Here is a 288,358-nt window from a genome sequence, read left to right as displayed (position 1 = left end):
TTGCATTTGGTTGTTTTCCTTTCCTGGTCCCTCCTTCCCTGCCCCTTTCATGACTTTATTACCTAGTGGCTGTCTCAGAAAGTTTTCTTTAAATTTGTTTCTGGCTTGAACTCTTCTCTCTCTCTCTCTCTCTCTCTCTCTCTCTCTCTCTCTCTCTCTCTCTCTCTCTCTCTCTCCCTCCTCTCCTCTCTCTCTCTCTCTCTCTCTCTCTCTCTCTCTCTCTCTCTCTCTCTCTCTCTCTTTCTCTCTCTCTCTCTCTGTTTTTAGGTAAATACAGTTTATTGTTTTCCATCATTTTTCTTGATAGCAATTCTTAAATTTTATTTTTTAGAAAAATATTTCAAATGTTTTCTAATTACCACCACTTTCCTAGAGCTATCTTGCAACAAAATGAGGCAAACTTAAAGTAGATGTACCTCATCTGAATGTACATGCAACACCCCACATGTGTAGCACCTCTCCATACCTCATTTTTAAAATTAACATAAATTTATTTCTTTGCCACCGTATTGGGAGGAAAAGATAAGAGAAAAGTAAATTTCTTATTATAAGTCCGTGTAGTCAAGCAAAACACATTTTCTCATTGGCTGTATATATAAATGTGTCACAAACATGTACCCTGCCTCTATGACCTCTCTGTCAGGAGGTAGATAGAATACCTCATCATCTGGAATCATGAATGATTATTGAACTAGTTATCATTATTATTGTTTATCTTCATGTATTGTTATTATTTTTCATTTCGTTCTTCATTAGTTAATTCAAAGTCTTCAAAATTGTTCATTTTTATAATATTGATATTGTAGTATAAATTTTTCTGGTCTGCTGACTTTACTGCACCATAGTTCATATGTCTTTTCTTGTCTCTCCAAAGTCATCTATTTGCTAATTTCTTATAGCACAATCACATTCCAACACATTAATATATCACAACTTGCTCGGTTTTCTTCGATTCATGAGCATTGTTTGAGTTTCTAATTTCTTGGCTACCATATATATCTCAAGAATAAATAAATACTTCCTTTTAAAAAGATGTTATAAGTATTTGTGTGTGCATGAGTGTGTGTGTGTGTGTGTGTGTGTGTGTGTATTTGTGTGTGTGCATATAGGATATTTTTCTCTTATTGGTTCTCTTTGGTATAGGCTTAGCCATGATATCCTGGGTTAGTAATATTTTTTAGTGCTTAATAATTAGTAGTTTAGGGGTTTTTTTCCTGTTTAGTAAGCTTGTTGTGTAAAATTCCAAATTGTTTTTCAGAATGGTTGTACCCATTCACAGAGCTACCAACAGTGTATCAATGTGACTATTTTCTCACAGCCTCTCCATTAGTTGTCATTTTCTTTTCCTTTTTTCTTGGTCATCTTTGCCAATGTAATGAGTCTGAGGAAGAATCTCAGAATTTCTCTATGTTGCATTTCACTAATTAAGAATGATTTTAAGCATTTTTCCATATGGTTATAGATAGTCTAGGTTTCTTCTTTTGAGGAATGCATGTTCATTTTCTTAAATCATTTATCAATTGAGGAATGGATCTTATTCTTACACATTTATCTTGGAAATGAGCCTTTTATCAGAGAAATTTGCTACAAAGATTTTTTTTTCCCAGTTAATGTTTTCCTTTTAATTTTTGCTCTATTGGACTTTTTGTGGGAAAAAAAAACCTTTTCAATGTTATGCAGTTGCAATTATCCATTTTATCTTTTGTGATATTCTCTATCCCTTATTTAGTCATGAACTTATCTTCTACCTGTAGATCTGATGAGTAATTTTGTCCATATTTCTCCTATTTATGATATCAAATTTTATATCTAGGTCCTATTTGTAGCATATAATCATTTAGTCACCCCATAACCATTTATTAGCATCTACTATGTGCCATGTGGTAAATATTGGAGATACAAAGAAGGGGAAAAGACCGTATTTGCTCTCAAAAAGCTTACAGTCTAATGAGGAAGAGATCATGTCTATAACTCTATACAAACAAGTTATCTATAGGATAAATTGGAAATAATCAACAGAGGGATGGAGAGCACTCAAGTTAAGGGATGCAGAAAGACACCTTGTAAAACATCAGGGCCAGACATCATTTAAAATGTGTCATGTCTATGACCTCAAAATTTGAAATTTCAATATCTGACCCTAACTTTCTATCATTCTGCCTTTCCCTATCTATTACTCCTCTTAAACATATTCATCATCCTCTCCAAGAATTCCAGTCTTTCCATCTTCTGTTAGTTTCCCAGATCATAATCCCTGAGCTGACTTCCCTTTCTCCCATCCCCAATCTCAACTGCCCTCGACTCTCAAATCTCTTGCATCTTTGCTCTATGCCAATTCCTGCCTTGGCCCAAGTCTGGACTATTCATAACTTTTGCATTCTCCATTCTTTTTTATGTGCCACTGTATGGTGCTGTAATTCAGTCATTCAGCCATGCTGCCTAGGACCATAAGAAATTTACATTATTTAACATCAGCTGGGCCTTCGCTGCAGTAAGGTAATCTTTTATTCTTCTTAAATTTCTTCTTTATCACATTCCCAATGGGAAACATTCCAAACCTTCTCAAGCCTCCTCCAGAGGGCCTTCAGTGAAGCTCGCAGTGGAGGGCCCTGATTCATGCCGTACTGAGATAACCGAGGTTATTCTTTGTGAGTCCCCATTTCTCCCCTGCACACCTCACTAGAATCATTGGCCATTCTCGTTCTTTCCTGGAGTCTCTTGGTCTCTCTGCCTCTCTTCTTGATTTCATCCCTTCCCATGCTCTTTAGCAGAGGGACCTCACAAATATATCCTTCCCATACTCAGTGTCTCCCTGTCTCCTGGCAAGTGCTTCTCTTCTCTCTCATCCTTTAAAAACTCTGACTTGATCCCGCTATTCTTGAAGACACCCCCTTATACTCCTCTTTTTCACAGCTAAACTCCTAAAAATAAGTCTGTCTACAATGATGATTTTCACTTGCTTCTCTAGCCGACTTCTCAGCTTCTTGCCATCTGGCTTCCAGCCTCATTACTCAACTGCAGCTGTTTCCCTAGAGGTACCTAAGCCTTTAATGAGCAAATCTGATGAATTCATCTCAATATTCTGACCTCTCTGCCTCTCCTTGGCAGATTTGATGGCCAAACCCTTTCTGGGTTTTTGCACTGCTGCTGTCTCTTTGTTCTCTCCCAACCATTGGGATGCTCCTTAATCTCTTTTGATGTTTCATCATTCATCTCCCATCTCCTTACTGTGCGTGTCCTCCAAGACTTTAAGCTCTTCTACGCTTTCTCTTGGCTACCTCATCAGTTCCCATGGGCTTCTTTATTCCTATGCAGAAGACTCGCAGATCAATATATGGAGACCTAATCTCTTTCTCTAGTTTCATTCCAACATGAGCAGCTTCCTTTCAGAAATTTCAAACTGGGTTTCCTACAGGCAGCTCAAACTTAGTATGTCCAAACCATAATTTGCTACTTTTTCTCTAATGGCCAAGGTCCCTTTTCTATCTACTCAGGTTCACAAACTCAAAGTCAATCAATAGTCCAAAAGTAAACATTTATAAAGCCCCTACTACGTGCCAGGTAATGTAGTAGGTGCTAGGGATACAGAGAAAGGCAAAAGGAGCTCATAAGATGATTGACAACACAACATGAAAACAACAATATGTAAAGAAAACAATAAATAAATTGGAGACAATCCCAGAGGAAGGCACTAGAATTAAGGAGGATTAGGAAAGGCTCCTTGCAGGAAGAAGGATTGAGCTGGGACTTAGCCAAGAATGCTAAGAGATGGGGCTGATTATGAAGGAAATTCCAGGCATGAGGGATGGTCAATGAAAATGCATGGAATCTAGAGATGAATACTTTTGTTTTTTTTCCTCAAGAAACAACAAGGAGACTAGTGTCAGTGAAACACTAGAAAGGTAGGAAAGGACCAGTTTGTAAGCGGCTTTATAAATAAAAATGAATTTTTTATCTGATCCTGGAGATAATAGGGATTCATTGGACTTTGATGAACAGGGGTGGGGAAGGCCATGAACAGACTGGGCTTTGGGACAATAGATTTGGTAATTGAATAAAGAACAGATTACAGTGGGGTGAAACTTGAGGTAGGGAGACCAATCAGAGGATTGCAATAGTGCAAGGATGAGAAGATGAGGGCCTGTACCAGTCTGGTGACAGTGTCAGAGGAGAAAAGAAGGCAAATGGGGGGATGTTATGAAGGTAAAACTGACAAATTAGCAATAGAGTGGATATGGGGGTTGAGAGATTGAAGAATTGAGGAAGACACTAGCTGGATATCTAGAAGGATGGTGGTCCCCTTGACGGTAATGGGATAACTAGGATGCGGGATTGTGGGAAAAGTTAATGGGTTCACTTTTGATGATTATAGGACATCTAGTTCAAGATATTCAGTAAATATTTGTAAATATAAAAGTAGAGGTCAGGAAATGGATTAGGGCTGAATAAATAGATCTAAGAATTATTAGCATAGAAAGAATAGTTCCTTCTACGGAAGATGATGAGATCACCAAACAAAATTATATATCTATATCATCTATCTATCTATCTATCTATCTATCTATCTATCTATCCTATCTATCTATCTAAAGAGAAGAGTGCTGAGCACAGAGCCTCAGGGGACACCCAAAGAGTCATGCTTAGAGAGCTCCTCCCCATGTTCCTTGAAAGACGGAGCCCAGGGCAACCACAACATCATTTCCTGTCCAGTTGCAGTATTTCATCACACCCTATGGGATACCCTTCCCCACTTCCCACTTTCTGGTTCTTTTTATGTGTTTCCTCTCCCCACCCCAACTCAAACCCTCCAACCTTTTAGACTGTGAGCTCTCTGCCTTTACTTTTATTCTCAATGCTTAGCACAGAGCCTGTCACATAGTAGGCACTTCATGAATGTTTATTGATGACCCACTGGCACGTGATCCTCACCTTCTCTGCCTCAGGAATCAATATCCTAATAGTCACTTCTTGTCAAAACCTCAGTGTCATCCCCAGCCCCTCACACTCAGCCACACATGCCCAACCACTCATCAAACCTTGCCATTACTTTACTTACTGAAGTCTCTGGCCCACGTTTCTCCTCTACTGTTGTAGCTACCACCCTAGTTCAGCCCTAATCATCTCTCACCTAGACTATTGCAATAGTAATAGTAGCTAACATTTAGATAGTACTTTATGATTTGCAAAAACACTTTATCAATATTATCTTTTTTTACCCTCACAGTGACCCAGGAGGGAGGTGCTGTTTTATTATTTTGGTACAGATGAAGGAACTGAGGCAGAGACAGGTTAGGTGACTTGCCCAGGGTCACAAAGCCAGAACATGCAGCCAGGTGATAAAGTGGATAGAGTAGCCCCAGAGGAAAGGAGACCTGAGTTCTAATCCTGTCTTAGAATCTTAAGAGCCATGGGACCCTGGGCAAGATAACCACTTTCAACCTCGATTTTCCATTTGTAAACTTTGATTAATTACAGTGTCTACCTCTTGCCGCTGTCGTGAGGATCGAATGAAATAATATAGAAACTCAGATGAATGTCGGCTCTTAATAACGATCAACACCTGCTGATTGAGCGATCTATAAAATGAGCATTGCCCTAGCGCCTCCCTCTTAGGAGCGTCGTGAGATTCTGCAGAGATCATGGCAGCAAAGTCAAGCACAAGGTGAATGTAGGGTCTCCTGTGACCTGCAGGTGGGCCCTGGAATTCCTGACTCCGGTGGCACAGGGGCTATTCTGGGTTTCTTGGTTTGTTTTCATTTTGTTTCTCCCCACCCCAGCCCCTTGTGATTTTTGGTGGGGCCTTTAATTAGGGCTCACGTGTGTTTGTGGGGCGCTCAGTCGTCAAGATGGGAGCAGCTGCAGCCCCCCAGGGCTGACAGTGACTGTGCAGAGGGAACCACACCCGCCCTTTGGTGGCCAGTTCCCGTACCCTACTCTCTGTTGAGGTTCTTGGAAGGGGCAGCCCCAGGGCAGAAGGGGAGGCCCAGCCCCTTTGGTGGGATGATTCAGGCGGAGCTGAGAGCTGCGAACATAAATGTGGGTGGCTTTGGGGTATAATTCTCCTTCCTGCCTTTATTAAATGTTGTGCTGTGGAGACACAGGCCCTCCAGGGAGATGCCAGCTGGGCCTGGGAAAGGGCAGCTTCTGAAGGGAGGAAGGGCCCCTTGGGGCACACGGACCTGGAGGCTGACTTGGCAGGTCTAAGGCCTACTCCCTTCGGTTCAATTCAGCGAGCACTGAACAAACACCTGTAACGTGGGTGGCTCTGAGTGAGGAACTGGGGAGGGGGGCAGGGAAAGAAAAGGAGAAATGAAAAACAACCTTGCCCTCACACAGCTGATGATACAATGACGTCTACCTGGGGCCGTTCCCTTTTAGAATCCTAGCCTGGGTTGATTCCTTAGAGCAAAATTGAGGAGGCGCTAGGAGGCTGAGGAAGAGGAGGAGGGGTCTGAGCTCCCCAGCTAGAAAGGAAAACAATGTTAGGCAAAGCTTCAGGCTTCATGGGGCTTCCTTCTGCTTTATCCCCATCAAACCTCATCAACTCACAACTGCAGCAGAGAGATGATGTGATTTTCATTTTATGGAGGATAGAACTGAGGTCTGATGGTCAGGAAGCATTGCGGCCAGCACAGAGACCAAGAGCTGGGGTGCTGGGTGATGGGCTTTAACAGGGATGTGCTGGTCAAGGTTTGACAACAGGCTCTCCAGAAAGAAAAAAAAATGTCTGTGTGATGGTCCTTCAAACTGAACCTGAACTATGCACATTTCCTCCATCACTTTCTAGAGTCTAGACAATGAACAAAACATTCAATTAAGCCCTGGTTTGTGGTCTTTTACTGATTTCTGAACATCCTACATTTGAGCTAGTTCGGGCTTCAGCACACTCTTGGTTTTACGCATACCTGAGCACACAGGTACAATGACATATCATGTATAAACATGCACACCTCCACACACAGATACACAGACATATCTTCTATACACATGTACACAGATACACAGACATTGTGCACATGCACACACACGCACACACACATACACACACACACATACATACCCTATCTTATGAATGTAGTGGGGATTGAGGGATGTTTGGCATTGAAACTCAGAGGGACAAGCACTCCCCCATGTCCTGAGCACAATTTGGTCCATCAAGGACATGTGTGTACATGGTCACACATGCACACACTCACACCCAGGCTGCTTAGAGAACAGAGGAAGGAGGAAAAAATGGGGAGTCAGTTTCCCCAGGCCCACCTGGGAATGACCACATGGCAGCAACTGACAAAGGAAGTCAAAGGGAGAAAAGGAAGGGGCCGACAGGGTGGGGATGGTGGAGAAACAAGAATATGGATGCTCTAGAATGTGTTCTGGATCTACTCATAGACATCTGTCTACATAATTGTACACATGCATGCGTGTATTAATGAATCAGAAAACACTGATGAAGCACTTGCTGTATATCAAGCGCTGATGATTAAAAACAAAACCCAAAGCTAGGGCTGAGGACCTCAGACCCTAATGGAGGACAACAGCACCCCATGGAGAACTGGACAGGGGTGGGGGGCAGAGCCATATGTGCACAGGACTGGGCTGGAAGGCCCAGTGAAGAAGGCCTGTAAAGCCCGAGAACCTGGAAAGATGTGTCCCAAGGTGGATGATCAAAGCCCAGGGACATTCTAGGGCTGGGGTCAGGAAGGCAGTGAAGGCAATGGCCCGGGTGCGGAGGACGCGGCCAATGACATCCAAGGGAGCAGACCTCACCGCTTCTGCTTTGTGGATGTGCATGTATGCACACGTCCATGTGTACACACCAATATTTACATATAACCCACACACTAACCATGTGTATCTAAAATAGATTTATATATACATGTTGTATGGGTACACATACATGCATGCATACTTACATTTATAATATATTCATAATACAACATGCTTTATGTATACATGCATGATGATGATAACTAACATTTATTTGGCACTGTGCTAAATAGTTTATAAACATCTCATTTAATCCTTGAAACAACCTTGGTATACAGGTGCTTTTCTTATCACCATTTTACAGATAAGAAACCTGAGGCAGACAAATAATGTAATTCTTCCAGGGTCACCTAGCAGGATTTGAACTCAGGTCTTCCTGGCTCCAGGCCCAGTGCTCTATCTACTATCCCACCAGTTGCCTAAAAAATTGTAAGTAGAAGAGACAAATTTGCTCCTATACCCTGAGGTGATGAAGCCACCGCACTTTCTAACTATTCCTTATCTTCCACTGGAACCCAGAGCTCCTGACCCATATTTTTCCCACTGTGCTCAGTGTTTGAGAGTGTATGTATGCATGTGTGTATATGTACACATGGGTAAGTGAATTCATACAGCCCTGTGTATGTGTGTGTATGTCTGCACATACATATGTGCAGGATGATGTGGGTCCTGGAACAGGCTATGCATGACATGACCCATAGTCCTCCATGAGGATTGTACAGCTAGTAAAATTCAGGGTCCCAGCCTACTAGCATCTCAGAGGGGACTTGGGTGGAGAGCGTCATTTTCTCCAGTGTCAGCAGAGTGAGAAACAAAAATCCCAGCACATGTAAAGCCGTGGATGCAACACCCTAGATGGGAGTGATAAACCGCTTTACGTTTATTTGAACAAGTTTCAGATGAGCCAGTGGGTGGGGTAGAAAAGCCTAATCAGAATCACAAAATTGCAGAGCTGGCAGAGACCATGGCCTGCCACTTCCAGTCCTGCATGTAAGGAATGACCAGTTTGCCAAGTGGTCAGCCAGCCAGCCTCTGCCTGCACACCTCTGGGAGGGCAAGGCAGCCTTCCACCTCTCAAGGAAGCCCATTACACTTAGAGACAAGTCCTGGTGTTAGGAAGAATTCTCCCTCATTAAGGCTTTTGGCAACACAATCTGTTGCTCTTGGTTCTGTTCTCTGGGGCCAAATCAGACAAGTCTGACCACTCTTCCTTATGACCACCGACTCTCCTGTACCCCTGCGTCTTCTCTTCTCCAGACTAACTGTGCCCACCATCTTCAGCCAATCTGTCACACAGCTAGACACCAAGGCAGGGAATACTAAAGATTTCAAATGTCATCATATCTTTCTTAAGACATGAAAGGGAGAGAGGGCACCTGTACCTAGAACCAATAATGCTCACAGGGAACTTAGAAGTAATAGGGTTGCCACTGTAGAGTAGGAAAGGGTCCTAGGATTAACCCAGACCATCTCCCTCCTTCCACAGAGTGAAGAAACAGAATGGGAGATATTCAGTGACTTTCTGAGGGTTGTGCACATAACAAGTGATAGATCTTCAGACTGAGAACCCAGGATTACTCCCACTCTACCACACTTTCTAGGTTTTAGCTTTGTAGGTTAGGACAAACACTCAATCATGAATCCAACCTGGCTTCATCACTGAACATTTGGGTAGGCAAAGATTTTTTTTTAACCTCTTCTGTTTGCTTTCAAAAAGGCTTCATTTTTGTAGGTACACCGTTTCTGGGCTACCTCCTCAATTCAGCACCTAGGTCCTCATGAGAGTGACTGTCTCAGATATAAGGTGTTCTGTGGGTATACATTCCTAAAACTACTGTAGCTCACAAGCCCCCACCAGTGTACTTACCTTTAATAATCAGCCAGCAAACACAATTAGCTCAAAGCAAAAGCATTTATTGAGATGGAATAGGAGGAATAACAGCTACAAAATACTTCCACCACCCAAATCTGTAGTCAGCTACCCTACATATACATACTGTGCCAATGGGAAGAATGGGAACATTCATTGAGCACATTAGTAATGAGGCTCATACAAAGGGGATGTGCTGGGTCAAAGTAAATCATGCCTCTTGTTCTGCAAGGCCCCCATTTCCTTTGTTTTCTCATGTCAGCCTCAAGCTGTATTTCCTGGGTGTAATGCCTCTATTGGGACAATTTGCTTGGCTGGGCCCCCTGGGCCTTCTCCCATCTTAGGCTTGATTCCTGACTACCAGAACTAACATTCTTTGGCATTCATAGCTCACTCTTTTCCCCTGTTACCAGGGGCCACAGTCCTCAAACTTCACCTATTTGATCTTTCTTTTGGCTCTTGTGCTAGATGCCAAATCTCCTATTCAGTGACTAGCTCTGTGTCAAGTTTCCATGCCGATGAGGAGAGGGAGAAAACTCTGCCACCACCACCTCCAGGTGAATAGTGGTTTTCTCTAAAGAGCAACTTTTACTATTTCTACAGATGGCTTTCTTCTCCACTTCCAGGGGTCAAGATCTCCTCTTGACTGATTGCCTAGTATGTTTCAGTTTCTAAAGGATCACAAAGAATGTGGCTAAGTCTTGAGTCTTCAGCCATCAAAGGATTAGCCTTCTCTAAATCAATCATTCCTCCACTTCCATCTTCTCCCTTCCCTCTTCACCATCCCTACTCATCATTCAAAATGTCACACTAAAGTCATCAAAATTGTAGGAATGCAGTCAATATACTGAATATTGTAAATAGGTACTCCATAACCTCTCAATCTTTAAACATCTTTCCCGAACCTCTTCCCCTCTTTGGAGCTGTTATGCATCTGGCTGCTTGGTTTCTCTGAAAAAGCTGGAAGTCCTCTTGGTCTAGCTCCCAACCTCACTCTAGTTGAACCCCCAAACATAGATCATAAGTCAGTCTCAACAGAGCTGTAAGTAGTGATTTTTATTTCAGATAATAAAAAAAAACCCTGCAAATTTCAAATGAGGAGTAGTCTAAGGAAGAGCTCCTGTGGGGCAATATGGGACATCACGATTTGGAAACATAAATTTAGTTAGCTTCTCATTTGAGCTCACCAATTTGTTAAAAAACAGCTAAGAACAATTGTTCCTACCTTCCAAAAAAAGCAAAGTACTAGAGGAGCCTTCTGAATTTCACCCCTCTGATTAAAAGTCCCAATCATTGTTCCCAATTACTAACCCTAGTTGCAATTCAAAGTAGAACCTTCTTCATGAGATTGTTTCCCCAACTGTGAACCACAGACAATATCTTTGCCCACTGCCCCATGAAGAACAAAGAGACCCAGCTTTTAAAGTGAACTACATTGCTTTCATTTGCAAAAGAAGATGTCTGTATCCTAGATATGAAGATGGTGAGGAGACTTTTTTTTTTTAGTTGAACATCTTTAAATAAATAGTTTGGGGTTGTAGAGAGAATTGGAATTCAAACAAGGATGCAGTCTCCAAGAATTCCCTCTTGAGTGCAGTTCATTAGAAGAGCCTACATTGAGAAAGGAAGATGGAGGATTGTTGGCATCACCAGCTCTGTTTGGTGCATGTGACCACACCTCTTGAAGCAGCCCAGGGCCAAAAACTACCAACTCATGAGTCTCCCTTCACCCTTTTGGAAAAGTTCAAGACATTGGAAAGTCCCTACTTCCCACAAATCATTGCTGGTACATTTCCTCATTCAAATCCTCATAGACAAAACAGGCTTTCTCCCACAATCAACCCAATGGGCTCATACAAGACTGCCAAAGACACCATCTTGCCTGATTTTCTCAACATAGCCTCTGCAGGTTCTGCCCTGTATAGACTAAGTTGAGGCAATTGGCAGCAGTATTGAGGAGTCTCCAGAAGACAGCTGTCATCCTGTATCTAGCCCAAGGGAACACATTAGAATTTCAGTTCTGGGAAAGCTTAGTCATAGATCATGGTCATAGGCTTCACCAAAACCAGAGTTCCATTTCCTGGAGGGTAGAGTGAGTCACCTTGCTAGGGTGATGATAGCACCAGAACCCAGACAGAATGGTTACATTCCCCCCTTGAAGGATAAAGGGAGCTTATCTCATTTAATTTATTCCTGAATATGCCTTTGGGTTCAATTAGATCAGAAAAGTCACTACCTTATTATTCACACTCTAGTCAAGATAAAAGATGTGGCTTCTTAAACCACACATTTAGACTTTGAGCAGTTAATGGATCAGTAGTGATAGTAATCATAGCCCAAACACCAAACCTCTCTGTAAAGGAAAAATAGTCTGCATGTGTGTGACCTGCTAAGCACATAGAACAAAAACAAACAAAAATTAAAACAAAACAAAAGAAAACAAAAGGAACAAAGAAACAAAAATGTGATGAAGACATGGTTTTGTCATGGTGACAATGGAACCCTCAGGTCTAAGAAATATGGACAATCCCCAAATGAGTTCAGTCCCCAACAGAGTTCAAGAGGCATCAACGCTACCTCCCTAACCCACTATGGTCTCTACATGAGCCCCAGCAATTTGGGGCCAGCCTTCCACCTACAACATGTTCAGAGACTTCACACACACACACACACACACACACACACACACACACACACACACACACACATGCAGATAGAATCAGCCCAATAGAAAAGGAGTTACAAAAGCTAACTGAAGGAAATAATTCCTTAAAAGTTAGAATTGGGTAAGTGGAAGCTAATGACTCTATGAGACATCAAGAATCATTCCAACAAAATCAAAAGAATGAAAAAAAAGACAACATAAAATACATCACTAGAAAGATAAGTGACCTGGAAAATAAATCCAAGAGAGATCATTTAAGAATTAGTGAACTACTTAAAAGCCATGATTAAAAGAGAGAGAGAGAGAGAGAGAGAGAGAGAGAGAGAGAGAGAGAGAGAGAGAGAGCGCACCTGGACAACATTACCAAGAAATATTGCTCTGATGTCTTAGAATTAGAGGGTAAAATACTCATTGAAGGAAGCCACCAATCACCTCTTGAAAGATATTCCAAAATGAACACTCCCAAGAATGTTGGAGCCAAATTCCAAAATTATCAGGCCAAGGAGAAAATATTGCAAGCAGCCAGAAGGGAAAATTGAAAATACCAAGGTGACACAGTAAGAATTACACAGAACTCAGCAGCTTTTACATTAATGGATTGGAGGGCTTCGAATGTGATATTCTGGAAGGGAAAGGAGCTTGGATTGAAACCAAGAATCAAGTATCCAGCAATATTGAGCACAATCTTTTAAGGGAAAAGATGGATATTCAATGAAATAAGAGTCTTTCAAACTTTCCTGATGAAGAGCTGAACAGAAAATTTGATATTCAAATACAAGCTGCAAGAAAATAGGAAAAAAACCATATTATTCAATAACGATAAACTGTTTACATCCATACACAGAAGATGATACTTGTAATTCTTGAGAACTGTATCTCTATCAGGGAAGTAAGAAGGAATATCCATAGATGAAGGGTATAGGTTTAAGTTGACTTTGGTGCAATGGTATAAAAAAAATAAGGGGTGCAAAAACAGGATTGTACTGGGAAAAGAGGAAAGGAGGAAGCAGAATAGGGTAAATCACATTGCATGAAGAGGTGCAAAAGAGCTGTTGGAGTAGAGGGAAAAAGGGGAGGGGGTGAGAATTTTTTGAACCTTATTTTCATTGAATTTGTCTCAGAGAGGGAATAACATGCACACTCAGTTGGGTATAGAAATTTATTTCACTTTATGGGGAAGTAGGAGTGGGAAGGGGGGAGGCTGATTCTAGGAAGGGCAGAATGGAGAGCAGGAGTAATAAGGGCAAGAGGAAAGAGAAGGGTGGCTAATAGAAGGGAGAACAAATTGAGGGAGGTCGTGATCAGAAGCAAAACACTGGTGAGAATGGAGAGGGTGAAAGGACAGTAAAAAGCATAAACATAGGGAAAATAGGATGGGTAGAAATATACAGTTAGTAATCATAACTGTGAATATGAATGGAATGAATTATCCTATAAAGTAGAAGCAGATAGCAGAGTGTATTTAAAAAATTGAATACTACATTATGTTGTTTACAAGAAACATATCTGAAGCAAAGAGGTGCACACAGAGTATTATATAGTATTGGAATTAATTGTTCTTTAAATGTTTGGTAGAATTCATTTATAGATCCACCTGGCCCTGGAAATTTTTTGGAAACTACATAATTTAATCCTAAAGAATGAGTGAGTTAAACAACAAATCACAGAAACAATAAAGAATTTCATCAAAGAGAATGGCAATAATGAGACAATGTAACAAAACTTATCGGATGAAACCAAAGCAATTCTTAGGTGAAATTTTATATCTCTAAATGCTTCCATGAACAAAATAATTAAAGAGAAGATCAATGAATTGGGCATGCAACTAAAAAAATCTAGAAAAAGAACAAATTAAAAATCCCCAATTAAATAATAAATTAGACATTCTGAAAATTGAAGTACATATTAATAAAATTGAACATTATTGAACTAATAAATAAAACTAAGACCTGTTTTGTGAAAAAAAACAATAAAATAGACAAACAGATTAATTTGATTAAAAAAAGAAAGAAGGAAATCAAATTATCAATATCAATAATGAAAAAGCGTATTCATCATCAATGAAGAGAAAATTAAAGTTATAATTAGGAGCTATATTACCCACTGTATGCTAATAAATGTAACAATCTATATGAAATGGATGAATATTTATAAAAAAAAATATAAGCTTCCCAGAGTAACAGAAGAGGAAATGAAATACTTAAATAACCCCATATTAGAAAAAAAAAATTGAACAAGTCATCAACAAACTCCCTAAGAAAAACTTCAAGGGATGGATGGATTTACAAGTGAATTCTACCAAACATTTAAAGAACAATTAATTCCAATACTATCTAAAGTATTTGGAAAAATAGGCAAAGAAAGATCCTACCAAATTCCTTTTATGGCACAAATATGATGCTGATCCCTAAACCAGGAAGGGCCAAAGCAAAATTATAGAACAATTCCCCTAATGAATATTGATTAAAAATTTAAATAAAGCATTAGCAAAGAGAATACAGCAATTTGTCACCAGGATAATACACTATGATCAGGTGGGATTTATACCAGGAGTGCAGGGCTGGTTAAATATTAGGTAAACTATCAGCATAATAAATCATATCAATAACAAAACTAACAGAAATCATTTGATTTTTTCTATAGGTGTAGAAAAAAAATCTTCTGACAAAATACAGCACCCATTACTATTAAAAATGCTAGAAAGTATAGGAATAAATGGGGCTTTCCTTAGGTACAATCTAAAATTACCAGTAAGCATTTTATGTGATAGGGATAAGCTAGAAGCTTTCCAAATAAAATCAGTGGTGAAACAAGGATATGCATTAACACCAGTAGTATTTAATATTGTACTAGAAATGCTAGCTTTAGCAGTAAGAGAAGAAAACAGAAATTGAAGGAATTACAATAAGCAATAAGGAAACAAAACCATCACTCTTTGCAGATAATAAGATGGTATACTTAGAGAATCCTAGAGAATTGACTAGAAAACTGCTTGGAACAATTAACAATTTTAGGAAAGTTGAGGGATGTAAAATAAACCCACATAAATCATCAGCATTTGTATGTATTACCAACAAAACCCAACAACCAGAGATAGAAAGAAAAATGTCATGTGAAATAACTGTAGACAATACAAAATATATGGGAGTTTACCTGCCAAGGCAAACCCAGGAACTACATGAACATGATTACAAAACACTTTCAACACAAACAAAGTCATATCTAAACAATTGTAAAAAAAAATGAGTTAATCATATGTAGGCTGAGCTAATATAATAAAAATGACAATTCCATCTAAATTAATTTATTTATTCACTGCCATAACAATCAAACTACCAAAAAATTTTTTGGAGCTGGAAAAAATAATTTAATAATTCATCTAGAAGATCCAAAGTTCCAGAATATCAAGGGAATAAATTATTTTAAAAAATGCAAAGGAAGGTGCCCTAGCCAGACCAGATATAAAACTATATTATAAAGTGTCAATCATCAAACCTACTTGGTACTGGCTAAGTAACAGAGTGGTAGATGAGTGAAATAGTTAGATACTCAATACACAGTAGTAAATGTCTTTAGTAATCTACTGTTCAATAAACCCAAAGATTCCAGTTTCTGGGGTAAGAACTCACTATTCGACAAAAACTGCTGGGAAAACTGGAAAACAGTATGGCAGAAATGAGGTATAGATCAATATCTCACATCCTATGCCAAGATAATGTTGAAATGGGAACATGATTTGGACATAAAGAGTGATACAATAAGTAAATTAGGAAAGCAAGCAATAGTTCATATGACAGATCTATGGAGAATGGAAGAATTTATGACTAAACAGAGAACATTATGAAATGCAAAATGGGTAATTTTGATTACAATTTTGAAAATATTTTTACAGCCCAATGTTTCTGATAAAGGCCTAATTTCTAAAGTATGTAGAGAACTAACTCAAATTTATAAGAATACAAGTCATTCTGCAATTGATAAATGGTCAGAGGATATGGACAGGCAGTTTTCAGATGAAGAAATTAAAGCTATCTATAGTTATATGAAAAAAAATAACACTCTAATTCATTATTGGTTAGAGAAATGCAAATCAAAGTAACTATGAGGTACCATGTCACACCTATCAGATTGGTTAACATGACAGAGAGGAAAAAATGATAAATATTTGAGAAGATGTGGTAAAATTGGAACACTGATGCGTTATTGGTGGGGTTATGAACTAATCCAACCATTCTAGAGAACAATTTGGAACTATGACCAAAGGGCTATAAAACTGTGTATACTCTTTGACCAAGTAACCACTACTAGGTCTATATCCCAAAGAGATCATCAAAAAGGGAAAATGACCCACAAATGACCCACATGTACAAACATATTTATGGCAGTTCTTTCCATGGAGGCAAAGAATTGGAAATTAAGAGGATGCCCATGAATTGGGGAATGGCTGAACAAACTGTGGTGTATGATTGTGATGGAATACTATTGTTCAATAAGAAATGATGATCAGGCTGTTTTCAGAAAAACCTGGAAAGACTTACATGAACTGATGCTGAGTGAAGTGAGCAGAACCAGGAGAACATTATACACAGTAACAGCAACATTGTGCAATGATCAACTATGATAGACTTAGCTCTTGTCGGCAATACAATGATTCAAGACAATTCCAAAGGACTGATGATGGAAAATGATATATCCACCTCCAGAGAAAAGAACTATGGAGTCTGAATGTAGTTCAAAGCACACTATTTTCAGTTTTTCATTTTTTTTGGTTTGCTTTGTTTTATTTTTTCTTTTTTGTGTTTTTTCCCCTTTTGTTCTGTTTCTTCTTTCACAGCATAACTAATGTGGAAATATGTTTAACACAATTGTACATGTATAGCCTATATCAGATTGCTTCATATCTTGGGAAGAGGAGAGGGAAGGGAGGGAGAGAGAAAAATTTGAACTTAGAATCTTATGCAAATGAATGTCAAAAACCATCTTTACATGTAATTGGAAAAAATATATAAAATACTGTTAAGTGAAAACAAAACAAAACAAAAAAGAACAAAAAAACATCAGCTCATTATCTCCTTCCTTGATAGTTTACATTTTCTACTTTAAAAATGTCCCTTCTCAAGGAACAGGACCTTTGAATTAGGAATAGGAATAGTTCAATTATCTAAACTTCCAGTTACCTGTATCGTGCTTCATCCGAAGAACTCTGAATGTAGAGGCAGAGACCCCTGGTTCAAACAGAGACTCTCCTATTTACTACCTCTGTGACCTTGGACTCATCAATTCCCTTCCCTGGACCTCAGTTTTCATATCCGTAAAACAAGGTGATTGTGCCAAATGCTATCTGAAGTCCCTCACAACCCTATGGTCATATCTAATGATTTGATTGGGTGATGGGATCCACTGCTAATTTGGATAGCATATATGCCCTCACACTGACTCAAGTCTACCCACAGTGTATTCACCTGCATATGCTTTTTCCTTTACTCAAAAATGTACATTTGTGGTCAATGAAAGTATAAACTGGACAGACTTCTTATTTTTATTTTTTTTTAAGCTGTCTACTTTAAAAGGTGACTGAGGAGACCTATGGCCCCCAATTGCTGTGGACAGGTAGGTAGCACAGTAGGTAGAATGTTGGGCTTGGAGTCAGGAAGAACTGAATTCAAATCTAGCCCCAGGCACTTATTAGTTTCTGAGCATGTCACTTAACTCCTCTCTGTCTCAGTTTCCTGAACTATAAAAAGGGAATAATGACAGCACCTACCTTCCAGAGCAGTTGTGAGTTATCTGGTGGATCTGCTTGCCTTGATCCACTCCAATCCATCCTCCATTCAGCCACTAAAGTGATTTTTCTAAAGCTCAGATTTGATCATATCACACACACACACACACACACACACACACACAGTCACACCAAACCTCCAGTGGTCTCTTATTGCTTCCAGGAGTAAATACAAAATGTTGTTTGGCATTGGAAGCCCTTCATCCCCTTCATCTCCTACCTCTCCAGTCTTCTTACAACTTAGATGTACTCTTCAGCCTAGTGACCCTAGGTTACTGGCTGTTCCATGAACAAGACACTCCATCTCTCAGCTCCGGTCTAGTGACCTCCTTACCTTCCTTTAAATCCCAGCTAAAATCCCACCTCATACAGAAAGCCTTCCCTAACTCCTCTTACTGCCCGGGTCCTCCCTCTAATAATCATTTCCGTTTTATCTGGTATATAGCTTGTTTTGCATATATTTATTTGCATGTTGTCTCCCCATTAGCTTGTTAATTCCTTTAGGGCAGGGGTGGTCTTTTGCCTCTATGTGCTTAACACAGGCTTATTCTCTTCACCCCAGTGTTCCAGGGAGCCTTCCTGTGCATAGTATGACTGAAATAGGTAAGCTTGAGTACTGAGATATTGAACTCTTCTCTCCAGGGACATCTTTGCTCATACTGCTCTCCCTGCCTCTAATGGACCCCCTGCCCCAAGTCCAAAATGAGCGTTCCAGGGGCAGATCCCATTTTGCCCGCTCCAGGAAGCCCTTTTCCCTCATCCCCCCCATCCCCCACCCCTCAGATACTCTTGGAATGCTCATCATCTTGCTTGTCTGCCATACTAACCATTGTGATCGGACAGCTTTCTAGTCTACATCCTAGCCTCACAACTGCATTGTAAGCTTCTGGAGGCTAGAGCCTGGGATCCCAGTGCCTTTTCTACTTGTTTACTTATTGATTTGATTTGAAATGTTGGTGCTAGTGGAGACGTGTGCCCTTGTCACTGCAGGTATCAGACATGCTGTTGGGGCGGGTTGCCCAGAGGAAGCAGGAAGTCCATGACGCTTGGAAAACATCAATTTAAAGCTGGAGGGCGCACACTCATGTTACTGACGAGGAAACTGAGGCCCAGTCACATGAACTGACTCACTCGGTGTCACACAGCTAACAAATATTTGAGGCAGCATTCGAACCCAGATCTTCCTGACTCCAAGTTCAGTGTTCCAGCTACTACCCTACCCTGATAGATGCTACTAGGGCTGGAGTTTTAGCATGGTGACTGGCAAACAGCAGGGAAAGAAGAAGGTGGAAGGGGATAGGCGCATAGCACACATAGTAGGTACTCAATAAATATTTGCAGATTGGTTGATTGAAAGGGAAGGCAAATAAAACACAGTCCTTATTCTGCCTTGTGAGGCTCTTCTTAATCTTGATCCAACCCACTCTTATGAACTTGTTCCATATCATTTCCCTTCATGGCTCCGTGGCCAGGGAAACTGGACCACAAGAAGGTTGCCAGAGTCGACACCCATTTCCCACCTCCAGGCATTTGTACAAGCCATGCCCATGCCTAAAATGGACTCCCTCGCTACTTTTCCCAACCTCCTCTGCCTTCAAGGCTCAGCTGTGGGGCCCCTCCCTCCCCAGAGCCGTTCACGCTCAGTCCCACAGCTGTGGCCCTTAGAGTCCTGACCCCTCATCCTATATATGTAGCCAACTGCTTTGCTTCCACCTTTGGGTTCTCAGGATCCAATACAGTTCCTTGTACACAGCAGGTGCTTCATAAATAAACGCTTGTTGAGCATTTGAGTTTATTGAGCCTGTTAATCTATCAGGAGTGCGATGGAGGAGGGCTGTGCAGTCTGGGTGCCATTGCCAGTCATACAAGCAGAGCCTGGAGCCTTCTGTCTCCTGCTAGCCCTAGGGAATGAGGTAGGGGGAGAGGACAGGTAGGAAAAGAAGCCTTCAGTTCGGGTCGGGCTTAGTATTCACTGCTTCTTCATCACACACTTCTGCTTGCGCCGGATTAGGTTCACACTTCAATTTGTCCTTTAACCACCTGAATACCTTTCTGATGATGCAATATTCTTTCATTGAAACCAGAAGCAGTGGTTGAGGCCTCTGAGGACCCATCTTTGCATCTAGTGCCTCCATCTGTCCAAGTCCCCAGTTCTCTGGAAGAACTGGAGGCAGGTGTGATGACTTAGGTCCTTGTCTCTAGGCTGTACTGGCAGAAAAACATGCACAGATGGGACAGAGACCTGGAGGCCCCCAGCATCCCCAAGGCAGAGCTCCATGGGTGCCTTAGCTGGTCATTAGTCTCTCCTTTTCTTTGTGCCTTTGGCATTCTTCCCTTTCCTGATCTACTTATTTATTCTTTCAACAAACAGCAGCTCTGTGCCAGGCATCGGGAAGGCACTGGAGGCAACAGAAAGGCTAATATAAAACCATCTCTGTCCTCAGGGACAGATTACCCCCAGGGGGTAATCAGCATGTCTACAGATGGCAAGCTGTGACAAAAGCTCTATCAGGATGCAAAGCCATTTCCCAGGGAAGAAGACTGCAAATCAGTGGGATCAACCCTAACCTCCTGCAGGAGGTGACCCACCCTCCGATGGAGCTTTGAGGGGAAACTACAGAGAATGAAGTGAGGAGATGAAATATCATGGACTGGGAGCCGCGAGCACTCTGGTCTGGCCAGAATAGAGATAGACCGGGGAAGAAAAGATAGATGCATCAGTCTGGAAGAGCCTGGGGCCAGACTGAAGGGCTTTACCAGAGACGCTTCTCTACCCCGGAAGGTTTACAAAACACTTTCCTCCTAACAACTTAATGAGGTGGGTTGTGCCAGCCTCATTGTACACACTTGGAGGACTCCCTCCTGAGGGGAGGACTGATTTGTTTTTGTCTGTGTGTCTGCAGCCCTTAGCAGAGCTTGGTATAGAGCTGGTGTTCAGCTGATGCTTCTTGAGGGGAAAAGAAGGGAGATTGATTTTATTTTAAAGGCAAGAGGGAGTCACTAAAAATTCTGGAGTAAGGGATTGACCCAGCCAGACCTTCAGAAATCCCCTTTTGGCTACAGCTTGGATAATAGATGGAACTGAGCAGAGGTATCCTGCAATATGCTTCCTGCTCCACCTCTGCCTTTTGGAATCCCTGATTTCCTGCAAGATTCAGCTTATGGGCCATCCTACTACAGGAAGCCTTTCTAGATTGCTCTGACTGCTAGTGCCCTCCCTCACAAAACTCAACTACTGTACACATATCCACACATGTATACATGCATGTGTATACGCACATGTATATATGTAGATACACTGGTATGTATACAATCCAGGAACACAATATGTATGTGTATATGTGTATGTATGTATCTGTATATGTACACATGCATACACGCATATGTGTATATACATGTGCATGATTTATACACACAGATAATGCATGTATACATATTGTATGTGTATATATACTGTTTGATATATGTGCAGTGCCATTATATATGCATGTAATAAATACATAATGCATATACTTCTATATTACATTTTATATATAATTTAATAATTACATAAAAATTAAATATAAATGTACTTGGCCTACATATATATTAACTCTATCTCTCCTGGATCTAATTATGTGACTTAATACTGTTCCTCTATTAGAATGTCAGCTTCTTTTATGATGGTGGTGTGTGTGTGTGGGGGGGGTGGAGAATCTTCTATTTTTGTCTTTGCCACTCTGGGGACCTGGCCCCATTCCTGACACTTCAGGATGCACTTCACAAACGCTTGGACCACAAGAAGCCAATGGGATCCGGGTCTGCCCATCACTGACTCACCTTCTGGTCCCTTTGGACGCTTGAATTCTGAAGCGCCCCGAAGCAGGAGCTGCTACATTTCGAGTTTGAGGACAGCCCGGGGACATCCGTCTAGTCCGATCCCGTTAATGTTCAGACAAGCCACTGGGGCCCAGAAGTGGTGCAGGGAGGTCGGTGTGATCACAAGAGAGTAAGTGAAAGAGGCAGCATGGCAAGGCTCATCCTCTGACTCCACTGTCCTGCCCTATCCCCGATGGGGGTTTCAGGGCTCAGGCAGTCACTCGTCCTTTGGAGTTCAGACACGTTTACCGTCATCCTTTAAGCACTCATCCATGTACACGACTTTACAAAAGGAATCCAACAGATATGCTCCCTGCCTCAAAAAAAGAAAATAAACCAAAATTAAAACATAAAATGAAATAAAATTCAATTCTCTCTAAAACAGAACGTCGGGGGTCTCAGTGGACAAAACACTGGGATTATAGTCGGGAAGTCCTCAGTTCAAATCCTACCTGAGGCACTTATAAGTTATTTGACTCCAGGTAAATCACATAATCTCTCTCTGCCTCAGTTTCATCATGAATAAAACAGAGATAATTATAACACTTAAATCAATAGCATATGGAAAGTGCCTTGCAAAACTTAAAGTGACAACAATATTGTAATGATTAACCATGAAAGACTTTGCTACTCTGATAGATACAATGATCTAAGACAATTCCAAAAGACTAATGATGAAAAATGTTATCCCCTTCCAGCAAAGGAACTAATGCATTCTGAGAGCAAATTGAAGTATAATTTTCTCAGTTTGTTTTTTTTTTGTTGCTTTTAAAAAAATGGCTAATACGGAAATATTTTGCATGAGTCCATGTATATCTGATATAAAAATGCTTGAATTTTCAGGGGGTGGGGAAGAGGGTAAAAAGGAGAAAGAGAATTTGGAACTCAAATTTTAAAAAGAAAAGAATGGTAAGAAAAGAATGATTAAAAAAATTAAAGCAGCATATATAAATTTCAGCTGTTATGATTGTGGGGCAGCTAGGTGGCACAGTAGCTAGAATGTCTGTCCCGGAGCCAGGAAGACCTAAATTCAAATGCGGTTTTAGATGGTAGGTGTGACCCTGGGCAAATCACTTAACCCTGTTTACCTCAGTTTTCTCATCTATAAAATGAACTGGATAAAGAAATGGCAGACCCGCCAGTATCTTTGCCAAGAAAATCCTGAATGGTGTCACGAAGAGTTGGACATGAATGAAATGACTGAATGAAAACAAAAATCATCACTGAGGCAGAAAGCACCATGGCAGAAGGACATTTTGATGGCAACCATAAAAAGTACCAAGCAGAACAATACCCCCAAATCATCTATTTGTTCAGTTTGTGAATCCCCAGCCCTTTTAGTCAGTCCAAATCTGACCTCAGGTACTTCCTAGCTATCACTCCAAGCAAGTCACGTAACCTATTTTTGCCTCAGTTTCCTGAGCTCTAAAGTGGGAATAATAATAACACCCACCTGCTAGAGTTATTGGGAGGATCAAGTGGCATAAAATGTGTAAAGTGCTTAGCACACTGCTTGGCACAGAGTAGGTACTTAATCAGTGTTTGTTCCCTGCCCTTCCCCTAAAAAAGCAGTCCCTCAATCAGTCCCTCAAGCATCAATTGAGCACCTGCTGTATACCAAGCACTGTGCTAAGGGCTGGTGAGAAAATAGAAAGGAATGTAAGCAGAGAAAAACCAAACAGTTCCTGCCCTCAGGGAGCTTCCATTCTAAGTGAGTACAACCATATCTGGAAAGCCCCCCTCATCTAGTTGTTAAGAAGAAAGTGCTTTATAAACCTTCCAGTGGTAGAGAACCATGACTTATTATTGTTAAATCTCTTGACCTTAGTTAACCTCCCCCCCCTTTTTTTTTCCTTTTCTTGCACTGAAATGGACAAAAGGAAAGACCCGAAACCTCCAAGGACGATGGGGGCAGGGATAAGAGGGGTGGGATTAGAGGGGAGAAAGAAGCCTGAATACTGAGCACAGTTATGTAGTCATGCAGTAGAGTATGTGTGTGTGGGGGGTGACAAGGGGACCTTAGACTCTGTTTGAGTAGAGAAGTAAAGACAGAGAGTGGGGAAGTGGGCAGTAAGGGAGAAACTTCTGGATAGAGAATGGCTGTGTAGACAAGTAGTGAGAGAAAGGTCATTTCTCCTAACCTGCCAAAAAAAGGGCCTGATCTACCTCGGGAGCATGACTGCCTGCCAAGGGAGGGGAACCCAAACACTTGCCCAGTCTCTATACTCCCAAGGGCAGAGGAGTTTGGGAAATGACCATGAAAATAAACAGTCCAAAAAAAGAGAAGAAGAAGAAGAAGAAGAAGAAGAAGAAGAAGAAGAAGAAGAAGAAGAAGAAGAAGAAGAAGAAGAAGAAGAAGAAGAAGAAGAAGTAGTGAAAAGTTCCCTTCACCATCCAGCTGAGCAAGATTACAAAGCCCCCCAGCAGTAAGTGGAGAGGGACCATCACCTCTGCTCCCCCAGCTCCTTAGCCGGCCCAGCAATAAGAAGGAAGCTTGGGCTTGACCAAGAAGTCTGTAGGGTCTGGCCTGAACATGTTTGATGAGCTCTGAGTCTTCTGCTTTGGCCACTGAAGCCACTGGGACTTCAGAGGAAGCCTTGAAGGAGATGCTTATAGAGTATGGAGAGACAACTCTCTCAGAGTCTGATGCCTGGATTGAACTGCTCCAGAGAGCAGCCAGGAATCTGAGAAGCAGTGTGGTGATGCATGTATGTGTATGTATCTATGCACATGGCAAAGACCTGAGTACAAACCCCAGCTCTGCTCTTCATGACCTGTGTGACACTGGAAAAGTCTCCTCTCCATTGGTAAAATTATGGGGCTGGTCCCTTGCAAGTTGAAATCCTGACCCTGTTCAGGCATCTGAAGGTCAGTGCTTGGGTCACCTCTGGACTATGAAGAGGCATTTGAGGACCAAACTCAATAGTGGCCTGCCAACCTATGACATTCTACCAGTCAGTCTGGAGCTGTTTTCAATCTGTCATGCTTCCTACTTCTGCTCAGACATGGGGCAAGCTCTTGGGCGGTCTTGGATGGACCTTCCTGCTGAGTCACACTGCCTGTGGGTGTGGGTACCTTGGTTCCACACTGCATGAACAGCCTTCTGTTCCATGTGTTTTAATTAGCATTCTTTCAGAATGTGCCTGAGGGCCAATCCAACAGGATTGCTCCCAAGATGGGGAAGCCAAGGAAGAGTGATGGTGCCTAAGGCTATCTAACAAGGAGCCAGGATTCCAGAGACTAGATCTTGTGACTTCCAGATGACCTCATGCTCCATCGATGCTGCAGTTTTCCCCACCAACACTCTCCCTGCACCCCATATCTCTGGGTCTTGATCACCTGAGGGAGGCTCTGAGCTTCCTGGGAAGAAAGAGGACTGTTGAGTCAGCTGAGTACTCATCCCTTCAGGAGACCTAGACAGAAACCATCGGTGAGGTGATCAATTCTGAGAGTTTGCCCCTTGATGCTCTTCAGATCCAGGCTCTAGCAAGGTTAGACAGAGGTCATGGTGCTATGGAAAGCTCGGAAGATGGTGGATTTCTACATCAGCACTGGGCACATCTCACAGCTTCTTCCTACTCGGGATTTCTCCTGGATACTGATGATGATAAACCTGAGTCATCCTAGGGGCAGCAACAAGACTGACCAGGGAAAAATTTGTTCTTTCATTTTTTCTTTTTATTTCATTCTTTTATTTTTTCATTCTTTCATCTTTCATTTCTTTCATTTGTTTATTCAGATCATTCTACATCCCACTTCCTTGAGTTTGTCCAAGTGGCTGGCCATGGCTGGGATCCATTCTTTTCTCCTTTCTGTTGTGTAGCCTCATGTTCCTTCAGAACTCAGTTGAGGGTCCCCCTCTTCCAGGAGGCCTTCCCTGATTCTTCCAGTATCTCCCTCTAGAAATTCCTCTGAATTCTTTTACAGAGATATTGGTACTCATGTGTCCAGCCTGTAGAATGTAGGCTTTTCAAGGGCAAGTCTGATTTCTTTTTTTGCATTTATTAAGCATCTACTGCGTTATCCATTCAACAGACTTGAAAGAGTCTGAATGACACCCCAGTAAATGTTTTGGCTTCCAACAGAGATACAAGATGAGGAGCCTTTATGTGGCAGTCCTTTATGGGTGCAAAACAAGTCTGGCAAACATTTTAACCTAAAAAGGCACAACTCTGGAAACTGAAGAAATCAGTCACTAATGGAATGTGTGGTAGGAGCAGCATTTGCTCCACACAACATTTACCTTCTCAGGAAGTCAGCCTTTCCCAGTCCTGCTTAGTTCTGGCGCCTTCCCTCTACTTACCCTGCCTTCAGCTCGTCTGTGCATTCTTGTTTGCGTTGTCTCCGCCATTAGACCGAGCTTCTCAAGGGTATGCACAGGTAGTATCTTTTATGTTGCCTGCTCTTAGCCCTGTTTCAGGTACACAGTGGCAATTAATAAATGTGTATTCATGGTACACTAATTTTTCCCTAAAATGAACTTATGCTCAAGACTTAATTGGTTGAGGGAGCTAAGGCTCAGACCACTGTTATGATTTCCTGGCAAAGGAAGTCCTAAAAGTCCAGAAAATGAGGAGTCATGAGCTTTATGTCAGCTCACAGATTCAAGAGCAAATGAAACAGTGGGGAAAAAAATTGAAAATAGATGTACAGAAATGAAATCAATGAACAACTCCTGCCCTTGTAGAGCTTATAATCTCCTGGAGAGCGCATCAGGCAGCCCACAAGCTTTCGCTATGGCCTGAGTAACATTTGCCTGGCACCGGGCTCCTTCCTAGGGACACAGGCATATGTAACAAGCTGAAAATATTCCCAGTGTGCACAACATGGCACAAAGTCATGGGTGAGAGAAGGTTACAGCCGGGGTGAAGGTGGGGTTAGTAGATGGCACCTGTTGGAGTACACACCTGAGCTGGTGCTTAGAGGGAAGGTGAGGATGCTGCAGGGTTGAGGTGAGGAGTGGGCACCTGCCATATATGGGCAATGAGCTGGGTGAAAGCTGACATAGCTGCACTGTTTGGACCCCTTTTCTAACCCTGGCCAGGGTATTCAAATTCTCTTCTCTCCTTCAAAAGGGAAAGCCCAAAGGAGAGATGTGGGGAGAGAGGGCAATTGGCCTTGCTGGCCTTCAGGTGGTTGGTCAAGAGTGAATCAGAGCACAGTGGCCCCAGACTTCTCAAAATACAACCTGTTAGTTCACATGGCTCAGCTAAATCTTGAGTTTTACTAGGTATTCATCCATTCTTTCATTAATTCAATAAGCATTTATTAAGTATCGACTGTCTGCAAAATGAGAGGGGTTGGACTGAAGGGTTCTCCAGTGTGTCTTCATAGGTATGTCTATAGAAAATCCCCTCTCTATGATCCTATGCATCAGGCACTGCAAAGTAACAAAAACGAAACAACCCCTGCCCCCAGAGAACTTACATTCTACAGGGTAATTAGTTGGCCCCAACTGGGAAACAGAAGGGCTCTGTTGCCATTCTCAGCGCTTATCAGACCTTCCCATTGGCCAAAGAGAGGACTTCTGGCCAGGCTCAGCCAGGGCAGCTCTGGCTTTGTGACACCCACTTGAATGTTTAGACCAGAGCCTGGAAGCCCTCCACTCAATTTCACACTTAGATCAGGAGGGCTGTTGGGGGGTGGGGAAGGAATGGATTAGTTCCCCTTGAACTTTCTTAAGGTTACAAATTTGTCCCTAATCTACCCTGGGAGGAAGCCAGGAATCAGGCTAGTTTCTTCATGGCGTGGAGGCATGGGATAGAGAGCAGAATGCCAGCTACAGGCCAAGAGTTATTTCCCGGGTGGCTGGTTTGGGCAGGCTAGGGTTCACTTGCTTTCTTCTAGGAAAGAATGTGCCTTTATTGAAAAAGAGATTAAAGTGAGACAACAGTGGCAGCACCATCCTGCCCTGGGATTCAGAGCAGACAGAGTTTTCCATCCCACTCTGCTCCCCGGGCTCCTGGACCTAACCCCACTGCTGTCTTTGAAGCCAGCTCCAAACCTTCTCTCGCATCCTGAGAGTTTAGTGGCAAGGGTCCCTCTAACAGGCGCACACACAGAGAAGAGCCTGTGGGATGGCTTCCCAGGAGCCAAGGAATGATATCAACCCAATTAGCCTTCATCGCACCCACCTGGAGCAGGGCTTAGGCAAAGCTCACCTGCAGCTTCACCCAAGTCTGGAAAACACCCGCAGGGCCTTGGCAGGGAGGGGATTCAGGCGGGTCGATAGAAGGCTCTAGAAGTGACCTACACCCAGAACCCTCTCTGCACACAGATAAGGCCAGGAACTAGAAACAAAGCAACCATTCAACACCCAGGGCCTCCAAGGCGCCTGGAAATGGTAATGGTTTTTCCTTGGCCCACCACTCCTGAGTATCCAGTAGAGGCTTATTAAAGCTCAGAGCCCTGAGTGTTATCAGATGTCTTCCAGTGCTAATGAGACTTGCACTTGCCCAGGGGATTTCAGGGGTGGGAGACACCAGGTGGTACCCAGGGACGGATAGAAGATCCTGAGGACGGAAGGCTGCTCCACCCACACTTTACCCGGCAGGGGAGAACCAAGGCCAGAGTCCTGCCTGAGAGCTGCCCCTGGCTCTGACCTTGAGAAGACAGGGAGGGGAAGCCAAGGCCTCCGCAGCCGCCTGTGTTCAGCGCCTTTGGTTTCCCATTCCCCAAACAGGAGCTTTTCACTAATAAGTAGGAGGCTGCAGGATTCGTGAGCTGCCTCTAAACCTGCCAGGCTGACGGATGATGCCAGCCTTGCTCTCGGGCACTGCCTGCTTTAGGTGCTGAGTGTCCCTGGCAGGAGGCCATTCTTGTACCTGTGCCCAGGGCCCGGGCTGCATTTCTTCAGCAGGCAGACCTTGCTGGGAGGGGAGCCTCCTGGAAAGGTAGGTGTAGGACAGGATTCTTCACCTGGGGTCCATGAACTTGTCTTTAAATATTTTCATGACTTATTTCAACTGAATGAGTTTCCTGTGTATTTTATTTTGTGCATTTAAAAGCGCTATTCTCACGGGGGCAGTTAGGTGGCACAGTGGATAGAGCACGGGCCCTGAAGTCAGGAGGACCTTAGTTTGAACCCAGCCTCAGATCAAACACTTGACGCTTACTAGCTGTGTTACCCTGGGCAAGTCACTTAACTTCAATTTCCTAAAAATAAAATATATATATATATATATATATATATATATAATATATATATATATATATATATATTATATATATATATATATATATACACACACACACGCAGAGAGAGAGAGAGAGAGCGAGCACTATTCTGAGCATAGTACCAAGGGCTTCACCAGACTGCCCAAGGGGTCCAGGACATACAAAAAAGATCAAAGCCTATTCTGCCCCACTAATTGGCTGATAGAGTCCAGGGAAGAAAATGGCCTCAGAAGAAGGTGCAGCTCTGAGATTTCATGGATCACAGAGTCATCCATTTAGAGCCAGGGAGATTTTAGAGGTCACTAAATCTACCAACCACCTCCCCACCTCCCCCATATTACAGATGAGGAAGGGAAGCTTAGGGACTTGTCCAGTTTCACCTTGGTGTCTGAGATGACCCCGAAGCCAGGGCTCTGTTCACCCTAGCCCACTGCATCAGGGGCCTTAATGTTAGGCAGAAGGAGGGAAGATGGTGTCTTCCAGAAAAAGCTGAGTAAACACTAACTAGATCATGGACCTACAGCTGAAAGGGAGCTTACTCCTGATCGTGTGACTTTCTCATGGTATAGATGGGGAAACTGAGGCCCAGGAAAGCATGAGACTTTCCCAAGGTCCTACAGGTAGCCTGTGCCCACATCTGAGGTGCCGGAAGAGACCCAGGCCCCTGGAGCTAGCTGGGGTCACCTGGGGAAAATGTTATAGTCCTGCTCCTCCCAGGGGTATTTGGACATCCCCAGCCACACTTACAACACTTGCAACCAGGGCGTGTCAGGAATAAAGTAATAAAAGAAAATCCCATGTGCCCACAACCACAGGGGCCAGGGAGATCCTGCTGATAATCTCCTGCAACACCCAAGGTTGGGTTACCTACCTACTCACTGCAAGGGTGACTGGCTGACCTTCCTGGGCTGGGCTTGGGATGCAACCAACCAGAAGTGGGCCAGGGCCCTCCATCCCCTCCCACTGAGGCTGGGAAGCCAAGCCCTGGGCCCTGAGAGCTCTGCATCTTCCTTGGTCCTCGCTCCTGTTTCCTGCCTAGTACCCTGGATATTTCCTCCTTAAAGCCTTTCCAAGGAGCCCAGAATACTAATATGATTTGCTCAAAGTGGGAATGTGGGCAGTTATCTCAAGGACAGTCCCAAGTCTTTTCTCCTCTTCCTCTATCTCTCTGGCTCAGTTTCCCAGTGGTGACTAACTCTGGGATCCACCTACCTTGATTCACTTTAGCCAAGCATTAAGAAAGATTCCTTATCCTAAACAGTATCTGCATTGGGCATTGCAATCAGTTACTGCTCTAACCATGGACTAGATGTCACTCCCTGCTAATCACTTTGGAGCAATCTGAAGTCCCATTATTCTTAGTCCCAGGTTTTTGGGTTTTGTTTTGCTTTGGTGCAACTTTGGACAAGTCATGCACCTTGTCTTCAGAGCCACCATTTTCTTTGCACTCAGAGTTCTCCATGCTTAGTTCTCCGTGTTCATTAGTGGTGAATGAACTGCTTGATATACCCTCAGCTTTGCTCACTTATTCTGTGCTCCAGGGACTTAAGTAAGAAAATGCTAATTTTCAGTTTTTCTTGGCACTGATTTTCTATAACATTTTAGGACATAGAAATGGAAAGGACCTTAGAAAAACTCTAGTTCAACCAACTCACTTTACAGATCAGGAAACCGAGGCCCAGATTTGGAAAGTGACTTACCCATGGTCATATGCACCAAGCAGCAGACCTGGGATTTGGCCCCAGAGACTCCAACTCAAAATCAAGCTCCTTTTCCCTCTCTTGCAGCATGGCACCATTACCTTGATAGGTGTCTGCTCCAGGTTTCAGTGGGAGGGGAAGAGTACAAAGTAGAGAACCCAGAGAAGTGAAGAGCTGCACGGACAACAGGAAGGATGCAGGATTTAGAACTGGAAATCCCAGGCTCAAATCTCAGCTCTGCCCTTTGATGTGACCTTGGGCATATCACTTTTCTGGGCCTCAGTTTTTTCATCTGTAAAATGAAGAGGTAGGACTGGATGCCCTTCTAGCTATAGAGCTAGGACCCCCAGATCTCCTCCTGGATATCTCGCTGTCTGCTCCAAATGGACACGCTTGACCTTCCTCCATTTCATCAAAGCCTCACAGGCCTTCATAGAGTGCCTACACACCTTGGAAGGACAACACCATTTACCAGATCATTCATCATTGCTTCAGTGATCTTCTTCTCTTTTACCCTTTATATCTTAGTGGTGATGTTTTATACTGTGTAAGTCACCCAGTCCTATGAATTCGTCCTCTGGAATGAGTCCTTTCCCCATTATTATTTATTTATTTTTCATTTTCGCTTCTCATTCTCCTCAAGGTCATTATCTCCTTAGGCTGGGATAATCACCACAGTGTCATCAGTGGTCTTTCTAGTGTCAACCACTCTTGGTTCCAATCCATCTGATACAATGGCACCAGATGAACTTTCTTAGAAACAACAATTCCATCATGGCTCAAATAGTTGCTCAAAACTACTAATTCTGAGTTAGCCCAGTGTCTAGGGTGAAACTTGCCATCAGTTAAAAGCCTCCATCATTTGGCTTCTCTCTATGTGTATTCTACATTGTTACTCATGACTCTTTCATATAAAGCCTCCATTCCATCCTGGAAGGCCTTCTAGCTCTGCCCAGGGCAGCTCATGGAAATTTCTGATTCTATGGTATGGCTACTATGGTCTCTCTCGGAATGGCCTTCCCTATTTACACCCTACTCATTCTTCAAGTCCTACTTCAAGCCTCGTCTTCTCTGGGAAATGGGTCCTACCCACTTTGGTCCCCCTTCATCATTGCTGTCTCAGGGTGCTGCTGTCCTTCTGCCTGGAGGGACTCCTTCTGAATTATGGTGTTCACTTCTGGACATCACATTTTAGGAAGCTATCTTCAAGGGAAGGATGGATGAGCAGTTGTCATTATGAGGTAGAGGGGATGTGTGGGATGTGTATGTGTGTGCAGATACAGGTGGGACATGACAAACTTTGAAGTCCCGCCCAATGGTGACTTTCTATTACTCAATGATTTTGACCATCTACAACATGCCTTGTCCTCAACAATAACTCTGTTCTCTTTCATTGCATTTTATTCCATTTCAAGAAGCAACAAGAAAGACAAAAATGAAACAATCCCTACCCTCGGGCAGCTTATACTCTACTGGGGGTAGGGTTGCAACCTATAAATAGCTCATACAATGCAGATGAAATAACAGAGTAATTACAATAGGCATCGTAGAGTCTGGAATCTCAGAGCTGAAGAAGCTGCTGAAAAGGCTAATTAGTTCGGCTCATCTGAAAACAATAGAAGCTGACTCCCTTCCTCCCGAATTAATCTCTCAGTGCCCCCCATTCTTCTCTCAATCTTTCCCTTATGGGTTCCTACACCTTTTGAAGGATTAAAGTAACATTTGGGCAAAACAAAAAGCTAATAATTGTTCAAATAGGGGAGGGAAATTGCGGGGGGATAAGAAAGAGAGAGGGACAGAGACAGACAGGGAGAGAAGAAAGAAGATCAATCACATATATGCAGCAGTGGCCTTGGTACAGAGAGAGTGTTGAAACTGGAATCCTGGCCTCATGAATCAGGAGACCCGAATGTGCACCCCAGTTTTGCCACCAGTATGACCTTGGAGTGGCTGCTTAAACTCTCTGGGCCTTATTTTGCTCATCTTAAAAATAAGGGACTGAATCCAGCAGTGTCAGAGGTTCCTTGCAGCTTGCTCATACAATAATTTTGTGCATGGATAGGTGATGCCCCTAATCACATACACTTCCTAGTGTGTGTGCCTCCATAACAGACGCTGCTCTACAAAGGTTTACGTGGATACTCAAGTGATTCATAGTTGGACATCTTACCATCCCTGCTCAATATTAAGTCTTGGGAAGCCAGGGGGTTTATTGGTCATCCCTGTATCCCACTCAGTGCCCAGCCCAGCTCAGAAAAGATGTTTAGTGAAGAGCTCATTGTCAGCTCCCGGCAGACCTCATTGGAAGGAGCATAAGGTCACACTGCCCTCTACTGCTTAGCCAGGATTCTACACCCTCTTCTCATGCAGATGAATGGAGTTGATTCTAACAGGAATCAATAACATGAGTTGTTTTCTAGAATGCTTAGAGTACACCCACCCACTCACCTACCCACACACACACACAAACACACACATTTCCCTATGTGTGTCCAAGGAGGGAAAAGGGAGGTATTTTAGTAGCAGGAGAGTGGCAGAGGAGAAGAACTTTGGCTGTAAGAAAAATTGGAAGAAAGAAAGAATCTTGGAAAAATATGGTGCCTCCTTTCGGTGCAAGTGATTTCCCAGGTATCTGGGACTTGTAGCAAACAATCCCTAAAAAGCTGCACTCATTAGATTTATTATAACTGTCAAAGACTTCCAACTAATTGTGGAGTTTATTTATTTGATATTAGAATTATGTGACTTCTTGAGATAAACCAAAGACATTCTGGGAAGTCACCAAATCAGGGTTAGAAATCCTCCCTCACCAGTGAATTCTTGGCTTTGTAGCCTCTGGGATTCAGTTAGAGATAGGAAGGTTCAGCAAGAGGACCATCAGGACCCTTACAAGAGCTTGACAGACACTGACCTTTTTTCCAATGACTGTGTCCCCAACATGGCCTTCCCTTCCAGTGATTCAGACCACTGCCTATCCAAGCCTTCCCATCCTCTGGCAACTCTCATGCATGTCCCCCATAAGTTCACAACAGAGGATCCACCCACCATCCTGAAAGCTTTCCTCTACTTCTCTTGCCATATTGAGAATTCCAATGGAATACACAGCTTCTCCTCTTCTGTCATCCTTTACCCTTGACCCATGACCATCTTTTTTGATCAAACATTGCTTTGATGACATCTCATTATAACTGCATTTCCCCAGAACCTTGCAGAGTTATCCCCTCACAGAAAGGATTAAATAAATATCTGTTGAATGAACAAACGAAAAAGTGATATAAACTCAAGAAGGACATGTAAGTGATTGAACATGAGAGCCAAGGAAAAGTGAAGAAGCAAACACAAAACCACGTTTTCCCATTTGACAGAGTGAGGAAAATGGCGCCACCGAAGGCCAATGTTGAAGCCGTCAGAAGGAGCACGGGAAGGAGCTGAGCTCTGTGGATGAAAACCTGGGAGACTGCTTCATAGACTTTGTTGTTGTACTGATGGAAAATGAAGGAGATTCCAAAGGCACAAAAATTAAGAGAAAAATCACATTTTTCTGTGGTTCCCATTCGCAGTACCTTATTATGGGGTGTTGAGGTGTTGCTACTTGCTTCCAACCCAGCATTTGCTTTTTTACAGCCTTCTGAAGATTTAAAGATTAGAGGGTTTAAGGATGAAACTGAAAAGGGACAAATGTAAAGTCTTCCCCTTGGGTTGAAGAAATTGACTTCCCCCTCGTAAACAACAGAAGAAGACATAGACAGATAGCTGTTTATCTGAAGAAGATCTGGAGTTTGTAGTGGGCTGAAAAGGAGCCCAGCAGTGTGGCCTTGGGCTGCATTGAGAAAGGTGTGGCTTCCCGGATTGGTGAGGGGAAGAACCCACTGTCGTCTGCTCTTGTGACACCTTAACTCTAGTAGTGGCTTCAGTTCTGACAACACAGTTTAAGAAGGACGAGGACAAGTTGAGTCAACATCGTAGGAAGAGAATTAAGTCAGTGGGGGCATTAAACATGGAGAAGCAGAACCACTGTCCTGTGGAAGAAGAATGGGGTTTGAGTTTGCTCTGTTAGCTCGCAGAGGAAGAACCAGGAGTAATGAGCAGAATCCGTAAGGGGAGGAATTGAGGCTAGATGTCAGGAAGAAATTCCTAACAACACACAGTGTCCCAGAGTGCAGTGGGAGGCGCTGGGCTGTGCCCCTGTGGAGGGAGCGATCACTTAGTGCAGATGGATTCCCTGCACCGGGGGTTTGAATAGACGCCTGCTGAGGTCTCCTCCAACCTGAAATTCTTTGATCTTATTATTTGGTGAGGGGAGGATTTGGAGTCAGAAAACCTCGATGTGAGGCCTCTCTTAACAGCATTGATGACTGCTGCTGTCTAGCCTGTAGTGCAAAGTTTGCATTTGTTGTTATTGTTCAGTCCTTTCGCTTGTGTCTGACTCTTGGTGACCCCATTTGGGTTTTTCTCGGCAGAGATATTGGAGTGGTTTGCCATTTCCTTCTCCAGCTCATTTTACAGGTGAGCAAACTGAGGCAAATAGGGTGAAGTGACTTACCCAAGGTCACACAGCTAGTAAGTGCCTGAGGCCAGATTTGAACTCATGAAGAGGAGTCTTCCTGACTCCATGCCTGGAGCTCTATGCTCCCCACCTAGCTACTCTTTAAAAGTTTGCATAGCCCTTGATATAAATTACTTACTAGGCAAGTGACTTTGCGCAGGTGACTTCTCTCTCTGAGCATGGTGTTCACGGGTGTGAAATGAGAAAGCTGGACTACATGAGGGTGAGGTCACCTTTCAGTCCAGTGGTGACCCAACTTCCAGTGCTGCCCAAAGTTTGTCATTTCAATGTCTCTGATGTAATTTATCAGGTCCTTTGCATTGGCTGAGATGTTTCTCTCCAGAGTCTAAGGCTTCCTGCTCAATTCTCACCAGCACTTCTTCTAATTCTTCTTCTTCTCTTCTTCTTCTTCTTCTTCTTCTTCTTCTTCTCTTCTTCTTCTTCTTCTTCTTCTTCTTCTTCTTCTTCTTCTTCTTCTTTCTTCTTCTTCTTCTGGCTATTGGGGTTAACTGACTTGCCCAGGGTCACACAGCTAGTACGTGTCAAGTGTTTGGTCTGAGGCTGGATTTGAACTCAGGTCCTCCTGACTTCAGGACTGGTGCTCTATCTTCTGCGCCACCTAGCTGCCCCATCACCAGCACTTATTATGAGGATGCTGGGAGTGTTTCAGATTCCTGATGCCATCTTCTCAGCATTAGACCCATTTTCCAGTAAGGTACTTAAGAGGCAAATGACTCCATAGAGGCCACGAATGCTCAGATGCTCAGGATGGACATTCTTAGAGGTATGCAGAGTCTGAAGTGACTGCCCAGCCCAGCTCAGTCCAGCCAAGGGGGGCTGGCTCCTCTGATCCACTTCCCCGGGGCTTCAAAGGGAAGTCACGGTACATGGAACATCACCTGATGTACTTTTTATTGCCCCGAGAGACAAAATTCATTATACAGGAGCCAAGAGTCTGAGAGAGAAATGTGTGGCCTGTGAGCTCAGCCCTGCGGCCTGGAATTTCAGAGGCTCTGAAGGGCTGGTGAGGAAAACCCAGGGCACGTTGGAACACAGAGCTTGAATCATTCCTGGCAAACTGGCAGAAGCTGGAACTGAAGGGGCCAAGAGCTGGCTCCCTGGGAGCCCTCCTCTCCTCCCGGAGGAAGTGCAGAAGGTCATGGCCGGGTCCCCTGTTTCAGTCACCTCTCATCCAAGGCCCTGCTGACCTTCGACAGTGTACAAAGGGACCTCAGAGAGAATATTGTCCATCAAGTCCTTTCTCTTACAGATGTGGAAACTGAGGAAATGATTGGCCCAAGGACATGGGAAAATGGCTGGCCAATGTTCAGACCTCCATTTCCTGATTCCCGTGTTGCTTGGTAACAGGCCAGCCTTTGACAATGTATCCCAAATGTAGCCAAGTTGGTGTCTTTTCAGTAAGACTTAGTAACTGCACAAAGTCCAGGGGAGATCCCCTTTTCGGGTGACTGAAGGTTTTCCAAAGTCACTGCTGAGCAGACAGGGATAGGGACTCAGTCCATGGATGAAGTGGCATAGGGAACTCCCAGAAGAAGAAACTCCCTTTCACAGGTCCAATTAGTACCTTCTCCATGACAGATCCCCAGAACATTGAGAGGTTCAGTGACTTGCCAGGGTCACGCTTAACACTGAATTCTAGTCTTCCTGGCTTCTAGGCTCTCTCTCCATCCACTACATCCCGCTACCCCTTGGGCTGCCAGAAGATTCTATTTCTGTACCAAGAGCAAGTCAGGTGTTATGAAAGCCTGGCCCGGGATGCAGGTAGCCACTGCTCTGCTACCCATTAGCCCTACAACCTTGGCTGCTCAGAGCCCCAGGTTGCTGTCTACAAATCAGTCCTAAGGGTTTTCGTAATATATGTTTGATGGCATTGGTGTAAGCCTTCAAGCTTCATAGAAATGGGAATCTGAGAAGATTAACTGTAGGAAAGTTTCAAAGGAATTCACCTATTTCATTTGACCTAAAGAGGAAACAGAAAACAAACTTAAGAAATTCCACCCATCTGTGGTATCTGGCTGTTGGCTGTGGGAGTGGAATCCGCCAGCTGTGTGGTTGTTTTCATGGAGGAGAGACCAGGCGCTGCTCATCTCAAGCTCCCCTTGGGGGTCAAGCTCTTTACTCCATTCCAGGAGGACTTCTATCTCCCTCTCTGTCCTTTATTTCCTCCCAACCTTGTGGGTGGCAGCTCTTCCCTGGTTATTCTGGGAGCTAGAGTCAGTGTGGATTTATCCAGCTAGAATCTCACCAGCGTGGGGAGAAGTCCACCTTCTCCCTGCTCTGCCTGTTTGGGGAGCTTTTTGTATTAGCTTCACTGAATGGCGCTAATCTCACCCAAGAGTTTAAGTAAATGGTCTCTGTTCTTGACCAAAGAAACAAAAGGAAGACAAGCAAAACTAGTAACAAATAAATCAAACCAAACCCAGACACCCTGAGGCTGCCTGCCCACAGCTGACTCTCCTAGGCTCAGGTTGCCACAATGACTCTATAGGTGGGCTCCAGACCAGGGTTTGGGGACCAGACTCAGATGCACACACGCAGGGACTTCCCTGGGATTCAGGGAATGTTGCCAAAGCTCCCCATTTTGGTTTCCCTCTGAGATTGCCTTCCACGTGATCCACATGTGTCTTGTGTAAACAGAGTTGTCAGTTTCCTCCCCCCTCCCTAGAACTGCAGCTCCTTGAGGGCAGGGGCTGTTTTTGCCTTCCTTTGCTTCCCTGGCACTTAGTGATCCCCTGCTTGCTGGTTACTCTACTGTCTTGTCTTTAGACTATACTGTCTTGCCTCTGCTGGCCTCTGAACCAGCTCCTCTTCAGAGGCATAAACTTGGCTCTTTGGTCTTGGGAATTAGGCTATAGATCCAGAGTAGACTGTCTCTATGATCGCAGATGCCTTGCCTTCTCCTTTTTCACTTCTTCTCCCCAAAGTCCCCTCTGTCACTGCCACACACACTGGGCCAATCTCTCCTCCCTTTCTTGGTTCCATTTGAATGTTCTTCATTCTATGGCCAGGGAAGACCTCAAATATGGACCTCATGTCTTGTCAAACGGGATACAGGTGCAGCCCACACTATACAACACTGAAAAACAACATGAGCTATGTTTTCAGACTCAGAGAGTTCACATCAATTAAGAGCACAGTCAGCAGAAAGTTCTCTAGATGATAAGTTAGGACACTGAGGTGAGAATCCTGACTCTGCAAGTCCCTTTATCTATATTGGGCCTCATTTTCCTCATCTGTAAAGTGATGCACATGAGATAGGCTTCTCAAGGCCCTCCATAGGTCCAGTTTCTATAATCTGAGGTGCCCCTTTGAAATGGGTTGTGTTCGCAGATTTGGCAGAGTTAGACTGGGTTCCTTGTGTGTGTGTGTGTGTGTGTGTGTGTGTGTATTTTATATGATTCTTTGTAAAATATTTAGAATGTGTGAGGGTTATTTTATTTTTTTTGGCTCAACATTTGCCTACTTGTTTCTTGCCCCCACCATATGGCATATCTACAAAGGGAGAGAATCATCCTAAGTGTTCCCATTTCTCAGATTAGGAATGTCAAGAAGCACCAAGTTCCCTGAGCCCCTTTGGACTCAGAAAAAGCCATGGTTAGCCTCAGAACTTCATGGAGTCCAGTGTTCTGTGGATTGGAGCCAGCGGACAGACATTTATCCAACCTTGTGGACTTAGTCTTGGCTTTGTCATTGGCTTTCTGCTCCTGCTTAAGCAATGAACTTGACCGCCTAAGGGCTTTACCCAACCCACTTAAATTATACTTCCCTCCTAAAGGAACTTAAATGTCCTTCTTCATCTAAGGTTTATTGGGATTTTCATCATGTTCATTAAAATGTTATCCCAGGGCAATCTTGGCTAAAGCTCCCATCCCTTCCCATCTTCCCCCACTCTCCCACCCCTTCTCACCACAAAAGAAAGGGACCTAATTCAGAATGGATTCCTTGTGTCAGTTTCATAATTCATTCCTGACCCAGTCTGCTTTCTAATTTGCAAAAGAAAAATGGTGCTAATATGTCTTTCATGGTTATTTTTTTTTCTTTTGAACTTTTTTTTCAATTAACAAGCATTTATTTCTCCTTGCCATCCCCAAGCCCACATTGAAAGAAGAAGAAAAACACAACTTTTGTAACAAATAGAGTTAATTGAAACCAATTTCTGCATTGGCTATGTCTAAAAACATACCCTGAGCCCATCATATCTCCATCAGGGGGAGTCTCTATGGCATCCTTCACTGCTGATCCTTTGAAATTCCAGTTGATCACTGCAAAGTCTTTCAAAGTCGTTTGTCTTTACAATATTGTTGTTGTATAGGCTTTACTCCTGGCTTGTTACAGTTATGGACCATTGGGTTTTGCTTTGAAATGCCAAAGTACTTCATAAATAACAATGTTTACTGTATTTTGAAATGAGGTATATTCATTATTTAGAAGCGGAAAGAGATGGGGCATCAATAAGCAGTTGGACCCTTGGCCCCAGAGGTCTATTCTCTCTGCTATTTCCTTCATTGCAGTGTTCAGGTTTTTGGTCCTATTTCTTCTGGGAGACCTATGATTTTTATGTTGTCTTTGCATTCTGAGCTAGAGATCAGTACCTTTAGCTGGCATAGGGAATATTTTTTCTTGTATTGTTCTTGTTTTTTGCTCCTCTTCTTCTAGGTTGTCCTTCCCTTCTCTATATTGGCATTTCCAATCTATTATTGTCTTTTATTTCTTTGGCGAGATTTGTCATCAAGGTTTCCAGTTTTTTTCTTCTGCTTGTTTTAGCTGTGAAGGCAGTAAATTCTACTCTTATAATTCTCACTGTTCTTTTTAAACCACTCAAGGACAGTATGTTGTATTTCAATGTTCTTCTCATTCCATAGGGTTCTCTGTCTCATCCACTATAGGATCATATATTTTTTTTAAGTTTTGTCTTTATTCATATATCCCAGAACTCATTGACTAGATCTGTTCTAATATTTTACCTGTTGATTTATCTCTTTATGTTCAAGGTCTTCTGAGATCTTTGGAAATTTCTCTGTTCAACATTGCCATCATATTGATTGGTTTTGTTTGTTTTTCTTTGTCATAAGAGAGGACTCTTTAAGCATATGTGGGGAAGGGAGGGAGAATATTTGAAAATACTTAATATCACAATGAAAGAAAGAAATAAAAGAGTTTTCAAAATCCTTTTTTTATTACAATGAATATAAACATCAAGAAACAAGAATATTTCTTAATTAAAGAATGGAAAAAAAAAAGGAGATTGGATGTGATGCTGTGAAGCTCTACCACGCAGGTCTTTTTGCTTTGTTTTGTTGTAGGTCTAGATTATATTTTATATAAACTCAGAGGTGCTTCTTTTTTGTCCTCTTCTGAGTTGCCTCCTGTTCTCTTTTCAAGACTTTAAAAAAAATGTGCAGTGCCAGCCATCCTTATGGATGGTCAGTTTAGTGGCCTCATTTCCATCTCACTTTTAGACCACTGCAGTGAGTCTTTCCTTATCATGGAATTTCTTGGCAATTCAGCCATGATGGCCTCATTACTGCTCTTCACATGCAACTCTCCATCTCCCATCTCTGTCTCCTCCACCTGGGATTTATTGGGAGTTTCATAAGGTTCATTAGAATGTTGTCCTGGGGCAATTTTGGCTAAGGTTCCCACCCTTTCCCATCTTCCAAAGAAAGGAACCAGATTCTGAATTTTCACCCTCATGCCTGGAGAGCCCTCTCCTTACCTCCACCTCCTGGCTTTGTTGGCTTCCTTCAAGGCTGAGCTCAGATATCATCTATGAGAAAGACCTTTCTCAGTCTCTCCCTCAGCTAGTGCCTCCTATTATACTACATGTATTTTCTCATATGTATTTCCATGACTATTTCAATGTTGTTTCCTCCCACTAGAATGTGAGCTCCTTGAAGGCAGGGACTAATTATTTGTTTTTCCTTTCTATCCTTAGTGCATAGTATAGTGTCTGGCTCATAGTAAGAGCTTAATAATTTTTTGTTGACAGACTGACTGATGGACTGGAATCATCATAAATCATTACATTGGTTTGAGTTATTGTCTTTTTCCAGAATATTTTCCTTATCATATTAATAGTTGTATAAATTCCTCCCAGTTCTGCTCACTTCACTCACCACATGTTTTTACAATTCCTCCCAGGTTCTTTCTAAATTCACCCCTTCCATCATTTTTTTTAATGGAGAAGACATCAATTTTTTCTAAACAATGAATTGAGGAATTCACCCCTCATACATCAAATTGAAAGGAGTCTTGGTGCAAGGTGTGCCCTCAGGGGGATTGGCAAGGACTGATGTCATGTCATTAATGAGTCCCCTTACCTACATGGCATCTTAGTGAGAATTCCCAAATCCTAGAGAACTCTCCATGACCCCTTTTGTTACTAATTAATTTCCAGTAAAAAAAAAAAAATCAAAGGCTCTAGATTCTTTCCTAAGATGGAGATTGTGATGGTGATGGTAGTGGTGGAGTCCCCAGATGCTATCAGCAGCCACAACTAAGTAGCAAAGGACCCATAAGGAGAAAGGGACATGACCCAAGGATATGGCCAAATTTTTATTTTATATAGCAAAATGCCAGGACAGTATAGGCCAAGACAACTGCATTCTCTTAAAGGCTGTCTTTGAAAATTCAAAGTTAGATGTGCCTCACCTGCTGAGCTGTCCATGTTGGTAAGTTTCAGCCCATCCTTGAGCCTCTGGGGCAGAGGAGTCTAGAGATCAGATAGCTTTTGCCTTATTTCACTTGTCTTCAGAGGTCAACGACAGTGTGCCTCCCATGCCCAGCCAGCACAGAGAGTGCACAGTGATCCAAAGGGAGGGCTGTAATTTAGCAGATGATGACAGCTCCCAGGGACCCCATGAGTTTGCAGCAGCACATGTAGCCCTTACCTGGAGCTCATCTGAAGAGTTGCCGGGTGCTATTGAACACAGCGTTCTTGTAGCCGATAATCACACCAAAGATGTAACATGTTCCCAAGCATTGTATTGGAAACACTGACTCTTAGGTGTTCTGGAGCTGAACTGCTGTGGGTGGGCTAGGGGCCTGGGAGGGCCCCTCATCCCTCACATTGGAAAGAAATGAGACTGATTCTCCACCACATCCCACTTGTACTTTGGAAGGTTTCCCAAGTGGCTCTCCTTCTTTGGTTCTGCTGATGGGAACACTGTGACTTTTTCCCATCTCCAGATTTCGCTCTGCCAGTCCTTTCAGACTTGTTAAGGCTGTGGTATGAAGGTGGGGAGCAGAGGCCTCCATTACCTTCTCCTTTGACGTCAGGGAGGGAAGCCATCCCTTGGGGCTCTCCTACATGAAATAGCTCAGCATTTGTATTGCAATTAAAATTCACAAGTATATATTATTAAGCTCTTCTGACTCATCCCATGGCTTCTCCTCAGCTGGAAAACTGCCAGGAAATGTTCTCTCTATGTTTATGAGGAAGACAGCCTGAAGACTAAATCCTCCCCTTTCTAACTTTATGTGTAAGTCTCTGAGCCTTCTTTCCTCACCTGTAAAAATGGAAGCACTAACACCTGTCCTGCTTAGAAGTTGTTTGGAGAACCAAATGAAATAATTTATGTCTTTGAGCCTGGCAGTAGTACTGCTCGAATGTAGTCTACACACATGTAATGTGCGTATAATATGTAGCTAGATCAATTTGAAGTGAGGCACATATGTACGACATTGCTTTTGCTAGGGATGTTCTGGGGGAGGTGCCTGGAGATCACTGACAGAGATGTGAACCCTGGGTGCTTGAAATCTAATGCGGTCTATGCTTGATCCCATCAGAATCCCAGAATCCTAGCATCTCTCATGACCTCATCATTCAATGGAAACCGTTCTCTGCAAGGTTATCATTGATCTCTTAATTGCCAAATCTGACAGGCATTTCTCCCCCTTCTTTTTGACCTCCTAGAAGTCCTCCTGGAGGAGAATTCTCCTCTCTAGGTTTTCATGTCAGTGCTTTGTCCTGGTTCAGGTATGGTTTGGACCACACAGATTCTACAATCCCTTTGGACTCTGAGAGTCCACAAATTAATCCTTAAGTGTCAGGCTAATGATAAATTCCCCTTTGATGAGCCATTTCTCTCTGGATAGAGTGTGGCATGTCTGTTTATACACTAACAGGGTGTTGTGCCTGTTCCCCCCTCAAACAACCATGTCCTCTCAGAGGGTATCACCACTCCCTTAAGTACCTGCTTGTACCCTGGGACTCATCTTGGGCTCTTTCCTTGTCAAGTCTTATCAGTCCTCATCTTTCTCAAACTCTCTGCAGCTTTTGCCCCTGGTAATCTCTCTTCTCAAACTTTTCACATTGTTCTCTCCTGGTTCTCCTCCTACCTGTCCAACAACTCCCTTTCAGCCTCCTTTACTGGTTCCATCCATGTTGTGATGATGAGTCATGGGTGTCGCCCAACCTCAGTCCTGGGCCCTCTTTTCTCTCTGCATTACCTCCATTGGTGAACTCATCAGCTCCCATGGATTCCATCATCTCTATTAGATGAGTCGCAGTTCTATATTTCTAACCCTGGTCTTTCATCTGAGTCCTAATCCTCTGACTGCCTACTAGACATTTTGGGTATTCCATAGGCATCTCAACATCCATTTGTCCAGAGCAGAACTCAGCTTCTTGACCCCTTTTCTGAACTTCTCTGATACTGTAGAGGGTGTCACCATACTGTTTCTTTGTATTCGCAGTGATTAGCACACACCTGGCTCATAATAGGCACTTAATGAAGGTTTGTTATTGTTGTTGGTGCTATTGGAGATATCTCAAGGTGAAAATGGCTGTCTCAGGAGGTAGGGGGCCTCACTGGAGGTCTTTGCTCGAAATGCCACCTGGCCATTTGATGCTATGGAGGGGATATTTGTCTCTGAGGTGGTTAGCTGATAAGCTGTTTTCCAGCTCTGCAATCCTATGATTTTTACATATCTCATGGGAAAGAATTTAGACCCTGGAAAGACAGTAGATTTTTAATAAAGGAGTGGGGTGGGTGGTTCTGGTCTCCAAAGAGTATCTAAGTGTAAACCTTTGGCTAGAAAGCAGGAATCTCTGCTCTGCTGTGTAAGTAACTGGTCCCCCACAAGCCATCTGTCTAACCATCTAGTTCCCCAAGCCTCACTTGGTGAGGCTGCACAGTCAAGCTCATGCTCAGAGTCCCAGCTGCTCTCCAGGGCCACCCTTCCTAAGAAGACACATGGGGAGTCACAGAGAGCAAGCACAGCTAACCTCTTAATAGATTCCTTCCTGACCGACCTGAAAGCCAACCTTTGATACCTCCCCAGAGGCCAATGAAATGTGGAAGGAATCAGTGCCTTGGTGTTCAGGGCAGATCAAAAGAGCCAACTTTAATTGAGTGAGTTTTGTAATAGGACACTGTCCAGGACATTCGCCTGCAATTGGGGTGAAAGGTGCATGACACCTTTTCAGATGGTATATTTGGGACAGCACAAACTTGGCCATCGCAGCATCTGGGTTAGGAAACAGGGTTTGGTTAGAGTTGTTAATATTTTAATGTGAGAAAGACCTTTCCTTCAGTAACAAAAAAATATGTCATGGGGTGAGAGGAGGAAAAATGTAAAGTGAGACAGAAGCAGATGGGATGTGCATTGGGCCAATTCTACTCTGTAAGTCTAAGGGGCAAAATCAATACAAGTAATCAAAGTCAAATCAAAGGGAAATTAGTATTTTGGAAATCTTTTCTTTCCTATTTTTTTTTCCGAAATAAAAAGAGAAAACAAACTTATTCTTCTATTGTTCACTTTTAGGGTCCAGACTGAGATGACTTTCAATCAGGCAGATCCCACCAGACCATAGTAAGGGTTAGAATGGCAGATCTAGGCTCAGACACTTACTCCCTATGTGACCCTGGCCAAGTTCATTTCCCTCTCTAGAACTCAGTTTTTTCACCTGTAAAGTAAAAGGGTTGTCTAGATAAGGTTCCTTCCATCTCTAGAATGTTACTATGATTAATAGGATGTCATGCTAGTGTCCAAAATGTCAGGGGTAGGCTCCATGATCTGCTTAGTCTAGAAAAGCCCAGGAGGTGAGCCTTCCCCAAGGCACCTGAGCAGATGCCCAGTCACCTGCTCGCTGCCCACACCTGGGATTGGCTTCATGTGATGCTAAGTTTAACAGGGTCCTTTGCCAACAGCTTCAGGAGAGGTAAGTGGGACTTTCCCAAGGAAAACCTATTTGGGTACCAAAGGTTCCTGAGCCTATATGTTCTCTTTCTGTGTCTCTCTGTCTCTGTCTGTCTCTCTACACTCTCCTGGCATTTCCACTTTGGGCAAAAAGAGTGGTGGTAACAAGCAGCTCCTAGGGCTTCAGCTTTAACACTGTGGTGTCCAAATGAACCCTGTTCCCAAATAGCCATTGGTCTAACAGGTTGTGCCACCAGCCGGCTCTGGCCACTCCTTCAGAATCTTCTTCCCAAGCAGCTGCAACACCTCTTCCCTTCCCCAGCCTCACGGATGGCTACGGTCATCACCATATTCTTCCAGTTGTTTTTCCAATCTCCAGCCATTGTCTCTTCTGAGCTCGTCTACATATTGGTCTTCCTGGGGCACAGGTGTGAATCATATTACACGCAGGCTCAAACCTGCCCCCCCAAACTCAGCTCCCAGTTGCTCTTCTACCTAAGCACTGGGCCTGGAGTCAGGAAGACCTGAGCTGAAATCCAGCCCAAGACACTTATCTTCTGTGTGACCCTGTACTAGCCACTAGACCTCTGCCTCAGTTTCCTCAACCATAAAATACAATGACTACACCTATGTCCCAGAGTTATTATGAGGATAAAATAAGCCAATATTCATAAGGTACTTTGTAAATCTTAAAATATTATATAAATTCTAGCTATTATTAAATAAGGAAGAAGCTCCTTTGTCTGAAATTCAATGTCCTTCAAATATGATTCCAAATTTCTTGGGACAAGAGGAATGTCCCCTTTTCCATTAACCTTCTCAAACAGCTTTGATAGAAGATTTCTTCCCCATCTAGCCCACTAGGACATTCCTTTTGTATGCCTGATTTAATTCTAATTTTATTTCAATTTTATTTTTATTCTTCACTGTGTCACATAGATGTTTGATCACACTGTGTTAGCCTGGAAGCTCTTTGAAGGCCTGGGCCGGGCATTACTTAGCCACGATGTAGGGCGAGCTTTTTCACCCAACACTCTTCTCACCTTAGCCCTTCTCTCAGCTCCTGAGGCTTTCTCATCCTGGAACGTCTGTTTGCCAAGCCTGTGCCCTTTTCTCATTGGTGGCTTCCTTCCAGGGCTGCCATTATGGGAACAGGCCTGTGACAGCCCTGCTTCATCCCCTCCTGGTTGTGCTTTTGACTCTAGTTTGCTGATGTGCCCCCGCACCAGGACCTTCTCTCTCCCCCTCCCCCTTCTCTGCCTGTTTCCCCTCGTTTGAACATCAGCTCCTTGATGGCAGGCACCCTCTTTCTTTTGGCTTATTTTTTGTGTGTCCTCATCACCTATCACAGTGCCTGGCACACAGTGAACACTTTGTAAATGCTTGAAGCATAATGCCTGCCCTCTTGCCAGCCAGCCTGGAGGGCAGGGACTGACTTTTGCCTTTTTCTATATCCCCAGCACTCACCACAATGCCTGGTACACAGAAGGTGCCTAAAGAATGCTTTGTTATTGACCAAGAAGCCATGTAGCACTGTCCACGTTTGCAGGAGCCTGTGGGCAAATGTCTATGGAGTGAATGACTGAGACGCTGAGAATACTGGAGTTAAAATAAAGTTTCCCTTTATTAGAAGATTCAGATGAAAGCACGAATGTGTTGTACAGTAACAAAACTGAGGGACCCCCCCCAAAAGCTGGAGAAAATGATCAGGGAAATTGCTGACAAGTAATCTGGCCTCCACAGGGGATACACAGGAGAAGAAACCAGGCCTCGCCATGAGTGTTCCTGGAGCAGGTTCTTGGTTCTGTGGGGTAAATACCAGAAATGACTCCCTAGGTCTGGGCTCTTGGCCTTGGCCTGGAATGGCTTGGTGGCTTTTTTCATGAATGGCATCGAAGAGACGAAGTGGATAGTGTGGGACTGAGACCCACGTTCAAATCTTGACTCAAAGACTCCCTGTGCAAGTCCCTTAACATCTCCCTGCCTCTTTCCTCATCTGTAAAATAGTGGCAGGAAGCACACTACGGCCCAGAGTTGTGGAGCTCATATGAGCTAACACGCCTAACAGCACCTCAAGCTCTGGGCTCCAAAGCTTGGAATTCTGCCGAGGAGAGAAAGGAGGGACCCTTGCTGTCTGGGCCTTGACACCCTCAGCACACTGAACAGGAGGGGTTTGGGTGTTTCTTTTGCACACCTGGAGAGCAGGGACTTTTTCTGTTTCTCTTTGTCCTCCTGGCACTGGAGCCCCATGCTGGGGGCACTGAGTAGGTACTTAATACAAATACATGCTTGTGGGATTGGAGGTCAGCTCCCCAGGCCGGGGGCTCCTTGTGAGTTCCCCAGCACATGGAAGGCACTCAGCAGGTGCTTATTGATCGACTGCTCGATTGATTCTCTTGAAAGATGTGCCAACCAGAAGATTGAAGGGTTGTAGACAAAGGGAGGCTTCAGAGACTCATGTTCACGCGTTAATTTATAGCAAGACTCTGTACAAAAATAAAAGGTTCTAATAAGATTAACGTTCTTAAATAAATATTTGATAGGGCACTCTTGGCCATGTTCATAGCTCGTCTTTGGGGTTGATGCCCTGTTCGTGGTTCCACTGTCTGATCATTTCATCTGCCTGCAGACGTTCCTGGAAGAGAGAAAATAGGAACCTCTGTTAGCACCCATCTCAGCATTACCAGCGGCAGTCAATCCCCGAGTCAGGAGGCGTCTGGCACCCCATCAGCTGCTGAGCCACAGAACTGACTGGCTGCTTCTGTCCTCAGCAGGTCCTACCATTTCTGAGGCTGCTATGAGACCACCTTCCTTGCACTGCAAAAGTACGGGGCTATGGCTGCCCAATACTGCATATACAGCAAGGTGCTACACCTGTGATCTCAGGTGATTCGGCTTAAGTGTCTTTGGGGGAGGCTTTTGGGTGGTGGAGAGTGGTGACATGCAAACAAGCGGCATCCTCAAAACAAATGAAGGACGATGCTTGTGTGAATAGGTCAGGCAGGCTACTCCCCAAACACCAATTAAAATGTAAGATGAAATGTCTTCATGAGATGCATTCAGCTGGGTGGGCAGCAGATGGAGTGGGGCCTGGAGTCAGGAGGACCTTACTTCAAATCCAGCTTCCCTTAGCTGGCTGTGTGACCCTGGGCAAGTCACTTCACCTCTGCTTGCCTGGGTGGGGATCATAGCCCCTGCCTCCAAGAGTCACTGTGAGGATTAAATGAGGGGATAATTGTAAAGCTCTCAGCCCAGTGCATGGCACATAGTAGGTGCACAGAAATGTTAGCTGTCATTATGATAATTACTTGATACAGCGGAGGTGCCTGGGAACAATGTGATCCAGGGTTCATTCTAACCCCTCATCCAATTAGCTTCTGTAGCAGTGAGGTGTGTGTATTTATACTATCTGTGTGTAAATATCACATATTTCAATAGGATTTAATAATATCATAATAAATACCATTTAATATGTGTATAGATATGTTACCTAGGTAATTTACATGTGTGTAATATATATGTTTATACCCAGGTATGCACACACATATATCTCTATCTGTCTTGCTATGCCTATGAGTTATCTCGAAACTTTCCTTTTCCATGTTCATCCCAACAGAAAATCTTTCCTCCAAACCAGTGCCCTGAAGTGAGAGGAGACAGAATCAGTGTGGATTGGTAGGAGGGAGATATTCAGGGAAGCCCAACCTGAGCTGGGGAGCATGGAGAGTAAGGTGAGCAGGCTGGGAAGGGGTCTCCAGGGCACCCTGGTAGGCTGGGGATGGGTCTCCAAAGTACACCAGCAGGCCATGGGGAGACTGGTGGTTTCATCCAGAGAAGAGAGAGGGCTTAGTTATATCCAAGTATTCAGGGCTTTGAAGAGAAAAGACAGGTATTCTGGGTGGCCTTGGATGGGGTAACCATCAGCCAGGATGCCAAGTCTCAGTATCCAGGAAAAACAAAGAAAACCTGAACAAACAATGAGCCCCAGTGCAAAGTGAAACAGGTACTCCCAGAGGTAACAAGCCCTCCATCAAGCAGCAGCCAGACAAGCTCACATTAGGTATCTCATGGTGCAGCGTCCCTCTGCTGCAGATAGGACAGGATGCCTCAGAGGTCCCTCCTGACCCCTGGGATCACCTGGGATCACGTGGGATTACCTGGGGCCCTCTCTCTACTAGATCTGGACATTGCAGATAAGCTTGAGGCAGGAGCTGTGGAAATGAGGGTAAAAAGCCTGCCCTAAAGCCTTTCTGACCTTGGACAGCTCACTCTGACCCTCAGTTTCCTCATTTGTAAAATGAGGATGAAAATAGCTCCTTCTGATTTCTGAGGGGTTCGGACCTCATCATCACTGTCATCAAAATCACCACCATATGTAATAGAATAGCCATTGTTTATATGTCACTTTAAGACTTGCAAAGCCCTTAACACATATTTCATTTGATTCCTACAACAGGCCTGGCAAGCAGGCCCCGCTGAGACCACCTCCGATTTCTCCTCTTTTGTTCGTGCCTTGCTGTTTGCAGATGTCTCCTCTGGCAGACGGTGGCCCTCTGGAGAGCAGGGTTTGGGCTTTTGCCCTCTTTGTGTGTCCCCAGTAAATAGTAGGTGCTTAATCAGTGTTTGGTGACTTGACTGGTGTGTTCTCGAGGCTAGACAAATTTGTGACTGGCCTGCTCGAGGAGGCAAAATGTGCCAAAGCCAGTGAGTAACTGATGCACAACTGCTCCATAGGACCAGTTCAAAAAGAAGGGACAGTGCTGTGCATACCTATCCCCAGGGGCTCTACAGTGACGACTCTAAGGAGCATTGCCCACTTCTACCACTAGATGTCACTGCTCCCTGATAAAAGATGGAGGATAGCATTGGGGTCCACTAGCATTTTCTCTCAATGGAGGAAATTCAGATTGCATTGGAACTTGAATTTTATGACTGGAAGAGGAATTTTATTTTTCTGACTTATGATATCATAGGGCAAACGTGCCCGTGAGGATTCTAAAAAGGGAAATTTCAACAGTTCTGTGTTCTCATTCATGTGGACTGTGTCCCCTTCATGGATACAGATTTCCACTCGTCCTGGGATTCAATTTGATCTACCATGCATTTATTAAGCACCTGCTGGATACCAGGCACCATGCTATGCCATGAGGTTCTAATGACAAAAATAAAGCTGTCCTTGCCCTCAAGAAGCTTCCATTTTTCCTTGGGCAGTGAAGAGGGGGAGGGGTATGGGAAACATACATAGTATAAGGCTGGTATGAAGAATGCCAAGAAAAGATCCAGATATGGTGCTATGGGAAAATACTGGTGGAAAACATCTTTATATGGGGCAGGAAGTTCCTGGGGAAAACTTCAGCATATAAATGGTAAGGCCTAGAGGCAGACAGGTGTCTGGAAGGAAAGATGAGGAAGTAGTGCTTTCCAGGTGTGTGTGTGTGTGTGTGTGTGTGTGTGTGTGTGTGAATGCATGAGAGTGTACATGCATTTGTGCGTGTGTGCATGTGTGTGTGTGAATGTGTGTGTGGGGAAGTGAGGGCAACCCATATAAACACATTAGAGGGGACAGGAGATCAGCAAACAGTGAGGGGACTGGTCTGGCTCCAGGGAATGTTTGTGAAGGGGAATAATGATGAATAAGGGGGCAAACATAAATTGGAGCCAGATTATGTTTCTTAAATGGCAGAATTGGGAGCTTATCTCCTTAAGGTAACAAGAAGCCATGGCCGTTTCATGAGCAGAGGACTCATTCTTTAGGAATATTATTTTGGTCACCATGTAGAGGGCAGATTGAACAGAAGACAGCCTGACAGAAAGCGTCGAGTGGCCAGATTTAGCGAGCAGGACAGCAGCCATGTCCTGTTCCAGTGGGGAATCGGCCTCTTTGGCTCATCTTTCTATTCTCAGCGCCTAGCACACACATCCTGGCACATAGTACTTGCTTACGAAATGTTTGTGAGGCTGAATTAGAATCAAGTGAATCCCAGAGCAGAAGCACTTTGGCCATCCTGGTAACACGATCCTCGTGAGGCAAGAAAGTAAGAGAGGCATTTCTACGAAATGTTCCCGTTTCTACTGCATATAAAAGGGGACACTTGTCTCAAGAATTCTCCCAGTTTAGGGATTCTGTAAGATGGGCATGTGAGGAGCAAGTCAGGCCTGCTGCAGACCATTGGGATGTATCGCAAGCGGAACTTACCAACTCCCTGTACAATGGGTCCAAGGTAAACCACAGAGCAACAGCACACCGCTGCCCCTTGGTCACAGCCTTCACCCCATGGGGGTTCTCTCTGCCTGAGGAAAAGCTGACCATACGTCCACACTTTGGTTTGATGGAGGCCTGGAGGAGAAAAAAAAAAGGAAGCAAGCTGTTTTAAGTGGCGGCACATCCCAACCATGAACGATCCCTCCTGGTGCTCCGTTAAACCCCACAACAGTAGGATGTTTGGGTTATGGATGTGAGCACTTTTCTTGGCATCAATCCGTGTGGATGACCAGGTTTATCTGGTCCTTGGAAACTTGAGGAGCTGCTGGGGTCGGGGCATCTCCGCTACTGCCTGGGGGGAAAGAAGAGGCAGATCTTGACTTGCGGCACGCATTGTGATGATTACACGTGAGTTGGCACTAGAGTGAGGTGACTGCACTAAGTTCTCCTAATGAACTGCGTATTGGGAAGGGATGGAATTTTTGCCTGTCTAGTTGCAGTCAAAGGGAATTGCGAGTCACTGGTAGAGGCGAAGTCTATGTTTTAAAGCTTTTTAACACTAGCAGAGTGGCATGCCTCTCTCCCCAGCTGATCCAGTCTTTATCCGTTCCATACAGACTTGTTCCCATGCCTTGCCCGCCCCGCCCCGTGCCCCATTTAGACTGCAGCTACTTAACGGCAAAGACTGTCTTTGTCCCCCCAGGGCTTAGTAAAGTGCTTGGCGCACAGTAGGTGCTTACTAAAGTCTTGTTCACTTACTAGTGTAATGGCAAGAACACTGGGATTAGAGTCATAGGATCTGAGTTTGAATCCTACCCTTGCCACTTACCATCTTGGCTTGCCTTGGGGAAGTCATATCATGGCTCTAAGCCTCAGTTTCTAAATCCATAAAATGAGGCTCTCCAACTAAATGGTCTCAAATGTCTCTCCCAGTTCTAAAAGGCTACACACCTATTGTAACCCTGAGCACACAGTAGGTGCTTAATAAATGTTCATCATTCAGTTGAGTCAACCCAGGACTCAGGTTCTGGACACCAGGCTCACTTCCAACAAAAGTCAGTTGGCCAAGACCACATAGGTGGTAAATGTTTGGGCCAGGATTTGAACCCAGGTATGAGCCATCTCTTCTTCTTCTTCTTCTTCTTTTTTTTGAGAGGCAATTGGGGTTAAGTGACTTGCCCAGAAACACACAGCTAGAGCAATCCTTTCTTCAATTAAATTACGTGATTATCAGTTTTATTTATTTAATACTTTTCAAATAAAACTTCCTGCTATTAAAATGAATGGACATAATGGGAAGTGGCCTCTGGAGAACAGATCAGGGTGAGGAGAATGATTTACACAATGACCACAATAACATGAAAGGAGATGAAATGGAAAGATTTCAGATCACAGCAGGCAGAGTACTGACAGCAGAAGCCTGCTCCCTGCCCCGTTTACAAATGAAGACACTGAGGCAGGAAGGACAGCTGCTAATAACTTGCCCAGCATCACTAGGTAGTGATAATGAGAGGAGGCTTTGGAGACCAGGAATTCTGATCCCGGGTTATTGCTCTTTACAGTGTACCCCAATGCTTGGCCCATGGTAAGCACTGATAAGCACTTGTGGATTGATGAACTCATTAACTGACCATGCCCCTGGGGTGGTGGGCCATAGAGGTCCTGCACTGGTGGCAAAGTGGATAGAGCTCTGTGCCTGGAGTCAGGAAGCCCTGAGCTCAAACGCAGCTTCAGCCATTTACTAGTTGTGTGACCCTAAGCAGGTCAATTCACCTCTGTTTGCCTCAGTTTCCTCAACTGGAAAACAGGGATAGTAATAGCACCTACCTCATAGGGTTGTTACAAGAATCAAATGAAAGTGCAAAATAGATAACTTTGATTACATTAAATTGAAAAGTTTTGGCACAAACAAAGCCAATGCAACCAAGATTAGAAGGAAAGTAGGAAATTGGGACAGAATTTTGACAACCAGTCTCTCTGATAAAGGCCTCATGTCTAAAATATATAGAGAATTAAGTCAAATTTATAAGAATATTCATTCCCCAATTGATAAATGGTCAAATGATATGAACAGGCAGTTCTCAGATGAAGAGATTAAAGCTATCTATAGTCATATGAAAAAATGTTCTAAATCACTATTGATTAGAGAAATGCAAATCAAAACAACTCTGAGGTACCACAACACACCTATCAGATGCCAACATGACAAAACAGGAAAATGATAAATGTTGGAGAAGATGTGGGAAAATTGGAACACTAATGCATTGCTGGTGGAGTTGTGAAACATTTTGAAGAGCAATTTGGAACTATGCTCAAAGGGCTATTAAAATATGCATACTCTTTGACCCAACAATAGCACTTCTAGGGCTGTATCCCACAGAGATCATACAAATGGGAAAAGGACCCATACATACAAAAATATTCACAGCAGCTTTTTTTGTGATGTCCAAGAATTGGAAATTGAGAGGATGCACATCAATTGGGGAATGGCTGAGCAAGTTGTGGCATATCAATGTAATGGAATACTATTGTGCTATAAGAAATGATGAACAGGCTGACTTCAGAAAAACCTGGAAAGACTTATATGGTCTGATGCTGAGTGAAATGAGCAGAACCAAGAGAACATTGTACACAATAACAGCCACCTTGTGCGATGACTAACACTGATAGACTTAGCCCTTCTCAACAATGCAAGGATCTATGACATCTCCAAAGGCTTCATGATGGAAAATGCTATCCACCAAAGAAAAAAACTATGGAGTTTGAATACACATCAAAGCATAGTGTTTGCTCTTTTTTTTTTCTTCTATTGTGTTTTGTTTCCTCTTTCTTGTGGTGCTTCCTATTGGTTCTAATTCTTCCTTATGACATGACTAATGTGAAAATACGTTTAATAGGAATGTATATGTATAGCCTATATGTATAGAAGGCTTCTGCTGTCAGTACTCTGCCTGCTGTGATCTGAAATCTTTCCATTTCATCTCCTTTCATGTTATTGTGGTCATTGTGTAAATCATTCTCCTCACCCTGATCTGTTCTCCAGAGGCCACTTCCCATTATGTCCATTCATTTTAATAGCAGGAAGTTTTATTTGAAAAGTATTAAATAAATAAAACTGATAATCACGTAATTTAATTGAAGAAAGGATTGCTCTAGCTGTGTGTTTCTGGGCAAGTCACTTAACCCCAATTGCCTCTCAAAAAAAAGAAGAAGAAGAAGAAGAAGAGATGGCTCATACCTGGGTTCAAATCCTGGCCCAAACATTTACCACCTATGTGGACTTGGCCAACTGACTTTCCTGCTTTGACACTTGTTGGAAGTGAGCCTGGTGTCCAGAACCTGAGTCCTGGGTTAACACCAATCAACTGAATGATGAACATTTAAACATCTAAAAATCAAAACTTATGGAAGTGATTGTTGCTAAATCAAAATAAATTAATAAAAAAAGAATCAAATGGGATAATATTTGTAAAAAAGCACATAGCACAGTGCCTGGCACATAGTAGGTGCTATATAAATGCTTATTTCCTTATCCCCTCCACCTGAGATATAGAGTGAGGCACAGATACACAGTGGGATGATAATTGTTATTGTTGCGTAAATGTGTCATTTTTTTGCCCCACAAAGGAAGATAATATTGCCTGGAGAAAGTCATTCATAAGTGACAGAAATGAGCTGCCAAATGAATCCTGTCAACACAACTTGGAAAGTAGCAGGGATTGATGCTGAACATGACCACCAATGCTTTGTTGTCTGTAGTAACCTCTGTGCTTTACCAAATTTAGCCTCTAGAGGGAGGAAAAGTGAAGATAATGTTTTGTCATGCCACTGGATTTTCAACTCTAGTCAATTTCAGGAAGACTTTCTTTCTTTCTTTCTTTCTTTCTTTCTTTCTTTCTTTCTTTCTTTCTTTCTTTCTTTCTTTCTTTCTTTTCCTTCCTTCCTTCCTTCCTTCCTTCCTTCCTTCCTTCCTTCCTTCCTTCCTTCCTTCCTTTCTTCCTTTCTTTGTTTCTTCCTTTCTTTCCTCCTTCTTTCCTTTATTTCTTCCCTTCTGTCTTTCTTCCTTTTTGCCTTTCTTCCTTCCTTTCTCTATTCCTTCCATCTGTCCTTCCTTCCATTCTTCCTTCCTTCTTTCTTTTCTTCCTTTCTTCTTTTTCTCCCTCCCTTCCTCTCTCTTTCTTTCTATTTTATATATTATATTATTATATATCGTATTACTATATTATATTATTTATATCATATATGTTATATAAATATATATTTATTTATTTTAGATTTCAAGGCTCCATGATTTATTCTATGAGTCATTGTACTCTCTCCACTAATACTAAATACTAAAGCCTATTAGTCCTTAGGCTTTAGGAGATTGGTTTTTGCGAATTGCTATTGCCCCAAAACAATCATCCTCCGGAGACCAGTTTTCTGGAGTTGGTCTCTTCAAAATTAGCTAGGATGGTTTGTAAACTAACATCTTACCATCCATTACAAGACTTGGAATCAGTCCTTAGCAGGATGATCACAGCTTGTGCTTCATCAGCACCTTTGAGAGCTCAGAGCCCCTTCTACACAAATAGATAGAATGCTAGCCTGAGACTCTCTTGTGTGTACCTCAGAGTGTGTTATCTAACCATTGCTTGAGTTGGGCTATTGAAGAGTGGAGAGGAGGATTTCCTGGCCTTTATCTGCAGAGAGATTCTAGGAGTATCATTATGCTGCCCATAAGGGTGAGAGGCAAATGTTTCCAGAAGTGCTAGCCAGTCCATGGAAGTACTGTTTGGTTAATTTTAACTGATCTCTAGCTATGAAGACAGCAGATATGCTCAGGGATAGATGACTCCCAAAAGCCAACAGTACTCTCCCAACGAAAGGGAAGTATTGCTTCCATCAGGGCCACAAATATAGTGTAAAAGTTATGCCCCAGAAGTCCACATGGCACACTTCGATGGTGCTCTGAGATTGGCTGAATTGGGGTGTGTTCGGAAAATGATGTAGCAGGATGAGTATCAGGCCAAGCATTAGAAGCCCTGAATAATCCCCCAAGCTCTGTTATTAAATAGCTGTGTGACTTTGAGCAAGTCACTTTAATCTCTCTGGGCCTCTATTTCCTATTTGTAAAATGAGGGAGTTGGAAAAAGCGTCAACTAATAGTCAATATGCACTACCCTATTAATCCTTTTTGTTCCAGGCACTGTCCTAGGTGTTGGGGATACCCAAAAAATATGTCCTCAAGCAGCTTACATTCTGTAGGAGACATCTCCAAGGTTCCTTTCCAGCTCCAACCTCAGAGTTCTGAATTCACAGGACTTCTTTCACCCCATAATCAATGCAAGAGATGTAATAGGGCCCCCAAAGAGATGGAAAGAAGCCAAGCTGTGAAGTTCTAGGAAATGGTAGCAGCCGGGCAGAGAATGGGGCATCCAAGAGGAAGGTTACTTACAGTCACAGTTTGGGAATCCATGCTGGTGAAGATGAACTCTCCGCCTTCAAAGTCTTCATTCATATAGAGGATGGCACTGTGAGAAGAAAGACAAAGGCCCTGATGAGGCTGGCTGCCATGATCACCCTTATGCCATTCCTGTGGCCTGGAAAGCCCGTGCAGGTGAGTCATGATCTGCCTAGTGCTACTGAGGGGATCACCACGCCCTGGGATGGAGCTTAGGGCTGTTCCTCAGACCCTCATTGTCCTCATCAGCATTTCAATGCCTTCTTGTTGCCACCTTCTTCATCTGTCACCTCCATTCCACCTTTCAGATCCCAATTGCCTCTCAGCTAGATTCCTACAATAGTATCCTGACTGATCTCCCTGTGTGCCAACAGATCCCCCTTTCATCTTCCAAAGTGATAGATAGACATTAGCCCACACTTCTGGCCATGGTAACCCAACCTCTTCTCAATGAACACCAGTGGCTCCCTGTTACATGCACGGTCAAATATCGAATCCTCTATTTCAGTTTAAAGCCTTCACATCCTGTCCCTTTTCTGCCTTTCTGTCCTTCTTACATTTTATTTCCCTTTGTGTACTCTAAGATTCTGTCACAGGGACCCCCTGGCTGTTCCTCCAAGGTGAGGCTCCATTTCCAATCTCCACGTCTTTGTACTGGCTGCCTCCCATGCCTAGAATGTCCTGCCCCTTCACGTCTATCTCCTGTTTTCCTTGGCTTCCTTCAAGAAGCTGTTTAAGTTCCGTCTTCTGCAGGAGGCCTTTCTGGGGCTCCCCATCACAGGCCCTTACCTCTGAGATTACCCTCCATCCAGTCTGTATTGATCTTGGATATACCTAGTTGTTTGCTGTCTCTCCCATTAGAATGTGAGAGCTTTGAGGGCAGACCCTGTCTTTGACTTTTTTGTATCCTTAGATCCTGGCACAGTGCCTGGTATATAGCAGGTGCTTAATAAATGCTTCTCGACTTAATTTGATCTGATCAGTTTCTTGTGGAAGAAAGAATTGGGGCAAAAATCCCAATAGCTGGAAACAGAGATGATGGAGGAGCCCAGGACCACTCCTGTTTCTGCTCCTGCGCCCTTCCCCCTTCTGATCTCTTATTCTCCATTGTCCAGTGGACTTGGTTTTACCCATGGGTGGGTGGATGAAGGTTAGCCAGCATTCCTTGGTGTCATCCAAACCTCCATGAGAGGAGGATTGAGTGGCAGGTGGAACCTCCCCAGCCTCTGATTCCTAGGGCTCTTTGACAACAGAACATCTGTGCATTTGCCCTTTAATCCCAGGTGGTACCTGTAATCCCTTGCGGCCAAAGGAAACTCCTTCCAACATTCGTTGGTGTCTGAGTCCAAGAAGCAGTTGTCAGCATGGATGGGGTGACTGAGGTCATCCCTATTTTGTGGCTGATCTGCCAGGAGAGGAGACCAAGGAAGAGTGAGACATGGTGCAGTGGGACGGGGCAGCTTTCCCGACAAGCAGAGGGGCTGAGGTGCGGCACGAGATCCTCTCCTTACCTGCTCTCCATCATGTCTCTTGGAATGGGGCAGACAAGAGACCCATTAGAAATGATGAGGGGATGAACCTGGGAGTAGATCTCATGCTGGAAGTCACCACATGGGAAGGATTCCATAGCTGATGACATTTCACACCCACCAAGAAAGAGGCCATATCATTTGCTTTGCAAAGACAATGACTGTTTAAGTTCTGTGGGTGGCGAGGACAATCGAGGTGTCTCTGCCTTTACAGGAGTCATTCTCTCCTCCTTCCCAGCATCCAACAAGGGAGCTGTTCGTAGGTCCTTTCATGTTAGAGGGAACCACTGCCTAGTTAGCCAACAACATCTATTAAGTGCCTGCTGTATGACAGGTACTAGCAATGCAAAAAAAGGCAAAGTCATGATGTGTGCATTTGTTAAATTTGCTGGCTTTCTGAAAGAGGGAATACAGGGCCGGTGGTGAGGGGAGGTTTGGTGATGTAAGAAAAGAAAGGGCATCAGTAAAAACTTGTGGACAAAGAAAAAGTAAGCCTTCAAGGAGCTCACATTCTAATAAGCAAGACAACATGTGAGGAATTATGTACATATGAGATACAATCAGTGCGATAGGATGTAACCCCAGAGAGAAGCCACAGGGGCCATAGGAGTGACGGTGGAGGCTAAGTCTTTTTTTTTTTTTTTTTGCTTTTTGCGTTTTACTAGGCAATCGGGATTAAGTGACCGACTTGCCTATGGTCACACAGCTAATAAGTGAAGCTGAGTCTTAAAAGAGTCCAGGGAAGCCAGAAGACAGAGGGGAGGAAGAAGAATATTCCAGGTACAGGGGTGGGGGGTGGACAACCACTTCAAATGGCTGGAAGATGCTGTGTCCTGGGTGAGGGAGAGCAAGGAGGTCAGTGTCACCCAATCAGAGTTCACGTAGGGGAATAAGGTGGAAGAGGACCAGAAAGGCTTGGAATGCCAAACTAAGGATCTGATCATGAAGGCAATAGCTTAGACAGTGTCTAGCTCAGAGTAAGGCCTGAATAAATGCTTGTTGACCTACCCACTAATCAGGAGCTAAGGGAGTGTACTGAGTAGTGAGGGGGACACAGTCAGAGCTGGGCTTTAGGAAAACCACTTTGGCAGCCACATGGAGAACAGATTGGAGTGAGCAGAGAATGGTGGCGTGGAGAGGAAACAGAAGGTTGTTGTACTAGCCCAGGTGAGAGGTGAGGAGGACCAGGAGCAGGATGGGGGCAGTGTGAAGGGGCCTTAGGTGAGAGGGGTGGTGAAGGTGATGAGGGGTAACATTTCTATGTACCAGGCATTGTGCTAAGCCTTTACACTGACAACCCTGAGAGGTAGGTGCTATTACTATGCTACCTATTTTACAGGTGAGGAAACTGAGGCAAATAGCAGTGGATTAACTTGCTCAGGGCCACACAACTCATGTCTGAGGCCAGATTTGAACTCATGTCTTCCTAACTTGAGGAGTGGCACTCCATCCACTGTGTCACCTACCTGACGATTGATTAACTACATGGAGTGAATGTGAGTGAGGCCTGAAGGAGGAGACCAAGGTTTTGAGCCAGGGTGACTGGCAAGATGCTGCCTTTGTAAGAAATAAGGAAGTGCAGAAGGGAAGGAGAGCTTGAGCTGGGCAGAGGGAAGGTCAGTAATGAGTTCTGTTTGGCCTTTGAATTGGAAATGCCTAAAGGACATCCACTTTCAGATATTGAAGAGGCAACTGGAAATATGGGACTGGAGGACAGAAGAGAGACTAGGCCTGGCTCAATAGGCCTAACACCTGATTAGAGATGATCATGGAGGTCATGGGAGATGATGAGATCACCAAGTGAGAGAAGCCAGAGATAAGAGAAGAAGACTGGAGGATACTCACTGTCAGTGGGCATGACTTGGGCAAAGATTCAGCAAAGAAATCTGAGAAGCAGGGGTCTGACAAGAAGGAAGAGAATCACAGAGAGCGGTAGGATCCCAGAAATGGAGAGGAGAGAGTGTCTAGGAAGAAATGATGACTTGCATTGACAAAGGCTTCAGAGATGTCCAGAAGGATTAAGAGGGAGAAAAGGCCATGGGGTTTGGCAGTTAGGAGATCATCCATGCCTTTGGAGAAGATAATCTCTGTCTGGCCAGAAGTCAGATTGCAAGGGTTCAGGAGGCAGGAGAGGAGAGGAAGTGGAGGCAATAAGTAAAGATGATTTTCTCAAGGAGTTTAGCCAAGAAAAAAGGGAAAGTTTGAGAATGATAGCCAAAGGGCAATTGTTGAATCAAATGGAGTATTTTTAAGGCAAATGGGAGACACGGGTGTGTTTGTAGGCAGCAGGGAACAAGCCAGGGCCATATAAAGAGAAAGACTGTGAGAAACAGTGGGGACCAGAAAGGGGAGAGAGAATCAGCTGGAGAAGACAGGAACAGAGGTCCATACAAGTGGGTGCCTTGGCCAGAAGAACAGCTACTTCACAAGAGAAAGAGGTGAAAGAGGAGATAGCGGCACAAAGCACCTGAGTGGTGTGAATTAAGGGGAGGAAAGGAGAGGGGCCCCTCAGCAAATGGCCTCAAATATTTCATTGAAGTATGAGGTGAGGTCTTCAACTGAGAAGGCGAGGGGGGGGAAGGGTACTGGGAGTGCAGGGTGGGGAGTCTAGGGCAGGGGTGAAAAGGTTGGGAAAAGCCACTGTGGTGACAGGGAGAGTATATCCATCAGAGAATAGCCTGGGTGCAGTGAGAACCCAGAGGGACCATGGACCATAAATTTGTAGCAGGTACACACAGAAGCCCCAAGATTTGCTCTACCTTCATTCAGTGGTCAGTGGGTAGAAATGAAGCGAGTGGAAGTTGGGAATGATTCAAAATCATGGCTTAGATAAGGGAAACAGGAATGCAAGTGGAGAGCACAGCAGAGAGTTGAATATACTGGCCAAGGGGGTTGAGATAGAGAAGGGAAGAGGGTATAGCCAGAGCAGGGGTGAAGGCCTGGGAAATAACTGAGGACAGAGGGACTGGAGGTCTCAGCAAGGACAAAGAACAGGGTTAGAGGTTATAAAGCAGAGAGAAAGATGGTCCATTAAGAGATTATGATTAAATAAAGAGATTTAGGAGTTCACTCACAAAATCCATTTGGGAAACACACAGGAAGGAAGAAATGTCCCAGCTGGTGCTTTGAACCTTGTTTAACAAAAATGAAAAGTGGGAAAAAGGGGAAAATCGTGCTCAGGACAAATCATTCACTTTAATGACTTCTGAGCTCTAGAAAACCTTCCTCTAGTTTGTTTTTCACAGTTTATTCTCCAAGACATTTTCATTGAATTTAGTAGGGAAACCACTGGGGTTTGGCCCCAATGACTCACCTGACAGAGGCGTTCGACAAACCAGGTGAGTGAAGGAGAAGTAGAGGGTAGAGTTCAGCATGAAGTAAGACTGGACGATTTTGCGGGCCTTTTCACTGACATCGTAGAACAGCCTCGCGCTCTTCAAGGGTACTCGGCCTTCATAGCCAAACTGAAGAGAAAGAAGAAACCACTGAGCTGCCCGGAAAGAAGAGAATCTAAGTGAAGATCTGGCACCAAGCAGGGATTTTGAGCTGCGAGGGCCTCTGGAAGTCATCTAGCACACCCCCTTCCTTTGACAGATGAGAAACGCCCAGGCCAGGGATATCGTATGACTCACTCACAATTAACACAGGGAGCTGGAATTCGAACCCTGGCTTCTGACTGTAAATCCTCCTCTTGCCTCTCATAATCTTGTTAGATAAATGTTAGGTAAGGGAATGTTTCCTGTGTTCTAGGCTCGATGTATCCATTTATAAACTGAGGGGAACATTACTGGCTCATGGAGTTTGGGGGTTCTCAGGGAACCATTTGAAGAGACAACCAAGAAGGCCTCATAGGTGGTGAAATCTTGAAGAGAAACTACTTTGGTGTCTGAAATCCCAGGCCTGGGGCAAGAATATTGTAGTGATGCTGATTGAGGGGGACCCTGGATCCCCAGGAAGGTCCTGGACCCCAGAAGTTACTGAACACTGAACATCTACCACGTTGACGTGCCCTGGCCTGAGAGCATGTCTATGGCTACGTGTGTGAACATTACCAGAATATTATTATGAAAAATAACAATAATTAACATTTACAAAGTGCTTTAAGGTTTGTAAAACAGTTTACGTATATTGCCAGATCCTCATGTCAAGCTTATGAAGTACAATCTATTATCTCCAATTTACGGATGAAGAAATTGAGGCCCAGGGAGGTTAAGCAGCTTGCCGAGAGCCAAACTTGTAGTAAGTATGTGAGGCAGGATTTTAACTCAGCTGACCCAGCATTTGGTCAATGATACTACTTGGACACCTCCTGAAAAATGACCAGAGAATGTTGTCTTCACCAAGGCCATGTTTCTCAGATGTCCCATCCACTGGATGATCCTTAGGAATCTCAGCTGAATACTGAATACTTTACCTTGAGGGCTCTTAGGATGGTGGCACCTTCAAATTTCTCATTGGGAGTGAGGGGTGAAACTTCCCCTTGGTACCCACTGCCAGCAAGCATTATTCTCTGAAAGCAAAACACAGAGACAGAGCCACATTAGGGCGAGTGACGATGCTATCTCACATGGGCACGGCTTTCTCTTTCCCATATGTTGCCCTTTAAATCTTCACTGAACTGCCGGGGAGGTAGGTGAGTGGGACTGGGGCTCCTTCACCAGAAGTCATGGCCCAATCTCCCCACTCAAAGACCACTCAGCCCCAAAGACTCCAAGAGAATCACAGAATGTCAGCATTGGAAGGCATCTCCATTGGCACCCAACCTCTACCATATCAGACAAGGGGTCCCCTCTACCAAATATTATGTTCTGTCTCTGCTTGAAGACCACCAGTAAGGGAGGGTCCATTATACATTGGGATGGCACTTATATTTGAGAGGATTTTCCTTATGTGAAGGTTCAATCCAATTTTGGGAAAGTTTCACCCACTATACCTAGTCCTCCCCTCTAAGGTCAAGTGGAATTCTTCTGCCTTTTGAATCCCCAAAGATGTCAGTCACCCTTTTGCTTTCTAGCCTCTGCCCCTTCTTCTTCAGGCTTCAAGGGTCCTCACATGACAAAGACCTTCACCATCCTGGTCACTTTCCTTCTGGCTTATGATGGCCTCTAGAACTGAACACAAAGCACTCCCCTGACCTTTCATCCCCAAGTGGTGCCAGCTAACCTGCCCTAGCCCTGAAGGAGCCACAAGCTGAGGGAGGAAAGCAAGAAAAAAGAGGAGCTCCCTCCACTCAGCCCAGACACCAAGCAGACACCCTGCTGCCCTCCTCGGCACTTACACTGGTCATGCTTTGGAGCTCTCTGCATTCCTCCTCCGACAAGACATTATCGAGCAGCATCCTCTGGGTTCCGTTCAGCTGTTCTGAGTTATAAACAAACTTCACGTGGCTGTAGAGCAGCGGCCCCCCTGCAGGGACAGACAGTTGTTGAGCAAGCCCAGAGCAGAGGGCCAGGGGCCTGGAAGCACAGTTAGAGTCTGTGTGGGGCTGGGGTGTGTGGGAAAAGAAGCAGGGGAAGGGATCAGCTTCTCCTTCCAAATCAGAGAAGGCCTAGATTAATAACCACATGGAATTGGAAAGGAGCTCAGAGTGCATCTGCTCAACCTCATAACTTAGCATGCATCTGATCTATAATCCCTCTAGACCAGGGGTTTTTAACCCTTCTGGTGTCATGGACTCCTCTGGAGTCTGGTGAAGCCTGCAGACCCACTCAGAATACTTTGTTTACATATGTCAAATAAAATACACAAGATTGCAGAGAAGACCAATTATTCTGGAATAGTTATCAAAGTACTGAAAAACAAACAAAAAACCCAATCACAAGCAAAGTCATGGACCCCCAGGTCAAGAATCTGCATGGTGTAGAGGACAGAATCCTGGTCTTGAAATCAGGAAGACCTCAGTTTGAATCTCCCCTTAGACTGTTATGAGCTGTGAGATCCTGGCCACATGACCTCACCTTTCTGCCTCAGTTTCTTCATCTGTAAGATGGCGACAATGATACCACCTACCTCACAGCAGTGTTGTGAGGATCAAATGAAAATAACATGCAGAAGGCGCTTTGGAAACATTAAAATGCCACAGGAATGCTAACTATTACTTTGGTTGTTTCTATAGGAGGGAGCTTACTAGTGGAAGCAAATTCTATTCTTGGATAACTTACCTGGTGGGAAGTTTTCTCTTAAGCTGAAACAAAATGGCTTTGTTTTTCCGCTTCCATCCATCCATCCCACAAACATTTGTTAAGCACGCATTTCATCCAAGGCACAGAGGACAGAAAGGCAAAACCAAAGCATTTTTATCCTCAGTGACCTTAGCTTCTCCCCATGGCTTCTTGTCTACATTTCTAGGGCCCCACCTCATCGGGCTCAGATTGACCTTGGCCAGCTGATGAAATTGCTCCCAGGCTGACAAAACCATTAGGAAGAAACTAGTCTCATTAGTTCTCCTTGCGTTTCCTGATCAAGGCTTCGTTGGCTCATCACGGTGATCGGCCTCTGCCCCCATCCCTGCCTCAGTATGCCCAGTCTTGTCTCAACTTCCCATTAATGGCTGCTTTCATGCTTGGTGATACTTTCTAGGTCTTCTGGCTTTCCCAGCTCAAACCCTTGGCTCCCTGTGTGATAACGGCTTCCTTTAAGCTGATTTAACTTTGTTTTCCAGCTTTTCTCCTTTTTTGGGGCCACATATGACCCTGCCTTCCAGACCATCCACTTTTAACATTGGCAGCCCTGCCCTTTCCTCCAACCCAAGGATCTGGCTCAACCCATCTGCTCTCTCTACCTAATGCCAGCCCTTCGGGAGACTAAAAGCATCTGTGATTGTCTCCATGACCATCTCTATGGAGACAAGCATCTCTCAAAGGCTCTACCCATTTGTTAGTATAAAGAATGAGGAATTTCCTTGAATGTCTGCCTTGGCATTGCCCAACCTGCCTTCCCAGAGTCATTGGCAGTGCTCTTTCTCCTGTACACTGTGATCCTGCCAACGTGGCTCCCCTCTGCCCCTCACACATGATGCTGTCTTGCCTTGAATGAACTCCCCACTCATCTCATCTCCAAGTCCTTCTCTTCCTTCAAGACCCAGCTTAGAAGCCTTCTTCTCCAAAAAGCCTTGATGAGCTTCCCCCTGCTAGCCCCCCCCAACAACCTGTACTGAGCTACTTTATTTATATTTATTCTGCATATATGTATGCATATGTACACACACACACACACACACACACACACACACACACAGCCCTGTTGTCCATGGCTCCCTCAATACAAAAGCCTGCCTTTGTTGAACATCCCCAGAGGCACAGATGATACCCTGAAAAACGGTAGTGACATCTCAACACGGTTCAATACATGGGATATAGATAGGCACGCACGTATACTCCCACACATGCACCCAGGCACGCGCCTCACACATTCTGAGGACTGCTCTGGAAGGAGGGCCAGAGCAAGCAGACAGAGACGAACTGAGGAATGAAAACAAGGAGGCCATCCAATGAGCTGTGGTTGGTGGGGATAGTTTGGTCATGGAGCTGCCGCTGTCCAGCTCAGGCAGAGCAGCCTTGTGTCATGCTCAAGGTATGCGCCTGGCCCTGCGTCTGCTGAACTGCTAGTCTCAGTATCAGGGAAGGGAGCAGAGGAGGGAAGTCGTCCCTGTAATGTGGCTTGGCCAGGCCCAGGGCTGCTATGCCAAGTTGGGCTACCAAAAGGCTGAGCAAACACTGCTTCCAGTGAAAGCAAAGGATGGAAAGCAGAGAGAGAGGGTGGGAATCCAGAAAAGAGGCAGCTGAGTATCTGCCCACAATGCCTCCCGTCCAGAGACGAGGGAGACTGACAGCTAAGATCCATGATGCCTCTCATCTAGAGATGAGGGAAACTGACATTATCTGCAAGAGACGATGGGAGAGATGGCTCTGGACCAGTAGAGTCCCCAGCCACAGAAAGCTGGAGAATAGTCACCCGGTCCAAGCCTTTTACTATCCCTCCTTGGCGTTAAGCCAGCAGCAGGAGTGACAAAGCAGCATTGCCAGGCTCCCCATCGGGGAAGGCTTGATGAGACCAGCTTCTGGTGTAGCCCCAGGTCTGAAGAGCTGGAAAGGTGGGCCTTGCCTGAGCACGAAGGGTTTCCCTCCTTCCCACCAACTCTGCCCCTCCTGTCCCCTGCACTGTCCCCACAATGGCACCAGAGGCTCTGGTAATTAATGCTGGGCTTTGGAATTTGGCAGCTTCTCTGGGGCTGCCCAAACCTTTACAGAAAAGTGCTGATTTGGCCACTACTTCCTGGGTGGTTTTTTTTCCCCATTTGGACAAAGTCACTGACCTCTGGATGACCACAACTTCAGGGAGGAAGCGGAGGCCCAGCTGGCTTGTGGCTGAGAATGAGCATAGCCAGAGGCTCAGGGGACTGGGAGATATTATACATTCTGATGCCTCCACCTTCCTCAGAGGAAGGGAAGAGCCAGGAAATCAGGGGAGCGGCAGGCCTCCCATTTGTAGAGGTCCAGGACAAGGTTCTACCCTGAACCTGGTGCCAAAGGCCAAGGTAGGAACTAAAAGTCCTGTGTTATCTAAGGGCCACAAAAACCGGTGAGGAAGCAAGCTTTGCATCATAGATGTTATTTTTTTATTCTTCCAGGATAGACATATCTGTCCATTCTTCTAAGCCAAGAAGAGCTTGTAGGCCCCCTAGCCCAGTGAAACCCACTTTCTACGGCAATTCATCTCAGCATTTTAGTCCACTGCATACCATACAGTAGGTGCTTAATAGAAGCCTGCTGACTTGACCAGGCTTTAGCCTGCCAGTCAAGGCCCTTCGTTGTCTCCAGCGTCCTTTGCTATAATCGCAGCTCGCGCTCGAATGGGACTTCACGCGCTTAAGAGCCACTGTTGTCCCGACATCTTGATGAAAAATTATCTTTCTCATTCTGAGGCTTAGAGACTTGAAACGCCTGCTCATGGTCACATGACTAGTGAGTCTCAGAGTCGGGATAGGACTCCTTGTCTTCTGATGCAGAGGCACTGGGTTCAAGTCCTGCTCCTGAGGCTTGCTACCTATGTGATCTTGGGCGAGTCACATCACCTGCTTGGGCCTCAGTTTCCACATCTTTAAAATTAGTGGCCTCCCAGGTCCCTAGAGTGCCCAGTGTCTCCCAAGATCCCTCAGCATGAAATGCCTTGTTGACACCTGTCATGCTTCTGCCCACCTCCACACATTGGCTTATGTGGCATGTGCTCCTCCCTCCCCTCTGACAATCCCACCTGCTCCAAGGCCCAGCTCCAATCCCACTTCCTTCAAAAAGCTTTCCTCGACTAGCCCTACACCCAGGCTGGCTGTGGACAAGGTAGGCCTGGGCATGAGGGCACAGAGTCTGACCTTGGATGCCACCCTTCTAGGGACTTCGATTTCAGAGGCAAAGGCCTGAGCAGTGGCTGCAGAACTCTGGGAAAGCCACTGACCCTTGCGAAACCTGTTTCCTCATCTGTATAGTGGGGATACCAATACCTGTTCTGCCTGGCCCAAAGGGCTGCTGTCACAACAGTGCTTTGTAAACCTTCACGAAAAGGGCCTGCTCTCCACATGACCCCACAGAGCTTGCTGGAATGCACCAGGTCCTGGTGGGACCTCTGAGTTAGTGGCCATCCGTCTGCTCCTGACATCTAGCATTGTTTCTCTCCTCCCAATTCTGTAACTCTTGCTTGATCTGTAGTGTGCCACTAATGTTGCCAAGCTGGTATGTGGCTGTCAAAGTTAAGGGACCCTGACACAGAAAACCTAAACAGGTTTCAGAGAAGCTGGACCGGCGCATTCCCGGAAGTAAATGGGGTGGAGGGAGCACCGAGCCTCCGAGCCTGACCAGCCTTGGGGAGGGGTCAGAAATCTCCCAGAGGATGCATAGAAGGGGGAGGCAGACACACAGCTAAGGGACATCAGCTGTCCCAGCTCAGTGAGGGTCTGATGCCTGTGGGACCCTCGGACCCCAAGGGAGGGAGCTTCTCAGAAGATCATACCCCAACCTGAAGAGCCCAGCCCCCCTATTTCACAGAGGAGGAAACTGAGTCTGATGAAGACAAATTAAAGACCTGCCCAGGGTCACAGTCAGAGTGTTTGAGGCCGGCTTTGGACTCTGGCCTTCCTGATTCTACACCTGGCACCATCAGAGCAAAGGTCTAATAGGGAACTGGGCTCAGGGAGGCTCCCCAGGAATGCAGGGGTTCAGAATGAGGCCATGGGGAGGCGGGGCAGCCTCAGGTGTACCTGCCCGCCTCAGGGTGTGGATTCCCTTCTTTCTCTACATTCCAACCAGGCTGGATGAGGATGAGAGAGTCTGCAATCCTACCCTGAAGTCTCTTACCTCCCTGCAGTTGCCCCTCTCAGACTGGGACATACCTTCCTCCTCATTTCTGCCTGTTGAAATTCTTCCCTTCGAGTCTCAGTTCAGGTGCTGCCTCTTCCATGAAGCCCTCCCCGATTCCCTCAACTGAAAGTATCTTCTCCCTTTTCAATTCTCTCTAGAGAACTTTGCCTCCTATGTCTTTCTTTCCCCCGACAGTTGCTCCCTCGTATTCATCTTGTCCTGGGCAGGCTTCATCCCACCTGGCTGCTGGGAGCCCTTTGGGGGAAGGTGTTTCGTTCTGTGCATCACCAGGGTCCCGGCACTGAGCGCCCTTCTGGTGAACAGCAGCTGATGCCCGCACTTACCCTCTCGAAGGTCCCGCTCCAGCCTAGGCACGGGCTGCTTCCCCACAGACTGCTCAGGAGCCTCGGTCATCCTGCTTCCCATCTCTGAAAGGACCCTGTGCCCAAAGGGAGAGGAAGCTTGCATCTCATTGAATGGGGTGGGGGAAGAGGAAGGGGCAGATATGCAGAGGGGGTGGATTGTCCTTATGAAGAAGCTATGCTTGGGTTTGGGATCTGAGCGCAGGACAGAGCCATGAGCAATGACATCAGCCCTCCAGGATGCCAAAATGGCAGCCCTTCATTGCTGCTGGTGTATGTCTGAATACCCGCAGCCAGCCACCAGAATGAGCCCATTCGAACTGCTCTGGGCTGGTCCTGACTACCTTGTGGGACATGTCAAAGCTGTTGCTCCACTGGCAGGGCCAGCATCACCTCCATGTCATGATCGGGCTCACGCTGTTATTGTTTCCAAAAATGCATAAATGCAACTCGATTTTCCCACTGACACAAAACTCTACTTTAGAGTCTCCATTAGTTGGAGCTTTAGGCCTCTCTGCTCCTGAGAACACTCTCCACTCACTTTCTTTTTCAAGGAATTCATGAAACTAAATCCTCAAAGGTAGTATGGGGAATTATCATTTAAAAGGAGAAAGCATCATTTAAAAATTTAGAGGGGTCTATGGGAATAAATTTATTTATAACTCCCTAAGTGATTTAATTTGTGGCTTCTGATTTCCGGAACCTCATTTTTCTTAAGATGGGGGCATGCCTGCAAGCCCTTTCCACTCTCTGCCACTCTCCAGCCCCACCAAGATGCACTTCATATGCCAAGTAAATGACTCACTGAGGCTCTTCCTGTCGTCCTCCACCGTGGGTCCAGTAATTCTGGCGTAAAGGGAGAATAAGGAAAACAAACCACTTTGTAACTTTATCTTTAACACACGTTCCTTAAAAAAATGAGGGGCACACCTGGGCACACCTGTGATTACATTGATATGGGGAGCTCCCAGTGAGCAAATTCCCTCTGTCCTTGCCTATTGGTAAATGTCCAGCACTTACAGTCTCACAGAGTTGCCACGGCACTGAAGGTGTACATCGCTTCTCTTGGGTCATGTTGTATGTGTCAGGGGTGAGACTTGAACTCAGGTCTTTAAGACAATAAGGTCAGCTCTGTATTCTCAACCACATTCTGTCTCTCTTTTGCAAAGATCAGAAACTAAGAAACTGAATTCTGAATAGCTCATGAAGCCAGATGTTAAAATGGGCCCAGAGACTGGAAGTTGTTTTTGCCATGGAGGCTGTGACCAGGACCAAAGACAGTCAGGTACTGTGGCCAGTGAAGCACCAGGGCACTTGGTGTCATCTCAGTGATGGCACGAGTGAGGGGACAAAGTGGAAGGCACAAAGAGAAGCAAGCTAGCTTTGTCACCACCCAGGGTTTCATGAACTCAGCATTTCTCCTGTAACAACCTTCAGGACCAAATGCCTAGGGAGGTGTCATGGACCAAGGCTCAGACCAGAGGACCTCAGAGATAACTTCCACCCTATGGAGCTCTGGTACCAGGAGATGGCACCATGGGAACACCAGTGACCTGGGATCCTGGAGATCCATATGAGTCTTGGATCTGAAACTAGGATGTGACCTTGGACAAGTCACTCCACCTCTCTGAAAGCTATTGGATGATCACAAACTTCCCTTTAAGCTCCAAAGCCCAGGAATGCTCCCATTTTGTATACATAAAGAAACGATGGCAAAACAAAGAGAAACTAATTATCTCTCCCCATAAACAGTGAGGAAGACAAATGACTTTTTTTTTACCTGTTCAGTGTAGGGAATGCCTAGGTGGACCACAGCTGACGTGATAAGCTCAGATTCAAGTCTATGCCGTTTCATAAATATTGTAGCATCCTAAAAACAAAACAAAACAAATCAAAAACAAAGAAACAAAAAGGCAGGGCATGTGAATGTCAACATTTGGTAAGGTGTAAGGTGAATTTTCCAATGGCCAGGACAAACAGAATTTATTCAAATAAAGAACAATGTGTGTGCATGTGTGTGTGTGTGTGTGTGTGTGTGTGTGTGTGTGTGTGTGCGTGTGTGTGTTTTAAGCCATCTGTCCTAAAAATGCACCTCTTCCTTGCCTTGTTTTGACAAAGCAAGACTTAGCAGAGATAATGTAGCTTCCACACAGTAGAAGGGGGTCAGCCTGACTTTGATATCGTCCAAGACCTGTGATGTCACTGCTCTGAAGACTGCCCACCCCCCAGGCCAATTGCAGCCCTGTAGACCTGAGGACTTTCTGAGACCAAGACACCTATCTCCTTGTGACTCCGCCGACAGGTGGAAGGAGCCTGTCCAAACTTGGCTAGGCATGCCTTGGGAAGGTGGAATTTCTAGGCATTAACATGATGTGCATTTATGAAAAACAAAACCATAAAGTGACCTTTTCTGTACCTGCCTTGTATGTCAGGTGATAGCATCATTTAGAACTGTGCAGGACCTCAGAGTCCAATTCATCATTTTATAGATGAAGAGACTGAGGTCAAGAGAGGTTAAATGATTTACCAAGGATAATGGATAAAGGAAGTGACTGAGGCAGGATTTGAACTCAGGTCTTCCTGACTCCAAGCCTAGCACCCTCTCCACTGGGCCACCTTGGTGCCAGTTTCCATGATGACAATGTAGATGATCAAACTGTTGTTGATGTGACAACACAGATCCAAACCACAGCACATGCAATGATGGGCCCATGGCCAATGGAAGCATTGGACTCACCTCCCTAGGTTTGATGGTTTGGGGGTCCATGCTCTCTTCTAACACACTCTCATAGTACTTCACATTGTCCTGCACATCCTCATCATCCGGGTGAAATAGGAGGTAGGCCCTGGCACACTCCAGGGCTTTCACATAGTTGCCAACTGGGGAAAAGCAGAAAGGTGTGGTATTAGAGCCAACTGGAATTGACCCAATGAGTCCAGGAGAAACTTTGAAACAGGCAGGAAAGACAGAGAGACAATGACAATCATTGAGAAAACGGGATGAGGACAGAGGTCGAGAAATACCAGGTATAATGAGAGCATCCACTGGCTTCCTAGGTGGGGTCTTTTCTCCAGATCTCTCCCCCGTCTCCCAGCTGTTGGGGCTTCCACCTTCATGGAATTATACCGTGTTTGGAGGTCCACGTAGATTGTTATTTGCATGTCATATCCCCCATTAGACTGGGAACTCCTTGAGATCAGCGAACATGTTTTTGCCTTTCTTTGCATCCCAGCACTTGGCACAGGACCAGGCAAATTCAGTCAACAAGTATGTATTAAGCCCTTACTAGTGTCCCACAGCATTAAGTGCCGGGAGCCTATAGCATAACTGGAGGTAAGATACAGAGAGGTGGGGACCTAGAAAGGCCTCCTGAAGAAGGTGAGATGCGACCTGAGTGCAGAATGAAGGTAGGGAAACAGAGGCAGGAGGGAAGGCAGAGCACTCCAGGCAGTGCAGATGCCAGAGCTGGGGGATGCAGTGGTGATTTCTGGGAACCCCAAGTGAGTCAGGGTGGCTAGATCATAGCGCATGGGGAGGGAGTGGGAACGAGAAGACTGGAAAGGGTAAGAGGGGCCAGTTCATAAAAAAGCTTTAAATACCGAACAAAAGGTCACATGTTTGGTGTTATTGGTAAGGGGTTCACTGGACCTCTACAAGCTGGGGATGGCGAAGGGTTAAGGGACAAGACGAGCTCAGACTCATGTATTAGAAAAGTCACCCTTGGAACCAAACAAAGATTAGATTGTGGTGGGAAGGGACTTGCGGTGTGGGACTAGAGAGAAGGCTATTGTTGTACACGGAGAGAGAGTCAGGAGGGTATGAAGGATGGCGAGGTTGCCCAAGGAGAGAGGAGAACAAATGTATGCATATAAGAAATGTTGTGAAGGGGGTGGGGCATTGCAAGATCTGGCAAGTGATCGAAGGTATGGGATGACTGGAAAGGTGACAGTGAGGTCATGAGCCTGGTGACCTGGAGGATGGTGGTGCTTTCAACAATAACAGTAACATTCAGAAGAAAGGATGGCATGAGGGAAAGAATGTCTCTTTTGTACGTGTTCAGTTTGTGAGACATCCATTCCAAAAAAGCAGTTGGTAACGCGATACTCAAGAAAGGGAGAAGGGGTAGATATACAGATGTGAAAATCATCAGCATAGGGATGCCAATTGAACTCATGAAAAATGATGAGACTAGCAAGCAAAGTAATATATACAGAGAAGAGAATTCAGGACAGACTCCTGCGCTACACTCACGGTTAGTGGGAGTGACCTGGCCAAAAAGCTAGCAAAGGCAACTGAGAAGGAGCAGTCAGAGAAGAAGGAGAATAAGGAGAGAGCAGTGTCATGAACACCTAGAGAGAAGACAGAATCAGGGAGGAGACAGTGGTCCAGATTGTCAAAGGTTGCAGAGTGGTCAAGAAGGATGACCATTGGAAAAAGCCCATTAGATTCGGCCATTAAGAGGCCATTAGCAACTTTGGAGAGCACAGTTTCAGTTGAGTGATGCAGAAGTTTCAGGTTTAAGAAATGAGATAAGGTGAAAGGGAGTCACCCAGCGTAGACAACTTTCTCACAGAGTTGAGACAAGAAAGGCAAAAGACACATAAGACAATAGCTAGCAGGGATGGTCAGATCAAGTGATGTTTTTTTAAAGACAGGGAAAAGCAGGCATATTTGAAGGCATCAGGAAAGGAGTCATTAGGAACAGAAAGTGGGAAGATTAGAGAGAGAGTGGGGCAATAGTGGCAAAAATCTGCTGGAGATGACAGAAGGGATTGTAGCAAACGGGGATGCCAAAGGGTTCACGTTGGTGAGGAGAAGTGCCATCTATCTCTTTAAGCTGTAGGGAGGGTCAAGTTGAGATTGCATAACATTAACTAGTAGTAATCACTTAATAAATGCTTACTGACCTACTTCCAGTAGAACAGTACACTCCAAACAAGTGTGCTCTCTCGTGTGCCTTGGAAGGCCTTTTTATCTGACCTGTGCCATATGGACGTTAGAGCCCATCTCATGGTTTCAGAGGCTACTCAGTATGATTTTGTACTTGTTCAAGTGGGGCCAAACAATGCCCCAAGTCCCTGCACTTAATATTTCATGGACAGGATGGTGTGGAATGAAGGTAGGGAAACAGAGGCAGAAGGGAAGGCAGAACATTCCAGGCAGTGCAGATGCCACAGGTGGGGGACCCCAAGTGGGGGAGACTTCTTCCCAAGTGGGGGAGACTTCTTCCCAAGCAGAAGAAACATTTACATTAAGCATATTTTACTTGAATCTTGTTCGTGTACAAGTTGAGATACTGCTTTTTATCGAAGGATGGTTGGTTCTAATTTCATAGGGTGTGTGCTAACTTTGCAGTTTCTTCATTTTTTTTTCATTTTTTTGTAACTTATGCATGAAGCTAAATGAGCTCCCCTGAAATGCTCTGAAATGCCAGATTCTCCCAAGGTTGTTCATTCTCAGAATAATTATTAATATGTTCACTGGACAGGTCATCCACCCTGAGACTACTGTAAGTCTTTAAAGATCTCTGATTGCAATGTTAGTCATCCTTAGGCTAATTCTGAGAAACTAGTCATCATAGACTTCCCTTCAGGTAACAGCCCCCTCAGTTCTGAGGCCACTAATGGTCTTCCAAGTGTACCAAGATCAAGCTGCCCCAAAAGACCAGTCTTTTGGAGCTCAGATGTTCACATGCCCAGGCACTTTGCCTTGGCCAATTAGCACTCTTAAATTTTTAAGGTTCAAAAAATGAGACTACTGAAAAGACATGACATCAGACATGGAACTTTTTCTCTGTATGAGTGAAAGGAACCTGGCCTCAACATGTATTTACCATAAATACTGAAGAGTCATCCTATGACCTTCTGGGTGGATGCTGGGGTTTGTTGCAGCATGTTTATGCCAGTGGAGGACAAGGAGCTCCCCAGGCCCAAGTGAGTGTGCCTTTTGCAAAGGAATATCAAGGAGGCTTGGCGGCCTTTCATTCTCCATCTGAGATCTGGGAGGCTATAACACAACCTTCAACAAATTACACTGTAAATGTGTGGGCGTTGGGTTTCACTTCCCCCCTCTCTTGGCTCATAAGTAAGGTGGGCCTACAAGAATTCCTTCGACGTGATTTCTTGGTGAACATTAGGGATGCTCATCATCTCTCCAATACCTAAATTAGCCTCTTGAATGTAAGACAATAGAGCATTCAGAGTACTCAGGCAGTGACCTTTTTCTTTCTTTCTTTTTTTTTTAAGACTTTAAAAAACACCTGAATTCTAGGACTCACTCAAAATCTTTCTATTTTTTTTTTGTCAAATACTGTCCAAAATATGACTTACTGTGCAACAGGTCCCTGAAGAAGAGGCTGTGTTTTGCTTTTTTGGGTAGAAAAGCTCATGAGAGTAGGCCAAAAATGTCAATTCATACTCTGCTTGTTATTTTAAGAGGTATCTGTGCACCTCCAAAGAATATGACCATGAAAGACACTGTTACAAGGTAGTTTTCCTAATGTAGGCTGTGGCTATAAAGCTGTCACTTTCCCCAGTGATCCCAGGAGGCAAGGAAACCTGCCACCATGCTCGCAGTGGCAAAGGCATTAATGGAACATGTACAGCTGCTAGGGAGGTGCTCAAGTGTTACGTACCCTGACAGCCACAGAGAAGATGCCCAGAAGACTTGGTTTAGACAAGTTTGAAGGGACCATAAAGGTCATTTAATACAACCCCCTCATTTTAACAAATGAGAAAGGAAGAATTTTGGGCTCAGAAGAGATCTTGGTAGCCTGTTGTAAAGCCCAATCCCCTCTACAACATATAGAACAAGCAGTCATCTAGCCTGGCTTGGAGACATCCAAGGAGATTTTATCGGTGTTAAACTTAAATTGTCCTTTTTGCAACATTCTCCCATCACTCCTCATTCTGACCTCTTAGGCTAAGCAGAGTAAGTGTGCCAATCCTTGCAAACAGCTCTCCTATCTGTCACCCTCTAATGGCATGAAGTCAAGGCCTGTCAGTGCCTTGAGGGAGCCTGTCAGGCTCTCTCCTCTGCGGGTTGTCCAGGTTATCAATGTCAGTACTGTATCCTGTCCCATGGCATCCGCAGCTCAGGGCCTTCAGAGGTGGTCTGACCTGGGCAGAAGCTAGAGACCATCACCTCCTTGGTCTTGAACTCTCTGACTCTCTGAAGGCAGCTTGCAATCCCACCAGTTTACCCAGCGGTCACATCACCTTCTTGACTCACATCAAGCTTGCTTTCCCCTGAAAGGACCACAGAGAAGGTCTGAGCACCATCTTTGTGCACCCCTCACCTTGATAATAGGAGAACTGTAGGTAGTCAAAGTGAAGAGGGAGGAAGTTCTCGATGGGAGAGAGCTGTCCAGGCCATGTGGCGAGCTCCCTCACACAGTCATGCTCACATATCAGACGCTGGGAGTAGAGACCTGCACAGGAGAGATAGAAGAGCCTGGTGAGAATAGAGCATCTGGCTTGATGGAATTTCAACGCCCCCTTCACATTTCATCTTGTCAGCTCTTTCTCTACCCCAGCTTTCCTAAAGCTGCTCTTGAACTAAGTCAAACAAAATCAATTAGGAATTTAAAATAATTGTACTCTGAGGAGTTTGTTTTTTCTGCTGTCTCTGTTTGTTTTTCAGTTTTCTCATCTCCCTGGGGAGATATGTGACCATGAGCAATCATGTAACCTGAATGAGCTTCAGTTTCTTCATCTTTAAAATGGGAGATAATAATGCCTGCTAATCTTGGACAAGACGCTCTAATAGGGAGCCATGAATAAGCAGATATTTTCATCCAATGTTCAAAGGATTGTCTTATTTTGCTACACGTTTGCAAATTCACCTGGAAATGTTGTATGGTTCCATCACTCAGCACCTCAGAATGGAGCATCTGTTTCATAGTGGAAAGGACAGAGGATCATGGCCAGAGGACCTAGCGTAAATCCTGGCTCTCCTCCTTACTGCCCAATCACAGGGGTTACCACTGGGACCTTAGAGGCAGACAGAAGAGGTCACTTGACTGTCAACCCAATGCTCCTCTTATGCTACACTATTGCTTCCTCCCCTTCACAGCTTCCATTTCCTCATCTATCAAGTGAAGTTGTTGGCTCACCTCATCTATAGGATGAGGGTTCCTTAGACCTAGTCCAGGTGATAAGAGAGCTAAACCAGACGCTTCCATCTCCTTCAGCCTCTGCGCCCAGAAGTCCAGCTAGAGGCTAGAATGCTCTGCTTCTCCCTAGCAGGGACTTGCCCCACATAGCAAGGCCCTGAGAGGACTCAACTGTCAAGAGTGACAGTAAATAAATCCCTCGTTCTCCCCACCCCCATCCTCATTATCGTTAAACAAGGAAGGTGGGTTCTGTTATTGGTGAACACACCAAGTCAACAATTCTTGTGTCAAATGAATTTCTTTTAAGGCATGATAAAAGTACACAGCTCCAAAACAGGCTAATCTAATTGGAAGTGTGAGTTTTCTTCCAAAGGTGTTTGTTGATCAAGGAGTGCAGCAGGAAACTCATTAACCTTGCTTTGGGACTTTGGGACAAAGCAGAAGGAAAAAAAAAAGAAAAAGAAAGCTTGTGACAATGTTCCAGGTTTCCTGGAACCTTAACTAGATTCCAATGGGCTTATAGCAATCCAGTGGTCCCTACCATAACCAAAGGAGTCAGGCTGTCTTTCCAATTTATACCTCAGAAAACATCTATGAAAGTCCTTAGATGCCTCACTGTGATAACTGGGTGGCCCAGCATTGCTGTCAGCTCTGCCAGGGGAATGCAAGCCTGGCAAGTCTATCCTAGCTGGAACCGCTTCAAGTATGGGCCTGGGGAGGGCGACTGTGTCTGCCATTTGATGACAGAACATCTCACAAGTTCGTCATCAGTTTGATTGCATGGGCATGGGTTACAGCCACCCCACTATCAGTGGAAGGGGTGCAGGCACATACACTTCAAAAAAGTTACAATGAAGTCCATGACATATGGGAGTATTTTAGAGATGCTTCATCATTGTCCCCCCTTTCCTTCCTTTTTTGACCTGACTCCCAACCTAAATACAGTGGAGGGGAAGTGGGGTGGCTGAAGGAACACAGGAGGTAGAAGATGGGAGTCAGAGTTCTGGGTCTGAGTCTGACTTGTGTGTCCTTGGGCAAGTCACTGGGCTTCAATCTGAGTACCAAGGGAGCTGGCCTTGATAATCTCCTAAACTTGCCCCACTCTAAAATTCTGTGAATTAAAAAGCTTTCCTCCAAATAGCACATCCTTGGGCCAAGAAATGCACCTACTAAAGTGCAGTTACCTAGAGAAAGAAGTGTTTTTAGAAAAAAAAATTATATGGGGGAAGGTAGGTGGTACAGTGGATAGAGCACTGGCCCTGGATTCAGGAGGACCTGAGTTCAAATCCTGCCTCAGACACATCACACTCACTCTGGGCAAGATACTTAACTCCAATTGCCTCCCCAAAAATATCATATGGACATATGGATTTTTCCATTCATTCTGTGACCTTGGGCACTTCAATCACTTAATCTCTTTAGACCTCATTTTTTTTTATCTGTGAGATAGGATTGTTGGACTAAGTTATTTCTAAGGTTTTTTCGAGCTTCGACATTACGTCCTATGAGTCAAATGAAAAGTCTCACCTGCAATGACTTCATAGAAGCCATCAGTTTTTGCTAGATTGTCATAGTCACCATAGCTCTGGGACCACTCACACAGAACCCGGCATTCCCTGTCAGCCACAAAATATTCCTTTAAAGCTTGTTCAAAGGACTCAATAGCCGACTGGAAGTTATCAGCTTCATAAAATTCTACAGCGTCCCGGTAGTGTTCCTGCAAAGAAATGTTCAGTAACACCATTAGCAAAAATGAAACAAGCAGGATGATGAGGTGTTAAAAGATTCAGGATCACAGGGGCTGAATCCCTGGGTCACACAAGGAAAACAGTACTGTGGGGTGGTTGGGTTTTCTTCAATATTATGGACAAGTTGATGATTTCCCATCAACGGTCCTGAACTTATAAGTAAGAATCTAATGGCCAAACAGAGAGCTAAGAGGTAGAATTAGCTACCACCAAGTATCCTCAGATACAATCTCAATGGGATTAAGAAGGGTCACTTATATTCATATTCAGTGAGATCCCTCATTTATGTTATTTTCTTACTCATCTTATCATGACAGGCAATAATGCACATTAGAGACAGAGCCAGCCTTGGAATGAGGAAGATGTGCATGTATGTTCTGCCTCTGATCCACGTTAGCTGAGTGATTCTAGGCAGCCCATCTAATCTCTTGGGTTGCCACAAAATTCTCTAATACTGTAAACTTCAGAGAAGGTGCCAACCTTCACCTTCTCTGTAAAAGGAGTTTCTCATCAGGAATTGCCATCCCAGGCAGTCTCATCTCAACACCTCTATTCCTAAAATGCATGCTTCCTGTGGTGCTAATATCTTGAGTTCTCCCAAGTTTCACTCCAGTCTCAGAAATGCTCAGTCATTACAAGATAGTTATATGACCATAAAGGACATGAACAGACCCCACCTCAAGAGCCAGACCAAGGTTTAAGCAACAGATAGCCCAAGTGCTGTCTTGGCAGCTATGAAATTTCAAGAAAGGACAGAAGATAACCGAGGCCTGTTGAGGATGAGGAGAGGGTGATCCTATGGAAGATCTTTGGGAGGATATGGAAAAAAAGCCCAGGGATAAGACTATGTGGATATTCTCCCTTCCCCTCTCCCCCACTGGAGGGAGTTCACAATCTTTGGGATTATGCACCTACGAAAACAAGAGGTTTTGTAATGAGTCCTAATCCCTCTCATTGTTTGCCATTAGTCTGGTCCAGAAGAATCAGCCAGAGGTCACCATGATAGTTTCTGAGAGTTTAGAACTTCTGACAAATTGATCCTACAATAATATCCCCATCAGAGAATGCAAGCCATGATGTTAGTGAATGCTAAGACCTTGACTTATCAGGCCTGGGCTGAGGACTAGAGAAACACAGAGATTGAAGTAAGTGGTCATCATTTGTTTCTCTAGAAGACTTCTTTGGTTGCCCAGGACTTTGAAAATCCATTATTCAGTTGTTGTGGAAGGTTTTTTTTTAATTACTATTGATGTAGATTATTATTAATATTAGTATTGTTATTATTAAAGGATATTCACCTCTGTTGTGTCCTAGGATACTTTGCTAGATTAGTGAAGACTATGGATCCCTTCTAAAAATCTTCTTCTCAAATGGATAAAAAATATATAGGTTACTAAGGAAACCAATTATATTAAAATTCAGTTATGGAAATACTTTTTTTAATTCAAAAAGTTCATAGACCAAGCAAGTTAAAAAAGAAAAAAAACTGCTATGGTAAACAGTGCACATTTTTGTTAATTTACTAATTTTGGTTAATTTATTCTCTCTTATTTACAAGTCTACTCTCTCTCTTCCTACTCAGTCACCATGATCGAAGACTCAGAAAAAACGTCCCCCTTAAGACACAGGAAAGATGCCAAGCTCTTTCTCTCTCTCTCTCTCTCTCTCTCTCTCTCTCTCTCTCTCTCTCTCTCTCTCTCTCTCTCTCTCTCTCTCTCTCTCTCTCTTTCCCCTTCCCCTCCCTCCCCTTCCACTCACCAGATGGGGTTGGGCTTCTCGATCAACCAGCTTGGTTCCTGCCACCGTTTCAGTATTCTCATCATGAGAAGGCACTGCCATGTGCTCAGGGTTGGCCATTAGGAAAGTATAGGCAGCTTCAGCAGCTTTTTCCATCTGATTTGTCTAGAAGAAAGCATGAATGGAAAGTAGATCAACATTTGAAATCCAGTGTCCTGAAAATTGTAGTGAGGGGCTGAGCAGCCCAGAGCAAATCCCTCAAACAAGCTGAGTCAGCATTTGTAAGGGTCAGAATACATGGAGATGTTCTAGGGGCACCATTATGGTGGGGAATCCAAACAACAGCAGCCCTAAGAACATCTTTCCATTCCAGGATCTAGAAACCTGAAAAAGGGAACTGGGTCCTGAGTTTCCTTCTCTTGAGGTGTCTTTTTCAAGTGTGTCTGTGTTTCTGGGAAATAGAATTCATATGCTTCATACACTTTCCTTAATCATTGCTTGGTGCTTCAAGAGCTTCTCCAACTAGAAGGCAACTTTGGGGACTTTTCGTTTACCTTTTATCCTGAAAAAAGAGTAGGACCAACCTCCAGGTGCCCAAAATATGTGCATGAGTATTGAAATGGAGGCTCCTGAACCTGGAGAGACTTCTAAGTACCTCTGCCTCACTTAAATCCCATTCATGCAAGAGTAAAGGCATCACCCCTGATGTCATTGGTCTCGCTTCAAAAATGGAGGACATGCAACAAATAACACAGGTCAAATGTTCTTGGCTTTGAACTTTATAAGGGAAAAATGAAATAATGGTCCATTCTTTAAAAAAATGGGCTTAGGAATACTACTGTGTATTACATACCTATCTGTATGCCCAGGGCAGTCAACTTGGCTAACCATTCCAATGGTTCCCTCACCTGAATCCTCTGAACCCTTTAAAGTCTAATTGAAAGCCCATCCCTTCCCGGAAACCTTCTCTGACCCTTCCCTGATGATAGCATCCTACCCCTTCGGACCTCCATGAGATTACATTCTACTGTGGGATATAATGTAGGCAGAGTGGCATATATTAAAAAGTTAGTTTAAGGATAGAGATAGTAATAGAAACAGCGAATATATTGAGAAAGGCTTCACAAGAGCAGCTGAAACCTGAGTTGAGCCTAGTAGGAAGATATAAATTATAAGAGGTGAGAGTAGGCTGGTGGCCACATGAGTGGAGAGAAGTGGACAGATGCCAGAGGTGTGGTGATAGTGGTGACAGGAGTTAGAAAACAGCTGGCATACGGAGCTCGCACTCAAATGGGGAAGATAACAAGTGAAGAAATAGAAAAGATATGTAGAGACAGTGGAAGGTCTTCTTGGGACAAGCCCTTGGCACCTACAAATGGGGAAAGACTTTGGCAGGTACAAATGGGAGGTTCTGGAGTTTAGGGACTAGAGGAGGGACAAAGCCAGGTGCCCAGTTTGGGGAAATCACCTTGGCAGCCAAGTGGTAGATGGATTGGACTGAGGAGAGATTTAAAGCAGGGAGATGAGGTAGAAGGCTTTGCACTAGCCCAGGTGAGAGGTGATGGCATCCTTCACCAGTATGAATGGAAACCAGGGGTATGGACGAGAAGGAAATGAGTGCTTACAAAGTGCCTACTGTGTGCAAGGCATTGTGTGAAACCCTTTGTACAGACAGGATCTCATCTGATTTTCACAACAACCCTGCGAGGTGGATGCTACTCTTCTTCATTACATTACTATTACATATTATATATTGTATAATATTATTATTGTATTGTTATTTATATTATATTATATTATATTATATTATATTATATTATATTATATTATATTATATTATATTATATTATATTATATTATATTATTACACCTTGCTTATAGGTGAAGAAACCGAGGTAAATAGAGGCCAAGTGACTTGCCTTTGGATAAACAGCTGGTCACCCAGAGGAAGGGAGACAGGGGGGAGATTGGGCAGCAGAATTCGATCTCAGGTCCAGTAAAGGGATGCTGAAGCTTCAAGGCTAGGTGACTAGGAGAATGGGAGTGCCCCAAGCAGTCACAGAGAGGTTCAGAAGGAGGGATCTCCGGGTGAACAGGGCTGAGCTCTGGGTTTAGCTGCTTCATGGCTCAGATGCCCATGGGAATCTCTCAAGTAGAGCAGCACTGTGTGACACATACCTAAGTGGGCCCTTTGCATTCTCAGGGAACACATTCTAGAGACCTTGAAAGCGGTGGAATTCATGAGAGTAGCACAGTAACCAGTGGAAAGGAGAAAAATCCTCAAGTAGGCAACTTGGATAACAAGGAGAGGATTGGGCGAGGGCCTGCAGATTTGGTGGCATGGGTTGGCATAGCAATGAGTAAATATTTAAAAGGGTGAACTTTGTAATGATCACACACAAACACTCAGACACTTAACCAAAAATGTCTAGCCTAGGAGTCATTAACTTGAGGGGGGGCTGTCCTATGAAATTGAAAACAATGGGAGCTCCACTTCAACCTAATTAGCTTCATTTGGACTCCTGTATATTTTATTTTCTGCATCTAAATTCATTAGTCTGAGGAGTTTGTAATCTTCACTGGCCTGCCAGAGGGGCCTAGGACTCAAAAAAGGGTTAGACCCCTGGTTTAGCCAAACAGCAAGCATATACAATGACCTGGAAAGTCTGCTCACATCCACTGGGTGCTCCACATTTTTATGCCAGATACACATCATTCCGCTGCTCTTAACCACCCTTAACTCCAGAGGAGAAGCTGCCTCGTTCTCCAAATGATCCACTGAACTGTCATGGGACAGGATTCCTACTTTGGAGTTCTTTGAACAAGTTCATTTTTCAATGCCCAAGTCTTTAGCAGACGGTCACTTCTCAGACCTCGATAAAAGTAAATTCTGGGGCTTGTGGTAAGGCTGAGGAAATTCCTTCTCCACAGGCTGGTTCTTTAGACTGTGAACTCCCTCAGGAAACCCAAATCAGCTGCCAGGACTATAAAACTGGTCACGTTTTCCCCGGGAGCTCTTTACTCTTATGTTCATGTTTGAAATGGGCTAACTCTCTATACTAGGGTGTCAGGAAAGGGCTCAGAGAACACGCTCATTAAATGCACACCCACGTAGATGCTTTTAGTGCTGGGCAGCCTGTCCCACACTTGTTAAGAAATAGGTTTCAGCTGTGGCCATGAGACTTGGCACTACATACAGAAACTCTACTAACAAAAGAAAATACTTACCAGTTGATGTCTCCAAAGCAGAATTTTTGTTTTTGTTATTGTTTTTGCTAGGCAGTGGGGTTAAGTGACTTGCCCAGGGTCACACAGCTAGTAAGTATCAAGTGTCTTGAGTTCGGATTGAGCACAGGTCCTCCTGACTCCAGGGTTGGTGCTCTATCCACTGCGCCCCCTAGCTGCCCCTAGAGTTTTGTTGTTGTTACCGTTTTTAGGACCTTGTTTGGGGTTTTCTTGGCAAAGGTAGTAGAGTGGTTTGCCATTCCTGCTCTAGTTCATTTTACTGATGACGAAACTGAGGCAAACAGGGTGAAGCGACTTGGCCAGGGTCAAACAGCTAGTAAGCGTCTGAGGCCAGATTTGAACTCAGGTCTTCCTGACCCCAGGTGAGGAGGTACAGTGAGAAGCTGAACCTCCCTTCTCCCCTGGGAGGGCATTTCATCACCAGGTCTTAGGCCTTTTCATCTCTAACTATGGCATCTTGCCAGAAAAGCCTGGAGAGATGGGGCATCACAGCGTAGTGAAAATGAAATGAATGCTAACAGACTACCACTCCAAGAGCAGTCGGGGCTCCTTTCCTGCCTGACTCTGCTTCAGCACACACCAGCTTTTCAGGAGCTACAAACAATGGTCACTGGGGTCCAGTCCCAGCTCCGCCCCCTTCATCTTCTCCCCATTTCCCTGCGTGGTCTCCCTGAGGCTCAAGCGATGGTCCTGCCACAGGGCTGACCCTTCTCTGAGAATCAGATCACGTCTCAGGAGGGACGATCTCCGAGAGCATCGTCTCCTACTAGAGAAAAAAAGGAAAGTGAGGCCAAAGTGGGGCGGGCAGGGAGAGAAGCAAGAGAGGCAGAGAGAGAAGGAAGGTGGGGAGACAGAGGCAGAGCCAAGGAGAGAGCCAGAGAGAAAGCGCCTTGCCCAGGTCTGTGTGCTTGGTGAGCAGCGGAATCACGACTTGCCCCAGGTCTCCTGACGCGGCCTCTAGGGCTCTGTACGCTCGCTCACCTGGGCTGCCTGCGAATGACTCGGGGCTTCCTGTTTTAGCCTTTTGTCTTAAACGTGGTGCAAAGGTTTGGTGCCGCCCTCAGCAAACAGCCCAGCGCTGTCGGTGAACAGTGTTTCTTACGGTGGCAGGGACGGAAAGGGAGGGGGAGTCGACGGCGCCTCCTTCTCTGCCCTCGCCTTCTCAGCTGTTGCTGCTCCTCAGGTCAAGAAAAAATAAAAACCCTAGATTTCAAGCTGAAAGGAAGTTATGGGGTCGTGTAGTACAACTGCCTCCATTTTACGGATGAGGAAAACGAGACATAGAGACAAAGTGACTCTCCTGAGGTCAGACAAGTAGTCCGTGGCTGAACCCGTGTTTAAAACTAGGGCTTGTAATTCAAACAGGGCAGCTAGATGGTTCGGTGGATAAGGCACCGGGCCTCGAATCAGGAAGACCTGAGTTCAAATGTGACTTCAGACACTTACTAGCTGTGTCACCCTGGGCAAGTCACTTAGCTCTATTTGCCTCAGTTTCTTCATCTGTCAAATGAGCTGGAAAAGGAAAGGGCAGCTAACTCTAGTCTCTGTGCTAAGAAAACCCCACATGGGATCATGAAGAGTCAGATACAACTGAATGACAACAATACATAACACAAAACCCCAGGATTACTGAGTCAACAGGCCCCATATTTCCCCAAAGAACCACATAGATCGATATAATTAAAATGTTTTGAGTATTAAGGGGAAAACAAACTACAAGTACGTGCTCCCCCAAAGTGCCTACAAAATGTGTAGGAGTCACTAATGTGGGAGTAACCTCAGAGGTCCATTTTACAGAAGGAAATGAGGCCAAGAAGGGGGAATGACTGGCATAAGGTCACACAGATCCTGGATTTGACCTGAGGTCCTCTGACAATGTTTTGTTTTGTTTTTTTTTGATAACCGAGAACAAGTGTTCTTAAGCTTTTTGGTATCGTGGACCCTTTGGCAGGCTGGGAAAGCATTCAGCTCCATCTCAGAGAAATGTTCTCAAGTGCATAATGCCTTACAAAGGAAAGCAATTATATTGAAACACAATGATCAGGATAACATATTTAAAAGTTCACAGACTCCAAGTTATACTACTGCTGTAGAAGGTCATTCGACATTCTGTATGACAGCCCCTATTTCTACCTTTCTGTAGACTTCTAGAATTCACAAAATTCTCTCTTTTTGTTTTTTCTGTTTTTTTTTTTTCGGTTGGCAATGGGGGTTAAGTGACTTGCCCAAGGTCATAAAGTTAGTAAGTGTTGTGTGTCCGAGGCCAGATTTGAACTCAGGTCCTCCTGAATCCAGGGCCAGTGTTCTATCCACTGTGCCACCTAGCTGCCCCCCAATTTCCCTCTTTTCATAGATGTTACTACCCCCTTGAGTGTAAATAGAAATTAATTTAGCCTCTTTATCCACAATCATGTCTTGTGCTTCTTGTACCTGATCACATGAGACCAAGTCAATTTAGTTCCACTCAACAATCTCCTAGGAAGTTCAGCCCCCAAGTCATGGAGCCCTGAGTCCTCCCTTTAACACATCCTGGCCGGCTTGTCTACACTACTTGAGGGCATTTCCCTCCTCCTCAAGCTCCCCACATCTCTGAAATCATGAATCCTAACCTCCCCTCCCCTCAAAAGAAAGTGTCAGATTTTGGTGATACAATTTCTTAGAAAGGAATCCAATTCTGGCCCCAGGGAGTTACATGGTGCTGAAAGATATGGTATGTATGGAAATTGCCATATATTAAGGCAAGGAAAAGACATTTCTGAGGGTTAGGGGAGGCCTGAGAGGGAGTGGGGATGAAGAAAGTCTTAGTGTGGGAGGTGTCTCCTTAGCTAAGCAATGAAGGAGGCCAGGCAGCCAAGGAGACTAGTGATGGAGGTGGGGGCCCTCCATTTGGAAGCACTACGTTCTAAACCAGGGGCTAGTATCTAATTTTTAAGTAATAGCAAAGTTGAGGGGTTTTGTCTCCTCCTACTCCTTTATTCTGAAATCAGTAAAACCTAGTGGTAGCTCTGAAGAAAGTCTGCCCCTTCGCCTTAGCACCAGCTGGGTTTAGATCAGTTCTGATTGGGGGGGGTGGGGCAGAGAAGGGGTGGGCAGATCTCCCAGACAGCAGAGTTTACATAATGGCAAATGCTGAACGTGACCCCTGGGTTAAAATCCTTATAGCTCATGTTTGCAGAATTGTATTTTCCTATGAGTGACCACAGAAGCTTTCAGAGAGCTCTGCACTCTTGAGCTAAGGATTGCTTTGTTATTTTAAACTTGGATTTCTCCAGCACTTGTCTAATTCTCCAGAAATGTGCCTAAAGAGTGCCCCATTCATCATCTGTGCCCTGATTCTTAGCATTATTTAGTTAAACCAAAGGAAAAATTAAATAGGATGTAAAAAGAACCTTTGAAAGGAGGGTCACCAGACCCTGGAATGAACTTTCCAAAGAAAGAGTTAGTGTTGTCACCTCAACTCCTTAACTGGACAAAAGCAAGCATGGAAAATTATATTGTACTGGTCAATACCAGACAATCTTGTGGGCTTCTTCCAATCCAGCCCATAGTAATCTTGTTTCAGCAAGCTCCTTGCCAATTCTAAAGTAAGTGTGGGTCACTGAATCAGAATTTTAGGGTCACAAAAGACTTCTGAGACCATATCATCCAAACCTTCTATGTTCAATGATAAAGAAACTGAGGATTCCCACATATGCTCCATGGGAAACTTGAGAAACATGTGACTCATAAAGATACTGGGAACTGAGAAGCAAAGTGTCCATGCCAAAACCCAAACATATCTTCGAGTTCATATTATTGTGCCAATGTGGTTAAGAGAAAGTGCTTATAGTATTTTACATTGCCAATGAGTGATTGTGAAGGAGGGCTATGAAGAAAGATGGGCTGGCCAAAGGAGAAGAGTGAAAAAGTATAGATCAACAGCATGCCTCTCTATGGGGAAAAATGATGATGGGTATGATGTTGACAGACAGTTTGAAGTGGGGAGAGAGAGAAAGACAGGGAAACAGAGGCAGAGAGGTAGAGACAGAGAGACAGAGACAGAGAAAGAGACACACACAGAGAGACAGAGAATTCGTGTGGTGAATGAATTTACCTTATTATGAGCCAGGCACTGAATTCCCAGTTTTGAGAGTACTCAAGGAAGGTTCTTAGCACATTGAATGTACTAGATGGTCTAGAGCCTTTACCATGAAGGTACAGGCACTGATGGGTCGTGATCTACATTGTTAAAGGGAATTTCCAAATTGATGAGATCACAGATGCGTAGAGACTTATCTCCCTCCTCTCCCTTTCCATTTCCCCGAAGTGCATTAGAGAAAGTGTGGTTCAAAAAACAGACAGTAATAAAATTTCTAAAGAGGAATATCTCCCAAAAAATAATTGGCACACAGAAAGTTCCCCCCCACACACACACACATACACACGATTCTATGGCCCACGTCAGGTGCAAAGCTCACACCTGAAATGCTTTTCCAGTTGACCTCTGCCTCTCAGATTGTTTACCTTCCTTCAAGTCTCAGTGTAAATGTTAATTTCGGGGACATTACCGAATTCCCCAGTCTTCATATCCTCCATCTCTGCTCCATCGATCACTTTGCCTTCTGCTGTGCCTGTCATGTCCGTCCTACAAGTGATCATTGTTGTGTCTCTCTCCCCTTCCCCAGGACAAGGCAGGCTCTTGGAGGGCGAGGACTGTTTCATCTTTTTATTTCTATCCTGACTGACTAGCACAACACCTGGCATGTAACAGCTGCTTCAAAAGGGATCTTTGATTGATTTCCTCTGGGAAAAACTTGGATTGGGAGAATATGCCTGTGAAAGGCATTTCATTGGCCTCCACTGTCCCCGCTCTCTCCTCCAGTGTCTGGTGGTTTACCATCTGCCCACAAGCGGTTTTCTTGCCCTGAGATTTTTCTCCAAATCACAATCTGATGCTTCTAGCCGATCACAGTACGCCAATAGGAAACCACTGCCTTCCGACCAACTTAGCCTGCCAGGCTTTACGGGGGAGCAGAGCCCAAGAACTGGAGCTTTGAGAGAAAAGCTCCGCTAGGTAAACAGCAAAACCTACCCTAATGAGGAGGGGGAGGGAAATCGGGTCATTTGGTAAGTGCCTTATCAGAAGATTGGAGTCTGATGTTTCAGAAGTCCAATGAGAAAATACCTAATTTTTAAAAAAGGTTTCATTGTTTTGAGAATGTATTCTTAAAAAAAAATATGCAGGCTTCATTGGACCAAATCCTTCTGTTCTGACTTGGTCCTAGCAAGGCATGAGCCAAGAAGTAGATTCCCACTGAACAGCAAGCAGATCATGCTATCTTTTAAACCGACATTTATAAATGTCAAACCACACATGCTTCTGATTAAAGTGCATGTGGATGGGTGGGTTTGGGGTTCGTAATGGTTTTTTTTCATTTGGCCAAAGAGATTTGTATTAAACTTTTAGAACTGATTCAGATAAAACATCAGGCCAATAACTCCTCATCCACACACAAAATGTCCCACATGTCTCTTCCAAGAAGGAAAGGCTGAACTTAGGCTCCTTAGCCCTCAGGGTGGAAGATGGTGGCCATTAGACTACCTCTCATAGGCTTCTAGCTACTGTTTTGGAAACAAAGCACCTCTTTATCCTTCAGCATTTCCTTATCATTGTTAAGGTAAATATCACTTATTAAAGGCCACAGTTACAGTGTATCTTGAAATGGATGATTACTTTTTAACATTTTAAGTTATTTCCAAGGGATGGGTTTACATTCCAAGTAGGAAAAAATAAAGGACCCATACACTTTAAAATATTTCTAGCAGCCCTTTTCATAGTAGCAGAAAACTAGAATCAAGGTTGGTGCCATGGATTGGGGAACGGTTGGATAAATTGTGGTGAATGATATGAAGAACACAGAGAAGCATGGGCTGACTTATAGGAGATGATGCAAACAACAATAAGTAGAACCAGAAAAGGCCAATTTAGTCAGCAGTGGCTGTTGGGGAATGATAATAACCAAGGTCATCCCCAAAGAAGAGCTATGAGGAGGTACCTTCACCACCACCCTTTCCATACCAGTCACTTACCAGCCCCCCGCCCCCATCACAGTGCCCTTATTTGTAAAGTGAGGAGGTTGGCCTCAGTGGCATCTAAGGCCCCTTCTAACTCTACATCTATCATCCTCTGATTGGCAGAGATGGGGTACTATAGGTGTGGAAGCCAGCGTACAGTGACAGGTTCTTTTACTATACTGGTTAGTTTTATTTGCTGTTCACCCCATCCCCAACAAACCCACCTTTTAAAAATGATTCTTTATTTTAGTGGATTGATTCCTAAGGGATGGAGGGGGACTGATATTCTGAGAAATGAACATGATATAAATACAAAAAATACCAATAAAAGTATTTTTAAAGGGGCTCTTGGTTGCTTCAGTCCCTATGGGATTTTCTCTCAAAAGTTAATCATTTAATTTTTCATCAAGTAACTCCAATTGTATGCAACTCAATACATGAAACTTTTCACATTGCCTTGATATTACTTTGTAAAATTCCATCCAGTTTCTTTTTCTGTGCATGTGCAATGTCTACTACAAAGAAAGTAAGTTTCTGGAGGGCAGGGGCTCCTTTTTATTTTTATTATCATTTCCCCACATAGTGCCTTACACACAGTAGAGACTTAAATGCTTGTTGAATCAAATTGGATTAAATTCTGCAGGTGAATGAATCATTTTTTTTTATAGCAGGTGCGGGCAAGGCTGTGAAGCTGGGCCAAACATGTCCCTGGTTCTCCCACATTCCCTTCCATTTACCCCCTCCTTCTGATGCCCACCTTGTGTCCCTAGGGCGAGAAGGGCAGTTAGATATCAACCAATCCCTGCCAAGGCATTAAGGCCTGGTGATGGCCTGAGATAGTCCTTTCCAGAAGTATTTGCCTTTTTGTACAGGATTCATCCAAAACAATGACTCCTCAATACGCATTTTAGATACCGTGACAGGCAGAGAGAAGGATTTCTACTCAGAAGACTCCCCCTAGCACCTTTCAGATTCTGGTTGCAGAAGCAACTCTGATCAGGGCTGCCAGAGATTTCTACCTTCTCGACAAGCTGGAGAAATCCTCCAGCAGGAAGCAGAATGAGCACGTATGTTGGCTTCTGTGACAAGGCAAGGATTGATCTCATCAAGTGAAAATGTGTTTTGGGGGGAGCTGAGTCATCTTTAATGTGTGGCCTGGTCTGATAACACACAGCCTGTTGGGTTAACCACCCACCACATTCAGCATCTGTCTGGTTTTCATTAACAGCATGGAGATGGAGGCTGGATCGCCTCAATGACCAATCAGTGAGTCGTTCCCCTGCCATGACTTCACTGGAACCACCAGCCAACTAAAAGATAGTCCCCTCCCCAATCAAGCCTTTGCAGACCCCATCCATTCCCTGCCTGTCAAACTCTACAATGACATTCCATCACAGCCTCAGATTGGATTCCAAATACCCTCCGGGAATCAGCTGCAGAGCAGCTTAACCGAGCCCTAGATAAGTCTTGACTCAGCATCTGAGCATACTAGGTGGTTCCAAAAATCCCTTAAATATATGTGTGCAATATGTCTCTATCAACCAGGCAAGCAGGAACCACAAGGCCATGGTATGGGAGGAAGCAGTCACAAAGAAGGCCAAGACAGAGCATTGGATTGGGAGACCCAGTGTGTTTCTTCCATACGCATGTGGCTTTCTAGAATGTATTTCTGACTCATTTATATAGAGCATGGGGGGAAGTTCAAAATTTCATGCACTGAATGAATGTGTTACTGTTATTCAGTCATTTCAGTTAGGTCCAATTCTTTGTAATCACATTTGGGATTTTCTTGGCAAAGATACTGCAGTGGTTCACTATTGCCTTCTCCAGCTCATTTTACAGAGAAGAAAACTGGGGCAAACAAGGTTAAATGACTTGCCCAGAATCACACAGCCAGTAATGTCTGAGGCCAGATTTGAACTCAGGTCTTCCTAACTTTAGGCCCAGCATTCTATTCACTGATCCATCTAACTGACCCCCAAAAAGTGTAAAAAAGACAAAGAATTCTTTGTGAATCTTTTCTGGAATAGCCTGCCACCATGGATTGTTGACAGCTGGTCAGATATCAATTGATCAGCTGGACATACAGACTTTCCTGTCACAGTGCTTCTTAAGGCTTCATTAGGCTTCCATTCCATGTTTAGGAAACCCACCAAGATCACTTCACCGAAAAAAGGCAGGGAAAGTAAATAAATACATATATTGAAAGCTTGTCTACATGTGCCTTTAAGGTAGAAGCATGCCGCTCTTCCCTGGAAATGTAAACTCTTTCTTGCTTAAGTAGGGTCAGGTAGATGAACGAGGAAGATCTCCCGACATTTATTTCAGGCTCAAGAGCAGCTGAATGAGAAGGCCAACTAGCTAGTTGTCAATCAAAAAGTGTCCCCTCCATGAGTCATGCCTGCAAGGAGCATGATGGAAAACAGAAGCTAAGCTCAGTTTGGGAAGTAGACTTGCTAGGCTGATGGATCAAGGAATCCTTCAATAAGTGCCTCTTTTATACCAGGAATGGTGGTAAGCACTAAGGATACAAAGACAAATGGAAAATATCCTCTGCTCTCAAGGAGCTTACATTCTAAACGGGGAGATTCGAGTAGAAGAGCGACCACAAATCACGTAGACTGTACGTGGTCACCCCTGGCACCTCATGATCTGCTTTAGAAGCATATCAGATTTCACGGATGAAAAACCTCTATTGACATGAACAGCTCTGGACTGTGTGAGGAAAGAGCCATCCCCTAGGACTCCAAGGAGAGAAACCCCCCCAAGAAGGGTGCCACAATATTAATCACCGCTTTCTATGTGAGAGCAAAAAGAGCACAGAAGTAAAGTGGATGCCACTTGTCTGGGGAACTGCTGGACAAAGTGTGGCATACACCAAGGAAATGGAATCCTAGTGAACCATAAAAAAAAAATGGATATGAAGAATTCAGTCAATTAATTAACAATCACTTATTAAGCACCTACCACCTGCTGGGCCCTGTGCTAGGTGCTGAGGACACAAATGCAAAGAATGAAACAGTCCTTGCTTCAGAGAAACAAGACATAAACAATGACTAAAAGAATGTCAACAAAAGGGGAAATACAAAGAAAAATAAAAACCAGGCCTCCGAGGTCTGCAGAGAGAAGCACTATGAGGTATGGGGGCTGAGGGGCATTTTTTACAAAATCTTGCTCATGAGAAGTAGTATAAAAGATATTACTCATTGCACAGATGATCAAAGAAGGTAGATCAGTTCTGGGTCAGAATGAGAAATAATAATTGAGTGCTTGGTTGCCTTGGTCCCCATGTGATGTTAAGAGGCCTTGAGTAAGTCCTCCAAAGTGTTAGACAAATCACCTCTGGAGGTTAGATGGGAAGACATGGAGAGGAATGGATGGTTTGCCATCTGTACTCGTCAACAGGCTGCCTTCAACTACGAGATCCTGAATCTATCAAGGTTTAGAAGTGTGATCTTGCCTGGTTCTCAAGGAAATTGATAGGATCAGGGCTTTGGCAGGGAGTAATGGTTAAGTAAGTACCACCCTGTGAAGAGCTCTTAAAAAAATTATGGTGTCTGGTTGAAAAGTATGTCATTTTCAGGATAATTGCCCTTCAACAGAGCACTTAGATGAAGAGTACCTCGTCATCCAGTGCAAAGACCATCTTTTAATCTAAACAAACCACTGATTTCACTGAGCTTCAAGAGGCAAAGTTGTTTTTATTGAAGGAAAAGTATTGCCTTGAGCCACAAGAGAAGCCCATGCCTGGAATGCCAAGCCTCTGCTGTCAGCCATTCAAGGGTGGGTTTATTTGTGGGAAGACAATTTTATCCATACGGCTGCCATATGGGATAGTGCAACATGAGATAGCAAACGTAGGGCAGAGAAACAGAAGAACAAAATCTGTTAATCCCCAAGAGCCAACTTACTTCCTGGGTAAAATATCCCCACTAGGATCTCTGACAGCCCTAACAGAAATGATTTCAGCAATCCAGGCTTGGCCTGTGGCATTGTTTTGGGGATGGCTTTTCCAGGTAGGAACTGCAAAGCATAGTGGTGCTGTGCTACCAAGGGCTAAGGGCCTGAAAACCCTCTATGGAAGCAAATTAATTGTTTCTTAATGGCATCCATTAAGATTCAGTCAAATCATCACCTCTTCATGTCATCAGATAAAATATTATACTTAGGCAGGGGTGCATGGCAGGCGGGAGTTGAGGGAAGCAATGGGGGATGGAGGGTGTATTTCACTGGCCTCTTCTGATTTTTTAAGGAGAGAAAAAGTTCATTATTTTAACACCCTCAGGGAATCCAAGGACCTCTAATATGGCATGAAAAGAAAAGACATATGTGGCAGTACATGGCACCCATTCATTCACTCAATTAAACCAAAATAATGTATTTATTGCCTTCTATGTGCCAGGCACTGTGCTGGATGCTGGGGATAAAAAGACAAAAATAATACTATTCCAGCCTTCAAGGAGCCCACATTTCACTGGAGAAGAAACAGGTGACCAGGTAAGTAAACACAATGTATGATACACACACAATGTTTTCAGTAGTATATGGGAAGAGGTGTTACAACAGGGGGAAGGAGGTATCAAGAAAGGTCTCCCGTAGGAGAGGGCATTGAAATCAAGCCATGCAGAAAGCTAGAGATTCTGACACATGGGAAGGCCGAGGGAGTGGATGTCAGGCACTGAAAACAGCTTCTGCCAAGTCAAAGAGAAGAGATGGAATGCTACATACAGGGAACACAGAGCAGAGAAATTTGGTTGCAAAAGTGAATTCCTGGAGGAGAAATGTGTAAATTGTTGGCTTATATTCCTGACTTCTCTCCCCATGCTCTTTACCTGCAGATTTGGTAGCCATTCACCAAAAAGAGAGAAGAATCAGCCTTGGGAAGCCAAAGAGGCAGCTTCTCCCAGAGCATGTCAGGCAATAAGGTGCATGAGGCTGGACTTGGGTCAGCAGTCTGCACCAGCCCTAAGGGGTGGGGGCCACCATTGCCAGGAGTGCTGAAGTACACAGGTAGATAGAAAGGGCATCAAAGTGCCTGCATCCCCTGACTTTCTCTTCATCTTCCCCTTCCCACATTCTTTCCCAAGCAGGAAACCAGTTAATTATGAATATGGCAGGTTGAACTTCAGGCAAATGTCACTTTGCACCCTCTGTGGGAGATGTAAACTTCTGGGTTCTGATCTTGTGAACCTCAATGACCTGGGTTCAAATACTGACTAACAACTTATAACCTCCATGGGCTTGGGCAAGTCATTGTAGTTTTTTTCTATTTTTAAAAAAAGGGATGTGTCACCATCTTGGGAAGGAGGGAGGAGAGAGTGAAGGAAAAAAATTAAAAACTCAAAATCTTACAGAAGTAAATGTTCACAACTAAAAATAAATTTCAAATATATATAAATGGTTGCATGTGGAAAGCCAACCTCCTTGTTCCGCTTTGGCTCCAAATCTATAACCCCATAATCATACCACCCAAAGGATAATGAAGGTTGGATGTTTCCAAAGATACCTTAATATAGTGGAGGAAAAATTGGCGAAAGCTAAAGGCTTTGGAGGAGTCCAAACCCCTTAGGACCAAATCCTGGCTATGTGACTGTGGGGACCTTGGCTAAGTCTCAACCTCTCAGGACTCAGTTTCCTAAGTACATCTGGGCCTTTTCCTCTGTCTCTGTCCTCATGGGAAAATATGCTCAGTAATGGTTAATCAGGTCACAGAGCACGTTTGGTTGAGGTCAGTGGATTTTCTAGTAGAATTCCACTTTATTTTCCTGAGCAGTTTTGGTCTCCAAGTCTTCCAGACCTTCCCCAAGTCACTTCTTTCTCTTGCTCACCACCTTTGTCTTCTTAGCTGGATGCCCAGATTCCTACCTCTCTTCTCTCAATCCAGTCACTTTAATCCCTCCATTCCAGGCACTCAGTCCTTAGGTATAAGGAGTCATGTAATGGTGACAACAGAGAAGACAACATCCTCACCCACCTCTGAAAGGACAGAGACAAGAGGACACCTGAGATGACAGTTTTCCCTCTTGGCTTTTGCTACAGAGTGTTTGTCCATCTCTGCCTCAGTTCCCAGGGTTGGACATAGGCCATCATGTCCCTTCCCAATCTAGTCACAGCCATGAGAACAGCTCCATCATTCAGCTCATCTGACAGTTCTGATCTCCTCCAGGCTGGGCATATCAAGGCCAAAGATGCCAGGAGGCCTTCTGGGTACTTCCTGTGGTGACCCAAGCTTCTGGAGCAGTGCCATGATTGATTGAGCCTCTTGGGGTCCCAAGGTGACCTGGGGTGATATGAGATGCCACTCTGAGGGTTGCTCTGGCCAACAGCAGATTTCACCTGGTGTGGACCATTACCTTCTGGTGATTAGTTGGAAGTGGATTATTCTTTGGGAGAGAAAGCCAAATCTTAGAGTGCTATGTCCCACCCCTCACCCCCCTACACCCCTACCCCCAGCCCCCGCAATAGCTTTCCTCCTTGTTCTAGTATTGAATCACATGATACCTAGATCTCTGCCTGGACCTAGATTTCTCTGCCTGGATACAAGTTCCATAAAATCAGAGATGGTTGTGTTTGGGTTCTTGCAAAGGGCCTAGCTCAATACTTCACACATAATTTGTTACTGTTCAGTCATTTTTTTCAGTCGTGTCTGCCTCTTTGTGACCCCATTTGGAGTTTTCTTGGCAAAGATACTGGAGTGGTTTACCATTTCCTTCTCCAGCTCATTTAACAGATGAGGAAGCTTGCATATGATAGGTGATTAAGAAATGCTTCTTCAAACTCAACTGTTTGAGGATACTAAAGCATAAATGTGAATATCCCCCCCCAAATAAAAAAAAACTTCAGTGACTACCTGTTACCTCCAGGATCAAACACTAAATCCCATGTTTAGCCTTCTAAGCCCTTCATAACCTGGCCCTTCCTACCTCGCAGGCTTCTTCCACCTCATCCCCTTCCATGATGTATCGGGCGATCCAGAGACAGTGGTCCTGTTTGCTGTACCTCTCACAAAACACCCCCTCCCTCCCATATGCCTAGGTACTTAATAAATGTTTGTTTTCTTGACTCCCATCTCATCCCTGCCTCCTAACTTTCCCGGCTCTCTTCAAGCCTTAGCTCCAATTCCATCTTCTACAGGAGGACTTCCCCTCTCCCCTTGAGGGCCTCCGACTGAGATAACCTCCCTCTACTCTGACCATGTCTCATATAGGCCTAGTTGTTTTCATGTAGCCTCTCCATTGAAATGGGATCTCCTGGAGGGCAGAGACTCGGTTTTTATCCTTTTTTTTTTTATATCCCCAGCTCTGTGTCCGACATATAGGGGTCATTTAATAGAAGTTTGTTGACTGACTGGGGAGGGAAGAAGGTGTGATTCAAGGATCTGAAGGTTTGTATTGTACACAAATACTTAGATTTGTTTTTTGGACCTCAGAGTGCAGAAAAATGAAAAGAGGCAAATGAAGACTTGATGTCAATGCTGAGCGCTGTCCAACAAAGCAGTGGGCCACTCTGGAAGGGAAGCTGGTGGGTGCAGACAGAGCCTGGAGGCCCACTCGTCACGTATGTTGTGGCTGGGATTCCTGTCCTGTGTGGGTTGCTCAAAAAGCCTGCTGAAGTCTTTCTAAATCTAAATGTTGTGATTCAATGTAATGGTTTAATGGTTTCTTCCTGTCCCACGAAGGACACCCTTCTTCTCATGATTTATTTCTTCTTCATTCTAAATGCCCTTTTATTTACTCTTCGTACTCATTTTCTTGGTGCAGTATGGCGAGACTTTCAGCTATACTTTTCTTTTCCCCTTAATCAGTTTGACTATTCGCTCTCAGTGGTAAAACTCATTATTGTTTGTCTGACAGAGGTCTGGGGCGGGTGGCATTGGATAGAAGACGTGCCTGAGACTGAGGGCTCCTGAGCGGGTTTCTCAGGCACAGCCTCAGATCTTAGATAGATCAGAGATGTCTTTTTCTTTAAAAATCTGCATGACTGAGGAAATAGCACCTAATCCTGACTTTTTTTGAGGAAATGGAATTATGATTGTTTAACCTGAAATACTTTGGCCCAAAATAACTTTCGTTTCTGGTCATGAAAGATCTGATACAAAATTAGAATGTGACCATCACTGTTAGCTCTCCTACACACGCCTTTTGGATAATCCACTCAGAGCCTCAGAAGGGAGTGCTATCCTAAAGCCAGTGATCTCCCAGGTAAGTGATGATGACCTGGAATGGGGACATTCCTTCCCAACTGGAAAGGGGATGAGAATATCATCATTAAATTTCTGAAACCCTGCGAATCAGCCATTTCATGAAAGTTTTGAGCTTGAAATGATCCCTGAGGCCATCTGGTCTAACTTCTTATTTTACAGATAAATAATTTTATTTATTTGAGTCCTGAATTTCTTGCTAGAGGTTGCCCAAAGAAGACCCAGGATTTGAACTTTGTCCTCTGACTCCATTTCTAGTGTCTTTTCACAGTCCGCATCAAAAGGGCTTATCCTGTGCCCAATCTCAGGTCATTAAGACTGAAGATTTTCTGAATTTTGATGACTGGGGAAAGGTATTGGATAAAAGTAATAATAATAACAAATGCTGACCTTGTGTTAATCTGCTAAAAATCCTTCTCCACTGTGTCTATCCCCTCCTTTCCTTCCTGACCCTTTTATCTAACTGAGTGTTCATTTAAGCAGATTCTATGGCTAACCAACATTGACCAGTCCACCCCTAGAAGTCTTATTATGCATATGTCCTTGTGTGTGGTATGTAGACATAGGGCATATCCACACCACCAAGATCCTACCACCAAGAGAGTGTATTTTCTAGCACAAGCCTCCTCAGCTGCTCTCTCTCTGGAAAAAAAAAAAGTATTCTTTTGCCCAGTTTCTTATTACAAAGAACTGGAAACATCCCCAGGAAATATTTTAAGGTCAGATATTGTTTCCAGAGGCTGAATAGCGTGCCCACGACATCCTGCTGATATGCTAACTGGACACAGCAACGTTGAGTACGGCAGATCTATCCACAGGCTAACCTCCACCAAGATCCAGAATGCAGCTGCCAGCAGCAGCCTCAGGGAGTTTTCAAAGCCTTTCAGTGTGGTTCTCCCTTCATTCCACCCCCTGCCTGCAGTGCACAGTGATGTGCTTACCAATAACATACTTCACCACACCACAATCCGGCTGCGTGTAGGCAAAGACACCAAGCACCATTGGTATTATAGCCCTCATTCTTCTTGGAAATCGTAGGCAGACTCGTTTGTCCCACTGGCTGACAGATGGAGGGGGCCTCACTCTGCGGGGTGTTTCCTGAAGAGCTGCTCTTTGAGCCTGAGGACATCTTTTCCATTTTTGTTAAGGCCAAATGACTTTAACTCAACAAATATTTATGAAGTACCTGTGATGTGTGTAAGGTCACAAAGTGAAGGCCCTGAAAGCAAACTGTCTGAGGGTCTCCCAACAATAATCCTAGAGGGATGAGGTAGAGTTTTAGTTTGCTTTGTCAGGTATATAGCCAAGGATGACTGTGATTGCCTGAGTACTCACAGAACCATTTCTCCCATGAGTTGGTGTCCAAAACTCTAGTCTAGCCAGCCAGGCAGGGCGCTTCTGGGTACCAGTGGTGAAAGATAACCAAGACGGGGTTGTCATCCAGTTGTTAACAGTTCCCAAACATTGTCCTTTGGCCCATTCCCATACCAGTCTGCTTGATAGCAGCAAGATCCCCATTTATACTCACAATGAAAAACCAAACAAAACCAAAAACAATTTCTTGACCTCCCTGACCCCCTCAGGATCTTATCCACACACGATTAATTATTCCCATGGAAATTCAGGCATAAAGAATGGGCTCCATTTCACACAGAAGCCTAAGCAGACATGGGGTCTGTGTAAGGCATAGAGCCCACTGGGGAATGCCAAATCTCATCCTTCCCAGTGGCCCACAAATGTGCTGCACAGAATAAACCTATATCATAAAAGCATCTCCACACCCACCACCTCAACCAGCTCACTTTCTTCTCAACACTCCAAGAAGTCATTAATTACCTATGATAAAAATGACAATAGCTGACAGTGCTGTAAGTTTTAAGCTGGCCATAAATTAGGTTTATGTTTTTTTTTCCCTTAGGGATTTCCTAGTTATGTCATCCTGGGAAAGATATCTAACCTTATTCAGCCTCAGTTTTCCCATCTATGGAATGGGCATACGAGATCATCATCATCATTGCCACTAGCATTTACTTAGCATCTGCTCTATGGGCTGAATGCTTTACAAATATTGCATAATTTAATCCTTACAAGAACCTTGGGAGGTAGATGCTATTATTTTACCCATTTTACAAATGAAGAAAGGGTGGTAAACAGATTAAATGAATAGCCCAGGCTCACACAACTAGTAAGTGTCTGAGGTCAGGTCTTCCTGACTCCAGGCCCCACACTCTATCTACTGTGCCACCTACGTGCTTCTATCCTCACCGATCAGTAATCAAAGCAGATTTGGCAAGGAGACCAAAATTACTTGTGTGATATATTGCTGTAGGCTTCAAATATTTAGCACTTGCTGAATACCCCAAAAGACCCAATGTGTTGGCTAAAATTCAAAGCATGATTTTCAGGGAATGACAGATGAGGAATTCCTCTATCACAAAGGAGGCTTAGAACTCAAGCATTCTATTGAACAAGCTCTGAACCAGCAGTAAAAAGCAGCTGTGGCCCATGATTACTCTGGTATAACACTAAACAATGAAAACCTAGAGAACAATATTAATAATAATAACAAATGATGTCACCATTCTAGACTCTATGAAATTAAAATCTTCTCACACAGAGAGGCCTTGCAGAAGAAATATAGATCAGGAGGGACAGGATGAGGATCCCAGAGCACCGCCGTCATCCTGTCTGCTTCTGGGATTGTAACAAGGATGCTGTCAGGGAGCCTAAAGAAGATGGACCACCATCCTCATTCTCTTATTCAACAACAGGAACCGATCGTTTCTCCACCAGCGTAAGGGTCCATAGCACATCACATATCAGAGGACTACAGCAGGATAGGGATTGGTGCCCTGGCTATTTCTTCCTGACTTCCACCCAAAAGGAGAGAGGGTGGTTATACAATAAACACAATCACTTGAACAGGTCTGTGGTGCTACATCTAAAGTTTATAAAGCATTCTCGTTCAAACCTCACAATAACTCTCAGGAGTAGGTATTCACTACAGGAGAGATATTCCCCATTTTATAGATGAAGAAACTGAGGTTGGGAGAAGTTACATTACTTGTCCAGGATCACACAGATAATCATTATGAGAGGCAGGACCTGAAATCAGGACTTCTGTCTCCAAACACACAACTCCATCCATCCATTCATCTATCCATCCATCCAAGTCTACTGTGAACAAATTAGCAACCCTATAGCAGTTGGGAACATCTGGAAAGGCTTCATGTAAAAGGTGATAGTTAGGCTGGGTCTTGGAGGAAAAGAGAGGATCTATTGAAGAGAGGGTGCATGCCAGTTAAGGTGGACAACCAGGGAGGGCAAAGGTGTGGAGACTAGAGATGGTATGTGTGAGCAACAGAGAGAAAGCTAATTCAGCTGGATCACGGAGGACAGGGGGAGAATAATGTACAATGGCTCTGGAGTACTGATGATTTTCCTAGTTTTAAACAATTCATGCATTTGAGAGAGAGAAAAAAAAAGACAAAGAGAGAGACAGAGGTGGAGAAAGACAGGGACAGAGAGAGATAGACACAGTGAGACAGATACAGAGAGACAGAAAGAGACAGAGACAGAAACAGAGAGAGAAAGAGACAGAGACAAAGAGAAAGAGAGACAGAGACAGAGACTGACACAGAGAGAGAGAGACAGACAGACAGACAGACACCGAGAGACAGAGACAGACACAGAGAGACAGAGACAGAGGCAGAGACAGAGAGAGAGAGAGACACAGAGAGACAGAGAGAGACAGAGATAGAGAGAGACAGAGAGAAACAGAGGAGCACACAAGCCCTTGTATTTTTAAGGGGAGACCTCAGAAGCCACAGTGTTTTCCAGGGACTTCAAAGGAAACATTAGTCCTTCCTGGACTTTCTTTCCTAAGTAACTTTTTTTTTTATTGCTGTGTTAGCCTGATCTCTGCTTCTATTTTAAAAGTCAAATATTTCCAATTTCATAAAACGGCTCCTTCTGTGGGTTCAGTACCAGATATGCAGAGAAGTTAAAGGGGGCCACAGTAAGTGTGGGTCTCCCCAGGAAAGTCTGCCTAGAGGCAGGGTGATTGTTTCCACAAGTGAAGCGTATGGGGCAACTGCCCCAGATCTGGGTTGTCCAGGGACGTGTAGCTGTGAATATAAGTGCATTTATAGATTGCATAATAACATTTAGATAGCGCTTTATAAAAATGGTTTTCCCCTAGCCATTAGGGCAGGCCATGCAAGCATCATGATCCTCGTTTCACAGACATGGGCCAGAGCATGATACACCCACATTAGGATTCTTGGGCCTTCCTATCTTCTCTCCAGCCAAAACCCACCATACCTATCATCTTTCCCATTATAAGCTTTATTGACCTGGGGCTCATAGACACCCCCACCCATGCCAAATAAAAAAGTCCTTGGATAGATTTTATGAAGTCTGTGAACACGGTGTGGGAGAGGGAGTGGAAATGGCATCTTTATGTTCCCTGACCTCTGGTTAAATTTGGTATTTTGGTCAATTATTTAAAAAACTCATGATTCTGAAAAGGGACCCATGGGTTTTGCAAGATGTCCAAAGGGGTCCAGAGCACAAGGTCAAGAACACCTGCCCTTTTGGACCATGAGCTCCTGGCTTTTCCTTCTAGGGATGGCCATTGTCAGTATACAGAAAGTGCTTCATAAATTCTCTTTGGCTCATTCATTCATTTGAACCATGATCTCCCATCTAGTATTCTTCCCACTACACAAGGCTGTCTCTACAGATGTGAAAAGATTACAGATAAAGATATAATTTAAAACCCAGATTGAGCTAGAGAGCTTCCTGAAAAGGCAAACATAAATAGAAATACAGATGGGCATGGGGTGATGGCTGGAAGGCTGACCTTAGGGATATGGGCTGGAGTTCTACTTCTGGCTATCTGACTATGGGCAAAGTGCTCGACCTCTCCCAGGCCCCCAGAACATGAGTTATAGGGGATTGGCTGATGTGCATTGGTAGAGGGAGTTTCCACACTGGGAGGACCCCACAATGATGAAGTACAGGATCTAAAGCAAGAAGAAACTAGGCATTTGTGGTACAATAGAATCATCACTGAATTTAGAACAGAAGGAAGTAAAGACACATTTATTAAGCACCTACTGTGTTCCATATACCGTGCTATTCTCTTTATACATATTATCTAGCTTCCAACCCTGTGATGAGGGTGCTATCATTATCCTCATTTAACAGTTGAGGAAACTGAGGAAGACAATGGTTAAGTGACCTGTCCAGGGTCACACAGCTAGTAAGTATCTAATGTCACACTTGAACTCACGTCTTCCTAACTCTAAGCCCAGAACTCTGTATGCTATTGCACCACCTAGCAGTCTGAGTTTGAATTCCACTTCTGTTATTCACTTCTAGTGTGACCTCCAGCAAGTTAATTCACTTGAGAGTATTTCAGAGTGGATGAAGTGTAGGGACCAATAGTTCCCGAGGCCTGGGTTTGAGTTACATTACTTCTGTAACCATTGGCAAAGCATTCATCTTTCTGGGACCCAAAGGTCACATCTTTCAAACAAGGACAATGCTATCCACAGGACCTACTTCACAGAGGAGCTCTGAGGCTCAGAGTGAAGGCTGCAATGACTTTTTATGAAATGCTATCTGAACGTCAGTTGTTCGGTTCTTCTCTAGACTTCAGTTTCCTCATCTGTAAAATTAGGGGTTGAGTAGATGTTTCCAAGCCTCACATCAGCTCTTACTGCCTATAATCCTATGTAGCAATAGATGAATATCGTGTATGTAAACACAAACACACACACACACACACACACACACACACACACACAGGGTCCATGTGAGACCCAAATACTTGGAGAAATGGGAACACACTCTATAGGACAATTATCCAAATGCTTAGTCTATGAGATACTAAAACTTTGGAAATGTGTTTGTTTACACAGTGCCAAGTACTCTGAGGCTCTCAAATGTTCAGAACTGAAAACCAGTGAAAATCTTCGGAGGCCTGCCTGGCCTTCATTTCTTTATAGGGATGCTTGGCATGGTATAGACGTAAGATACAGCCTGCAAGTGCTCAAACAGTTCCCTTTCTTGTATTTCCCCTCAGGCCATCAAAAGAAAAATTAATAATGATTTTAATTAACTTGCCCTTGTCTATGTTTATTTTCTTTTGGCATTTCATTTAGTATGGAGTATTGGAAATTAAACTGCTCATTTCACTTTCCATTCATTGGGCTTGGTTTTTCAATCTCCATAAAACAGTCATTTTTTTAAAACACAGTTATAATGATTAAATCCAAGCCAAAATGATTTCCCCCTCTTTTTTTTCCCTTTCTTCCATTATTACCTTTTGTTTTCCATTAAAATTTCCATCAAGGAATTTATTTAATAGCTGACTCTTGTAAGCTATTTTCTCCACCCATAATTTTCTTTACCAAAATCCACATTTCCTACCTAAAAAATCTAAGCGGTAGAAATTTACATTTTTAATCCCACCTAAAATATGGCTAATGAATCCAATCCAATAAGAATTTAATAAGGGCCTACTTAATGCAAGGCACTGTCCTAGGTGCTGGGCATACAAAGGCAAGAGAGAAAGTAGTATCTGTCCCTAAAGAAGTTATAGGGAAAAAAATGATAAATAAAAAAAAAAAGGAAATAGAACAAAGGGAAAAAAATGGATTATTTGAGGAGGATTCACCAAGTACTAGGGGATCCAGAAAGGCTTCCTATCACAGCAGCACATCGCCTCAAACCTGAAGGACTACAGAGATTCCAAGAAGTAGGAAGGAGGAGGAAGAACTTTGTAGGCATAGTCACGACAAATAAGTGGACATATGCTACACTTTATTAGGCATTTTGTTTTCTTTCACCACACCATGAGTGGCTGTGTATAGCTGGTTAGAATCAATGTGCCCTTGATAAGCTGAACAGTCTTCCAAGTTTTAAACTAATCCTAGTAAAATGAGTAATATTTTTGCATGACTGTAAAAGTTTTCTATTTAAAGGGATTTCAGAAAATCATATCACAAAGTCAAAATTAAATTTATTTTGAAAATGTTCACTTCCCAGTGGGCTCATTTAAAGTTTAGCTTGCCAATCTATTAGCATTTCTGGAAACAAAACACATCTGCCCAAATACCTATGAATGGCAAATGAAGTTTTCTTAAAGGACACCCAGAATCAGCATCTTGTTTAGAATTGACCTCAGAAGTACTACAGTTAAACTTATACCCATTCTGTATAACTAAGGATAGAAGTACACACAAGGTCTTATCTATTGTTAGGGATGGAATTTCAGACTAAGATGACATCCTTTCCAACCCCTCTCTCCAAAGAGGAATGCCTTCTACAATATCCCCAAGTGGCCAGCTAATCTCAGCTTGAAGACCTCCAATGGTGAGAAATGTGCTCCATCGTGAAGCAGTCCATTTCATCCTGGACAGCCGGGATTGTTAGGAATTGTTTGTTCATTTGTTTGTTTTCTATAGATGGTTTCCAACTAGAATCTATGTTATTCCCACCCATGGTCCCTAATTCTTCCCTCTAGAGTGAAGAGGTATAAATCTAATCCTTCCACCCCTTAGCAGCTCTTTCAACATTTAAGACAAGGCTAAAAATTCCAATTTCCTTTAACTGATCCTTGGATAAAATAAATAGGTTGAAGTACCATTAGCAAACAGTCTGAGTGACCTTTAATAGTGAAAATTAATTCTCTTCCACCTTAATGGTATCCAAAATTTCCTTAATGTAGGAATCACCTGGTAGGTATGTAAACTCCTTCTGAGTTCCCTCTACACTTACACATTAGTAACTATCTGTACTTAGAGAGTTGCCTGGAGTTATTGGTGTTGTTCAATCATTTTCTGTTGTGTCCAGGTCTTCATGACCCCATCTAGGATTTTCTTGGAAAAGATACTGCAGTGGTTTGCCAATTCCTTCTCTAGCTCATTTTATAGATGAGGAAATGGGTAAATGAGGTTAAGTGGCCTGCCCAGGGTCACACAGCTAGGAAGTGTAAGAGTACCAAGAGTTAAGTGACTTGCCCAGGGTTATCCAGTTCCTATGAGGCAGGACTTAGATCCAGGGCATCCTCACCCGGATCTAGCCACATGCTGGTTCTCCAGTTCTTTCCTTTAATTAGTTTAACATGGTACTGAATACTACAAGTGCTTGTCCTCGGCTAACCTCTGCAATTTTATTTATTCAATCACTAATCACTTAAGCCTCACTCTCTTGTAGGCACTGGACTAATTATAGAGGATATAAAGAAAAGGCAACATCAGCCCCTGCCCTCCTAGTGCTTACAGTCTAGCCAGGGAAAATTGACAAGCTTCTTTCAAAAGGCAGAAGGGAGAGGTGAACTTGGGCTCTTCCTTATTCAGTTACCTGAGGAAATGTGGGGGTGGGGGTAGAGGAAGCAGTGGGGGTTGGGAAGGACATTGGTTCCTTGGTCTTAGTTTTCTTGCTTTTCCAATTATATCAGAAATCCCCTCAGAAATATTACAGTCACGTAGGTGCCTCCTGTGGGCTGCGTCATGATTTTCTTCCTGCATGTTTGTTTAATTTTTAAAATTGTAGACCAATTAACCAAGCAAAATAAAGACAAAAATGAAGCATACATAAAGCTATAAACTCCCTATGTGCCACATCCCCCTCCCCCTCCTACACCTGCCCCAGAATTGTTATTAATTTTAAGGAAATAACAACTTCCCAGACAAAGTCCCCTGTCTGGCATGTCAAGCCCCTTCACAACCCGACCTCTTTCAACTTCTCCAGTCATTTCATGCCTCACTCCCCAGTCAAACTCTGATATCTGTCACACTGGCCGACTTGCAATTACCTGCATACCTCCTTCCAACCCTGCTCCATGACGATGTCCTGACTATCCCCCAGCCTCACGATGTCTCTCCCCTCACCTCCACTTCCTGGCTTCCTCTGTTTGCTTCAAGGCTCAGCTGAAACTCCACCCTTGAAAAGGACCTGATAATGGTCATTCCTGAAGCAGCCAGTGGCTTCCCTTCTCAGGTTACTTTCTATTTACACTGAATTTATCTTGTGTGTACCTAGTTATTTATATGTTGTCTCTCCATTGGAATGTGAACTTCTTGAGGGGAGGGGCTAGCATACAGTAAAGGCTTCAAAAATGCTTGTAGATTGATTTTCCTTCTGTGAATTTTTGAGAGGGGGTAGCAATCGTTATTAGGTGTCTAGGTGGCAGAGTGGATATAGCGCCTGGCCTGGAGTCAGGAAGATTCCTCCTCCTGAGTTCAAATCCATCTTCAGACACTTACCTGGGCAAGTTACCCTGGGCAAGTCACTCAAACCTGTTTGCCTCAGTTTCCTCATCTATAAAATAAGCCAGAAAAGGAAATGACAAACCACCTCAGTATCTTTACAAAAAAAAAAAAAACCCAAATGGGGTCACAAAGAGTTGGACAAAACTGAAAAATGACTGAACAACAACAACAATTGTGATCACTATTTGTGTCATATTTATATAATAGTAGTTATATGCATTTTCTTACTTCATTCTTCTTTCTTTGCTCCCTATTGGTGCATGAGGTATATGGGATGTTCAGGAGGACTGGCACCTCTGGTGTGAAGCTGAGCCTTTTCAGGTCTGCTTATTCACCCACATGCTTGTCAAACCATCTCAGCAGATGGACCAAACCAGGCTGAGGGTAACTGGCAGGCTTCATACCTGTCAGTGAGTCAAGGGGATGTCTAGTCCAAGCATGTGAAGTCTTTCCCTGGTGGAATGAGCACATGAGAGCAATCTGTGCCAAGAAGGAGACCGCAGGAAGTACTGTGGAGCAGTTAAAGCTTGGTCAGCTCTCAAAGATGCCAAGATCATCCACTGTATCCTGGACCATCGCCAGTCATCTTGACTTTTGTCATGACATTGGATTTCAATGGCTCTGGAAGACAGCGTGAGGCTGACAACTTTGTGCAGCTCTGCCTCACTTAAATCCAACTCATTCGAAAGTCAAGACATGACCCCTATGAATGTCATTGGTCTCCTTTGAAAACAAAGGACAAACAACAATGGTGTTGGTGTAGATGCCTTAATGAAATTTCTTTTTCTTCTTCCTATTTATCAACTGTCATCATTTACGGCTTTTCTCTATCACAAGGTATTAAATCTCTCCCCAAGTGTTGACCATATGGGTTTTTTTTTCCCCCTTTTACAAACAAAACCAGTAGAGCTATTTTAGTACAGGGTTTTTTGTTTGTTTGTTTGTTTTGTTTTCCCTTCTTCGTTTAGTAACATCCTTAGGGTATAATCATAGTAGCTGAATCTCCAAAGTCAATGAACAGCTTTGTTGCTCTTAGGTCTGTAGCCACATTGTTTAGTGAACCAATTCACAGTTTTACCATAAGTGTTATGATGTTTGTGTTTCCCAACTAACCACGTGAGCGTTGATTTTTTTCAAACTTGAAATTACTTTTCCAGAGTTTATTTAGTTCACACTCTGATTGTTGGAGAGTTTCAACAGTGTCTCAAGTAGTTCTGACATATTTCTGCTTCTTTCTTCAAAAATGTCCTTTTCATGTATTTGGATCATCATTCATTAAAGAGTAGACCTTGCCCATGTCAGTTTTGATAACTTCTCCATTGATTTGGGTTGTCAGATTTCTATCAGGTTTTCTTTACCGTTAACACTTTTCCCATTTCGTTGTTGTTGTTGTTGTTCAAAACCTCACTATTTTTGTAGAACATACAGAGGCTGTTTCCTATACTTTCTTTTATTTGCTCAGTCAACATTAATCTTTGTTTACAAAAGTGAAAAGTAAGTCATTTATTTTTTCCCCAGTTTTCTTATAGTCTACTTTTAAAATAATTCATTGATCCACCTGAGATCAATTGTTTGTAGTACATGGTGTGAGATGTGGCCATAATCCACTTAGTTTTCCCAATAGTTTTTTTGTTTAATTTAATAAAGCTTCTCCCCCTAATGGTTTTTGTTTTGTTTTGTTCTTGGTAATCTCAAGTCTATAAAATACAAATCTATTCTTTGCCCTTGGTTCTAAGTCTAGGCTGTGTTTTCTAGTCCACTCTATGGTTTTTAAATCCAGTTACACAGAATTTTTTATCACAATCACTTACGGCTTCAAATATGGCAATGAAAAATCATCCCATTTTTCAAAATTTCCCTTAATAAGCTTATCTCTTTGTTCATTCCATTTTATTATTCTATTTAATCCTATCAAGTTGTTAATTGATATTTTCACTGGAATTCTATTAAAAATATTAATTGAGTAATATTGACATTTTTTCCCATATTAGTCAATAATCATGATACTTAAACATATTCATCCCTTTTTGCTCCTAAAAAGAGCTTGCTCTTTGGCTTCCTATGGCTCTTGAACATTTCCTAAGAGATCATGGGTCAAATCAGTGATATATCTTATACTTCTGAATTACAGTTTTCTTTCTATAGACACCGCTTAGTTTCCTTTTGTAATGAACAGAAAAGCTAATGATTACTAGTGGTTTGTCTGGTATTTCTTGATCTTGTTAAAAACCATTATTTATTCATTCATTCACATTTTGATTTAATTATTCTCTGAGACTGGTTGTTGCCGAGTCATTTCAGTTGTTTCCAACTCTTCATGACCTCATTTGGGGTTTCCTTGGCAAAGATACTAAAGTGATTTGCCATTTCCTTTCTCCAGCTCATTTTACAGATGAGGGAACTGAGGCAAACAGGGTTATGTGGGTTGTCCAGGGTCTCACAGCTAGAAAGTGTCTGAGGTTAGATATGAACTCATAAAGATGAATTTTCTGACTCCAGGCCCCAGTGCTCTATCGACTGCACCACCTCCTATGACTTACTTGGTATAAGAAACCCCCAGTAAGAATTCTCCTCTGCCAGTGTCCCACAGTCTTCCAAAGCTGCCAGGGCACTGGGAGATAAAGTAACTTACCCAGCATGACACAGACAGTAGGAGTCTAAGGCAGGATTTGAACTTTGTCTTCCTGACTAGTCCAGCTCACTCTAATACATCACACTCCTTCTCAAAGACATCTATGATCACCATTTAAAAAGAAAAAAAAAAATGAACCTCCTAGGTAAGATGAATATTTGAAGGCAACATAGTGTATTGGATAGGGTGATGTCTTGGAGTGAGGAAGACCTGGGTTCAAATTCTACCTCACACATGTGTATTGGCAAGTCCCTTAACCCTGCACAGTTTCAGTATCCTAATCTTGGCCACAGGATTGTGATGAAAATCAAATAAGATCAAGAAGATGAGAGCTCTGCAGTCCTTGAGATGCTTGATAAATGTCAGCCCTTCCTGCACAATCCTCTCTCCTGCCCAGCCCCACCCTGCCATTTATCCATTTTGTTCCTTGACTTTCCCATGCTCATTTTCCCCTCATTTATTTGTTTTATTTTTTTTTCCCCTTGCCTTATTGCCCAAGCCAGCCCCTCTAGAATGATGCTGGATTGTGAGGATGATGGCGGTGGCTGGTCCTGCTACATCCCTCTTCCACCCAGGTCGCCCTTGATGTTTTTGACTTGTGGAGTACAATTCCCAGCACAATTTCTCAGAGATGCCCCACGTTCTATTTCTCTACTTTACTGCCCTTGCCAAGAGAGGCTGTCATGTATCATAGACTTTAGGCATCTCTTGGTGGTACTGTAACTAATCAAATGCTTATCACATTTTCAGCTGATGGAGAGCTAGGAGGGATAGCTAACAAGCTGGAGGCCAGTCAAGACCCAAAGAGCTATCACCCATGGAAGCTCAGTGGTACAGAAGATAGAGCGTTAGACTTGGAATCAGGAAGACCTGAATTCTAATCCTGCCTCAGATGCTTACTAGCTATGTGACCAGCTCTGTCTCAGTTTCTTCATCTATAAAATGGGAACAATAATAGCTCCTGCTTCCTGGGCTCGTTGTAAGGATCAAATGCGATGTGCATAAAATGCTTTGTAAACTTAAAAACTATAGAAGTGCTAGCTATTATCGTGGCTATCATGGCAAAGGTTTAGATTGATGGGTCTATTCTAATAAGATGAAATTTAATAGTGATACATAAACCCTAACACTTGGGTTTAAAGAATCAAATTAGCAAACACAAAATGGGTAGACAAAGTCAAAGAGTACAATGGGTGATGTGTGTGTGGGGGGAAGTGAAGGCTTTCATGAGCTTGAAGCTGAATGGGAGTCCCAGGGGTGTGACTTGGCAATCTGTGTGGCCTTGGGAGGCAGTATGGGAGGCCCGGCCTACGTGAGAAAAGAAGGGTCTTGTGGGACCTGCTCCATCAGGCCAGGACTCTCAAAATCCTTTAGGACTATTGACTTTTTATCTCATTTCCACACATGTTAACCTTTCATTCAACAATTGTTGCCTTTCAGTGGGTAGATGTCCGGTATTGATGCGCTCTCCACAGCAATAGGACAGTAAACATGAGACCATTTCCTTGTGTGCTTCTTTCACTTACTTTCCTATGTGAAATTCGGTGCCATCAGCTAACCCAGCTGGAGGACAGTGTGTTTTTGTCCATCTCTCACCCATCTTAAACCTATGTAGAGCTTTTCGCATCAGAGGTGCTTCACGTAAGCAGCACATTGTGGGGCAGTGTTTTATTTCTGTGACATTCATAAGATTCATGTCTAACCAATAGGTGTGAAGCTGGCAGGATCAGAAAGCCATCTGCCTGATTCTTTCATTTTAGGGGTAAGGAGATAAGGCCAGAAGGACTCAGTGACTTTTCCACAGTCACACAGATAGTTTGTGACGCAGCTAAGCATCGGTTGAACCCAGATCCTCTGACTGCTCAGCTTGCACCAAGTTGTTTTTGACACTTACATTCAAAGTTCTAATTGCTAATTTTTACTTCTAATGACTTGACTGATCTTTGTTAAAATATCTGCTTTGTCAAAGAAAGGCAACATTCCTCATTTCCCTAAAACTAAACTTTCTTACAGAAAGACATAGTTGCTTAAGTAAATCCTGTATTTTATACCATCTACTCTACATTTAAAAAGCAACCAAATCCCCTTGTTCAAGACAGGATTTTCAGCCTGGTGTTGTCCTCTCTCTCTCTCTCTCTGGCCCTGACTCCACCCCCTTCCCTGTCCTTTCTTTCCTGTCTACTCCTCTCAGGATCAAACATTCTACTACTTAGTGACTCCCTTTCCCACCCCCATGCCCCACGCCTCCATATTCCAACTCACTGTGCCATCCATCCAGTGTCTAATTGAAGCAATCCCCTCTACCAGCTTCTATCTCTCCACTGTCATTTCAGTGGGAGGACAACAGCTGCTGAATCAAATTGGTACATTTCTTGTTCGAGGCTCTCTTGTCTAGAATCTTTTCTCCTTCCCCCTCTCTTCCCCCTCTTCTCTCTCTCCAATGGCTGCCAGTCATTTAAGGATCTCCTGGTTACTGTGGCTTTTCCAAGTCGGAGCTGCCCTAACCCCTCGCCCACCAACAACCCTCCTACCACCCCCAGCTTGGATCCAGCAGTACAATCCCATGTCTTTTCCAGAATCTGGGAGGGGGGTGATTGACTGTAGGCAGCTGTGGCAGCACCTCTTGGAAAGGCCTGGTGGGACGATGGCTGAATAGATGGAGAATTGTCTAATAGGTTTCTCAGAATGGACAGAAGACTGGCTGTGTCTGTTTCCAGAAGTCCAAATGAAAAATGAAAAATATGATGTTAAAAGTTATCCAGTTGCCTTGTATGTGAGATGCCAAGTATCCAGATAAGGTATTTGCATAGCTCTTTCTATCGGTTTACACTTTTTGGGGGCACACCATGGAGTAAAAGCTCTAAACTCTCAGAAAATGTCTTTCATAAATTCTCTTCAGGTCTAATTATTACTAAGATTTCCTTGTGTTTCCCTTTGGATTCACAAATACATTTTTTTTCCCTCCCAGGAACTTTCTCTTGCCAGTCAAAGATCTCACAGGTTTCCCCCTATCTATTTGCTATTCCTCCTCCAAAAAGTTCCAATTGATAGCAAAATTCTATATTTATACCCTAAATTATACAGTAAAAGTGCTACAGTATTGATCAGCCCAAATTACACTCATTAAGGAGAAGGCGGAAGGCCCAGAGCCATCTGTGCATCTGCAGGGGCTCATCAATACCGTTCTCACACAGCCATGTCTTACTGGGCCGTTTCCCTAAGCATGTGTTGCTCATTAGGCCAATGAGGCTCACAGGTTTTGGATTTCAATTACAGTGGGTTCATTTTGAAGGTATCCAGCACACACTATAAATGCATTGAAAATAGTCATTGTGTGGATCCAGCCAGCTGGCCTGCCTAACTTTCCAAGCGATGAGGTTACTTTATTATATTCCATGGTCATCCTTTCTTTGATTTCATATTTGTCAGCATTCCACAAATGAGCTTCTCTTGTTAAACTTCCCTCATTCAAACTCCTGGGAACACTCCTCTCCCAAGGCCCTCCTCACCCTCTCTTTAAATAGAGAGCTGACTCCTCTCATTCTCCTTCTTCCCATATGACTTACCAATCATCTCAAAGACTAGCTCACTTTCTGCTTGCTCATCTGAATCTCTCCTTCTCTTATGTTTTTAAAATAAATATTCCCACAATCTTCTCTGTCTTCAGGGAAAAAAAAGTGAGAAGAAACTAGTAAAAACAAGCTAATATTCTGACCTCCAACCCAAATTGTATTAAGACAAATCCCCAGGGAATGAAACAGTCCTTTTGTTGTGAAGGAATTCCATTGTAGGCAATGGCATTTGAAGGAAATACTCCCTGGGGATTTTTCAATTACAGACAATAAGAGACAATATCAAGCTATTCCTGACTGAAGGATCTCATGTAAATGGAATCATGCTGAAGGTGCATCCATGGTGCAATGGAGATACAGAGAGGCTGGAAACAGAGGACAGAGGTTACCAACAGAGGTTCCTCTAAGGACTTCTCTGGCTGGGCAAATGACTTCCTATTGAGGAAAACACTTAATTCACCTTTGGCAAGAAAGCTCTAATAGGGGGAAAGGAGAGATTCTGCCCCAGCTGTAATCATAAACATGTTATTCCTATGAGTCTGTTCATTCCTTTGTTAATGATATATAATTTCATTCACAAAACTCAAAGCAGCAATGTGGACATTGCTTGACCACACTGATTTCCAACCTGGAGGTAAAATATGCAAGAGATGAAATAAATTGGGGTCACTAAGAATTACCCAAAGGAATGCATGCTTGAACCACCAAGGAAAGAAAGACACAGGTCACAGCAGTGTGGCCTTTGTTCAATTTCTCTGAGTCTGGTACAGATTGGCGGGCCAGAAGAATGGGCAAAGGCCCGCTGTGAACCATAATCTACAATTAGAACAGTCCCTGGTTTCTATTCATTAGATTGTAAGCTCCTTGAGGGCACAAACTATCTTTTGCCTTTTTTTGTATCCCCGATACAAAAATACATAGTGCCTAGGACAAAGAAGGCACTTAATGAATGTTTGTTGATTGAATAATTAATTATACTAGAGACTAAAGCAGGGACATACCCTGGATGCATTAGTGACTAAGGCATCTATCCTTCTAAGTCTTCCCCATATCCTAGGCGATGGCCAAAATTTCTATTTCCAGCCTTACATCTCACTTTTCTACTTTCCAGATTTACTTCCCATGAGCCCACTATACTCCATTCTGCTCCTTCCCAGAGATTGAGCCAGGCTTTCCAGACTGTCTGTGCTCTTCCCTTCACCTGGAAATCCCTTCCCCTTCTACCTTATCTCTTGCTAATGTTGGGGATTCTCTTACTGCGTCTTCCCATTGTGCCCCAGTTGACCCATCATTTCAAATAGTTAAACAACTCTATTTTCCTTCACAAAGTTCCTTTAGTGTGTATTGCATGACTTTTATTGCAAATGGTTAAGAACTACTGAAGTCTTGGATCTTGTGATGATGCCAACGATCCAGTCCTAAGCATTTCAGCATAAGAGCCTTTCAAAGGCATGCCATACAAGCAATTCACTTAAGTGTCAGGTTATGTGTTCAAATGAAGATGAAGCCCCAGTGACTTCGACCCTCCTGGCCTCACACGCCCTGCCTCCACTAGCTGGTGTGAAGCCATCCCCCTGCTGGCACTTCATCAGCATTCAGCTGGTCTTCCCAAATCTCATAACTACTCTGAGATCAGCTAATCCATAAAGCCTATGGAAAAAATCCATTTGGAAAACGAAGTTAAGGCCAGGACACTGTGGCGTGTCTGAAGCAAACAGCTACTTCGGGTGAACCTCACTGGACCTTCTTCAAAGTGTACCATGGATCACTGCCATGCCCACAGGTGGAAGGTTGACCCAGGTTCATAGTTCTGTGTATCAGCCACAGCCCTCTGGGCATCCCATGGCAGGAATGGCCAGCATATGATTTTTGGTATTTTCATGAGCCTCTAATGACACTGGGCCTTTTCCAAGGTTAATCCCACACAACAAATCTGGATCCAAATTAGGTAAGCTGGGTCAGGTGCTCCGAACATTGCTACTTGACAAAAGAGGGAGGAAATCTCAAAATTAAGAAAAAAAATAGAGAAAGACAGACTTGGGGGGAGGCAGGGAGGGAAATGAGAGACGGGAATTGATTTGGAAACAAAGGCCCATTTTTCAGCCTACATTCCACTGATGACTCAAGGGATAACGTGAGAACAAAAACTGGCATTTGTCCCCTTGCAAAAAGCTGTTCCTTGAGGATGTGTTAATCACAAAAACTGGAGAAGAAAAAGAAAGCATGGGCCACTTATTTCTTCCTCTGAGGCAAGTCAGGATCTGCGCCTTATGTTTTCCTTTCCAACATATATGCTTCATTGATCATGCCAAGAATGGCGATTTAAAACTCACATTTCATGAGAAAAAGTACAGGTTACAAGTTTTACAGAAAAGGTGACTCGGAGGCCTTCCTTCACTTGTGTTTCCTTGCTCTCCCATTCCTTTAGGGCAGGAGCAGCACCCGGAGGCCTGGTAAGTGGCAGCATCCTCCACAGAGTGGTGGTCTCAACGTAAGGCCACAAACTGCCTCTGTGACCTGCTGCGGCAGCGCTTGCAGACACAAGCAAAACATTCCTGGAGCCTTGGTTCAGTGCTATTCAATTCTGCCAGTGCTGATCAAGATCCTGTTAGGAGCCAGGCAGTGCTAGTTCTGGGGATCGAATGATGGAAAAGGCCAAGTCCCTGTGATGAGGAGCTTGTGTTCTCCTGGGCATGATGGCAGGTATCTGCACGAGCAAAAGACAAGGTCAGAGAAAGGAAGGGAAGGAGAGATCAAGACAGAGTGCTCCAGGAAAACTGCCGGCATGGGGACAAGGGAAGAATTTCCATGGAGGGCCAGCTAGTGCAGTGGATAGAGAACTGGGCCTGCAGTCAGGAAGACTCGAGTTCAAATCACTTAGTACTGACCCTGGGCTAGTCACTTATCACTGTTTGACTCAGTCTCCTCCTCTGTAAAATGAGCTGGAGAAGGAAATGGCAAACCCCTCCAGAATCTCTGCCAAGAAAACCACAAATGGGTCACAAAGAGTTGGGCATGACTGACATGACTTGACAACCTCAACAGGATTAGGGAAGACTTTCTAGAGAAAGGGGCCCTTGGGCTGCGTCCTGAAAGAAGAGAAGGATTCTGAATGACCCAGATGAGAAAGAGAGGGCCTTCCAGGCACGGGGCTAGCCTGGGTGAACCCACCTTGGCAGCAGGTAAAACGTTAGCTTTAGGGAACAGACTTGTCCAGTCTGGCTGCAACAAAGACTGAATGAAGGGAATCACACCAACATATGACTGGCAAATCAGGACAGAGCCTGCGATGTGCCATTTTCTCCCAAGGAAGCAAAGTGGAAAGAGGAATAGCTTCCAGAAGTAAACAAAAGACATGGACAAGACATTCTGAGGAGCGAATTGACCCAGACGTTCTCATGAAAGCCATCCACGGAGGAAGGCATGAGCAAGTTGTTCTTCTCAGATAGTGGCAAGATCAACTACAGGAGGTTCCCTGGAGTAGTTCGGATAACGCATCACCTAAAGCTGTCCTAGCTATTCAAATCCACACGATCCTAGAACGTAATCATGTAAAATGTGGTCATTGGTTCCAGCCCAGTGGAACTGCATGATGCAGATTTGAATAATGCAACCACTTCGAGGGATTCCTTATTGGTACTCATGAAGATCTAGCTACAGTCACCAACCTATGGTTGCCATCCCATGTGGTTACTGGCCAGGATCTCACCACGTAAAGCTGAGGGTTAAGACAGCCCCAAGCACTTTATGAAGCATTAAGAAAGGCATCACTGAAAGCAACTTATATGAAATCAATCAACGAAAAGAATTAACAGATGATTACTATGTGCAAAGCACAGAGCTAAATGCTAGGGATACAAACACAACACCCAGATGATCTATGCCTTGGGTTCTGATGGGAAAGATATATAGGGCAGTGGTGGCCAATGAAGGGAGCTAAGGTCTGGGAAGTGACAAAGTAAAACTGCAGGGTAACAGGTTGACATGTCCTTTCCAAAGATCATGCTGGTGTTGATTTGATGACATGAACCAGGAGTTTAATACAGGTCTGTTGGATTGCTCTGGAGTTGAATTTCTTACTACTTCATGCTCTTTCTTGGAAGCTATGCAAGACCAAGATAGACTATATTGTCATCAAATTGTGATCAAATGAATATTCTGTACACAACTTGCCTTCATATCCCTCTCCAAGGTCTCATAGGGGTCTGGAGGTAAGGGACCCTGGCTCACAGAGGCTTTACCAATGGAGCCTCTTTGGGTCCCTCCCAAGCTGTGGAGGGTCATCTAAGGACCAGACTGAGTCAAGTTCTGACAGACTCATTATCAGATTGATTGGAGATGGTGAATATTTCAGCCCCAATGGCCAGTGAAGATGGGCTTCTCAGTGAAAGGCAGCTGTGGTATCCTTCATTGGAAAGGCTGAAATGTGGGATTCCTGAAGTACAAGTGAAGGTGAGGCATAATATGGAGCCAATCATCCTTTCAAGCCCTTTGGCAAACTCCTTCCCTAAGAAAGGTTTTCCTTTGGCAACCTAACCAAAGACATCTTATAACCCCTAAGGAAACTGCTTCCACCCCAAAGATGAACCAGGGCTGTGTGTAGCCGTCTCCCCCTTCCCTGATATGGACCAGACTGAGGTATCAGCCCTCCCAGGCACAGGTGATCATGGCCACCATTCTCAGTTCTCATCACATACAAATGGGGGTCAAAAGCTCACCTGAGTCAGCTTCCCAACATAGCAACATTTCACATCTGGTGGGAAAGATTCCAGGAAAAATTCTGACCATCTGGGCCAGGACTATTTCCCAGACACTGCCAAAGCACTCACATCGTTTTATTGGTTCTATAAACTGGGATGTGGTTCACTCAGTGCTGCAGGAGAGAGGTCACTTCAGGCTGGCTGCTGAAAGTGCCAGAGGCCTGTTATAGGATCTTCCACCTGGACCATCTCAGTGGAAAACAGGACACTCATTCCCTTGCCGTCAAGAAAACCTAGGTGTATCACCCTTTCACAAGAACCCTCAGCTGACTGGACTTGTCACTGAGACATCCACTTCACTGATGGCAGAAGACCCAAGGGGACTTCTTTTGTGCTGTCACAGTACATAGGTTGCCATCTTCTCCACGGGGGGATGGGGACTTTGGAATGGACTTTCCATTGGCAGATGGCGATGCTGCATCATACTGGTTCATTTGCCTCTCTTGAGTAGCACAAAAGAGAACAAACCGCTAGGCTCAAGCAAAATCTGTGATCCGAGAAGGGAGTATTTGTTTGGTTTTGTTTTTTGTTCAAAATGAGCGGCCTGGATAGCAAGGGCAACTCTGAACGATTCTCTGACATGACTGACCTGTCTGGGAGGCCCGGCAGAAGCAAACGTTACACTGGCCTCTTCTGTGGCTGTGCCCAAACACGTTTTCACCAGTTTCCTCATTAAAACTAAGAGTCATAGGTTCATATAGTAAAATTGTGTGTGTTTGTGTGTCTATGTCTGTGTGTGGGGGGTATTAACCATAGGATTATATGTTTATAGCTATAAGGGGCATCAGAAGCCAACCTTCTTACAATGCAAGAGGGGAAACTGAGGTTTAAGTGACTTTCCCAAGGTCACACAGATTCCCTCTTAACAAGCTATGAATGGCCAGTCCACACTCCATGTTGATAAGTCAAGGCATCATCAGGATGACCAGGGGAAGCTCCTCTGATCACCCCCCCTCCCCAATCGATTTAGATCTGTCATGAGCCTTGGAACTCATCTACCACCAACAGGTCAATTTTACAGATGAAGAAACTGAATCCCAGAGAGTACAAGATACAGGTAATAAATTTCTGAGCAAGAACATTAACTCTGATGCTCTGACTCCAAATCTGGCATGCTTTCCCTTTCTGTCTCCTATTCATCATTCCTAAGAGTTCACCCACAAATCAAATTAATCCTGGGTGCAGTTTTCCTGCTTGCAAAACTGAAAATCTCAGGTTAAAGCAGCTTCTGAGACAAGCCAGCTGGTTCTAGGTCCAATTACACCATATGTACAAACGCGGCCTTAAGGCAACACGGTTCACATGTCCTTGTCTGTTTCTCAAGGGCTTTGAGAGAGTTTATATCTCGTCAGCACCCTTCATGGTCCCAGACCTGGGCTACAACCATCCATGCAAGGCCTGCTTCTTTTTCCTTTAAGAAACACAATTAAATAATTTCTCCTAATTGCTTTTATATGACTTTACGGACTCAGAGGGCGAAGGAGAGGAATAGGCAGGCTTCCCTACTGGCTCCTGTACTCATTTCTGATTGCTAAGCCTAAAATGAGAGTGCATCCGGAATACTGGAATCCACAGCCATGGCATGTCCAACTTTTTTCACATTCTCAACACATAAAGAAGTGATTACTTTGGTTTTACTTCCTTACTCTTTGTACATTTTTACTGATTATAACCCCATTAGAATAGGAGCTTCTTGAGAGCAGGGGCAGAGGAGATTCTGCATTTCCCTTGCAATATTTATCAACACCTCGCCTAACACCTAAGCAGAGTGTGCTCTTGAGCAGAAATGCTGGAGTCCCCGCAGGGTGGGCACGCACAGCAGGGATCTGCAATGCCTCAATTGCTTAGATCCATCAATGTTTCCTAAGTGAAAACTATTTGCAAGGCAAATGCAAGGTCTCACCTACCCCTGCCCTCCAGAAGATCACTGCCATTAAGGGGGAGGGGAAGACCTTCTCATCGTGGGGGAACGAAGATTTCTCTACTCTTGGAAAGATCACAAGGCGGCTTGCCAGGGCTTGGCGCCATTTCAACCCTGGGGCATTCTTCCTTGATCTCAATCATCAAAGTGCTGAGCCCCTCACAAACCCTTGGATTGCATGCTGTGTCCACTAATCTTGATGAGTTATTACTCCCAGCTATCACAAGAGGAGTGATGTTTGCTGACCAGACTCAGCCCCTTCCCCCAAACAGGAGCTCGAGGGTGGGACAGGAGGCAGGAGCAGAAACAGCCAGTGATTGAAGAATCATTCTGTGGGTGGAGCCCCTGAGCACCAAAGGAACTATGTGACCAGCCCTTTCTGGCTCACTTCTCATTAATGCTGTAGGTTCACAGGTAAGGTCCACCTGGTCTTGCTTGTTTTACAGTAGTGTGTTTGTGTGCGTGTGAGTGTGTGTGTGTGTGTGTGTGTGTGTATCTGTGTGTGTGTCTGTGTTGTGTGTGTGTGTGTGTGTGTGTGTGTGTGTGTGTGTGTGTGTGTTGGGAGAAGGCTGAATCTGCAATCTACTTAGAGTTGACCCTCTCCTTGCTACAGCACACTTAACTAACTCTAAGATGCTGGGCAACTCAACCTCTGTCTATCTCAACTTCCTCATCTGTAAGATGGGGATAACAGTAGCATCTGCCTCGAAGGGTTGCTGTGAAGCTCAAAGCAGGTAATATTTGTAAAGTGCTTAGAATAGTGCCTGGCACATAGTGTGTGCTTACTGAATGTTCCTTCCTTCACTCATTTCCTTTTCTCATGGTGATGGCTCGGCTGCACCGGAGCACATCCCAGGGATGGGACAGAGGAGAGCCTGGATGACCCGATCACAAAGGTGCACTTGTCATCACCACTGTCCGTACAGGACAGTCATGAAGCATGAGCTTAAGCTTGAGGTAAGAGTGAGCACTGGGGGGAAAATGATGATGATGATGATGATAGCGATGATGATGATGTTGAGGATGATGATGATGTTGAGGATGATGATGATCAGATGATGGTGGTGATGATGATGATGATGATGATACTGAGGATGATGGTGAGGATGATGATGAAGGTGATGATGATGATGTTGAGGATGATGAAGATGATGGTGAGGATGATGATGGTGGTGACGAGGAGGAGGAGAAGGAGGATGGTGAGGATGATGAAGATGATGATGACAACACACATTCAAGTCCAATGCTGTGATCATAATGGGGCTCTCTCTCTTTCGATTAGGGGGACAAGTCCTAGGCAAGCTTAACCCCAAAGGAAAGAGATGAGAAGGCCCCTCCTTTCCCCCCTCTGAAGTGGAGGGCTAGGGGTGTGTAACACTGCCTACTTGGCCACATTCAATTAATAGCTTGGTTAATTTTGTGGAACTGCTCCCCTGCCCTTTTTTATTCTTTATTTTAAGGGATGGCTTTTTGGATGGGAGTGGCAAGGAGGGTTAGGAAATGAACAAAATGATATAAGAACAAAAGATATCAATTAAACATTTAAAAGAGAGAATAAAACATAAATTAGCATAAACATGTGAATATTTTTAATTTATTTTTGAATTAGTTTGTTTAAAAAAATAAACAACAACTGGGCAGTCCCCAAAATGCTGTAGAAAGAAAAACACTCAGATAGTGGACTGACCATCAGACTGGGTGCATTCTCAAGATATTTCTAAAACCCAAACAAATATGTCATTAAGCATTGTTAATGTGAATGTTCTTCCCCAGATATTCACTCCCTTCTTTCCATCCTAACCTTGATATATGACCTACTCACATCAACAAAAGCACTAAAAAGGAAAAACGCCCTGGAGCCCAGAGAGGCAGAACACTAAGGAAGATTACACTAATGCCCCTTGGCTCCTTTCAGCTAAAGGACCATTTTCCTCTATGTGTAATTAACCCAAAGTTATCAGAGAGTTCTCTCCATGGGAATGCTTTACAGGTGGTGACCAATGGGGCTGCAGGTTAAAGCGGATACTCCTATTTTGATAGATCAGTAAGCCTGGATTATAGTTCAAAAGCCTATACCAAGGCTTCCTGTCTCATAGTTCAAAGGCTAAGGCACTGCTCCTGAAAAATGGATCTTTCTCAGATATGGTACAGAATAAGATTGAGGGGGTGTGGCAGCTATGTGGCACAGTGGATAGAGCACTGGCCCTGGAGTCAGGAGGAGGACCTGGGTTCAAATCCAGACTCAGACACCTGACACTTACTAGGTGTGTGACCCTGACAAGTCACTTAACCCCATTGCCTAGCCAAAAAAGCAAAACAAAACAAAACACAAAAATAAGAATAAGATTGAGGGCTACTGGGATACATGTGAAAAGGCTCTGGGTTTGGAATCCAAGGACCTGGGTTCAAATCCTACTTCTGCCACTTAGTACACATGTGAACTTGGGCAAGTCACTTAACTTCTTGGGGTCTCAGTTTCCTCAAATGTAAAATGAGTGAGTTGGGTTAGATGATCGCTGATGTCCTACCATCTCTAAATCTACGGTCCAATAATTAGCACAGAACTTGGCACATATCTGGCACTCAATAAATGCTTTTCCATTCACCCAATGAGCCTAATAAAACTGCCCCAATGTTTCTTTGTGCCATTGTTCTACAGTCTTTCCCCTGCCTCTTTAATCCCTTCACATCTCACCTCAAGTCAGTCTCTTTGTCTCTGTCTCTGTCTCTCTCCTTCCCCAAGGTTCTATGCTTTTTCTTCTTCCCTACACTTTCCCTTGACCCTAAGTTCAAGTGCTGAACTTCCTCTCTTGGCTTTTAAGAACATCAACAAGCTAGCCAGTGACCCCTTTTCCAGCCTTCTTACACATCCTTCCCCAACGCTCCAGTCAAACAGGGCTAATTGCTCTTCCCCAAACAACCCTAGACTTTCCTTGCCCCTCTCTGTTACACAGAGATCTTTGGAAAGCATGATGAAGGGGAAAGTTTATCAGAATGGGCAGATGTCACTGCAAGTTGGCCTTATAAGGACACAACCTGATAAAGCCTTGCTTCTTTGAGAGCACAGATACTTATTTCAGGGATTTGCTAAGTTAACCACAAAAGAAAAGAAGCAATTTGCCCTTGACCCTTTCTGTCCCAGTTCCTGGAATCATCTAAATAGCCAAGGGGAAGTTACAATAGCTTTCAATTATGCACGTGAGGTTATTTTTATTTTATTACTTCTTGTTGTCCCTGAAATATAACATTCTATTTTCTATCACTGTGTCTGTATACTAGCTGGTCTCCATGTCAGGAAGGCTCTGTATCCTTTCCTCTGCCTCTTTACTCTTCACATCTCTCCTCAAGCTCCACCTCCTACACAAACATTTCCTGATTACCCCTCAAAAATCTATTGCCCCCCCAAATACCATGCATTTATACTACACACACACAAACACACACACACACATTATATACACTTAAATGTGTACATGTTACTTCTCCTAGTAGAATGTAATATTCTTTTATTTCTACCCCAGTACCTAGGAAAATGTTGGCACATAATACACTCTAAAGAAATATTTAAGTATTAGCTGGTCTAGCATGAGCAAAACTGTGTTGAATTTTAAAGAGAACTAATGACATCATAGAGTGATGTCTTGACTTGCACGTGAATTGGATTTAAGTGAGGTGAGTTGTACGAAGTTATCAGCCTCACTCTCTCTTCCAGAATCATTGAAGTCCAGTGGCAGGACAAAAGTCAGAATGACCAGTGATAGCCCAGGATGCAATGGACAACCCTGGCATTGGTGTCTTTGATGTTTAACCAAGTCTAAGCACTCCGCAGCACCTGCTTCATCAGCCTTCATGGCTGTTGGATCAAATTGTTCTCATCGGTTTGTTCCACAGGGGAAATCTCCCCATAGTTGCATTAGGCACACTGCTAACTCACTGATGGGTTTGCGATTTGTTGGCTACCCCTCACCTGATTTAGCCTGCATGCCAAAACGGATTACTGGGGTGTGGCCACTACACATGCTATATCTTCTTAGAGACACAGATGACAGTTGGGAGGAAAGTGGACACCAAAGGTGGACAAGCAGCCCTGAAAAGGGCCCAGGAGCCCTCACACCAGAGGGGCTAGTCCTCCCTGAACACTCCATTTTAAGTCAAGAAGACTTGGGCTCAACTGACCCCAACCTTCCGAATGCAGCTACAATCCCTTCTCTTTAAAATGAGAGAGATCCCTCCTAGCTCTAAATCTGTCATCTTATGATCTCATGAATCTATGATAGATTGATATGGTTTAGAAACTTGTTATCTTCTTGCAGCTGGTGATGCAACTGGGTGAGTAAAACCTAATTGTTGGATGAATGAAGGACCAAGAAGTCTGGTGATAAAAGTCCAGGTAAAGGCTTTCTCGACAGAAATAGAGGAACCTTGGAAACAAAGCTAAAATAGAATTCTCAGGGCTTCATTCATTGTCAGTCCTTTGTTGTCATTCAGTTTAATTAAGTTACAGAAGTTTTAGCCTTTCACCTTAGCATCCTGAAACACCAAATCAGAGTTGGAAACTAAGGCAATCTGAGCCAACTATCAGATACTTTCAATAACTAAAAAATAATTCCCAACCAAAAAAAAGTATTTTAATTTTTTCCTAAGCAAGTTGAATCGCTTTTTTCCCCTTCATTTTAATTTAAGTCATCAAAAGACAACTAAAATAATTGACCCCTTGGAAAATTCCTGGGCCTTGCTGTCACCAGTTTTGGGGAAAAATAACAAGAATTTAAAGTGGAAAGCAAATAAAACTCCCCAAACTGGGGATTCTTGTATGCTGCTTAAACAAATGTAACTGTAGAATCATTTGGCCTCCCCCAGGGGTTATCTGCCAGGTTTCATCCCACAGTGAATTCTTGAATCCATCAAGAATGGGAGTTTAATCATCGAAATGCTGAAGGAGACAACTTCAGCTGTGGAGGAGGATGGAAAATTTGCGAGAACAAGGACCTTTCCATTAAGTCCATGGGACTGCCATTCAGAAAGGCTAGCTCACCCCTTTGGAACTCTGGGAGTACAGGATTCTGGAGAAGTCTTCTTTTATGAGAAAAGCAGACTCTTTGCAGGCTATGTCTTTCCTCTTGAAAACAGACATAGCAAAAAAGAAAAGAGAAAAGTACCACAAAGGAGAGGCAAGAACAACGTCAGACCTGCTTCTATCCTGCTATAATCTGACCCAGTATAAAGAAGAAGATTTTGGCACAACAACTGTCCCCAAGAGCGTCCTTGACTCTCTCAACAGCATCAAGAGAACAAGGAATCCACTCAGAGAGACCTTTGGTCTCAAGGGGTGGAGCTTCCCACACAATGGAAGAGTCAGGCTCATTCCGTTAGACTGGTAAGTTAGAACAGGTGACACCCCATGGCTGGCTGGACTATAGATGGCAGCTGTGCTGATATTCACTGAAGCTCAGGCTGGCATCTGTTTCTTTAGGCTGCTCCCCAATATTGGAGAGAACTGCTACGAGCCAACATGTGGCAGTAACGGGCAGCCTAAATCATTAACCCCTTCCTTCCCCTATAGCATTGACCCTCATGTCCTTAAAACCACACACACCCCTCCTTCCCTCCCAGTGATCCCCATCTAAGATCCAGAATAGGGACACTCAGCTGAGATGCTGCTCATCCATCCACTCAACAGGAGGTGGGCACAAAGTTGGCAATACCCCAACCTCCACTATGCCAGAAAGAAAACTTTGCCAAATGACCATTTGAGGTCTCTGATCTTTGGACTAAAGCCTCCCCAAACGTTCTTTGAAACCAGATGTAATTGTATCACTTGTGTGGGCCAGCTCAGATGGCTTATTTTTCATCCTGCCCATCAGTCAGTAAGATTGAGACAGAGAATGAATTTGCATCCAGTTTCAAAAGGAGCACGGATTTAGGATTTACAAATAGCCAAGAATTTAGATCTACAAACAAGAATAATGAGGCATACCTTACAAAATCAGCTCACAAGTGAGAAAGAAGAAATTGGTGATCTTGCTTGTTTCTCATTATATCACAAAATATCAACCCACATGCACATATTAAGTGCCTCCTATTTTACAGTTACTGTGAGAAGCACAAAAGGGAAATGTGAAGAGACACTGAATTTTCACCGTAGATGCGCCAGAGGCTAAAGACTTCCCCTTTTTCCTATGGCTTGGGTATGTTTAACCCTTTGGTGTCTGGTGTGAATGAGATGCTGCTGGGGCCTCTTCTAGCTCTCAGGTTCCAGGACTCTGGATGATGTCGGTACTGGTACTGCTCGCTCAATATAAATCACCAGTGTAACATAGGAACCAAGGAATTGTGCATGAATTTAGTCTGTGTGAAGGAAAATAGAGGGACGGCCCTGTTGGATTGTTGTTTTTAAATTCCCAGCAGTAGGTTCAGTGCCTGGAGCACAGTGTGTGATTATTAAATGCTTCCTGAAATGGACCTGATGGTGCCAAGGACTAGGAAGATACATGAGCCCACAATGCCTAGAGCACTGTGCTTGGGATCAGGAAGACCTGGGTTCAAATCTGGCTTCAGACATTGGCTGTGTGACCCTGGACAAGTCATTTAACCTCTATGTGCCATGGGGATCAACTAAGATCGACAGTGTTGTATAAATATATCAGCGTGATTCTTGTTAGTCATACTCAGATACCTCTGGAGTATTCTGTTCACTTCTGACATTGTATATTTTAGGAAAGCCACTGATAAAACTGCATTGCATCCCAAGATGGGTCACCAGTATGGCAAAGGACCACAAGTCCATTCCATTGGAGGATCAATTGAAGGACCAAAGGTGTTGAGAAGCCAAGCTTGAGTAAGCTCATTCAAGAATCTGAAGGCTTGTCATGTAGAAGAAGAATTAATCTGATCCTGCTTGACCCTAGAGGGCAGAACTAGAGACATGAGTGGAAGCCCCAAATAAGATGATTGAAATGGATAAAAAGGAAGTTTTGCTAATGGTGAATGCTGCCCCCAAAGTAGAATGGGTTGCCTTTAAAGGTATGAGCTACCCATCACTGAAGGTCTTCAAATGCAGTTTGGATGACCATGCCTGCTCTATTGAAAAGGGAATATTTGCTCCCTTACAGTCGGTGGCTTCGGTGGTCCTTCCCAACTGTGAGTCTGCAATTCAGTAAAAATGTACAGTGCATTCTGGCTTAGGAGCCCTGGCCAGATGCCAAGGACAACCCCCCTTCGTCTTCTTTTCCTGAATACCCTCAAGGCCAGTATTCATCTGCAGAAAACATCCAGTGATCACATTTTAAGAGTAAAGAGCTTGAGAACAGGCACTGGACTGAGCAGCTGGGCTGTTTCAGAGGACAGCTCACGTTCTCCTCGAGGAAGAGAAAGCTCATGTGTGTGGGAGCTGAAGCAGTGATTAGGAATGAACTTGGACTCCCGATCTCAAGGAAAAAGACTCAAAGGGAAAGGAAGAGGATGGATGATGAACAGGTGGTCATCTCTGTCAACCTCTCTGCTTCCCCATTTAGATTTCATTCTTCCACTTAGGACAATGGTTTCTTGAAAACAGCCAGCTAGACAGACAGAGAAACAGATGATAGATGAATAGACTGGCAGACAGATTGATAGACATATAGCAGATAGCCAGATAAACAGAAAGACAAACAGATGATAGATAAACAGAAAGAGAAATAGATAGACAGAAAATAATGGATACTGGACAAGTGCCACATTAAAATAGAAGCCTAACAAAAGGATTGCTCACACAATAAAATGTTCTGGCTTTAAAGCCGTTTTACAGCCACCTATTATACAATCCAAGTGGAGGAAGTACAAGGAGTTTTTTTTGTAATGCAGACCAAATCCTGGCCCTCAGGAGTGCCTTACCCTGGACTCATCATGCCCTTTTCCTACAGGAGGATGGCCACTCCACCCTCAAAGCCAGGTGGGCTGTGGTTGTTCCAGAGAGGGCCAAGGTGGTTGGTACAGCCGCTGCTTCTGGCTCTGAAAGCACAAGACCTGCATTTCATCCTTCATCCATCTCTTAGTCTTTCCTGCCTGTGTGACCTTGGACAAGTCCCTTCTCCTCTCGGGCCGCAGTTTCCTTATCTGTTAATCAAGGCAGTTGGGCCAGATGGCCTCTGGGATCCTTTCCAGGCCTAATTCTCAGATTTCATGATCAGTGATGATATGGATCAGTTCACATCTCTGTCCTTTCCTATCCCAGTGTTTGTCAGCCAGGCTCACTGCAGGGAAGTCCCTCCTTCCCTTTAACTGAAATCTCTCCTACTGATCTCCTGCTCTTGGTTATCATCCTTATGTGAATGATGAAATTTTTTATCGGAAGGAACTCAGTTCCTTTACTTATGGAGAACTGAAACCCAGGCAAACATGCACACTCACACACATGTGCACACACCAGAGAATGAAGAGCGCTCACCCATTGCTTAGCTGAGTAATTGAACATATCAACCAAACTTGGTCGGTGCCAGTCAAGCTCACTCAGAAATTTTTTTTCCCATCTGGGTAGAAAACAGGGCACAATTAATTAATTAACAAACATTCATTAAGCAATCTCACAGGCCAGCCACTTTGTTAAACTACTGAGTATAGAAGACTAAAGCTCCTCGCCCTCAAGGAGCTTAGAAGCCGCAAGGATTGACAGCATTTAAACAGGTAAGACACATACATTGTAAATCCAAGGTTATGGGAAGGGTGGGGAGGAGTCAGCAAAGGCTTCCTGAAGGTGGAACTTAAGCTCAACTTCGAAGCAAAATGGAGGGTTGGGGGAGGTCAGGTTATTTGTTGGTGAGTTGTCTTTCATGCTGAAGAGTACCAAAGTGATACAACTACATTGGAGTCAAGATACAGTGTGCCCAACTCTAGCCATTCAGACCAATACAGGCTTCGAAGGCTTTACCACAGGTCGGGCACAAACAGTCCATATGAACATAGGTCAGGTTGTAAAGTAAACACAACTATGCCCAGGTCAGGTAGCGAGGGTCCCTCGAATGAAGGAAGGCAGGGTCTGGACAGTAGGAAGAGGCTCACAGCTAATTTCTGGTTTCATTCATCTAAACTCTTCTTAGCAATGATCCCATACCAGCAATCAAGGAGTAACGTAATGGCTCTAAGGTTGCTGACTGTGCTAAGCAAAGTGAGCTCCCACTTCCACAGTCCTTCTGCCCAGCAGGCATCTGCAAACCATCAGTAAGAGCATAGGATAATCAAAATCCTTTACCTGCACAGGGTCAGCCAAGTGGCTGTCAGTGGCAGCTGGTGGTTACAAATCTCTAATAGGAGAATTGGGAGATAGAGTCAACGCTCTATAGAATAGAGAAAAGCCTACTGCCCCTGGAGTGCTAGGACATTCTCCAGTCGAGGTCAATCCATTGCCAGGGATGCTGCTGTCCCCTCCAGTCCTTGCTAGGAGCAGCACAGTTCTGCGTCCTTGCATTGGTCTGCTTGGGGGACATGGGGATAAAGGAGGAAAGCAGACTTGAACCATTTCAATTCATGTTTGAAACAAAAACTCTTTAATCTTCAAGTCCCTTTCCCTGTTCCAAATGGCATCTGGAAAGATAGATGGAAGAGAGGCAGGATGGAAAGAGGATGCTACAGCTGCAGCCTGGGTTTCGCATTGACAGAGAAAACATAACCTCCCAAAGAGAGAAAAAAACCTACCTGCAGGAAGTATGGTGTGGCCTTGGACGGGGCTCAGACAGAAAGGAGGCCTCTTGTAAATGGAAAACATGTCCTCTAGTGAATTGCTAAAGGCTTGTACAGGTTCCCTCTGAAATACAACTGGTGTGGACCAAAAGGGCTGGAACACGCAATGATCCACATTGCCAGTGGCTGAGCTCAGCACAGAAGAGTCTCAGAAACCAGCCTTTCTCTCTACTGGGGAACTGGAAGGATGATCTCAGGGCATAGATACAGGGGGCCCTCAGCGCAGACTGGAGACCAAGCAGTATTGGAGAACTTCTGAGGCTTGAATCAGAAGGGCTGGGCTCAGATCTCCCCTCTGCCACCAAAACCTGACCTGTGTTCACATGGACTGTTTGTGCCCATGCCCCCATCTGTACAATGAGAGTTGAGGTAAGTGAGTTCAGATTTCTTCTGGCTAGACATCCAATGATGGGTGAGCTCTGATGAAAACTGCACTTCCTTTTTGGCTCTAAGAACTGGTCAGATTTCCACCCAAACTCAGACATGTGGGCAGCAAGGATGGGTAGCTCTTGGAGCTCTCCCTGATGAGCCAAGGAACCTCCTGTTTCCCCAAGTACTTGCAACACTGGAGCAGTCCCAGTGGCAGCGGGAGAGAGGATTTTTTTCTAATTGAGTTTTATCGATGACTTTTCTATCACAGTCATTTCTGCAAATGCCACCCCCCCCCACACACACACATGCCCTAGCTCTCTGGTCTCCAGGACCCTTATGATTGTTCCTTATGTTTTAGCTTCTTGTAAACGATTTCACTTTCACTGACAAGGGTTTCATCCTTGTGAACATTCTTCTTCCTGGCCACAAGCATCTCCCTCCTTCAAACTGGCCGGGAAAAAGACTTGCCGCTGTCTAACCAAGCTCTCTTTTCTTGGAAAGGAGATTCAGTGGATGGCCTCGGGGTCATGTAGAAGAGTCCTCCCCAGGCTAAACTGCTGGGATGCTTCCAATCAGGAGAGCAGAGCCTTCGGCCAAGGATGCAGAAGGCTGGACCAGGAAACAGAGTTCAGCTCAACCACTAGTCCTCCACTCTGGGGAACATCCTAGAATTCATATTGTGTGGGGCCATAGTCCATCTATCTTGCAGCCCAGGCCTGCACTGCTCAACATCCTTTCTCTCCCCATCCCACCAGACAGGGCTAGGAATAAGCATTTGGAAAATGTGATCTCACCTCCAGGGTAACTTGAGTTCATCTGTAACAGAGACAGCAGCACACTGCATTTCTGGCTGTTTAGGGTGAGGGGTGAGTGAGGGAGGCTGAGGCAGGAAGGACCCTGGGCTCCAGAGACAGGCAATGTGAGCATGGACCGTAAATCTACTCCCCTCACCTCCCTGCACACATTATAAGAGACTCCCTTCTCTGTTTCCAGGCCTTTGGGGCCTCCTGGATTTTACTTCCCATTAGGAAATCCCACCATGGGACTATGCTGATGTCTGAACCAGGAATAAATCTAAGAGAGGATGAAAGGATGCCCATTTGCCCAGAAAACAAGCATTTTCTTTTAAGAAATGAATTTGAATACATTAGCAAATTCTAAGAAAGGAAATTCTGAAGAGTGGGAAAAACCACTTCACTTAGAGACAAGACTTGGGGTCAGATGCCACTTCTGTCATATTCATTAGTGATCGGGCAGGGGACAAATCATTGAGCTCACCTGCATCTCAGTTTCCTTATAGGGAAGTGGGATTAATAACTGATCCCTGATCTACCCAACTCCCAGGGTGGTCAGGAAGAAAATGAGTTGAAAATCTCAAAATACCACAGAGATGGGAATTATTTCTTTTCCCAGCCAAAAGAAAAACGACAAATGATAATTATTGCAAGTTAGAGTTCCCTGGAAAACACCTAGAGCCATAAGTGGCACTCAGTCATAAGGTGAATGGGAAGACGAGGCTTCAGTCGACAGCTGCGGGCAGTTGTTGGAGTCAGCCATTAGGGTGACCATGAGCTGTGCTTAGGAAGGAATCAGTGTATGGGAAACACAGCCAGGAATGGCCCAGAGCACTGGCATTGTCAGCAGTCACCTGCTAGCACCACCCTTCCTTCTAAAGCCTTCTTGTGCCTCCTTTGAATGTTTCCTGTATGTATGTGTGTATGCACGACTGCATGTGTGTTTGTGTAGGCATGTATGCATGTGTATGTATGTCTGTGCATGTCTGCATGTGTGTATGTATGTGTGTATATTGGAGTGCAATCTCTTTGAGGGCAGAGACCGTTTCTTGGCATGGAATAGCCGCTGCTGGACTTTTACCTTAATCATCTCTATTAGCCATCACTCCCAAACAGCACCTTTTCAGCCTCTTCTCACCAGTGAAAACTCAACTGAGCAATTCAATAGACCAGCCTGGGTGGGTGGGCCAAAAGGGAAGAAGATAATTCGAAGGCCCTTCATTTAGAAGGAATTTTCAAGTGGACACTTCTCTCAAATCTGGTTGATCTGCTCTCTGTCAAAACTCCCTTGGCACATTCCTGCCTGTCCAACTTTGCTAAGTATGCTGTCCCTCCCCCCAGAATACACCCCCTTCTCTTCTCTCCTTTGGTTCCTGCCCAGCCCAAAGGGCATGTCCACACACTGGGGAGCCCCAACTTGAGCTGCTGAGCCTTTCCTGCCCAGAGGGAGGATGGGAGAAAGGGAGGGAGAGAGGGAGGGAGAGAGGGAGAGAGAGAGAGAGAGAGAGAGAGAGAGAGAGAGAGACAGGGGAGAGATAGAGAGACAGACAGAGAAAGAGACATACACAGATAGAGACACAGAGAGAAATGGGGAAGGAGCAGAAGAAGGGGGGCGATGACTCTTGTGGCACTCTGGACACCAGGAGGAGAGGCACTGACCGATCTCATCTAAAAGCAGTAGCTGCGGATTCCATTCAGTTATTTTAACCCTGTTTAAAAGACAGCTAAGGGGCAGCTAGGTGGCGCGGTGGATAGAGCACCGGCCCTGAAGTCAGGAGGACCTGAGTTCAAATCCGGCCTCAGAACAAACACTTGACACTTTCTGGTTGTGTGACCCTGGGCAACTCACTTAACCCCAATTGCCTAAATAAGTAAGTAAGTTACAGCTAAAGGGCGTTGTGTCCTGGCCCCAGCGAGTAAATGCTGTTAGGCAAAGACTCCAGGGAAGGCACCAAGCCCAAAGCAGCCACCATTGTGCGCAGAGGAGTGAGGATTCGGACCAGTCGGGGAGAGTGGGGGAGGGGAGGCCTCCGCAGGACCCACCGGGAGGCTCCGCTGTTCCCCTGGCCCGCCCCTCCCCCCCTCCCAGATGTCCGTCCTCTCAGGCTGAGCCACACAGAGGACCTTGCTTCCCCTCAGTCACCCCTCCCCCTCGAGCCAGCGGCAATCTAGCTTTGACACCTGACTCCGGGTAGCCGTCCAGGAGGCCTGGCACCCCCGGGAGCACAAGTGGGCCGTGAATTAGGGGGGACAGGGCCAAGCCCGCGAGACGCGCGAGGAGTACCCCCCACCAGCTGGCTGACGGACGGCGGGGACGGCCTCTGCTCAGCCCCCAGCCGCTCCGCCCAGCCCCGCCTTGCGACCCCGCCTCTGCAGAGGCGTGGGCTCGTGCCGAAGGAGAAGGAAAGTCCTGTGCTCCCAGAAGCCTGGAAAGTCTGACCCCGTCCTGTTCTGCATCATATTTTCCTCATCCCAGCCGTCTCCCTGGTTGACTTCCAGCCGCACTCAGTTCCATTTTGTTTCCCCTTCCATCAAACTGACCTCCCCCTCCTCCTTCCCTCCTGCCTCTTCAAGACTGTCGTAGACAAGAGGGGCGTACGGCCCCAGACAGCCGCACCCCCCGTAGGACTGGGGAGCTTCCCACTGAGTCCTCTCCCCGCTGCGGCCAGCACAGCGCTCAGGGACCCAACGCGAGTCAAGAGAGCACCAAGAAAATATATATTTTACAAATGTGTACCGAAAAAGAAAATAGATATAGATATAGATATAGATAGATGATATAGATATAGATATAGATATAGATATAGATATAGATATAGATATAGATATAGATATAGACATAGATATAGATATAGATAGATGATATAGATATAGATATAGATATAGATATAGATATAGACATAGATATAGATATAGATATAGATATAGATATAGATATAGATATAGATATAGATATAGATATAGACATAGATATAGATATAGATAGATGATATAGATATAGATATAGATAGATGATATAGATATAGATATAGATATAGATATAGATATAGATATAGATATAGATATAGATATAGACATAGATATGATATAGATATAGATATATAGATATAGATATATAAAGAAAATTACCAATTTTCACGGGGGGCCGGGGGGAGGGTGTGAAATTTCTAAGCAGCAAGGGAAAGATGTCCCACTGCTCTTGGAGCTGGAGGTGGTAGTGATGAAATCATGACTCCTCAAAGTTCTAAGGTCAGAAAAAGTGAAAAGGGGGTCAAGGGAGGGGGTCTGGGGGTACCTAAGAAATAGCTTAGAAGAAAAACATGCCAGTGCCTAGTCTAGTGCTTAGCACAGTAGGCGCTTAACGAATGCGTTCCGAATTGAATTGAAACGCTACTTCAGCTGTTTCGGTGCCTTTACTGGAGTCCTGCTTACCGAATCGTCACACTTGTCATGTTGAGCGCTCAAGTGAGGAGCCCTGAGTTTAGGCTCAGCCACCCAAGGGCTTTCTTTCCCCAGCATCCCATGGCGAAATCCCTTCCCGAAAGACACAGCCGTGTTTACGGCCGTGTTTGGTTGGGTGCCAGACGTCTCTGGCGAAATCATAAATCCGTAAGCATATTTCTTCAAAATGCAGAAAAAGGAAATGAAACTAAACCCAGGCTCCTCCCTCCTCCACTCCCATGTCCCCCAAAACTTAGCACTGCAAAAGTGTGAGCCAGGATTCTAGTCTTCAACTTACAGGTCTTCAACGGAAGGAGAGGCACCAAGGTTGCCCTCCCCTACTCATCGCCCAGAATTCCTGTTCTAGGCTAAGTACTTGTCCCAGCAAGAGCAGGAGGCAAAGATGGGAGGAGGAACGGCAGCGGGTGATTCTCCAAGCGTTATCTGGGGCTCAGCCCCTGAGAGACACCAACATGAGATGCCCACATCCAAAGAGAGCCGGAGGTGGAGGAAAATGGCCAGGGTGTTTCCCAGGAGAAGGGCTCGGCATTTCTGAGGCAACAGAGTGGAATGTAATTCAGGAAGAAAAGGATGAGAATTTGTGCTTTAAACATCCCCAGAGCTCAAGTTTGGACTGCTTTGCTTCTAGGGTTGTACCGCCTGCATCCAGCCTGGTGCTGAGAACATGTTTGTGGGTCTAATAATAATAATTGTGATTTCATCTATGAGGGGAACTCTCAGCATGGAAACTCCATCCCCAGATTCAGAGGAGCAACAAGCCTGGAACAGCCTTAGAGAGTTGCCTGAGACCCTGAGAGATTACGAGACTTTCACCCACATCCTCTGCCTCCTCACCCCACTTTTGACCAGGGGTTGGCTTTGGTTGGCCAAGGCCAAGAAGAATTAAAGTACAGGCAGAAGTTGAAGACACAGGACAGTATGGAGATTCCCATTGTCCTCCTCTGCCCCCTACTTGTTATCATGATTCTGTCCGATGGATACTTAGGAGGGCTTAAGCCTCCCCATCCCCTTCCACCTCCCCCACCCCAGGAGCCTATCACTTCCTTCAGCTGACATCTGTCTTCCTTCGTCACTTTTTCTTTCCTTGTTCCTTTTCCTTTCTATCAATCTGCTTCCCCTCATTAGGTTTAACACATGATCTCCCTTTTCCCTAGTTTCAAATCTCACAGCCTACCCCAAGGCAGTCGATGACTCTTTGCCAGGCCACACATCTGACTTTTATTCGGAAAACATCATCGTGTCTCCCACAGCCCCCAGAGACAGAGAAAGAGGAGATGTGAAGAGGACACTGTCTCCCATCGATGTCATCAGTCCCTCTCCATGCTCACTTCTAAGGAGGCTGGAGGGAGCAGGATTAATCTCTGCCCCCTTGAATTCCACAGTGCCTGAGGGTGTGAGGTTTCTTTCATCTTTGCACCCACATCCTTCTCTCCCACTCTTCCCACAGAAAAAGGTGGCTTGGAAAGAGCATAACCCTGATTCAGAAGAAAGTCCCTTTTCCCCATTCTGTTCAATGGAATGGACAGATACAGGTGAAGTTTGGGAACAGATGAGGGGACTTCACTCTCCTAAAGCTTATTCTTTGTGATAAGTAAATGAAAGCAGCTTTTGAGTTCAGCTGATTCTATTTTTGTTTGGCCTTATGTGAGCTGATAACATGAGTACCGTTATCAAAAAATGGTTTATGTTATCACAAAGGTTGGCCAGATTTTTTAATAAAATGAACGATTTTGCCAACAGATGGTAAGAAGCGATTATCTTTTTTTTTCTTTTCCTTGAAGATCTCTATCCTACAATGAGCCATGGGAATAGGGCTCCTTATTCATCATTTAAATCTTTAAACAGCAATGCAAGACTCAGGGAGAAGCTTTACTTAATTTTATTCAACTGCATAAAGTCCTATCCTTAAATCCTCTGAATAGCTCCAGAGATGGTGTAAGAGTGTCTTGGTGGCAATGATAGTCAGCAGAAGAGCAGAAAAGCAGCACTGGCATGACTGGCCTGCACAGAATTAGACCTTCACAAAGGGTTCTTGAATCAGTGAATGGTTACAAATGGTGAAGGAGAGAGCAGTCATTACAGTTGACTTTCACATAGTGATTTAGGCTTTTTTTCAAAGCACTAGACACTTTATTTGATTCTCTCTTCAGGGAAGTCATCACCATATTGCTAGGACTTTAGATAGATTTGTTTTTGGTAACTCTTGGATTGTGTCCCTACTCCTTCTTTCTCTTAAAGCCACACATCATGCATTCCATTATCACTGTCTTTCGAAGACTGACTAGCTCAGATTCAGGCCACCTGACTCTCATCGACCTACCAAGAAATCTCCAATTAAGTCTATTAATATTTGTCCAAATTCATTAAAGTTCTTAACAACATAGATTAAAGGCTATTCTAAGGTAAGGATTGATTCTTGATTCATAGGACTTCAGTGTGCTGGAATATTGCATCCCTTTGAGTGACCCAGCCTCTCTATTCTAGTAAATGCAATCACAAGCACGGCTCAAACCTGGTGATTCAGATGTGTGTATCACTAATAAGTGGTACATGTGGCATGATATAAGAAAGAAAAAGAGACAGGCACAGAGACAGACATAAACAGACGCACAGAAAGCTGGACTTGGAGTCTGGAGGAGCTGGTTTCAAAGCCACCTCTGACTCTTCCTGACTGCATGGCTAGGGACAAGTCATTTAACCTCCCTTGGGCCTAGGCAACTTCCTAGGATGGATCTTCCTGGGCAAGGGAGAAAAAGGAAGTTCAGGTCAACTCATTCCAAACATGTGGGAGCTATAGTACTTCTAATAAGGCATGAAGACAGATTTCCACAGGACCAGAGATTAGAAACTAGAAGGGACATCAGGGGGTATTGGGTTCACCCCCTTATTTTACAGATAGGGAAAATGAGGCACAGAGAGGCTAAGAGATTTGTCCAGAGTCAGACATACTTCAGGATTTGAAAGCACATACCCCACCCTCCGACGCTAAGTATACTATATTGTCCATTATGCTATGTCTCTTATAAAGTATTTCTCCCTTATAAACATGAATTCAAGGTACTTAAGCTTATCATGTTTCTTCTACTCAGTGTGTAGAGTAGGTCCTAACTGTGTCCCCCATCAGAGCCTCCCTGGATAGCTTACAAGAGAAGTTTTGTGAAGTCATGAGCTTCACCTTTAAAAATCATTAGGCAGAGTACCAAGAAAGAAATACACGACAGGCAGAAAGCATCTACTTGCAAAGGATGCATTGTTTCCATTACCAGAAAGATCCTGAACTGTAGGATTGTCCAAATATAAGGAAGGACATGGAAATAGTGTAGATTTAAGCATGCCGGTTCCTCAGTCTGGCTTCCTGTGCCCCCAGGATGAGAAAAGGAAGCTTGAATGTACTTAAAATGAACACACTCTCTCATCATCACTTTGTCACCATCCCTCACATTTCTATTGTACGTACTACACTCCAGGTAGTGTGCTGCACGTTTTATAAATATAATCTCCTTTGATCCTGTTTTCCCATCTCTTGGTTTTGCAGGTAAATCTGCCTCAGACTCAGCTGCATGCTTTATTGGGGGGGGGTGACTTCCCAGTAAAAGGCTCTGCTCTCAGGAAGCAATGAAGAAGCATTTCACTTGAACTGCATTAGGTCTAAGTGAGGATGTCAGGAGAACAGAAGCTCATTGAGGGGAGCTTTTCACTTTGGAGTTGTATTATTAGTGACTATACCGTAGGAGACACTTAATAAATGCTCACTCAGTTCTGTTTGAACAGATCACCAACACAAGGCACTGGAAAACACAGAAGTTACAAGGTGGCAAGTTACGAGTGCTAAAGAGCTTATGCCCTTCATTTGGCAGGTTTAGCATCCACCTCTCAATGGGCCGACCTCGGGGAGCCACGTGGTCCTAAATACAAGGCGTGCTCACATGGCGCTCAGATGGCGTCAGGATCATAGAGCTGGAAGAAGCGTTAGACACGGATGCTGGTCTGGGGTAGGGGATAAAGTACTGGATCTGGAGTCATGACGGTCCGAGTTCAAAGTCTGGCACATGGATTTGACCTTTCTGCCTGATTCCTCATCTGTGAAATGAGGTGTTTGGATGCAATGATTTCTAAGGTCTGTTCTAGTTTAAAATCCATGTTCCTAGGACCTCCAAAGTCATAGAATCTGGCTTAAGCCAAACTCTTTCACCAGTGTGCCATCAGAAATGTCATTTAATCCATCTAGGCTTGTTACCTATTTACTACTGCTGCTGCTATTAATCTTATCTCCTCCAAAACTCCAGGGCTCCATGAGATCTGGGATCTCACCAATATGGAGATTCCCTCCGGTAATACAGATGCCAAGTCACACCCATCTCCCCATTCTGGGTGAATCTGCTCACATCCTCCCATGAGAGCACCACAAGGCCTTCTCCTATAGCTAGGAGCCTTCCTCACTCTTCCTAAATATCCCAAGGATGCCAATGGAGCACATAGGCTGTCCCACAGTTATCCCTCACTTTCTACATCATCATCATCGTTAAAAAAAAAAAAAGAGGGAAAAGATGGGCCAGATGACCTCTAAGCAACCTTCTAATAAAGCTTCAGTGATTCCTTCACTTTCTGAGAAGAGGAAACTGAGGCTGAGAAGCCAAGAAGGATCAAATAACTTGCCCTAGGCTGCAGTGACAGGGGGTGGAGCTGGGATTCCCCCTCACACTATTCTTGGCCTCAGAAACTCACACGTTTAAAGATGCATAAAATTCACTCAGACTTTAAAGAATCCTCCTGAGTCCCTGCAAACCAAAGAAGGCTTTAGGGAGATACTGAGCTTGCTCAGTTGGCCAACATAGAAGGCCAAAGGCAGGTTTTTATTTTGTTTGCTTTGTTATGTTTTAGCTTTGGCAGCAAAACTGCATCGGGCCAGGAGGAAAGGGGAGCCTGCTCTAGGCCAGGCTGAGCTTACTCTTGGCTCCCATGTATGTCCTTCACAAGACCCTGAGAATCTTGGGGCTGATGTGGGCTTTGTATCCCATCTTTCACAAATGTGTGTGAAATTTCTTTGGCAGAGGCCCTTGGAACGGGCTGGGGGGTACCAGACTCGCCATACATGGTTAAACAGGAATAGTGAGCAATTTCCAACGTCAGTTAAAATGGTGGACACAATTGTGAAGGCACTGAGGGATCACTCAGTCCTTCAAGATGCTTATAAACGGTGTAACCCTGGACAAGTAATTTATTACCCTGGGCCTCAGTTTTCTCATCTCAAAACAAGGTGACTAGACTAGATGTCACCTGCAGGTCCTCCTAACCTTGTGTCTATGGTGCTTCTTAAGCACAGATATGGTCATGTCTCTAGGATGACAGGAACTGGACCTTTAATTTTATTGAGTAAGGCAGCTAGGTGGTACTTGATAAAGAGCTTGGCCTGGAGTCAAGAACAGCACTTAATTTGTGAGCCTGAGTACTTAACCTCACTTAACCTCTGTCTTCCTCAGTTTCCATAACTGTAAAAATAAGGTTAATAATAGCAACTACCTCCCAGGATCAAATGAGATATTTGTAGAGCCCTTAACACAATGTCTGGCATGTAGTAGATACTTAGTAAATATGTGTTCCCTTCCCCTCCTTCCCTCCCTTTGTTATATGAAACTTTGTGGGGAGGAAACTCTCTCCCTCAAAGCAGGGCAGCATCTTCTTGTCAACTCGAAACCTTAGAGAGTTTCCTGGAACACTGAAAGGTTAAGTGAGATGCCTATAGTCAAATAACCAGGATGTTCGAGTGGTGTGCCTTGAAGCCAGGTCTCCCAGTCTTAAGGCTGGCTCTTTATCCAGTACACCTTGCTACAGTGACCTTCTCTCTTCCTTCCTCATCCCAGAGCTCCACGGCCCATCTCTCTTCCTCAGCAACGGCCATGTGCCATAGCTGCCCACCCTGTTGCCCTCCCTTCCAGATTCAGCTCAAGCATCCCCTCCAACACAGAGCCTTCGCTGATCCCAAGCACTGGTGTCTTCTCTCCCTCTGCCTATTTCATGAGCTTGCACTTCTTTAGGATGTGCTTACAGACGTGCATGTTTCCTACAAAAGACTGGAAGCTTCCAAAGGGCAGAGAGGCTGTTGGTGGTGTTGTTGCTGTCATTGTTTATTTGTTCTTGTTTGTTTGTTTGAGGCTTTTTTGCTTTCTTTTGTTGTTTCGTTCATTTTTATTTTGGTCATGTCTGACTGGTTTTTGACCACATTTGGGGTTTTCTTGGCAGAGATGCTGGGGTGGTTGGCCATTTCCTTCTCCAGCTCACTTTACAGATGAGTGAAGTGACTTCTCCAGGGTCACACAGCTAGGAAGTGTTTGAGGTCAGATTTCAATGCAGGAAGAAGATGAGTCTTCCTGACTCCAGGTCCCAGACTCTATTTGCCATGCCGCCTAGCTGCAAATTCTAAACTATCAATAAACACTAGTTGATTCATAATCTAGCCTTCCTACCAACGCGACATCTTCACAAGAGTTACCTGCACATAAACTGAGATCACTTTGACCACGGTATCAGTAAAGAATAGGCAGGCTTTCACAAGTGATGCTCTGAAAGAGATCACATCTTTTTATCCTTTTACAATTGACCAGAAGATGTAGAGAATACAAAATCTCATTGCAATGACTTTACTGATTATAGAACAGGATTTGATTTGATTTGCTCTCTTCCAACAAGGGCCTCCCATATCCACACAGCGAAATCATTCGATATTCCTTAAAAGATAGGACTACCCAAATCACCCTGTTCAACAACCCACTGATTATAAACATCAGGATGCATGTAACCCAGGAGGATGAATGCTCACTCACCAAAGGCGTCTACCATGCTGATGGTTATCCAGCACACAATCTAAACCAGAGGTGGGGAACCTGTGGCCTCGAGGCCACATGTAGCCTTCTAGGTCCTCGGGTGTGGCCTTTTGACTGAGTCCAAACTTCACAGAACAAATCCCTTTGTGAAGGGGACTTGTCCAAACTTCACAGTCCCTTTTATGAAGGGGACTTGTTCTGTGAAGTTTGGATTCAGTCAAAGGGCCACACCCGAGGACTGAGAGGGCCACATGTGGCCTCGAGGCCCCAGGTTCCCCACTCCTGTTCTAAGTTGATAAGGGATTTCTTCTGGATGATGAGGTTCTGCAAGTGGCCCTTCCGTGAATGAAATTGAATTTGTTGCATTGAGTCCTGGAACATTTCAGAAAGATATCGATATCCACTCAAAAAACTCGAAAGAGTCTGACCTGACTAACCACAGAGGGATCTAACGGATGAAAAACATCTACTTCCATATTGTCTGATGCAGCTGGCGGGAACAAGTCTGTATAGATGGATATTAAGGGTATCTAGGACAGTCAGTATAAGTGGACAACTTATTGGGCCCAGTATTAGGTGGAAAAAGAACAGGTTAGGTTACCTCTGGGAAATTTCTAAGCTACTTTCTTGATCACAAATTTCTCCCAAAAGCAAAAGCGCATCATTTTAAAGGCCAACACTCTACTAGTGCTGCTGCATGGCGGTGAGACATGATCTCGCTCTCTCTAGTCTTTGGAGACTGGAAAAATGAGTATTATAGAAAGGGCAGTGCAGAAGCCCATGGTGGGTGTCAACAGCCTGCAACTTGCAACAAATGATAAACTTTGAAGAAAAATAGTAGTAAAAGACATCATCAAGGAATTGTATGATACTGAAAAAGATAATTTGGTCATGTACCGAGGGCAAGAGATGACAGGTGAACATCCTGAGTGTGTAATATCTACACAATGTCAGAAGAAAGGGCTTCATCACATTGGATGGAACCCTAGTAGGGAACTTAAGGAAAGACAAGATTAAGAATCACACAGCAATGGTGGGCAAAACCAGATTGCACCCTTCATTATTGGCAGGAATACCCAAATTGATGAGATAATTGGTCCAATTTAGCAACGAGTATGTTAGGAAGGCACATAATTTTCTGAGACAGTAGAACCCCATACAGAATAAAATCCAGACATAACCCTCAAATAGAGATGTGCTGCATGGCTTCTGTGTGACTCTCCCTTCGCTTGGCATTGAGTCTCACAGTTTAACTTATAATTATAGAGCTGCCTTCATACCCTCATCAAAGAGAGGTTTTCTAGTCACTGCATTTGCACAGATAGAATCCAAGATGGCAGCAGGTGATCCTGAAGAGCCGATGGACGAATGCTCCCCTTTACATATTCTCTTCTCCCATTAGAATGTATGCTCCTTGAGGGTTTTCTCCCTTGCTCTATTTGTGTCCCTAGAACTTAGCATGACTCCTGGTAAATATGAAGCATCCAATAAATGTATTATCTCTCTGAATGAAGGAATAAATTAAAAAATAATTGTTAAGCTCTTACTCTATTCCAGGTACTACATTAAGTTGAGAATGCAAACATTAAAAGCAAAGGAGGTCCTTTCATTCAGGGAGCTTACATTATACTAGGGGAACTCAATACCTGTAGGAAGGACATTCGATATGATAACTCAAAAGGATGGTGAGTGGAGACATAAGATAAATGACATTGCCAAGAATGGCAGTGTTTACTTCATTACTTTGACCAAAACAAGGGAGGGAAAGTTGCTGGGAAGTAGGTAGGGTTATCTAGCATGTGATTGCATGACAAGAAGATGGCAAGATTAGAGCTGAAGAACATCACGGAGAGCATGTCAATATTATGAAGTCTCACTATTTGGGAATACAGTGTCCCAAAGGGAAAGCTGGAGTGTTGGGTCCAAGGATGAGGAGAGGGATGCCAGAACCCAGGAACCAGATGTTAGTAGCAGACAGAAGCTGGGAGTCTAACCTAAACATCAAGGGGTGCGTGCGTGCATGTGTGTGTGTGTGTGTGTGTGTTTAGGAGGAAGCACCTATTTATTAAGTGCTTACCATAGGCCAAGCATTATGCTGTGGGAAGAGGAGACACATTCTTGCTGCCTGTGGCACTGGGGGAAAAAAAGCCCTGAACAGCCTCTGGCATTTGCCAGTCTTCATCTCCCAGTTTGACACCAAGGTGTAGGAATTGGACATAAAGAGTCAGTACCATTTTTCAAAAATGCACAATTCTTCACTCTCATTTCAAATACAAATTAAATAATATTTTTCATTTTTGAACAAACTTTCAAATGAAAAAAAGGACCTAGGAAGGTGATCCCTGCTCCTTTTCCACTGCATTCAATTCCATCTAATTTAACAAATATTTCTTAAGTAATGTGGTATGCCTGGCACTGAGCTACATGGAAATGAGTAGGGAGTGACAGAATGGGATCGTGCCAGCCCCAAAGGAGCTTATGTTTTATTGGGGACAAAATAATACATATACATACAAGTAAAACCAAAAAGTCTATCAAATAGTTGTCTATAAAGTAATAAGTACAATGTAATTTGAGACCGGGGACTGAAGGATAGGCTGAGGTCAAGGAAGGGCCACCTGTCCTGAGTTCTGGAGGAAATCCTGGGTTCTAAAGGCATACATAAGGTAGGAAGGCCTTCCTGGCATTGGAGATAAACTATGTAAAGGCCCACAGATAAAAGATAGAAGTTGTTACTAAAGAACAAAAAGGTCAATGCGTCTGTAATGGAGACTGTGAATGGAGTTATGTGTCCTGTGGCTGGAAAGGTAGACAGAATGTCATGGGCTCTGGAAGCCAAAGAGGAATGTTCATTAGATCCTAGAGGCAACATAGACGGACTGAAGGGGGGAAGCAGGGCCGAGAGCCTGGGCACACCTGTCCTTTATGAATATCACTTCGACATCCATGTGAAAGGCAGGTTGGAGAGGGGGGAAACTGGAGGCAGAGAGATCAGTTAAAAGGCTATTCCAACAGTCCGGGCAAGGTGATGATGACAGGAACTGCACTGGTTGCTGTTAGAGTAGAAGAAGATGGGGAGAGTAAACTGACAAGATCTGATAGCTTTGAGGATGTATCTTCTCCCTCCATGGAACATGGTATCCTCGTGAACCAACAGAAACAAAGCTTGAGTGTCAGCTTTGTAAGTCTGTATCAGACAAGGCTGCCATGGCTAGCTTATACAACCTATTTCAATAATTGTCAAGTGCAGCTGAAACTTGGCTATTGTCTCTATGCCAGGGTAAGATGCAGACACTGAGAGGTGAAAGGATCTTCTATGTACACCTTGAAATGAGTCAAGGAAATGGGTGGAAAACTCCACTCTGAGTGCCTAGATCTATGCAAATAGCTTTGAATAGGTCCAAATGACATCAGGTTGGTAATTTTACTGATCCCACTCTTGTTTCTTCATGCGATTGATGGCTGAGTCTTGCACTGGTGTCTAGAATGAGAAGACTGGTCAGTTTGTGATTTAGGAAGTCAAAGGGGAAAAGGCCAATAGCCTTCTCCAAAAGATATGTCAATATTCCAATGGGTCTGAGATCTCATTGAAAGGGTACTCTCTCTCCAATGATGCTGATTCCAATAGCAATACTAATAATGCTAAAATTAATGAAAATATTGTGATAGCTGGCAATCAGATAGCACTTACAAAGTACTTTTTCATATATCGCATTTGGTCTTCCCAACACCCATCACTTGGCTGTGCAAACATCCTATTGCTGCCCAAATCACCGATTCCTTTCATTCTTTTTTTCCAATTGAGTGTTCTCTTTGGCCTTTTAGCACTTGCCAGAGTGAACCAAGTCCCCCTGAAAACCATCTTTAATGAAAACATTGATGGTCCAAAGTGAGAATTTCCAGTACCTCAGGGTTGGCTCTCATTCCTCCTACTCCTTTTTCCACTTTCCCTCACTTGATTCACTTATTTGCAGGGAACTTGGAGAAAAGGGGGTTTCTGGGTAGACTGGGATGAGATATCATGCCAGTAATGTCACGTCCCTCCCTGCCTCTCTTTCTATCTCTTTCTTACTTCTCCACATTAAGTAACTAGCCCCAAGGTCCAGAACTTTTGAAAGTTCTTGCCAAAGCTTCAAAGCACAAAATCTCTTATGCAAACATCTACTAATAGGAGCTATGATAAACGTTTTAATGGCCATGCCAAATTCTCTGATCTGCCTCTGGGAAATCTCTCTTAGTACCAACTTGCAGAGCCTTAGAAATGGGCCTCTCTGAGACTGTCAAGATTTGAAGTGATAGATTTTATTTTTTTTTCTCAATCTACACAAACATGCTCTCAACATGACACATTCCCAGTGGCAGGGAGGGGCAGGGAGTGGGCAGGGGCTCGGGCTCAATCACCCTGATTTCTGCTGGGTTGGTTTGTTTTAGCCATTCCAACATCATCCAGTTGTTTACTCAGCACATGCCAAGACTGGTATCATTGAAACTGCTTATAGTAACATTGGGACATATTATTATTACCACCCCAGAAAACATGGGGCTCTGTTTAGGGACAGTTCCTGACCAGGATCTTTCACCTGCAATGTATTTTGCCCCAAACTTAACTAATATTTCCCCACCCCCTTCCTTTTGAGACTCAGCTGTTCAGGAGCAATTAAGCTGTCTATTTACAACTCTCTGTGGGCATGAAAACTGAAAAATAAATTGAGTATTCATTCATTCAGAGGTATATGTATATTCATTATCAAATATGATTAATTAATTTGATGTTTTATTAATCAATTCAATAGTAACTAGGGATTGAGCAACTGCTTGGGATCCTCGCAAAGGAGGGATGGAAAATGGGATAGTGATCGTGTCTCTCCTGAGAATGGATAGGACTAGACTTGGGATTCTATTGTTATAGGAAAATGAGGATGAGGAACGTCCCTCTACCAATGTAGATCTGAAACTCTTCCACAATTTACATCTTTAGCAAGTTGCCTATGCTGTATGCACAGTGGTTTAGTTAGGGTAATAGGCAGTCCTTGAACCCAAATTCTTGCAGACTAGACTCTAGATCTCCTGGAATGATGCCAGACCTCATCTCAGTTATTATTCAAATACTCATACACTGTAGCTTGAGATTCAGCCACATGGGGATCAGGTAAAGGAGGTGGGGGTACCTGTCTTGAAAAAGAAAAGACTTGGTGGGCACCTGAGAGTGATCATTAGGGTTTGAAGATCTGGGATCTAGAGAGAAATATATATCTTCCACTTGGTCCCCAAGGGCAGGAAAAAAAGAATAATGGGCAGGAGTTGCAAAGATGTAGATTAAGGCACACATCAGTCAGTCAGTCAATACAAATGTGTTGTAAGGAAATATTTCCTAGTAATAGGGCATGTAACCTTTCTGGGTCACATGACCAACAAGATGGTGGCTAAGACATTATTTCTGATGCTCACAACCTTACATCCCTCTTCAAAATAAGAATTATGCGTAAGAGATAAAGCAATCTCAGCTGTCTCCCAGTCTAAGACACTGAAAATCCTAATGAACCAAACACCCAGGCTAATTAGCATGCCTAGGGCACCAGCTATCTGTATGAGCTACAGAAACCAACCCACAGGCTTATGATAGAAGTCAACTCATGTATCTCTCTGTGTTGTGAAAAAATCAAAATCAGAAGCTTCTTGTCACTAGGACTACAGTGTGGCAATAATCTAAAATGCAGTAGAGCTCAACCAGAGAAATAAGAAACAGAGATAACTGGGGGAAGATGCCAAAATGTATGGAGCTCTGCTAAACTGAGGGAAAGGTCCCAGAACATCAAAGTGGCTATTTCTGTTGCCAAGAAATCATTTGGGCCAGAAAAAAGAGGCTAGTGACATGCAAATTCCCCAGTGTGGAAGAAGGCTGAGATGTTTCTGAGGCTCAGCTCATGGGGTAATTGCCATCAAAGGGGAAGGAGTCAGAAACTGAGTAAAAAGGGAAAATAAAGAAAAAAAACAACAACTAAAAATTACAAAAAATCCAGGAGGAAGAAAATTGAGTCAAAGACTTTTAACATAGGCAGATAAATCAACAGGAGCATATTAATAACAAAAGAATCTGGCCTTCAGATAACCTAAACAATTTCAGAAGTCTACGAATAAATATTTCAAAACAAAGAAAGATGAATTAATTCCTGAAGGGGCAGAGGACCCTGTAGGTTCCCAAGAGACTATGGAACCACAGAAAAATGTTCCCAAATACTTTAAAAGAGAAATAAGAATTATAAAAATAGAATTTATGGCCTACACAACAAATAATCAGAAGAATAGAAAAAAGACAAAACTTTAGTGACAGTGGCAAACTACGCCACAGAAACAAAAGAGAAGACAAACAATTGGAAATGCAAATACACAGAAGAAAAACATTTTCTTGGGGGAAAAAAGAGAAGCAAAAGGCTAAAAAACATATTGATCTCAGATATGATATACTGAGACAACTTAAGGCTTCTAGGTCTCCCAGAAGAATGTAAGTCAAAACACCCAAATACCATAATACAAGAAAACTTCCAGAACTTCTGTTTTCCCCCAACATTTATTTATTTGTTTGTTTGTTGTTGTTTTTTTAATTTATGGAATAAAACAAACATTTCCATAACATAGTATAATAAAAAAGATGATTGCACATTAAATTGAAAATCTATTCTGTATAACTTACTATTCCTTTTAATTAAAAAATAAAGTTATCATGGAAATTTCTTCTTGACAGGGAAAGCAAAGTGTCAATCAAAAGAATCCACATATTGATTCCAAGGGACATGCCACAAATTCCAAGAAACAGAGGGGTTAAATCAAATAATTCCAACGAATCCTGAAGTATGTAGGAGAAAGACTTCCAGACATAAAGGAAGGACTATTTTAATGACACAAGACCACTCTGCTCTTCTTAATCCATCAAAAACTGCAGGAGGCAATGGAATGTGTTCCAAAAAACAGAGGAGCTCAAGATAGTACAAAGGGTGCCAGACGCTGTGAACCTCAGTTTAACCAGTAATGAAAATAGATGAATGTTCAATAAAAAGAGGCTTTTAATTTATATAGGAAAAAATATGACAGGTTAACTAAAGCAAATGAGGAAGGCACAGATAAGGAATTAAATTACAACAGAATAAAAGGAAAAAAAATTAACAAGAGCAGATACCTATGGGATTAGCAACAACAATTACAATAATAGAAGATACAATGGTAGAAGCAGCCACCTAAAAGTAAATCAATGTGTGTACTTAAGTGTGCATGTGTGTGTGTGTGTGTGTGTGCGTGCACACATATGTCTCTGTGTGCATTGGGAGGATTCAATTATATGATAGAAGGGCAAATAAAAGGGGAGAAGGGAGTAAGAACATGAAAAGACTGAGACCCTAATCAAATCAAAGGTTAACAATAAAAGGAAAATATCTCCTGTCATCTCAAAGGAATAAGAGATTCTATAGGAGAAAATGTGAAGAGGTAAAAGGAGGGATTGAAACAAGAAAGGGAGAGGAATCTTGTTTCAGTAGTGGGAGGTGGTCCACATGGAGAACATTCTTACTGGAAAAGAAAGATTCTATTAATTGAAATAGTATTAAAATATATTAAAAGGGGTACAATTTCCAGGGATTTGGGTATCCACAGAGACTTCTACCCATTATATTTTATAAAAAAGGAGAATCAGAACCCCTGGGGACAAATTCTATCCAGAAAAGGAGAAGAATAAACTCAGAAAGGAGATTTCATGAGAAATGGGGATGGGGTATCCTGTGGATGGCAAACGAAAGTAATGAAATATACAGTCAGGAACACAGGAACATTTCTATCATAATATAATACTTATATCTTCCCCATCACATATATAAATTGGTATTTCTAAGAGTGAAATATAACAGAAAATAGGAGATGGAGGGAGGAAAGATTTATAAGCCAATAACATAGGAACTGTTTAGAAGAAACTCAGAATGAATACTTTAGAAGTTTTTATGGCATGAGGAATACAGACACTAATGAGGGAATAAATAACCATGAAGTTGTGAATCAAAGAATAAAAGTAGAAAATAAACAGAAAGGGAAGGTACATAGGGAACAGAATAAGGAAGACATAATTTATAAATGAAAAGAAGTAGAAAATAAAAATTTTAAATTAACAAATAAAACAGGCTGAAGGAGAGACAAAGAAGAGTGATTTTACTTGACTATTAGCTTAAGAGATAAAAAAGGGGGACAAATTGGATAGCTAGGTAAAAAAGAAAAAAGAGGAACAAATGAGATAAGCAAAACTCCAAAGGTAGAGCAAAGAGTAAGAAATGTAATTGAAAAGGAGGTGTTTGAGAATGACAGAAAAAGAGCCAGTGGGAACAGGGTGAGTTGCTTTAAAGAATATCAAGTTAAAATAACTGAAGAGATAAAATATTTTCTTTTCATGAGAAGAAGAAGGAATCCTAATTTGGGGACAGGAAACAATATTAGAGACAAATGGAAGAAAATGTAAATTTAACTGGAATAACTTTAAATGTTAATGGATTAAATAATCCAATGAAATTAAAAAAAAATAGATTGGTAATGAAAATAGAATCTCACAATCTGTTACATGTAATAAACACATGCACACAAAAAAAATGATATATGCAAAGAAAGATATTAAAAAAACAAGAATAAGAGAGGTTGAATAATATTCACCATGCATCCGATGAATCAAAAACAAAAATAAAAGCAGGAGTTGCAATCATGTTATCACATGAAGTAAAAGCAAACATTCACATCATAAGAAAAGATAAACAATAAATGTTGTCCCCAAATGAAATGGGCTTCCTGATAAAGGAGATTCTTTTGAGTCATTTTTAATGTGAGCCTGGATGTCCATTCGTTGGGCATGCTACATAGAGAGTTCCTGTACAGTTCTTCATTAGACTAATTGTCCTATCACATCCCTTTCAGACCCGTTATTTCTCTGTGAATCATTTTCCCACTATCAGGGGACAGATGATAAGGGATCCAATCACACATTCCTAATAAGAAAGGTGCACACGAAGGTGAGGAGATTGGCTGAGTTTAGGGGTATGTCCCATAGTCATGGGATGGAGAGAAGCTAAGTGACTCCTGTACTCTCACCCCTCAGCTGGCTGTCATCCCCGTGACACTAAGTGACACATTCACTCATTCTGAAATGATCATGTAGGGTGTTCAACAACTAGAACCTACGATGCAGACTTTCAATTAGAATGGGAGTAGTGTTTGACAAAATTCTCATGTGGTACATAGCTGAAGGCTAGGGTTGATCAGTGGAAGCAATCAGCTGTTAATAGGGGAGGCAGTGAGGCAGAGGAAAGATTTCAAAAGTGAGCAACCAAAACACACTTTCAAATAAAGTGGCACATTTGAGGAAAATCAAGATACATGTGCTGGCTGTGCCTGGAAAGAAAAAGCAGAGAGCTGCAGTGAGGAGTGAATTTTGAAGATGTTAAGACGCCAAAGAAATGTGAGCTGTCCTCCTTGTCTTCCCCCTCACCATCAGCACCATCCTAAAGTTCCAGACTATGAGCTCTTCATTAAAGACCCTCCCAGCCCCTCTTGTAAAATGAGGGCTTTGGACTCATGCCTTTCTAGCTTGTGATCTGTCATGGTATGTTCTCTCTAGGTCAGGGGATCTTAACCTGGATTCTGAGAAGATGGACGGAGAAAACATTGCATATTGTCACTAAATTTTTACAGAAATTTACCATTTCCTGTTTTAAGAAGGGGTTTTTAGGCTTCACCAGATAGTCTGAGGAGTTGAGAACAGCTATGCCACCGAAAGATGTAACCCAAAAAGCTACTGCATTCAAGTAAAGAATTAAAGACTAAAAGGCTATTTTATTCACATTGGCCAAAAGAATTTCTGATAGAGAAATAATCCAGTCACACCCCTTTTTCTAGATTACACTTATTCTTCAAATAGCATTATCTTCAAATACAAGAAGGCTGAAGACAAATTTTAAAAGCATTACAATTTCTATGTCACAGAAAACTATCAAGGGAAATATATTTTTTTTTTAGCATTTGTCAAATGGTTGCAAAGCTTATACTTGGCCAAAGTTTCTAAGAGTGAGCCAAAGTTCAGTGAAAAAAAAAGTCTCTCTGAACTAAATCACTTTCTCCTCTGAGCCCAAGTCTCAGTGCTGAGCTCCAAATAATCAGGGATCGATACTAACACTCATTCTGCAACCATGACAGATAGCATGGGCCTGGGTCACCTAAAGTGGACCTGGCTAGGTACTTGACCAAGCTATTCTTTTAAAACCTCAGTTTCTTCATCTATGAAATAAGAAGGATGGAGTTGGTGACCTCTTCCAGCTCTGACCTTCTGTGATTTTAAGTCAGCTATTACAAAACAAAGAGCCATCATGTCAAGTAGGTGACTTCTCTCCCTCCTGGCATTCAATTATTCCTTCACAAATCCTAGGGTCCAATATTTCATCAGTGTTGCTCTTCCCTCTATCACTGACACAGAATACAGTCCCTCTAGCCTGGAAAAAGAATTTTCAGGTCTTTCTGTGTCTCTGATCAATTTGACCAACCAGGTGATGAATCTCACTCAATTTATTAAGGTTGGACCTTCCTAGATGACAGACATACAGTCTGCCCATAGGCTTGGGGTCTGAAGTCTATTCTACAAACTCTCACCACCTACAACAATCTTCCTTGATGGCCCCGAAAGTCATCTCACTGTAACTGGGAGGAGGTAGGCACAAAACGTGTAGTCCAATAGCTCCATAACTCTCACACAAAATGTTTTCACCATTAGCTGAGAGAACTTATGAGTAATTCAGCATTTCTTCTACTTTATCTTCCTCCCCCACTTCTTTTTCTTTACCTTCTTTCTTTTCCTCTTCATATTCCTCTTCATCCCTTTACTCTTTTCTTTCCTTCCTCCTTTTCTTATTTTTATTCCTTTTAATTTTATTGTTCCCTTTTTCTTTTTATATTTCCTTCTCTTTATCCTTTTTCTTTTCATCATTTTCTTCCTTTTTTAAATTTTTTTTCCATTTCTGTACTTCCCTTTCTTTGTCTGAAGATAAACACACTCAAAGAATTACAGCCAACATAAAGATGTAAGGGAAAATGTCTAACTCAATACAAACATATAAATCTTACCCAAAAGAGCTTCTATTAATTGTCAATATAAGTTTAAACACTAATTGTAAAGATGCAGATGCTCCTACATTCCTATAAAGAGAATGGAATTTGTTTATAAATCGGTACTTTTCCTAGACCCCATTAGGCTTAATAGATACAAACCTCTATAGTTCTAAATACCTCATAGTGCCAAAATATTCTCATGTAAAGAAGGATGGGTGGAGGGAGAAAGGAGGGAGAAAAAAATAGAAGAATAAGTTTTAGATCTTTCAAAGACAGTGAGAATGGAAGCCCACTTCAACAGAGTACAGTGGCCCTTAGTTTCTTCTATCTCTTCCTTCCTGAAAAATTAGCAAAAATAATATCAAGAAACAAAAACCTAGAGGGCAAAAGGAACCATACATAAGGCTCAATAAATGGCCTTTGTGACTGATCTCCTGCATGTTTTAGGAACACTCTCCAGGTGTCTTCATAAGGCTCTTTTCTACATGACCCAAAAGCTTAGATCTCACCAGTAGTCTGCCACTTAAGTGAAACCTGGATTGAAGTGGTATTTGCTATCCTGTCAGTCCAGGATTCTTGGACGATGCTGGATTCCCTTGTTGGTTCAACCCTATGTTTGCAGCGTCACTGGTATCTAGTAAGTTCAGAAAGTGAACAAAAATTTTTTCTATTAAAATTGAAATAATCAAGGGCAAGCATCCTCAATTTTGTAATATTTATTTATGTGCTTTGGCGAATGTGAACTCAGGATTTTCAGGGCCAAGTGCTCCCTGCTTCCTGGAATTGGGACAAGAAAATAATATTTCCAAAGATGAACAAATGAAAAGTTTGAATGCTGCACTAAGTCTTCCCCTGGCTGCATTCCAAAGAATGCTGGCCATTATTTCCAAAACTAATGTGCTATCCTTCACATATAAAGACCATGCAAGTGAGCTTAGAGTTGTTTTTTTCTTTTTTTTTTTTCAGGGGTGGTGATTAATTTGCATTAAGCCATCCACACTCTTTTTCCTAGTTCATAAAGTATATATACCAGTGACAAAGGACTGCAAGCTATAGTCATGGAGAATAATGGAGCCAACTGGTCCATATGGGTTTTGAACTCACAACCTTGACTTTGTTAATTAACTAAACCAGTTAGTTATTAACCCCAAACCATGAAAATGTTAAATCAGAATTAGCTTGGCATAAGACTTAAAATCACAAAGGAATATTGGTAGTAAAGGGAGCAGTATATGTAATGAGTAATGTACCATGCAGCAGAAATCTCACCCATAACCTCCAGATCTCTGCGGGACCCCAGCTGTAGCATTTCACTCCCTTCTCTGGGCTTTCGTTTCTTTATCTGTGGATGACAACGAGCACAGTGCCTTTCCAGAGGGGGCACATAATAAATGATTGCCGAGCTGGTGACTTTACAGAATTTTAAGGATAGTACGGATTTGTTGAGCCAGACAGTGTAGGTAATATGGTCTCCCTTTTATGCATGAAGAAATGGATGCTCAGAAAACTGACTTATCTTGCCCATGATCACAAAGGTAGCAAATATGACACTCACGGGGTGTACATATAGGTCTCACCTGACTCCATCAAGCCTTCTTTTCACTAAGTCATCCCTCCTTTCCAGGTCTAAGATTATTATAACTGAAATGTTGAAATGCTTCATGACAAAAAAAAAAACCTTCAAAGACCTGGAGATGAAATTTGCTGCATACAACACACCAATATTAAAAGGCCACATAAATCTGCCAGAAATAGTGAAACCATAATGTACATGAATGTGGTATTCTTGGTAACTCATATTTCTAGGTAAGTGAGAGCTGATATGATCTTAGGTCTAGAACTCAAGGAGAACTTGGAGACCAGCTGGACCAACAGTTTCTTTTCACTAAGGAGCAAACGGAGGTCTTGAAAATTGAAGTAATTTGCCCAAGGTGCCCTAGACGGGAGGCATGGTCAGTGTTAAAGTTACAGCTCTACCCACGACACTACACTGTGCCTTTCACCAAGCATCCTAGAAAGGCACCATGACTGGCAGGGTTGTTGGGTGTCATTGTCCTGAGCATGCTCCTCACTCCAGGCAAGATCTCTGGGCCCACACTGATCTCCTTCCTATTTTTCCAGAGAATGTGGTGATATTGACCCTGCCCTTAATCTTATGGAACTATATATATATATATATATATATATATATTTTTTTTTTTTTTTTTGGTTAAAGCTTGGATCCAGAGGTCGATTTCCTGTGACTTGTCTTTGTAAAAAGTAATATTGCATTTTCAGTGCAGAAAAAAAACTTCCCCTCAGCCCACCTGTAGTACATAGAGTGTGCGTGGCATTCAGACTAGGTTATTGTGGAGTCTGAGCTCTTAGAATCTGATTAGGGCAATGGGCAGGGGTGTTCGTGTGTGTAGTGTATGCTCGCATGCTCCCAAGATGGCTGCCTGGCTCCCTTTCTCCCTCATCAGAAAACTCCCCTGTAAAGCCTGAAATTATGAGTTTTATGACTTGAAGGCCCTAAGTAATAGCTATGAACTCTTTCAAAGTGACTTTTGAAACTTTCCTTCCTTCTCATCTGCTGTCCTTCAGAAAGGTATCCCTTACCTCGGCCAAGGCCCAGCCCCTCTCTGGGCCTCACAACCTCAACATCTGCCAAAGAGGGACTGGAATGAAGTGACCTTTCAGTTTCCACTGAGCACTAAGCTGGGGCCTGGGTGAGGCTTTTCCCTGATGCCAATTCCCCTGCACTATGAACCCTGTGTGTCATTCCCTTCAGAGGTCAGCCACAGAGGAGCTAACACTGAGCAGGTGACATGTGGGGTCCAGCTCAGAGAAGCCCAGGTCACGTTGTTCTAAAGCTGTGGTCTTCTTAGGAGTCTGGGGGGAAATTTCACGGGATGAACTTAGATGGGAAAATGTGACATCTTTATTTTCCACTAACTGTTCATTTTCTTTGTAATTATATGTATTTTACCTTATGAATTTAAAACATGATTCTGAGAAGGACTTCACCTGACAGCCAAAGTCTCCATTACACACACACACACACACACACACACACACACACACACACACACACACACACGGTTAAGAACCTCAGATCTGGAAACACTCCAGGCAAAATGGTAAAGCCAGCAGGAGGGTTCTGAAGCACCTGTGGAGATGGGCCACCCCTCCATCTGAGTAGCTAAGGTGCTTAGCACAAGGTCTGGCCTGTAACAAGTACTTAATACATGTTTATTAACTAGATATTCACCTTTAAAGCTATTCGGCTATATTCTTTCATTTGATTCTCGAAATGACCCTGTGAAGTAGATATAATTTTATCTCCATTTTTGCAGAGGAGGAAACTGAGACTGAGGATGCCTAAGTGACTTGCCCAAAGTCACATAACCATTAAGAATGGAACTCAGCATATCCTGTTTACTGCCATAGCAAGAGATGGAAGAAACCAACAAGATGAGAAGAAGTTAAACCTAACCATTTCCCACTTAGGCTTGGGGCTTGGGTAGAGTGAAAGAGGCATAGTCTGCCATGGTGTCTTCACCTGGAAAGTCTTGTGGAAGGGGAGAAGAAGTCATGGAAGCCAATGGAGCATCAGCCTTGGCTGCCAGTGACTCAGTTTGGGAAGAGTAGAGATCCACCAGGCATTTTCCAACAGAAATTCCAGCCCTTGGGGCCGTCCATCAAACCGCCTTACCCTACCACCCCCCTGGAACACCTGAGGCCTTGGGCTATGGCTGCCTTTTTCACTTTTTCTGGCTGCAGAGCCCATCTGCCATTTGCTCAGCTTTGGATTAATCTCTCCCTGACTCCATGCATACGGACAAGGGTGGTATCATTAGACTCATGTCTCTCATTTTTACTGTTACCAGACAATATTTATACATGTGTAAATGTTTCATATATACAGCACATACAAGACACATATGTTATAATCATGCCTATAACATGTGTGATACATGTATGATGTGTATGTGTAAAAACAGAGGGAGAGTTAATGCTCCAATCTCTTTAGCCTTGTCAAACCACTCTTCCAGTACTTGACATTCATAGAGTGCTTTGCAAACATTACCTTACCTGTCCCTCCCCTGCTCAAGAAGCTCCAAGGCTCCCTACTGCATCTAGAATAAAATACAAATATCCCTTTGCCACCTGCATCCAGGTTACTTCCCTCTGTCTGGAATGACAGAACAAAAGTTAATAACAGGAAGCTGATCCCAAATATAAATAAGGAGATTGTAAGGAAGCCTTGAACTACATCCTTGGGTCCTGAAAGAACTGGCAGATGGGACTGCTGAGAAACCACCAGTGATATCTGAAACCCAGTGGGGAAGGGAAGAGGTACCACAGATGGAGAAGGGCAAATGATGCGACTTTTGCAAAAGAAAGCATGGAAGCCATGCCAGTGGGCTTTCCTTCCATTTCCCTAAATTCTAGATATTAAAGACATGGTTGGTGAACAACTAGAAGGGGAATGGCAATGCACATGAGCCAGCCTGGCTTCATGTAGAGCTAAGGCCATTCCAGACTAAACTGATTCTTTTTTGCCGAGATTACTCATCTGGTAGATGTGGGGAATGTTGGGGAGATAGCACACCTAGATTTAAGCAAAGCTTCGGATAAAGTTTCTCTACTATTTTTTTAAAAGATGGAAAGATATGGATTAGAAGGTAATTATATCAAATAGATTCAGAATTGGCTGAATGGGTGGATGTAAAGAGTTGTTTTTAATGGTTTAATGTCAACATGTTGGGAGATCTCCAGTGCAGGATCCTAGCAATCTGTAATTAGCCCAAGATGGATAAAGGCACAGGGGGCATGCTCATCAGATATGCAGAGGGTACCATAGTGAGAGAAAGAGCTAACACTGAAGAAGACACTTAGTTTCCAAGAGGACCTCAGCCGCTACTTGCAACAGTGTATTGACTCTAATAAGATAAAATTTAATGGAGACAAATGCAAATCTTATACTTAAATAAAAGAAAAATCAGTTTCACTCTTTTATTAGAAGGGGCCATGTTTAGACAGTTGCTGTAAAGAAGATCCAGGGATTTTTGTGGTCTGAAATTGAAGCATGAGTCAGCAGTGGGATGGGAGAGTCAGAAAAGCTATTGGGGTCTTGGGCTCAATAAGATGGGCAGAGTTCCTGGGAGTGGGGAGGTGACCGCCCCATTCTGCTCTCATCAGAGCTCCCTTGGTGTGTCATGTTCATTTCTGGGCATGATGGGTTAAGAAGGACATGAAGCGACCCAGGGAAGGGGAACAAGGGTGGGGAGGGCCTTGGGTCCGTGACATAGGAGGACTGAATAAAGGAACTGGGAGAGACTCAGGAAGGACATGAGCACTTCTTGTAAGTATCTGAAGGACTGCCATGTGGAAGAAATCAGATGTGTTCTCCTTTGCCACAGATGGCAGAGCTGGGAGCAGCAGGTAGAAACTGCGCAGGGTTTATTTAGAGGGGAGAATAGGAAAGACGTCCTGAGCTTAAGAGCTGTCCAAACAAGGATGAGGTCTCCTTCAGAGGCAGGGGCTTCCCCCTCCTCAGAGGCTGGGTGACTGCTTACCAGGAGGCCACCGCAGGACAAGCGTGGGTGGCTGCTGGGGCCCCCTTCACCCCTTTTGCTGTGATTATTTCTAGGAACATCACCCTTGACTCAGTTTTCTCTTCTCTAACACGAGGAAGTGGCACTGAAGGGCCTTTGAGGTACCTTCCCATTCTCAATCTGTGCACCAGAGTCTCCGAGTTTTCATCAGATGCTTTTGTTATCAGCCTATGCAGAATGACCCATGCTGAGGGGAATGGGCCCAGTTTCTGTACGTGAGTGTGTGTACGTATCTGCGCGTGACCACTGCTGCAGAATATGTAAAGATGCATTCCTCTGGCTGCTCGCAGGGCATCCCTGCCCTCATCTCATGTCACCAGCTCCCTTCACCCACCCACACCCCCTACTAACTGGAAGACTCCTCAGGCTGGACTTCCATGGCTAGGCCTCCTAGGGAGAGCTGTTTTCTTAAGAGTAGGAAAAGGTGAACTATGAGGAGAACAGCCTGTTGTGCAAGAGCTGACCCTCCAAGTGCCAATGATCCAGAGTTTGAATGTGTCTCAGGTGATACAAAGTTCTTAATAATACACAGATGAAAACCTGCCCCCAAATCATAGTTTTTTCAAGATACCCCTCCCCCCTTTCTTGCTATCTAAGGGATGGACCTTGTTTCTGGGTTTTGAAGGGAAGCAGGACAGGAAGGAGCAATCAGCTTGGGTGTTTACTACAGAAGGGCCAAACGTGCCCCAATCCTACCAGGAAGAAGCATGGGCACAATCTGAAACACCAGGGAGAGGGTGGGTCACATCCATATGAGATTATGAAAACAAGAAGCCTGGCTATTTTGGAAATGGGAAAAACAATTAATTCTCCAGGGTTTTCTCCTGCCTAAAAACTGCATGTTATGTCTACCCTCCTCCTATCTAGATGGGTGGAGGAGAAACCCTGCACATGCAAAAAAAGGACAAAGCCATCTTCAAAGGGTTTTCAGAAATCATAGGTGGGATGGGCATCACATCTGCTCTGCAGGACCCTCCCTTCTTAAACTGTAATTTGGAGGTAGGGAGCCAGCCCCACCAAAGGCTGAGGCAGCCGGAAAGAAAACAACTTACTGAAATGAACAAAATGGAAGAAGCCTCGGTAGAAAGAAGTGGCCAAGTACTGGCTTGTAATCAAAAAGGAAAAAGAAAAAAATGCTGGTTTAAATCCTGCTTGTAATACGTATGAGAGAGAAGCCTCATCTATCCTTAACCTACTAAGCCAAAGAAAGCTGCTATCTGTGTGAGAGAAGAAAGTGCACCTTCAAGGAGTTTCCTGCTCAGAGGGGGCAAAAACAAACAAACAAACAAACAAACCGATCCTTCATACAAAATCCCCATGAGTCAGGCTTTGTTTTGTTTTGTTTTACATTTTTTGTGTGTCATGAATGCTCCTAGCAATACGATAAAGTTAATGGACCCCTTTCTCTGAATCGCGTTTCTAAACACATAAAATAAAATGTGTAGGATTACAGAGGAAGCAAAACACAAAGAAACAGTTATGAAAATATTAAACAGAAACAAGGTCCCAGGCCTGGCTTGAGAACTCCTGCCAAGCACAGCCAAAGACATCTGCATTCACCTCAGATCCCTGTGCTGGCAGTTATAGCCATCATCAGCCCCTCTCACCTTGCCTGCTCCAAAATGCTTCAACCTCCACCTTTTCTGAGGAGGGGACATTTGGGAGGGGGAAGAAAGAGGGCAGAAAAAAGAACTAAAGGCCAGTTAAATTGAGCACACACTGTCATGGGTTTTAGTTTTAAGATTTATTTTCAGATACATTACTTAAAAAAAAAATCTTCTTGGACTGAATTCACCCTTTTCCATTTGTCAAGTTGATTTTTCTGTGGAGGCATCCTGGGTCTGAGATGAAAAGGGAATCCAAGAGCTGGGACAGTTGCAGTGTCTTAGAATCATAGAGATTTCTGTTTGTTTCCACCAGTGATTTAATCAGGGTGGAGAAGTCCCAATGTGAAAACTTCCTTCACTGATTCAGGACAGCATCATAGTTATCTGTCTATACCCAGGCTGAACTCTCTGAGTCATTTCCCAGTCCTTCTCCCAACATTCATCAACACTCATTAAATGGCTGTAGGATGGCACCTTCATAGCCAGAGGCCTTCTGGGGAAGTCTGGCTGATCGCTCACCTGGTTTATCATAGAGGGAATTCTCAATCAGCTGGGGATTAGCCCGGGCAGCCTGAAAGATACTTCTGTGATTCTGAGATCAGATACCCAAGGTTCTGGGCCAGGTTGGGGGAAGGGAAGGTTAATAAGACACAATTGTTGCCCTTAAAGAAGTTACACTTTATTTCCCCTGCACTCACAAAGCCTCACCCTTAGTGGGTGAAGGTCTCTGCTGACAAGGTGCGTGGTCAGTGCTTCACACGGGCAAGAAAATTTTGTTCTCTTTTGCCTCATTTATTCCATCGAAAAACAACATTACTGCCTGGACTGACCCAGTGATTTAGTTAGGTTTCTACTGAAATGGACTGGAGTCAGGAAAACTTGAGTAAAATTCCTCTCTTAGATATTAATCTGCATAATAATATTTACTATTCCTCACCCTAAATCCTAATCTGTCACATGGGGATAATAATAGTACTTACCTGTCAGTATTGTTGGGAGCATTAAGTGAGATAACTTATGTAAAGTGCTTAGCAAACCTAAATTGCTGTGTAAATAATGCTAGCTACTGTTAATACTTGTACTCATGCTCATAATCTCCCCCTTTGTTCACTACTGTAGAGTTCTTCTAGTTAGTCACTGTATGTCATTTCCACCAGTGGCAGGCAAAGAAACATGGCTCAGCTTCTTTCTCAACCTTGAGTGCCTCCAGGAGCGTAAGTGCAGAGGTGGCTGGTGACTGTGTCACATCATCACGGCAAGGACTGAAGCCTCAAAACAGAATTAGACTCAAAAATGCTTTCAAGCTCCTCCTGTGGGGAGGAGAACCAGGAGCTTAAACTTCAGATTTAGCAACCTTAAAAATGGCACAGTATCCTGGACCGGGGGGGTGATGCTCTGATTAATGCTGGCTGGAATGCAGAAGCCTTTCAGGGTACAATATTTTGGACAGAATTGGAAAGGACTGGAAAGTCAACTGGAGAGGGTCCAACAGATGTCAGAATAAAGAGATGCCTGAAGTTAATGCCATATAAGAGTAGGTTGAAGGAAGGAGGTTGGTTAATTTGGAGAACACAAAGGGGAATATGAATGAATGAACCATTTATGAAGTGCCTAGTATGTGCAAAGCACTGTGTTGATTGCTATATAATGGCTGTCTTCAAATAGGTAAAGGACTGTCATGTGGATGCGGGCTTAGCCTTGGGCTACATGACCCCAGAAGGAGATAAATTAAGGTTTGATATAAGCAATTTTGTATGATGGGCATTTCCTGATCAACATTCTCTGTCTCTCTCTCTCTCTCTTTCTCTCTCTCTATACACATACACACACACACACGCACACACACACACAAGTATATGTACACATATATATGCACTTCTGAATATACATATATATATGTGTTATATTTACTTAGCTATATACACATTGCCCTCACCATCTCCCATCCACCCAAGGCTCCTTGAGGATTTTGCTTTGTGTTGGTCTTCGGTGATCAGGTGATGACTCTCAGCTTCCTCCTCTGTAAAATGGGAACAATAATAGCACCTGTCTCCAAGAGCTGTTTTGAGGATGAAATGGTAAAGCATTTTGCAAACCTTAAAGAACTTTATGAGTGCTAGCCATCACCATCATTATCCTTGATCTCCCAAATTAAACAATTACTTTTAATCAATGCTTCTAAAGTCATTGAATGATCAAATGACCCTCAGCTGCATGATCGGTAGATTTGATTTCACTCCATAACAATATTTTAAATGGAGACGTCAACTAAGCCATACACATATTCTCCCTTTTGACTAATAATGCTGCTTCTCGTCCACTATGCCTCTAAATTAAATCATGAAAGCTTCCCTTGTCAAAACTTCTGTAACACCAGTAAGTGCATGGTATTCAGCCCAACTTCCTTAACTTCCTTAAAGTCCAATGACTATGAAAGAACACATGGAAATAATCTTGGGATCACGAGTTCAGAGCTTGGTGACCCTCAAGGCCCATGAATGCTCTGATTTTTGTTGTTTTTAAAGGGCTTTGTTATGCTTCTTTCTGTAGCTCTTTAATAGTGGATTCCATTAGATCCGCCAGAAGATGCCATTTTCCCACCATCTTAGCATGTACCACATTGCATCGCATTTTAATAGCTTGATGTTGGGAAAAGGAAAAAAAAATATATGTTTTTAAGTGAGTACTGTTGCCTTAAAAAACTGCAAAACCAAGTCCCTTCTGACTCTGATTGAGATGAACTGACCTGGCCCTAAAAAATGCCTCACCGGTCTACAATGTGGAAGAGGTCTATCAACCATGGGTAATCTTGGTATTTCTTTTTTGAAATGAGCATGGTTAAAATGCTAAACATCCCTTTTTCAAGACACAGGCCAAGTTTGAATGACCCCTATAAAAGTCCCTTAAGATCTATGTGATTACTCAGTTTTAAAGAGGAAAGGCAAATAGGTTATGTTCCCAAAATGGCATGGAAGAAAGGAAAGCAGCTTAGGAAACAGGTAGCATGATGTGTGAGAGACTTCTTGGAAGTCTCTGTCATTAGATTTCTTAGGTTTATAGACCTAGAAGTAGAAGGAGTCTTAGAGGCCATCTAGTTGCACCCTCCTCCTCCCATGTTAGAGATGAGAAAACTGAGGCCTTGTGGGTTTAAGTGACTTTCTGACAGTTAGCAAATGCCATGAATAGGATTTGAATGCAGGTTCTCTGAATCTAGAACCAGTGCTTTTGTCACGACTGTAGCACACTGGTGTTATTTCCTGCATGTAACTGACATCCTGCTGTTCTGCTTGGGGGTCTGTGACCCTACTTCCTTCCTTCCCCACCCTCATTCCCCCCTCAAAACTCCCAGCACATACCGAGGGATCTGCCCCTGGTTGCTGGAGCTTCGCGTCTCAGACTTGTGAGGGTTGCAAGGAACCTGAGAGATGAAGCCAACCCATACCTGAATGGTAACACAGGCCATGGTATCTATTTATACCCAAGGAATATGGGCCAGACGAGTGGGTTGTCCAACTCTGTGTGGTCCTGTAAGAGAAACCTTGACAGAGTCATGTCCCAGCTGCCAGGCAACAACAACCAATCTGGAGAACGTCGGCTTTCTGTCCCATATTTAGCCAGTATGGCCAGAGGCCACATCATGTTTCAAACACAGAGGAAAATAGAGAAGAATCCTGCCTTTTGTAGAGACAGCTCTCACCAACTGGCAAGGCCTCAGCGTGGTCTTCGTGGCAATCGAGGTAAAGGCTTGTGGGTATGGTGTCCCTGTCATCAACGGGAAGGAATGTGGAGGGCGGGCATCTTTTTGTTATGTAAACCCTTCCAAGTGCCTGTGGCTAGGTCTTCAGATCTATTTACTTTGTACCAAACCTCCACCTTTTCATACAAAAATAGATGGGCCAACCTTTAATGTATAAGGACTTTTAAATTTGTCATCGAGGATGGTTTGTCTCACTTAAACAGATTCAATCAATTAATAAGTATTTTTTAGATCCTCACTATGTGCTAGAGTAGGGGTGTTGGGGCACCTAGGCAGCACAGCACATAGAACTCCTAGACTGGAGTCAGGAAGACAGCTATTCCTGAGTTCAAATCTAGCCTCAGGCACTTACTAACTGTATGATGGTGGGCAAGTCACTTAACTTCTGTTTGCCTCAGTTTCCTCATCTATAAAATGAACTGGAGAAGGAAATGGAAAACCACTCTGGTATCTCTGCAAAGAAAACCTCATAATGGGGTCACAAAGAGGCAACAGGCCTGAAAAAGGATGAATAACAAATGTGCTGGGGTTGTAAAACCAAAAGTGAAAGCCCCTGCCTTTGAGGAGCTTACATTCTATTGGAGGAGATAACACAGTCACATCTAAGTATATAAAGACGTGGTAATATGGGGGAGGAAGAAGCAATAGCAGCTGGTAGCAATCACGGAAGGCTTCCTGAAAGAGGTGGCATTTGAGCTGAGCCCTAAAGGAAGCTGGAGATTCTGAGAGGCAGAGGTGAGGAGAGAGGGTCCACTTTTAGATGACCCTGATTCCAGTCAAAGTGGCCTGTGTGCCGCACTGACTTTCTATTGTTCCATCTCCAACTCAGGCATTTTGCACAGCCTGGTCCTCAGGTCAGGTATGCATTCCCTTCACACCTCCGCCTCCTAGAAGCCCTCACTTCCTTCAAGGCTCATATCCTTTGGAAAACCTTTCTTCAGTCCCACCCCACCTGTCCCCCTCCCCACCCCCTGATGATGCTTTTTCCTTCGAATTATCTCACATTTATGTGTCTGCATGTGTGTGTGTGTGTGTGTGTGTGTGTGTGTGTGTGTGTGTGTGTGTGTTATGCTTCCCCCTCCCCAGGAAACGCTAAGCTTTTTGGGCACAAAAACTGCTTCTGTTCCTTTGGCAGTTGCTGTTTTTTTATTTTTTTGTCTCTCCCTAGTGCCTGTTGGAACACAGTAGGCACTTAATAAGAGCTTGTTAGATGAACTAAAAGCTCCACGTAAAGCCCTCAAGTCCTTCGCTGTCACTTCTGATGAGGCAGAAGGGCAATCCACGCTGATGACGTGCTGTTGGCATGGCATGACCCAAAGCGAATCATTCCAGCAGAAACCAGCTACAAAGGCCAGGAGTGTTTCAGTTCCAGCTGCCCTTCAGAGCTCCCGGTTTGCGACTTCTTCCCCAGGGCTTGGGGCAGACCCCTGAAAGGACAGCGTGCAGGTCCCCTAGCTGTTTATCACAGGCAAGCTCTGGGATCTCAAAGATATTTCTAAAGCCTTTCTCTATCTGTGAGGAAGCCTTAGGATATTGGAGGCGCCCTTTCAAAAGGAAGACGCTAGTCTCCCTGGCCAACATTCAAAAGGTTTGAGAGCTAATTATTAATAGCACTTTTCCCCGGAGGCAGAACATGTTGTTTATTCTTAGGATGCCCAAATCACAAGATTTAGAGTTGGAAGGGGCTGAACAGAGGAGAAAACTGAAGAGAAGTTAAATGCAGTGTCCGAGGTCGAACCGGAAGTCAACACCGGGCCTGGGGATTCAAATCCAGCCCTCGCCCCACAGGTCCCGTCAGACCGGGCTCATTCCAAGCAAGTCTTACTCGTTTTTAAAACAAATAAGCAATTGGTCAATCAATAAACATTTGTTAAGTGCCTACTATGTGTCAGGCGCTATGCTTAGCACTAAGCAAAAACGATTCAACTAATGTTGTTGACCAAAAGGGGCAGGCGGGGGAGGGGAAGGAGTACAGAAAAGACAAGAGGAGAATGAGGAAAATGACTCTAAATGACATTTTCCTTCCAGTGTCTCAGTCTTGGCTTCCCATGCAGGCTGGGGGGGGGGGAATTGACCTGAATTGCCCTGGTGGAAGCTAGTTAAGACAGAAACGCCCCAGCTCCTTTATTAGCACATACCAAACAAAGGAGAGGAAATCCTCCCCGGGAGCATTGGATGTGAATTGTAGCCTGTTATAGAGAGGGGGAAAATGGCCTCGTGTGCACTGACCACTCAGACACTGAGGCTGGTACAAAGAGAAGCCCTTAAAAATTGTTTCATCAGCCTTGTTCTCTGACTTCCATTTGGGTGTGAGAGGCCAGGCCGCCATAAATTTGAGGTTCTGGAAGAATCTCAGCATAGCTGAGGTCCAGAAGGGTAAAAAGAACATCACACTGGGAGTGAGACATTCGTGCTTCCTATCATTGTGACTTTGGGCAATTCACTAACTCTCCCCGAGCCCTAATATTCTCATCTATGGGAAAACAATGAAGATTGAGAGGAAGCCATGATTAGATTTGTCCATTGAAAGACTGCTGGCAACCTTGGGGAGAGCTGGTTCGGGTGAGGTCCAAGACGCTATCAGTTGGCCTGAGAGATGCTCTGTCTTCGAAACAGTCCAGGTGGACGCACCTAATGGAAGGGGAGCCCCGGTGCCCTGTGGATGATGAGACATACACATGGGAAGCTAAACTCATCATAGGATTTCTTAGTTCAAATCCATATCCAGCATAATTTCTGTGGTTTTACTGATCTTCATTTTCATTTCCCACCTGTGTAGGCACATAGATGTTCATTAAATGTTTGTTGAATTAATGAATGAAACGCAAGAAAATAATCCATTCATTTTCTGTTTTTTTAATGTATAAGACTGGTCTTAAATATAGAACTACAATGATGAACATGAAATTGAAACTCAAGATACATGTGAAAAAAAAAAAAACAAACTAGCTGTCCTCCATAACTGTAAACTCCAAATGTGGATGGCTACATCTCAGATCACTGAGCACCTTTGATCACTGAGTTGTTGTTTATAACTGTGAAGAATGGGAGAGGTGTCAATGGACAACTCAGAGGATATGCCTTGGTGGCCAAAAGAACTAGCGAGCTTTGGGGCTGCACTGGAGAGGCCAAGCTTCCAGGCAGAGGGAGGGGTTAATAGGCCCTCTGGATTCTGACTTGGACAGACCACATCTGTGGTGTTGTATTTTGTCCTGGTCACCATGGCTTAGAAAGGATATTGTTAATCAGAAGAGCATGTCCAGAGGAAAACAACGAGCATAATGAGGGTACTAGAGAAATGACTGAAAGAATTGGGGATGCTTCACCCACAGAAGAAAAGACACAGAAAGAACAGGAAAGCTGTCAACACCTCTGATGGGTTATCATGGGCATGAGGGATTAGACTGATTGGAATGACCCAGGGGCAGGGGGAGGAGGAAAAGCTAAGAGAATAGCCTGTTGTCCTATTTCATTTCCTTCCAGATAAATATGCCCTGACAATCCTAGAAAACATTTTTAAGCGCATACTTTTTAAGCCCTAACTAAGGACAGCAGTGATGATTGTTGGCCTGGACTCCCCAAGAACAAGGCAGGCTATAATGATGCCCTTTTCTTTTCTTTTCTTTTCTTTTCTTTTCTTTTCTTTTCTTTTCTTTTCTTTTCTTTTCTTTTCTTTTCTTTTCTCTTCTCTCTCTTCTCTTCTCTTCTCTTGTTTTCTTCTTTTCTTTTCTCTTCTCTTCTCTTCCTTCCTTTCCTTTCCTTTCCTTTCCTTTCCTTTCCTTTCCTTTCCTTTCCTTTCCTTTCCTTTCCTTTCCTTTCCTTTCCTTTCCTTTCCTTTCCTTTCCTTTCCTTTCCTTTCCTTTCCTTTCCTTTCCTTTCCTTTTCTTTTTTCTTTTCTTTTCTTCTTTTCTTTTCTCTTCTTTTCTCTTCTTTTCTCTTCTTTTCTCTTCTTTTCTCTTCTTTTCTCTTCTTTTCTCTTCTTTCTTTCTTTTCTTTTCTTTCTTTTCTTTTCTTTCTTTTCTTTCTTTCTTTCTTCTTTCTCTTCTTTTCTTTTCTTCTCTTTTCCTTATTACTAGAAAGAAAAAGGTTCTGACAAAGATTTCAGCCAGAAATTTGACTAGATATACTTACGGACACAAAGGCAAGATGGAGGCGTGAAGTTGATAGGACCAGGTGGCTACCGGACTGGTTGAACAAGCAGTTCCAAAGACGGGCGATTAATAAAACCGTGTCAGTCTCCTGTGGTCTCTAATGGACTTCCTCATAGCTTTATCTTTGGCTTGGTTCCACCCAACATTATTATCAGTGACTTGGATGAAGACATAAATGACTAGATGACAGAAATCTGGGAGGGAGAACGATGCATCAGGTAACAGAATTAGGATCCAAAAAGCTCCTTGAAAGGCCAGAATATTGAGGCAATTCTAACAACCTTTCAATTCAATTCAATTTAGCAAGTGTTAGTTAAATAGTGACAAAAATAACATAATTCTGGTCAGCCAATCAATAAACATTAATTAAGCACCTACTATGTGCTAGGCACTGGGGATACAAAAAGAGACAAAGGACAATCCTTGTCATCAGGGAGCTCACCATCTGATGGGGGCATTTCATTCTGTCCAAAAGAAACACCTTCTATTGGTTGAGCCTGCAGGTTCACCTCGTGTAACCCAACAGCCAACCAAACTAAATGGAAGAGGAGGTGGGGCTAAGAGCTGCCTGCGGAGTGCCATTCTAGGCTGATGAAGAGGATATTGCTGGGATGGTGCATGACTGGGGGAGGGGCAGGCTTGGCAGCAGAGCTTTGGAGAGACAAGAACGTTTTCATTCCTGCTTCAAGAGAGGATGTGTACAGCTCCAGGATCAACCCCAGAGAGAAGAGAAAGAAAAATACACACACAACACACACACACACACACACACACACACACACACATATTGGAAGCAGCAGTCATGTAGGCAAAGCCAGATCTTCAACCCACCAACCTCAGCCTAAATGCCTTCTCCAGCCTCATATCTGTGATCCTATAGTCTACATCCATGGCGGTGGGATTAGTACTTGAGGATTTCCAGGACCTTTCGTACGCTGCAGGACAGATATCCAGTTGAAAGTTTTACCAGATCACATAATGAGCGATGCGAAAGGGAGGGATTGGGAGTGTTAATGAAAGAAGCTATCAGTGTGAGGGGACATGGGTCTGGCACGTGATGGTTTTCTTCTCAGGTCTTACTTAGGCTTTTGAGGTAGTTCCTCCTCAGTAGAAAGCATGCCACTTTTGCTCTGGGTTTATGCTCAAGCCCAGACAAAATGTTCCAGTTTTCCAATCTGAGCCAAGGATGCAGACAGAAAAATCTCTGTCGAGGCCCCAGCACTCTTGCTAAAATGCAATTAGAAAAACTACCCCAGGGGCAAACTTGGAAGGAGCAGAACAGCAGCTCTAGGGAAGGCAGAGAGAGCTCTGAGCTGAGGTCATCCTATGTTTCAGCCGCACCAGACCATGTGCTAAGCCTCTGGCAAGAAACAGATTCTGGAGCTGGGTCCCTGTGCCGCCTCCCTCCAGGTTCTGGGAGATGCAAAGGCCTAACTATGTCTCCCCAGGTGACAGGTGGAGGGAAAGCTGACCAGAGCTGGAACTGGCATCTTTTTGCCCAGGGCAGGAAGACAAAATGAGGCTAGAGCCTTCCTGGGCCCCTGAAATCAGTTTGGAAACACAAAGTCATCTAGGGGAAGTAGAAAGCTTGGAAACAGACTTTGGATGTCAGAATCTAAGGCTCAGAGTGTCCAGACACTGTGGGACACGGGTTCTTGGAGGCTGGGGGCCTCTAATGGGGACAGGCAGAAGGCTGGAGAAGACACAGGGAAGGTGAGCTTCCCTGGGGGTTTCTCTTCTAATGAATTCTCCTTTCTAACCCTAAGCTCAGTCATTCCCAGAGGTTGTAAGATTGTAAACACTTTCAGGGCCCTCCACTTTTGGTGCCTGGGTACAAAGCTCAGTTGGCCCAACCTGGTTTGGTCTCTGAGGCTCTCATTCACCCTTTGTTTGTGGGAATTTGTTAAACTGGTTTGTACAGCACTTCATGCTATCTCACAGATTTTACAGATGACAACACTGAGTCTCGGAGTAAGCAGGTAGCGGGTGTCAGAGGCGGTATTTGGAGTGAAGTCTTCCCCGATGTCAGGCTCAGAATGCTCTCCACTACACATGTGCACTCCCCTCATCCAGATTCAGAGGGGGTGTTTGGAAACTGGACAGCAGAGGAAAGAAACACCAGGCCGAGCCGAGGGGTCAGAAAAGAGCAGCGGCAGGCCCTTTCCCATCCTCCTCAGGTCTACGTTGCCTTGCAAATCCCTTGAGCATCACATGAACATTAGCTCATTGTGCCTTTCAGAAAACCTCTGGCTTGAAGATTCTTGCTCCCCGGATGGCCCTGGACATGTCCCTTATGTTCTCTGACCCTCTGTTTTCCTCTCCTATTAAAAGTGAGTGTGGAACTATGGCCACCCATAACACATTCTTCAGCACAATCCATCCCATAGTTTACCAGTACCTCCATTTTACAAATAAGGAGACCGAGTCAAAGAGTATTTAAGTGACTTGTTTGGAGTCACTCGAAAATACAAATCAGAGCCAGGCTTTGAACACAGAATGAGAGTGGAAGAAATATAAGGAAAAGCAGGAGAGGAAAGAACCAGTATGAGGGGGAAACCTTAATCCCAGCTAAGTACCGTGGGGCTAAACACATGGCTCAGAGGAAGCAGCTCTTTCCAAAGATTCTGACTCATATTTAGATTGGAAAGGAGATGGAGGACTCCTTTTTACTCTCATGGACAGCGCCCTGGAGAGCAGGATCAGAACTACACATACACGTGCACATGGATCAACCCCCATAGAGGGAAATAAGAGTTACATGCATGCGCACACACACACACACATACTCGGATAGACCCTCAGAGAGTGGGATCAGAACTACACATGCACACTCACATGGATAGACCCCCATAGAGGGAGATCAGAGGTACACATACATGTGCACATGGATAGACCCCCATAGAGGGAGATCAGAGGTACACATAATGTACACACGGATCGACCCCCATAGAGGGAGATCAGAGCTACACGCATGCACACACACACACACACACACACACACACACACACACACACACACACCCTACAGAACTGCAAGCAGTCTAGGAGGTCGGCTAAACCAGTTTCTTCACTTGAGAGAAGGGGGAGCTGCTACCTTGAGAGCTGAAGAGAGCCGGGCTTTGTCTCCTCAGGCTCGGCCTCCAGGTGTGATGCTCCCTCCACTGTACCCCTGTCTCCATCTAATCCAGGGGTTCTTAACCCACAGTCAGCTCAGGTATTTTTCTCTACTATTTGGATCATGCTACTTCATTCTAATTTTTCTGCCTCTGTATTTTGCACCATATTTAAGAAGCTGACTGCCCCACAGGTTCAGGACATGAGAAAAACTGAGGAACTTCTTTTCCAATTAGAGGCACGTTGGCCCCAGAATCCCAGAATCCCCCACTGCCCCACAAGTGCCCATCCTGACTGCCAGAAGACTGGTGGGTAGCAAAGTGCAGCCCAGTCTTCAAGATACTAATTTGGGCCCCCCATTTGGGCTCACACAGACCTCATTTCCTTCCTTCTCATGTTCCCTAAGTAAGAATAATGCTCAGAGGTCTCTCTGTTGCGGACATTTAACTTTACAAAAATAACCACAAAATCCACGGATGCTCATTTCATGGTGGGAATGCAAGATGGCAGGTGTTGAATATCCCTGCCCTGGAGGTCTTCCTGCCTTCTAGCCTCAAGTCTGTGAATGTCTCATTAAAGAGTTTTTCTTATCTACCGAAGCCCAGCTCCAGTTCTGTCCGGAAGGCATTTCTGGGGCATCACCATTTTAGGGAGCACACGGAGCTGTCAGAAAGCACACACCCTAGACCAGTGGGTGCGGTTTTCCCAATCTGTTCGATGGAAGTCTCAAGGTGTGCTATGAATCACTGCCATTGCTGGAGGACCCGGTCTTATGGCGAAATGCCTGCGCTGGGGCTTTAAGCTGGATTACTGGGCAATGAGATGCTGGCAGGGAACTGTCTAGACAGGGGCTTATTCTCATTCACACCCTGGTTGTGTGTCATGAGCTTTTTGCTAGTTAATGCAAAATTAATAATGACAGTAATAATACTAAAGAGAACTGACATTGATCCATGGCTTCCCAGCCTTCTTCATGCTTGACATGACAGGGGGCCCTGGACTGAGTGTGGAGAGCTGCATTCAGAGTCAGGGGAGTTGGGTTCAAATCTTGGGTCCCCAACTTCCTTTTCAGAGTGTGCTCTTGTGTCCAAGGAAAAGGGAACTCAACCAGGTTGTGATCAGATCAGGGTGGGCCCTAAAAACCAAGACAAGAAGTCTGGATTTATTCTGCAGGCAGAGGAGAGGTTTGGCCTGGTTTTTCCTTAAGCATGGGGTTGACCGGAGTTGTCTTCTAGGGGATCAATCTGGCCAAGAGACGCAGCATAAGGATGGATTTGAGTCAGGAATGCTTGGTGGCTCTTCACCCCTTTAGGATATCCCTGCATCCCAGATGAGGAGAGTCTAGATGAGAGGAAATACAGGCTTGAACTACAGTGGCGACAGAATGGAGAGGAAGGGATGGGCTTGAGGGATGTCCCAGGCTATACTGTCCTTCAGGTCTCCCCCAGTCTAAGCAGGACCCAAACCCTGACCCAGGTGACCCTTAATGTCAGGCTAGCTCCTGCCAAACAAGGTCTATAGCTTCATGGCTATCATCTTCTTTGTTGGGAAGGCACAAAAAGTCCCAATTCTGGCCAAGCCCTCAGTGTTCTCAATCCCTGCATGTCCCCATGTGCAAGGCTACTTCCAAAGGTGGGCTGGTAGGAATCCCTGGGGCTGACTCATTGCTGTGGGAAGACTCTCTTTCTGACTGTGATAAGTCAGAGTGAATTCAGAGTGAGGCAGCTTCAGGCCCTTGGGGGGGGAACATTTTAGACCTTCACCTGTATCATAATTACTCATAGCATGGCCAATGCCCCACATGAGAATAGTCACAATACTACCATGTGTATGTCCAGTATTGTCTCATAGTCACAATACCACCATGTTGTGTTATGGTCACAAAGTATCCATGGGTATGTCCGTGTTGTCTTAGGGTCACAATGCCATCGTGGTATGTCTGTGTTGTCTTATGGTCACAATGCCACCTTGGTATGTCCATATTTTCTCATGGTCACAACACCACCATGGTATGTCCATGCTGTCTCATGGTCACAATGCCACCATGGTATGTCCATGTTGTCTCATGGTCACAATGTCTCCATGGATATGTCCATGTTTTCTCCTCCATTAGAATGCAAGGCTCCTTGGGAGCAGGGATTGTTTTCCCTTTTTCTTCACATCCCCAATGTTTAGCACAGTGCCTGGCACCTACACAATGATATACTACATGCTTGCTCACTGAGTGAGTGACTGACTGGTAAGTTATATGGGCCAATGTGTGATAGGAAGAGGACTAGCTTTGGGGTTAGAAGGCTGGGTTTGCCTCCTCACTCTCACATTTGCCAGCTCAGTGAACATGAGCAAGGCACTTCTCTAGCCCAAGATTCAATCTCCTCATCTGCAAGATGGGGATTACCATTTTGAAGGACTCTTGGGAGAACATCTATCTTCTCTCTTTATCCTTGTACCCTGTAAGTGATGTCATGGCTCAGCCTGCCTTTGGGGAAGCCTGTTCATGACCCAGGGGATTGTGCTTTGCCCAGCTGCCTGGAGGGGATTTTCATTGTACTGTTGGTTATTCATGATCTTTTAAACAACTTTGGAAAAACCCTTTCATCAGAGTTCAGGAATTTCTGTGATAAATTCATCACTTTTCCTTTATCAGCTTTGCTTCTGCCCATTTGGACAGTTCCCAGGCCAATGCTTACTACGGAATGAGCCAAGTCCTGCAGATGGCTATCAGGCTAGTAAATAGAGGATGCAGATGAAAAGATGGCAGAAGCAAAAGTGAATAGGTGATGCTGGTGGAGAAAGCTCACAAGGCCCAGGAGGTGGTTTGTTTTAAAGCACACCTGAGCATACACAGCTCTGCTGCTTGGGCTAAGAAGGGAATGCCTGATCATTGGCGATGGGGAAAAAGATAAAGTATTCCATGTCATAGGATAAAATATTCAAATGTTTTGCTTCTTTTTTCTCTTATAAAGAAAGGAATCTTTGGCATGGAAAAATCTAACAAAGATAGAAGAATCAGCCAGCAGCTATCTGCCATCAAGTCACTAGGCCTGAACAGAGGCTGACACTGAGTTCCTAATGCCCCGGGGGTGATGTCTGCCAGCTCTTGGAGTGCTGGAGTGCTCCTGGAGACCCCCAGAAGGGCAGCCCTCATTCTCCAGGACTATCAGCAGGGAAATGGAGGGCACCTACAAACTTGACTTGAATTTCTAGGGAAATTCTTGGGAGGGTTTAGAAAGAGTATCCACAATGACTGTGTACTAATTTCATTTCCTTTTTTTGATTGGATAGTTAGACTTGTAGAGAGAAGCAATGCTAGAGATGCAGAATACTTGGGTTTTAGCAAAACATTTGACAAAATACATCACGTCATGCTAATGGATAGGCTGGAAAGAAGTGAGATAGATCAGGGGTTCTTAACCTGGTGTGTGCTTGAGCTCGCTAGTGTGTATGTGTGTGTGTGTGTGTGTGTATGTGTGACAGTACCCTTTGACAGTCTGGTGAAGCCCATGGACCCCTCCTCAGAATAAGTAATCATCACTGAAGGAAATTTCTAAATTTCAGTTAGAAGTTAAGAAAAATCAAAATGTAATTTTTCCCATAAGTTCACAAACAATTCGTGAGGGGTGTGTGAATCCCACATTAAGAACCATTGGGACAGTACAATTAGGTGACATTGGACTTGGTTGAGTAACTGGACCCAAAGAGTAGTTATTAATGTGTTGATATCAACTTGAAAGAAAGCTATAATGGAGAGCCCCCTGGATCTGACCATGGGCTTGCCTCTCCCTCTCTCTTTCCCTCCTACATAAATACACACACGCACACACATATACACACACACACACACACACACGCACACACACATGCACACACACACGCACACACATATACACATGCACACATACACACACGCATGCACATGCACACGCACACGCACATATACACATGCACACATACACACACGCACACACACGCACACGCATGCATACACGCACACATGCACATACACATACACACACATACACATGCACATATATGTTTGCCTTTCATGATCAGATTTTCAAAGGGCATGTCATTTTGCGGAATAACTAATACTTTACATAGTAGAAACCATCAAATCTTGACAGTACAGGCCAACTTGAAAAGAGCTTACAAATATTATCTCATTGATTCTCCCAACTACCCTGGGAGGTAGGTGCTATTAATATCCCTGTTTTAGAGATGGAGAAACTGTGGCAGACAGAGATCAAGCAATTTGTCCAGGATCACATAGCTTGTAAGTGTTTGAGCTAGATTTGAACTCAGGCATTCTTGACTCTAGGTAAGTGGCTCATCTACCTGAGACTGGTATAACTATAATTATAACTATGTACCACCCTATGACTGACTGTAGTGCAAATCTGTCATTTTCAAATGGGGAAAATGAGGCCCAAAGATGGGAAATGACTTGCTTAGGACCATATTAAGCGGCTAAACATAAAACACAGAAGCCATTAACTCTAACAAAGCACATGCACTTTGAGTTCGGTTCTGCTGGTGGTGGGTTTTTCCTGTCCCTTGCCAGCTCATAGTTTAGGGAGGCCACAGACCCTGTCTCAGGCCTGGCATGATAAGCTCCTAAGGACTTCCCTCCCCCAGGGTGCTTCCATTCCCTGGGCGCTGCCTCGAGAGCCTGAGCTCTTTGGGCCAGGGTGGAGGCCCTGCCACGCTGGCCGTTGGGTGACATCTTTCACAGGCTGTCAGCCCCTCCAGGCATGAGATGATGCTGGCCAAGGGCCCCTTCACTCCAACCCAAACACAAGCCCAAACATGGCTGGGAAGCAGCTGCAGCTGGGATGATGCTTGACAGATGACTGACGGTGCTCCTACCCCACCCATGACCAAACACCAGGCATGTGTCCTGGCACCTGGGGGCGGGGCTCAGCGGCAGCCCAGGATCTCATGAGGCAGGAAGAAGGCCTCTCCCAAGGTGTTCCATGGCTTCTCCCATCTTGTTAAGTCCTGGCACGGAGGCACACTGACTGGTCCCATCCCTCATCCACCTCTGAATGGGCTAGCTCACTGCCTAACCTTCCGGCCTGGTCAGGGAGGAGTCAGAAGGCACACTGAGGCTAGGATTTAGCTCACTCTGTCTCTGTGGGAATAAGAGGTTGGTAGCATGACTTCTGCTGGGCAGTCTAATGTCTGTGTGCCCATCAGACATCCATCCAGGGTTCTACCACACCAGGATGGAGGCCGGAGGAGAAAGGGGCAGTGCAACCTTCTTTTTGCAGATGGCACACACATTGACTCCCTTCTGGTCACGGAACCATCTCCAAGGATGTTGGGTGTGAGTGCCTGTATGCCCTGGGCCTGCTCGCTCTGCCTCCCCACCCTTGTCTGACCATGCAAATGGCTGCATACAACAGCTTCTTCCTTCATCAAATGGAGATAGTAGTGATAGTAACCTCTCACAGGAGTCAGGCCACCAGGAGACAATGTACATGAAATGCTTTGTGAGTGTCAGAGCTTTATATCAATGAAACAGATAAAGGCCACAGACCCTGCCTGGGGAAGATACTCTGGGTGGTGGCCGGGCTTCTTGGAAACTGCAGTCCCTCCCCTCCCCAAATGGGTATAATGGTGGTGGTACGATCTCTAAGCTGGCCAGCTGTCATTCAAAGTATCTGTCCCAGTGTATTGGCCCAGAACATTCCATAATTACTGCATATAACACTGCAGATGGCATGATCATCCAGTACTGTCACTGCTCGTGTTTCATATCCAAGAATAATTTTCTCTTATTAAATGAATATGAACTTAAGTGTGACCAATAATAAAATATATATATATATATAATATATATATATATATATATATATATATATATATATATATATACCAGTCTTAGGTAGATGAGCCACTTACCTAGAGTCAAGAATGCCTGAGTTCAAATCTAGCTCTTATATATATATATATAAGGGAAGATAAGACAAGGTGCTCTCAAAAGATATTTGGGTCTACGTGTAATAGCAAAGACAAGCCAAAAACCCACCACCTGATGATCTGCTAAGGTCACTACTTATGGTGGCTGGAGAGGCCAGCCAGGCGCAGGCAGAGGGGAGGAGGCTTCACACTGGACGATTCAGCTCCAATTCTGACGCTGGAAACATGGGTCCGGGAAGTAGAGGAGGCAAGATCCTGGTCTTGGAGGCAGCAGAGACCTGCCTCCAACACTGGGAGTTATAGGACCACAGGAGAGTCAGGAAGCCCCTGGGCCCCACCTTCTTCCTTTGGGCGAATACGGACACATCCCTCAGCCCCTCACTTTCCTCATTTGTAAAAGGGTCATCAGCCTCTCTGAGCTCAGTTTCTTCATTTGAAAAACGGTATTCTGGAAAATTTTATTCTCTCTGGCTCTCAGTTTTCTAATTTGCAAAATGGGGATGGGATAAATAAATTAACTTCTTTGGATGTCAGTTTCCTTATCTGTAAAATGAGGATAATAATGCCTGTAGGAATTAACTTACTGAGTTGTACTTAGGCACAAATAGAAAAAAAATGTTATGGAAATGTTGATTGTATTACTTAATTTACTATATAAATATATAATCCCTTCAAGTCATCACAGCCCACTGGAAACTGCAATGTGGTTGCCCCCCTATATTCCCTGAAAAGGACGGACATAGTGTAGTCACAATGAAAGAGCTGGTTTCAGCAACCAGTGTGACAGACTGCAAAAGCTGCCTGTTCCCTTGCTGGTCTTCGAATTGGAAAAGTGAAACTACATTTTTTATGGGAAGTTTTCTTCACTACTAGCACATGTTACTGAGGAAATGTAGTGTTGTGCATTGAACACATTCTCTGTTAAAAGCTGCTCTTTAATGTAGACTCAAAAACCAGGCCCCCTGCACACACACACACACACACACACACACACACACACACACACACACACATCTTCTTTGAAGGTAACCACACCCGACTGCCACTGACTGCAGATCAGAAATTCAGACACTCGATGCCACAGACAGGATTACACCATCAGCCCTGTGACTTTAGGAAAGTATCTTCCCTCTCAGACTCAGTTTCCCCTTCTGTCAAATGAGGGTCAAAGACCAAAAGATGTTGAAGTGTCCTCCACCCATTGAGAGCCTCAGTCCTGCTGCACTTCTAGTCTCCCCTCACCTTTGCCTTGTCTTCTGTCCACTGGGCAAGGTGGCACTTGGCTCCTTATTGCCCCAAGGACTGACAGACAATTTCCTGGGCTGGCTTTTGAAAGCCAGGGACATTTGCCTCATGCTACTAACAATAAACACTCTGTGAGCAGATATGTATCAGTGGTCTATAGTCTAGGTCCTGAGGCAGCCGACATCATTCAAGAAGCCCAGAACTTCTATTTTTAACTAAAAATGATACAGAAGCATAGAAGCAAACCAACAAAAAAGCATAAAAATATTACTTTTCTATCAACCAAGTGGTTTGTTTAAACAGTGCACTGTGCCAGGCTGTGCAGACACAAAGAAAGTTAAACCTGTCCCTGCCCCCAGGGAGCTTTAAAATGTGCATCTCTCCTTAAGAACAGAAAAATTCATTTTTCCTAAGAGCTTGTTAGGCATTCTGAGAGAAGTCAAGGCACCTGTGTGACTCCTGGGGATGGGGAAGGAGGGTCAGTTTTCTAACTTTGACCATAAACATATCTCTTCTCCCTGGCTCCAAGCCTGAATGGGTAGTCTCTTTATGACCATGCCACTTAGATTCATAATGGCTCTTCTTGGAGGAGATCTGCTCGAGGAATGTACCATCCATGCCACTGATCTGTGGAGGCAGCATGGACTACTGGGAAGACCTGAGTTCACATTCTGACTCTGACATTTACTAACCCTATGACCACAGACAAGTCACTTTAAGTCTCTATCTGAGCCTCAGCCTCTTCACCTGTAAGACGAGGGTGGCCATGCTTACCCTAACAGGTTGTTATGAGATAGTGAAGGCTGATTTCTTTGTAAACCATACGATGGTATACACTTGTCAGTGCCACCTCTCTGCACTGCCAGGAAGCTCCAGGAGAGCAGGAACTGTTCAGTTTTTGGCTTTGTAACCCCATTGGAGAACACAGGGCCTGCATGGCCAGGAGTCCCCAGCTCCTGGTACAGTAGAAAGAGAACATTCACTCCAGAGTCAGAGAAAACCTGGGCTCAAGGCCTTCCTCCAACTCTCTCTGCCTACATGGCTCTGGGCAAGTCATAACCTCCCTGGACCTGTCTCTGCTCATCTGTAAAATGAAAGGTGTGGCCTACGTGGCCGCTCTGCCTTCTTCCAGAACTAAACCTATGATCCTCCACAGATTTTTGTTGAAACCAAGAAAGTAATTTTTTCCATAGTGTGATAAAAACTGGGAATAAAAACGGAAACAGCTAGGCCTCCCTTTTAAAGAGGCACAGAATATTGGCCTTAGGAATTGTTTCAGAGCCCATTGTCATAAGAGTGGAGCAGGGATCTGGGAAAAGCCTGCTTTCTAATAAGCACATTCCAACTGCATGCACCAAGCTGTGCCCCTGGAAAGGCAAGGGACGCCAGAACAGCCAAAGAGCAAACCCCCCAAGAGAGCCACATTTCCAGCAGCCAGCACTCCCTGAATGATGCTGTTGGGGCTCACAAATCCAGCATTTTGTAAGGAATGGAGTAGTGCTACTTACTACCCAGCTGCTTCAGCCAGCCAGCCAGCCTAACAGGAGACTGGAAGACAAATGAGGGAAAAGCAAGATCTGATCACCCCCCCAGCAAAGCCAGCTTTGTGTTGAAATAGCAAGGCTTGGCTTTCTCTGCTCGCATGTTGAATCTCGCACGTTCCAAGGCCAAATCAATAGACTGGCGAGGAAGGATCCCCTCGCAACAATGCCGCAGACAGGAGAATAGGCACGCAGCTCACCAATTATCTCGAAGCCAGATCTCATTCTCTGCAAAAACAGTGATTGTAACTCCCACGAGCAAAATAACAGCCAAGTGGACTCACTGCTTTCCTGGGAACAGTGACTACTCTTGGGATTGCAAGTCTGCCCAAGTTCCACGACTGTTGTATTTGTGTTCTGAGAGCTTAACACAGTGCCTGGCACATAAAGTACTTAATTCCTAACTCTTATATCTGTAGGTTTGTCAGATGCCTGGGCATCTGACACCCTCCCCTGGGGTTTATCACTGCAAAGACAGAGGTCTCCATTCAGTAAATGTTGTGGTGACACATTAGGTCAGGTGAGCAGTAGAATTTTCTGCCTTTGACAGCCACTGAAGGTCATGCTCAAGGGGCCTAAACATGTGGCTCTAACCACAGCAAACCTGGTTTTTGTCTAATTGGGCCAGGTGAATGGGGACCTAGAAGGGCTTCACACCTCCATCAATTACCATAGATGTCAGTTGTTTCCTGTCAGTTACAGTGTGTGTCATGGTACTAAGATTGTGCGTAGAGGCTGTCCAAGGTGGGAAGCTGGCTTGGCCATAAGGCTTCACAGGGCCACGAGATACAAGCTTGGTAGTCCTCAAGTGCAGACAAATCACCCGAGTTAGAATCACAGAGCTATTACTTATCGCTTGCATGGCTTTGGCCAAGTCAACACCCATGCTTCTCTAGATAGAATCAAACCTATACCACGTGTTCCTACTCACTGGGTCCAAAATACTGGAAGACCCTTCTATTCACCACCAAACCTTGTCTCCTCTCCAGATGAAACAGCCCCAGTTCCTTCCATGGATACGTGGCCTGATCTTGAGGCCCCTCAACCATTCCGGCAGGCCTCACCTCAACTGTGGCTCCCCAGAAGGAACACTACATCAAGACAGGGATGTAGACGGAGTCACATCTAGATGCGGCCTAACCAGGGCAGAAAGCAGCAGAGTGAGCAGCTCCCTGGTGCTAGACGCTGGGCTCCTCTTAAGGCAAACTGAGGTCTCATTAGTTTTCTTGGTTGCTGCATCACGTCCTTGTTGTTAATCTTGGCATTGTCTAAAAGACCAAGACTTCTTCTCCCTCAAGCTGCTATCTAGACATACCTCCCTAATGCTGTTGGGTGAAGTCGACTTTTTTTATACCAAGTGTCAAATTGTACATTTGTCCTAATTCATTTTAACCATTTAGATTCTGCCCAGTTTGATGTAAGCTGATATGAGGCAAGTGCAGCTTAGAAATACGCTGCTGTCTAATGAACTGAAGCAGCACACTCTAGTGGAGAGGAAGGCACTGCGAGCTGGGATGCCCTGGGTTCAGGTCCTGCCTCTGGCACATCCTGCTTGTGTGACTTCCCTTCTCAGTAACACAGGCATCGGTCTGAGACTCTGCCTTCTGGAACTGCTACCCATTTGCACTGGGAGACGGGGATTCCTCATGGAGAGCTCCCCACACCAATGAAATCACAAGACTGAGAAAAACAAGGACAGAAAAACATCACATTGAACTTTGGGAGAAATTTAATTAATGACACAGATTAGGAATTAACAACAGACCACTGTCGGCCCCTGAATCATTTCAGGATTCAGTCTGAGGTCAACAGGAAGCACAACGGGCCCTGGTCACTTGGCATCCCTGCTCAGGCCACGTGAGGAGATCAGAGGCAAAACAGAGGAAAGCTGGTGATTGTAGCAAACAGAAGGACAGTGATTATGTGAAAGGCAGGGAAATGAAGGATTCCTAGGACAGGTGAAGGAGCCGCTTGAAACCAGCCACCACAGGAGCCGGGGAAGACAGTCTGGCCTCCGCCCACACTTTAACGTGAGAGCGGAGGTTACAGTTTCCTCTCCACACTTTGGTGGGCTTCATCTTGCAAGCTTGGGAGTGTTTGTTTACTACGCCCTAAGAGGCGTTGGCTTCTTCCACACCACAGGTCCCCTGTATTTCACAACGTTCTGAAGTTTTTAACTTCTTGTCTTAAAAATAATAACAATCAAAATCCAATAACCTCTATTCAAACACATTCTCAACCTTCTCTGCTTCATATTAATCGATACAATCTCCTCCCACAGACAAACGCAGCAGGGGAATTAAGTCTGATATAGCTATTGACAAGCAGAGCAGAGTACCTGGGAAGATAGATGTGGCTGCGGACTAACTCCTCCCACCCCAGTGAGCTATTTGAGAAGCCTTTGAGTGTCTTTTACTGGAAGCAAGTCTTCCCTGACATACACTGGCCTATAACCCAAGGCACTGTAAAAAGGGGTGGAGAAGAGTGAGGAAAATGTAACTGTGTCCCTTCTATGCAGGAGTGGGTGACTCTGGGTGCATAATATCACATACACCATCAGACACAGGATGGTTGACTTCACTGGGCTGCTTTTGCTCCATCTTCTACACGATTTGTTACAGGACTTGTTTGTATAGGGAAAGGCAGGGGAAGGGTGCATTTATAAGGGAAGATAAGTAAAAACAAAGATTGCTTTCAAAAATAAAATTTATAGTAAGGAGAAACTGAGGCAAGGTTTCTGTTGGGGTTTTTTAAGATACTTTGATGACTTAAGCTCTAGGAACTTCTTGCCTTCTAGTTAACATCTGAAAGGGGTTTGTTGTGGTTAGAGATGATCATTAGAAATTTAAAGTCAGATTTGTAAGCACTGATGAAAACAACGTGGGCAGGAAAGAACCAGACAAGTTGGTGGTTTGGTAGACAGGGCCCGGAGCCAGGAGGAAAGAACGCTGAGTTCTGGTCTGAGCTTGGTCCCAGCCTGGCTGGCTCACTGTGGGCAGGGGACTCCCTGTCCTACGCAGGCACTGAGTCTCCTCATCTACAACACAATGGGATTATACTTTCTAATGTTCCTTCAGGATCCCAGATTCTTTGATTCTCTGAGGCTGTGATTCTAAAGTCAAATAAGAATTAGATCAATGGCAAACAGCTTCCAGGAATGGAACACCTGTCTGGTCATCTCTACTGATGGGAAGCCCACAAAGACCTCACCAAGACATCCATGAGTCTGCTGATGTCCACTGTAGGCCAGGAATGAGGCATTCTTGGTTGTCTTCTGGAGAACTATTGGGGTAATCTTTGCTCTTAGGAATTGGGGACCCCCTCTCTGTGATAGAAGGTTGTGGCTCCTGGGCCAAGTCTGAGCCAGTGCCACACAGGGGCTCTCTTCCACCTCCCTTTCTCTGTTACCAAACCTTCTGTGGCACACCCATTTTGAATTTACCTTAATCAAGGTTAATCCATCTCACTATATCAATCAATATTCATTAAGCATCTACAATGTGCCAAGCATTGGGTGATCGTGGAAGAGTCACTCTGCCTCTTGGGGCTCCACTTTCTTTGTCCATATCTTTAATGTCCCTTGCCATGCTAAATCCTAAGGCCAATCCCCAAACATCTTTGTAACAGGGAAGAGGGAACTCACATGAATCAGGGCAGAAGAGCATAAGGGTTTATATCTGCAAACTGTCCTGCCAAGTCATGTTCAATAACAAGCACTTGGTTGAGAATTATGAGGCTCCGGTTCTAGTCCCATCTCTGACCCTTCTTTCCCTGGGACCTCAGCTGTCTTCTTGAAAAAAATAGAGGATGTTGTAGATTATCTCTGAGTTCTCTTGTAGTTTGAGTGTTCAGGTCAAGGCAACTCAACTCACCAGGCCTCTACTGAGTGGCTACTTGGTGCAAGGAATTGTCGGAGGCATTTGGGATCCAAAGGCTGAATGGAAAGTCATCCCTGCCCTCCAGGAGATAACAGTCTCCTAGGAGAGATCAGGTGATTGTGGACAGATGAACAAATGTAAAGTATTGGCTCTAGGACTGGATCCATGATCATCTTCTACTAATGCAGATCAGCATGTGCTCCCCAACTTAGAGGCTCACAAGGGTGCCTGGAGGCACAGAGAGGTTAAGTAAGTTGCCCAGGGTCTCACCAACCGAGTTCTGGTCCGATCTCAGCCCCAGCATATGTCAGAAATGGATCCAGCAGCCAAGGCACTGCCTCAAAACACAAAATACATACGTAAGTGCTACAGACTCACTTCAATAGGAAGAGTGTGCCAGTGATTGAAAGGACCACAAAAGACTTCATGTGAGCTGAGCTTGGAATGAAGATGTTATGGCCCCATAATGGTTCACTGCAGAACTGGAAGAAAGATGAGTTATAGAGGATCCAGAGCGGGCCAACCACGATGGTGAAAGGACTGGAGCCATGCTGAGGGTGAACTAAGGAACTGGGGAAGTTCATCCTGGAGAGGGAAAGTCCTGAGGAGTGAGGGAGGAGCAGAGAAGGGATAGGAAAGGATAGGCATCACTGGATAGTCTAAGGGCTGCCGTATGGGTGCATAATGAGACCAAAGTAAGAACAATGACTCGATTGGGCTCCAGTGATCTTCGAGGTCCCTTCTCATTCTAAGAGTCTGTGATTCTCTTACAAGTAGCATCACCTGACCTGAATTGCCTGGCAACAAGGAAAAGGGAATAAAGAGAAGGGGGGTGGGGGGAGAATTCCAGTGGGGAACTGAACCAAAAAGCAGAAAAGACAGAAGGCATCAGTGATTTTCCCAAATGACAAAGGTAAAAATTTTCCACCAGCCAGACAACTGTGACTTTTGGCTAAGCAGAGCTGGTGCGTCACGTGAGTGAAAACACAAGGAACAGCGGGAGAGCCAGGGCAGCCCCACTCCATAGGGGCTGAAGGTTGGTGAATGCACACAGCTCCCAGCATGGTGACTGAGTCACCAGGCTACAGCAGGAAGTGTTGTCTTCAGTCCTTAGCTCTTTCTTCTCTTCACTGCCAGCCTCGCTCCTCCCCTCCACCACACACACACATTGATGGCAGTGAAATGCCTAAAGCTATGAACTATCAAGGAAGGACTGACAGAATTTCATGACTGATTTAAATAAATCAGGTGGGAAGTATAGCCTAGACTAGGAGAAACTTGAAACAAATCAGGACAGAAAAACAAACAATTCTCTTCTATGTGACTGACTTCTTCTTCATCTTCCCTTTAAATAACAAAACAGGAATTCAGGAAAGTTCCTCAGTGTTGACTTTTCCATTTAAAACTTCTCCAGTATTCCATTTTGTAACCTCATGGAGAAATCTGGAGGACTTGTATTAGCTGAAACAGAATGAAATGAGTAGGACCAGAGGATTTTACACTCTATCAACATTATGAAGAAAAACAACTTCTAAAAGACTTCAGAACACTGACCAATGCAATGATCAGTTATCATTCTGGAAGCCCCACAATATTCCTGAATGTTTTATGACAGAGAGGTGATGGACTTGGGGGGCAGAATGAGATACACACTTTTAGATAGGGTCAATATGGGAATCTATCTTGACTGACAATACACATTTGTTTTCTTTTATTTTTCCTCTTCTACTTTTCCTCCTTCCTTTTCCATTTCTCACTTTTTTTTGGGGGGAGGAATGGGGAATTGGGGGAAGGCAAATGACTATGCACCCTAAAAATAAGCAAAGAAAGAAAATAATGTCATCAAAGCATTTTTTTAATGTATAGAAGGAAAGCCAGAAGGAAACACAGAAAAGCAAGACAGCTTTGAAAGTTACATGCAGATCTATCTATCTGTCTATCTATCTATCTATCTATCTATCTATCTATCTATCTATCTATCTATCTATCTATCATTAGCATGTATATTGAGCTTCCTCTGATAATACCTCCCCTCAAGAAGGATTCTGAATATCTTGCTTCTGGGGAAACCATGATAATGCCCAGTAAAACTGGGTTGCAGAGACTAGGGTATGTAGAAACATTCTGTAACTGCTTCCAGTCTGCAAACCATATGGTTAGGGGAAGCCTTTTCAATGACTATGGAGCCAGAATTGACCTCAGGTGATGGGGAGCTTACCTTCTCTGGGTTCCCAAAGAAGTCTATTCCACTTCTGTGACATATGATTGGCATATGGTAGGTGTGATATAAATATGGGTGGCATTATAATATTTCATTGTTGAATAATCTCATTTAAAAGAAGTTGTGGGTTGTTTTTCTTCCCAACATCAGGCCTGAATCAACCTTTCCTTTATACCTTTCCCTCCCTACTCTCTAAGTCCAAGAAGAACCACTCTCATTGCTCTTCTACCTGAGGGCCCTTCAGGGAAGATCCATTGCTCAGGCAGTGGGCCAGTGATACACATGTGCTCTATGTGTTAATCACTTCATCTTATAGAAATCCTTGAGTAAATCACTGAACCTTTATCAACTCATTTACAATGATCTGCCAAATGAGGCAATGTATCCAGTTTAAAAGACTAGTATGAGGCTAATTAAGAAAACATGTAAATGTGGCTTTAGCTCCTTGAGAAAATGATTATTTATATATGAAGAATGTGACGATCATTTCTAAGTAATGCTCAGAGAAAGCTCCTGATATTGGACCCCAGTTACTGGTAACACCCCTCACTTGTCCCTCATCTCAAGGGAGCTGACTGGATCCATTACATAGTCACACACCTTAAAACCTGGGTTCAAATCAACCTCAGCCACTATGAGTCCTTGGGCAAAGTCTCTTAGCTTTGGAATATCCCGCTGTTCTTATGACCCCTTCCTCTGACTGGCAAGTTTTTCCCCAAATCTTATTTTTGAAGAAGTTCCCAGTCCCATAGGGTTACTCATTCCCTTCTCTTCCAGCTCTATTGCTAACTTTGCACAATTTCTCCCATACCCCATCTGCCTTCTCACCCTTGAAGGTACCTTTCACCCTGTAGCCCCCTACTCTTTTTGGTGATTCCCTGCCCCCTCCCTTCACTTCCTTTTTAGGTGTCCTCTTCCCCCATTAGAATGTAAGCTCCTCCAGGGCAAAGGATTATCTTTCTTTCTTTTTTTAATTTTATTTATATCCCAAACATTTAGCACAGTGTCTGGCACACAAAGAGGGCTTTGTACTGTCTGTTGACCTGACTTCATCTCTCTGAGGCAAGGGTTTTAGCTTTTTCTTTCCTGCCCTGGACCCCTTTGGCCACCTGGTGAATTCTATGGACACTTCAAAAGAATGTTTTCAAATGAATAGAAGATAATACATATGATTACAAAGAAAACCAATTCCATTGAAACATTATTATCTTTCTGTCTACCTATCTGTTTGTCTGTATCTGCCTGTCTGTCTATCTGTCTATTTTTCTATCTATCTAGAACCAAATTCTTGGACACCAGGTAAAGGATCCCTGCTCTAAGGTATTCTCATCTGTCAAAAGAAGGGATTGGCTTCTAACTCTAAAGATGTGATGTACTAAGGTACAACACACCATAAATGTATAACAATCTCTACACGATAAGTATAGAGATAAGCAAACACGAGGCAGCTTGAGAAGGGACAGCTACAGCTCACTGACAGCTGTCATAGTCAGGCTAGGTGTCTCATGGGAGGTGGCATCTAAACAGAGATTTGAAAGAAGACAAATATTCCTCGAGATGGAAATGAAGAGGGAGGGCATTTCAGGCATGAGGGACAGCTTGGGTAAAGACCCAGAAGAGGAAGGTTGTGCCAGCAGATTCGTTCAGTGGCAATTTAAGTAGATGAAGAAGTGTTATGGGGAATGAGGCTACAAAGGCAGGGCGCTATATGATTGTGGAATCCTTTGCAAACAAATGTAAGTTTATTTTATTTTTAGCAAAACTCACAGCTAAAAACCTGGATTTATCCACCAATTCCAACTCTTACCCATCTATTCAATACAGGGCAATGGAAAGCTCATTGGTTCAAGAGTCTGACTTGCCCAACAGTGCATTTATTCTCACCCCGCCCTCCTCACACCTGCCCCTCCTTCCTAACATTCGATGTCTCTTCAAGAGGCTGTCATTCTCCTAGACACCCAGGCTAGACCTTTCCTCACCTTGGGCTTCTCCCTCTCCTTCCTCTGCCTCTCTCACTCACATCACCCCTACCACTTCTCTCCTGTGCTTCCTGTTTCCCCTGGCACCAACTGAATTCCAGCATATACTGGACTAGATCAGGCTCAGTAGTCTCTGATACTGAAAATCTGCTCTCTTTGGAATGTCTCTGCCTGAATTTTGCCATAGAAATAAGAGCAAACCTCTCTCCGTGTGCCTCTTTTCACTCGGGCCCCCAAAACTCAAGAGCTTGGAATCATTTGGCTTCTTTGAGTGCACCTTGGCAGATGGTACCCAAGCCTGAGGACCCCAGACAGTCCTGAGGAAATGGCAGTGTAAATGGATTCAGTCTAAATAAGGAACTCTCTGCAGAACTTGCTGGGGAATTAAATACCAAGGTAAATATGTAAATCACTACACTTTAAAATGAAAACCCACTTAAGCAAATAACTTCTTCCCAGGAGGAACTTGGCTTAAACATTGAACAGCAACTTACATAACCCTCAGCCAGGAAGAAAAGACATGCCCAGAAGGGAGATGGCAGGACTGAGATGCATGAGATCTGGAGAAAACTGCACAGATAGGAATGAGGACAGAGGTGGAAGCCTCAACTTACAGGGAAAGGACCTGAGACAGGCAGAACAGAAAGGATGAGGGGTCTGACCCAGGATCCTAGGGGAATATTCATGATGGACTGTGTGCAAACACCTGGCTAATCTGAGAACAGAAGCTTCTCCTTGAGTCTCCAGCCCCTGTCAAGAGTTGGAAGAGGTGGGAAGGACTAGAGATCCAGAAAGGCCAAAAGATGGTCTCCTCCCATAACAAGGGGAGGGTCCAGTAAATAGTCCCGTGAGCCCCTGGGGACTATGATGATGACTTCAGTGCATCTTTCATGAGGGCTCCAGAAAGCACCAAGTCCACACTTGCTCATCCTCTAAGCTTTTGCCTTTTCCATTCTAAGCTAAATAGCACTGACAGGTCTTTCTAATACGCGGCTATCCTTGGTTCACTCCTTTACTCAGAAACCTTGGATATCTCCCTGTTACCTATCAAATAAAGTCTAAATCTTTAGCCTGGCTTTGAAGATCTTGGCACTCTGGCTTCAAAGCCAGATCTACTTGAAAGGTTGGATGGGTTAGTGAGTAGAGTGTTAGTCTTGGAGTCAAGAAGACCTAGGCTCCCATCCCCCCCACTGAAGCTTCCTAGTTGTATGACCATGGGCAAATCACTTAAACTCTCCAGACTTTAATTTCCTCATTAATGAAATGGGAAAAGTACCACCTATATCACATGGTCATTTACAGTTCATAACATATGAAAGAAGGAAGACGAAAACAAGCATTTATTAGGCACTTACTATGTGCCAGGCACTGTGTGCTAAGCACTTACAGTTATCTGATCCTCACAACTCCAAGAGGTAGGTGCTATTATTATCCCCATTTTACAGCAGAGTAAACTGAGAGAAAGAGAGGTGAAGTGAAATGCCCAGGGTCACAAAGCCGGTAAGTGTCAGGTCTTCCAGACCTACTATTTATATAATAAATATTAGTTTGTATCTCATGAAATTCCTCTACAATGCTCATTACTTTTCCCAAATTCGTATTCTCTACCTTGTTCAAAATACATGACTTTGCTCACACCATTCCCTCATGCCTGAAGTACATTCTCTACTGCATCTCTGCCAGTCAAAATCTTTCTTTATCTGTAAAAAGCCAGGTCACAGCCTCCCTCCCCTCAAAGCCTCCTGGAATCATTCTACCTAGAAATAATCTGAACTCTTCTTGCCACACTTTGCATCCTCCCTAGGCACTTAGCACCTTCAAGTTTGTACTGTTGATCTTTGGGTCACATCCTCTGTCTCCTCCTGTGTTAGGGGCATCTGGATGGTAGAAAGGCCCTGTCTCACAGGCAGCAGACACTCCCACAAGATCTCTGCACCTAAATAGAAATGAAATTCAGTTTGCTCCCAGATGTATTTCTGCCTCTCGAAGACGTTTCCTCCCTAGTTCAGCAACTTTCTTACCCTAGACCTTCCCTCACCCCTGGGGCTGGCTCACCTTGGAACATTCCTCTGCCATACTGGCCCCTTCTCCCATTGGTGGGGCCTCCCATGCCTCCATGTTGGGGCCAGGCTGCCACGGCTCCTGCCTCTCCTGATTCTGCTCTGGTCCCTTCCAATCTTCTACTCTCAATACCCCCCAATTTTCATCTCCCTTTAATGTACTCTTATCTCTTGTTAGAATATTAGCTCCTTCAAAACCCAGAGGACTTTGTATACAATAGCAGCCACGTTATGCAATGACTAAGAATGTTAAACTGAACCTTTCTCAGCATTACGAGGATCTAAGACATCTCCAGAGGCCTCGGGATGGAAAATGCTGTCCACATCCAAAGAAAGAATTATGGAAGTTGAATCGCTCTCACTTATTTTTACCTTAAGTTGAATTTTGTTTCATCTTTCTCATGGTTCCTCCTACTGGTTTTAATTTTTACTTACAACTTCACTAATGTGAAAATATGTTTAATGGGTATGTAAATGTAAAGCCTATGTCAGATTGTGCGCCGTCTTGGGGGGGGGAGAAAAAGGGAGAAAAAAATTTCAACTCAAAAGCATATGGAAAAAAAATGAAAAAAAAATTTAAAAAAATGGAAAAAAAAAAGAATATTAGCTCCTTGAGGGCAGGACCAATCTTTCTTTTTGCTAATATTTTGTATTCCCAGCATTTAGCACAGTTCTTGGAACAAAATGAGTGCTTAATAAATGTCTATTGCCTTGAAATGCATAATGGGCTCCGTATCACAGATATATTGAGGCAGTTTTTCAAGAGGTGAGCATTTAGTCATTTATCTTCATATGTGAACAAACCTCAGGGAAAGAGACCATGACCCAAACTAGAGAGTTTGGAAGGTCCCAATAATACCTGAAAAAAATCTGGTCAGTGCTCACCCATCAGTGGCTTATAAGACATTCATAGAATCATAGAGGTGGAAGAGATCTCAGAAGCCAATTGCATAAATACTTTACCCCAAACATCCTCTATTTTGTCCTGAGGCTATTCTGTTGAATACCTCCTAAAACAGGAATTCACTACCTGCCCCTCAAACAGCCAAAGATGCTTATGAATGGCTCTTATGGTTAAGAATGTTTTTCCCTGATATTTTGTGTAAATAAGCTTCTCCAAAGTTCTACCTACATCTCACTAGAAGAGCAATCCATGAACTGCAAGCCAAGACATGAACTAGGAGGCATGAGTCCTACATTCTGGTTCTCTATATGACAGGAACTAGCTGTGTGACTTAAGTTAAACCACTAAGACTCTCTGGTTGCCAGATATTTCCTCTGTAAGATGGATGTAATAGCATCTTATAAATGCCTGAAGGGGGCAGATTTACAGATAGATGTATCGATTTTGTGAATAAGAAATCCAAAGAAGCAAGAGCTGAGTCTTAGAGTAAATTAAGAATCCTAAAATACAGAGGTTAGGAGGAAACATGTGCTAGGCAGAGGGTACAGAGAAGTGAGAATCCAACAAGAAGACCCTGTAATCCTGATACAACTTCCCTCTTATTTCAATTCTATTTTGCTGACATGTTCATACAACTCTGTGGGGCATATCTCTGAAGAAATGAATGAATATTACAGGTTGGTTTTATTTCTTAGAGCTGCAGATTGTAAAGAAGGCATAAGGTACCCTGCTAATACAGAGTAATTATTTTTTTCAAGGTGAAACGTAAAAACCATGCATAGAGAATTAATTATTCTCTTCTTACAGTGCTCATATCAAGGTAAAACTGAGGCATTTCCATGATCTCTGAGCACTTGGACAAGCCTCTTGATCTCTCTCCCTTCCTGTTTCCTCATCAATAAAAGTGACAGGACTGGATAAAATAATTTCCAAAGTCCCCCTACCTCTATAACCTGTGACCCACAACACATGATAGTATAAGTACATTTAGTAATAGCTGAGAATTTGACCCACTCCAGACCAAAGATTCACACAACAACCCAGCCTAAGTGGGGAAATGTAGAGGGGAAAAGGAGTGACTTTCATCAGAAAGACTCAACAGGAGAAACGAAGCCTGACCTCCTCCAGAAAGAGCAACAAACAGAACTCACTAAAAATAGAGCTGTTCCAGGACATGAAGTTAATGGAATGGGGGTGGAGTGGACACTGACTTCACAACTCAATTAACCTAATACCTTACGGGGAGGGGGGGCATAGGATGCTTTAAAAACCTCATATTATATTTCTTGATTTCCTGTAGAAGTTGAGGGGTGATTTACTTCAAAATTTCTTTCGGTACTGACCACATGAACCTGACAGAGTTTCACACCCATATACCAATTTCTTCCCAGATCCATTACTTCTAGAAAGTGAAATTGGCCACATTTCAGAGAAAGAGGAAGACAATGTCCTGAGATCAGGTCTCCTCAAATGCAGAACTGCAGCACCTCACTGAGGGGTCCAACGACAACATGGACTGTGGACAAGACAACTGGAGAACTACGGTCTGTCATTGTGAAAGTCGAGGAGGGTCAAGGGCAGAGAGCCCATTCAGTGGCTTAACCTCGATCAGTTTCCTTAGAGGGAAAAGAAGGATCACCTGGAAGGAGGAAGCCTGAAGGATAAAGTGCTGGAAGGGACACAAGCCAGCAGCCTTACTTTGCTGTTCAGGAGATGGGAAGAAGAGAAAGGGAAGGTTCTGTGAAAGCTGCCCTGGAAAGATGGTATCAACTTAAAAGAGAGAAAGCTTCTCACAGGTGTCTCACCCATTTCAAGATCCATGGGGCATCCAAGGTAGACAGGGAGCACCCCAGAGCATGGGAATACACAGCATCCGAGATTCCCAAAGTGTACAACAGTGAGAAAAAGGAAGTTCAATAGGACAAAATCCAAGAGCTGTTGAAGATTGCACCAAGACCCACTAACTCCAAGAATACTCCAAACTAACCTGAACATAAACATTCCTTCTGTCAAATGGACGGAACCAGCCCCTACCTTGTGGATGGCTAGAGATGAACAGAGCAGGCGAGGGACAGGACAGTCAGGAATCCAATTCACTTCAAATCAGTAAGCAGCTGAGGCTGCCTCTGCCCTCAAGGAGCTTATATTTAAGGTAGGAGGTGGGGACATAACATGTATACAGGTGAGTAAACTCCAGGAGAATTTAGGAGGGGAAGAGAACAAATCCTGGCAGAATAAGGAAAGTTTCCATGTGGGTGGTGGCCTGAGAAGACCTTTGAAGGACACTGGGAATTCTAAGGGGCAAAGGTACAGAGGAAATCCATCCCAGGCATGGGAGATGGTGCCAAGATCTGGGGTGGCACCAAGGAGGGAGATGGCAGCAAAATGGGGGATGGCAGCAAGATGTAGGATGGCACCAAGATGTAAGATGACACCAAGGCAGGGAGTGGCACCAAGATGGGGGATGGCAGCAAGAAGGGGGGTGGCAGCAAGATGAGGGGTGACACCAAGACAGGGGTGGCAGCAAGATGGGGGGTGGCAGTAAGGAGGGAGATGACACCAAGACAGAGAGTGGCAGCAAGATGGGGAATGGCAGCAAGGAGGGAGATAGCAGCAAGCCAGGGGATGGCACCAAGATGGTAGATGGCAGCAAGGAGGGAGATGGCTGCAAGATGGGAGTTGGCAGCAAGATGGGGGATGGCACCAAGATGAGGGGTGGCAGCAAGATGGGGGATGGAACCAAGATGGGGGGCTGGCAGCAAGATGGGGGTGGGCACCAAGATAGGGCATGGTGCTAAGATGGTGGGTGGCTGCAAGGAGAGAGAGGGCACGTCAAGCACAGAGAACAGTCACTCAGGCCAGTTTGGCCAAAATATAAAGGGCCTGAAAGGGAGTCAGATGAAGAAACTTCAGGAAAGACGTTTCATTAAAAATATAGAAATGGTTTCATTTAAATATTTGGAGGAAAGAAAAGAAAAAAAAAGAATCTTTCAGGACATCTGAGTCTCTTGGTTAAAGAGGAATTCCTTCCCTCTGAGGGAATTCTCCCAGATTCCTTTTAGAGCTTTCCATGAGCAAGTGCTCCCAGTCAAGGCTGGCTCTTGTGCCATTGGCCCCAGTTCCCCATGGAAGTGAGCAAGTGATCAGGGTGTTGTTTAATGAATGTTTATTGTTTCACCTAAAGTAGTAGGGAGGGAGTTATATCATGGACCGAGGAGTTTGTATTTTATCCTAGTTTGTATTTTACTCCAGAGGTAATAGGGAGCCAATGATATTCCTGACCATGGAGGTGACTTGGTTGGATCAGAAAAATGCCCTTTTATGTTCTAATAGAGGAGATAATGGTGCCTGGCACTTCTATAGGTGCCTAGGTTCACAAAGCCTTCCACAGGCATTCTCTTATGTGATCCTTACAATAAAAGGCATTGTTATTTCTATTTCACAGAGTGGGGAACAGGCATAAAGATTATGTTCAACATTTGCCCTTGGCCACATGGTTGCCAAGCATCAGAAGCAGGATTCTGAATGCGCTCCTTCTTGACTCTTTCACTGCCATCTGCTGCCTTTGGGTGCCAGTTCATTTTGGGGAGCGACTGCCCGCTTTCTGTTGGTGTTGAGTGGGAGAAGAAAGATTGTCACAAGAGGATGAGAAATGGTTGAGGAATGAGACGTGTTGCCTGTGTCAGGCTGGGATCATTCCATGCTGAGTCTCCATTGTGACTTCAGAGTTCATCTCGCTCTTAGGGTTCCAAACCAAAAACTTACTACTGCGAAAATCCCTCCTTGGTGTATTGCAGGATCTCTGGATTCATTTTATGAACTTGGAGCTACTGGGCAAACATAAAGTAGGGTTCAATATAGATGTAGAAGGGACCATATAGGAAAAAAAATTCTGTTCTGTGCATTCATAGTTGAAACACACACGTGTATATACATATATATGTATTATTTATACGTACATGCACATGTGTTTACATGAAAGTATAAAACATAGTAAGAGTGATATTGAACTGCGTCTTTGCCTGGAAGTTTGGTGTCCAGATAAATTAGTTGCTGTAGGCTGGATGCCTGAAACATGTATACCTTTATTACACCCACTCTGGGGTATTGCCCCAACTTGGGGTTTTAGAATAATGATAATAATGATAGTCACAACAATGACAACAACTAGCAGTTACCCTGTGATTCTGCATTACCAATATTGTGGTCCAGGAGCCCCTACCGATGTGTTTCAGATTAAAAGTCAGCCAAGGGTCAATGAGCTCCTAACAATGACATTTACATACAAACAGAAAAAAACAAAAACACTACAAAACGTTTCTTCCACAAACATGAGATCTACTCTCCCACAAATACATACAATGTTCATGGGAAAAGTGGACTCAAGCATAGAGTTCAGCGATGGGGGGCACACAGGTAGGCTACACGTGTGACAAGAGCAACTCCAATCACTCCAGAGTCTGGAGATCTTTCTCTTTGTGGAATACTCATGTCAGTACCATTGTGTGGATTCTTTCTACTGGGCAGCCTGCTCAGGGGTTTCGGCAAGGTCTGCTGTTTTCCTTAATCAGCTCTTTTCTCTACTGCCAGGGATCTTGCCCTTTGAAGTTTCTTCCTCTCTTGAGTAACTGCCTCTCTATATGTGTGGCTTGTGGGGGCAAGACTTAAATCTGGGGCCTCTTTTGATTCACTCCGGCACCTTGTTCATAACTTTCAAAGGCATTGCCACAATGTTGTAGTTAACATCATTTTACCACCTTAACGCCTCATCATTTGTGACTCTGTCAATTGAGTTGGAGTGGGGAGAGGGGGAAAGAAGGTAACAGGGAGGGAGGGAGCTCGCATATTCTCTTACCTTACAACATGAAAAGCAGAGTTGCTTACTAGATAAAATTGATCTTGGGATCAGGAGTTACGAGGACCTGGATTCTGATGGTGTCTCTGACATTCACTACCTGTGTGATTCTAGGCAAGCTAACTTACTTCTGTGAGACATATGTTTCCTCACCTGTAAAATGGTGCCTCTTTAGTACCTGCCTCATATGGTCAAGGCTCAAATGAACCAATCTATGTCAAGTTCTTTGCAGACTTTAAATCACTATATTAATACATTTATTAATATGAAAATGTGAGTCACTCCTTCTACTCCCACTTCCTAGCCCTTCCCATCTGCTCTGGCCTGTCTTCCTATGTGTTCATCTAATCTTTGGATTGATACCTCATGGCTATCACTAAGAGCCAGCTCCCTCTTTCTTCTCTGGATGCCTTCCCTGGCTGTGTGGTGACAGATATCTGGCCCTTTGCATTCTCACCAATTCATGAATCACTCCTGCTAACTCATCCCCTTTCCTAGGGGCCATCACATTTGTACCACCTTGTCTTCAGGTCAGTGACCATCACTCAACTATCATCTTGGACACCCAGTACATAAGGCAAAATCATTTTTAATTTACATGTCACAGTAAAGCTGTTAGCTCTTCAGAAATATAGCCACAAGTCAACAGGAAGCCACAATGCTGGCAGAAAGCATCACATTCTGATCTCTCTTCTGCCAGGACCTTACCTGCAAAATTAGCTGCCAGTTATCCTGTCTCCAGCTTGTTTGTACAGTGCTGTTTGTATGTCGCGGCCTCTACTGGACTGTGAGCTCCTTGAGAGCAGGGACTGGCTTTGGCCTTTCTCGGATCCCTAGCACATATCAAAAGGCTTATTAACCAGTTGGCTACGTGGACATTCTCAGGCTCAGTCCCTAGCCAGGGCATTTGTGAGACTATTTTAGGGGAATCTCAAAATACTATTTTGATGGCTGACTGGTGAAGGGCAGCAGAACTTGTCTTTATAGAATGCTTTCCTAAATATTCTGTTTGCATTGTCCTTGGCAGAAACATGGGTAGGGGAGGGGAGAGAAAGTGGGAGGAGAAGGGAAAAAAAGGAGGGGGAAGAAAAGTAGGAGGAAGAAGAAGAGGAGGAGGAAAGGTTCTTCTCAAATCCCATCCTGATTCTCTCTCTCTCTCTCTCTCTCTCTCTCTCTCTCTCTCTCTCTCTCTCTCTCTCTCTCTCTCTCTCTCTCTCTCTCTCTCTCTTCTCTGTCTCTCTCTCTCTCTCTCTCTCTCCCTCCTCTCTCTCTCTCTCTCTGTCTCTCTCTCTCTCTCCTCTCTCTCTCTCTCCTCTCTTCTGTCTCTCTCTCTCTCTCTCTCCTCTCTCTCGCTCTCTCTCTCTCTCTCTCTCTTCTCTCTCTCTCTCTCTCTCTCTCTCTCCCCCCCCCCAATTTTTGACTATTTTCAAAATCCTTCCCCAGACTCACTGGTGCCAATATACTTCTATTCAACGTGGAGAGTGGATGGGGAGGAAGGGGAGGTAGGAATAAGTATTTGTATTTATACAACATCTATAACTAGACTATTATGTGGCAGGCACTATGTTTGTGCTTTTACAAATATCATCTCTTTTGATCCTCACAATGTAATTATTATCCTCGTACAGTTGAGGAAACCAAGGCAAACAGAGCTGAAGTGACTTAACCAAAATCATACAGTTAGTAATGTTTGAGGTGGTGTTTGAATTTAGGTTTTCCTTATTGCAGGCCCAGTTGCCTCTAAAACAGGCTCATGGATCTAGAGAACTTACCTAGGGCCAGGTATCCTGCACTCACAGTATAAATTTAATTAACTTTTTCAAACACTTCATCTTTTTTCAAAATGTTTCATTTGACATCCAAATTATCAAGACCAAAATGAAAGGTTCTGAGTTCAGACTGAAACCAACACCAAGAGTAAAAGTTGGGAAGACTCTTGAAACTGTGCTTCTGTCTCTCATATTTCAACCCAGAATATCAAAATACAGATACTTGGAGGGGGGAAAAGTTGTTTGTTTGTTTTTTTTCCAGTTATACTCCAGGCTTTTTCCTGGATAGTAAAAAAATGATTAATAAAGTAGCCAGGTTTTCCCATCCTAGTGCCAAAGCTCAGACTGACATTAAACTGACCTGAGATAAGCCTGTTCTGGTCTCCTGAAGATCGAATGATTTCAGGCATTGAAGGACTCTCCCATCACTGTAGATACTGAAACAAGGCCTACCTTATGTTCCAGCAACAAGGAAAAAGTCACTTTCAGCCAAGGGAAGCCACTGACAGGGAGGCTACTGGACCAGGTATTTATTTTTCCTCAAAGAGTAATTAGCTGGTGAAAGCCACAAGAAGACAAAGATACCAAGAGTGAAGACTTACAGGCCAGAGAAGTCAGTTCATCTAAAATGGATCCTAAGATATTACTGGCATCTCCACCCTATTTCATCCAGAAACTCCTGTTCAAATTAGTAGCTTCAAAAAACAGGAATTGAAGTGGTGAGCTTTCCATACAGACACTGGCTGTTTCAACAAGTACATAAATCCACAATTTTCATGAAAGAGCTTCTTAAAACTGAGTTGACTCACCAGACCACACCTAAAGGAGTCCTCCCACATAGGTGACTGATGGGGCTCATAACCATATTTAACTCATTGCCTCCTTTTTTTTTTGTCTGTTTGTTCCAAATTTATGATTTCATTGGTATATAAGAAGCCCTGTTTGAAAATTCCCTCCATCAGCGCAGATTCAGGAACTTTTCGGACATTTACAATCTTAAAGAATTACTTGGGAGCATAGAGAGAATAGGGGACTTGGGTCGGAGTCAGTGTGTGTTAGAAGCTGGGCTTGCTGAAGCCAAGATTGGCCCGTATGTTCCTCATGCCATACCGTCTCTCACTAGAATACTAAAATAGGATAGATCTTCCAGAAAAAAAAACCTCTCTCACCCTTGTGGTTTCCCTCCCTTCCTCTTCCCCGCCCCCAGGAATAAGAGTCAGCGACTTACGTCTACTTTACCTTCCTACTCTGAATTGCATGAAAGCAGAGGTGAAAGCCTGCTCACCCCCCAGGGGGCAAGCTGACCTCCAGAGCCTTAAGCAGCTTGTTTATAGAACCAAAGGAAAACACATTTAGGACAAGTCCTCCCAGTTATTTATTTATTTATTTGAGATGCAGCACTAATACGCTTTACTTTTTCTGGACTCAAGAACTAAAAATGTATCTGGAAAGTATTATTGACCAGTCAGCAGGAGGGCAGCTCCCCTACCTCGGGATTTCTTTGGGAACCGAGCCCCACCCTCCGCTGAGCAGCTATTTTGAGAGAACACAGCAAGCCTTTCTGTTGTCAGGTACTCACAATCTCTTCTCTTTGGTGTTAACTGTTTTTCCCAGGATTCCCACAAAATCAAGCTTCCATTTAAAAGAAAGCAGATCATTTCCACTTAAGGTTTCCCTCAGACAATCACGTCATAGATTCAACTTAGAAGAAAGCCTGACTCAGAGAAGTCCTAGCCATGTTCCAGGTGTTCCCCCCACCCCACCCCACTTGTCTGGCACTGGCTTATTCCTGCCTAACCCTGTGCAGTCGCTATCTTGGACACATTAAGAATGAATGAAACTTTCTACCTGAGCCGCGCCTGAGCTTTCATTTAATCATTTCAAAAACGAACTCATCCTTTTTCTAACCTCCACCAAGAAAGCTCTAAATCCTTAGTAGGGCCGGCAGCTCCAAAGGGGCTCTCAGTTTCCAGAGTTCACATTTGAGCGGTGAAGCAGTGAAGTATGGAAGCATCTGAAGTAGATTTTTCAGCCCACGACTCCAGCAGCTGGGGAATAACTGCGCAGCTGACAGCCTCAGCATTGCCCCTTCTCCACAGAGCAGCTGCTGTATGAGAAAAGTTTCTCTTAGCAACATGGGAAAGGAGAGGGAAGAGAAGAGCAAGGGAACTCTGTACCTCAGCCTCTAATCTAGCGGAACTTCGATTTCTAACAGCCACCAAGAACTCTGATCAAATTCAATTTAGCGCGGCTCCCCAGGTCTGCAAGCTGGCAGACGTTCAAGGATTAGGGAACAAACACTATGGTGATGTGGCTGTAGGCTGTAGGCAGCTCTTGTCAGGTCCCATTAAAAAGAAACAAACAAAACAGAGAGCTCAGCTCTGCACCTAAAAGATACAAGTCAGCGCCGCCCTTTCCTTTCTCTCTCATTTGGTAAGCAAATAGATGAGAATGTTCAAAGGACTCTCTTAAAACTGGTCAAACACAAAGAAGGAAAATTCCTTAATTTTGATGTCCCTTGAGTCACCACCTAATTCAACACACCTCTTCAAGGTTCGAATCTTTCCTAGTGGAGGAAAGAATTGGTGACAGTTTGTTTCTGAGCCGTTCTCTAAAAGGGCACCGTTGTGAGGACCTTGTGTTGAAGGTCTTGGGGAAGGTGTAAGAAGGAAGCTGGGGGGGTCCCCAAAAAGAAATGAGGGGAATGGGGAAAAGTAGGAACATCAGGATGGAAGGAGGGAGGCAGCCTAGGTGCCCCCCAGCAAAAGAGGAAGGAAAGTGAAGGGGAGATAGAAAAGAGAAGGGCAGGGAGCGCGCCGTCCGGGTAGGTACCTGGCTGTAGGCCTGCTGCAGGTAGCTGTAGGGCATCCTCTTCTGGAAGTCTAGGCTCACGTCCTCTGGGCTGCGGCTCAGGACTCGTGCGCTGGCGGCAGCGCAGTGCTCCCCGCACCCACTGTCCTCGTCCGCCCGCTCGCAGCGGCGCACGCAACGAGCCCGCTCCAGTAGGGCGCGCAAGAAGCGCAGCTCCCAGGCCGGGCCGCCGCCGCGCGCTGTCCTCAGGGGCGCCCTGGCCCCGCACTCGAGGCGGCAGCGCAGCCTCTCCTCCCGCAGCCTGCGGCGGCTGCTCAGCGCCTGTTCCAGGTAGCGCACTGCGGCCTGAAAGTCCCCGGCCGAGAATGCCTCGACGCCGCGGTTGTAGAGCATCTCGAAGGGCTGCTGGGGGCCCTGACCGCGTTCGTGGCCCCGCGCCGCCCGCGCTGAGCCCCCCAGCAGTAACAGCAGCAGCAGCAGGCTGAGCTGCGTCCTGCGTCAGCAGCATTGGCCGCAGCAGCAGCCCGGCGCCCAGCAGCCGAGCCCAAGGGCTCCCGCAGCTCCCCAAGCCGCAGCCTCCTTGACGCCGCATTCTCCAGCTCGGGAGACCCGGGGGCTCCTTTACACCAGCCCTGGGAGCGGTCCGCTCCGGGCTTGGAGCTACCATGGCACGCACTCAGCGACGGCTCCCGCTCCCCTCCGGGCTGAGCCTGCAGCTGTCTGGGACTCCCTGGCTTCTTCTGGACTGACGGACCGACTGATGGAGAGAGCCCCACGTGGGCGGCCGGCGAGAGGCCGCCTCCCGATGCCGGAGCAGGGAGAGAGAGAGAGACAGACAGAGCGGGAGGGAGGGAGATTGAGACGGAGAGGAAGACGAAGAAAGGAACAGAAGAAGAGAGAGAAGGAGGGAGACTGACAGTGACAGAGAGACAAAGAAATAGAGACGAGAGGGGCGGGGTTTAGGGGAAGAGGTGGTTTCTGTCGGAGACCCCGAGGACGTTTATACACCCCTCTGGCCCCCGAGGCTGCTGCACCCTGTTCCTCCTCCTTCTCAGCTGCTGCGGCCGGGGCTGGGCCCGAAGTTGGGGCTGGAACCGACAATACAGGCAGGAATCGCCTCAGGCTCTCAGCTCAGCCCCGCGCTGATTCCGCCCACCCCCTCGCGCGAGCTCTGCTCTCGGGAGCGGGGTTCTCCGCTGCGCTGCCAGGCAGACAGGACAGGACCCTCTCGCCTCCTCTCCAGTTCCCAGCTTCGAGCCCGATTCCGCCGGGATTTCTGGGTAGGGTTTTGCCCTGAGCCCTGAATTTGTGCCAGCAATGTAAGGACTGGCCTCTCCGACGTCGGTCTCTTCTCCCCGTTCAGTAATTGTCCTGGCCCCCTTTGCTGTCCATTAGCACGCTTGACACCTCCTCCCCACCTCCCAATTCAAAGTCTTACTCCGCAAGCCCGGGATCCTTGCGGTGGAAACTCAGTTGCTCTAAAGTGAGAATGCCCTGAATTGGAAATGGGAGAATTATAGACTGTGGAGCAAGAGCGAGAAGGGGTGCTGGAATCCATAGAGCCCAAGCCCTGCTGTCTCTATTTCACAAAGGAGGAAACAAGGCACAGAGAGTGAAGGGACTTGTGACTTGTCCAGGGTCACCCACCTAACTAGTATCTAGGGCAAGATTTAAACCTTGCTTGTCCTGACTCAAAATTGACCTGAGTTCCAATCCCACATTAGCACCTGTGTTCTGTCAGATGAGGGAGTCCTTGAACTTTTCTGGGCTTCTTTCCTGTTCTCTAAAACAAGAGGAGTGGATTTTGCTGTTGTTCATTTTCAGTCATGTCCGACTCTCCTTGACCCCGTTTGGGGTTTTCTGGGGAAGGTACTGGAGTGGCCATCTGACATCAAGGAGTTATTCCGGCCCAGACCGGATTTCCTAACTGCTTTTCTTGGTACAATCCATCCTTCAAGCCTAGAGAAAGAAGTCATTTTACTTAGGTGCATTTTCTGATCACTACAGTTTAGGAAGATGTCATGTATCACTCTGTTGATCATGGGCACCTCATTAAGTCGTAGCCACTTAAAAAATATATCTCAGTATAAGGGGAAACTTTAAACAATCAAAACAGTATAGAAGTCAAATGAGATGACCAAGGAATGCTGAGGTCCCCTACATCTCTGGAAGTCTCCTCATTCATGTTCAGAGTTCTGCTTGGGGAGAAAAGAAATGTAGGTGGAGCATGACAGCAGTCCAAGTATTTAAACATTCATCACCTTAAATCAATTAAAAAGCAAACAAGCATTTCTTAAATTTGTCTGAGAACTGTGGTAAACATTGGATATACAAAGAAAATGGTGTAATTGTCCCTGTCATCCAGGAGCTTACAGTCTAATGGGGGAGAAAATGAGATGATGTGTACACACTTGATTTTATACAGAAGATTCTATACAGAAGATAAGACACATAGACCCAGGAGTCTTTTGGGTAGAGATAATGACTCTATCCATGGGTTCCCATGAGTTTCCCAAGAGAAAGGGTAGACCTAGGGGAGATACTTTGAGAAAATCTACAATAAGTTGGAGTGAAACCAGAGAGCAAAGGAGGTGAAGAAGAAGCAGTTGATACAGTAGAAAGGCAGCCCAAGGAGAGTAATGTCACAAAAGGCCAGAGAAGGAAAACTACTGAGGAAACGTTGGTCTGAAGTATCAATGGAGCACAGAAGTCAAGGACGATGCAAAAAGGCTAACAGTTTGGCAGGTTGGGGATGACTGGTCTCTTTGGAAGGAGCAATTTCAGAAGACTGATGCAATTGGAAGTCATTTCAGTAGATTAAGAAGCGAGAGAAAGGAGGAAGTAGATACCTTTGTTTCCTCACATGGAGTTTAGTTAAAGGGAATTAGGAAGAGCGAGAGTGGGAGATTTTACTGAGGAATTTTGGAGGATGGAGGATACTTTGGCATGTTTTAAGACATGGGAAGGAACCACTAGATAGCACAAGGGTGAAGATTAGAAATGGGGGAGGTGTATGTGTGTGTGTGTGTGTGTGTGTGTGTGTGTGTGTATGATGGGACAATATGTTGAATGAGTAAGGGGATCTAGTCAATTGTGCTGAAGAATTACATTCATTCTCTTCATTCCCTATGAGCAAAGGCAGAAGTCACAAAGAGGCAAATTTTAAATTGATTCGGGTTGGGGGAAGGAGAAAGTTTGCTAACAATCAGAGCTGTTCACAAGTATCTTTGGGAGATGGTGGCTTTCCCATTTCTGGAAGACTTCAAGCAAAAGCTGAATGACCATTTGTCAGAGAGAATTTCTTCATGCACAGGTTGGATGAGATGACTTGGGATGCAGCCTCCAAATCTGAGTCTCCAAGTCTCTCTGTATTTTCTTTTCTTTTTTTTTTTTTAATAATTAATTTATTTATTTTTAGTTTTCAACATTCACTTCCATAAGATTTTGAGTTTTAAATTTTCTTCCCCTCCCCCTTTTATCCCCAAGATGGCATGCAATCTGATACAGGCTCTACTTATACATTCATATTAAACATATTTTCACATTAATAAAGATGTAAAGAGCAACTAGAATTAATTAATTAACATAATTAATTAATTAATTAAAGGAACCACGAGAAAGAAGAAACAAAGCAACAAAAGAAAAGGAGAGCAAATAGTATGCTTCCATCTGCATTCAGACGCCATACTTTTTGTTTTTGTTTTGTTTTGCATATGAACAGCATGTTCCATTGTAAGTCTTTTGGACTTGTCTTAGATGCTTGTATTACTGAGAAAAGCTAAGTCTATCAAAGTCAGTCATGTGGCTGTTGCTGTGTACAATATTGTCCTGTTTCTGCTAATTTCACTCTGCATCAGTTCATGTAAGTCTTTCCAGATTTTTCTGAAGTCTGCCTGCTTATCCTATCTTATAGCACAATAGTATTCCATCATGTTAATATACCACAACTTGTTCAGCCATCCCCCAACTGATGGACATCCCCCCCATTCTCTAATTCTCTGTCATCACAGAAAGAGCTATTATAAACATTTTTGTACATGTGGGGTCTTTTCCCATTTCTATGATCTCTTTGGGATACAGTCCTAGAAGTGCTATTGCTGGGTCAAAGGGTATGCACATTTTGTTCTCCAAATTGTTTTCCAAAATGGTTGGATCATTTCACAACTCCACCAACAATGCATTAGTGTTCCAATTTTCCTACATCTTCTCCAACATTCACCATTTTCCTGTTTTGTCATGTTAGCCAATCTGATAGGTGTGGTGTGGCACCTCAGAGTTGTTTTGATTTGAATTTCTCTAATCAATAATGATTTAGAGCATTTTTTTTTCCATATGACTATAGACAGCTTTAATTTCCTCCTCTGAAAACTGCCTGTTCATATCCTTTGACCATTTATCAATTGGGGAATGACTTGTAGTCATATAAATTTGGCTCAGTTCTCTATATATTTTAGAAATGAAACTTTTATCAGAGACATTAGTCATAAAAAATGTTTCCCAGCTTTCTGCTTCCCTTCTAATCTTGTTTGCATTGGCTTTGTTTGTGCAAAAACTTTTCAATTTAATATACTCAAAATCACCCATTTTGCATTTCATCATGTTCTCTATCTCTTGTTTTGTCATAAATTCTTCCCTTCTCCATAGATCTGACAAGTGAACTATTCCATGCTCTCCTAGTTTGCTTACAGTATCAGCTTTGGCATCTAAATCCTGTACCCATTTTGACTTTATCTTGGTATAGGGTGTAAGATGTTGGTCTATGCCTAATTTCTGCCACAGTATTTTTCAGTTTTCTCGGCAATTTTTGTGTTAAATAAATTTGTTAAGTGTTAAACTCACTGTTTCACAAAGCTAGAATCTTTGGGTTTATCAAATGATAGATTACTGCAGTCACTGACTACTGTGTCCTGCACATTTAACCTACTCCACTGATCCACCTCCCTCTATCTTAGCCAGCACCAAGGAGTTTTGATGATTGCTGCTTTATAGTACACTTTAAGATCTGGCACAGCTAGGCCACCTTCCCTTGCCTTTCTTTTCATTAATCCTTTTGAAATTCTGGACCTTTTGTTCTTCAAGATGAATTTTGTTATTGTTTTTTTCTAGCTCTATAAAGTTATTTTTTGGTTGTTTTACTGGTATGGCACTGAACAAGCAATTCATTTTAGATACTCTGTGTGTTTCCTGATTTCAGTAAGCTGTCCTTAATGGAGCTGGAGATAAAGAGCTGGTTTGAGGGTCATCAGTATAGAGATGATTGTGAAAGTTGTAGGAGTAGACATGAAAGGACAGCAGAGGGAAAGTCAGCTGGGTATAATAATCATGCTTATAATAGCTGACATTCATGGAACCAGTGAAGGTTTGCATTTTCTTTTACAAATATCTCATTCTAGCCTTGCAGCTCCCCTAGGAAGCAATTAATATTATCCACATTTGGTGTTGTTCAGTTGTTTCAGTCATGTCCAAGTCTTCCTGACCCCATTTGGGGTTTCCTTCACAAAGATGATTCCGTAGTTTTCCATTTCCTTCTCTAGCTAATTTTACAGATGAGGAAACTGAGGCAAATGAAGTTAAGTGACAGGTTCACACAGTAATAAGCATCTAAGGCTAGATTTGACCTCAGGTCTTCCTGATTCCAGATCTGGCTGACCATTAGCCCATTTACAGAGGTGGAAACTGGAGGCAGACAGTGGTTAGGTGACTTGCCCAGAGAAACAAAAATACTAAGGCTTTGAAGCTGAACTTTTATCTGGAGTCAGATCTTCCTGATTTCAGGCCCAGTTCTCTATCCATTATGCCACCGAGCTGCCTTACCATGATATATGGAATATAATATAGAGGGTCAGGCTCTGGTACTGAATTGAAGAACATCTGCAGTTGTCTCACTTCTTACATTTATAGAGTTTGTGACCCTGGGCAAGCTTTGTAATCTTCAATGCCCCAGGCAGCCTTCTAAAATTGTAAGATGCTGAGTAAGTACAGAGCTGCATCAGTAAAGGAAGTTTCTCCTCTGGGATCTGCCTATGGCATGAAATAAAAAGTCTGGACTAGAAAAAGAGAACAGAAGATGTAACTTTGGCAGTCTCCCTCACCTCTTAAGTCACAGGGACAAATAGGAGGGTGTTGGAAAAGTGATATGAAGGAGAAGCTAGGGCTCAGAGGAAACCCGGAGAGTGGCCTCTGTTTTCCTGAGAAGGGAGAGAGAATGGAGAAAAAGTCGGGACCAACAATGTTCCATTGTGGCTACTTCATGTGTTATCGTAATCAGTCAGTCGACAAGCATTTATGTGCTAGGGGCTGGAGAAACAGACGAAAAAATGAAACTGTCTGCCAACTACTGTGGGAGATGACGAGAATATTATGAATGCATCCTGAGTAGATACAAGAGAGTTTTCAGGAGGCGTCAGCATCTGGTGAAAGAGGAAAGGTTTAATGCAGAAGTTAGCACAGGAAGTCTGCATGGAAGGCAGAGGTGAGGAAGTCCAGCACAGAAGTCAGGGGAAGAGGCAGCATTAGCATCAAAGGCTGTCACTACGTTCTCATTTTTTTTTACAATTTTAAACATATTTTAGACAATTGGGCTTAAGTGATTTGCTCGGGATCACAAGTGTCAAGTGTTTGGTCTGAGGCCGGATTTGAACTCAGGTACTCCTGACTTCCGGGCTGGTGCTCTATCTACTGCATCACCTAGTTGCCCCTCTCACTGTATTCTCAACTGCTAGAAATAAAACCGTCTAGCTAAAGTGAGTCATTCTCAGTACCTCCTTTGTCCAGCTGGGGGGCTTGCCTGAAATCATTCTCTGTGAATGCTGGTAGCCTGATTACAGGCAGAAGAGCTACTTGCATATCCTCATGCTAGCACTAATGTTGCAGAAATGTGAGTTCCAGCTGGAATGCTGGGTTGTCTTCTTTTAGATTTGCAGGCTATTAGAACAGTCTGGAACTTTAGAAGTCACTTAGTTCAATTAAAGATTGAGTACAGAAAGTGTGGAAGAGACTGGTGCTGGCAGTCTGTTCCCCTCATTTTCCAGGAAATTGGGGCCCAGAGAAATGCAGCAATTTGCTCAAGATCACACAGCAAGAAACTGGGAATCTCACCCAGTTTTTCTCCCTCTGGGGCTAATATTTTAATATTTTAAAGGCCCACTTCATAGAACTGTATGGTCCTCATGGGAACGAATCCTATTTCCTCAGGACTTTTGCCATAAGCATCAATCTAGGAACAGGAAAATTCAGAGCTGACTGCCAAACTTCCAGACATCAGCATCACTCTTTTCTGCTTTTCATTAATAAACAATTTCCCAGCCAAGGGGATGTGCTTTGCTTCCTGACATGGTCTTCTCCTTCCCAGCCTGTACCCCAGCCTGCCTTCCTGCATCATTTTTGTGGCCTGCCCACTCCTGAGACCAGTTTATGCCCAGCTGGCCAGCCACAAGCTCGGTGAGCAGAGAAGCCAAGGCACCAGGTCAGTACCACAAACACCATCCACCATGCATTTCTCTCCCTGGGCCATCTCTTCTTCTGTGTTTGACTACCACAAGGCAGGAAGAGCTGCCCAGTCCTCACTCACTGGGCCTTCATCTTGCTCCATGGTTTCCCTTTAGCTGGGAAGCCCTTGCCAGTAATCTCCGTGAGATGTTCAACACTCACTCCTGTTCTTTTTCCAACTAGGCCTAGCTCATTTGGATCATCTCATAGGTGGACAAGCTCCAGGGCATGTCTCTGACCATTTTCACAGGGTTGTGGAATCTCTAAGAGGGTTCATAATTACCACTGCAGTCAGCCACTAGGCTCCTTCCCTGTCTTACAGATAAAGATAATTGGGCATAATAATTTTGCCAAAGTTTGCTCAGGAGGTTAGACTTAGAACCCCTTTTTAATTGAAGTAGAAGTATTTTAATTGAAGTATATGCAGTAGATTAAAATTCTTCCTTTCCTTCCAATGTTGTCCAGCCAAGGGAGTATGCCTTGCCTTGTTCTCCTTGGTGTTTTGTGAAGCAGCCCAGGGCAATACGAATAACCCACCTAGCAACCATGGGGGAATTTTGAGAAAATAAAAGAGAATTGAAAAGAGAGTGGATGGCCTCTTACTCCTGGGTCTAGCATTTTGATGGAAGTGAGAAGCACAAGGTATATGCACAGAGAAAGACAGGCCATCAAAATGTAAATGAGCTGGGCTGAGATCCACCTTTCTAGGTACAAGGCATGGTTTTCCATTTTAGGTCTATGCGAAGTCTAGAATTTAAGATCACAGCATAAGAGAAGTTTCTAGATATTAAAACATCTAGAGATTTGAAATGCTTTCACAAAAGAATGATGGAATCAGCGGATAGAGTTGTTCCCAAGGGGGAAAAAAAAAAGGAATCACCACAATCATCTGGGAGATGAGGAGAATTATGGAGATGAGGTAATTCAGGTCAATGAAAGTAACCCAAATGAGTCATAGAAGAGGGGCAAAGACATGGAAGAATGTATGCCCCTGCTGGAACCAGTACCCTAAGTAATGAAGATTACACAACCTCTCAGGGAACGGTCACTCACGTCATTGGGAACTATTGAACTGTGAGCTTTGATAGGATTTCTATGGCTCCCTTAACTGCTAAATAAGTATGTTCATGTTTGGGGCCTCATCAGCCTCTGTGCTTGTAAGGTGGGCTGGAGAGTAAACCACTAGTATCTTACTAGGTAATAAAAATAAGGCAGAAACGTGGTGCCAGGGAAGAAGACTGGATTTGCAAAGGGCCTGGTCTTGACTCCCATCTCTGCCACTCACTATCCATTACTCAACTGCAGGCCAGTCACTTAAACTTTCTTGGTCTCAGTTTACTCATGAATGAGAGGATGGGACAAGGTGACCTCTCAGGTCCCTTCTAAAGCTATGATCCTAAGACCCGAAAAGGCTTGGGGCCTCACATCAGGGGGAAACATCAGACCCCAGCTTTGCATGAGTCTCCTATGTTACATAGTGAATCTGGAAAGAAGAAAATAGAAGGAAGGAAAAAGTTGCTGTTAGGACCGAACTGTTTTAAAGTGAACCTTGACATGGAACAATGGAGTGTGTTGAATTTATGAGTCATGAGACCTGGGTTGGAATCCTGCTCTGCCACTTGCGACCTGGCCGAATCCCTTCAACTTTCTGGGCCTCAGGTTTCTTCTCTTAGAATGAGGGGGTTGGGCTTCTGAGGTACCTTTCAGCTCCAGATGGAGGATCTAAGGATCCCGACCAGCTCAGGAATCCACTGGACAACCTTCCTGACTGCGCTTGAACATCTTTAATTCTGAAGGCAGACTGGTCTCCTTTCCAGCAGTTCTAATCATTACAAAGGTTTCTGATACTACTGCTTCCTGGGGACATGCGAATATTAACAAGGGCTTCCAGTTAAGTGCCTTATCTCTGAATGAGTCTATGCTCCCTTTTGTGTGAGTTGGAGGCCCTAGAGGACAAGGGCTTCCTATTCCAGAATCCCAGAGGGCAGCAGCAATCATGATTTTCTTATACCAGGAGCCACTCTGCATCTCAGCATATGCAGGAGTGTCCTGGAAAAGCTGTAGGGAGGTTGTACTCAGTACTCTGAGGACTTTGTGACTTCAGATACAAAGAACAGTAAAAGACAGTCCATGCTTTCAAGAAGCTCATGATCTAATGGACCGAACAAAGGCAGGCAGGAAGGAAATAAGCATTTATTAAGGGTTTACTGTGTGCCAAGCACTGTGCTGATCACTTTACAAATATTATCTCATTTTATCCTTGCAACAACCCTGGGAGGTAGGTGCCAGTATTATGCACATTTTATGGAAACAGAGGCAAACATAGGTTAAGTGACTTATCCAGGGTTGCACATTTTTCTTCACTTCTGTCACATGACCAGCTCATCTCTCTTTCCATCTTCTCTCCCCTGGTGATGGACTCCATGCTCCTCCCAGAAACAACAGTCCAGGTTGTTAATACCACATGTTCCACAACTCTTGTTTGGCTTCCAGTCATGGGATACAGCAGACTCCAAACTATTCAAATTATGCATTGCCCAGGGGGCCGGGGAGCTTCTGTGGATGGATGCATATGGGCCTGGATGGGCATTAAGGAACCACCAAGAAGAAAATGCACGAGTGAATTGATTTTTCTGAACTGAATTGGATTTCCCCCAATAGTTTGAATGACAACTTTATAGAAAAGAATCCTAGAAAGTTAGAAGTAACTTTAGGGGTCTGGTGGCCCACCCACCCTTTTGTATAGATGGAAGAGTGGATGCGAAAAGGAAAAAATGACTTTCTTAATATCTCAATGCTAGCTAAGAGTAGAGTTCAGACTTTATTTTCATTAATAGTCAATTGCCTGTTACTCCTAAAGGACTTTAGATAGATTTAAATGTTTTGCATGTTAGCCTACCCCCCAGACTATCACTGATCTGTTAAACTCTCAATTTATTGATACTTGAAAGAATTCTCTATTTGTAAAGAATCTTTGTGTAATATTCACTATAACTCCTATTTTTTGTTTGTTTGTTTCATCAGTTCCTTTAATACTGTATTTTTGTAAAGAGGAATCCTGGCCTGTTCAACCTAGTCTGTGACTTCAATGAATGGCAACTGCGTCTCAGACACCATTGGGTTGTGTCATAGAATGTAAGCTTTTGAGGGCAGGAACTGCTTTTTTTCCCCTTATAGCCCCAGAATTCGTAATAATACTCAGAACATGGTAGGTCCTTAATAAAATTATTCTGTCTTTAGCAGTCCAGACTGACCTTTAGCCCTCTACAAATATACCCTTCTAAGCTAAGCAGATGCCGGGCATTTTTGAGTCCACCAATCCTAAGTACGCTGGATTGGAATGTTCATCACGGGTGCTAAAGTCCTTTAAGGGCTCAGTGCGCTGAATCCATGCTGTCATCCATCTTTCTAGATATTTGTGTTACACACTCTTTCCCCTTCTCTCTCTGGGGAAGGGGGCTGGTCTAATCCAACTCTTATTAGGGCTACCTTTAAATATATACTTTGGTAATGCTACTAATGGTGGTTTCCCTCAATTAAGTATATTTGTTTGTATTTTTAAGTTGAAGGAAAAAGGGTTGTGATCTATTTCTGAGATTAGAAGGGGGAGCTTTATCCTCCTCTCTCAAAGGTCCCAGACTACTGTGGATCTCTCTGTTCCCCACTCTACTCCCTGCGTAGTTTCCTCCTTGTCTGTACACTGACATTCTACTCCCCTATCCCCATGCTAACTGACATTGTGTAATGTTTCATAGCTTGTATGTGATGTCAGTCACAGTGCCTCCTTTGGTCTTCATCCTGATCCCACAAGGTAGACAGTTGTACTAAGCCTGCTTTTAAGAACAGGAAACCAAGGGTCAGGGAGGGTAAAGGAAGTGTGCTGATCATAGCTCTAAATGTCCAAGATACAGTTTGAGCCCGTGTCTTGCTGATTCCAAATTGAATCCTTTATCTATTAGGCTAATGCTATTCTTATGAGAGTAATGTGGGGAAGGACAGATCCATGTTTGTTTATTGATACAGTCCCAGCATAATGTCATATAGCTGGAGGTGAAATGGACCTCAGATGATGCGTAGTAGTAGTAGTGTAGTAGTAGTAGTAGTAGTAGTGTAGTACTAGCAGGAGTAAGCAATGGCACTTATATAGTCTTTTAAAGCTTGAAAATGCTTTATAAATATCCCATTTTATCTCCACAATTATTGGAAGGTTGTTTTTTGTGTTTTTTTTTTTAATCTTCACAGTATCCAGAAGTTTAGTGCTATCATCATCTCAGTTTTATAGATGGGGAAATTGAGCCTATAAAGCATATCAAGTCTAACCTTCACCTATTACCTAGGAGGAACCTGGCACTCATTGAGGGTAAATGATTGCCAAAGGTCGTGCACAGTGTCTGAGGTGGAATTTGAGCACAGGTCTTCCTGACTCAAATCCAGTGCTCACTCTATACCATCGGGGGTTCCCTACCCATTGGTGAATGCTACTGAGTTGTCTTGCCTGTTGTTCCACCTTCCCATGAATCATCCCAGGAAACGCAGCCAGGCTGTAAGACGATTCATCCAAATGCTCCTAAAGGGTCTTCTTGGAGGTTTCCACTTTATTGAGAGTCAGCCTGGACAGAAGTGGCAACTTCATTTCCCTCTCTGTTTACTGGTCAATAGCAGAGCGGAACCTCAACACAGGATAAAGCCACCCACAGGAAGCAATGTGGCTCCTTGCTCCTTTTATTTTCCCAAATTATTTGGGTTTCCCAAGAAAGACTGCCCCCTTTTTCTGGACTCTTCAAGAAATAATTGCCCCTCCCCTCATACAAGAGCTACACATTTCCAGGGCCTCCAAGCAGCAATACCAACATTTTGTTTGTTTTGATAATGTGCTGCGTCAGTCCTCAGACGCCCAGCACATTTTTCATTCCTTTCAATGAAAGAGATACTTCTAAGGAGGCAACAATCCCACCCGTGTTCAGCTGCTGTTGATGCTGGCGATGGGGGAGCTCTTGGAAGGATTTTTTCATATATAAATAGGCTCATCTAAAGAAGTTTTTCCCCCCTTCAAAAAGCTAATATGAAAAGTAAACCACCAGCAAGATCAACAGCAGAGAGAGTGAATAAAAGTCTCCCCAGTGGAAGGTTGTTTTTTTTTTTTAAGTAAAAGTAATATTGAGCTGACATTTTAGATTAAGCAGGTGTTTAGAAGGTAGGACTTTCCACTCCACTTGGTTTTTCTTAGCCAATCTGCCCTGAAACTTACCTTAATTCCTGACTAAGACTTTAATATCTTAAATCAAACAAACCAGGGAGAAATGTCCAGACAACTCCCATCAAAGTGTTGCTTTGCTTTCAATTATTCCAAATTCTTGCTTCGGATCAACAGAGGGTGTTTTTAGTGGCCTGGCCAGAGAGTGCTTACATCGTCACTTCCCAGTTTTTGTAGATTAAATGGGGGTGGGGAAAAATGGCACATAACTGAGACAGAGCATCACAAATGGGACACGAGACACCACAGGACATTATCAAAACATATCCTAGAATATGACAGTGAGTGGGACAGGAAAGGCCACCTTGACCAACTTAAGTGCTATTGAAGGAGTTCACGTCCCAAAGCCAACAGAATATGGATGAAAATTTTGAGAATAGGAGGAACACGGTGAGACTGATACAGTTGCCAATAAGATCTGATTTATAGCTATGTGTTAGGTAATTTGGTCTTTTGATACATGTAGGTTGACATTGATATAGGCATTCTCTCCAACAATACAGTTCATGACCCATCCTTGCTTGACAACTCTATATAGCATTTGCTCATTTCCTCCTGTAAATTGGCCATATGAGGTCCATCCAAAATGCAATAAAGTCTGATCTCAACCCCTTGATATTGTTTGGAAAGCAATGGAGCCCACAAGCTATCTATCTGTTACCCTAATAGTAGTCATAGCTGCCAAAGACATGGAAAAGTTTTCATCACTAAAGTCTGTCAATAAAAATGGTTCTGCACCAGAGGTAGATGTGGTTTTATCAATGGAAATATAGGGTGCCCGCCAAATGTCTAGGTATTTGACACCTACCCTAACAGAGGTAGGGTGGCATTGCAAATAGGGTACTGGACTTGGGCTATGGAATCTATGGATTCAAATTCTGCTCTCCATCACTTACTGTGTGACCCTGGATATATCACTTAGCCCTCATTTGTCTCAGTTTCTTCATCTATGAAATGAAAGGTTTGGACCAAATGATATCTAGGGTCCCTTTGAATTTTCACCCTATTGAAGGCCTATGACCCATGATTCCACAACTTCCAGGCAGCATGAGTTATGCTTGCTGTCATGTCCTTGAGATCCCCAGGCATTACCTCCTGTTTTTTTCCACTACACACCAAAGGACCAAGGAGACGGTCCATATGCTCTGTAGCTGAACCTTTCCTTTATGGGTTATCTCCCTTTATCAGAATGCGAACTCTTTGAAAGCAGGGATTTTTCTATTTCTGTCTCCTGCGCTCAGCCCAGCACTTATCACATAGCAAGTACCAATAAAATCAATCTTCCTCTCTCCCTTCCATCTTTCCTTTTTTTCTTATATCTTTCTCTCCCTCCTTTTTCCTTCCCTCCTTCCTCCTTCCTTCCTCCTTCCTTCCTTCTTCCTTCTTCCTTCCTTCCTTCCTTCCTTCCTTCCTTCTTCCTTCTTTCCTTCTTCCTTCCTCCTTCCTTCCTTCCTTCCTTCCTTCCTTCCTTCCCCTTCCTTCCTTCTTCCTTCCTTCCTTCCTTCCTTTTTCTTCCTTCCTTCCTTCCTTCCTTCTTCCTTCCTTCCTTCCTTCTTTCCTTCTTTCCTTCTTTCCTTCCTTCCTTCCTTCCTTCCTTCCTTCCTTCCTCCTTCCTTCTTCTTTCCTTCTTTCCTTCCTTCTTCCTTCCTTCCTTCCTTCCTTCCTTCCTTCTTCCTTCTTTCCTTCTTCCTTCCTTCCTTCCTTCCTTCCTTCCTTCCTTCCTTCCTTCCTTCCTTCCTTCCTTCTTTCCTTCTTTCTTCCTTCCTTCCTTCCTTCCTTCCTTCCTTCCTTCCTTCCTTCCTTCCTTCCTTCCTTCCTTCTTTCCTTCCTTCCTTCCTTCCTTCCTTCCTTCCTTCCTTCCTTCCTTCCTTCCTTCCTTCTTTCCTTCCTTCCTCCATCCCTTTCTCTCACCTCATGATTGCCCCATATTTTTCTTTCTTTCTTTCTTTCTTTCTTTCTTTCTTTCTTTCTTTCTTTCTTTCTTTCTTTCTTTCTTTCTTTCTTTCTTTCTTTCCTTCTTTCTTTCTTTCTTCTTTCTTTCTTTCTTTCTTTCTTTCTTTCTTTCTTTCTTTCTTTCTTTCTTTCTAGTGAGACATTTCTCTGATGGCAGACATCCTTTTTTGCTACTCTTGCCCAGTTCTTCATAATATGTTGCAGTCTTCTAACATTTACTATTTGTCTCTTCCTTGCCAAGTACATCAGACACACATCACCATTATTACCATCTTTATTGTCTGTTTGTTTTTCCAGATGCTGCACTCACTCCATAGGCATTGGTGGTAGGATCAGGGAATGCTCAAACTATGCTGATGATTTCAAGATAGTTGAGAGAAGGAATCATTTTTCAAGAGTAGGTTCTGGCCACACAAAAGGACCTTGTCTTTGGAAGTTGCTTATGCTAACAGACCCTGGACCTTAGACCTCCCTTTACAGCTTAGTAGCCAAGTCTTTGGAGAAATGTGAGCAAGCTCCTGGCACTGGAGAGGTGTTCATGAATTCACTCTCTTTTTTCCCAGCCCTGAACTCTCTGTTTCCAGTCAGTTAGTTGAGAAGAGGAAAAGGAAGCATGCGTGTGGGGAGACCAAGGAAGGGCCACTTGAGAGCCAGGGTGCATGGCTTCATTTGGCTTAGACTTCTCACAACAGCAGACCAAGGTGATCATGATTCACTGGCTGATGTTTCTGGGTAAAACTAACAAATGCTGAGTAAGCAGAGACATTTAGCAACTCCCTAGGGAGTTTGGAAAGTTGCTTGAGAACCAACATTTAACTGGATCCCAAGCCTGGATATAAGGAGAGAAGAGAAATTCTGGATCTCTGGAAAGGAAGTCATTTGAGCAGAAAACTTACCACATGAGGTTGCTCAGGAAAGAGGATGGGGCCTGCCTGGCCTCTGCCAGTTATCTTCACTCATGTCCATAAACATTTATTCTATGCTTACCAGGGAGATTAGGTCCTGAGCTTGGTGTTGAGGATACAGTGGGCTAGGCAAGTATTGTGGCTGACATATAAGACTCTAGGGAGAGAGCCCTCTACCTATAGAGAGTAGAGGATGATACCTTATCTTCAGCTCCTAGTGGCAGAGAGTGGCCTGGAGCATTGAAAAGTTCAATGACTTATCCATGGTCACGCAGCCAACATATGTGGGAGACAGAACTTGAACCCAAGCCCCTCAGCACTTGTGGCTTTATCACCCCTTTCTCCCATTGTCGAGTTCTTCCAAGGGTCTGCATTATGTGCTTCTGCCTCTTCAGACTTCAATGCTAGTAGCCCTTACCTCCCCACAGCTTTTAACCTTCTTTTTATGTATTCTTTTCCTCCATTAGAATGGAAGCTTCTTCAGGGTAGGGACTGTCTTTCTCTTGTCTGTATTTGTATTTCCAGAACTTATCACAGTGCTTGGTAAGCAAGTAATAAATGTTTGTCCATTGACTGACTCATTCTTGGCTCTAAGTACTTTCTCTACTGAGAACATTCAGGGGACATGTCTGCTAGAATTGCCTCCAAAGCTGCCACAGGAGAAGATCTGTCTCTTGATGGCAGACACACCTCATTTTCTTTAAACTCCAAACAATCTCTGCAAGTTGCTCACTCATCTGATCCAGCAAACTCTGGTTCCCAATGAAGTTGGCCATCTTTAAATATTAAAGCAGTTCTCAAAGGACAATCGCTGCTAAAGATAGTTAAAAAATATGCTGAGAACCATTTCCTGGAATAGTCTAGGAGGCACCCCCATTATGATAGACAATCTGACCTCTGATACCTTTCCTAATAATTACCATTATTAATCATTTCCAACCATTTGCATTGGGAAACACTCAGCATTTGCTCCAATGAAAGGACATATTCTTCAAGCAAATGCTGTGAGAAGGAAGAGTGATTCACCACCAAGACATGTCTAGAAGTGATCATCACCCCTTCCTCTTGGACTCATGGGCCCAGGGCATAAAGTCATTGAACACTTTATGATCTAAGCCCAGGGTACGTTCAGCTTGGCCTTTGGTCCAATGAGCACATAACCAAGCCCAGCTCACCTTAGTTCATTCTGGAGGGAATGTTACTACCAAGATGCTCTCACAAACATATAGAGGCACTTTCCCATTCTTTCCTCTATCTATGACCTACCCTCACCACCTTTGCCATCATATAACCCTACCTCTGCCAAGCCTTAGCTGGGTAGGAACATCCATTCCTACCCTTTCCAGGAATATCTTTTGGGTTATTCTTGAAGCCCCTTTTCTACCACCCTACTACATTTAAGCATGGTTCCATACCCTTTCCTGCTATCTTCTTGGCCTAAGAATTATAGAAGTGATAGGAATGTTGAGACCTTTATTTCAATCCATACTGGAAGAACAAACAAATGAAACCCCCCCCCCAAAAAAAGCAAAAACTCTTCTATACCAAGCCCAACTTGGGGGTTTCCAGCATCAACCTGTTGACTCCCAGCCCACAGTCACCAATTATGCTTTTGGACTCTGGATTTTTAGGGCTGGCTTTTTTTTTCTTAACACCAATTTTAGGTTTGCTTATTTCTGTCCCAAAGTCTATATCTCATTTAACATTGTGTTCTCTGAGGCTGAGCAGAACAACTGGAATCCCTCTTCTTCAGAGCAGCCCTCTAAAGACCATAAGACAGGTAGCTTTTACAATGCACGTCCCTCAACCCTGACCCTGCAAGGCTTTTCTGCACCAAACTAAACATTCCCAGCTCCATTAGCTGATCCATCTTCACTTGCCATGGACCCGAGGGCCTCCATGATTGTGGTTGCCATCATCTGGGTGTCCTGTGGCTTCCTAATATCCTTCCTAAAATGTGGCATCTGGAGCCGGACACAGCACTGAGAAACGACCATAGGCACAGATTTGTTAAGTGTGTCCTATGTGCCAGGCAGTGGGCTGGGCTCTGGGGATACAAATACAACTACCGTAATTCAGTGTCTAAATATACCCTAATCCTAAACACACACACGTGTGTGTGTGTGTGTGTGTGTGTGTGTGTGTGTGTGTGTGTGTGTGTGTGTTTATGCATGCATTCATACAGCAGCTAGGTGGCACAGTGGGTAGATCGTTGGTCCTGGAGTGAAGAAGACAAATCTTCTGAGTTCAAATCTGTCCTCAGATACTCACTAGCTGTGTTACCCTGGGCAAGTCATTTTAATACCCGTTTCCCTGAGTTCCTCCTCTGTAAAATGAACTGGAGAAGAAAATAGCAAACCGCTCCAGCATCTTTCCCAAGAAAACCCCGAGGAAGAGTCAGACACAACTAAAAGACTGAACCACAAAAATATGTATGTAGACATATGTATATGTATATATATATATATATATATATATATATATATATATATACATATGATTAAATATAAAGAGAATAAATGTAATAATAATAATAACAATAAAAAAACGATAACTAGCATTGATAGAAGACTTTAAGGCTAGCAAAGTGCTTTGCAGATATCTTATCTTTGTCTTCACAACAACCTGGAAGAAGGGTGCCATTATTATCCTCATTTTTAATTTGAGGAAACTGAAGCAGCCAAGGTTAAGTGACTTGCCCAGGGTCACATGGCTACTGTCTGAAATAGAATTCAAAATCAAGTTTTCTTTAATCCAGGTCCAACATTCTGTCCATGGCACCAAATAGAATAGAGTTTCTTTAACTGGAAAATAAGATAGTTTGGGAAGTATGGCAGGACAGTTGAGAGGGTCTGTAAAGTTTCTTATCCAATTCCAGGCTGGATAGTGGACAAAGAAGTCCTTCATTACTTGGAAATCCTGTGACTCTGTGCAGATGGAGCTTAATGCAGATTAGGCTTATCACTTCATGTGCTCTGGACAGTGCAGTGTCTCTTCCGTGCAACCAGGCTGGCTCAGCGCAGCTACTACCCACTTCCAGGGTGTCTATTGAGGGCATTCCTAGGGCCAGTAGAGTTGAGGAGAGACCCTTTGCTAACCTTGGCTTGGGGCCCAGGATTTAAAATTCTTCTGCCTTTAGAAAAACAGAAGAGCCACCCAATGAATCCCAGCCTGTGCACCATGTTCTTATCCCTTGGGGAAGGATAAGGATCCAGATGACTGGAAAAACAAATATGGGGAAGAATGGCTGCTGTAAGCCAGTGCTGGAGCACCAGAGCCATGCAGGACCTGAATGTCATCCAAACACAGATATGACCCAGAGACAAGGTTGTGACTAGAAGCCCTGCCTGGAGCTGCGTGCCAGAGAAGCCTGAGAAAATACCAAAGGAGCATGGTTAGGCCAAACCCAACTCCAAGAAATAACTCCATTTGGTGGTAGGAAAGAAAGAAGTGAAGGGCATCTAAGGTCAAAACACTACAGGAATTCACCCTTTTGTGCGACGGACAATCTTTATGGCAAGTGAAGGATTGTTCACTCTATCAAAGTCATCCAGAAAAGCACCTTTGAACAGCCAGCCCTGTCTCCCAGGCATGGCAACAACATTAACAAGCAAGAGTGGTGTAGTAAAAAGACCATCCAATGTGGCATGAAAAGACCGGTGTTTGAATTCTACCTCTGCTCCGTATTACTGGTATGACCCTGGGCAATTTATCTCACCTCCCTAGGCCTCAGTTTCCTTTTCTGTAAAAAGAATCAGGTTTTTCCATTGGGAGATCCCTTGGATTTTATCTAGTCCAACTCCCTAATTTTACAGAGCCCCATGGGGTGAAATGGCTATCACTTGCCTAAGATCGTAAAGCTGGGTTTTGAACCCAGGGCTCCTGACCCCAAAACCCAAAGTCTTTCTATTGAATTGGAGAGGTTTGGACTGCATAAACTCTAAGGTCTTTCTGGCTTTAAGTCTATGATTCTACCATCTTATGTGGTCAATCTCGTGTAAACAAACGGTAACTGGGGCAGCTATGTGGCTCAATGGATAGAGCTCTGGGCTGGAGGCAGAAAGCCCTGAGTTCAAAAACAGCCTCAGGCACTTCTTGGTTGTGTGACCTGGGCAAGTCACATAGTCCTTGTTTACCTCAGTTTCTTTGTCTATAAAATGAGCTGGAGAAGGAAATGGCAAACCACTACATCATTTTTGCCAAGAAATCCCTAAATGGGGTCATTAAAAGATGGATGTGACTGAAAAACTACTGAACGTTGTCAAGTAAAGTGTCTATGGTGCTCTGAAATGTGCTACAACCCAATAATAACACAGCACACTCAGGATTTGTATCTTCTCCACCGGAGAGTCACTGACCCCTGGAAGCCTGACCCAATAAAACAAGGTTCCTTTCCCTTGTGGGCCACATGCGAGTGTGCATTGAATGCCTGTCTCAGCAAGAGGAGCCCAGCTTGAGGATGTGTTTCTACTGCAGAATCACTTAGGCAAGTGAGAAGTCTAGTGATTGGCCCAGGTTCTTAGAGCCAAGATGTGTTAGAGACAGAATTTGAACTCAGGTCTTCCTGACCGAGGCCAATTTATTGTTCATGTGCCACCTGTGGCTGATATTCTAATGAACAAGAGTGGGCCAAGCCTTGGATGAAGCCCAAAGGGGAAGAGGGCCCAATCCTCCTAGCTTCTTTTGGGTTCTAACTTTCTGGGATTCTGGAATTTGGTTATCTACTTGGTGATACAAGTTAGATCTACAGCCCACTCTCAGACAAGAAAACATGGAAAGAATATTGATTGAGTCTTTCACCTCTTACCTTACTTTGGAGAGCTCTCATTAGCTCGCTTCAAGGTGTAGCTCTGTGCTATCTCCCAGTTGGGAGGGAGCTTCCTCACCTCCCAGGACTGCACATTGACTATGCATGTAGTGTGTCATTATTAACCCTGATGTCTGAGAGTCTCCTGCAGTAGGATGCAAGTTCCTCATGGGCAGGGCTTGTTTCATTTGGACCTTTGCATCACTAGCATGGAGCTTGGTGCCTTCTGGGGCTTAATAAAGGCTTAAGTGAAAAGAAGTAGGTTGAATGGGGCATTTCTTTGGAATATATGAGCAAGGCTCTGGTCTTTTCTTTAGGAATCTGTCAATCAATCAACATTTGCTAAATGCCAACTATGTGCCAGGCATTGGGTATGCAAAGACAGAAATGAACATCTCTGCCCTCAAGGAGATTACATTCCAGTGGAAGAAATATATACATACAGAAAAAAGTATGTGTGTAACATGTGCCTACATCTCTGTCCGTAAAGTGATGCAGATAGAGATCTACTCACATATAAGAGGCATGAAAAAGTTGTTACACTGGAAGGGAAGGGGGGAGGGGAGTGGGAGTGATTGAACCTTACTCTCATCAGAACTGGCTCACAGAGGGAATAACATACATACTCAACTGGGTACAGAAATCTATCTTACTGTACAGGAGAGTAAGGGGAAAGGTGATAAGAAAAGGGGTGGGGTGATAGAAGGGAAGGCAGTTTGGGGGAGGCAGTAGTCAGAAGCAAAACATTTTTGAGAGGGATGGGGTGAAAGGAGAGAGAATAGAATCAATTTTGGAGAGGAGAAAAATATGATGGAGGGAAATACATTTAGCCATTATAACTGTGAAAAAAAATTGAAGCAAATTTCTCTGATAAAGGCCTCATTCCTCAAATGTATAGAGAACTGATTCAAATTTATAGAAATAAGAACTATTCCCCACTTGATGAATGATGAAGTGACATGAACAGATTTCAGATGAAGTAATCAAAGGTATGTATATACCTATGAGATGGTGCCCGAAATCACTATTGATTGGAGGAATACAAATTGAAATGATTCCGTGGTACTACCTCACACCTATTAGATTGGCTAATAGGACTGAATGAAAGGAGAACGACACATGTTGGAGGTTATGTGGGAAAAATGAGATATTAATGCACTTTTGGTGAAGTTGTGAACTGATTCAACCATTCTGTAGAGCTATTTGGAGCTATTTCCAAAGGGCTATACTGCGCATACCCTTTGACTGAACAATACCACTATTGGTCTATATCTAAAAAGAGATTAAAGGGGGGACCTATATGTATGGAAATATCTACACCAGCTCTTTTCTGGTGGCAAAGAACTGGAAATTGAAGGTAGGCCCAACAACTGGGGAATGGCTGAACAAGTTATAGTATGTGATTATGATGGAATTCTATTGTGCTATAAGCAATGATGAGCAGGATGCTCTCAGAAAAACCTGAAAAGACCTACCTGAGCTGATGCAAAGTGAAATGTACTGTGTACAGAATAAAAACAATATTGTGAGATGATCAGTGGTGAATGACTTAGCTATTCTCAGCACTACAATGGTCCAAGACAACTCTGAAGGACTTACTATGAAAAATGCTATTCATCCCCAAGAAAGAACTGATGGAGTCTGAATACAGATTGAAGCAGATTTTTAAAAAAAAGTTTTTATTTTTATTAAGTTTTTGTTATCTTCATTTCCTTTTACAACATGACTAATACGGAAATATGTTTTGCATGACTACACATGTATAACCTATATCAAATTGCTTGTCTTCTCAGTGGGAGGAGGGTAGGGAGAGAGGAAGGGAGGGGATTTGGAGCTCAAAGCTTGAGAAACACATGTTAAAAATATTTTACATGTAATTGGGGAAAATAAAATACTAAGAATTCAAAAGAGAAAGACTGAAGAAAGAAAGAAAAAGAGAAAAAAATATCCAAAATTTTTTTTTCCAGATTATAACAGCATAGTGAGATTACACATAAGCGCCTTGGTTTAAGGTGTGGTAAGAGCCATCTCATACAGCATCCAGGGGTAGAGACAGGTCCATTGTTCCCTTCCAATGGAGCATGTGTGCCATGGCCATAGGCCCCAGGCCTGTCCCAGATACACAGCATTCATTTAGAAAACAGGTGTTTTTCATCAATTTAGTTTTTCCTATTTGTATTGTTAGACTTCATATCTCAAAGAAACATGGATCTCATTGAGGATGCCCCATAACTTTAGGGTGGGGGGTCTGAATGTAAGTAGGGTAATGTTATCTGCAAACAAGGGAAGAAAGAATAAGCATTTATTAAGTGTCTACTATGTGCCAGGATCTGTGCTAAGCTCTTTTTACAAATATCTGATTTTTCCTTATGGCAACTTTACAAGATAGATGCGAGAATTATCTTCTTTTCACAGCTGAGGAAGCAAAGGAAAATAGAGATTGAAAGGTTTATACCATGTAATAAAAAGTAAAAAATGACTTGCCCAGGGTCAAACATCTAGGAAATGTCTGAGGCTACATTTGAACTCAGGTTTACCTGACTCCAGGAATGGCACTCTATCCAATGTGCCCCCAGCTGCCTCTAACTGTTTGTTCAAACAGGAGCATTGGAGGACTTCATCATGTATAGGGAATCCCTCTTTCCATTCTATATCTCATTCTTTTATCTGGACTGTCCCCTGTGACTCCAAGTATATGGCTTTTTGAAAATAATTAACTCAATACAACACAACTTATATTTATACACAATTTTAAAGTTTTCTGTGCACTGCACGTACATTATCACACATGATCCCCACAATAACCCCTTGAGGAATGTAGTATTACTATGTCAATTTTACAGATGAAGAAGGTATGGTGGAGTCAGGTTAAGTGCTTTTCTCACAGTCACAGAGGTAATCATTGTCTGAAGCAGGATGTGAACTTAGGAGTTTCTAAGTCCTAGTTGCATATTCTATCCACTGGTCCAAAATCTATTGAGTAGCCCACACCAGGCACTGGGCTCCATTCTGGACATATGTAGACTAAAACAAGACACCTTTTAAAGGAGATTCCATTCTAGTGAGTGTGGGTGAATATAGGGTAAGTAGGCACACAGGTAATTGGTAGAAGAAGAGAGCCCTAAAAGCCAGGGGATCCATGAACAGTTTGCTGTGCTTGTATTTAGTAGGTTTGACTGCACACATACACACACACAAATCATCTTAGTTTGGCTTTCTTTCTTTTAAAAAAAAATTAAATTTATTTATTTTTAGTTTTCAACATTCACTTCCCCAAGATTTTGAGTTCCAAATTTTCTCCCCATCTCATCCCTCCCCCCCCCACCCAAAGTTGGCATACACTGTTTTCTTTCTTTTTTTTTTTTCTCCTTCTAATCTGGCATTGAGGAAACAGTTGTAAGCAATGTTGAAGGCTTTCTGGGAGAGAAAGATTCATGTCCTTTTTCACCCAAAGACTCTGAGGGGCCCTGTCCATTCCAAATGGTGCTGGAAAGGTTCTGCCCCAGCTCACTCTGTTTCACCCACCAAATGTTTCTCACTCTGGCAGCTCCATAACTGTACGTGTAGAGATTCTGGACAAGTTAATTTAGATCATGGCAGGACCCAAGGTTTTTCTTGACTTCTTCAATCTGGTACTGGAGCCTTCTTCAGCTCCATTCACATTGCCCTGCCAGAGGACCAGGTAGGAGGCCACACATGAGTATTAATTATATTCATAGATTCCACTCCCATTCCAGAGTCTAGCATAGCACTTTCTACACAGCAAATACTTAATTCATAGTGTTGAATGAATGATACTAATAAAGTTGAAAGTATTTTCCTCCCAACAAGAGTTACCAAGAGTTTAGACCTTTCTCTTGAACTCTCCTCCTGTCAGTGCGGTGCCTGAACATAATAGAAATTTTAAAATACCTATAGAATCAAATAGAATCAGAATTTGCTTGTCTTGCTTCCCTTTTAAAAGACACCTCTTTCTGTTGGTTGCCACAATAGAGATGATAGGATGACAAATGAACAAGAGGTGAATGTAACAATTTGTCCCCAGTTTGTAGTTAGAGAAACTGAGGCACACAGTGAATGAATGAATGAATGAATCACTGATCCTTGGGCTTGGAGGGCCCCTCTGAGGGCATCTGATCCATCCTGGTTCTGATTAAGAACTGATACAATAACATTCTAGACAAGTGGCCATCTAACCTCAGCTTGGAGACCTCCAGTAAGAAGGGCTGTGTGCCATGGCAGCCCAGGCCATCCTGGGGCATCCCTCTAAGTGAGGGAGATTTTTCCTTACATATATTCAAATTTACATTTCCATAACTTTGACTCATTGCTTCTTGTCCCCCTCTCTCCCCCCTCCCCCAGCCAGGAGGAATATAATGCAAAAAAGTTGTAAGTGCTTAGAAAAAGGTGTGACTGCCCTATGGAGCAGGACTTGGGTTTAAAAGCTTGCAGGCAAGCTTTCACGAAATTCCATTCAACTGGAATTGATCACATTCAGACCCACAAATCAAAGGGGGATGGCAAAAGGAAAGACTACCCCAATACCAGGAGGATAGGCAGGAGGATAGGTGCTTTTCATCCTGTAGAGACAGATGAGAGTTTGGATTCTGCACTTCCCAAACTGAAATCTTGTACTTGTAGGTAGGACCTCTCTGGACTGGGGGACTGCAGATATCCTTCTGATGTTGGACACTCTCAGAGGTTTGTTTCTGGATGGGTTAAGTGAGTGAAATTTGGTCCTTCTTGAGCCAAGGAGCTTGGAAATTTAAGGTGTAATGACCTTGTTTAGATATCCATGCATTGCTTGATGATGTAACTGAAAAAAAAAAAAGGTTCCTACCTGATCAAGGGATTAGAGCATAGGATATGTTGTCAACTGAGGTGTGTGAGGAAGAAGGGGAGTAGAGGAGAAAACTATCTCTTATTTTTTTAAAATTCTGTTTTATAATTGTTTTGGGATAGGTCTTATTTAATGTGATGGCTAGTAAGCCCCTCCCTAGGTGATGTAGGCCATTCCCCATCTACTGATGCCCCTTATTCAACACCCTTCTAAACCAGGGCTCAATAAATGTTTGCTTCCTAGCCAACAGGAAAGGGTTGGATTTAGGGTCCAAAGACCCAAATTCTCATTCTAGAAGTATGCAGTTACAAGCTATAAAAGATGGAGGATTGGACATAGGGTCATGAAGACCTCAGTTCAAATCCTGTCCCAGACACATATTAGATATTTAGCTCTGGGAATGTCATGTAATCTGCCTCTGTTTCCGCATCTCTAAAATTAAGCTAATGATAATGCCTACCTTGTATAACTGTCATGGAAACCAAATTAGATAACATATATAAAGTCTTCTAGAAAACCTAAAGCTCTCTATGAATCCTAGCTATTCTTTTTATTGTCTGTGTCTCCTTAGTCAAGTCACTTAATTCCTCTGAGCCTTAGCGGCCTCAAACACAAAATGAAAGGGTGGCATAGATGACCTTGAAAGTCCCTGCCAATTTGATTCTATGATCTTCCACCAGAACTAAGCTGACCACATAATTATCCACTTTGTACTTTTCAATTTCCTCCTTGGTAAAATGGCAGTGGTAGGTTGAACCAATTACAAGGTCACATCCAACCAAGAAATTAATTCCTGAGTCTCATCATTTAATGAACATTGACTCTATGGGGAGTTGTGAGTAAAATAGCACTGGAGTTACTTGTCAGCTTCCACTTGAAACAACTAATAGCAAAGTCTCAGTCTATGCATCTGAATTCTATCTCAGGAATTTTGAGGTTTGGGAAAACCTATAAATTACTTAAGTGCTACTTTATTCTGGAAGCAACCTCGTAGGTATTTAGTTTATGGTGATGAGAAAAACACTATGTGTAGTTAAATCAGGCCTTTTTGTTGCACTCTATTATGTACTAGTGTGACCTTACTGGAGAAAGATTAAATGAGAGGAAAAAGCATAGATTTTTTCGTGGGTAGGGGCTGAGCCAATAAACTAAATGAATAAATCAGTACACACCATACCCATAGACTAAAAATAGCTGACACCCACATAAGGAGCAGAACTAAGGATAGAGGGGTTGACTTTCTGAAAAGCATAAAGAACTTTTACCTGAAGATACTCCAGTGCTGAAAGTATCTCATAACCAAAGAGGGTAGGCTTCACCCTTACTAGCACAGAGCATCAGTTAAGTGGCCAGAAGCACCCCCTTCTGGTGAAATACTCTATTCTGTAAGCCTTGGTGGTGAAACTAAAATTTTCTAATGAGAAAAGAAAGAAGAGAAGAGGAGGAGGAATGTGAATGGAGGAAGAGGGAAGAATAGAACATCTCCAGTAAGTAAGAGCAATTTTGGGAATGACTAGAAAGAGTAGGAAAGGCACATGTCTCTGAAGAGACATAGGGTAAGGTAGATCTTCAGTATAAAAGTCAAGCCCATTGTACCTCAATAATCCCTGAAAGCCTCACATGTGCCCTGCTCAGGTGTGTGAGGGAGCTGATAGGAAGGCTCATGATAATTACTATTTGTGAAGACCTGGTAGAACTTCCAACCTATGACAAGGCATGGAAATAGATAGTTTATTTTAGAAATAATTCTACATAAGAATTAAGCTTTAAAATTTCAGTCACTTTAAGTGGTTAACTCATATCTAGAAGATTCTTGTATCTGGAGGATAGATTTTATATATATATATATGTACAGTGTGTGTGTGTGTGTGTGTGTGTATGTGTGTGTGTGCAGGCTCCATCATAAAGTAAAATGCTTGAGAAATGTTTTATTTATCAATCATCTATTTCTCTAGAAGACCATTCCATTATTCATACTCTGCCACTGTATTTTTACTTAAAAACTGGGTTTGAAGGCTCACAAGTTTTTTCCTTGTTTAATTGTAATTCACTAATATTTAACCATTACTTAATAGAGTCAGCTGTGAAAGGTTTTTTACAAATCATTTTTCCCAATATCATTTAAATTTCTGAGCTTTTGATTTATATAAAGCACTACAACCTTCAAATATTTATTAACTAGAAGTAACCATTCATCTCCCACACAGTCATATTTTGAGGAAAGATTGGTTTGTGCTAAGTATACTTGGCAGGACAAGGAAATGACAGATAGTGGTACAATAATCTTCAGATAGCTGAACGTATTTAAGTGAAAGATCCTACAAAATACAAATATTGTGGCCAATTCCCTTCCTATTTAAGTTTAGTTAGTTGTCACTCCAATATATTTTAGTGTTTTATAAAGATATTCCCCATCCAAAGTCATTAATTGTGCCCCTCAAAATCATAATTTAGAGGAAGTTAAATAATAGTTAACAAATATTTGTAAAGTTCATGTTATACTAGATACTTTGCTAAGCTCTGGGGATGTAAAGACAGAAAATGAAACAGCCTCTGATATCAAGGAGCTTACATTACACTGGGGGAGAGATAAGCACACACATACACACACATACATGCATACATATACACATAGACATGTATATAACACAGAAAGTACATATACATATATATGCATATACACATGTGCATACATGTACATAGGTCACACCAATGGAGCTCTATTCCAAGAACATGCACACAGCACTCTCCTTCCTGCCAACCCATGTTGGAGAGACTGGAGGACTTGCTCGCACAAAGTCATGATAATGTATAAATGATATAACATCTCTGTTTCCTAGTTTACACTCTACGTGGGCATTCTGTAACTACTTGTGCTCTAGTTGGTAGAGAGAAGTGAAGAGGATGATTGCTGACTGACTGCTTTCCTGCAGATGGCGTGGGGAGGTGGAGGCATGTACAAGGCACTAACCAGTCAAAGGCCATCTCTTACTCTTGTTATTACCTATCTGGCTATTGTTCAAGTGAGAAGCATGCCTCTGAATGAGGAGAGACCTTGGACTGGACCCAACTTGGGCTGACCCATATGGTCTGGGAATATGGACCCCTGTTCTTAACCTCTTCATTTTTGTTCTTTCCTGATTTAGATAAAGAAGTGGTGGAGAAGGTATGACTTCATGAGGTTTGAAAGTTTAGAATATTGAACTTTGAGCAGAAGTCCAGAACCTGGAGTCCATTCTGGGATTTGCCAGAAGAAAAACAAGGAGGAGCAAAGTCTCAAGAAACATATTTGACCCAGCACAGATCAAAAGCAGTAAAGTGGAACCATATTGCTTAATCAGGAGTGAGGAACCTGTGCCCTAGAGGCCACATGTAGCCTTCTGGGTCCTTGGATGTAGCCTTTTGCCTGAGTACAAGTGTTACAGAACAATCCTTTCATTAACGGGATCTATTCTGTGAAGTTCGGATTTAGTCAAAGGAGTGCATTTGAGGACCTAGAAGGCCAAGTGTGACCTTGAGGCCACAAGTTCCCTACCCCTTTTTTAACTGTTAGTTGTGCTGAATTCAGCAGTGAACTTGATGGGGGATTGCTATGAAGAAACCACTTTAAGCTTGATCTCACAGTTCCCGGGAACCAAGGTAGTATAAGGAAGAGAGTGCTCCATGGTGTTCATGGAAATGGTTTGTAACTTCTATCTTTGCCATACCTTCACAGAAAATGATATTTCACGCAGGTGAATTGATCAATTGGTTAAATTAAACAAGGGTACTTATAATCAAAAGGAAAGACCTGAATGCAAAGAGGAAAAGAATGAAGGCCTCGGGATGTTTCCATCAACGTGTCTCAGAAGCCTTCTCAACTTGGAAGATGTCTTCAGCCATCTTCAGGTTCCTCTGCCCCTGCTGTTCCCCTGCTCTGGTGAGTTACTCTTTCAACTTCCATTTTGAGGAGTCAGCAAGGACATCCCAGCTCACTTCTTTTCTGTCCTCCCAGCGCGGCTCTTCTCTTCTCTACTTTCTCTACCACACCCCCACTAGGCGGTAGCTTTTCCATGTTTCCACCATGTTTTTAGCTTCCCTTTGTTGTCTTTTCCAATTAAAATAGGATCTCCTTGAAGGTAGAGACTGTCTTTATTTTTGCTTGTATTTTTTTATTCCCAGCACTTAGCAGAGTACCTGATGCATAGTAAGTAATTAATAAATCCTTTTTGACTTGACATGAACATTCAGTTATTAGAAATAGACTTTTCCTTTCCTAAGGTCAGGGTCACGCCTGTGCCACTGATAAAGACTGGTAGTTTCATCTTTATCTAGGAAAGATGGCATTGCCTTAAGTGTTACCATCTCGTGTTCAAACCATTGGAATGGCTTAGCATCAAAACAAGAGAGTGATTTTGACAGCAAGCCTGATCCAGTCTTTTTACCCAAATCTATCCAATCTGTGAGAGTAAACATAATTGCTTGGATGCTAAAGACACTTTGATAATTTTGTTCAGAAAAGGCCATCTGGAGGTTTGGAGGCCACATCTAGTAACAGTGTTGCCATGAATGGACAGCAGAAAAACTGTCACTCAATCTCTCTCTCTCTCTATTTATTCAAACAAAAAAAATCTGTTTAATTGGTTTCCAGAAATCTCGGTGCTAAAGTGTTTAATGACCCATGGCCTTGAGATCATCAGCCATCTTTGATCTCCTGTGTTTACCCATGAATGTGGACATGAGGTCCTGCCACTATTTTTGCATTCAGCAGCAAAGATTACATTCCTATGGAAAGTTGGCTTAGCTTACTGCAGAAAGCCTTTCAAAAAGCCTCCTCTTGAAGCAACATTCCTGCCACTGCTCTGTCTAGGTGCCAGGACAAGCCTTCCTTTGCTACTTAGGTCTAGTAAATTGTACATTCTGTCCTGGGAATGTGTCCACTTCAGGGAGCCTGGTCAGATCAAAGCTCATTAGTGACCAATATGGACTCATTTTTGCTCTTGTTATCTTGGATTCATTTTCTTCCTCTGGACTCCTGGAGACACTTTTGGTTAAGAGAAGAGATCAGTCTTTGAACATACCTATCTTGTATGCATTGTGATCCATATTAATGGATATACTATTCTTATCAATTAGACCCAAGGAAACTTGCAAACATGAACATGAACCTGGGCCTATTTAGGGCTTCCCAAAGATTTCCAGTTTGAGAAAATACATGATTTCAAGAGCTTTTTTTTAAAATGAGATCCTGATTCTTTTATGATAAATTTTTTTTGGTCATAAATGAGGGGTTTTTTATGACAGTTCCATTTTTAATAGAACAAAAGTCAGAAAGATAGACTGCTAAGGGTCATTTAAGAGGAAATGTCATAAAATAGAAATAAACTTTTTTCAAAGATCCATTTTTTCTAGGACCTCCAAGTGCACAGGATCTGGAAAGCTTCATAGATTGGGGGAATGTCATCTTCTACACTGAAGGTCAGGCAGATATGAAAGATTTTTGTTTAAAATTTGCCTTCCTAATTAAGGCAATATGTAGCAATACAAGACTGATCTGGTACTGCTTATTGGCATCATCAGAGCTCTAGAAAATAAGGTGAGGAAAAAAAGTAACCCTACAGTTAAAAATTTGCACATCTAAAGTTGGCAAACATCCTTTCAACTTCTTTGCAGCTGCCAATCTCTCTCCTTTGGTCTTCATAATATTGTGTAGAGAGCAAAAATAAAAAACAGAAAAAAGTGATTATTGTAGACATTTTAAAGCAGCTATTTGTTAAACCTTTCATGCAGCATCTATTTACATGAGATGGGCCAAGTGTCCCCAGAAGGGAGTTAATGATCTAGTTCAGAGCCAGAGAAGTCAGAGAATTTTGGGACAAAGGGTGCCCTGCAGTTTATTTACTGTAATACTTTATCTTACAGATGAGGTAATAAAACAGAAAAGTCAAATGGCTATGGTCAAGGTAACAGGATTAATGAGTGACTGAACTCAAATACAGAGTCTAAAACTAGGGGACTTTCTCCCAACCCACATTGCCTCTCTTAAAGTGTGGGGGGAATGACAAGTGGGCAGATAGGGCTGGAATATAGAGTGAGTGGAAAAAAGACTATGAAGATGAAAAGGAAAGGAAGGTTGGGAAGAGTTTACAGAGTTTAAATAGAGAAGTTTGTACTTAATTCTGGAGAAGATAAGGAGTCATTGAAGGTTATTGAGAAGGGGAATGACAGGGTTAGACCTATGCTTTAAGAATATCCATTTGGTAGCCAAGTGGAGAGTGAATTTGAGGAGAGGGATTTGAAACTGGGAGGTTAATTAGAAGACCATTGCAATAGTCTAGGGGAGAGTTGGTAGGGACCTGAGCTAGAGTAGTCATTTTGTGAGTGGATGAAAGGAGATAGAAACATAGTATGAAGGCAGATATTATAAGATTTAGAAACTGATTAAATTTGTTGGGTGAATGACAGTAAGGAGTCCAAGATTTCATTGAAGTTGCAGATATAGATGACCAGGAGGATATTGGTCTCCTTGACAGTAATATGGAAGTTAAAATTAGAGGTAGAATTGGGGGAAAGGCAATAAATTTGGATTTGGACATGTGGCATTTTACATGCATATGAGAACCTATTTCCAATTTTCCAATTATAGGCAGTTGACAATATGAGACTGAAACTCAGTCCTGGATCCTTCCTTAATTCTTGGAATTATCTCCATAGAGATGAAGATTGAAGCTATGGGAACTGATGAAATCACCCAAAGATAGGGTGTAGAGAAAAGAGCCTGGGGCAGAGCCTTGAGGACAGTCACTATTAGGGATGATCTGAAGGGTGAACCACAAAAGGACACTATGGAGTGCTCTGCCGGGTAGGAGGAGAGCCAGGAGAGCACCATAAAAACCAAGAAAGGAGAGAGCATTCAGTCATCTGATGTTCCTTCCACCTCAAATTCTGCAATTTGATCATTCTATGGAACATGATGAAATGGGAAAGAGAGGCACTGCTTGGGTGCTGGGAAGAAAGAGGAATAGACTGTGGAGTTACCATGAACAAGCTGGTCCTGTTCTGAGCCACAAGAAGAAATATTGAATTCCCTCCTACAAGACCCAAGATGGACAGCTGATGAAATGATACCAAGGATTCCACACTAACCAGAATGACTGAATGAGATTGGAGCTGGCCTCTAGAGAGCCTTGGACAGATCATGGAGGAGTCACAATGAAGAGGCCAAGGAGGTCACCCTCGACAGATAGCTGCGGAAGCCTGTAAGCAGATGGATCAGTGACTATGCAGACAGAAAGGAAAACAGGAAAGTGGATTCAGGCATGAGAGTCTCAGCCAGAAGAAGGGCTAGGGAGCCAAATCAGTTCTAAGAGAAAGGTGACCAGAGCTTAATGTCAGGATTGTAAAAGGGAGAGGGACCTGACAGAACTTGTTGTCTGTCTTTAGCATGGAAAAAACTGAGCTCAGCTCATGGTTAGCAATAATAACTAATGACCAGAGTTAGTTAATAGATGATGCATGTCTTCCTGACCCACCCCCTGTAGCTTTCCTCTACATTCCACTCCACCACAAGAACTCTTCCTGTCAATATTCTGCGGTCTCCCCTCCCCCAACTGAAACCACCCTGGATGCCAAATTTCCTAGTTATGGCTCTTGGGAGTGAAGTTATTTTCCATGAATACTGATAAGAGTTGTCATTTCAGTTCCCACCCATCCCCAGCCAGAAGATCATCACAGGGATCAGCATCATTGCTCCTTCCTCAAAGGAAAAATTAGGCTCTTCCGTGAGCCACCCTGGGATTTGATTTAACCTTATCCTGCTTGGTTCCAGGCCTGGACAACACCTCTCCAGCCATAGTGCATGAGACATTACCACCTTGCCGCTCCCATTTATGTTTTGTCTTCACCCAGGATAACATCATAAGATCCCTGAGAACACAGCCTGTCTTGCTTGTTTTTGTATCCCCAACACTTGGCACAATGCCTGGCATACAATAACTGCTTAATAAGTGCCCCATATCTACCTATGTATCTATCTATGTATCTACCCATCCATCTATCCATCTATCCATCCAGCCAGTCAGCCATCCATCATTTGCCTACATCATTTTTTTCCTTTGACCTATAAATAAACCTACTTATCTTGAGCTGTAGGAGCCATGTGGTTGCAAGAGGAATGGTTGTCAACATGCTGATAGTTTTCAGACAATGAAGTTCTGTTCTCAGATTTTCCCTTTAGGGGCAATCAATTAGAGAGATGAGAAATCCCCATAGTGTACCCACATGTCTGATGGTCGATGAGACCCTCTGATACAATTCTAGGTGAATTACAGAAAGGTAACGCTTCCAATCTGCTTTGGATGTAGATAAGGCTTTGTTAAATTTGTGCCACATTTGAACAAAACTTTATGCTAACCATTCTGATGATGCTATGAAAAGTGGCATTTAGATAATGCTGTAGGGTTTACAGAACTGTGGCCCATTGTCATGGGGATACATTTCCCCAACCTTATCTGAATAGAGTGTTCCCCTTCTTCTATGACAAAGAATTAACCTAAAGGTGACACTGGCCTCCTTTCTCTGCCCCATCACTAGACTCTGGGCTTTTTCACTGGCTGTCCTCTAGTGAAGTTCTCCCGGTTCATCTCTGCCTCCACCTTCATTCAAGGCAGCAAGGCTAAAATCCTACCTTTGCCAGAAGTATTTCCTCATCCTCCTTTATCTTAGTGCATTTCCTCTGTTGATTATTTCCAATTTATCCACTATGTAGCTCATCTCTACATAGTTGTTTGTATGTTATCTATCTGATGGTTAGACTGTGAGCTTCTTAATAGCAAGGACAGGGCTTTGCCTTCACCATCACTTATTTCAATACCTAGCACACAGTAGGTGCTTAATAAATGTTTACTGACTTGATGGGAAAATACAAACAGGTTCATGCAAATGTTGCTGTCTAGTAGGAAATAGATGATGTTCAGAAACAACCTCCTTTCCCATTGTACTTGAAGGTTGTTTGCTCTTCTCACAACAATGAAGCTGGTGATATTGGTCTTATTTGTCCTATTCTACAGATGAGAAAACTGAGGTTGGGAAAATTTAAATGAGTTGTTGTCCAGGCTAAGAAAAACAATGTCACAGCCAGAGCTGAAATTCACATCTTTCTTCCTTGGAAATCTCACACTTCCACCTTATATGCTCCTGCTGTGGAGGCCAACGTCACGCTCCCAGGTGATGACAACAGAAATGACCTGTGATAAGACTGAGGCACCTCCAGTGTGGGGAGTCCTTGACATAGTGCTACATGCACATTGCTAAAATCCAGTCCCTGATCCCCTCAAAAATAAGGAAAAAAACCTCTTGAATCTTGGTGCCAAGGACTGAGGGATTTTTCTGAATTTTTAGAGGGCTAATGAGCAGGGCTTTTATCTCATCCCTTTTGGCTATGCCTACTTCATATGACCAAACTCTTTTCTTGGGACCAAGCATCTATTTTAGCTCACTTTCCCTACGGAAAGAAAACATGTACCTGAGACTTCAAAGCAGGCAGGGAGAAAGGGAACCATTGCGTCATTGATGGGCCTTTGGGTGACTCAAGCTGAAACACTCATTCTTTCCAAATACTATAAATGGAGCAAACATCTACGTGATTGGCTGCATTTCTGACTTTATCCAAATGTTTTGGGGTCCTGCATGAAGAGGTTGTTGCCCTGGAGTCATGGAACCTGGATATACTAATGGCTAGTGATATCATTAAGTTAATAAGCATTTACTAAGCACTTGCTATCTTTTGGGCACAAGTGGGGCCGTGAAGAAAGGCAAACATATGGGCCTTGCTTTCATGCAGCTCACAGTCTAATGGGGAGAAAGCATGCAAACAGCTAGTAGATTATAAGCTCCTTGAGGGCAGGGAATGTCTTTGACCCCTTTTTGTATCCCCAGTGCTTAGCACAATGCCTGGCACATAGTAGGCACTTAATAAATATTTATTGATTGATTGATTGAACTATCTACAAACAATATATAAATACGATAAATTGGAGGTTATCGTAGATGGTGGCCAAGAAAGCAAAGATTAAGAAGAACAGGGAAAGCTTTCCAGTGTGAGGTGAGCTTCTAGCCAAGACCTGAAGGAAGCCAGGAGGAAAAGATGAGGAGGAAGAGGATTCCAGGAATGAGGGAAAAAGGGAAAAAGCTGGAATGAGGAGATGGAGCTCTGTGTGGAAGGACCAGCAAGGAGGCCTACTACTTCGTAAAAAAAAATTTAAAAAAGAAAACTATATTGTACTGAACGGAGCCATAGATAACAAACCAGTCTCTGTAATACACTCATATACTTCTATGTTTTTATGTCCAAATTCTTAAGGGAAACATCTGAGTTACAAGATGCCACAAGTAACATAATAGTGAGAGAAGATCTCAATATCCCTCTCTCAATTTTTTGACATCTGAGAGACAAAAAAAAAAAAAGGAAAACCATGGAACTGAAAAAATTCCTCAAGAACCTAGAAATAAAAGACTTAAGGGATATTCTAAATGGGATACCAAAAGAGCATATGCATTCGGAACACCACATGAAACAGCAGCAACAAAAACAACATGACCATATTCGAGGAAACAGAGATATTAAAAACACATGTGAAGAAGGCAGCAATAGTTAACACATCCTAACAGACCACAACACAATCATCGTAACTGGTTCAGGGACCACAAACAAAAGATAGCAGACTTCACAATGAAATACTAAGCAATGAATGAGTCAAAGAACAAATTGGGAAAACAATTAGTAACTTTGTAGAAAAAAATTACAACAATGAGAAAAATATGCCAAAAATTCTGGGATGTACCTAAAGCAATTCTCAGAGGAAAAAAAAAGTCATTTCCTTACAAACATATATTAACAAAATAGAAAAAAAGAGAATATTCATGAGTCAAATATGCATTAAAAACTAGAAAGCCAAAAAATAAACAGACACAAAATAAGCACAAGAGAGGTAAAAAAATAAAGGCTAAGTAGATAGATTATACACACACACACACACACACACACACACACACACACATGTGTAAATAAAAGCCGATTACTAAAAAAAATATAAAATTGATAAACTCTTAACAACTCTTATTAAAAAGAGAACAGAAAATCAAATTAATTAAATTGCAAATAAGCAAGGCTAAATTACAACAAAACCAGAAGAAATAAAAAGCATAATTAGAACATACTGTGCACAGTTATGTACTAACAAAACTAGGACCAAAAAAAGGAAAAGAGGAATATCTTAAAGAATAGAAAATGTGGGGCAGCTAGGTGATGCAATGGATGGAGCACTGGCCCTGGAATCAGGAAGACCTGAGTTCAAATCTGGCCTCAGACATTTGACATTTACTATCTGTGTGACCTTGGGCAAGTCACTTAACCCCATTGCCTTGCAAAAAAGAAAAATAAAAGAATAGAAAATGCTCAATCTATCAGAAGACTAGGTAGAGACATGTGGAGTGGTGAAGGAAATACCAAAGGGGGAGTGGTTAAAAAAAAACACATTCTTGGTCCACTCTCTCTACTTTTATCTGATACAGTTCTGGAAATTCTTGCAATGAGATGACAAGAAAGAAACTAAAATCATACAGATAGGTAATGAGATAATAATATCACTATTTCTTGATGTTACATTTTAAATTACTTAGGAAATCCTAGGCTATTAATTGAGACAATAGCTTCACTAAAGTTGTAGTCCACAAAGTATATCTTTAAAAATCAACAACATTTCTATATAATAATAAGAAATCACAAAGAGCAATAATAGAAATTGTTATTCCATTCCAAAAAACTATAAAATACACAAAATATCTGAGAACTGAACTACCAAAGCATACAAAGAATTTATATAGATTTGATCACAAAGTGCACCTTAAAGAAATAAATGATAGCTAAAATAGTTGGGAGAATCTTTCACTCTCATGGCTAGGTACTGATAACATCATAAAAATCACAGTCGTTTCAAAGTTTGTTTACACTTTTAATGCTATGCCAATAAAATTACCAAGAGTATACTTTATACAACTTGATAGAATAATAACAAAATTCATAAAAACAACTCTCGAATATCATGGGAAATGATGGAAGAGGTAGGGATGAGAAGGAATTGCACCTCTAGACTTCACACTATGCTATAAAGTAGTAGTAATCAAAACTATCTGGTATTAGTTAAAAACCAAATCAATGGAACAGATAGACAAGGGACAATCAGAAACAAATTAACCCAGTGTTTGAGAAAGCAAACAACATAACCTATGTAGGAAAAACTCCTTATTTCACAACAACTGATGAGAAAACTGAAAAAAAGCTGGCAGAAATTAAGCATAAACCAACATTTTACACTACCCTCTACAATACATTTGTAGAAGGTATGTATGTTAATATTAATGATCACACTGTTTTAAAATATAGAAGACAACAGATCTTATAGTTCTTAAGGCTATGGGCAGGAAACATATTCTTGACCAAATGAGAGATAGAGGTAATTACAAAAAGTAGATAACTTTGATTGCACGAATCAAAAAGCTTCTGCACTGACAACATCAATATGTCTTGGACAAGAGGGGAAGTGGTAGAATGGGTGAACATCTTTATGTCAAATTTTTCTCATAAGTGTTTGCATCTAAGATATGTTAACAATGAATAAATACATAAGGCCAATAGCCATTTCCAAATAGATAAGTGTTCAAACTATATGAACAAATGGATGTCTAAAGAATTGCAAAACATTCACAACCACTTGAAAAAATGGTGCAGATCCCTACTAATATGACAAATACACACCAAAATAATCTTCAGGTTTTACCTCATCATCTGCAAATTGGAGGGGAAAGTAAAATAATAGCAATAGACAATTTTAGAGTAGTTAATTAATTAAATGTTTATTGATTGATTGTAGAATGACAGGCTAAATGATACATTGTTGGTGAACTGTGAAACTGGAAAATGATTTTATAAAGGAATTTGGAATTACGCAAATAAAGTGATTAAAATGTCCATATCCTTTGAACCAGAGACTCCATTACTGAGCTTATGCTTCAAGGATATGAACAATAAGAAGAAAGATACCATATACACTAAAATATTTCTAGTACCTTTTAAAAAATCTTTATTTTTTTGTAATTGCAAAGTTTTGGAAGCAAAGTAGCTGCCCATCAATTGGGAAATGGCTAAGCCAATTGGCACATAGTTGTAATGAAATATTACTGTGCAATATTGCCCAGTAACAAGAAATAATGTGTGATGAATACAGAGAAGCATAGAAAGATCTATATGAACTGATGCAGAGTGAAGTAAGGAGAACATATATATATATATATATATATATATATATATATATATAATGTATTTACAACAATATAAATAAAAATAACAATGACACATGAGAAACTCAAAAGTGAATATGGTTGGTATGCTTGTCATCTTTTGTTCTCAGAGGGCAAAAATGCATCACTATGTTGGGCTAAAGGTACAGTGTGTCTGACTAGGGCTGATCAGACCAAGACAAGCTCAGAAGGCTCTACCACAGGTCAAGCACAAATAGTCCACATGAACATTTGGAGTGGAGATGTCTCTAAATTTGCACATCTTACATTTCTTTAGAGCTACTCTAATTCTGCTTTGCTCATACAGCAGAGGACCTTCTTTGATGCAGGCATGCCATGCTGGACAGTCCTCTGCCACTGCTTCCCATGTCACAATTGATTCCAAAGTTCTTTAGAAAGACCCTGAGAGTATCCTTGTATCTCTTCTTCTGCCCACTTGCCTTGTGTGAGTTCTCCACAAAACAGTCTTTTAAGCAAACCTACTTTTGACTTTCAAACAGTGTAACAACCCATCAGAGTTGCAGTTCCTAGTACCTTACCTGGCCAGGTGATCTCCAGAATGTTCCTAGTACAATTCAAATGGATGAGGTTTAATGTTCTGGCATTGCTCTAGTAGACTGTCCAGCTTTCACAGGCATACAACAAAAAGGTCATCACAATGAATGGCTCTGTAGACCTTAAGTATGGTAGACAGTCTAATACCTCTTCTCTCCCACATTTTCCTTGGTAGACTCCCAAACACTGGGATAGCTCTGGAAACATGTGCATCAACCTCATCGTTTATGCGGAGATAGAGAAGGATTTGAATGAAAAAATGTAAGATCACACCCCAAAACCAAACTTACACTTGTGAGACAGAAGGTCCCCAAGTGTCACACATTATACGTTTTTTCAGACTTTTTCAATAGATGAATCACTTGTGTGGATTTTTTTTTCGTCTCCAAAAATACTGTTTCTCATATGACAATAGTTCTTGGGGAAGGGAAGTGGAAGGGATATTTACAATAACAATTATGGTGTAAAAAAGTGAAGATATTAATAAACCATTTTTAAAAGCCTCAATAAATTTTATATTTGATCCTGGAGGTAATAAGAAAGTCATCGACAATTCTTGAGTAGAAAGTGACATGGTCAGTCCTGCTCTTTGGTAAGATCACTGACAGCTAAGAGGAGGGTGAACTGGACTGGGGTGAGACTTGAGTCAGAGTATCTGACCAGTAGGCTATTGTCACAATGCAGGTGTGAGGCAATGGGGACATGTAAAAGGGTATGTGTCAGTCACCATCTCAGGTCATGTCTTCTGCTCTTAGTTTTCTCTTCTGTGGAGTGAAGGGTTTGTACTTCATGGTTTCTAAGGTTTCTTTTAGCTCAAAATGTCTGTTCCAGTGATAGCATCCTGGAGTCTTGAGGGTATTGCCAACTTGGGCTTTAGGTAACTTTGCCTTCATGTTTCCCAATGGAAATATAGCAGCCATCAGCATTCCCTCCATTTTCCCATCCTGAAATTACTTTGTTTTCATTTTGTAACTTTTTGTGTGTTTATTTATCTGTTTGTGTGCTACTGCCCATTCTCTGAAGAATACAAGCTCCTTGAAAGTAGAAATTGTTTCGCTTTGTTTTCAAATCATCAACAACCAGCAAAATGTCTAGCACTTCTTAAATGTGTAATGCTTATTGAGCCGATAAAAGCAAACATTCAATAATCCAGCCTGAATCTGATTTATTCGAAAGAAAACTATATTTTCTCTCTTCCTTCCTTCCTTCCTTCCTCCCTCCCTTCCTTCCTTCCTTCCTTCCTCCTTCCTTCCTTCCTTCCTTCCTTCCTTCCTTCCTTCCTTCCTTCTTTCTTTCCTTCTTCATGTCTACTTTTTCTCTCTTTGTCTCTGTCACTCTCTGTGTCTCTCTCTCCCTATTTTCTTTCTCACTCACAACTTTTCTCCCTCTTTTCCTCTCTGCTTTCCTCTCACCTTTTTCTTTGTCTATTTTTCTGCCTCACTCTGTGTCTGTGTCTTTGTCTCTGCCTCTATCTCTCTCTTTGTGTGTTTATTTCTATTTATAATCTCTGTCTCTTTATCTCTTCTGTCTCAGTATCTCTGTTTCTTTCTCACTCTGTCTGTCTTTGTCTCCATTTCTGTCTCATTCACATGCAAGGAACATAGGAGACCTGGGATCTAGTCCAAGCTCTGTGACCAATCAGTTTTGGGGCTTTGGACAAGTCACTCGACCTCTCTAAAGTTCAGCTTCCTTGTTTGCCAGAAGAGAAGATGGTTGGCTGGGGTGACCTGTACTGTCCCTTCTGGTTTCCAGCCTCATCCCATTGTATGCTTTCCTCACTGATAGCCTCCTTCTCTATTTGCTGTCTCCAGTAGCCAGTGTCTGGATCAAGGTGGTGCTCTTATGGAGGGGCTGGATGGGGAACCCAGCCAGGAATATTAACAGTGGAGAGAATTTACAAAGTTTGGCCAACATGGGTGTATTTTCCATGAGCTACATATTTTGACTAAAGATGTGGCTAGATACAAGAATAAATTCAAGCAGAGGCTTCTGTTAAACTACTTCATTGTTTCTTCTGATGACCTTATGGATTTGAATCATGACCCGACACAATGCAAATCTTGGAAAACAGGATGGAGGAAAACACAGTTTATTGTCTCAGTGGAGAATGCCCTTGGCCTAGCCCAGATGGTCTTTGGTGTGCTTTTGGCTGCCAGGCCCTAGCACATGGCAGCCAAATAGAAAACAATGATTTAAGCAGATCTCTCCAGACTTTGTAACACAGAATTGATAGTCAAAGATGCCTGCCAGCAACACTTCGTGGAGCACAGTGACCTTATCCCCACTGTTGTGAGCACTGACCAGAAGGAGCTAAGTGCTGGTCTCATACCTTTAGTACTTAAAGGACTTGAAATTTTGTTGGTAGGGGCCCCAACACCAAAGATGGAGGCACTGGGCTCTTTTGGTAGTTGAGCAATGGTCTTTCGATATCTTTGTTAATTACTTGGCCAGAATATTCCTCACTCTTCTGTCATCCTTGAAACAAGTTCCTATGAAGTTAGCAAAGTCAATGAGTACCAATCAACCAATCAGTAAGCATTTATTGTCTATTGAATGTCAGGTGATTCAAACACAAAAGACATTATGGTCCTTCACTAGGCCTGTATTCAAAGATTTTCCAGTCGTGAAAACTTATCAGGGCTTGGACTTCAATGTCTAGCTTTTGTGACTCCAAGAACACCCCCATTCCACAATGAGTTATTGAGAGATAATGACTGTAGAGTAGGCTCCCTGAAATGTCACCCTGGCAGAATGCCAAAAATAATGGGAATTCATAAAGACACAGTGCCTTGAATATAGTAAGTACTTAATAAATGTTTGCTGAATTAAAGTGAAACACGTATTTAGATTCTGGAGGTGAATTTCACTCTTTAAAGAAAGATTAAGCAGGAACAGCTAGGTGGACTAGTGCACCGGCCCTGGATTCAGGAGGACCTGAGTTCAAATCCAGTCTCAGACACATAACACTTACTAGCTGTGTGACCCTGGCCAAGTCTCTTAACCCCATTGCCTAGCCAAAAAAAAAAAAAAGATTATGCAAACTTCTGTTGTCTCATTAATATATATCTAAAGCAACTGAGGTTATGGCTGAGGGCTGGAGACTATTTGGAAGCAGTGGCTAACTGCAAAGGAAATTGTGAGTTTTTCCAAATACAGCATCACTTCCATGTATCTGTGACCTCATCACTGTGGGTATAATCTCCTCTGGTGCAGACCGGACATTCTGCATCTCCTCATCTTACATAATTTTCACCAGTGTTTCCCTGCAAATCTTCCTCTTTCCTCTTGTTTCTTTAGTGGCAGGGATGTTCCAGTGTACCATGGGACTGTCCACCTTCTGAGTGTCATCATGACCAACTCCCCTCCTTGCGTGTTCATATTCAAGGTACCTTTTAGACAACTCCTGTGGGCAAAATGCAATTCATAGGTTCCATATCTGGGTGGGACCTTTGGGATCATCCCATCCACCTCTACCTCTTTGCATGGCATGAACCCCAAAGGGGCCGAGTGACTTGGCCAAGGTCACACAGCTAGAGGGTATCAGAGTCAAGATTAGACCCAAGTCCTGTGACTTTCTTCAGGTGCTCCGAGCCTGGCCTGTCTCTAACGCTTATATTCTGTCAGTCCTTCTATATTTCTTTCCACTGAATTCTGAGTTATTTGGTTAGAAGGTAGCTTGAAAGAGTCAGGCAAGAATGGCGTTGCATCCAAATAGGACGTTAACTTGGAACTATCACTGACCTGTTGGCCGTAGTTTATGACTCAGTGATCCATGGTGTAAGAGTCAAAACTCAGATTCTGTCCTCGGTGTGCTCTAGGATGGAGGCAGAGCAGTTCCAGGGAAAGCCCAGTAATTATGAGATTGGATGATCTGGATTCAAACCTCATCTCTGTGTGATGTTAGCAATGTCCTTGGGCTGCTGTTTGGTCTCCTGTGACATGATGGGATTGGACTGAGGGCACTTGTGAGATTCCATCCAGATTCAGAGCAAGAATTCTGTGACTTAGCTTCTCTGGAGCCTGGTCCTTCATTTGTAAACATTATATTTGTCTTCTTTGTGCAGCTGTGGTGAAGTGTTCCCAGTGGAAATGAAAACCAGGTTCCTTTAGCAAGTTGAGCCATCCCCTCCTAAGTGCATAGCTTGGCCTGTGTGTTTCTTTTTCTCCTATACATCCAAGTTTTTAAGTGAATGCATCAGCCCAAGTCTATTCCAGGATTTCTGCTGAGTGTCACTCTGGGCTTAGCTTTTCAGGAGGCCCTTTCAGTTGGAACTAGTGCCCTCCCTAAGGTGGTTTCTGCTTTGGACAATGTAGTAACCTTATCATTCTGCTTTTCTTTCCCTCCCCTGATGTATGGAGCAGGAACACTGGAAAAGGAGGGTACATGAGACACAGCTGGAGAAGGGTATCCCAGTGAGGGTCAGAGGAAGAGCCCTGTGGATCACCAAAAGAGGGCATTTCCTTCAGAAGTCTCATCCTCCTGGCTAAGGCTGGCTGCTGAAGCTATTCACTCTGCTCAGTGATGGTTTGTTTCGGGCTCTTGCCAGTGACAGAGCTTTGAAGACCAGGAAAAGAAGCAACACCCATGCTCACGTCAGATCCCAGGTTCCATGTTCCAGGCTTAAGTGAAAGCCCCAGTACAGACTTTCTGCATCTTCATGCTGGCCTCGCTGTAAGCAAAAGCTGAATATCCTATGTAAATGCTTTCATAGCCACTCCTTAATCCGCTTAATAGAGGACACAAGATGTGTGTTTCCTACAGCTCTTGGAGTCCAATTAGTCCTATCTTGGGACTTCTGGGGCTTAGGAAAGCACTGAGGTCATTGCTCTTCAGTAGATGTTTATTTTTCATTGTTTTCCTTCTATTATGTATTACTCATCACTCTCATTGTTTCTGTTCTACGAGGCAAGGCTGCTCCTAGTACCCAGCATGTTTGTCTGTGGCTGAGGTGAGTCAGTTTCATCACGCCAAGATCATGTGACTAGGGCTTATTAAAATATAATATTCTCCAGAAGCTGGCATAGTTCACCAATGGTCAAATGGGTGAGTGTCAAAAGCAAATCCCTAACTCTGTGTACCCATTCATAGTGATTTGATGCTGGCCTTTGGGCAAAGTGTGAGCTAAGATATGGAAGCTTGCTTATTCTCCATGAATTCTCAAAAATTGTACATGCTTTTCATACTTCTACCAATTAGGGTAGAGCAGAGGTAGGGAACCTGAGAGCTCAAGGCCAGATGTGGCCATCTAGGTCCTCAAATGAGGCTCTTTGACAAATCTTTGTTCTGTGAAGTTTGGATGCAGTCAAAGGATTACACATGAGGACCCAGAGGGCCATATGTGGCCTTGAGGTTACAGGTTCCCCATGGCTAGGGTAGACCCAACCACTCAAAGATCCCTAGCCCTAAGTATTTGTGATGAGGAGAATCCCAGGAACTGTTCTCAACACCATCAGTTGGCTAAATAGGATGGCTTCATCTGGGGATTGATTTTTTTTTCCCTTTTCAAAACTGCTTATTGGAAACCTAGAGGTCTTCCTGAAATTAATTTTACGTGTTTTCATGGAATTTTAAGTTTCAGGGAAAATTATTCTTTTAAATTTTCTCCTTTTTTATTTTTCCTCCTGGGGCTCATTTTCTGACCTCAAATGCTACACCTATTTGCAACTTGAATTAGTGCTGATTTCTTCATGTTTTGCTACACGTACGTGGCATTTAGTCTATTACTTAAGAAGTAAAGTTTAGTGCTCTCATTTTATGCTTTGGCTGTGGAGAAGTTTCCTGTCGGTACAAAGTGTGCCATCATACCTTGAATCTATGTGAATGAGTAAGGTTCAGTGCTCTGATGCTACAATTGCTTATGTTGTTATTTTATCCTTAAGCATTGCTATATGGAATTATTAAGCTGAACTGAATATTAAGTTAAGCTGAGTGAAATGCATATGAAGACTTGAAAACATTGGGTTGACACATTTTCATTGTATCTCCTCATCACACATGTGGGCTTACACACACACACACACACACACACACACACACACACATTCATATATACAAAAACAAAATACCATCACCACCAGCACTGCTGCTGCTGCCACCACTAAAAGTGTCTAAAGGAATTCAAAGTAAAACTTTGCTTTTACCCCTGAGTGGTGCAGGCAGTAACTGGGAAGCTATGGAGTATTTCTTAGGCAAAGGGGCGAAGCAAATAGAGTTCTGTCTATAGTCTGTAAAGTATGTGCATCAGAGGTGACACACAGCTGGAGAGATTTGAGTCAAGTAGAAGACCTGAAAACTGGTCGTAAAACCTGTCCCTGAAGAAAGAGAGAGGGATGAAATGCAGAATATTCCTGCAAAGGGCAGGGCTGTCTGAAGCTACTGTCTAAAGCACATATGAGAAAGTGTGGCCCTTTGGAAGAACAGAGCAAGCTAGGGACAAGCCAGTGGAAAGCATTCATGTTGCAAGCTGCACCCCTTTTCAGGAGAGTTGCTATATCCTTATGGCAAGGAACCATGAGTGTTAAAGAAATCAGCTGATAAATCAGGGTCCAAGGCCATATGATCTGCAAATGGCTGAACTTAGCTGTGTCTGACTCCAGACTTGAGATGCCTTCTACCGTCTCTCACCATAGGGAGTGAGTCTGCTCTCTAGAAGCTTATGTTCTTAATGAAAGAAGTAGAAAAGACTATTTGGTACCTAAGTAAATTTAGTAGCATTTCTCAAGCACCTGGTTGTTACACAAATAGTAAGTAATAGAAGGACTCAAGTCCACTGAGTCTAAATATTTTGTCAGCGCCACGATACTGATTCCCAAAATAAAGTCCACTGCAGGGGTCTGGTCTAGGTCATTTCCAAGGCCAGAGTTTTCCTTGGTTCTGAGAGAAATCTATCTGGAATCACACACGCGCACACACACACACACACACACACACACAACACACACAACACACACTTCCTGATTTGTGCTAGAAGGAGGGCAGGGCTCCAAACAGATTTCAGCTTGAGTCTTTATACTGCCCAAAATGGGCCTTTTTCTTTCACGATTTTTCTTTCTATTCTGAAATGTTGATGCATCTGTTGAAAAGCTTCTGTGTTTCAATACATAGCAAAAGTAAGGCTTACGTGTTTTTAAAAGTTTAAATTTTAAAATGTCTAAATTTTTAAATTTTCCAGGATACTTTATATGTAACCCATGTCCTAGAACCCCACCTCTGGGTTTAAATGCACAGAGTTCTGTTCTGGGATGGAGTGTTTCCCAAAAAAACTGTTTGTCCCAGGGTTTACCTCAGGAACCTCAGAATTTAATATCCATTTAGAACTGTGAAAAAAAAAATGGAAAATGTGTCCCCAACCCTGTGCAAGTGTTCAGAGTGAGGAAATATTGCAAGCAGAGCCTTTATCCCACCCCACAAGTAGAAGCCATAAGAGACTTACATCAGACCAAACTCCAGTCTTTGTCTCTCATTTCCCCATATGTGTTGTATCTTAACGTTACAATGAAAACCTTTGGGGACATGAATTGTCTTGCTTTTGTTTTGGTGTCCCCAGCAACCAGCAACTGAAGGTAATTAATAATGATTTTCTTTTGTTCATTCATTCATTTGTCCATAAAATCAATCAATCAGCTCATAAACATTTATTAAGTGCCTACTATGTTCTAGGCTCCAAACTAAGTGATGCAGATAGAAAGGGAAGCACTGCCCTCAACAAGCTTATAACCTAATGGGGGAAACAACAAACAAGCCAGATATGTGATAAATGGGAAATACTTAACAGAGGGAAGGTACTACAAGTAAGAGGGGTTGGGGAAGGCTTCCAGTAAAGGATGGGATTTTATCTGGGCCTCAAAGGAAACCAGGAAAGTCAAGAGGCAGAGTAAAGAGGGCATTCCAGGCATGGCTAATGGCCAGAGCAAATGCCCAAGGCCAAGGGGTAGGGAGTCTTCCTTCTGGAACAGTCAGGAGGTCCATGTCATTGGATTGAAGAGGATGCATCCAAGAGTGAGGTGTAAGAAAACTGAAAGGGAAAGAAGAGGTGAGGTGATGAAGGGCTTTGGAGGCTGCACAGAGGATTTTGTGTTTGACCTTGGAGATGATGGATCACTCACCATTCATTTATTCAACATCTACTTATTCAACCAGTCTTAGGTGATAAGGGGAAGACAGCTAACTTTCCTCAAGTGTGTTTTTTTTTTGTCTTCCCCAGGGATCCATGAAGTTCTCCAGGATTACAGCACCATCTTGTGGCTGAGACTTCTTCTTTTGAAGGTAAATGCAAGCGTATCCGTGCCACTCCTCTCAGACTTGCCATCAGAACTCACAGTGGTAGTGGTCCTAGGTCCCATGTGCTTCAAATACGCCAGGTCTAGCAGTGAAATCTGAGGCAGAATAGAGAAAAAGCCATCATTCCAAATGGCTCTTTAGAAGTTCCTGAAACCATCCTCCTATTTCTAACAAACCTGCTTCAAATGCCTATGCTAAGGACACATTGTCTATCTCTGTATTTCTCTAAATGAAGTGACTCACAAACCATGCCACTATCTGCTCAGTTCTCTCATTGTAAATGAGGACTGTGCTCACCAGGGGGGAATCTTGATGATCTGGTTTCTAGATGGCCACTACCAGAGGTGACTTTGTCTCTGGGCAGTGTTGGGAGACATTCTGGGTCAGTGTCCCTGAGAACTGTCAGGCCATAATAATAGTGCCCGATATTGCTTTTTTAAGTAAATTTTTTAAACTAGTAAGTGTTTTAATCATTCACTCATTTACTCAAGCAAAACAAATTCTCACATTGTCTATGTCACACACACATAAATATATGTGTGTGTGTATATACTATATTCATATATATGTGTATGTGTATATGTATATATATATCAGATGCTATTAAGAATATGAATAAATAAAGCACTTACTAAGTCATCATTTTGTACAGAACATTGCACTAAGTTCTGGGGACACAAACAGAAATGTAAGACAGTCCCCATTTTCAAAGAACTTACAGTCTAATGCCTGACTATTCATATCTGTAGCAGAGTTTTGTTTTTCTTTCTTTTTCAATTGAGAAGGAAATAGGAGGGCAAAAGAGCAGAGTTCTAGAAAAAATACTTTAAAAAAAGAAATAAAAGGGATAATTAATTTCATTGCTGGCAATAAATTAGGTTGAAAGTTGCTAGCTCTACCCATTAACTTGAAATCTTGCAAAGGAAAACTCCAGGGATAGCCAGCATGAATCATAATGGATATGATAAGAGTTGAAAGGAATTGTTCACCCCTATTCAAAGCTTAGACTGAATTCCAGGAGCAAATGCCTGGAATAGAAACTGTTTGTATGTAACACAAATTGCTAATGGTTTTTCTGGCTGGCCATGGCAATGGTCTGAATCACAATAGAGCTGAGATAGCTCCAGGTCATGTGATCTAAAAGAATTTCAGGTCATGGCAGTTGAGGTTTTGTGCAGCCCTAGCCTACGGAAAAGTAGCAGAAAGCAGCTTATTCTAGACTCCAGCAGATGGCAGTACAATAGAGCAAATAAACCATCAGAGTATTCTAACATTGGAGAATGAAGGTAGAAGCCTGCTGACATCCTTCCAACAGCAGATGATGTCAGAGGTATCCTAGCAAGAACTTTATCTTGGAGTGTGAGTTGTCCTGAATACACATGGTCCATATATATGTGTGTGTGTCTTATAGGATAACAGAATCATATATTTAGAGGTGGCAGGGACATTAGAAGCCAGTGAGTCTAAACTCCTCACTTTATAGATGATAAAAATGAGGCTGAGAAGTTATGCCCTCTTTACATGAGGTCCCTGGTCAATTTAGTTCCCTCTCACACAAAGGGTGTGCTAAACTGTGGAAGATTATAACCTTATATTTTGGGGGGGGACTTTTGCTTTTTTGGTTTGCAGTTAATTAAATGTCTGTTGCTTTAACTAATGTATCTTTTGGTTGGTCTGGTAAAAGAAACATTCATGGGGGCTTGTGAGCTATGGTTTCAATTGGATGCTAATCCAAAGTATACTCAGATTTTGGGGTAGCTTTTAGGGAACCTGCATTAGGGGGCACCTAAAACACATGAAGAGACTCTGGATATTTTAAAATCAGCAGCAATCTCAGGCAAAAGAGAAAGATGGTGAGTGGAAATTGGTTCAAGGCTCTCCCTCCTCCTTTAATACAAACATATCTACATAGATTTTTATATATTTATACACTGTACACTCAATGTGTCTTTAAACCGTCTGTCTTTGCCCATCATTTCCATTTCCATGCCCTGAGTGACATGACCTATACATCATCTCCTATCCACTCCCCTATCCTAAGTTGTTTTCAGTTTACTGATAAACACAATTATAAACTCATTCAAAGAGAAGGACTGATAATAACCAAATTACTATACCTCCCAGAGACTTGTGCATATCAAGAGGAAATAAGAGGCATTTTCATGGTAGAATTCAGGAGTCAGGGGGTATATGGGGGAGTACTTTTTGACACCCCACCCCCATTGTAATACATGCATCCCTAGCCTTTCTAGATGCAGAAGTATGCAAAATTTCAGAATTGGAAGGGATCTCAGAGGTAATTGAGTCCAACCCAGACCTAAACAAAAACAGTTTTAAAACCAACCAGTGAAGATCTCTTACACTGAGGAGAATCCACTTCCTTTCAAAGCAGTCCATTCCCTCCTTGCATCGCTCTCAGTATTAGCCCATATTCCCCTACATCATGCCAGAGAGCATTCCATGGTAGCACACACTCATTGTGTTTAGCTTTCCCATCAATGGCCATGAAAAACTATAGCCACAAATCATACGGCCATATACTAGCCCTTCAAAGCTTGAAGCTTAAAGAAATCTATCGGATTTCTCCTAAGCCTTTTATTCTCCATGAAAAAAAAAAAACTCTAACTAATGCAGGAGATTTTTAATGGTCATATCTGGTGGCCTTTTTCCATCCTGACAGGCTACTTCTATGCTTTCTTTAGCTTATCCAAATCCTTTTGGAAGACATGGTGTCTAGAATGAAACACAATAATCCAGAACAGAGTATAATGGCTCTATCATCTCTGGAGTACTGGATCTCATGCCTTTATTAATTCAACCCAAGATAGCATTACCTTTTGGACTTCTGAGTCTCACTGTTACAAATCTTTTAAAAATATAAGTTTGTTGATGAAATTTCTGCCATTTATTCTAATCCCTTTATTTTATTATTAGGAAACAGGACCAGAAAGTTAATTGACAGATATGACAAAGGTAATAACTGGAATGACAGGATTTGATCCTTGGTCCAATGCTCTCTACACCCAAGGCTTCCATGACTACCAGTGAAATTGGAAAGTGTGCAAGGTGGGGTGCAGTGTTTGTCACTATGAAATCTTTGTGATTAAGTTGTTGTTGTCTTTTTTGTCTTAAGATCCCCTTCAGTAATGTCAAGAACTGTGTGTTAGCATGTGGTTCGTTGAGTTGTCCAATTACAAAACATTGCCCAGATTCAGAGATGGGGCTTAAGCCAAGAAAGCCACAATAGGACTCCTTCATGTTCCACATTTATCCTTCTTTCAAGGTATGAGGGTTATGGCTATATGGAAATGAACTCGGCCTTCTTGTAATTGCCACCCACTGCTCTGACCTCTGTTCTCCAGATCCAATGAAAAGAGACTCATTTCTCTTCTCCATCACAGACTTTCCAAGATTTGAAGACAGCTGCAACATCCCCCTCTTGAGAATTACTTGGACATCCTTTCTAGGCCTGGCTTTCTGTGTCTGTATATATGTTACAGTAAGTATTTGGCAGAAGAGAGTGGGTGGATAAATATATATTTTTTTGAACAGTTCTCCCATCCAGCCAGGCAGCAATCCCTATCTCTGAGTGGATTTGTCATCACCAGTCTGCAAAGATCCCTTGTTCCTGGATACCAGGGTAGACCTTGGAAAATGCTAGGGACTGAAGGCTCCTTCTTGACTACCCTCCTTCCAAATATAGAATCATTGCAAAAAAAGGCAAGAAAAAAGAAAAAAAAAAGAAAGACCCACTGTTTTGCGTGTTGTATATTAGGGGGCTTTGGAAAAAATTTATAATGTGTTCTGTGCTCTGAGACACATTATTTTCCAACAGGACATTTAAACAGTTTTCTTCCAAGAGTCTGCATCCTGTTATATTCTGGAATAAGTGACCTCATGGTGTTTGTATTTGTGTCCCTCACAAGCCCTCTTTTATGAGCTTCAGGCATATTCAGATCCCTGCGTAGGGAGCCCATGAGGTGGGTGCTGCCTGGAAGGGGGCAGCTCAAAGAACGTGCTGCCTTTGCTTTGATTGTTTCAGCTGGTCTTTTAGTGGTCATGGAAATGAGAAGGGAAGGGAAAACTAAGAAAAAATCCCCAGCCCAGTTACTCAGATACATATTGCAAGGCGTTTGAAGGAATTTAAAACAATGAAAGTTTAAAACAGTGAAGTTTGCACCTTAATGAAAGGTAGAACCTGCATTGCCCTTGGAGGACCTGACTGGATGGGCACTATTAAGCTTTTACCTTGGCTGTAGTCCTAATTACATGGACCTATAAACTTCCTAGTACACCCCAACCTGCAGGTCTTGATGGCCAGAAGTGATGGGAGATTACCATGATCTTTCTTTCTATTGTAGATGTTGAGTCTTATAAAGTACCAATCAAGAGATTCGCTGGCTAAGATGTGTGGGAAAGGGAGTATGAATCCCTCCAAACACAGCTGAAGGGATAGAAAAGAAATAAGGCCTTTCTTCTACCCTCCTTCCATCTCTCCCAACCTGACATGACAACATTCCCCTTTTATTGTACCCATTTATGTATCTAACCTAAAAAAAAAAAAAGAAAGGAAGGAGGCAATGAGAAGAACCAAGCAAGACCTTTATTTAGTAAGTAATATTATAAATTAGGGCAGAAGAGAATTTACTGACAAATGAATCCAAGAAAACAGAGGCACTGTTTGATCACCCCAAAGACTACACTTCTGGGATAAGAACTCGCTATTTGACAAAAACTTTTGTGAAAACTGGAAAACAGTAAGGCAGAGAGCAAGCATAGACCAACATCTAAGACCAAAAAAAGGTAAAAATGGGTACATGATTTAGACATGAAGAGCAATACTACAGGCAAAGTAGGAGAGCAAAGAATAGTTTACCTGTCATATCTATGGGGAAGGGAAGACTTTATGACCAAAGAAGAGATGGAGAATGTTATGAAATTCAAAATGGATGATTTTGATTACATTAAATTCAAAAGCTTTTGCAGAAACAAAGCCAATGCAACGAAGATTAGAGAGAAAGCAGGAAGCTGGGAAGCAATTTTTACTGCCAGTGTTTCTGGTAAAGGCTTCATTTCTCAAATATTTAGAGAACTGAGTCAAATTTATATAAATACAAGTCATTCCCCAATTAATGAATGTTCAAAGGACATAAAAGGCAGTTTTCAGATGAAGAAATTAAAGCTATCTATAGTCATATGAAAAAATGCTCTAAATCACTATTAATTAGAGAAATGCAAATTAAAAACTTTTGAGGTATCACCTCACATCTACCTGATTAGCTAATATGACAGAAAAAGAAAATCATAAAAGTTGGAGAAGATGTGGGAAAATTGGGACATTAATACATTATTGGTATAGTTGTGAACTGATCCAACTATTCTGGAGAACAGTTTGGAGTTATGCCCAAAGGGCAATCAAACTATGCATCCCCTTTGATCTAGCAATAGCTCTGGTAAGTCTGCATCCCAAACAGATCATAAAAAAGAGAAGAGGACCCACATGTACAAACAATACTCATAGCATCTCTTTTTACGTTAGCAAAAATTTAGAAATTGAGGGAATGCTCATTATTTGGGGAATTCCTGAAAAAGTTGTGGTACATGAATGTAATGGAATACTACTGTGTTAGAAGAAATGATGAGCAGGCAGATTTCAGAAAAAATCTGGAAAGACTTACATGAGCTGATGCTGAGTGAAGTGAACATAACCAGGGGAACATTATATACAATAACAGCAACATTGTGCAATGATCAACTTTGATAGACTTGGCTTTTCTCAGAAATGCAGTGATCTAAATAATTCCAAAATACTCTTGATGGAAAATGCTGTCCACATCCAGAGAAATAACTATGGAGTCTGAATGCACATCCAAGTACACTGTTGTTTTCGTTTGTTTTGCAGCTTTTCCCTTTTGTTCTGTTTCTTCATTCACAACATGACTAATGTGAAGATATGTTTAACAAGATTGAACATGTATAACCTATACCAGATTGCTTGCTGTCTTAGGGAGGTGGGGAATGGAAGGAAGGCAGGAGGGAAAAAAAATGAAACTGAAAATCTTATAAAAACGAATTCTGAAAACTATCTTTTCATGTATTTAGAAAGAAATAAAATACTATTTACCAAAAAACTAAAAATAAAAAAGGCTTCTCTATGGTCACACAGCTGGCAAGTATATGAGGCAGGCATGATCTGAAACTGAGGTCTTCTTGACTCCAAGTCATCATGCTGGCTCAGTGTGCTTTCAATGCCAACCAATAGGTACTTTATCAGGAGACCTGGGCAGAAATTCTAGAAGTAGAATTCCACCTTACCCCCCCATATATGCACACACTTTAATCACTGTACCAGCAGCTACAGATCCCCCTACGCTATCTCAGTTACACACAATCATCTCCACGACACATGTAAGAAATCCAACACCCAACAGTTTCAGGACTGGAGAATTACCTTTCTCATTGGTAACCAGAAGTTAGTGAGTGTCAGTGAAAATTCATACCTTTGTGCAAACAGCTGCTTCAAAGCAGCCCAAACTCTAGTTGTATTGGTCAAAGAGCCATGGTTGTTTGCAGGATGGACCAATATATGCCAAGCATTTTGGAAATGTTCTTCTCCTCTCTGCCTCTACTTCTCTGTTTTTCTGTCACCTTCCCTCTGTCTTTCTGCCTCTTTGTCTGTGTCTCCCTTAGAGAAAAAGTTAAATTCTTCACCTTCTTTCTGACTTTTCCCGTCACAAATATGATCAACTGGCTGTCTATTCACAATTGTCTTCTTGAAGATTCCAGTGGATGTATCATAGAGTGAAAGGCTCAGTGAGAATTCAAGATGGGGCACACATGTCTTAATCTTCCCCAGCTGCTTTTCAGACCTTCCGTGATATTTCATATGAGAATGGAACATGGACAGATGACCTGATGGCACTTGCCTGGCTGTCTTACTGCTGGTCTTTCTAGTAGGTTCTCCTTGGCAAATGGTCTCCAAACTCTATCCCAGCAAAGCTTAAGGTATAGAAAGCTTGTAGGCATGGGACTCCTCCATAGTGTCTTCAGAGGCAATCTTGGTGACTCTTCTTGGAAGTGGAAATAGTCCAATATAAAAAGAGGTGCTGTCAAGGTGATGTTCTAGAAAGCACAATGAAAATTCAGATGTCTTTATCCAATCACTTGCTGTTCATTATTTAACTATCACTTCAAGCATAAGGGATAGGTGAAATGTGCTTAGGAAGTTAAGCTTAAGATGATTGCTAAAATGGGAAGTCAAGTGGAAGGGGCATCTTGAAAGGGGAAAATACTAAACTCTGTTTGGGACAGCTAATCTTTTAAGAGTCCTTGAGACTTACCAAAGGAAATTTCCTAAAAGGTAGCCAGAGATAAAAGACTCAAACTCCGGATAGAGGTCTGGGCCAGAGATAAAGATTGGTGGCTTTAGTCAATCCATCACTTCCCAAGTATTTATTAGATGTCTGCTGTGTGCTATGTGTACAATGGTGTCTGGAGCTATAGAGACAAGGGTGAAACAACCTCTTTCCCTTTGGGAGCTTACATTCTATCAGGATACACAGAAAACACATGTACTTAAAAATAAATATAAAATAATTTTTTTAGGGAGGAGTACTCACACCTAGAGAAGGAGAGATCTCAAATATCTTACCATAGGGTTGGGGAACCTGTGGCCTAGAGGCCACATGTGGCCCTCTAGGTCCCCAAGCATGGTCCTTTGATCGAAGCCAAACTTCACAGAACAAATCCCCATCATAAAATCCTTTGTTCTTTGAAGTTTGTATTCAGTCAAAGGGCCACACATGTTCCTCAAAGCCACAGGTTCCCCACCCCTCCTAGAAGTTTCTGCCTGAACAGAGTTCTAAGGGGAAAAAAAATTCTAAGAGTCATAGATGAGGTAGGAATACACCCCAGGGGTGTGAGACCACCAGCAAAAAAAACAGGTGTTGAGGTAAGAGATAGAAAGGTTTGTGTGATGAACACACAGAGAACCAGCTTGGCTGGAAGATCCTAAGCATAATAAGGCCAACAAGCTTGCTGGGGAAGGGGATGTTCATTAATGAGGACCAGTGGCAGAGGCCTGGCCCCTTTGGAATTCTAGGGCCAGGTAAGATGAGAAAACCGAAAACAGATCCTATAGAAATAGCAAGTATGACATAGCCAGAAAAATGAAGGAGAAGGCATTTGAGTCACAAAAAGAAGTACTTGGGAGAGAGACAGTCCTTAAGGCCAAAGGTCAGTTCCCAGAATACAAGTGAGAAACCCGTGGACTTTGGAATCTTAAAGCAGGAAAGCAGACAGTATTGAATATCAGTGGGGCTTCATGGGAGGAGACTTGTGACTAGATTGGGACACATCCGGAAAATATATTCAAACCAAAAAGCATAAAGATCATAGGTGAAATCCTTGAACTGCCCTTATAGGTCATTGAGTCAGGACATGGAGGCACAGAAAAGTTAAATGACTTGGTAGGGTCACCATCCATCATACCGCCTCAATGCCTGGCAGAACAAACCTCATTAAGAAGAAAATGAAACCTAAGACAAGGCAATAAATAAGATAGAAAGAAAGCACAATGAATAGAGCTTTAAGTCTATAGTCAGAAGACCTGAATTCAAATCCAGCCTCAGATACATTCTAGCTGGGTGATTCAGGGCAAGTCACTTCCTTTCCGGCTTCCTCAATTTCCTCATCTGTCAAATGGAGATCATAGCATCTACCTCCCAGTTTCTTTCTTTTTTTTTTTTTTAGGATAAATTCAGTTAATATTTGTAAATTGCTTTGCAAAACTTAAAGCACTACATAAATGTGGTCTGTTTATATGATTATGATTATTTTTAGTACTACTGCTGCTGCTGCTGCTGTTGCTATTGCTGCCCTTACTCCTCCTCCTCCTCCTCCTCCTCCTCCTAATTTCAAATCCCCCCAGTTCAAATGAATGATGTCCCTCCAGATGGAGAGAACTTCCCGGGATGGTTTCTGAATCACCTTTTCATAGGATTTGAGGAAGGACCAAGACAAAGAAAGCTTCCTGAAGATTGAAGGAGGACAAATAGTGCCCTAATTTTCAAAAAAGGGGGAAAATAGATTCCCCAAATTATAGATTTGAGCACAATTCTTTTTTTTCTTTTTTTAGTGATTCCAAATATTTTAATGAGAGTTCTGCACAAGGCATTTAAAACACCAGTTTGTGAGGATAAACTCCATTGGAGAGAGAGAATACAGAGCACAGGCAGTCACGGAGCTGAGGAATTTTCTTGATTTGGGGCAGGACCTGAGAGTGCACTGTTTTCTGATCAGCCTTGTGCTGCTCCGTAATCTCATATCTCTCTTTTTCTGTGTCAAAAACCTCTCCTTCTTGGTGTCGAGGTTTACGGAGCCTCTTCTTCTTAAAGTAAGCATCAGTGAGATGATTTGGAATTTTTGCACCTGAAAGGTTAACCCTGGTAGAAGTGGCTATGACAAATTTCTGATGGGTCCTTCCAGAGGAACATGGTTGATGGTCAGAGGTCCAGTTACCAGTAGCAAGCCACTCACCAGCTGCTTCAGGAAAACCTCTCACTTGCCCCTGTGGCAGCCAGTAGCATGATCAGAAGTGTGCCGGGATGATGGTGGATTGAAGTCTCCTCACATGCTGGCTGAAGGGCTTTTTGCCAGCTTTCCAGGCATATTCTCAGTAGGATAATATCCTGGCATCTTGCGAATGTTTACGACACAGGTTCCTCCGTTCTTATCACCACCAACTGGCTTTGAGATAGCAGCTGGCACCTTCTCATTCTTTTTCCTTTCAATTCTGGTTTTGGGTGCAGCTTACTTCCACTTGTACATGGTTCTCTGAAAATACTTTGCAGAACTACAGTATCTACCGATCGCTCGGGCCATGACTGGATTCTGACTGCAGGGCTTTCGAGGCTTTTTCACCACTTTTTCAGCCACATCTTCTTTTTTGTTTTTCTCCTTTTTTTTTTCTCTTTCATACCTTGTGTTTTTTTCATTCCTTTGGTGGTTTTTTTTTTGGCCATATTGAGAGAAGGGAAAGAGTTGAGCACAGTTCTTGATTAAATTCTAGAATGGCTTCTGAATATGAGTTGTGAGCTCCTAGGTAAGTGGTGAGCATGGGGAGCTGGCAAAGATTCACTAAAAAGAGATTTACTTCATTTTTGGTTAGGAAGGAAATAATCATTGTATTAAACGTCTACTATATGTCAGGTACTGTGCTAAGTATTTTTTTTAATTTCCCCCCAATAATATGTATGAACTTTTTTTTTAAACATTCAAGCTTTTTTTTAACTTTTGAGTTCTAAATTCTATTCTTACTCCCTCCCTGAGATGGAAAGCAATAGGATATAAATGTGCCATTATGCTAAACATTTACTTTTATGCAATAAAACTTGGAGGGGAGAAGGGAGGAAGGAAGGAAAAGAAAGAAAGAAACAAAGAAAGAAACAAAGAAGGAAAGAAAGAGAAAGAAAAAGAAAGAAAGAAAGAAAGAAAGAAAGAAAGAAAGAAAGAAAGAAAGAAAGAAAGAAAGAAAGAAAGAAAGAAAGAAAGAAGAAAGAAATAGTATTTTTTAAATTCTGTATTCAGATAACATTATTTCTCTCTCTGGAGGTGGTTAACATTTTTCATCATGAGTCCTTTGAGATTCTCTTGCATCATTGTATCGCTGAGACTAACTAAGTCATTCACAATTCTTCATTGTCCAATACTCTTGTTACCATGTAGAATATTCCCCCATTCTCTTCACTTCACTTTGCATCAGTTCATGTAAGAGTTTCCAGGTTTTTCTGAAATCATACCACTTGTCATTTCTTATAGCTCGCAATCATATACAACGACTCATTCAGCCATTCCCCAATTGATGGGCATCCCTTCAATTTACAATTCTCTGCCACCTCAAAAAGAGCGACTATAAATATTTTGTGCAAATAGATTCTTCCCCTGCACTTTTTTAAATATCTCTTTGAGATACAGACCTGGTTGCTGAATCAAAAAGTATGCACAGTTTTATTGCCTTTTGGACATAGTTTCAAATTGCTCTCCAGAACAGTTGGATCGGTTCACAACTCTACCAGTTTTTCCACATCCCTTCCAACCTTTATCATTTTCTTTTCATCATATTAGCCAATCTGATGGGTGTGAGGTGGGACCTCAGAGCTGTTTTAATTTGCATTTCTTTGGTCAATAGTTATTTGGAGCATTTCTTTTTTTATGAGTATAGATATGTGCTAAGTACTTTTACAAATATTCTTTCATTTTCTCCTTACAACAAACCTGGAAAATAGTAGCTAATAGGGCTACTAAGCTAGAATGTCAGGGAAACAATGTAGAGAGAACATATATGGAGATCTACAAGACATTTGATTAAGTCTCTCATGATATCCTCATGGAAAATATGGAGAAACATCTACTAATTGATGACTAGTCAAGTGCCACTGTAGTGGGTATAGCATCTGTAGGGAGGTGTTTGGTGTTGTTAACAAAGCATCAGAGCTTTCAGCGGAGACCAGTGCTGTTCAGCATTTTTATTAGTGACTTGAATGAAGACATCAAAGTATGTGAATCAGATATGTCAATGGCATGGCATCTGGAGGGTCATTCAAGGCTTTGGATTTTGCATCAGGATTAAGAAAGGCCCTGCCAGGCTGGGATGGTAAGGCCAAGCTAACAAGAGGAGATATAGTAGGGATCAATGTGAAGTCCTTCATTTTGTTTGTTTTAAACCTCAGCTCTACAAATACAAGGCAAGGTAGGAGTGGGTAATAGGGGGCAGGGAAAGAATTTGACTTGATAATAATTCATGTGGAAATAGACCTAAGAGTTTTAGGTCACCACTAACTCCAGGGTCTTGCAGCTGCCAAAAGAGCTAATGGCATCTCCAGTTCCAGAAATGCTGAATCTAGAAGGTCGACTGTTATAGTCTCACTGTGCTTAGGCTGGCTAGGCAAGACTGTGGTCCCTTCAGGGAGCTCTATTTTAAGAGGGACTTTGCCAAGTTGGATCATGTGCCCAGACGGATAACATGAGTGATGAACAATCGGCAAATGATGTCACTTGTGGAGAAGCTGAAGGCATTGGAGAGGCTTAGCTTGGAATGTAAAGGATCATTTGAGGGCTGAGGGCCAATGATAATATCACACAGCCTTTTAAAAGCACTTTATGGTTTGCAAAGTCCTGGTCTTCACAGCAGGAGTAGCTGCAACTGTTTTACAGATGAGGAAACTAAGTCTCAGAGAGGCTGTGATATGCTAGAAAGTGTCAGAGGCAGAATTGAAACCCAGGTCATCCTGACTATAAGTATTGTGCTCTTTTTACTATCCTGTGGGCATCTATGTGAAAGGCCATGTCATGTACAAGATTGATTCTGAGCAGCTATAGATGGCTGGGACCAGCTCAAACCAGTTTGTGAAAGCCAGTTGTTAAATGATCAGTGTGAGTGTGTATACCCCAGGAATTAGTAAATGCTATCAATCAGGGATTGACTTATTGCTTTGTTGACTCTCTAAACTGAAGAAAGTGATGGGAAAAAAAAAAACAAAAATAATGCCAATTACCCTGAAAAGTGTGGCATATATATATAAGAGTAGATTATTAAACAGTTACTAATACATCATTGAAGAAAGGGACCATGTAATAGGGATGCAGACTGGCTCTACATAACAATGATGGTTTTATCTCTTAGAGCTTTATAAAAATGAAATGGGCTGTCTTGGTAGGTAGTGAGCTCCCCATTCCTGGGACTACTCCAGTAGATGATCAAAGTCAGGGATACTGTAGAATGGATTAATTCTCACATTGGATTAGTTGCTGGGCAAAATCAGTGTGAAGAATGCTTCTTCCTCTGAGTCTGTAATAGTGTTTGCTGGCTCATTTTTCACCCTTTTACTTCCATTTCTTAGTTTTTTTTTGCCTTTTAAGACTTTTTTTTTTACATGTCCATTCTCAGTCAATATTCAGTCAATATTCAATAGGAATTCACTGTGTTTACCATGTGCCAGGCCTGGTGCTAAGAGCACTCCACAATGGGAATAGATATTCATAATTCTGGTTCTATAACATTTGTCCTCAATCCACTCTGAATTTGTACATTACATTTTTGCTTTGTATTTTTAAAGGTCAGAATCACAATAGCTAAACCAATAATATGATGTTTGTCAAATGCTTTGTAAACTTGTAATCACTATACAAATGACAGTTACTGATATTTGTTTAATTATCTTAAAATCTTAGTTTTGATTCATTATTTCACTAGCATTGAAATAATTCCCTCTGCCGATTCAGACTTGTGACTTTCCTATAGCTTAACATCATAGAGGGTTGCTTAAGATATCAAAAAGTTAAAGTGACTCCTCCAAGGTCACACATCCAGTATGTGCTGGAAATAGTATTTGAACGATGATCTTCCTTCCTTCACAACCAACTCCCTATCTATGGTGCCATATTGCCTCTCTAGAATTTTAATCATTAGAATATTTTTGAAGAATAGCCAGAATAATAAAGCAGGAAGTTGAACCACTTCATTTTTGAGAAATTATCAGCAAGTGTTAAAGTGAACACAATTTTGGGTTAAGCCTCATTTAATTAGGAAATCTAGTGTATCAGAATGTTCTGATTCCGATTTAACCTAATTAGGATTTTTTTCTCCTGTGGTTGCTTACAGAAACCTGGTTTTGACCTGCCCCATGGGTCTCATTTGTACAGATTGTATCTTCTTTGGCTTTAGCTGCCACTGTCTCTCCAAGATTGCAAAGCCAGGAAGGCTGGGCCCAACTTTGGGAGTGACTCTGACGCTTTCTAGCTGCACTCTCAGGCTTTCCAATACCCAGACCTGAAATGATTTGGATTATATTTAAAATTCATTTCCAAATCCATCCAATCTCTGTCCAATCAGGACAGAAACTTCAGCACTACTTATTGTAGCTACAGAAATACTTTTCTCTAATTAATTCCCTTGCCTAAGGTAGGAAGTAAATGTTTAAAATTCATCAAGGGGCAAGGAGTAAAGTCCATGTTGGATAAAGTGAAGGAATTGGCATGTGAACTTGATTTCAGGGTTTTAGACGAGAAGTAACAAGATCTATCCTTGTTCAGAGTGCATTGGATATTGTATTTCAAAAGTAAAAACCATATCACATTAAAAAAAAGAAATCTAGTGGATACTTATAGCATCCTTTAAAAAATGATCAGAGTTATTTAAGGGAAATCTTTCTAGGATGTGGATACAGTTAAATGCAGCATATTGGACTCCAACCTGTTTCTTTTTGTAATTATTTTTTAAAATGTTAGTAGCTTTTCTTCTTCATTCCTCTCCCTGACACAAATAAGCGTCGTCAAGCAGTCCAAATTTCCAGTTGGCCCTCCCCAAACATTCTGCCTCCTGAGAGCATCCCTTCTGTCAGGGCCAGTCCTCTGGGTTCATGATTCATCACTGCATTGTCCAGAGTTCTTCAGCCTTGCAAAACTTTTTTTTTACAAAGTTGTTGTTCTTGTCTGATAGAACGTGCTCTCCCAGTTCTATTTGCTTTCCTCTGCCTCAGTGAATGCACAGCTTCCCCACGGCATTTGTCCAGGGACATGAGCCTCCTTGCTCCTCACATGACACTCTCCAGCTCTCGACATCTTCCCTCCTGTTGCCGATGCTTGGGATTCTCTCCCTCTTGGCTTCCCTTGCTTCTTTCAAGGTTCCATTCAAACCCCATCTTCTGTAAGAAAGTGTTCTGGCTGCCCCTTAATGCTGGCGCTTCTTTCCCAGATTACATTCCATCTACCATGTAAATCTCTTGTACTCTAATAATAGCATTTATATGGCACCTACTATGTGCCAGACACTATGCTAAGCACTTCCTAAATACAATCTTATTTGATCCTCACAACAGCCCTATGAAGTAGGTGTTATTATTATTATCCCCATTTTACAGATAAGAAAACTGAGGTGGACAAAAGTTAAATGGCTTGCTCTGGTTCACATGCTTACTAAGTATTTGAAATCAGATTAGAACTGAGGTCTTCCTGACCCAAGCCCCGAGATCTACTTCACTACCTAGCTCCACCTAGTATGCACATGCTTGTTTATATATTGTCTTCCACATCACAGCATGAGTTCATTGAAGGCAGGGACATGTGTGCGTGCATATGTGTGTGTGTGTGTGTGTGCGTATTTATACCCCCAGTACTTAGCACAGTGGCTGATACAGAATAGGTATTAATAACTACTTGTTGACTGATTGACTATTATGATAAGCCAAGGGAGAGGTTATGAAGATCTGAATTTTAATGGTTATGGTGTGCATGGAAAGAAGGGGACCAATACAAGAGATGTTGTCAAGGGACAAATTGACAAGATATGTAACAGGCTCTGTACTCTCCTTTTCTAATTTCAAGTCTTCCAGTCCAGCAAAGTGGGTCAGGGCCTGGGGATTCCTTTCTTGCTGATATTTGTCATTTCAGATACTGAAGCTTCTCTTGCTGCCAGCCAGCCCCATTCAGTGGACTCAAGTCCTTCAGACCTCTTTTATTTAATTAACAGGATCTCTTCCAACCCTCAATACAACCACCTCAAGAATGATATTTATTTAACTATTCATGAGAATAATTATAAAGCAGGGAAGTCAGCTGCAAGCCTAGGCCCAGGCTGATTTAGATGGCTCCAGGATTCATGAAAGAACAGTGCTAGGGTTGGGGAATAAAGCCCTACACATCCCCCCATTCTCAGCCCAAGGGGAACTTTTGAGATTGAAAACATAGTTGGTTAAATGGGAGAGTAAGAGAGAGACAGTTAGCTGGAAGCTCTCTTCTTTACAACTCACATGACTCCTTGATTTTCCCTGCCTTACCCCCGAGATTAGGCAAAGAAGACCAAAGGACCACTCAGAGCTTTCTGCATCACACCAGAAGAGAGCACTGAGCCCTAGCAACACAAGGTGACTGCGTGACTAAAGTCAGTCAGGGAACTGTGACCACATCCTGTGCATCCTGTGTTACAATCAACAGCTGGTTGGGTGTAGGAAGAGAGGAGTCAGGATAATAGGACTGCCCTGTCCATTCCCACAGGAAAAGTAGACCACAACCATAGAGTGATACTGTTATTTGCTCCAGAGTTTGAAACACAGAAAGCTTATTTTTTTTTCCATTATAAAGTTGCTATTTCTGCCAGTATATAAAAGGGTAATTATTTGGTGTTGTAGCTATCAGGCTATTGGTAACTCATTCCCATTCAAATTCAGGTTTAATGTCCTCATTTCAGAACCAACTGCGAGCCATGGGAAAGAGTCCCCTCTGCTGCCATCTGGTGGTCTCTTCCCATATAACTTTATCTGCCAAATTCAAGAACACAAGTTAGAGTAGGTTTTTAAAAATGGGATAATTAAACTGTCTGGCATCTTTCCATCACCTTTGGCCCATGAATAATTGAGAAACTGGGTCTGGCTATATGTTCAGCAGATACTAGCCAACATGACAGGGAAAACTTCCATTTTTTCCCATGTCTGAAGCTGTCAACACCTCCTTAGCTACCACCACCACTCCCCACGGGGAGGGAGAGGGGAAACAGGGGGGAAGCACAGGTACAGTTATCATCTTGAAATGAAAAACTTTTTGAAAAGATGAAGGAAAATAGAAAATGGCCCAAGGCCCTTCGTGGTCCCCTTCTGTGTCTTTTTTGGTAGAATGAAAGGAAAAATCCTGAGGCTGCCAAAAATTCCAATGTTCAGACTGTCTAGAAGCATTAACTTCATACTATAAACATGAGATCCTCATTTAGTGACCAATGAGTGGGGCGGCTTCCTAGGAGAGCACAGTCACCTTTTCTGGGGGATCAGAATGCTATACATTAAACTGGAAAGCCAAAGGAAGGTAAAAATCACTGAGAGACTGACTCACAGATTTGTCTGGGGAAATCAAGGGAAAGAATGGACAAAGTTGCCCCAAGTGTATACGGACATCAAAAAAGCCCCCATTTCATAGGACATGCCAGCAGCTCAGGGCCGTAAGGGCCCTCAGCAGCCAACTATGTCCACGCATAGCTGAACAAGAGTCTTTTCTAAAATAACCACAGAAGAAGTCACCTGTCCTCCAATCAAAAGCCTCCAATCTGGAAGAAGCTATTGTCTGCTAGCACATCCTCACTGGGGGACAGTTCTGATTGTTGTGCAGTTTCCTCAAATAAAACAAGTAACTTTACTTCGTTGCAACCTCCACCAATTTTTCCTGGTTTTATTCTCTGGGGGCAAACACAAAAAGTAAAAAAAAAAAACAGTCTAATTCTCTACCCCATAAAGGTCATTCATTTGAGCACATCACTTCTGTTTACTTCTGCCTAAATGGCTGCATTTTCTTCAAATATCAAAATTTAGACCCACATAACTTAAAACTTGGAAGGGTCCTCAGCATCCATTTAAGTCAACCCACACCCTTGCCATCCTCCCACCTAACCCCCACTACAACAAACCCAGCACTTAGCCTGTGTTTGATGACTTCCTCTGAAAGCATCCTACTGCCTCTGAGAAGGGCCACTGCAAATATTACCTTGCAGCAAGTAGAAGTTATTCTCTTCACTTCCTCATTCCTTCACTCCTCTTCTGGCTCCTCTTCTCACTTACCACATTCCTTTCTCCACCATTTTACAACAGTCGTCTTACCTTGAAAGATGCCTCCACTTACACATCTCCCTTCTCTGGTTGGGCAAGTCTTCCCTGAGTCCTTATTCTAAGGAAGTGCTCAGACTTGTAACATTCTTTCCTTCATCCCTCTCCTGACTTTGCTCCTGACTGTGCAAATTTCCTTTTCCATCTTCCCCTATACAGAGATGGCGGTCTCTGTCTCTGTCTCTGTCTCTGTCTCTGTCTCTGTCTCTGTCTCTGTCTCTGTCTCTCTCTCTGTCTCTCTCTCTCTCTCTCTCTCTCTCTCTCTCTCTCTCTCTCTCTCTCTCTCTTCCTTTCCCTCCTCTTCCCTCCCTCCCTCCCTCCTCTCCCCCCTCACTTTTCTGCTTTTTTTTCTCTATTGTTTTTCACCATCAGAATGTGAGCTTCTTGAGGGTAGGGACTTTGGATGCAATCTTTTTAAATATATTTGTCTTCACATGGCCTGGTTACTAGCACACACTAGTACATAACACATAAGTTACTATTCCATAGTAAGGAGACAGTTAGATGGCTCAGGGGATAGAGCTCTGTTCCTGGAGTCAAGAAGACTTGATTTTAAATCTGGCCTCAAACAATCACTAACTGTGTGACCCTGGGCAAGATATTTGACTTTTGATTGCCTCAATCCGCTGAAGAAGGAAATAGCAAACCACTCCAGTATCTTTGCCAAGAAAACCTCATGTGGGGTCACAAAAAGTTGGACACAATTGAATGACTGAATAACAACCCAACAGCACAGAGTAAGCACATCAAGAATGCTTATTTTCTTCACTTCACTCTGTCACCTCCACCCACTTTCCCTAGTCCTGTCCTTAGGGCCCCAGGAGAAAAAGTCAAATGCCTTTTCCACTTCTGGTGGTCTTTCAATTACTTAATAACAGTTATCATGCCCCTCTTCCAGTCATCTCTTCTTTAGGCACAACATGCCTAGTTCTTTCAACTGACCCAACCATGCCATTATCTGGGGGATCTTCACCAGCCTGGTCATCCTCCAATTGATGTCTTTTAGCTCATCAAAGTCATTCTTAAAATGTGGTCCCATAACTAAACACAATGCTCCATATATGATCTGACCAGGGCAGGGTCAAACCAGGATGATCAATGCTCTTATCCAAGACTTGGTCATTTCCTAATCAGGTGCCCACACTAAGTTTTTGTGAAAAAGGTACCATGAAGATTATGCTAGAAGTGATAGAAATGGTTTCAAGAATGTCACTGGAGAGATGTTTTACTAGAAAAGGAGATAGGCAAAAACATAGGGGGGAAGAAGGCTAACTGATAGACACACTGAGTGTGGCACAAATGTGTCTACAATTTCAAGAGAGCTAGAAAAAGGCATACACCATATTGGCTAGAGCCCTTGGGGAGAATTTACAGGAAGATATAGATCGGAGTCTCAGAGTTTGATAAGGTATAGATGGGCCTGGATGTACTTTGTTGGAAGAAGTACCCACATGGGTGAGATCACAAATCCATTGAAGTAAGGAAATGGAAGAGAAAGATGATGTGGTGATGAAGCATCTATGTCTTTATTCATGCTGCACTTTCTTTGCAATAGATGAACAGAATTATAAAAGGTTATTACACAATTTTGTAAATAGTAGAACGAACATTGGCTATGGGGTCAGAAGAGCTAGGGCCAAAAGATGTTTCTGTTAAGCTTACTTTCTTGTGTGGCCTTTAGGAAATCATGTAACTCCTCAGAGACCCAGCTTGCTCATTTGAGGAATATAGGGCTTGGACAAAATGATCTCCAAGGTCCCTTTCAGCTTAATCCTTAATCTTTTTATTTAGTATTAATGAAATAGAATGTGTTGTTTCTTTAAATGGTCTTGTGTCTTAAGATGTCAAAAAGATCTCTGTTATTGGTGAAGGTAATTGTTTGATATGTATGTATGGAAATATATGCATATGGAAAAAAGATATAAACATATGTGTGTACAGGCATACCTCAGAGATGTTTCAGGTTCCGCTCTAGATCATCTCAGTAAAGCGAATATTGTAATTTCGTGAGTCACCTGGATTTTTTAATTTCCCAGTGCCTATGAAAGTTATATTTCCACTATACTGTAGTCTATTATGTGTCTTTAGAAAACAATATGTGTACCTTAATTACAAAAATACTTTATTGCTAAATAAAAGCTACCCATCATTTGAGCCTTCATCGAATCATAATCTTTTTGCTGGGGGAGTGTCTTGCCTCGATGTCGAGATCAGCGTGGTGGTTACTGAAGGTTGGGGTGGCCATGGCAATTTCTTAAAATGAGGCAATGATGAAGTTTGTCTGATCAATTGACTTTTCCTTTTACTTGAATATTTAGAGGCTATTGTAAGGTTGTCAAATGGTCTAATGTAGTGTTATACCTCAAGGAATAGTGAGGCCTGAGGAGAGGGACATGGGGTAGTGGTGGTAGTGCAGTCAGAGCACACACTTTATTGAATAAGTTTCTAGTCTTACATGGGCACTGTTTTTGATGCCCTGAAATAATGCAATAGTAACATGATGGATCACCATGAGATAGAATGATGATACAATTTGAAATATTGTCAGAATTACCAGAATGTGGCACAGAGACACAATGTGAGCATGTGCTGTTGGAAGAATGGCACCCATTCACGATCAATGAAAAATTGCCACAAATCCTCAATTTGTAAACAATGCAATATCTGTGAGGAGCAATAAAATTAAGTAAAATAAAATTAGGTTTGCCTATCTATAGAAAGAACTTCACAAACCTCAACATGCATGTAAGTATAAACTGTTATTTTTAATAAGAGCATATCTAGAGACTGCAGAGGTCATCTGGTTTAACACCACCTCATTTTACATTTGGGAAAGGGAGGCATAGAGAAACATGGAACTTGCCTAAGGTCATACAGGTAACAGTGAATTAAAGCCCAGGCTTCTGAACTACAAATACTTCATTGTTTTAGAGTGCCATACTGCATCCCTCTGATCATAAGCTTTGGATCTGAGAGAAAAATTAAGACTTTATGTGGTCCAGCTTCCTTTTCTCACAGATAAGCTAACTGAGGCCAAAATGGAGGAGGTAACTTCCTCAAAGTCCCATGGGGAGTAACTCACAGAATCAGGGTTTGAATGCAAGTCCTATAACCCTCAATCCTGTGTTCTCCCTCTGCAGCACTCCCTTCCTCTATTATTACTGCATGTCAATATTGTTGTTCCTGGTGTGGCCCCCGATTCTAGAAAGACCATTTGGAAGGTGAGGAAAAGACATCTGAGCTTTGTGAGCAGTCAGAAGGGCTGGCAATTCTAGTGAATGGAGCTTGGGGGACCTGGAAATAGGGACTCATTGGGAGTTGGCACTTGAAAAAGATTCCAGTTCAGGAGAGGGGAGGGTGGGAAGGAGACGCATCTGCCTCCCAGAGTGTGTCCAGGGAAAGAAGATTCTCCTGCCTCCAGGACCTGGGCCTTGGGGCTGCTGATCCTCTCCTGCCTGATAACACTCCCAGGTGGCTAGAGAGTGGGAAGGCTGGGAAGCTGTAGCAGGTCACATGGGAGCAAGGCATTAATTATGCTCCCTGAGGTTTCTGCTTCCCCTGAAGCTTTATCACTGGGTGGAGCTGTCCCAGGATTCTTCAAGCTTGTGCCAACTGTCAGTTTAGTACTGAGAACTGGGCCCTGGGAGAGGAGGTGTGTTGGTGGGAAAGAACTTCACAAGGGACTAGGCTTAGATTAGAAGTGGAAGGAACTTCTGAGGTAATGTAGTCCCCCACCTTCATTTTATAGATGAAGAAACTGAATCCTGGGAAGATGAAATGACTTGCCCAGGCCCATTGAGGGAGGTAGTGGCTGAACTAGGATTTGGACTCAAGACTTGTGGCCCCAAGTTCAGTGGGTAGTGACACATTACCTGCCCCCTGCCCCATACAGAGGAGATTCCACTCAAGTGCACCCCCATTACGACAGGTCTATGGGAAACAGCTGAAATGGATGCTAGCAGATCACACTGGGGTATTTAAGTGGACTGTATATGGGTAAGGGGCCTGTTCTGTCTCAAATCAAATCGGCCTGAAGCTGGCAATTTAAGTCAATGGAAGGAAGGCAGGAGCGATTCAGGATGAGACATGGAGGTGATGGGTACGGTGATTGGTCCTGGGTCTCTTCCCTTGGTCACATTGCATTGTCATTTTGGTGACTTCACTGTGATTTATGTCGGTCTTGGATAATGGACTTCCCATATAAACTGATTCTGAATTAGGGAAGTAAGGTTTTATGGAATCTGTGTCTACTTGATTCTATTGATGAGTCATAGTAACTGCACATAACCATCTGTTTTTCCACCTCTGCAGAGTATCCAGTGATAAGCAAAGGTTACATGTGACCGCAACATAGCACAAGTTAGCCTACAAAGCTCTATCAAGAGGGAAAAGCTTCAAGCATAAGCCAATGTAGCCTCAGCATCTGTTCCCTAAGGAGCAATGGAAAGATTGCTCACCTTGGAGTCGTGGAACCTGGGTTCAAATTCTGAGGGTGCCATTTACTATTGTGAACTTGGGCAAAACACATCATATTCTTGGGCTTTAATTTCCTCTAATTGGTAATCAAGGGGTTGGACTAGATGTGCTCTATGCTCCCTTCTAAGCTCTATTTGAGCCTAGACACATTCATTAATGTTCAATGTCAAGTGAATGGAGAGCATAGGATGGTGATTTGGGAGGTGTTCACAGCCAATCATGTGTTCGTAAATGCTAATTGAAAATCTCTTTTTCTCTTTAGCAACAGTGCCCATTCTTACAGAGACAGTCACTAAGCCAAGTCTGCTGTTGTCTACTTCCTATAATGAGCTTCAGTGGAAAGTCTGCTCTGAATCCCACAACCTTGTATCTGGGGCAGTTCTTTGGACACTTCCCTTGACACAAATAGTGAAGTCAAAAAGAGGAACATGTTTTTGGTGATAACTAACTTCATGTTGCATATGTTGAATTTAAACTGTTGCTGAGACAAATGGATATCCTATAGGAAGCTAGAGATGCTCTGGAGCTTTGGAGTGGGGTTAAGACTAGCAATGCATATCTGGGTGCCATTTGCATAGACATAGAACTCAAAATTGCAGGAGAAAATTTCTATTTTAAGGGAGAGGAGGTATCACTGAAAGGTCTTCCAGATAGTGTTTGACTGATCAAGATCTTCTGACTCCAAATCTAATGTTAAATCCCACTGTTCTATGATGCTTGGGATCCAAATCAATTTAATTCACCATGCATTTATTAAGTGCCTACTATGTGCCAGCACTGTATTAAGCACTGGTGATATAAAAAGAGATAAAAGCTAGTCCCTACCTTCAAGGAACTTACAATGTATTGGGGGAGCAACATGTAAACATAGATATACATACATATATATGTGTGTGTATGTGTGTGTATATGTATGTATGTATATATATGTATGTGTATATATGTATGTATGTATATATGTATGTATCTGTATATATATACATACATACACACACATATATATACATACAGACATATATATTTAAATATATACACACATACATGCACACATACATATATACATATATACACACACATACATATATACATATATATATATATATTAACCTATATTCAGGATAGATAAGAAATAATTAAGAGAGGGAAGGCACTAGAATTAAGACGGTTAGAGAAAGCTTGCTGTAGGAGGTGGGATTTTAGTTGTGATTTAAAGGAAGCCAGGAGGTCAGTAGTCAGAATGGGGAGGAAGAATATTCTTGGCCTGGAGCCAAGGGATAGAGTACCTCATTCATAGAACATCTAGGTGGCCAATGTCTCTGCCTTGAAAAACAGACAAAGAATATCTCAAGATTATACATCTGAAGTCGGAAGGACCCTTCTTCACAACCACCATTCTATTTACTATTAAGAAAACTGAGGCATAGAAAGGTTAAGGGATTATTCCAAGGCCACACTGGTAGGATTTGAGCCCAGATTCTCTGACTTCAGAACCAGGACTCTTTCCACTGTACTATGTTCCCTCATGATAACAGAGATGAGTGGAAGGGGCTGACATGGGAGGCTGGAGTTTCCCTCCCAATCTTCAAACAGTGACTAGATGAATACTTGTTGGGAATGTTGGATAGGAGATTCTTGTCCATATCTGGGTTGTACTGGACAGCCACTGGGATTGCTTCCAAGTTAGAAATTCTGAGATTCTATGCAAGATAGTATGAGGAAAGATAATGGCCATGGAGACCAGACTGGCTGGATTCCAGAGACCTAGCAGGGGGTGAAATGGATGACAAATAAAGTGATCTGACTGGCTAAAAGCTTGTTCCATTGGCATCAACAACTGTTGAGGGTTTTCTTTAATATGTACTAAAGAATGTCATTAAGGACATGTATGAGCACTCTGCTGATTAGTACCCATGTTACCTTGGGTAAGTCACTGGGCATCCTAAAGATTCAGTCTTCTCATCTGTGAAATGCACTCCCTTCCAGCTTCCTATCCATAATCCTATGGCTCTGAGGAAGGAAATCAGGTGTCCTGTAATTCTTGTCTTAGAACTCCTTCTATCCTGGATTCAGTTTGGGAAGCCAGAAACAGGAGGGAAAAGATGGCACTTTGGACCAAAGGCCAAGCCAAGAAAGGGAATGAAATTTTGGAAAGGGGATTTCCTGATACTTCCAGTTGCCTTCTTTGCCCGTCCCTTCTGGCATCTATGATCTAAAACCAAACTGGTATTGCTGTGAAATAGAGGATGTAGAGACTCTTCTGTTTCTGTGGTTTACTCCTTGTGAAGCATTCAGACAGTTTACAGACATTATCTCATCTAACTTCAACAAATCCTGGAGAATAAGCCAGGGCTGAGGAGCAGCGTCCTCTAGCATATGGGGAAATGGAAACCTTTAAAGGGGAATCAGCTTCCCCAAGCCTCTTCTGTGTATTAAAGGCAAAGCCAGAAGTGGAACTAGGCTCTCAGCCCATGGAGTGGTTGGGGCTTACACTTCATTTGTTACATTATGAAGATTAAATGGAAAGGGCCAGTCCCTGAAGGAGTTCAGTAATATCCATGGAGGGTATGCTCCCCCTTCTCATCTCTACCTTTAGGCTTCTCTGTCTTGCTTCAAGTTTTGCAGAAAACCCCCGTTTCCCAAGAAATGTTTCTCAGTCCCTTAATTCTAGTTCCCGCCTTCTGTTGATTATTTCAAATTTATCCTTTATCTAGTTTCTTTATACAGAATTATTTGCATACTGTGGCCCCCATTAGAATGTGAGATTCTAGAGGGCAAGAACTGTCTCCTTATCTTTCTTCATATCCCCAATACTTGGAACATGGCAGGTGCTTAATACATGTTATTGACTGACTTAATTTTGAAATGTCGGAAGTTCATGAGAAGCTGACTTAGACTTGGAGTCAGTAAGACCTTAGCTTTAATCCCTTCTCAGACACTTATTAGCTGCGTAATCCTAGGCAAATTGTCATTTTCCTCATCTGTAAAATGGAGATGATATTATCTGTAATCCATGTCTCATGTGAAAGTATTAATTTCCTCCAAAGCCTTCTCTACAACCAAAAGGAGGCCCTTTGGGAGGTTTCTCTCTTTTGTTTGGATTGCAGGATATCATAAATGTGGAACTGGAAGGGAGCTCAGAGATCATCCCTATCGACCCCCTCAATTTACCCCCCTAGAGTCAAGAATACCTCAGTTCAGATCTGGCCTCAGATGTTGAATTAGCCATGTGACTCTGGTCAAGTTTCCTCAAGTATAAATAAGAATTATAACATCACTTACCACACAGATGGTAGCAAGGATCAAATGAGCTGATCGTAATAAAAAGTGTTCACCAACATAGTGTGTAGCATATGGAAGGCTTTGTATCAGTGATTAGTCCCTTCTTTATATGGCCTTTGAGGTGCCCTTAAACTCTGGCATTCTGGAATTCAGCTAGGTGGCACAGGGGACTGTGAGTGGAGACTTGGAATCCAGAAGACTAGAGCCAAAATCTAAGCTCAGATATTTACAAGCTACATGACCCTGGGGATAATAAAGATACCCATTTCTCTGATTGTTGTGAGGATCAAATGAAGTAATATTGGTAAATTGCTTTGCAAATTTCAGAGTACTATTTATTTTTTTCTTCTTTCTCCTCCTCCCTCTCCTCTTTTTATTATTATTATTTCCTTCCACTGTCCCAATTCTAATTCTTAACAAATTGTTTCTTCAGTTAGATTTTGTACTTCCTTTTCCATTTGACCAATTCTACTTTTTAAAGAGTTGTTTTCTTCAGTGTACTTTTGCCCCATTTTGTCAATTGTATTTTTAAATGAATTGTTCACTTTTTCTTCTACCTCTCTCATTTAACTTTGAGAATCCTTCTTGAGCTCTTCCCAGAAAGCTCTTTGGGCTTTCCTCTTTGAGGTTTAGGATGTGGGTAAATTGACAATGCTGTTCTTTTCTGAATTTGTGTTTCGGTCTTCCCTGGCCCCATTCTAATCTCTATGGTCTTTGTTTTTCTTTGTTGCTTTTTGCTCATGGTCTTTGCCTTTTTCCCGGCTTTTAAAGCTGATCTCTGCTTCTGGGGTGCAGGGGCCACTGTCCCAGGCTTCTTGTGCTGGGGGTGAGGGGTCTGTTCACTTACTTTGTGCACTGGGGCCTCAGGTTCTGGCAGCTGGAAGCTTCACAGGCTGTAGCTTACCTGGTGCTGAGCTGGAGCTGGTGGTAGTAGCAGGTGTGTGCCGAGGCCAGGTGGGTTTTTTCTGTTTCTGGGGTCACACCAAAGCTCGCAGGGTGAGGTATGGGGTTGGGGGTGGTCTGGCCTCTGGACGTTGCCTCCTCACCTGGGGCTACACTATACCACAGGGAGGCTCAACCACTGGGGGACGCTGGTCCACCCCACAATTGGAGCTTCCCTGAGCTGGTGTCTGCCGGTTCCCCTGGTTATGGCAAAGCAAGTGGGCAGATGGTGATGTTGATGCTTGCCCACTCCACCTCCCTGGGGCTCAGGATCTCCTGCTGGTTTGCTGAGGTGGGGCTTGCCACTGGCTTGCTGAAACGCCTCCTTTCCTGTACTGATCCCCTTCAGACACCGCAAGAGGGACTTTTTGCATTAATCCCCATTAACCTCACAAGCTAAAAAAAACTGCTACATACTCCATCTTTCTTGCTGGCTCCACTGTTCTAGGATTTTTACTGGGGCAGTCTTTTCTGTGTTTTCAAGGTCAGTAAGAGACAGTGAGAGCAACTTACTGCTTACACCACCATCTCGGCTCCTGGAAGTCTATTATTGTTGTTAATTATTATTATTCTTAGCCTTCATTTCCTCATGTATAAAACACCATCAAGGTGCTTATATTCTAGTTAGGGAAGAAAACACAGAAAGTAGAAGAAAGGAGGAAGGGGAAACCCCATGGTCAAGAAAGTCTAGATTCAGGAGGGAAGCCTGAGAGGGAGGGAAGACATAGCTGACTGGCCTGGACATTTTTCTTCAATTGTAGGTTCTGGAGGGAACCAGCCAATGAGAAGATGAAGCTGCAGGAGACAACAGCATTTCCAGTGTGAGAGCAGTGACATTATGAGGGGCTTTAAGTGACCAGCAGAGATACTGGTATTTTCTCTTAGAGAATAATACTGTGATGGATACCCTGAGACTTCTTGAAGAGAGAAGTAGAGTGGCCAGTCTTGAGGACCCTCATTTTGTCAATCAAGTGGATGATGGATTCAAGTGAGGAGAGATCGGAAGCAGGGACGTCAGTCAGGAAGCTTTTCTAATTGTCCAGGCCAAAGGGAATGAGGACCTGAATTTGGAAAGTGTCCATGTAAGTGGAGAAAAATTGGATGTGGGGGCTGATGGAACAGATTGGAAATCCCCCTTTTCCCTGGAATCTTCTATCACTTCCTTGCTCGTGGTTTAGGAAAAGGCACAAGGTACCACATATGATCATATATATCTAAGTGCCTGATCTGTGCCAGGCCCTGTCTGAGATGCTGAGAATACAAGAAGAGGGAAACCCTCCAGAGCAGTGATGAGCCTACATTCTAAAGCGACAACATCAGCCAAAAACCAGGCCCCTCCCCCTGACTCTCCTCACCTCTCAAGCTGTTTTTTCTCTTTCCTTCTTTCCTTTCAAAACAGAATTTATTGGAAGACGGCTAACACACATTGCTTCCCCAACTTTTCAACCCACGCACTGTTGTCCTTCTGGTTCCACTGTGCCTGAAATTGTCTCAGAGGTCCCTGGTGCCCTCTTCTTTGTCCAACCCAAGATCCTTTTCTCAAGACCCGTCTGTTCTTCTGCAGAATCAGATCCTGGAGACTAGCCTTTCTTCCAGGCGTCCTCTCCAGTCTTAGCTTCCTAAAGGGCCCTTTCTACGAGTACTCTGACTCCTTCACTGACTGCTCCTCATTTTCTCCCCTTCTCCACAGTGGGGATCCCCAAGGCCTACTTTCCTTGCTCTACCACTCTTTACCTCGACAGTGAGATTCACTTCCATCCTGCAGCTGCCACTACTAAGGGAATGACTTCCAGATCCCGGCCTCCCAATCTTGAACTGAATTCCTGGACACCTGTGAGACATCTCCTGCTTATTGTCTGCTGATGCTTTTAACTCTGCAGGCAACAAATTGAACTCCTCATACCCTTACTCCCCCAAGACATGTCCTCCTCAGTATTTCTCCGTTGCTGTAAATGAGCGCCATTCCCCTCATCATCCAAGCTGGCTTAAAGTTGTCTCTGGCTCCTTCCTTTCCTTTTTTCCTATAAACCACCAAACAGATTAAGCACTGAGCAAACACTACCTATGTGCCAGGCATATCACAAGGGAGGCAGTCCTTCTCCTCAATGAGTTAATGTTGTTATAAGGGAAAATAATACAAAGAGGGAAACTGAAAAGTAGGAGGAAGAGGAGGAAGCATCCACGTGTAGGCAAGGTAGAGAAGTGGCCTGGGAGTCAAGGGCTCATCTGGGTTTGGAGGTAGCATGGCCCGTGGGGATGCTACCTGGAGGGTAGGGACTCAGCGGTCAGGATGAGGAGGCCGTAGAGGTGGAAGCATTGCCAACATGTGGCAATTATGGGGGAGAGGAAGAGAGGTGGTCTAGGAGTCATAGGGTTCAATCACTGTCATTAAGTTGTAGGGGCAATTCAATTTAATGGATAGTTATTATATCCATGATGTGCACCAGACACTATTCTAGGTGCTAGGAATGCAAAGATCAGGTGAGAAATGAGGAGTCTTGGCACTCAGGAGTCTGCAGTGCCAGGGCAGGAGCTAGAGGGCTAGACCAGAAATGCAACATGGCCTCAGGATGTCTTCAGAACAGCCTATTGAATGAATCAAGATCCGCTGCCATCGATTATGGCCATGTGCCCCCTGGCACCGCTTTAAGAGCATTAGATGGAGAATCTGATGACCCGAGTTTGGAGCTCGGCTTTGTCAAGAGCCATCTGAGTGACCTGCAAGAAGTGACATCCCGTTCTGGAACCTTCTCTGCAAAGTAAGGGATTGGAATGAAGGAACTGAGTTCCCTTCCTGTTATATACACTGATGGCCTTGGGATACACGAGCTGAGAGGCGAACACTCTGCCTGTAGGTGGAGCTGAACCCACACTTGTGGGAACCCAAGAGCCTTGGAATGGTTATAGATGCTGAGGCCTCAGAAGTGGGAGTGCTTGTCTTGATGGTTCAAGAACTCTGTGTGTGCGTGTGTGTGTGTTCTTGTGCTTATCTCCTTGTCTTTTTCCATGCTGCATTTCTTTTTAAAGGAGAAATGATGGTTTACTAACAGCTGATAGATATAAATAATAAGTGACATTTATGTGACATTCTGACATTTGGAAATCACTTCATGTCACTGGGAAATAGACATCATGGGGATTGGGATCTTCACTTCATAGATGCAGAAACAGGTTTTTTTTTTTGGGGGGGTGAATTCTCCACCTGTCCAATGCCTATGTGGGAGCAAAAAGTGTCAGGCTCGGGCTTCCAACTCCAGGGTCGGGCTTCCAGCTCGGTACTCCCTACTCCAAATCCAGGCTCCTACCAGTTATGCTGCACAGCCTGTGTAGATGCCTCTAAAGCACGCAGTCAATGACAAACAAGCATACTCGCCCAACCATGAAGTAAAGCAACCCGGCAGAGGGGTTTGTTGAGTATTATAGACCCCCCTGAGTTATTCATGGTAATTAAGTCTGGATAAGAAACAAAAACAATTGGAACCATAAGTTTCATGAAAAATCTCTCTGGACCTTTCTTTCTTTCTTTTTTTTGAGCCCTGCTATACATATTCAGGGGAGCTATTGTTTGCAAGCCTGCTTGGGAATGCCAGAAAGATTCCAGTGCAGGAAGCTGGCTTGAAAGTGAAAGGGATGGAAAGAGGGAAGGAAGAAGAGCTCCCATTTATACAAGTGCTTTGTTTATGTTACCTCACTTGATTCTCATAAATCCTGAAGAGATCAGTACTATGATGATTCCTAATTTAGAGATAAAGAAAATGAGGTTGAGACAGTTAAAGTGACCTGTCCAGCCAAGAAGTGTCTGAGCCCATTTATACTCAATATGCTGATTCCAAGTCCAGAGCTGTGTCCCTTATACCACCTAGCAGCCAAATAGAGGAGAAAGAAGAAGGAAGGGTGGGGGGGGTAGAAGACGAGGATATGAGGAAGAATGAAGAGCAGAGAAATAGAGGAGAGAGAGAGAGAGAGAGAGAGAGAGAGAGAGAGAGAGAGAGAGAGAGAGAGAGAGAGAGAACTAGAATCATAGAGTCAGACATAGACACAGAGACATGGAGATAGGCAGAGACAGAGAGAATGAATTTGTAGGGAGCACTCTTCCCTAAGATCTCCTATATCCCAAAGAATTGTGTTACGTTATATACAGTAAGGTGGAGTGATTGCTTCTCACGAGAGCCAGAGCCAAGGCTACCAGAGTACTTTCAGGAAAGCCATAGTTTGCTTATCTTCCCCTGACATCAGGTGGGCAGGCAAGTGAAAAAGCCGCCTCCAGCCCAGGTCTCTGCATGATTCATTTGCTGGTTTCAGTGAGCCTGGAATGTGATGTCCTACCACTTTTGGAATGTTTTCAGGGGAGTGGCTGAGTTTATAGGGAAGGAAGATTCCAATTATAATTCTCCAAGCTTAGGTTCCCCTCTTTTCTCTACCTAAACAATTCCTTTCCATCCTTCGAGGCCCAGCCCAGCTTGCAGTGAGCTGTCTGCCCTCTGAATTCCCAGAAGGACCAGAGGATCTCAGCCTTGGAAGGTCCTTTGAGGCTCCTTAGACTAACCCCTGGCCCAAGCAGAGATCCCATTAATAACATTTTGACAAATACTCCTGAGCCTCTGCATGCAGCCTTCCAGTAATGGGTAACTCACTACCTCCAAGGACAGCCTATTGTAGCTCAGGAAAGCTCTCAGTAACAGCAAGCTGCTTCTTTACATTGAAGCTAAATCTCTCTGCGTGTACTTTCCATCCACCAGATCTTGAGGATTTCCCCACCTCTGCAATGAGAAATAAACCTTCTCTTTCTTCCACACGATGATCCATCCCCCAACTTCCCTTCTAATCCTCTTCTTCATTGATTCAACTGATTATTCCTCCACTGACACTAGCTGGAGGACCCTTACCATCTTGTTCACCCTCCATGGATCCTTTCCAACTTCATCAATGCCACCCCCACCCTCCTCAGACCCGGAAGAAAGCCCCGTGCTACAAATATGGTCTGAACAGGGAGAAGGAGAGTAGGATAAAATTTGGATACAAAAATTTCAGATCTTGAGTTGGAAGGGGCCTCTGTCATCATCTAGTCCAAATTCCTCCATTTTCAAATGAGGAGATTGAGACTCATAGGTTGAAAAGACTCGCTTAAGGTCATACATACAGTCATTATCTGAGATAGGGTTTCTACCCAGGTACCCAAATCTCTTCATTGAGCGACACTGTTTCCATTGTTGTTTATACAACACAAGGGATATGTTTTGCTTGTGACATGTCTTATAATATCATATGTATTACTTCTTACCTCTGGTACTATTTGCTTTGTTTAGGAAACCACATATAGATAAAATCCATACCTTCCCTATGAGTATTTTTCTCATAAGCCATAAGTGGGCACCACAAGTACATGTAACTCATAAAAATGTAGTACTATTTCTATGAGGAGGATTAAAAATGTCAGTGAAGGAATTTCCTTCTCTGAAAACCTTCAAAAATTGTGTAAGGACTGGAAGGATCCAGACATTCAAATATCCATTCGGAAAATTCCAACATCTTGGGAAAATTTAAAGAGGCAGAAAGTTCTCAAGGGAGGTAAAAGACCAGTTAGACTCCACATGGAGTATTCAGTATTGTCAGAGTCCAAAAAACTCATATTCATTGAATCTCACACATTACACTTTAGCAAACTGCCCCCTCAACCATCCCAATTTTTTCATATATCTTCAGTCTCTCTATATACCTTGGTGGCTGCCTTGTGCTTACAAAGATGTCTGTGTTTGTTCCATCCAAAAAAACTCAAAACAAACAAACAAAAAAACACAATCCCCCTTGATCTCTATGTCCCTGCTAGTTCTAATGCTGCATCACTCTTCCTTTTTGTTGACTAAACTCCTTTGGAAAGCCATCTACAATAGGTGGCTCCACTTCCTATCTTCTCACCCTCTTAGCTCACTACAGTTCCAATCTCATCATTTAATTAAAAGTTACCAACACTCTCTAAATGGCCAGATCGAATGGCTTTTTCTCAGTTTTCATCCATCTATCTCTTTGTAGCTTTGGACATTGTGAAATCACACTGTTTTCTTGACACTCTCTTCTCTTTAAGTTTTCAGGATACTTTTCTCTCTCCTGGTTCTCCTCCTCCCTACCTGACTACATTTTCTCAGTCTCCTTTGCTAGCTTCATCCAGGTCATGCCTGCTAACCCTAAGTGTCACAGAAGCCCATCGTGTGCCTTCTTCTATTCTCATCAACATTATTTTCCATGTTTATTTCTTCAGATCCCATGTATTCAAACAGCATTATCCTCATGATTTTCAGATCTACTTATCCAGCCTTAATTTCTCTTCTACCACCAAACTCACCTCTCCAATTGACATTATTGGACATATTGAATAGTATACCCCATAAGCATCTTAAACTTATATATGTCCAAGACCAAACTCTTTCTTCACCCCAAACCTCCACCTCTTCATAAATTTCCAATTACTGTCAAGGATATTACCATCCTCTCTCAATAACTCACACTCACAATCAAGGTGTCATTTTCAACTCCTCACTCTCTCTCATCCCTCATTTTCAATCTGTTGCTAAGACCTACAGATCATTATTTTACCATCCTAACACCTCATCTATAATCCCACCATATCTCCTAGGACACTGATAGGACCCTAGTACAGGCCCTCAGCACCTCATGCATGGACCATAGCAATAGCTGCTATTGGGTGTCTCTTGAGTCTCTTCCCACACCAGTCCACCCTCCACTTAGTGGTCAGTTTGATTTCCCAAAAGCACATGTGTGACCAAGTCTCTGCTGTATTCACCAAACTCCAATGTTTTCCAGTGCCTCCACAAACATACATAAAATCATCTCTTTGTCATTCAAAGCCCTTCACAATCTGGCCCTTTCCTACTTTTCCAGTCTTTCAAAACTTCCGCATCTCAATGTGCTCTGTGATCAATTATGTTGACCTCCCTGTTGTTCCTGGAACAAGACAATCTGCCTTCCAGTGCTGCACATTTTAACTGACTGTTTCCCATACCTGGAAGTCTCTCCCTCCTCATCTCTGCCTCCTGTCTTCCTTCAGGTCCTAGATCAAAGCTTATCTTCTATGAGAAATGTGTCGTGACGCTTCCCATCTTTGATTCCAGCGGCTTGCCTCTGCTGACTACTCCAATTTATCCTGTTTTTAGCTTGTTTGTACATGGTTGTTTGCATGTTGGCTTCCATGTTAGAGTATAAGCTTGTACAGGCAATGGACAGGCTTTGCCTTTTTTCATATCACCAGTGCTCAGCAGAGTCTCTGGTATGCACATGGTAGGTGCTTACTAAATTCTTGTTGATTGAGTTAGCTGACTAAAGGCTGAGTGCAGAACAGAGAAAGGGGGTCTGTGATCACCCACCCCCCAAATGCACTCCAACAGCCTCTTATTCCTCTAGAGACACAGAGAGGGAATGCCAGCTGGATTTGGGATGAGAGGATACAGCTTTAGATACTAGATTGGGTGGGGCTGATTACCTGTGTGAGCTTGGGTGATCACTAAACTCCCAGTGACCTCATCCTTAACATGAGACTGCTGGAGGAGATAACTGCTCGAATCTCAGTCAATAAATAAACACTAAACATTAGCTATGTGTCAGACACTGTGCTAAGCACTGGCCATACGGCAATGGGAATACAGCTGTTCAGGTATGGGGAGTAGGAGCATCGACTCACAGCTGTGCTGCTGGAAGGTGCCTCAGAAACCAAATCTACTCCAACCCCTCATTTTACACAGAAGAGGGAACTGAGCTCAGGCATAATCTTCTGCTTTCTTTTCCTGTCCTCAAGCTCTTGCATGCCGCCTGCCTGGTGAATGTTGCTTTTCAGTCATCTGCAGTTGTGTCCGACCTTCCCTGACCCCACTTGGAATTTTCTTTGCAAAGATACTGTAGTAGTTCACTATTTCATTCTCCACCTCGCTTTACAGATGTAGAAGCTGAGGCGAGTAGGATTAAGTGACTTGCCCAGGGTCACACAGCTCATAGATGTTTGAGGCCATATTTGAACTCAGGAAAACGAGACTTCCAGCACACCATCCATTGTTCTACCCAACTGCCCACCTGGCATATATTAGGCACTTAATAAATGCTTGTTGGTAGACCAGTTTTACCTTGGTACTTCTGTGAGATTCTATAACCCGCTTTAGTTTGTCATGTGAATGTAAAGTTGTGTTCTGTGTGAGCACGGGGAGCATATTTCAGAGATGGAGGAAGGACAAGCTTGTTTGGCAAATTCCAGGCCACTCTGAGGCCAGGCCCATTAGGTCTCATTCAACCCAAAAGCCTGCAACTGACAGCTGTGCCTTTTAATATCAGTTGTATGTGCCCAAGGCCTACTTAACCGAGTTGCCAGGGAAAAGACCAGGTGCTTTCCTGGGAGATGCAAGAATCCAATATCCACAGTCATTTCATCAAATTCAAATCGACCCTTAATCAAAGGGATGTGGGTTCAGATTTAGACTCTGCTACTAGCTAGCTCCCAAAGTCACACTGGGAATGTCACATCTCTGGGTCTCAGTTTTCTCCACTATATAACAAAGGGGCAGATTCAAAGACCTTGAAGGGCCTATCTGAATCTGAATCATGGACCAGGGGATGCGAAGATCATAGCCTTGTATCTGGAAGTGACTGTAGGGGGGCCGAGTCTGACCTTTAACTTCACAGATGAGGAACCTGATGTGGCCAGAGCTGAAGAGACTTTCTTGAGGTCACATGTAGAATGAAGAGCAGAGCCGAGATTCAAACCTGAGGGATTCCCAGCCTAAAACTCTTTCTGCTGGATTTGGGTCCCTGCTAGCATCTATCCGTGTTCTCTTTGAACCAATGGAAGCATATAAGCTTCCCTAGGCTAGATTGCAAGCTCAGCCAGGGCAAGGAAACTTTCATTTTTCTCTTTATATTCTGAGGCATTTAATAAATGCTAGTCCCTTGACTAACTGATCTGAGAATCTAGTAGGATTTTTTTTTCTGCTAGTCCCTTCAGCAATTAAAAACACAAAAACAAACACACCCTTGAAAGAAAAGTGAGTGTTAACTGCTGGCCAAATTCTTCAGCTGTGCAGGAGAGAATGGGGCCCCTCCTGATGGTGTCTAATTCCGTGACCTCCTCATCCAGGCAGAGGCCCTTACTGAATTATGTTTCTGTCTCAGAGAAGGTGCATGGTCCCATCTCCCTGGAACTCCACAGTCCACCTGGCTATTTTCCATCCATCAGTCAGTCCACTGGACTCCAATCTCAGAAGGAAGATCTTCAAATCTGCTGACAGCCCAGCCTAGGTGAGGCCTGATTACAGCCTGCCTGCTCCGAAGTTCTCTTTGCGTACTGGGGGCGGTCCCCCGACCTGTCAGACGGGTTCTCCAGCCATGAGACCTACTCGTTATTTCTAGCCTCCCTCAGCTCATAAACATTTCTGTCTGGCTTTAGTACATCAAACGGGATTGACTTTTCTTGCCTAGCCCTAAAACCCATGACTACAAAAGTCATTTATTTCGCTGGTATTAAGATTCAAAAGTGGGTTCTCTCTGGATTTCAAATGCATTTGTTTACACAGAGAGCTTGCCCTCTTCACTTTCCATGAGAGGAAGCAATCAGACAGATTGAGAGAGTATACCCCATAAGTCAGTGTCAAGCCAGCTCCGCCTGGATTTTTGGCCCGAGACTGGAGAATTGTTCTTCAAAGGCAGCACCATTTGTCAATCAATCATCCAAGATTTACTAAATGCCTACACTGGTGCAGAACACTGTGATGATTTCTGGGCTTATAAAAAGAAGAAAACAAATACTTCCTGACCTCAGGAAGTTTCTGTTTTGTCAGAAATGGCCCTGGAAGGCAAAGCTGCAGCCTTAAGGCTGAGTCCAGAAGTGCCACTAAAAGTGGGTTAAGTCATTTCCTGGAATCACAGATTATCAGAAGAGAAGGCAAGGGCCTCAAAGGGAAATGAGAGACCTAGGATGGAATCTGCCCGAATGTGACAGCTGAATGTGAGAGGTGCCTGCGAGGCAGCAGAAAGCTAGCTTCCTACTCCTGAGCCCAGACTTTATGAAGAAATAGAGGCAGCTTGAGTGGGGCCAGCTGACCTTTGTCAGGCATAGGAGCCCAGGACACATCTCCATTAGGCTTCTGTGTATTTTGTGGCATGGGCTGTAGATGGACAATGTAGGCCAAATCTGGAAGAAAGTCTTGGACTTTACTGCATCTCACTCCCTGCTTGAGATCAAACATTCAGGATTGGCTAAGCTTCTATTAATGTGTGAGAGAGGTGATTTACCATCCCCTCCACCTGAGTTGTGGGCTGAGGAAGTGATGGGGTGCGGTGAGCAGATGAATAGCTGCCTACTGGGCACACATTTGGTGTCCCTTAGTGGGTGTCAAGGTGTGAAAAGCATCAGACTCTGGATGTCCAATGGTCAGTGGCGGGGGGAAGTATGGAAGAAGACCTTAAGCATAGATATCTGTTCATTGCACTACACTCTCTTGAGGGCATGAATCTAGGAACAAAAGGTCTGAAAAACACAATTCCAATTGAATCTACCAGGACAAGTGGAGAAGACTGTAAGGGAAGTATGAAAAAAGGAAGGGGGAAATTACTGAGGGAGAATCTACTTAAAATTTAGAAATCCAAAACTTTGGAAAATGACCATTGTGGGTCATGAAAAAGCATTTCCCTGGGTAGAATAAAATGCTACCTCATAGGGTCTTTTACTACAAGATGTTTCCCATCCATACATAAAGATCATTCAAGATTCCTTGCAAAATGGAACAGGAATAATTCTGCTTAATAACTGTCTGGTAACAAATGTCAGGCCAGCTACAAATGAGGAAGATGTATGATCACCAAATGTGTTTACACAATACTGGAGGAGATCCACACCAGGGTCCAGGCCAAGGAGGGAATACCAGTTGTTGGTGATATTTTTCTCCCATCATGGTTATGGATGTCCCATGACATTGCAGAGCCATCTGGAAGAAATCTATCATTCAAAAGAATTTGGCCTGACCATCCACACAAGAAAGATGGAGTGGATAAACGACATCTGTTGCCCAGATTTCACCATGCATTTTGATGAACATTATGTTGAGCTTGTATAACAGTACGTACAATGTTATAACCAGAGAATGTGTTGGCCCCAGAATGGAAAAGGAGGAAAAGAATGGAAGAGAATGGTTTGGATTGGTTTCAGGAAACTGCAAAGCTTTTGCTAACTCCATGTTTGAAATCAAAAGCCCACCTTTTCAATACCAACATTTTCCTGTCATTGCAATACAAGAGTGAGATGTGAGACACTGTTACTCCTGAGAAACCAGACAAGTATCATGCAGATGACTGGAGAGGACCATGGTGGGGGTGAACAGGCAGAATACAAGCAACAGGGAAATCTGAAGAAGACAGCAGCATCACATGCCAGGCAGAGATGACGGGCTCACCACACTGCAAGGGAAGGATGGCACGTAGTCAGAGCACCCCAGTGCTTCCGTAGTGATGTCAACAAGTGAGGAAGTCCTCCAGCTGCTTGGAAGGATGGACCCCTAGTGGAGAGAACTTTGGGGGAGGACACGGACAAGAAGCTCATAGGATGTTCAGGTGTCCAGAATTGATGAAATCACAGATTTATTTAGATTTATGTGCCAACCATTGTTTTCATGAATAGCCTCTGAGACAGGGAGGCACACTGCTAAGAGGATTTGGTTAAGAGCCAGAAGGTCTCAGTTCTAGTGCCATCTCTGCAACTCAGCCACAAGGCCTTGGGCAAAGCTAGCTCGCTCACTCTCCTTCCCTCTCTGTTTCTCTCTCTGTCTCTGTCTCTTTCTGTCTGTCTGTCTGTCTGTCTGTCTCTTTCTGTCTTTGCCTCTGTCTCTCTCTGTGTCTTTCTCTGTCTCTCTGTCTCTGTCTCTCTCTCTGTCTCTCTCTGTCTCTGTCTTTGTCCCCCTCTCTCTGTCTCTGTCTCTCTGTCTGTCTGTCTGTCTGTCTCTCTCTCTCTCTCTCTCTCTCTCTCTCTCTCTCTCTCTCTCTCTCTCCCTCCCTCCTTCATACTGTCAGTCACTATGAGTCTTCAGGACTGCTGTGGGGCAGGAGGCTTGAAGGAGAAGGGTATGTCAGAGAGTCCTTTCCAATAGCTTCCCTCATTAGCAATGTAGGTAAGGTGATACACATACACTTGGGTATCTGATAGTGTAATGCTGACTGAACACTCTGGGCCTATCAGGAACTGCGTACCTGATGCTCCCTGCCCTACGGCATTGACAATCCACAGCCCGTCATGTGGGTAGGCACACAGAAAATAGAGATACACCTCTATGTCAAACTGTCTAATCACTTGTTTCAAGCCTGGGAAAATTCATCAGCCGTCATACAGAGGAGCCACAAAGTCATCCCGTCTATCACTGGGGCCTCAGACTACCTGCCAGCTCCTTGACTTCTCAGAAAAGTGTTCTAGAATCTGTTCACTACTTAGCCCTTCACCAAATGGTCTTGGATAATTTTCTGCATCCATTTTCATTGTTTCAGAACAAACTGAATCTCTTCATCTCAACCTCCTTTCCTGATGTCTCTGTGGCCTCCTCCTCTTGTGGGACAATCCTGAAACAGGGATATCAGGGTCCCAGCTCTCCCCATGATATCTGGCAGATTTCCTTTCCTTGAAATTAGGAAGAGAAAAGGAAGCAGAACTGGGATGAAGGCAAGTGATTTAACCTTTCAATCTGACAAGTATTTATTAAACACCTATTATGTGCCTGACTTAAGGCTAAGTGCTGGGAATAAAAAGATAAAGTAATGTGAGTCCTTGCCTTTAAGCACTTTACATTCTTCCTGGCCTCTATGGCATGTATCCAGATGAGTAAGTTTAACAGAACTAACACAGGAAAGATCATCAATATTCCTATAAGAAGTGGCAAATGAATAAATAAATGAATAGATGAATAAAAATGCATTTATTCGGTGTGCTGAGAATACAGAGGAAGACAAAAATAGTGCCTGGCCTCCAGGAGATTCCATTCTAATGATGGAAGCAACATGGAAATCATTAGGTAAATACAAGACAGCAGGAGGACACCGTGCCTGAGGAAAGCCCTGTCGACTGGGATATGAAGAGAGGCCTCCTGCTGAAAGGAAGATTGTAATTGCGTCTTGGAGGAAGCCCAGGATTCAAAGGGAAGAAGAGAGCAGAGAAAGAAGTCTAAGCATGGGGGAGCAAGGAGTGCAAATCATGGGGTTGATGGAGTGCCATGTACAAAGAACGGCAGGTATGCCAGAGTCACTGAATCATGGGAATACTGACTAAGAGAATTGGGAAAAAAAAACTTGCAAGGAGCTAGATTTTGAAGGGCTTTAAATAACCACCAAATGATTTTATGTTTGGTACTGGAGATGATAGGGAGTCATTGGAGTTTAATGAGGAGGAGAGTGACATAGCTAGATCTGTACTTAAGGCAAAACACTTTGGAAGTTGGGTTGGAGGCTGGCCTGGGGAAAAGAGGATAGAGGTACATTTCCATTACAAAGAGAAGTAGTTTCCAGATCTACAGTTCAGGTTGCTTAGGTAACTCCTCTGGACCTTGGCTGGGCCTGGAAAACAGTCCTTGTCCAACTCCACCAGCAACAATTGGGTCCAAAGTATTTCACCTTCTGACCACACTGATGCCCTGGCTCTGGAATTCAAAAGGATCTAAGATGTCCATGGGAAGGTGAGAGGGGGATGGGTCTGGGAGAGGTGACATGTTAATTTCACGAGATACAGGTAAGAGGACCCTGGAACTTGGAAGGAGAAGGTCTAGATCAAGTCAGAGCTCTGGAAATCATGACTTGTGGGATCCTCAGCTTTATCTTTCTTAGACTTAGTTTAGTCATTTGTAAAATGAGGATCATAAGATCAGACTCATTTAGGCCAATCTGTTTATTTTATGGAGGGGAAACTGAGGCTCTGTGAAGTTAATAATGATAGCTTGTGATTATATGACAGTTGAAGTATTGCAGAGATAGTCACACATTATCTCCTTTGAATGTCATACCAATCCTGGAAGCTATGTGCTGGTATTATCTCCATTTCACATATGAGGAAATTGAGTCAGAGGTAGGGAAGTTAAATGCCTTGCCCAGCACCACACAGCTAGTAAGTGACTGAGGTGCAATTTGAATTCAGGTCTTCTTAAGTCCTGAATCTTATCCCAATCCACCACCGAGCTGCCTTGTCAACTTGTCTAAGG

The 288,358-nt window shown here is 43.3% G+C and overlaps 1 protein-coding gene and 1 long non-coding RNA gene across 3 annotated transcripts; one reads left to right on the top strand and one right to left on the bottom strand.

Annotated features, from left to right (window-relative positions):
- Positions 1–47,133: 47,133 nt before the first annotated feature.
- P3H2 (prolyl 3-hydroxylase 2) lies at positions 47,134–200,866 on the bottom strand. The gene is made up of 15 exons (XM_078147543.1): positions 200,401–200,866; positions 81,034–81,177; positions 79,055–79,244; positions 76,712–76,843; positions 72,151–72,293; positions 71,194–71,283; positions 70,219–70,259; positions 69,396–69,490; positions 63,981–64,108; positions 63,117–63,212; positions 62,016–62,166; positions 58,464–58,578; positions 57,168–57,243; positions 51,725–51,865; positions 47,134–48,163 (listed from the first exon to the last, which is right to left on the bottom strand). The coding sequence occupies exons 1-15, from the start codon at positions 200,770–200,772 to the stop codon at positions 48,089–48,091; spliced, it is 1,989 nt and encodes a 662-aa protein (XP_078003669.1). The 5' UTR covers positions 200,773–200,866; the 3' UTR covers positions 47,134–48,088.
- A 28,192-nt stretch (positions 200,867–229,058) lies between these two features.
- LOC144454811 (uncharacterized) lies at positions 229,059–253,908 on the top strand. 2 transcript variants are annotated; one of them, XR_013483363.1, is made up of 5 exons: positions 229,059–229,545; positions 243,879–244,188; positions 247,721–247,782; positions 250,732–251,080; positions 251,199–253,908. It is a non-coding gene; the product is annotated as an uncharacterized LOC144454811 (long non-coding RNA). The 2 variants fall into 2 exon arrangements; XR_013483362.1 differs by having other exon boundaries at positions 250,732–253,908.
- Positions 253,909–288,358: the final 34,450 nt, after the last annotated feature.

Source organism: Phascolarctos cinereus, unplaced genomic scaffold (genome assembly GCF_003287225.1).
Source record: "Phascolarctos cinereus isolate Bilbo 61053 unplaced genomic scaffold, phaCin_HiC Scaffold_7;HRSCAF=346, whole genome shotgun sequence".
In the NCBI taxonomy this organism is placed as follows: domain Eukaryota; kingdom Metazoa; phylum Chordata; class Mammalia; order Diprotodontia; family Phascolarctidae; genus Phascolarctos; species Phascolarctos cinereus.
The sequence above is the reverse complement of the archived record's forward strand: the minus strand, read 5'-3'. Positions and strand labels throughout refer to the sequence as shown.

What these genes read in the sequence shown, in the direction of transcription:
- P3H2 (XM_078147543.1), bottom strand. Translation starts at nt 200,772, where the DNA reads ATGCTCTACAACCGCGGCGTCGAGGCATTCTCGGCCGGGGACTTTCAG. An exon ending in AAACCATCAAACCTAGGGAG is followed by an intron (nt 71,284 to 72,150) that starts GTGAGTCCAATG and finishes TTTTGTTTTTAG; the next exon opens with GATGCTACAATATTTATGAA. An exon ending in TTGTCGAACGCCTCTGTCAG is followed by an intron (nt 58,579 to 62,015) that starts GTGAGTCATTGG and finishes CTCTCCTGGCAG; the next exon opens with ATCAGCCACAAAATAGGGAT.